Below are 288358 nucleotides of genomic sequence, written 5' to 3'. Positions count from 1 at the left end.
TACATCAGGTCTGTGTCCAGGGATGGTGAGTACAGGGAGAACACTCTGATTGGTGATATCGATGTATGTATCTCCATCCCGTCTGACTCACTGGCAGTGAAGTCGGGTTGGACGGCTGAGTGACGAATGCCTTTGTGGACGAGGATGGTGGCACCACCGCAAGATTTCTCATTTGGACGATCTTGTCTGTAGATAGTGTAGTTCAGCAGGAAAAATGAGTACTTTGGCTTGAGGTGCGTCTCGGTAATGCAGGCGATGTCTATTTCCTGGGTGTCAAGAATTTGTTCAAGTTCAGAAGCTTTGTTGCGAATGCTTCGTGCATTCCACGTTAGAACTCGGAGGTTTGGGTTGTTAATGTGGTTTGCAGAATAGCCGCCGTAAGATTGGCTACAAATTGGGAAACAGCTGACTGGATGACTGCGTGTAGTGCGTTGTTTGAGACAGGACCAAGGAGTGACTGCTGGTTGCCTGTGCCCTTGATGGCTTGGGCGTAGCTCAATCCTTGTTTGCGCTGGCTCAGGATATCGATGGCCTGATTGACTGCTTTGGTGGGTGAGGGCTGTTGCGCAGTCCTGGTAGTTTCGACAAGTGCTTATGGGCAGCCTCGATAGGAAGACCAGTGGTCTCCGGAACAATTTTCACAAGACGGCTTGGCGTCCTTGACAGTTCTGGTGGTGCAGGCAGGGGTGGCATGATTGAGCAAAACGCGCAGACCCACTGTGCATGGCAGTAGTTGGCTGTGTGATGGTATTTCTAACAGCGCTAACACTGCGGAAGGGACGTCTTTTTCTTCAGTTCAACTCTTACGCTCAGGCCACCAATTGAGTGAATTCCGAAGATGGCTGTTTTGGACTCAGGGGTGGAATCGAGGTGAACTACGACTAGTGGCCAGACCTGGTTACCTTTGCGCATACGATGAACGCTTTTAACTGTTGGTACTTTGGATTGGAGTTCCTCGAAAACTTCAGTGTCCATGAGGTGCTGTAAAACACCGCGAATGACGACCTCGAGGTCGCGGTCTTGTTTAAATTTATGAGTCGCCGATTGTTTTATTCGAGGGTCAAAAACTATGTAATATTCTTATCCCCACATATTTTCACTCTTGCAGTAGTCAATATAATTTAACAATGTACATACAATCGTAACAAAATTATGTAGGAAACGTAAAAAATTAAATTAAAAATACCATATAATAATAAAGCATGTACTCAACAATTTAGTATGCAGACCATCAATTTCAATCTCTGTTAGGCTAATATATACTGCGAGCACACTACAGCAGCGTAATATTTTTCCAAAATTTTTAAATTTTGCTGTAATATTTTTCTATCTTCTACGTAATATTGTACTCATCCTTATATTCATCCTGCAACTGTAAAATATGTACGTACATATTGTTTCAATACTTATACATGGAGGTTGCATGGAGACAAAATTTTGGGCTTTTAACTCAGTTTATTTCATATAATTTTTTATAAAATAAAAATGGGCTATAATATAAATTTCTCCCATTTCTTAATTACTATTACACAAAAAAGTTACTAAAAAATATATTTCGCACTTATGAAGATTTCATTACATTACTAAAGATCAAGTGATAAATATAACGTACTTGTACGTTATGTACGTGTTGTACAAAAGCAACAAAGGAACAATAACTTACTAACACCATTTTACATTATACAAAAATGATTATTACAATTATATTCAGTCTATACAGAGTATTACTATTAGTATATTTCTTAATACAAACTTAATACTTTCACTCCTGCTAAATTTTATAGATTTAAAAATAATACTCTACAAATGACCTAGTAGCAGCTTGAGGAATACATGGTACACAAAGTACAATAAGCAATAATAACATCCATATGACTGTAACTTTAATGCTTTCGTGACTTCAAGTCCAATAACTTTTTTTAAAATAAATATTATAGATTTTAAAAAAGGCATAAAAAATCAAACACCCTATGTTCGAACAATATTTAAGCACAATAAAACTTTTGTTTATGATTGACGTTCACTAAGGATCGTTAAAGAAAACTAAAATTTATATATTATTGAGTATGACAACTAGTGTTTACCGACTATTGTAATAACAGTACTACTTTACGTGGATATTTTATTTACAGTGACGTTTAGTTTTTCTGTATACGTCTTCATTTAAACAAAAATTTTTTTATTAACGGCAGGAGGCCCGATAGTTATATTACATAGAGTCACATCAATATAACCATGCGTAAGTATAATTTGTGGGACAAGATTTCCTTTATCAACTGGATACCACGAACAGAAGACTCCTACTTTCTTTTTGTTTCCAAGTATTTTTACATAGTCAATAGAATATGTTGTATCTTTCAAATTTTTTTGATCCATGTAAGCAAATTCGAGGACACAACCAATCAAACATTTTTTTTCCGTTCAGTTCTTGAAATAAGCACCATTCCCCAATAGTGATGTGGTCTAACTTTTCTTTACATTCAATTTGATTTGTTATACTTTTGTTTTCATCAATTTCGCATTGCTGTACTTTTTGCAGTCCATCAGAACTTAGTTTACCAGATAATTTGTTTAACAGGTAACAGACAGACGATTTCCTCACTAATTTTTTTTGGCCAGCAGCATTTTTTAGAAGAGTGAAAGGTGTATTATCTCGTTTGTTGTCGTAATTTTGAAACTAATCTTTTAAATCGATGTCTGGAAAATTACTAAGTACTGCAAGTTCATCGTGTAAACTTTTGTTTGAGTTGATTTCATTGAAGTTTTCTTCGGTTTCGTCGTTCAACTCATCTTCATCCGATTCTTCGTTGTCGTTGTCGGCATTGCCGTTTATACCTGAGTCTTGAATATTTTTTATACTTGTGTTATTTGCATCGTCTATTACAACGTTCATTTCGAAATTCTAGGCTATTTCAAAAGCATTTTGTTTCGCTTTTTCAAGAATTACTTTAATCGAATCAACATTTAGTTCAGACTCGTTTTCAAAGTTTTCCAAGGAAATGTTAATATCAATAGGTTCTGAAAGGGTCTCAAAAGAAGAATGCAAAATATTACTTCATGGAAAATTAATGGATCGGCCATGTGCATGATATTCGTGGACATATACATCACTCAAAAACTGCATTCGACGTAGTCTTTGTATAGAAAGCTTCTAATAATATGCAACTCACTATGGTAGAAAATGTCGTAGTCATCGAACGCAATATTCTAAAAAAACTCTCACACGGTCGACTAGAGAATAGCCAAGGTAAAAAGTCTGTAAACGAAAGTTTTTCAATACATCTAATAATCTCGATGTATGCTGGATTTATTCATAAAATAAGACCTGCAGTTTTTTCTTCCAGAAGTTTACACCTGCTTCGCAGTTCAATCCTAAGTTTTCCTACGGTAAGTCTTTCCCAATATTACATGTTTTCAGTTGTCAGATCTTGCATGTTTGCCTGCAGGAATGCCTACAAGAAATATGCGAATTTCCTGCATGAAATCTTACTAGAGTTCTTGTAAGAACAGGCTGGATTATCTGCAGAATTCCTTCAGGAGAACCTGCAGGTTTTTTTCTATATAGACTGTATCGTTAAGAACAATCATGCAAATGCAACGGAAAACGAGGATCGGACAAAAAAAATATAAACTAAAAAGACACTGATAATGGAAGTGATTTGGTTTTAACCAAAATGCATCTCTCATTGTAAGAAGACTTATAATTTTTTAAAGCAGCTGATAATTCAACAATCATCGATGAGGGTGGATATGCATTGTTCTATTTCATTTACAATATTTTATAAAGCAAACTTTAATAAAGCAATAGGAAGATAGGACTTTGAATCTATGAGATCCCACCTAAGCCAAGATAGGATACGCACCGAGAGCTGAATAGTATGAGGGTGGTAAAAAATATCATGTCGCTAGCGTCACCTTAGGGCATTGGGCGCAACCCTACTGTAATTAGCCTTGCCCCCTACATGGACCTCTGGGAGAGTCGACCGTCTATAAGACTAAAAAGTATAAAATAAAAATAATATTTTTAAAAAACTAAAAAACACGCTTTTAGCACGCACTCTTGAGTCATCAAACTAAATGTCCGGATTATTTTGTAATTTTTATTGCATGCTAAAAGTTTGAGTTTTTTAAACTATTATTTTTATTCTTACCAGAAGACTTAGAGCGTTGAGAACCGAAATGGGCAGGAAATGTGTACGTATATACGTTGTGTACTAAGCGCACACACGCACACACATATATATATATATATATATATATATATATATATATATATATATGTATATATATACTGCGCGCACTGCGCACCAACCCCCCAACTTTTGAATATTTTATAAGAAATACATTTTTATAATTTTTGTGTATTTATTCTTATTTATTCTTAACTTTTTCAGTTACACAGTAAAGTAATTGTTGGAAAATTATACCACCACATCAAATTTTTAGTGGGAATTTGTGATTCCTGATACATCAAGTTATCTTGAAACATTCAAGTTATTGTCTGAAATAAAAAAACACGTAAACTTTTTAATAAAATCCAATATTTTATTCATGTTAATTAATGATATTAAACATATTTTTACTTACAGTTTTGTGAATGCTTTTGTAATGTCTTAATAATGAATCTTTTCTTGAAAATTTTTTTCCAAATTCTGAGCATACCATATTATCATCAGACTGATGAGTCATTTCATGTTGTCGTAAATTACATGGGGCTAAATCGTTTGAAGACGTTAAAAAACATAATGGAATAACATATAAAAATTTCAGGGATATGCAATTGCAATGGGTTTAATAGAACATGATTCTGAAATCGACAATATTTTTAAAGAAGCCATAACAATTATGTTTCCATACCAGTTAAGACAATTTTTTGCTTGGTTTTTGATTTCAGAAAACATTCAAGGAGATAAAATATGGAATGAATATAAAAAATATTTTACGGAAGACTTCGATAATGATAATAATAATTGTACTCTTCTACATAATAATCAAATTTTGGTATCGAAAGGTAAATCATGTGAGTCTTTTAGTTTACAGACACCAACCATTAGCAACTATATAAATAATTGCAATATTGAGGAAATATCTTTCAGTAAAAATGAGGGATGTTTTGAGAAAAAATACTATACAATATTTTCATGTAATTTGGTAGGAATGTGGTAATAGACTTTAACACATTGACAGAGCTGGCAAAATGCAATGTTACAAAATGCTAACAAAAAAAGTCAGCCCACCAGAAACTTTATGTTTATAAAGAAACCAAGGGATCCAATAAATCAAAATACAATTGATTGTATTTAAGTTTAGCTAATTATAGTACTGTGCACTAATCTGTAACTATTTGATTAAATATTAAAACATACATTGTTATTATCCCATGAAGCCATACGTGGTTGTACCCTCTGGCTTGAATAAAGACTTATACTATACTTCTATACTATACATATAATATTCTGTGGGGCGTCAGTGGGGTGGGGCAGTGGGGCCATGAAAAAATTCGTGGGGGTCGGTGGGGGGCTGTGGGGGTCTGTGGGGGGTTTTGAGAAAAGCTACGATATGTCAAAATAAGCAAGACAATAACGGATTTTTACCTCAATTTGTGGGGGTTGGTGGGGGGCGGTGTGGGGCAAATGGGGGGCGGTGAGGGGTTTGTGTGGAATGCCCCACTGAGTTAACTATATAATATAGGAAGATATATATATTTAATATACCAATGAGGCTTCGCCCCCTGCACGCTTTGTGCGCCAACCTCTAACTTATTTCATTTAAGCAAGTATATTCTGATTTAATACATCAAATAGATGTATGGCAATTGTTTTGTTCGTATTAAAACGTACAGGTGTTCAAATATAACCTTAATTTATGGCGTTTTCGATATATCTCCCTGGAATTAAGATTACAAATTTTATGAAAAATCAAAGGAGTCTAGGAATTGTGAGTTCAATTCCCGTTGAATGCAGATTTTTTTCAGAACCTGTTTTCACCGAAAAAAGCTCCCATACAATCCCGGATGTTTTGGGGCGGGTTTTTTCGTGGAATTTTTCTTCAGAGTAATTCCAGGGTTTTTTCCTTGCCCCACAGGTCTTCGGGCCTGGATGAATGCAAAACAGTGTTAGGGGTGTAAGTAGAGAGATTAGCGGATCCGCTGCACCAGGTAGGGATCGCTGTCCTTACCGGCAAGGAGTGGTTCTTGAAATATAGGGCTTCTCTGGGGGTGCTATTGGCGTAGATCTAATGCTTTAGCAGAGAGCGCTGGTCTAACCAGCGAGGAGGGGATGTCCTGAAATAAGAAGTCTCCTTTGGGGAACGTATACACAGTGGTGACTGGACCCGATGCACCATTGGTGCTGAGAGTGTCAGCTTAGCTGGCAAGGTGTTTCACCGGAGATATTCCCACTGTGCCCATGGTTTGATAGATATGGTATCAGTTAGAGGGTTGGTAAATGGATGCGGCAATACACTCCAACACATAGGTGGTGAGTGGGTGGCCTCAGTGATTAGGTCAATAGGTTGTCGCGTTAACCCGTATATAAAAAAAAAAATTTGCGTCATCATTTTATTCACTATACATTTTTAATATAATTTTCAAAATAAGTTGTTTAAGGTTTCACATCAACCAGGTATTCTAAAATGGCTTCGTTTTTTTTTCTTGAAAGTCAATTTTCTTGCATAAAAGAGACTATATTTTTACGAATTCCAAATAAAAGCTTACTTGAATAAACCAAAATCGTTGTTTTCGATTAAAAACGTGTTAGTTAGATCTATTAAATACTGAGATTTTACCGTAATATGTCATGATTAATAGTATGACAGTTTACTTGCTTGAAAATTTAATGACAAATTTTGAGATAATTTCTTTATTTTTAGTAACATATTTTTGTAATGAATTAAATGACCAGTGCTACACAACACATGTTGTAAATCTCGATGTGCACTTTGTAAATAAATAAGAATTAATTTTTAAAAAAAATACAACTAATAAGACAACGAAAAAGTAGCAAACGCTTATAGTTTATTGTGCAGCCTTAAAAACTGAATAATTGATCATAGGCAAGTAAATTAAAAAGAAAATGTTAAATTTTTCACATTTCAACTAATTTTTGGCTTACCTGGGAAGGAAGTTATCAATAATAACACTTATGGTGAAAGTAAAAGGTATGGTGAAAGTACGACTGGCACGGAAACTTACAATGTAAAAGATTATTTTTTTAATCCTCATTTACAGTTAAAAACTTTGTTTATTATCAGAGGAAATAATAAGAAAAATGTTTGTTCGAATATTTTTTCCCAAAGGGAATATAAAACATTTATAAAAAATGTAAGTGCAATATTTATATTATAAACATAACATTTCACCTTATATCAAATTTGTAGTATTTCAAGAACTGAAAATAAAATAGCATCGCTCTACAATTAAATGAAAAGTTGCCTAATGTTTACATTTTTTGCGCATAATAAGATTTTTTTGAATTATTTTGTTATTGTGCGTGACATTCCTTACAAAAAAATCAAATAATAAGTTGTTTATTCCAAAGATTACTACATATTTCATATTCACTACCAGTTATTTCTCATTCGTCAAATCTGGTATCTAAAGTCTACTTTGAAATATGACTTATAATCCTGTAGTAGAAAGGTCGATAGCTTATGATTGATAAAAACAACAATATATTAAGTACAACATTACATTTGGTATCAGTAAACAGAAACAATTTTAACTGACACACATTGCAACAAATGTTCAGATTTTTGCTCGCTAAATTAAAATATTATTGTATAATTCCATTTATCTCATTTTTAACTCATAATTTCTAACCATAACCAAACATCTTAAACTACATAGAAGAAGATTGCAAGCAAACGCAAACTATTACGCGTTTTTATTGTTGTTAGTAAAAAAAATACAAGTACTTTTAGGAAATAATTGTATCAGCTGTTTCGTAACTAGGAAGTCTCACTCCGAATTATTATTGATAAATCGAAAAGAAACGATGTCCACAGTATGAATATAATTTTTTATTATTCTATGATTTTTGTCTATCGTATTGGATCGAAAATTTTGAATTTCTTAATCAGTGACCCTTTTAACTTTCCAAAAGAATGTACAGGAAATCGTATCAAAAATATAAATTTAATAGAAACTCATTTTTTAAGTAATTTTTCTAATGTTTCTGATAAGATATAATTATTTATAATAACATAGTACCGTTCGTTATGATTTTTCTATATTGATATATATGTACACCTTGTCAAATCAGCTGTAATACAAAAGAACTTGTGATTTCGATGAAAAAGAAGAAATTTCCCCATAGTGTAATGCATAGTGATATATTATTGTGTGTATCTCTGTGTATATATATATGTATAATACGTGAAATGTTAATTTACGTATTGAACTAATATGTATCCAATTAGTATACATAGCAAGTTTTTTGATGATTTAATGTGATACTTTTGTCATCACCAAAAATCATTTGCTTACATTGTTTTTTGTACTGAAAATATTTTTCTCGCATTGTTAATAAGATTTAAGTTTTTGACTTCTTATAATTTTAAAATTATTATACTTGCTAAAAAAATCGACAATCATATGAATTTTTGATTCAACTTTTAAAATCAGTGATAATTATTGAATCATTAAAGTAAGCTTGCAAAATTGTGGGTCATAAAAATTCATTATTTTAAATCTAAATTCACGCTTTGTGAAGTGGCAAAAACAAATCACGAGCCCACGACTATGTCTTTGGAAATAAAATAGCCTCGTTTTTCAACCTTGCAATCATAAAAAAGACAAGTACCCGATAGACCGGACACGATAAATGTAAAACAATATAAATCCACGCTATTTGTGAGAACAATGGCAATAAAATGCTTGTTATCTTTCTTATCGCAAAAATTGCATTAATTCGAGTAATTTTCGGATTTTCCATAGTATTATTTAGAGATTATTATCAGTTATACGTCGTAACAAGAGGAGTATTTTGTACTTAATTATATTACACATTGACACGTTCAATCTTTACAATATACAAGTTGTTTTTGAAATAGAAAAAAAGATGAAAGGTGAAGTTATTTGACTAGTCTTTCAAAATTTTTTTTATATTCTTTGTAAAAAAATGATACAATGATGAAAATGATAATGATAATGATGATATTAGCTGTATACTAAAGAACAATATTAGAGAGTTGCTGTAAAAAAAATGAGCTCGTCTTAAAGGATATATTTTGTTCTATTTATTATTATGAGCCCAACAATTAAAGTTTCTTCAGTAACATAAGAACGCACATTGGTTTAAACTGCGCTTCTTGTTTCTTGGGGGATTGGCATTACAAATACTTATGAGTTTTAGACCCAATCATTACTCATTTTGCTTACGCTTTTAAGAAGCGAATTTCTAATGTGTATATTAAACCAAGGTACGAGTAAAATAGGATTCCCCTCTTCGTGTGTAAGTAGTTAATTCATAATCAGTCCGAAGCAATTTTCCACCATGCCAATAGCGATATCTTATACATACAGATGTTCAGAATTACATAGCAATGCAGAGCCTTTTTACTCATGGTTTATCAGAATGGCTGTGAAAAAATAAGAGGAGATTATCATCACAAAAAACTACTATTATGTATGATAATCATTATATCTCCTGTGCGAAAATCAATTAAAATGATTTTGTTATAAAACGGTACATAAATAGAAATTCTCAGTAAACTTAAGCTTAAAATTTACAACTATTAAAATATTCATCAGATTCCTTTTTTTTAAATTTATTAAGGAACCATTATGAGAGTAAAAGAACTTTTTATCATAGGTTTCTCTAATAAAATAATACTTTTTATTTAGTGCAATAGTCATTCGTTTATTACTCTAAACTGAAAAATACAACATTTTTTAATTAAAAGTAACGTTACAATACCTATTAAACGTCAAAATTATTACTAGTTTGTTGAATAGTTCAGGGTGCAATTCTTTTATTGTTGAAAGGAAATGTACAATCCTTGTGTGTTATTGAGACATAGAGTAAAAAAAAAGTTCTACACCTCATTTATAACCACATGTTATTAATTTTAAATGAATAACAGATTAAAAATTTGTATTTTCATGAAGTTCAATCGTTTCATAAAATGCAGAAAAGATGGATGAGCTTCAAGAAATTATTCTTTAATTTTTACACCGTGATTTTTGATTCATGAAACGACAAAGCTTAACATAAGCTCCTATACAGAGCAATAAATTTATAATCTTAAGTTGGCTAGTAAAGGTTGCAAAACTGCAGCACTGAAAAAAAATACATATTCAATAAAAGCAGAGAATATAGAAAACATGCGTTCCTACAAGAAGGGATGTGTTTCTATATTTTCTGATGAAAGGTTATGCAATTCAGTAGAAATTGGTGGTTATGGTATCTTATAAAGTATAGGTTACTGCACATTTTCAAAAGATATGATCACTAATGTAACTATCTATAGGCTCACAGCGCCTTTGCTCACCTAGGCTTTCGACTTTTCCTGTAAAACAGTGTTGTTTTTGCTCTGGCCGTCATATTACGTAAAGAGATTCATTCTATATTCTCTAGTTACACTTAATTACTTTTGTTGTAGTCAATATTAGGATCTGAATTTTGGGGCACCTCTTCATGGGACCTTGTACTTTATCACTTGCTGTTGCGTTTTGCGACATAATTCCAACCAGCATTTTCTAAAATTGTGGCTCATTTTAGTCGGACAAGAGATTTGAGTGCCTATGCTATTCCTTGGAAATTATTTTTCTTGCAAAGGAAAAATATTCACACACTACTTGACTATGTGTACAATAAAACTTAAATTTTTAACTATTGTATTTTATGTTATTTTTTAAAAACTGAATATTTTGTTGATGACTGGAGAATTGTATACAATTGCACTTTCCATAATGTAGAGAAAGGGCGTTTTTTGAATAAATAATAGTACAACTTTTAAATACAGGACCTTATATAAAGATCTTTCACCTCACTCCCCCCCCCTTTTACCTGTACCGTTCAACCTTCTTAATCAGTGGATCTGAAACTTTTTCTGAAGCTTTCCACTTGATCTAGCAATGAAATACGTCCTTCATAGTAATGTTTACCCACGTAGCTAACAGTTGATTAAAAGTAAAGCAGAGGCCAAGGGTACTTACGACAATATTTGTGGAAAATCAGCTTTATCATAGACTTACTTTACTTTACTGTACATATAATAAGTATGAAATAATTGTAAACATACGGAACCTACGTAAAAATTTTAGATATCTATGATTCTTTTTTACAAAATTTAAAGATAAAATGTGCTTAAAAATTGCCCAGACATCTCAATTCCAAGTAATCTTAATCAGATGTCTATAATTGAGCTCATTTATTCACTTGGTCTTATGATTTTTGTTCACGCAACATCATAGGGTTCACATGCAAAGAGAATTTTCTTTAGCTATAACTTTTTTCAGTGTAGAAGCTAATTAAAAATGAAATTTAATGTTCGCAGAATAAATGTGATTTATTTTTATAACAGGAATCAAGCAATTATGTTAACACAATAACATAATGGCTATTCTAGTTAACTATTTAAATAAAAATAGAAAATAATACTTTGAAATTGATTGAATAGAAATTTGATTAACCATCTCCTTACTTTTTCTTTAATGTTTTTTTTACTTAACACGTCTCATAAAATACGTTTTTCGACGTACTTTGATCGTATGAAGAATTTCTATCTTAAAACAGCTTTCGATGAAAGAATTTGTAGAGAAAAAAGGAAATTTTTTAAAAGTATATATTTCTTAGAAAGTATATGTTTCAAAGTTTTATCATAAGTGTAGGTATACATGTAAAAGGGGAGTAACGTCCATTGTTACGAGTAATCATAATTTATTTTTCTCATCAATCACACGGTTCGCTTTACGTAGAGAAATATCATAGGACAGATAAATAAGCCTTAGCATAAAATAATTCTCGTTAAAAGGATGACTTACAGCAGACGCACTCATAACAATGTAGTGCTTATTACGAAATTAACCTACTTTAGTCTTCACGGCTCACAAGGAAAAATGTGTTGTAACGTAAGTACGCATTCGTACATATAGTTATGTAAAACTATCATCATCCTGTGCTAAGGTCACGTGGATACAAAAATACAAAATACGATGTACGCTGATAAAAGTAAAGTTTAAGTATAGGATAATTACCCTTAAAATCAGCAGGAAACTCCCAGATATATAGTCCTGTAGCCGTGATAAACACGTTTTTTCCGTGATGTTTGTCGTTAAAATTTTTATTTCCTCTTTTATACCCATATATACGTATAATTTTACTTTATCTTTGGTCTAACAAGGTGCGTCTAAATAAAAAACACGTTTTTATCAACATGAAGTATAAAAAAAATTTTTTTTTTACTATGATTTGTCGAGCTGAGTCGAAATATCGCATCCTTTTCAAAAGTTATTTTTCGTATACGTGGAAGTTCCTTGTATATTTTTCTGTACTTTTACGAGATGGAAAAGAAATCGATCAAGCAAAAGTTGTCATTAGTCGAGACTGAAACGTACTTAAATTCTATTTTTTGCACGGGAGCATTACCATGATAACTTTTGGGCACGAGAGTAAAAAAAAAAATGTTAAAAACAGCACATTCTCTTCATACACGACTAAAGTAACATTTCCAAATCTCTACAAATGATGGTAACGACTATTTACCCAGATTTTTTCAATATCACATTAATGATACACAATTTTTGGGTTTTATCTGAAAACGTGCGTTAAAAAAAAAATGTTTAAAAAGATTCTGATTTTGAAAATTCGACGCCACTGTTGCAGATGTCTGGAATTCAAAATAATGAAGTCTTTGTGAAATGACCCATTTAGATATATTACGTATATAGCGTGTATATATTACAACAAGCACTCGTACTTTTTTGGTTTTGCACGGAAGCAGCTCCACCATATAATGCCACAAGTGTGTTCGTAAAGAAAACAACGAAAATGCTATGATATCGAAATGCACGTACACGCACCAGTAACGTATTATAATAGATTTGTATGAGTGTACGTAGGTAATTGCTCGTGAGCGCATGGAGCTGCAAAAATTACTTCCCATTCGTTTGACTAAAAGGCACCTCGTCTATTATTCTTGTCCATCACCTCCGGCTCTTCAGCATGTATGTACATAATCTTGCTCTTTTTTACGTCCCCGTGTACACACACGCAAGTTACCTGACTTTGTTCACCTATAAAAAGCCGGCTGCAACAATGCGTGATTTTACAATCGAGCACGGAACTTTGCCTTGCGCTCATCCTTTCCGTGGTATCACGTTCACTTATTATTACCATACTCTAATAATATTCTAGTTCAAGCCCTGCGTATGCTTGAAGTGCACGAATACCTACAATGTGCCTTTATCTTACAAATGGTGGAAGGACAATGCTCGTAATACTAATGATTGTTTGTGCGTGGGACCGAGTTGTGGGACAGTTTGAAAACGGGATAGTGTTCAGCAGCGGCCCGACGACACGTGCTCCTGCTCCTGCTTCTACGACAAATCGTACGTACGACACGTTAAAATGCGCGATTATTGCAAAGTAGTAGATCTCTCTTATATTTATCATTGATGGGTAAAAGATAAGTCTGGCTAGAGTCTGACAAAAGCCTCGATCTTGTCTGCATGACATAAATCTTGATCATGTCTGTCAAAAGTCTGGCTAATGAGAAAATGCCTTTTCTGTTGCTTTTTGAAACAACTTATTTAAATTAAATCAAACGATAATAGAATAATGTTATTTGAATTCGATTGGTGCGTGATTTTTAATTTATCAAAAAATAATTTATAATCTTGAATCCTCAACTTATTACTGAACATAATTTGCATCTTAACAACTTTCTTTTGAAATTTTTACGACTCATTTTGACCAGCTCTGATTTTGACTATTATTCAATTCTATAAGATAAGTGTTATCTTCATTAGTTATTATGTACATCAAATTTTGGATATATTCGATGGATACAGTGATAAAATTAGGATTTTCATCTGTCAACACGCAGATAAACGGTAAGTGAACATCAAGCAGATTCCAATGGTAATTAGTTTTAACCTCATATTTATTAACTATTGCGTACACCTTACAAATACTTATATTACAATCAGAACAATCATTATGACAAATATATCTGCAAACTTTTATGAAATAACGAACACCTAAAAAATAAGTTTCAGCATTGAAGAAACACTCAACTACATGTGATTTTGTTCTTTTTTTTTAATATGTACGAAACGTAATTCATAAAATAATTTTTTTACCAAATATTGAAAAATCATGCTCATGTGAAAAAATGTCATATTTTAAAACTACGCAGTCAAATAAAAACCGAATACATCGGGCAATTATAGTAAGCTCTCGTGGCAATTTAAAAAATGTACTTTTGTTAACAGGCTGTACTGCAGTAACTGAAAATAACCTGACAACTCTTTTATTAGTCATATTCACGGCAATATTTTCTTTAATGAACTATTATTTAAATAACTATAAGATTATATAAACATACTGATTTAATTCTCTGTTGAATGTATTCTCAATTTCTATTTTGTATTTTTGACTCCTGCTGTACTCTTGATAACCGTGTATGATACGTTTTGGCGTTTTTTTAATGCAATGAATTAATTAATACTGGATGTTTCGGGTAAAAATTGTTTGTATACAGTTCTCAGTAAGTAAAGAGTAACTAATTGAAAAAAAATGTTTATTTTATTCTGTCGATCTTCTTGGGGCAAATGGTTTTTAAAATAAAAACGATTGTTTTATTACGACGTTTCGTCGTCTGATGTGCCAACCTCTTCAGGCCGTTTATTGAAAAATAATATTTATTTAATATTTTATACTACATGAAGGGCAAAAAAATTTTGAACTATAACTTTTTTCAATATTAATTTTAGTTACGTATGAAAACTACGCGTACCATTTAAAACTGAAAGCATACACGAAAAACATCAACCTAGCTTTATACAAGCTGAAATATTTGATGCAACATAAAATTGAGAAATCAAGCTATAAAATATTACGCTTGATTAATCATGTTTAATTATAAAAACGTACTATCTAGTTTTATGGAAAACTAGTCAAGCAACAACAAGTATTGTTAAAGATAAAATAAGAGGTTAAAGTAAAAAAATGTGTAACCCCGGCAAAATGGGGCTCTAATTAGTAAATTAACCTAAAAGTTAACTTTTCTTATTGTGTAACTTTAGCGGACTTGAGTTTCTTGGAAAAGATTATGGTGGACCCCGACGAAAAAATCATAAATCCAGTAATTTACAAGTTGCTTTCGAACAAGTTTGCTATTAATAAGAAAAAGGTTGTTCGAATTGAAAAAAATGCTGCTCATCTACTAGCTATAAAAGCTATGAACTAAAAAATTCTCGAAAAAAATCTATGTTTGAAGAAGTCGATGCTGAGAGTGAAAGGTATGTGCCAATTATAGATTGTGAACTCGTAAATTATGCTTTATAATAGTGTACTGACAATTATGTTGGTAACAAGGGGTGGGGTGAAGGGTTAAATAAAAAAGAATGGTAAAGGCTTCCACGTAAATATAATAGCATTTTTATCAAATAACTAAAAATTTACAGCACTACATATACTCAGATGAAAATTAGGGTAGTAAAAATGAGATTAAAAAATAAAAAAAAATAAAAAATAATGCTTAAAACCAGCGCAATACGTTAATTTACATTTTTTGTATATTCAAAGTGATATTTTGTTCTTAGTAGTGCAAATAATCACCACGAGGAATCGCCATCTGAGTGTTGAGATGATTTTATAGATAAAAATAGTGCACACACTGGATCTATTAAGACCTCAGCCAGTACAAACATTATAATGTTTCATGTTATGAAAAAAATTTAGAAAACAATACAAAATTTCAACATCTGACTTTTTATTTATTTCTCGATGAAAACATCAAAGCAGGAATAATAAAGAAAACAACATAAAAAAAAGCTGATAAAAGGAAGGTAATTGTATTTTTATTTTATTTTTGTATTAATGATAAAAGTAAAATTTTATTTTATAACTATTAATAACTATAAATAATCCTATCTTCAACGTACTATTATAATTATTGAGAGTGGGAGAAAAGGGGAAAGAGAGGTTGTTTAGTTGTACACAGTGACAGTGGCATGGAGTTGTTTGTTCAAGTGCGGGAGTAAGGAAGGCACCAATGGCTGATGAGATGTGTGGCTTCGTTTTTATTTGACTAAAAATAACATCTGGTGTTTGTCATACTTTCGAATTTGTTCTAAAGTTAAAGTGTTTGCCACGTCCGGTTTTCTACAGAAATTTATATCGAGAGCAATAAAAGTATAACTAGGTGCACTGCATGCTGGTGTAACTTCTTTGAAATATTTTCTTCTTGAAGGCGATAAGAAAACGCCAAATGCCTTTTCCCTTTGGGGCTGTTTGTGCGGATGCATAGGAGTAGTAGAGAGCGAAGACAGTACAGGGGAGTGAGTGTGTCAGGCAATTTAAAAATTTTGAAACGTTCGACTGCTGACGTTACAATATAGATACAATTTGTAATATAATACAAATAACAATAAAAGACGTATAATGTTTACGTAAGCGAATCAGAATTAATGTTCATCAAAATCAATTGGAAAGAAGGTCCACATGAATTCAAGGAGATTGAAGAAAACAATTCTTGGCAATGATGAACTAGAAAACATGACGCCTACTGGAAGAGCTGCAACGCCTTGTATTCCGAAAGATATATACAGAGCAGTATTTCATATGTTACATATAATATATATGCGCAAATTTCCAAAAAATATTCCATTTATGTCTTCGATTTTGTAACGAAAAATTTCTTTGAGGCATAAGTACCCTCAAAACCATGCAGGCTTATTTTGCTCACAATGTCATGCACCATGATGGAAAAATGATGAATACGGGTGTCAGCTCCACTAAAATCTGGTTTTTTTTCTTCATCGTACATGACATTGCGAGAAAAATATATTCCATCTCGAATGTGAGCCTCAAAAAAAAATTTTATTAAAAAATGGGGGAGAAAAACGGGATTTTTTGGTGTATTTACTTCTATAAAAAGTACATTTAATGTATATAATAGTGAGAAAACTACGTAAAATTTATTTTTCAGTTTACGTAAATAAGAAGATCCCTGCAGAAAATCGAATGATTAATAAAGAGTATCGACGTGTTTTCACGATATGTAATACCATAAGAAATCCAAAAAAAGGTTGAGGCTTGAGGCTTCGAATTAATTACATTCAAAAAATTAATGTCCATGTTTTATTTTCTGTTCTTTGCTATGTCTTTTTTGATGTGTGAGCTTACTAAAGTAGGTTTTTAAGCAATCCAAAAACGTATATCATATAATGTTAAATAAATTATCATAAATCTTTCAAATTGATAAATAGAGTCATTACTTACCGTCAATAAGAACGTAATCTTCTTCTCATCAAAATGCATTTAAATCATACATCAAGACTTAATTTTTAACTTTTATTAAAAAAAAACAATTTAACACTGAAAAAGTTGCCATTTTCTCATTAGCCAGACTTTTGTCAGACATAGTGTAGAAGTTTGATGGGCATGATCAAGAGTTATGCCAGACATGATCGAGACTTTTTCCAGACTCTTGCCAGACTTATTTTTTTTACTTTTGTCGTTTCTAAAATTTTTTCCAAGCTGTTGACAAAAAAGATTAGTATTTTACGCAAGATAACGAATAAAGTGCGTCAATAATCAGATCATTATTACGTTTATGTTAAATTTTTGAAAAAATGGCTTTTTTAAGTAGATAGATATTATTTAAAAATCTATTCATACGTTTTATAGATTACTTTTATAGCTTACTTCTTTTTTTTACGTTATAGTGTGTTAATCATTATCTGGAGTTGCACGTATGTTCATTCAACTGAATTCTTACACAATGTTTTTTACGATTGTAGAGTATTTAAAACTTAGATACAACGGTGGGATATGAATGGTTACTTATTCATGAAGTACTAACTATGCCAAATACTGCTTATCCTCGGTGATTAATAAAACTGCAACTTTGTTGTTGTACCACCGTCAATTTGATTAAAAAATTCAAGCATCATTAACAATTGACTGTTCTTTAGTCATATAAGGTCCCTACAATCAGTAAACTCAGCACAGATGGCATACTGTAGCTAAAAGAAAAATGGCATAACTGACACACTTTTACTATAAATGACGACAATATACTGTAATGTGGACATACTTTTGTGACAACACATTCGTCACGATGACGACAGGAGACCACAGATAGTACATTTTGTCAATGTAAAGCCATTTTTCTCTTACCTACAATCCACCATCTATGCTGAGTTTGTGGACCGTAGGGACCTCAAACGAATATCACGTAATAGAGCTGGTAACTCCTAACTGTTTTCTTTATATTAATCAACAATTACAACAATTACTAACAAGTATATCTTTGACATTACAGCACCTGCTCTCTTGATCCCGGATAGCAAGTGTTCTTGCATACTCGGCAGCGCCTGTCCGAATCAAGGACCTACCATTGACATTCGCATTGTCAACAACGTAATGAACAATGATTTTTATATACTATAAAGTAAAATATAAGTGTTTTAATCATGAATCATAATACACACGGACAAGTAAGTAATATACTCCAGTCAGTGTTATTCACGCCTGGAATATTGAATGTAAATATTATATAAATGTCGCTACAACAAAAGTACCACGTATAAGTATAATAATACAATGGAAAGTAAAATCATGTTTTTGTAAAAAAGGACGTTACGTTCAGTTAGTTCATTAAGTCTCCTTTAAGTCTCGCATCGCGTGACTGTATGTCACTTTCTGTAGGAATTTCAAAAAAAAAATATATTTGACAGTATATCCTTTAATTTGGAATTGTATTTCTCCTTATAAAATGCAGTCTGCCAAATTGTTACTTATTCCCGTTATAAGGGCTGTCATACCTTTTGAATAACCATACGTACTTCCTTCAGTTTTCAATACATGTTTTCAATTATATTACCTAAAAAAGGTAATACTATTTCAATTATACCATACACTGCTTATGCTGACAGTAGTAAAAAAAGCTCAATTTTCATAGTAAGACGTATATTTTTAAGCATATTTAATATTCATTTTATTATTGAACAATATTTTACACTAACTTTCTCAAAATCATATACCTTTATATAATAATTGCCTAACTAAATACTGTACTATGCAAAATAATGGACCTTTGCGGCTACAGTATAATAAGTACTATATACTTTTTGGAACACTCATCAATGAACATGTTTATCAATATCCTTAACTACTTATATTTTCCTACTAACACTATATCTTCTTTCTTCTAACTAACACTATATTTTCCGTATAGGATTAAAAATGGGAAAAGACCACGAGAATCAACAACACCCATATATACGTACATGCAACAGTGACTGAATACTTTTGGTATTTTTAATAAAGAAATATATATTAAATCAAAAACTAAGATTGAACAAATAGAGATATGTGTGTATCTTTGTATAAATAATCGTGAACATAAAATAAATTCCAACGAGAAGATGGCAGTTTCTTACTCGTAGGTATATCCTCGCGGAGCTGTTTGGGTGACTGGAGGGGGGGTAATTGAAGTTTTATCAGGTTCAAATTACGGAGAAATTAAACAAATTTTTACTTATTTTGTGGAAGGAGCTGTAGAGAAGCCACCTCACAAAAGTAACTGTAATATATAATACTTAATATGGGAAAATGTATTCCTTTACATACACACGCACACCCACTTACGTTTAAAATTCCTTACATTTTTTTACTGTTTATGCAGATTTGTTGAATTAAGATGAAAAGTTAGCTGTTCACTAAAGATTTTTTCAAACACTCTTACATGTAACCGTAATAAACTTTAATGATTATTATGAATAAAGTTATTCATAATATCTTTTCAATGTAATTTTCAAGTCAATAATGTCTTTATCAATAGGTGAACAAAATTAATTCATTCTAATAGTTCACTTTGTATTTACAATTTATTGCTCTTCTTTTAGGACTGAGTAAGTAAGGTGGGAGCACTGCTTTTATATTATTCTAAACTTGTATAGAAAAACTTATGTATATGTTACCACAGTTTTACAAACAAATTATATTGCCTTGTCTATAATATACAACGTAATGATATATCTTCTCACAGTATTCGTAATTTTTTTATTTAAAAAATAGATGAACTTTTATTTTAAGTTGTTGTTAACATTGCTTTAGTAATTTTCAAATCAGACATTTTTCTACTTAATTTTGTTTCACCTTTCCATTTTCGAAATTACTATTGAGCAGGCTATGTCCAATGCGCTCAAGGACTGTACACAGTTCTGTTGTGCACAAATTAGTTTAGACAAAAAACAATACACAAGCTAGTGAGAAACAACCACAAATTTCTTTCATTAACATTTTTTTGTGCTCAATACTTATGTGTAAATCAGCGCAGTTTTGTTCACAGGTAACATTTTGTCTAAATGACATGTACACAAAACGTAAGTTGATTTAGGCACAAATATTATGCACATTACAATAATAACATACTATGTTGTGGTTATTATTGATTAGCTTGTGCATAATATTTTCTGTACAAAAGTTTATGCATAACAAAAGTATGCATAATTCTTGTGTTCATTGGACATAGTCTGCCGCAATTGTAAAGAAATTTTTTGTCTATTAGTCTAACATTAACATGAATTTGAATATTGAAACAGCAATAATAAATAACGATTCAATAGTTCCAGAAATTATGATACGTATTTTACTATTTTAATTCAGTGGTAGAATTTGACAAAACTCTTGAATTAAGACAATCGATCTCTTTTTAAAATGTTTATTATTGTTACACAAATCATGTAAGGTTTGATTAAAAATTTATGAAACCTCCTTTTGTATCATTGAAGCATAATCCTATACAAGTAAATTCATTTCCGTAAATTACTTTATTAAATAACTTTCAATGTTATTTAATTTTAACGATCACCCTCGCTTCAAAAATTAGGCGATTAATCAGGTAATTTTTTATGCTAAAATATTATGTAACTTTTTTTTATTTCAACCTTTTTTTTATCACCCTTAGTCAATTTAAGACTTTCTTTTGTTTTTTAACTGGGATGTTTTTTTTACTTTCCCAAACAAATTTTTCGGTCCGAATTTTTGAAAATACACGTAAAAAAATTAAGAATACTCTAAAAAACAACAAAAAACGATCTTAACAGATGAGATTTTGGAGTGAGAATTCACCTGATTAATTTTCTGATTTCCAAAAAGATGGTATTTCAGAGTCCTGTGACTATGTAATATTATAATTTTTGTACTTTATTAAATAGACGGGTTAGAATGTTACGGAAGTATACTGTTTCGTATTTAATGAAGAAATATACAGAGAGGCTGGTATCGATATCGAATCAGCCGATAACATTCATAAAAGGACGAGGGGCAGTAGATTGTCAATTGTTGGTTGAACGTAAAAGCCTCACCTTGATAACAAAAAAAGTTACTTTCAGTTGCACCGCTTTCTTTATCATTTTGCAATTTTTTTCGCTCGTTGCCATAACCTTTAATTTATTTATTACACACTTCTCTTCGACCTGCCATCAAGAAGTGTGCAGTATCATCGGCTCCATTCTTTGGCTTCTGAGGTTGACGTTCGCTGTGCATGCCTTTCTACTTCTGTTTTTCACGTCCTTGCTAGCCTCCTCGCAGCTGTTACCTTTTTTTTACGTGCAAGCTCTTCAAGGCAAAAAGAAGACAAGACATGATAGACGCATCTATTGGCGCAGTAAAAGGGTGAGACGTGAATATTTGAAAAAATCTGATTTCACAAGTCCAAACTTTTTTTGGAACATCAGTTCCCACGAGAATTTGTGCTTGCGCACTTCGTAAGGGCGACGGCCCGATTCGGAGCTTTTTGCTCAGCCGAACATCCAGGTTTGATCCACCTGAATTAGACGTTTAATTTTTTTTCCGCCCTCGGGTGGTTTTGGGAGGCTGGTACTTCCTCAGGCAAAAAAGCAGTTTTCCGATACTCATTCGAAAAGACTCCTTTACGAACCTCGTTACGGACCTCGCCTTCGGCTCGGACCGCAAACCTCTCGGTTCGCAAACAAAGACTTTTCAAACTCGTAGGAAAACTACTAATTTCCGTCCTCGGGTGGTTTTGGGAGGCTGGTACTTCCTCGGGAAAAAAAGCAGTTTTCCGATACTCGTTCAAAAAGTCTCCTTTACGAACCTCGTTACGGACCTCGCCTTCGGCTCGGGCCGCAAACCTCTCAGTTCGCAAACAAAAACTTTTCAAACTCGTAGGAAAACTACTATTTCGCAATAGTGTGCGGAAAATAGGTGTTTTCCGCACTGATATTAGTGTGGAAAATCGATTTTCCCACATAGTGTGCGACAAAGGTGTGTGGCAAAAGTTTTTCCACAGTGTGCGGAAAAGGTGTGTGGTAAAGGTTTTTTTCGCACAGTGTGGGGAAAAGGTGTACGGAAATGGTTTTGCCACACACCGGAAAAAATTTTGCTACACACTGGTAATCAAAATTCATACCTATTTTGTACCTATTTTTCTCACATATTGCGAAAAAACTTGTACGCAACTCGTGTGGGACGATTTCCCGCACTCGTGTGATAGACTCACACTCGTGGCCGGTGACGGTAACTCGTACCTTGCGATCACACTCGTGCTACGCACTCGTGTGCTCAACTGGTACTCGTTCCTGTCAACTCCTGCCACTCGTGCGAGTCAATCACGACTCGTGCGGGAAATCGTCTTTTCCGCACTTGTTACGTAAATAACTATTCTGAGTCAAGCAAGAATACGAATTTTGCGTTATTTTGAAATCCACGAGTTTGATTTCGAAATCCACGAGTTTTATTTCGAAATACATGAGTTTTACTTCGAAATCCACAAGTTTTTTACTTAAGCCTTTTCGTATTAATACTTTCTCTTTTTTTTAATCCTATTTTCATTTTTCCTTTTCATATGGACACGTATGCAAAAAGTTTTGAGATTTTTCTTTCTTATTTGTTGTGGTGATCTGGCATATTTTTCATTGTAATATATTGTTAATCCCAACTTTCTATTTTGTCATATAACTAAATACATTAATTAAAAAAAAAAGAAAGACTTGGATCCTATTTTAATGCTTTAGAATAAAATAAAAATTTATAAAAAAAAAGATACGAGGAATTATCCAAGTTCTCTAATAAGACTAGAAGTTGTGACTCAATAATTACGTATACATAAGCATAGAGGTATAAGAACATAGTCAACAAGCAGGTGTATTATGCATAGCATAATTTAGTGTATATATAACGGGGTGTCCAAGAGACAGACAAACAGTGAATCGATCCACGAAGCGAACAGCAAATCGTAAGCGGGAGGTGTGCCAAATTTCTGCCCCGTTGCCTAAGTCTGCAGCTTGGACACCAGGTCAGAAATAAGGCAGATACACCAGGTTTTCCCTATAGGAGATTTCCCAGGGTTTTCCTGATCCACATGACAATCGTCATGGGCGAATGCGGGGCAGTTTTTAGGGCCTTCCCCCCTTCCAATTCCTTCCCAATCCCAAATGCTAAGTGCCCTACGTAGTGCCTCTACAAGAGAGCCGGACGTAAAGCACTATAATATATATATATATATATAGGGGTATCTATCCTTGTCTGGCTCGCACACTCTAGCGTTTGTCAGAGAAGGATATATGCCAGTTACACCCTTCATTCTGCTATCGCTCTAACTACTTACAAACTTGTATGGCACTTTTTCACTATGCTCTCATGCCTCTCTGGTATTACCAACAGTATAAAAAGTATAATTAAATCATGACGAATGTTAGCTTTAGACATATAGCTTTGGAGAAATAGTAAAAATAGTAAAATATGATTATTATTTCCCCAAGAATTCACGTAGTACCACGATTTTCACAATAATCACAAAAAATTACTCCTTCGATGGTTTTAACAGTTTATTACTAAACAATCAATATATAATATCGTGGTAATTCGTACAAAAGTTTTTTGAGAATAGTAACTTACCTCATAAATGTATTTTTTTTGTCGAGAGTACCAACAGTTTTGTGATCTTTGCTATGAACTATGCTCATAAAGGACTTCCTTTTTTGAAACTCTGTACTTCGTAAGATTTTTTATTTCGAAAATAAATTACAGTGAGGATAAAAGCTTTGCTGCAAAGAGTTGATAAAATATACGACCTAGAAGGTGATTCTTAGTATCGTTTTAATGTAATATCCAAATCTTGATCAATTTAACAAATACTGTTTAAGTGAGTCTACTATTTAAGAACATATTTAAAGAAAAAAGATGCAAAATCCAAAACCAATAATAAATTTTTTTCAATAAAATACACAGGGCGTCAACACTAAATGCCCTACGAATTATATGCTTTGCTGTGGAGGAACACCCAACCAACCTACACAAACAGATCCAGCATGTGGAGTGCGTAGATTTGTTCAGCCAAACCCTCAGCCAGTTGTTGGACAGGCAAGCTTTGGCTCGTACCCTTGGCAAGCTGCTGTGCTTGATCTTCAGGAGGCCTACAAAGGCTCGGGCGTGCTCCTCGATGCCACACATGTTCTCACAGCAGCCCATAAAGTTTCATCTTATGTGTAAATGTTGATATAAATTGAATGTATTATTTTCATACTGAATTTACCACCCAGCATCTAAAAAGAAGCATCACTATTGGTTTATTGGCTAAAAGCTTCATCTTTTTTTTGTATTTTCAACCCATGTTAAATATTATTTTTTTTATCAAATCAAAAAAATTTCAACCCTTAAGAATTAATTTATAGTATCATTTACTCTCATACATAATTTATACAATTTAACTAAGATATTTTTTTTGTAGAAAACTTTTTTGTAGATTTTCCAAAATCAATATGGTCATAATAATTAAGTAGGATAATTGATTACAATAAAATTTTATTCTTATACGCCTATGGTTTTTTGGGAAATTTTATGATCGTTTAGAGTCTTCATAACAATATTCATTAATAAAACATTAAAAAGGTAAATAATGGATTTTTTAGAAAAAGCCCTCTGTTTTTTTCCTCTTAAAAAATTCTTGTATACGTATACAACAGTTATTATTTAATGTAGTACAGTATATAAATAATATTTAAAAAAAAGAATGAATACCAGTTTTCCAACTTTAGACTAAAAAACTAAAGTAAGTAAGTGGCACGAGACCTGGTTTACTTTGAAGATTACCACCATTGGACGTTATTTTTAACAGACTAATAGATTTAGAGAATTTATACGCTTCTTAAAACTTCTTGCTTACTGAATTATTAAAAAAATAGATAATCTGTACAGTAAAATCTAATCTTCCTATATTCAAAAGTATATAATGAATGTTCTTTAAACAAATATCTTTTCAAGTCAAATTACATACCAAGGAAGCTGCTCCTTTGTTTATTTTTTTCCCCAAATTACAAGTAATCTGTAAAAATGTAATTAGCACTTATCAATCATTACAAGAATTCTACAGCAACAATCCAGCATCGCTGTTGGTTCGTGTGGGTGATTGGAACGCTAGAGAGACGACCGAGCCCTTTAAATTTGTTCAGGCATTGGTTGCCAAAATCACCGTTCATCCAAATTTTAATCCCACCACTCTCGAGAACGACGTAGCTGTTATAAGAATCAATGGGGTCATTCCTATCGCCTCCTACCCGAACGTGAATACAGCCTGTAAGCCAACATCTACACCCGCCACAGGTACTAGGTTCGTATAATGCGGTTGCCACCACTATGTCACCATACTTTTTTTTTACTTCCCGAAAATTTGCAGGTCAATAAGTTCTTTTTTTATTTCTACTTAGGTGCTACGTATCAGGTTGGGGTAAGGATGCGTTTACGAGTGGATCCTACCAGAGTATCATGAGGGAAGTGGACGTGCCGATTTTAGACATCTATGACTGTGAAAATCGGTTGAGACAAACGAGACTTGGACCCACGTTTACTCTCAATAAAATGAGCTTTTTGTGTGCTGGCGGAGAAGTTGGAAAAGATGCGTGCACGGTGCTTATTATTTTATTGATTAAATCCCATTAATTTAGTTATTTATTCAATTGAATTCTACTTTTAATTTCTCGATCTTAACATTTTTCTCATAGGGCGATGGAGGGTCACCTCTAGTGTGCCAAGGCAACAACAATCAGTGGTCCGTTTACGGACTAGTCGCGTGGGGGATCGGCTGTGCTAATCCTGGAATACCAGGAGTGTACACCAACGTATTTAACTTTTTGCCTTGGATCAATAATGCCTTAACACAATAAAATAAATGATAAATGTAAAAAATAAAAATAAATTATTTTATAGGAAGCTAATGATGGTTGTAATAATTAACTTAAAAACATTTAATAAGTGTAACCATTAATTTTATCAGCAAAAAACATACGGTTTTTTCTAAAATTATGGCTGTTTGAAAAAAACTTCTAGCTTTCACCAGGCACACCAACAAGTGAATGAGATGTCAAATCGAGCATCAGGATATTATATTCTAAATGACCACGGAATGATGCAATCTCTATTTTGTCTACTGTAAGCACAATAAACGTCAAAAATAAAACAAAAACTCCTGCGGAAAAAATACTACGTCTACCCTTGGATCCACGGATTTGCGCCCTCTGAACCCTATATAATTCTAATAATCTACGGCGTAAAGTATGTTTATTGGTACAAAATTGGGTAAAAGTGTAGTTTACAACTCCCTCTGAAAAGTTAGATTTAGAACTCACAGTGCTGCCAACATAATGTAGCGCGGAAAATTCAAAATTACTAACGCAGGAAATTTGAATTCAAATGAGTAACTAAAGAGAAACTTCACCTGTAAATATGATAGCGCCAGGGGAAATCAACAGTTGTATTATAAACCTGCTAATAAGCGGAAGATTTAAATCTTTACTTCACACAACATATGTACAAATGGCTCGCTTCGCTCGCTCGAGAGCGGTATAACAAATAAAAAAATCCTATCAAGTACTGACAGAAGAATTACCGACCACATATTTATATTTAAATTACCCGCGTTGGTAATTTTGAATTTCCCGCATCATATTATGTTGGCAACACTTGCAGATTCTGAAACTTACTTCTCGAAATGAGTCGTAAAGTACCCGATAAGAGATTAGATGGCTGATGGTTGACCGCGACACATGCGTTGCTCCAGACCCTACCAATGTTTACTATATTTTCCACGAAATAGTTTGACTTCAACAGCAGATTGGTGAGATTTTTCTTCTTACTACTACTCCCTATAAGGGTAGCCCTGCTTTTTTCTTTTGTTTTCATTTCACCTCTTGCATTTACACAGTAGTATACCACATATAACCTATCAGATTTTACAAGCTTTCATAACAGGTAGGAGAGGCCACTCTGGCCTTCTCCTCGAGCTCATTCGCCATAGGCAAGAGCATCTTTAACACCGTAGACTCTGAAATATCTGACGTGCTCTCTGCGGCTAAAGCCCTACAATCCTTAAAAAGGTCTTCGAGTGCTTCAAACATAGGTGATGTCAATCAAAAAAAAAAAAGGCTAACACCTCCTCTTCATTCGACTCACAATCCTTCTCTACCCAAGCCTCAACACAAGGCCAATCTCAAAAATCTCAACTTCAAACCATCACCAGCTACCCTGAAGGCTTTTCTACACCTTACAAAATCATCATCCAGCACCCTATGTCCTCTAACTCCTCAGAACCCACGAAAAGACTCCATCCCATTAGTATACCCAGAAAACTAATCCCACTTTTTCCAGATAAATCCTTTAAACTCTTTAAACAATCAGGTCCTAATAAGGTACTAGCTATAATAAGGAAGAGGGAAAAAGAAAGGGTTCGTGGCTTAGCCTAACGGGGAGGAAAATGGTGAGGACTGATGACGATAGATTCAAGATTAACGACAGAAGGAATAAGACTAAGGACATTAGGACCAATAAAAATGATAAGGCGGAAGACAAGCATAGAGCATCAATTTTTATAGTAGAGTATATTAAATTTTCGAGAGACCAACTATTGATGAGAAAAGATAACGCCGTACATTTTCTGTCTGTTAATTAAAGAGACAAAATCCCGGTATACAAACAGTTAAAAGATTTATAAATGATTAATATTGAACAGATTAGACTCTAAAGTCCTGGAATAGGTTCCATAATACAGACCGACTGATACAACGGGCGAATAGTTTTCTCAATATTTGTAAAAAATGAAACAGAAAACATACCATCAATCGCTATGGTTATAGAATGCTTAAAAAGACTCAGACACGCCATGATTATCTAGCCATAATTACGGTTAGTATAGCAAAAATAGGAGACGGACTGGACAAACTGCATTGGTTACCTATAGAATATTCGTTAAGGCACGATTAGAATAGAGACAATCTACAACTGACAATATGCACTGGTGAGGTTATTATTCCCTTGCATGATGACAGACTTAGAATAATAAGTAAGGCCCACGATTCACTGATAAGTGGACATAAGGGAATAGGTAAACCTATGGTAGAATTCGAGAAAAATATTTCTGGGACAGTATGAATGAGGATCTTTTAGAATACGTTTGGACTTAAAGAGAATGTCAGCAGAAAAAACCAGTACGTATTAAAACTAAATTGTCCATGACCATAACCACTACCCTAGAAGAAGCATTTAAAATAATCGAGATAGACATTGTAGGACGATTTTCGATCACTACTGAGGGGAATCATTGTACATTGACCATTCAATGTAATTTAACTAAATATTCCGATGCCCTGCCATTGCCTGATTCTACGGCCGATACAGTAGCCACCTATTTCGCTCTGGAGTTTATCAACCGATTCGGGTGCCTGAAAGTAATAAAAACTGACCAGGGATCGAACTTCCAAAGCCAACTCATCCGAGATTTACCAAAATTTTTAACATAAAACGATTTAAATCCACAACTTTTAGATCTCAGACCATCGGCTCTATTGAAAGAAGCCATCACTCGCTAGTAGAATAAATAAAAATATACCTAGAGCTGGGAGAATGGGATACATGGCTAAAATTCACCCTATTTTCATACAACACGTCCATTCACTTGGCTCATGGTTACATCCCGCATGAGCTCATTTTTGGGCACAAGCCCAAGCTACTCTCCGAGTTTGAAACAGCAGTAAAAGGAATATACATACGCCATGTATTCAGATGAACTAATTAATAAGCTAAACTACACACAAAGCACAGCTCGCGAAAAACTAATAGAAGCCAAAGAAAAATGAAAAACGTATTATAATTAAAAATCTAATGTGAAAACTGTTTGAGAAAAGGATTTAGTCTTTTTATTAAAGGAACCAAATTGCGAACTCTTAACGTGGGTCCCCCCTCCTAGTTCAAGAAAAGAAAAGCATTGCAAATCAACGGCCTTTTAGGGCTAATAATTATTTTATGGCATTAGGAATGCACGGTACTTTTCAGCATAATTATATTTGGCTCACTTCTTACAGCTTTTTACTTGACCAAATAAACTGTATGCATTTCGAACAAATATGTTTTTAATAAGAAGATTTTTGTTCTGAGAAGTGTCAGAACTAGATGTTAAATTTTTAACTGAAAACGTTTCACATTACATGTTAACACACTACGGTACTCCATTTAATGAGTCTTGGGCGAAGCCGAGACGGGGGGGCTGCTAGTCATAGATAAAATAATATTAAATAGCTGGTACTTGCAGAGATGGCGATACAGTCAAGAATACGATTTGGATGCGATTGGGATGCGAATACGATTTATTTAAACGCAGCCAACATTTCCACTAGGGATAAGAACTGTCTCATAAATATTTTAAGTTACGTTGATATGTATGTAATTGTTTCGTTCGACGATATACTGTCGGTCGGCCCCCCCTCCTGATCGTCTCGGCGCTTCATTACGCCGCTGCCGCTGGCATCGACGGCCTGTGCCGGGACCAGCTCAGTTCGTCTCCTGACACACAGGTTCACGCATCAGCTGGCCAGCTACAAGCCTCTACCAGCCAAGTCACACCAGCAGCAGCCAGCAAGCCGCTCGAGACAGCTAGTCCACCAACAATATCAGCAGAGCATAGTACGCAGAAAGCACGCTATTCATTGTCGCCGGGTCCGCTTCCCTTGTACACAAAAAATAAAGAGTTTCTCAAACATTGGTCCTTCGAGCCGGATTCAGCAACAAGGAGAGAAAAGCCGGCACGATGTAAGTACGCATTAAGTCCTGCGTCTTGTGTTAACGCGCGTGTCTTGCACGTCCACGCGCGTTAATTAATGTAGCCGGAGGTTATGGCCGCCACGCTGCCCATGATACGGATTGCGTGGCAGCCGTGGTTCTCGTTTGTCAGCCACCGCGGCCGCCATATTGCAGGCGTCGCCGACTGGCGCTCGCGAGTGCACGCGCGCTTGGGACCGCCATATTGGCTGATCGCTGTGCGAGCGTTAGCCACTGCCGCCGCCATATTGCAGGCGTCGCCGACTGAAGCTCGCGCGCTCTAAACCGCCACGGTCGCCATGATGCCCGTGTCGCGGATTTGAGGTTTGGCTGCTCGCCGTGCGAGCGTTAGCCCCCGTGGCCGCCATGTTGCCCACATCGCATGACTGCTGCTCACAAGTGCACGCGCACTCGAGACCACCACGGTCGCCATGAGGCCCGTGTCGTGGATTTTATGCAGCCAGCTGAGCGTCTGGCGCCTTGCTGCCTCGCTCGCAGAGTAGTCATCCTTTCCGAGCGCCTGGCGCCGTGTCGCCTCGCTTACGAAACAGTTGGCTCAGCAGAGTGACTTATAACTGATCAAGAAGCGTCCGCCTCGAGTTCCGTTGATGATTCAACGTCGAACTCATTATATTCATGATTTTCAGGGAAACCGGACAGGCGTTAGCCCTGTTCGCCACCCAACAACGGCTTGGCGACGTCATCGCTCGGTTCACGGCCGCTGTAAAGGCCACCGAGACAAGCCACTGGACCCCAGGCCTCGTCACGGCTCGGCTTGAGCTCTTGGACGCCTACTGGAATGACTTCCAGGTCAACCACGTGGGTTTGTTGACCGCAGAAACCACCGAACACGGCGACGCCGCGGACGACATATACGCCGCCGCAGAGGCCAACTTCGTCGATGCCCGGTCACACCTGTATGACGCTTGGCTCGCACTAGCCCCGCCTGGGACCCACGGGGAAATCCGCCCAGCCGGAGAACCGGCACCACATCGTGGGCCCAAGTTGCCTACGATCACCATCCCGCCCTTCTCGGGACGACGAGAGGACTGGGAATCCTTCAGGGACCTGTTTCGAGCCCTCATACACGACGACAAGCAGCTAACGGACGTTGAGAGACTCTATTATTTAAAGTCACTCACTCAAGGCGATGCCAAGGCCGTCTTGGACTCCGTGCAGATCGTTGGGTCCAACTACCCGACAGCCTGGAGCCTACTCGAGGCCCGCTATGAGCATCGGCGGCTCCTCATGCAGGACCACGTTGCGGCGATCTGCAACATCAAGCCTCTGCGGGACGAGTCAGCCGGAGGTCTCCAAGCGCTGTTGGACACGCTTGAACGTCATCGCAATCAGCTTAGTGCTCTCGGCCGCCCTGTCGCCTCCTGGGATGATTGGTTCATCACGTTTGCAGCAACGGGCATGGACGCCACCACAAGACGTGCTTGGGAAGACGAGCTGGAGAAGCTGGAGATTTCCAGTGACGTGCCCGGTGATTCCTGGGCCACCTTTACCATGCTGGTTGCGTTTCTGCGGCGCAGATGCCGCACTCTCAGCTCCGTAGAGGCTTCTCATCTTGCGCGCTCAGCTGGCTCCGCCGGCTCACGAGGGCCCTCCTCGACGCACGCAGGGCGCAATTTCCGCTCCCTCACGACCCAGGAGGCCCCAGCGAACTGTCCGGCTTGTCACGAACCCCACTATCTCGGGCAATGCGGTCAGTTCTGGGATCTGAATCCAGCCGCCAAGATGCACATCGTATTCCAGGAGAAGTTATGCTTTAACTGCCTGAAGCCAGGGCACTCACTGCATGACTGCCCCTCCAAGTCGGTCTGCCAGCGCTGCCGGGCGGCGCACCACAGTCTGCTGCACGACAGCCGCAAGCGCCGGTCCGAAGCTCCAGGATCTTCGGACCCACCCAAGCATGCGAAGCCAACCAGCTCCGATCTCCTCAAGACTCCTGATGAGTCCCGGCAATGACTCGCGGTGCTTCCGACCGCGCTCGTCCAACTCAGCGGTGGCCGGGGGCCCATCGTCACCTTGAGAGCCCTCCTCGACCCTTGCTCTGAGATCTCGGCCATCTCTCTCAAGCTCGCTCGCCGCCTGAAGGCCCCTTTGGAGGATTCTAGAACCAGCGTATCGGGCATCGGCGGCGAACACGCCGTAAGGTTGACACTCCGCGCCAGCCTGCGCCTGATGCCAAGGCATGGCACCCCCAGTTTGCATCTGAAGGCGCTGTGCATACCCCACCTCGGTCTTTCAACTCCTGCGACCCCGCTTGACCCCAGCATCCTGCGAGTCTGGGCCAGCCTGCAGGACCTCGCCGACCCCGACTTTGGCCTTCCTCGTTCGGTCGATATTCTCATCGGCGCTGAGATCTACAGCCGCCTGCTGCGCCCTGGGTACCATCAGCGTGGAGAGATCGTCGGTCAGCATACAGCACTCGGCTGGACTCTAGTCGGGTTCGGGTGTGCTCCTGGGCGCCCCTTGGACAGCGCCGTCGCGTGTCCGACATTGCACGATGAGCTGGCTCCACCCTGGCATCGCGAGCTCGTCATGCTACTCCAGCGCTTTTGGGAACTTGAAGAGGTGCCCTCCGTCTGCCGCCGCGCGCCCGATGACATCGACTGCAAGCGGATTTTCGCTAACTACCAGCGCGACGTGGATGGCCGTTGTATTAGGCCAATTAATCTACGAAGGCTCAATGTTAAATTTGACATAATTGTTAACAGTAAACAAAAAATACGTTGATATAGAAAAAAATGATTTAAGAAACATAGCGTTTCGTTTTTTCGGTTATTCAGTGGCTGAGTTAACCTAAAAAATTCGTGAAAGTCCGAAAATCACTTTTTTCGCGTTTGAAAAAAAAGTTGACCTCCAATGCCGAAAAGTTAAATGACAAAGTTGTAGATCTTAGAAAAATCTATCGAGTGACGCGCGTTGGATATAATTTGAATGCGTAGTTGCTGAGGAAACTTGAAAAAACCATCGAAAATCGTCTTTTTTTAATTTGTTAATAACTTTTTTTTTTTTGAGATTTTAAAGTTGGTATTTTGTCAAATTATGAGTTTTCAGTTCACAAACCTTTAGTTGTTTTTTCAGCCAAAAATATTAAAAATTTTTCGAAATATCGCATTTTTTCGAAAAAAAACACCTTTCGTAAAAACTTCAATAGACGTCAGGAAATAATGCTGGAGCGATTTTTCAGGGCTTAATCTCTTCGTCTAGACTTATTCTATCATGCAATGTTTGTAGTAAGTAAAATTTTTTAATTTTTTATGCCGAAATCGGACTCCGAAAAAAGTACTTTTTTTTCTATCGGTTTTTTGCATTTTTTTTACGTATTTTGATAATTGCACGTATATTACTAACTGCAATGCATTGCACTTATTTTTTTACGAATTTAAAAAAAAAAAATTTTATGATACGACCATGTGGAGCCAAGTTAGGTTTTTTTTTTTTTAAAAAATCCCTATGCAACGGTGAAAAGCGTAGAACTCTGAAACTTGCACACTTTACTAACAAATACCCATTTTGCATTAAAAAAATTATTCGCAATCGTTAACTTTAGCGGAACGATGGGTATGATAACGTTACAGTTGAGTCTTTTTTCGCGTCGCGCATCGACTGCCTGCTGGTATGAGGTGTGTCTGGCTGGTTGCTCTTACTCGGGCGCTCCGATACGGCTCCGAAATGGAGTCGGAGTGGTGAGAGAAAGATGTTCTCCCCTCACGCAGCTGCTCCGGACCGTGAGTCTCTGGAGTACATTAGTGCAGAAATGAAATGTATCATTGAATGACCTTCGCTACCAACAATTCAGCAAGTGCACCGTTCGTTATACGTTTCAGTTGCCCAGTATACCGCCCACCGAAGGTGCAGCAAAACAGCATGTATTTCGAGCTTACCTGCAAATGCAAAAAACCGATAGAAAAAAAAAGTACTTTTTTCGGAGTCCAATTTCGGCATGAAAAATTAAAAAATTTTACTTACTACAAACATTGCCTGATAGAATAAGTCTAGACAAAGAGATTAAGCCCTGAAAAATCGCTCCAGCATTATTTCCTGACGTCTATTGAAGTTTTTACGAAAGGTGTTTTTTTTCGAAAAAATGCGATATTTCGAAAAATTTTTAATATTTTTGGCTAAAAAAACAACTTAAGGTTTGTGAACTAAAAACTCATAATTTGATAAAATACCAACTTTAAAATCTCAACAAAAAAAAAGTTATTAACAAATTAAAAAAAGACGATTTTCGATGGTTTTTTCAAGTTTCCTCAGCAACTACGCATTCAAATTATATCCAACGCGCGTCACTCGATAGGTTTTTTTAAGATCTACAACTTTGTCATTTAACTTTTCGGCATTGGAGGTCAACTTTTTTTTCAAACGCAAAAAAAGTGATTTTCGGACTTTCACGAATTTTTTAGGTTAACTCAGCCACTGAATAACCGAAAAAACAAAACGCTATGTTTCTTGAATCATTTTCTTGTATATCAACGTATTTTTTGTTTACTGTTAACAATTATGTCATCTTTTTCGTAGATTAATTGGCCTATATCGTGCGTTTGCCTATGAAGCCCAATGCTGCACCGCTCCTCGGCGATAGCCTGGCTAGCGCCCTGGCCTCACTGCGATCTCTACACCGTCGCCTCCAGCGGGACTCAAAGATGGCAACCGAGTATAACCGCTTCATGAGCGAGTACCTCGCCCTTGGTCATATGAAGCAGCTCTCCAGCCGAGAGCTCTCCGAACCGAGCAGCACGGTCTGCTACGTCCCGCACCACGGCATCTGGCAACACGGGAACCTTGGACCAAAGTTGCGCGTCGTGTTTAACGCCTCGCACCCAACCTCGAGCGGCTACAGCCTAAACGACATCCTGCGCTCCGGGCCGAGACTCCAGGCCGCACTACCGACAGTCCTGGTGCGATGGCGAAGACATCGCGTCGCCTTCTGCAGCGATGTCCAGATGATGTTCCGCCAAATCTGGGTCGACCCGCGAGACGCAGACCTTCAGCGCATCGTCTGGAGCCCCGATCCGAGTCAGCCGCCTGTACACTATCAACTGCGCACCGTCACTTATGGCGCGACTTGCTCGCCCTACTTGTCACTGCGTGTGATTCAACAACTCTGCCATGACGAAGGACACTTGTGGCCGGACGCCGTACCTGTCGTCATGAACGATCGGTACGTGGATGACATCCTCTCGGGTGCCGATGACCTCGAAACGGCCCGCCAGCTTCGGGATCAAGTAATTGGTCTGCTGCGCTCAGGCGGATTTCCAATCCGGAAATGGGTAGCCAATGACGCCGAACTTCTGGCTGACCTCACCCAGGAAGCTTGCCTGCGCCCTACGTGGCGTGAACTCAGCGACGCCGGCCTCGTCAGCGAGCTTGGCATCAGCTGGGACCCAGCCTCGGATACTTTCCGGCTCACACCCCCGGCAGCTCGAGAACAGGACACCAAGCGGAGCATCCTTGCTGGACTCGTGAGCCTCTTCGATTCTTGCGGTTGGCTCGCGCCGACCATACTCCAAGCCAAGCTCCTTGTGCAGGATCTTTGGCGCGCCCGGTTAGATTGGGATGAGGTCGTGCCTGCATCAATGAATCTTCGATGGTCAGCTTTTACCACTGAGATGAAATCAATCCAAGGCTTCTCCATTCCACGTTGGATTGGATCTTCGGCTCCGTCGAAGATTCACCTCCACGCCTTTTCAGACGCCAGCCGCCGTGCGATGGGCGCGGTGGTGTACTCCCAGCTGCAGGACTCCTCAGGGCAAGTCCGTTGCCACATTCTGCTGGCCAAGACGAAACTTGCGCCCATCCGAAGCCTCAAGCCGTCAGCCACGCCCCAGGCTCGCATGACGATCCCTCGCCTTGAGCTGCGTGCCGCGCTGCTTGCTGCGAAACTACTGCGCTTGGTCGTCAGCGAGTGGAATATCCCTATTGAGCAATGCTACGCTTGGTGCGACTCCCAAGTCGTTCTACGCTGGCTCCGCTCCGCCGAGCCGACCAACCACGCTCTCGTCGACAACTACGTCGCCCACATCCAGGAGGTACTGCCACCGCACATCTGGCGCTATGTGCCTACTCATGACAATCCTGCCGATGTGGCGTCTCGAGGCACCGATGCCCAGACTCTACACCGCCAGCAGACATGGTGGACTGGCCCTTCCTGGCTGTCTGAAGGCTCTGATCGTTGGCCCCAGGAGCCCTCCGAGCCACCACAGCCCTCACCTTTTCGCCTCTGCAACGTCACGCAAAAGGTCGAGTTCGACCTTCTCCGACTGTTCTCCGATCTGGGCGTCCTCTTGCGCACCCTCACCCACCTGCGTCGGTGGGCGAGACTCCATCTCGACCGAGCCCCTACACGACCGATGCTCTCAGCACCAACGGCTACCGAGTTGACCGATGCCTACCTCACTTGCGTGCGCTTGAGCCAGCAGCGTGCCTTCTCTGATGAACTTGCACTGCTTCGCACGGGCCGCGCCCTTCTCAAGCGACACCCACTGACATCGCTCGCAGCCTTCGTCCATACAGACGGTGTTCTGCGTGTGGGCGGTCGCCTCCAGCACGCCGAGATGACCTTCGCGGAGCGACACCCACCCATCCTTGACGGCGCTTGCCCTCTCGCCACGCTTACGATCGCGTGGGCCCATCACCGAGCGCTCCACGGGGGCTTTCGCACCACCAGCGCGTACACCGTCAAGCGTGCTTGGATCATCGGTGGCTCCCGGAAAGTCAAGGCTTTCCTACGCAGTTGCGTTACTTGTGCTCGTCTCCAAGCCCGATCAGCTGTCCAATTGATGGCTCCTCTCCCGCGGTCACGAGTTACTCCCTTCCGCGCCTTCGGTCGCACTGGGATCGATTACGCCGGGCCATTCCACGTCCTCGCAGCTAAGGGCCGAGGCGTTCGCACCACGAAGGGTTACATCGCCATATTTGTCTGTCTCACCACGAAGGCACTACATCTGGAGCTCGTAGGCGATCTATCAACCGTCTCCTTTCTTGGGGCTCTCACCCGCTTCTCTGGGCGCCGGGGAAAACCGTCTGAACTCTGGAGCGACAACGCGACGTGCTTCCATCGAGCTGACACCGAGTTGCGCGACGCGCTCCGTCTTGCTGAGCACCGGTGGGACCTCGTCGCGGGTGCCCTAGCGGATCAAGGTATCGAGTGGCATTTTATTCCACCCGGGGCCCCTCACTTTGGAGGTCTCTGGGAGGCCGCGGTCAAGTCCGTCAAAGGTCATCTCCGACGAGTCATGGGCTCGCGGCACCTGACGTACGAGGAGTTCTCAACCGTCTTGGTCGGGATCGAAGCTGTCCTCAACAACCGACCCCTCACTCCACTGTCGGGCGACACGGACGACCTGGGCGTGCTGACCCCCGGTCACTTCCTCATCGGAGCACCCCTCAATTAAATCATTGAGGCCGCGCCACCCGATCAGGATCTCGACCATCTGGCTCACTGGGAGCTTGTCCGGGGCATCAGAGCACAATTCTGGGCCCGATGGAGTCGGGAGTATCTTAATACTCTTCAACAGCGATCGAAGTGGATCATCCCTCATCGGAACCTGACCTTGGGTGATATCGTTGCCGTCCTTGACTCATCTCTACTCTCAACCGACGGCCGCTGGCCTCTCGGCCGCGTAACTGGTGTTCACCCTGGCCCGGACGGCCTCGTACGCGCTGTGACCGTCCGAACGGCGACGGGAGAATACACCAGGCCAATCACGAAAGTCACGCTGCTTCCCGTGATAACCCGGACCACCTCTCAGCCTGCATCGCCCAGAGACGAAACCGCTCTGGATACGGCGGGCGGGACTTGAAGTTTCGTTCCTGGAACGAGGCGGGCGGGATGTTTCGTTCGACGATATACTGTCGGTCGGCCCCCCCCTCCTGATCGTCTCGGCGCTTCATTACGCCGCTGCCGCTGGCATCGACGGCCTGTGCCGGGACCAGCTCAGTTCGTCTCCTGACACACAGGTTCACGCATCAGCTGGCCAGCTTCAAGCCTCTACCAGCCAAGTCACACCAGCAGCAGCCAGCAAGCCGCTCGAGACAGCTAGTCCACCAACAATATCAGCAGAGCATAGTACGCAGAAAGCACGCTATTCATCGTCGCCGGGTCCGCTTCCCTTGTACACAAAAAATAAAGAGTTTCTCAAACAGTAATAATTATTTTTAATGCTATATGATAATGTGTAATATCTTTCCAGGAATTTGTCAAAACATTTATAATAAAAACATAAATTTAAAATATTTTAGACCTACGTTTTTACCGATTCAAAATCAATTATTGGGGTTCAACATCATGTTTGCAAGCTGTTAACTGATTGTGAGATAACACAAAATTATAAAATGCAAGATAGGATAAACGTTCATCACAGCAAAATCAAAAATGCTGAACATCTCTTTAATAATCCTAATGCTTTTTAATTTCACAATTCGAAAACAACAGATGGAAATCTAGAAATTCCAAAAATTATTGAGAAAGAAGCGAGATTATTATGGTCCTTCGAAACCACTTTCAACTTCGTTGCCTGTAAAGTATTGCTAAAAAACGATTTGCTTATAAATTATTACAAAGATACTCTTCTTCAAAAGAAAAGTACATTTACAGTTGCTCTTAAAAAAAAGAAATTTTTTCATATTATTTGACTGTTAGAATGGTTACAGAAATACGTAGAATCATAAACTAGACTCGTTTTAAATGATTGTAAGCCAAAATCAGGCAATTTTTCATTTTACAAGATTCTGATCAATTCTTATCATCAACATTTATTTAAAATTAATAATGGAGGCTTCTGATCGTCAAAAATTTATTTGAATGCGACCTAATTACCACCTAATATATTTTTTGCGAATAGTTGATAACATTAAAAACGTTTGTCATTAACAACTAAAAATATTTACTAAGAAGAAACTTAACTGAAACTGAGGTGAAGAAACAAATTTTGGTGTTCGAAAAATAAAATTTTTTTAAGACAACGTACTAATTAAAAGGAATTGTCTTACAAATATTTGAGCTTGTAATCAGTTGTAAACAAATATACACATTAATATTAATTTTTCAAATCGTCAGAAGAAAAATTTTGGAAACAGAAAACGTTGAAAATCATTAGTAAATATTACACGAGCTCTCACGAAGAAACAAGGTTCTGTTTTCTCGTTCTTTTTTTCAGATTCTAAACCCTACTTTTCGTTCTAATACTTTTTCATGATTCCCACCTAAATACAAAATATCTCGGTTTTCTGTCTAAGTCCATGTTAAATAACTTATTTTTAACATTTTTTTCTTTCAAAAATATCTTCGCTTAAAAATAAAAAAAAATTTATATGCTTGCAGAAATTTTTTTTTACTACATTGCACGTATATTATTTTTCCCCTAAATCTCAAATTATAGTCCTCAAGGTTTAAAATGTCATAACACTCGGAGCAATTCTTTTTAAGGTATACTGCAATCGCCAACGTCCCCGCATTTAATAATTACGAGCAGATACCAAACCTTTCAAGAGCAATAGAGCAGCAGGCTAGAGTCACTAATACATCTGTCAGTTGTGTGCCGGTCGCCGTTAGCGCTGGTCAGAGATTGACTAGTCGCTCCGTGTTTAATTTTTTTTTTTTAATGTAGTGAAACTTGTGAAATGTTGCATATACGATTAAAAATGTTTCATTTTGTCAGCCTTCAGTAGGGTTGATCCGTCATATTCATGTTGCAGTTGTGAATTGGTGTTTTGCTATTTAAGTTTTAGTGTCGTTTCACAGTCGTTAAGGTGAGAAATTTTTAGCTGTAAATAGTTGTTATTAATCGAAATACCACGTACACTGTTTATTTGATTTTTCTGTTTATCACACGAAATTAATTGACGTTATCTCTTCATTTATAACTAAGTTTTCACATGTGTACTGAATAAACAAACGCTTTTTTTTTCGAAGTATTTTTATCGACTGTATATTATAGTCATTGTATGCACTCAAGAGATAAGAAAATGAGCTACAAAAAATATAAAAAATTTGGTTTCTGCGGTTACAAAAACGTGGTGAGCGCGAGAGCACGCCTTTTTTCTCTCCAAATCCTACATATTTATAATCATACGTCCTAAGTATGCACATACGTATGCTCAATAATCACAAATACTTATCCACATACCCGTACGATATTACCTTTTTGGCTTGCTTTTTGGTTAGAAGAGAATTAGTAATAAACACGTGAGCGTGACTGTCCATAAGAAAATTATATTTTATCCTACTGATTCCAAAAGGTTATATTGAATATTATCTGGAAATTTAAATAAGTTTATTTTACAGAAAAGTGAATAAAATATATATTAATTTTATAGAGGGATTATACTGTTGTTACTATCCAATACACTAATATAATAATACAACATACTGTTTGTACATATACTAATGAATTAAAAACATGTGAATTCCACCTCTATTACAACCGAATTCGTGACAAGATTTTGGGTATGATAAACGTTTGAAAATCATAAAATGTTTTTCTACGAGAAGCTTTTATAGTCTACTCCAGTAATTTACTACGTGAGTCTGTAATTTGGTTGGAATTGAAGGTAGTTTGGTAAAACGTCTCCATAAAACAATGCTCTTATCACATGCTTCAAAATATTTAAGGTCACGTATTATGAATTTTTTTCACTCGAAAATCTGTTGTATTTCGGTTGATATACAAAATAGATCTAGAATTTTTTTTGGAATTGCTTACATTTTTTTCGTTTTTGCTTGTCAAACTGGTGTTAATTAGTTTTTTCAATTAGAAATAAGAGTATTCTAAAAATAAATATAAAATTATAATGCACAGACATATTCAGGAACGATGCCTATAGTTTTTATTTTTTAATGGCCGTAATGTCGTATTAGTATCCTAAACTATTTTTTCTAACCATTTGACTTTTGCCATTTGTTTTGAACATACTTAAAAACGCACTTTTGAATGTATCCGAAACACATTAACAAAATGATTAAAAGTGCGCGAATCAAATGATTGTAAGGGCACGCCACACAAATATACTAAGGAGGTTCGTTACATATTATCGACAACGGTTGAGAGCTGTAATTTAGTTTTCGATTGATTCTATGTGTTATAAAAAATAAACTTGCATTTTTCGGGCAATCTCAGCCATGTAGTTGTTAAAATATTTCAAAATGAAAGATGAACAACTTAACATGGGCTATTATGGGAACAATAATGTAACCTAAAAATAACATACCATATTTAGTAATGGCTAAAAAATCAACAAAAATATATTTCGATACTTCAAATACTGCTGAATCATACAATCCTCTAATTTTTATTTGTATCCATACTAATTAAAGAGAAAATTATTTTTAAAATGAAAATAATAGCTTTGGTTAGGTTCATAAGATCGATGCATCTAATTCCACAGGAATGAACTGTATTACGTTCTGTAGGTAATGCCGTGAGCTTCCCACACCCCTGACCCCACTTTACTCAGTGAAGTTCACTACCTCGTTGAAAGATTGTATCGAATCTCTTTTAGGGCAGTCCAAAGATCATTCAAGTTTCGTACTTACAGATAATGCTATTCTGAGTTTATAGATTTACAAAATTTTTTATAAAATAACAACCTGTTTTATCGAAAAAAAGAGTTGACACACATTGTTGATATTCCGAATAATGTATTAAGCTAAAAAATCTGCAGATGTAAGTAAAGGAGATATAATCTGAGTTCTCGTTTTTCTCCTTCAAATTATAATCACTCTCACAGAAAAGTTTTTTTATTCTTTCTCGCTGAAAAGTGAAAATAGTGCGTCTACTCTTATTTTTTTAGAAAAGCTATTCTAAAAAGTTTATCACAGTAATTGCACTATCTGAATAGATATATAATAAATGATCATGAATGTGTATTAGATTTAAAACTGATATGTGGTACTTTTTTAAATAATTTAGAAATAACAAATTAGATCGCCCTTTTAATATAATAGCTCCAGTATGTTTTACAGTACGATTTATGACGTAACACTTTATTAAACCATATCATTTTAGTACAATGGTACAATCACCGCAGATTATGTATGAAAAAAAAAAAGTTTGGAAAGCCCAGCAAGTCGTGTGAATCAAGGATAACCTTTTGGAGAACGCTCACACGTCACTGCCAGCCGGCTATTTTTGAATAAATAAACAGCTACGAAGTTGTGAAATTAATAAAATAATAAAACTATTTAATTGTAATCCTATCTTGTAAAAAAATGGTTCATAAGATGAAACCTGTTTACTCGTTTTGTGATTAGTTAGAAATAATTACCTGGTTATTCAGAGCGGGTAAATCTAAAACTAGGTTTTAGGAAATGTTAAAAAAAATTTCCATTTTGTTCATTAAAAAAGTCCACTTGAAAAAAGTTATTTGCATAACTTTAAACCAGTTGTAAGTGGGTACTTGGGTACCAAAGTAAAAAGTTATACTTCTATAAAATTATATGGCAAATAATATAATTATATATATATATATATATATATATATATATATATATATATATATATATATATACTTCGTATGAAATGATTTAGGTGGTGCCATTATCGTTGCAATGAGTATACCTACGTTAGTTGGGTGTAGTTTCAATAAATATTTTAGTATCTAATAACAGAACAATTATAAACAATATTTTATGGCACAATACAATATAAACGATATAGTAGCTAGCCAGTACAAGACTGTGCTCTTTCATCGAATCTTTCAATGATTCCAAAACAACTTCCTAAGAGAATAAAAAATACCCTTATAAAATAGCAGATTGTTCAACTGTACCCTTTTTCACATGTTTAATTTAAAGAATTTTCAATTTAAAATGTAACCTTATGGAAGAATCACTTTGAATTGGATTTATAAGATCTATATAAAGCTCTCATTTTTTGTTTGTATGAAAGATTACTATCAGATGAACCTTTTTCATTTTCAAATAGATCTATAATTTTTTTTTTTTTTTTTCATTAACACAAAAAAGGGGCCAAGTATGCGTAAAAGCGTGTATGTAAGTTCGTACTTACGAGAAAAATAATTTCCAGTGTTGCAGCATATATTTGCGCTCCTCCCACCTCTCTGAATTTTGTTCTCAGTTACAAAGAAAAATTGTGAAAGAAGAAAACACAACAAAAATGAGTAATTGTTTTTACACAGTCCGGAAATATTTTTTTTTTCCATTACAAAAGGTCTGAAAAAATGTGAAAAAATTGTATAAACAATAATTTATTTATTTTAAAAGTAACATATTAATGATAAATAAACGAATGTTCCAAATTTTTGAAAAAGTCAGGTACCAAAAAAATATATTTTATTAAATAAATTTTTTATTTATTGTAACATAAAACCAAATGAATGAATCCACAATAAATGAAAATTTACACCGAAAATAAGTTACGAACTGTCAGATAAAATGAAGTAATCGATTTTTCTGTGTCGGGCTCACTCATAGCACAGTGGGTAAAGAGCTTGCCCAGTGTGCTAGAGGACGGTGGTTTGAATCTCCTTGAAAACTGTTTGGTTGAAGAATTGGTTATAAGAAAAAAAATAGTAAAATTCAAAATATGTGGTGTGGTGCGGTGCGATGATGCTGTGTAGTGTGGTACGATGATGATGTTAGATGTTGGATGGTGTAGGGGGACCGGAAGTACGTCAAGAGGGGCGGGGTGAAGGGGGAGAATCAAGCAAAATTCACTTCCGTTACACTTTTTCTCGAGGTCACCAATCTGAAATTATTGATTTACTTCATAGGGCATAACACGCCTATAAAAGTATAACTTCAAAAAAATTGTAATAATTAAATAAAAATTTATAAATTAACGTTAAGATGTTGGCACACAAAGTACGCAGCAAATTGTTTAAGAGTGAAAGTAAAGAGATATCATGAGTTGCCTGTTATGGCGCTTGTTTTTGTTTTTCAAGTAATTTTATTTTATTGGCCGGATAAAGCAAAATAAAATTAATTTAAATAAGCAGTTATACAATACTTGTAAAGACAATAAATAAGAATAAAAGCTAATTGTTTAATCACAACAGCTCGTACTACCCAGAATTGAGTTGGAGAGTGTCTTGAGGACAAACACAAGACAGCTATAGCTATACCTTAGCTCGCCCACTTGCGCATGGAAAAGAAAACTTCGTCCTCTTGCGGGGGGCGCTCTGCATCAGATCAGCACTTTATTTTTCTACTTCCTTACACATAAGGACATTTATTGTATATCCGAGAGTTTCTATTAACCATTTAAGGTCATTTGGTACCAAATAAAAAAGAGGAGCCTCCAAGCTGGTACTTTTACGAATAAACCAAGCCCACATTCATCGTAATCGACTGCAAGTTAAAATAAAAAAGTTTTATTTCAAAATCATGAAAGAGTACCTCGAAGATTATTGAGGTGCATATTATTCAAAATGTAAATTTGCCTTAAAAGTAATACATTGAACAATCTCAAATTTGAGCAGCACTTGAAAAAAAATAAATGAACAAATAAAAATAAGATGAACGGGGGTTTTCTCATGTTTTTGTACACAGACTATTCTAAAAATCAACTCACATGACACGAATTTTTAGGTTATGAATTACTGATGAAGACCAAACTTTAGTTTTCCTACTAAATGATGAGAAAAACCATGAGAAAACCTGCGTTCATCTGATTATTTAAGAAGTACCGTTCAAATTTTCTGTCAATCAATGCCTTACTTTTTGAGAAAAGTTATATTATACATGTAATATATGTATACATATAGGTACATCCATATCGAGGAACTCTTTGTGATGTAACTTTTCTGCGCTTTTTTTACACACGGTAATGGTACTTTTTTTCTCATCTGAATCCAGCTGTTGCATAAGCACACCTTTGTATAAGAAGTTTGAAATTCTGAATGCGAGGTATTGACACATCTGTTATATGACAAAGTTGATAAAATAGCGCCGACAGAGTGCAACATCTATATTACATTTACATATTTATAATTGTATGCATAAGAGTGGTCGATTACTTAGTGGCTCAGCATCGCTGACTGCTAAGCCTAACAGACTTACTAGTAAGAGTTGAAATCCCGCTTGTGGGATTCTCGGACAAAACCTGTGAAAGGGCTTTTTTCCGATTCTTCCTGAGCTAGAAAATCACCCTTAAACCTGATTCAAAAAATCAACGTTCGTACCCTATCGCATGAAAAAACTACCGATATAACTACTTTTAGGGAAAGCGATAATTTTATACTTAACATGTAAGAAGTGTGTATAACTATATTTGAATAGTGATTACATTTTGTCTACGTTTATACTGCAGAAAATAAAATTGCATTATAATAAAGTAGAGTTAATTTAATTGTCTTGCGTGGTTTCAAGATAAGACAAGAGTGATGAAATACATAGATATGACGACATCTACCTACAAAAATAGGTATTCGAAAAAAAAAACAAAAAAACAAAAAAAAAAAAAACTCATGCACGAGTGGGTATATTACTATATTAGTATACACAGCTGTGAATCGATAGTTGGGGAGACCAACGGGTCCTTGCGCCCGACACTGACCCCATTTTATGCGTCACCACAAAACACACTCTCATATATATTTTATGCTCGTTGAGTTTTGAGGCGCGATTGCTCGAGTGCGAGACTACCTTCCATTATTTTCCAAAGCAAAGATAGTAACCATACATAGATCGTATATTATACATTTGGCGTGAAACCAATTTGGAACCTAATGTTAGGATTGGCCTAGCAATTTACTTTTCAGGGCTTGCTATGTACGTAATCAAATTTCTTGTCTGGGTTAAGGAATTTTTTTCCAATTTAACTTAAAATTGATAAGTAACTCCGTTTTGACACATACTTATTGTGTTCCAGGAGATATTTGGACTTCAAACTGGAATATATGACGTGTACCCAATTAGATATTCTTCACAAAAAAATTAAACATCGCTGTTAATCGAAGTAGTGACTTAAAATTACAAAAAAAAAACAAGAAATAATAGCTGGTTGGATTAGTTAAAACAATATAGTTTAAAATATTCAAGTAATTAAACCACCGTCACACAAACCATTTATTTAGTTACTCGTTTTCCAATAAAATGTTGGTTGGACTAACTACACTTTTTTCCCGGAAAACCAATTTTTGCCTATAGAAGAAAAAGAAATAAAAATAAAAAAAAATAAAAAATATTTGCGATGTATGCATCATTTTTTTATTTATTGCAAACGTCCCTCTGGAGACTTGACGCTTTAGGAACGATTAAATTTTTGCTATTTGCCAAAACGTTGTCTAATCATCGGTGATGGCTTTCATTCATGTACAAGCGCGTTTTATTTTTCATAACTTCTCGTTTTTTTTTCTCACCATGCACATTCGATGTAAGTACTACGCGTACGTTTTTACCTTTCTCTCCGCCATCGAGTAGCGCCCCTATATAAACACGCACGTATACTTGACCCCCTCCTCCCCGCGCTGCTCGAACGATCGATTAGGAGGGCACACGACGGCCACTTTCCGACGTTTGTACACCGATCTCGACCCAATTCGAGCTCATAAAACATTTTGTGGAAGAAGGTTGCGTACGCGCGCGATTCTGAATTTTTTATTCGCCCGCCGCGCGTGAGATTTTTCGTACATGGAGAGCCGACAAACAGCAACTTGAGGTGTGTATGTGAAGCACGTGTTCAGATTTTTCTCTCTTTTTTTACTTTTTTTTTTCTTTGCCACGCGAAGGTCATTAAACGATGTGGATAATGCAAAAAAAAAAGTTACGTCTTATTTTTACGTGTTTACAACGTTTGCACTTATATTATACGTATGTGTTTTTTTTCTGCACACCTCATTCTCATCAATTCCAATTCCGCTTAGCTGTGACGTACGGACTTTTCATAAATATTACATGTACTACTTACCCGTTGAATATTTCCGTCGCGTCATCGAAGCTAGGAATTTATAAATATTTCATGCTCAAGAAAAAAAGCAAAGAGCGCACAATCAAGTAACCAAACAAACAAGCCATCAAGTATCACGGGGTACTGAAATATTTAATTAGACCGCCTGACTGTCTACTTTTTTCTTTCCTCGGTTCCAAGGCACACTCGAATCATTACTTTCACGTGGCTTTTTTTTATCTCTCATCGCTTCCTCTTCTCTTCGCGTCTTTATCATGCATTTTTCAGTCCCTCCTCTTTCATTACTTGTATGTACGTTTACTAGCACACTTAGACTCGAACCAAATGTTTTTTTTATCTCTAATCGACTATTGAGCTTCACGTGTGTGCGTACCGATACATATGTGTGAAGCGTGGAATCGGACAAATTATTTATTATTTCTTTTTCCGTCGTGGTAATGGTAATCGTTGTTTACTATGTACAGTCATCAAAAAATCATTTCCTGACTTGTGTTTGTACATATGATCGATTCCGTGAAAAAAACTCGTTTCATGTACCTTCGAACGAAAAAATGTATTTCCATCTTCTATAACATAGCTGTTTCCATGAATATTAAAAAATTTGTAAGCATAAAGTGAGCAGAGCGTGTCACATTTTTCAGACTGTTTAAGTTACACGGTTCATTTTTTTAGAATTTATTAATTTCTTGCGAAATTTAGAAAGGTTCTAAGAAAGATGTTTCGAGATGTTCTTCCCTGAGCCTACGATTACTCAATTTAAAATTCATAAGTATCAGAAATCCTACTCTCAAAATTTCGAGTTTCTTTTGTACAAAGTTTTGAAGTTTAAAGAAAAACTACCATAAATGTTTTTTTTCTTTTGATTGGAATGTAACAAATAGAGAGATGTTTATGAAGTTGTCATTTGTTTGAGAAAAATCGTTTGAAAAATAAGTTATAAATAACCTTGTATGTTCTTCTATTTTTGTACTAAAAAATAAAACTTTTTTTAACACAAAAATTAAGAAAACAAGGCTTAATCGATGCTTAACAAGTAGCTAGTAATTTAACAAATAATGTTGCAAAGCCATACAATTAATTCGATCCTATCGATAAGTATGTAACTTTTTTTTTATGTACCTCGTAAAAATATCTTTGGACTGTCCTTGTCCTCGAGAATCACTTAAGTATATCTTGAGAGTTATAGAGATACCTTAATTTTTCGGTCCAGCTAATTTTTACTTCAACAATGCTTTAAAAATAGTGTTTAAACATAATTCTGGGAACAAAAGATCGTAAAAATTGGTGTATTCTAATGATTATTGTGCTTACAATATTAAAAATAGTTATTTTTATTGTTATAAACAGTAATTTGCATCGTTATTAAAGTAATATCTACTTGATGGTAAAAATTAGATTGCAGAAAGTAAAAAGTCAAAATAATACGTCAGATTGTCATTCTTGCACAGTTTTTATTATTATTGTTACTACTATTATTAATGTTATTATTATTATTATTATTACTATTATTATTATTATTAATATTATTATTATTACTATTTCCATTGCTATCATTTTTTTTTTTTTTTGTGAAAAGAAATAAGAATCGTCATTTAAAATCATCGGTATCATAAAATGCGTGGTCGAAACAAACATTCAAGAAATTACAGATCAATAAATGAGTCACCACTGCATGATAATGGTTGGGCGTGTTTTATCGCTTTGCACGCAGTAATACATCCTCCCATTAAGTAGCATCTCAATTTTTTTCAGTTGAATATTAAGACTTTGTTTTTTGAAACAATGAAACGATTTTATTATGCGTTGGAGTTTTTTGCGATGGTTGTATTCTTGTCTTGCTTAAAGAACCATCACCATTAAGATCGATTAAGTATTATTTTACAACTTCTGGGCTATATAATTACACGCAGCAAATTGCCAAAATTGATCTATTCTGCGAAGAATTCATCAAAATCCCATAACATTATCATCTGTTTCGATTTTGCATGTATAAAATATAACGGTATACTTTAGATACAGCTAATATATGATGATGAAAGTGGAATAAGTGTGCGGCAATGATGACGGCAATGACGATAAAGCACGATTGTGGGTTCAAGTGACGGCTGACGAGATGTTAATAGGCCGATTCGATACAACATATGGAGACGTATGACATAACAGATGGAAACCCCGCATAAAATCCTTGTGCCCACTAGAAATTGCATCTTTCGTTTGCACCTATCTATTTTTAATCCCTTAATCAATGAACAATAGTTGTAACTACAAAGTAAAACACGAACTTGTGGCTGTACAAGTAAATGGTATTTGCATATTTACACTTGTGTTTGAGAAAGCATTCGAAAAAGATAAACACGGACCATACTAATTATTCAAGTGACTTCCACGTATTCATAATGTCCATAAATATAATGTGCTATTTTAACACCACGAATCTACAAACTATGTCTATTGCATGCGAGTGTCTTATGCATAGTAGCACAAGTGCTTCTAAAAAAAATATTAGCTCTAAGGTCGCCTTTTTCACAGCTGAATAAGCCACTGGATACTTTTTTTGTTCGTTTTTCTTTTTCTTTTTTTTTTTATTTTAATAAAAAATGAGGCATATATTAGGATGATTTTTAATTATGGCCTTGGAAAAAAATGCAGTCTATATCCAGATATTTCAAATTGGATTAAACTTTTTCGATCACTTGATGCAAACACCCATACACTACAGCACAATTTAGAAAAAAGTAATACATTTTTAACAAAAGACTCAAAAACTACTATTCAAATGGTCAATAAAAATGGACAAAATATTAAAGATGAGAATCTCTATATAAATTAGTGGAATGAAATTTCAAGAGACTTTCGATATGATGAATTTATACTTTGACATAAAATTTTGCTGATACAATATTTTTACGAAAAACACTGTTATTAAACATTTCCAACGAAAAAAAAAAATTTCCGTTTTTTACTATAATATACTTTACAAATAATTGAAAAGCTTTCTTCTAGTTTTTGAAGAGTTAAAGTCAGTAAACAAATGGCTCCAAACTTGATTTCCTAAACCTTAAATTAAATCGTTTATATCTAAGGTATGGAGTTTAAAATATCTCATATCAATAACAAATCTAAAACTGGTTTTAGGTCATTTTGTTAGATTAAAAGTCAGATATTAACCTTAAGTTGCGATAAAAAAATTTTTTTTTGTTCAAACATTCAAGTATTTCCTTAAAAGTTTTATAGTACAGTTTTAACAACATAAAGTAAGCACGGATTTTCATACATGACGTACATTGTTGTGTATCTTATTAAGTATTATATTATTAGGTTTCTTTAAAGAGGTTTGCCAATTTAAACTGTAATGTCTAATCCAGTTTTTATTTTATATGTAATAGATGAAAATTAAAACAAAATTAGTTAAAAAAAAAAAAAAAAAAAAAAAATTGTATCCGAAAAAAATGGGCTAGGATTCGAAAAAGCAAAAGTAAAAAAACAGATTAAACAAAAAACTTTTTGCTTTGATGGATCGTATTAAAATCCTTCTAAAAAATGTTTAAATTAAAATAATCCAAAAATATACTTACATTTAAATAGAAATTTTTGCAACGGACTTTCATTATAAGATACAACGCAACGCATGAGTATAATGTTTTTTCTATACTTTTTTCGAAATATCTCACAATGGCAGTTTTTTTTCAAGATATACTGCATGCACGTTAAACGTGTATACATACATTAGTATGCGTTAACTCAGTTTAACAAAGCTACACAGGTGCTGCTACTTGTTATCTTTTTTTTCTTATCGTATGTTACCAGCAGGTATATTATTTTTGAGTTTTTTCTCTTTTTGCGTAACATCCGCTTGATCGAATATTTACCTTTATCGTAGAAAGAGGAAAATCTATCCTTTCGTATATTATATGTACCGAGATCAGTTATATTCTAATTTCTTTTTCTTCCATGCAGCTAACGTTATGTTACTTTTATTTTATTTTTAGCTGCGTACTTATAAGTGAAAAAAAAGAAGGTGCAACGGAAATCATGCACTTTTGCATAAACTTTAACTGACATGGCATCAAATTCTGGATGTGTTGCAATTTCATTGAAATGTAATAATATTGTCGTTTTATCCTATTAAATTAATCTCGTCGTTCGGATGAGGATAGAATGTTTGAAGCCAGCTGCTGTCATGTTGAATACTGGGTAAAGGAAATAGCTAATTCAGATTTGGGTTAAAGAATCAGACCATTTTTTCCGAATTAACTTAGGTCGAGTTGATCCAGAAATAAATTTGGTTAACAATATATATATATAATAAATATCCTCTACTCGATAAAGTACCGTACACTATCGCACATATTATTTACCATATCCAGTTATACACAGCTTTTCCAAAGAAAAACTTATTGTTACCTGAACTTTGACTTTATTTCCCTATCAACTGTTTTTAATATTTACAATCTCCGTATTACTTACTTAACTCATTACTAATTTACATTTCTCCTCACGTGTTCAAGCCAATATATTCGTCTACTTTTCCGACATATCAGAGTCATACCATCAATATTTTCAATTAGTCTCCTGTATTTTGTTTAACTTACATTATCTATCTTCTTTTCCTAACCAGTATTTATTAGCCGTAAAAGAAGATTCAAAATTATCACGGTTTTTTTTTCTTAAACTTCTCAATGGGAGTACCCACATTGTTTTTACAAGCACATTAAAGACAAAATCATCTTACTCTCAAAATGACACTAAGTTTGAGAGAAAAAAAACTAATTTCAAATATGTGTAGGCCGGTGTTTCATGGAAATTTAAAACTGGCTGCTTGTTTAATTCAAAATCTGCAATAGTTACTCTTATTACAAAGCCAACCGCACTTCGTACAACATGTGTCCATCAGCTTTGAAAACGATTTCCTCTGTACTTTAAATTACTTAACTGCTTCAAGATTAAAGAAAAATATGGTAAAAAAAAAAAAAAAAAAAAAAAAATATGAGAAACAGAGGCCCATCTGTCGTACACTCAGTTGTTTGTATAGAGACTTTTTATAACCTAATACCGATGGCTCGAACAAGAACGCTTTGTTAAAATATTCATTCGGTAGATGAAGCGGAAAGGCACCGTCTGTACATCTTACGAGAAAACATCCGCACAGTGGATGCATTCATCAGATCTACTTTTGTCAACAACCATTCACACACTTTCTCAATACGAAATCAGATACATTTGATAATTTATCTCTTAATATTTTCGCCTATTTGAGGCGATACTAGTAGGACAGGTTTTAGTATGCGTTATTGCCACATGATGCTTTTTCAAATTATAAAATGGCACTAAATTGGCGCTCTTTTTTTTGAACAAGTCAAATAGGACAGTTTTTAATTTTAACTTTGGCCACTTCATTTGTTTTTTTATAGGCTATTCGGAGCTAGTAGTCGCGTCTCACCTCGAATTATAATTAAAGTACTGTCGGTACCTCACTAGTCAAATGTATGACTTTGCTTGAAATCAAGTGTGAAGTTACTCTAAAATTACGAATACCTAAATAATTCTCCATGAAAGATTATTCAAAAATCAATCGCTCATTCTTATTATATTTAGTTGATTATATAGTTTGCACTAAAGGTAAAAAAAATGTTTTATTTGCCTTGAAAATTTTTTGTACATTTTATTGTTCAATTATACCTCAAAAATACGTGTATAAAGTATCTAGTACTACTATTCAGTAAACAATATTTGGCAAACAATTTGGTGAGAAAGTGTCGTATTGCAGCACGTATGTCAGTCCGTCTTTCTTTTCATTTTCTTCTATTACAAGCACCCAGACGGTAAATTTAAGTGACCAAACTATTCTGTAAATATTAACTTTTTTTTTTGTCATTATTTTTCAGATCTGAACGGTGATTTTAGTTTAATACATGTTAAATCTGGGAAAATACGTGACTTTCCATTAGCATTGCTTTTTAACGATAAGAACATTAATGTTTATAACTTTTTTCTTAAGTACACGAGCTTCACAAAACTTTACGTCAAAAATAAATAGGTCGTATAGTTTGATGGATATCCGAACGGTAATTAGGCACCTATGCAGTACTACCTTCAGGGGGCTCCAGCGAGTAGTGATACCAAACCAAAAATAGTTGGGTCAGTTGGTGTCACTGCTGTAGGTATGTACATACATAATGCAAGCAAAATAAAAAAAATATTGCGTTTAAATATCTATCTTCCGTTTTATTTTCTAAAAATGAACTGTAAATAACTTACATGAGTACACAATTAAAAAAGGCTTGATTATATACAATTCTTAAGCCTTGACAAAAAACAAGATGGCTTCCTACCGTGAGCTTACTGATAATACGACTCGGTCAATACTGTATAGAATATCTTAAATTTTTCCACGGTTACGGGGGTAATTAAGAGCACCGTTGGAATCAGCGAGTCTTCATTTATCAAAAAAACTACCTATACGACCTCTCAACTTCCCCTGCTGGAGCTCTTTTAAACATACATCTTCACTTTTGTATCACTGTGTTCACGTACACGGTATTCTCTTGATATTTTAAGGTAGTTGGCGCAGTTAAGTGGTTCTCAATCTACTTGATTTTACAGATAATCAAGACATTTAACAGTAAAATATCCTACAATACTTATTAATAACAGATATTATAAGAAATCTTATGAATTTTTGATGAAGTCGTATAATTTAAGAACAACTTCATCGCTGTATAGATATACTGAAATCATGAAAAGTCATGAAAGAATTAGGCTGCCTAATAAACAGAATGGGCAAATGGGAAATTCATGTAGTGGGTTGATTTTTGACTAACTGCATTAAGCGTACGAAAAATCTGTAAAGTGGTGGGTATAGTTAGAGCAACATCAGAATTAAATGTATTATAAGTGAACCCATGATAAATCACCTCACGAGTGAAAAGGCACCCGAGGAGGAAGTAACGGGCAAACGAGTCAAAGTAGAGATATCATCGCTCTCTTCTCGCTAGCGCGATTAATTTTACACGCATGATAACGCAACACCAAAAACCATATGTAGCATGTAAGTACAGAGTAGGTAGATGTACTTTTTTTATATTCCACCGCTCATCGCTTGTTGGCGTGCAATGCGTGAGGCATAGGAATATGGTGGTGGGGGTTATCGCCAGTGACATTATCAAAACCGTTTCGTTATCGCTTGCCATATGGCGAGCGAAAGCATGAACAAGGACCTCTAAAGCGAGAAACGAAAGCACCACAGCTGAAGCGTCGGCCACGATCGTTCGATTCGAAACATTGTTGTTTCAATAAGCTGAGTTGGGTGTTGCTGCTCTCATGGCTGCTGTAGTGTGATGACGCACGTGTGACGTCAATGCGGGCTATGCTCCACAAAAAGAGAGAAATGTGTGCGTATGTATCAGTGTGTATTATGCGGGTTGTTATATTCCCTTTTAGCCTCCATGAGGCGTAGCAGCAACTCTTTTCTATACACACTTACTTGCTCTTTTTAAATCTCGAGGAAGTCTGACCCCTGTCTGCTACTGTTGCTATGCGTTCCCTTTTAACCTTTTTTAATTATTCTTTTTTCTCTACTTATCCTCCAGCAGTCTTTCTGCATTCAAACCTTTTTAGTATAGACATACGTACAAAGTTATTAAAGCTTGGGAATGAAATATTTCAACGATGATGACGTAAGGATAGTCAAGGATACACTGCACGTGACAGTAAGTAGTTTTTCCAGAAAGAATTCCTTTATCCTCTTCGTTGTATTTCTCTTATATTCGAAGTGGGTGGAAAAAGTATTTCTACGAAGAGAAAACCACCAGAAAAATTGTATTACTAGAGATGAAATTTTATTTCATTTTCATATTTTTGTTACCATCAAATACCACATTATACTTCAATATATCCTTAAACTAATGCAGGTACCCCTTCGGTTACTAAATTAAGAATGCATCTGGTCTTGTCATAAGTTTGCCCAAAAAAGAATTGGATATTTTATGGTCGATATTTAGTTTAACGCCAACGCCTAATTTTAGCCACCTATTTTTTCCACATTGTTTTTTTTAATAGTGTGCAGAAAATAGGTGTTTTCCACACTGTTTTTAGTGAGGAAAATCAAATTTTTATCATACTGCGACGAAAGTTCCTACTTTAACGAGGATGGTTAACGTGAAATCTAATGCATTTCTTAACCTCGCTCACTAGGTGCGTAATATACTATTCCCACACTGATCATGAACAAAGTGTGTAGAAAAACATTTTCCGGTGTGCGGCAAAAATTTTTTATTTTTCTATGTGTGGAAAACATTTTCCAGTGTGTGGAATAGTATATTACGTACCTAGTGAGTGAGATTAAGAGTGTCGCAGATTTCACGTGAATAAACACCCTAGGCGAAGCCGAGTGTGGATAACATGAAATCTAGGACATTTCTTAACCTCCGAACGTGTTGCGTATTCTGTTTTTCATCAATTCACAAAATTTTTACATAAAATTATAAAATTTGAAATAAAATTATAAAATTTGAAATAAAATTATAAAATTATAATAAAATTATAAAATTATAATAAAATTATAAAATAAAAATTGTGTTCTTTTTGAAGAACGATAACTTTATTTGTAGCATTGAACAGCCAATAAATTAATTACAGAGTCGGTTTTTTTTCAAAATTTATATCAATTTTCCTCATACACATTACGAAAAATCTTGTACGTAAATCGTGTGGATGATTTCCTGCGTGTGATTTACTCGAAATCGTGGCCGATACCAGTATAACTCATGCCGTACCTCAACTGGCAATCGTTCCCAGCAACTTCGGCCACTTGTGCGCGTCAGTCACAACTCGTGCGGGAAATCTTCTTCACCGCAATTGTAGCGTAAATAACTTTTTTTTTTTTCATAGAAAATCGTATTTTTGTAATAGCGTATAGAAAATAGGCATTTTATGCATTGTCGTGCATGTAGAAATAATGTGCATGTAAAGAAGTACTGAATAACTTTAATTCTCTCACGAGCATAAAAATCATTACACGCATTCGTTGCGTGAAATAGTTTTTAACTCAATTGCGCTAAGTTTATTCTCTATGTGTAAAGTACGTATTTACGCACTAGTATAAAAATCGGTAGGTGTATGAAATAACCTCTTTACGACAAGAAGTAGTAATTTTAACTTATGGAGCACCAGTGACGTAAAAAATATTTCGAGACAAAATGGGAAGTCTCGTTGCATTTTTCGGTATCGCACATTCCTGGTCTGTACAGACGACAATGAAAATGGAATATGAGTTAAAAATTTCGCTTGGTATGTTTTTAATTACTAGTATCGGGATTATAGTGTATAATCAACCTCAAAATTTGAAAAATAGTCAGCTAAATCGAAATTTTATTCTTTGTTGGTGATCGGTATCAAAAAACAACAGAAATTTCTAGTTGTACCAAAAATCTATTAGAATCCCAAAATATCACCGGATGTACACAAACCCCTACTCCTACCCCCATAACTACATACCTAATTTTTAAAAATTTTATCTTAATACATTTTTTTGTTGCAATTTTCATGACATTTTGGATTTTACGTCATAAAATCCCCTTTCAAATCATGAAAAGCTGAAAAATCTTTTTAAATGCATAAGAACTAAAATTTTTTAATTTATAAAATCTTCGGTACAAAATTATGAAATCAAAATCTTATTAATTAGTGTTGGTAGGTATTAGAACAAATATCAAGGTTAATCAAAACTGAACATGGAAATTTAGAAATGTAACTAATACACACACACAAATGGGAATTTTTACCAGAGTAAAATTGTCGATTCTCAACTTCAGAAAACATTTATTTATATCATACTACTTCAAAATATCATTTATCCAGTTTAAGGCATCCTTTATAAGGAAGTCAAGAGTTTAACAAAAAATAAGATAGTAAAATAAAAATTTTGCTTATGAATTTTGCTTGCATGAATTTTGCACGAGTGGACTGTACTTCGATTCCATACTTCAGAAAACATATTCATGTGCCATATCTTAATGTAAGATTTATCATGTATTATTATAAAGCTTTCTCCTTGGGGCAGCAAAAAAAAAAAGAATGATGCGTCAAAGTTATCAAACATAGTATTATTAATTATTCTAGTTTTATCGTGAAAACTTTCGCAACAGCCCAATTTTTGTTTCTTATGTAAATTTTAGAAATACGGGAATACGCATTAATTTTTTTATTTACAGCTTTGAGACGTACACAAATTTTTTTTTTTAATTTTTATTTTTATTTAAGTATTTTTTAAATAACGTGCTATTTTTAAATTGGTTTTGATCTATAAATAAATAAGACCTTAAAATCTTTGGAATATCAGGTATACAGCACTTAAACGGTTTCATTTGACAAATGTTTGAGTGGAACTTGAATTATCACGCTGTTCTAAACAAACACTGACCGGGAATGTTCATTGCATAGTTATTATCAAAAGTAGGAAAATGAACGCTGAAAAGTAGAATACGTGCAATTCACGCTTTTGAAAGTATAAAACTTAAAATTTGATCTTTAAAAAGAATAATATTAAAAACTCTACTTTTCAAAAGTAGAAATATCGTATTTTATACTTTGAAAAGTAAAAATTTTGTTATTTCTACTTTTGAAAAGTACAAATGAATATTTTCTACTTTCCAAAAGTTCTCTATTACATCTATACGGACAATGAAATTCGTTAAAAGTGAGTATTTACCTCAGGTAGTTGCAGCTCTAACGACATTTTTTAATTTACTCCACTTCATTAAAATAAAAAAGTAACAAAACTGTCAAGTAAAAAGTATATAGATGTCTTTTTACTGGAACGAAGATCAACAGGTTATGTTGACGTTGTTGTAGTTATCCCCAGTGTATACTACGTATTATACTTTTGAAAAGTCTAAATTCTGAATTTAATACTTTTGAAAAGTATAAATTGTAAAATCATACTTTTGAAAAATATAATTTGATAATATCATACTTTCAAAAGCAACAAATTTTGATGTACTCTTTTGGAAAGCATGAAAGACGTAATTTCTACTTTTAACAAGATGAAATGACTTAATTAACTCTTTTCAAAGAAGGAAAGAAACGTTCCTACTTTTGAAAAGTAGGATTTTACGGTTTTCTACTTTTGTTTTATATAATTTCTACTTGTGAGCGTTCATTTTTCTACTTTTAGTTAAGCGTATACGCTTAACTGTAGGTACAACTTATTCTTAGAAAAGCCATAAAAATGAAAGCTTGTTTTCAGAGATGAAATAATATCTTAAATCTATTTTTCAATTTGTATTTCACAGTATTTCAGTAAAGTTATTCTGTTATTTTCCCTTATGTATCTGATATCTCTATATACATGTCATTTATAGGGAATAAATAATTTTGAGATATTAATACTTTTTTTGTCTTTTACTTTGGTATTAATTTAATGATTTCAAACTTTAAGCTTCGATCTTTAATTATTTTTAACTTATTAATTGAGAACTAATTCTTGTAACTTTTGTTAAACAACGAGTTATCAAAAAAACTATGTATGCATATTCGTGTGTAATTTGAACTTGCTTTTCGAGAAGCAGTTGTATTCGAATAATCTAAATAAAATAATCTAAAAATATTTAATACATACTTACATGAAATTCGATACGTAGACCTAAATAATTATTGTTGCTGACTTCCGATAAAATTTTATCGAATAAAGAGTACTGTTACTATGATTGTAGTAATAGGCGGCTTGAATGAATTGGAGCCGAAGAAATGACCAAAGATGTGCAGGTGCGAGTCGTAAATATTCTAAGAGAGCGAGAGAGTAGCTTACGAACAAAGTATGCGAGTCGCGGAATGCTTTAGATGCCAGTGATAAAGCTGCTGGTTGACAATAAGGAAAATGCCCTATAGGCATCGAGACAAGTGCAAGTAAAGGATAAAATCCAGAAGTGGTGACAAGTAACTATAGGCAGAAGACCGTGGTTCGATTCCCGGCCAGTGCGACTTTTCGGGCAAGTACCTCTGTGTCTTTCACATGTGCTTTTTCACCACGCAATGCTCCTCGAGGAGGGTTTAGGCGACCTCCTCGCAGCATAATTGCCTAATTTCCCCCTACCCCCCTCCCAGTAATGGGAGGCCTCCCATCCCTCTTCCCTTCCTTCTCCCAAGTGCTAAGTGCCCATAGTAGTGCCCTTATTAAAAGGAGCCGGACGTAGAGCACTATAATATACAAAAAAAAAAAAAAACTATAGGCAGACGGGGAGGGGAGACAGAAAAAGAGAGAAAGAGTTTTCCAAAGAGATTTTCACCCCCGACCTCTTGCACACTGGCCGAGCCCCCTGCCACTCTGCTATATGAGCGAGCCCGACAATGGGAAATCGATTACTTCATTTTATCGTACAGTTTGTAACTGACTTTTAATGTAAATTTTCATTTACTGTGTATTCATTCATATGGTTTCATTTTACATTATACAAATTAAAAAGTTATTCAATAAAACATATTTTTTTGGTACATGTTTCTTCAAAAATTTGGAAATTAATATATAATAACAGAGCAGCTTTCATATGTATTAATGAACATTAATTCACTTATCATTCATTTTTTACTTTTAAATAAATAAATTTCTTCTTATACAATTTTTTCACATTTTTTCAGAATTTTCATAATTAAAAAAAAAAATTTTCCGTACTGTACAAATACAATAATTGATTTTTATTGCATTTTCTTCTATCAAAATTATATTCCTTTGTGATTGAGGTGTTTTTTTTTATTAAAGGACGTTTATCACATAGTTAGTGGGGGAAAAGTTCAGCTCAAAATTCGAGAGGTGGGAGGAGCGCAAATATATGCAGCAACGGTGAAAATTATTTTTCTCACATGGATGAACTTACATACCCGCTTTTACGCATACCTGACCTCTTCTTTTTTGTGTTATTAAAAAAAAAAAACTAAATCTGTTTGAAAATGACACAGGTTTATATAAAAGTAATCTTTCATACAAACAAAAATCGGGGGGCTTATACAGATCTTATAAATTTAATTTTAAGTGATTTTTTCATAAGGTTACATGTTAAATTGCAAATTTTTAAAATTATACATGTGAAAGAGGGTACACTTGAACGATACACAATTTTTTTTGCTATTTTTAGTATACTTTTGATGCTTGATTAATATCTGTTAAAAAAATCTACATGTAATAAACGCCCTCAAGGGACATTCACGGGCACGTAATACTATGTTCTTGAAGAAAGGGGTGCTACAGGATGGTTTGCCTTAATTTTTGAGATACAATTATATTTTGAGTATTAAATATGGACTAGGAATGAGTGTGTAAATATATGTGACAGATTTGAGGGTGATGTTAGACATATAATCAGCGTATAGGCGGTAAGAAGTTGTTTTGAAATCATCGGAAGATTCGATGAAACTGCATAGTCTTATACTGCCCAGCCTCCATATATATATATATATTTATATTGAATTAGGCCTTAATAATTTGTTTATAATTTTTCAGTTATTAAATATTAAAATATTTATTGAAACCACACCCAACTAACGTATGTATACTCATTTATACGATGGTAATAACACTATACCTTTGTACATTATATTCTTCCATAGAAGGTATTGTTACGTCCATACAACCCACGTAACAGTATACTTATATTTATAATTATATTATCTGCCATACAATTTTATAGAAGTATAACTTCTCACTTGAGTACCCAAGCATCCACTGTTCACTGATTTTTTTACAATCTTGTTTATTAGATTTCATGGAATGAGAATAGTCATACCAGCGCGCAACTTAGTCACAATTTGTTAAAACAAATTTTTCTTAAACAACTTAATAAAAATGATCTTCTGACGTGAAAGAAAATTTTTTTCAGTTTCTTTGGCATATTTGAAAAAAAAACAAATTTCTATGCATATACTTGCACTTTTCGATTTTTAGAGCTATACAAGAGTACTGAAAAGAGATTTTTACGTTACATCATTTTAACATTAACTATAAACCTTTCTCTTCAGCCTCTACGAAAGTACACGTCGAAAATCAAGTGGCAACATTATTTTTTGCAGTAAAAACGTTCACGGTGCTTTAACGTGCGCGATTGTACAAGTGTATGCCTACACATAAAGTACAAAAAAAATACTGTTTTTCCCCTGGTTTTAAAATAATTTTTTTTTCTGTTCAAGCACTCCCTTGAAACTAAGCTAATTTTAGGGTGTGCATGAAAAAAATTTTTATTTAAAAATCAGGGACAGAAACGTGAAATTTTTTGTAGATTTTCTCATATACGTACTTAAAATTCCTGCCTCGGTCCATCGTAAACATATATGAGCACTTCCACGTTCAATGTGCACTTAGAAGTTCTAGTTTTTGGAAAAAAATGAAATTTAAGGTACACCAATCGGATACGATTTTTTTTTTCTTTCACAATCATCTAGAAATCTGAGAAAATTTGTGAACACGTAAAAGTTTGAGGGGGACTAACTTTTCTTTATTAGCTTTTTTCGGAAAATTTATGTCAAAGTACAAAAAAATTTGATTAACACAAAATATGGTAAAATCTTTAGCTCATAATCGTTTTTCGAGATTAGTTATCGAAATTTAATAAAAACACTCTTCAGAGTTCGTACAGATCCTGGAAAACTCTTGGAATCCCTAAAAACTCCAAGAACATTTCTTTTGATCCTAGAAATTTTTGAAACTTTTCTCTCTGCCGTGTAGTAAATAACTTTTTCACCATAGACGGAACTTTCGTCTTTCTTCGTGGAACGAAAATTCCGTCTCTCGGCGCAGGATTGGTGAAAAATCGTACACAACCCACGGGAGGGAACAAAGAATCCCTTATATCGCATGCTTATCCATTGCCTGCGATTTGAGACATTCCTTATTTTTCCTCCCTAGGCAAGTAACATACTATCAATAGGTACATTGTCGATTTTTGAGTGTGCGTCTGCACTGTCATGTGTTTTGGTGATTGAACGAGCCCATGCCATTATAGCTTGGTATTGTTAACAGATGTCCGTGGTCAACTCAGATCTATGGAAACACCTTTTTTTAATCCCCTGGTTTATGTTTTAATCCCCTGAACACGGTGAGCAAAGGTATTTAACTGAAGTCGTTGTCAATTGATTTTTAATAACAATTTTACCAAATTTAAAAAATGTCATTTTGGTTAAAAAAGAATTTTCATTTTTCGTGACACATTTTGAATGAGAAACTAATTGAAATAGTCATTATTTATTTATTAAATAGTTCCTGAAGTTCAAAAAAATAACGTTGTTACTATTTTCAACTACGAATTACTCAGCTGTTAATACATTATTTCCAATTCGCTTGGACTAAAATTTTACCTTAAGATGTAAATCGTCGTATACTTTGATAGTCGAGGAATGTTTTTTACGCTTCATTAAATTCATTTATGATTTTTAATTTATGAGTAGTAGTTTTGTGCCTTGTTTTCTTAGAGTGATAAATATTTTACATTAACGTTTGCAAAGTGCCAAGTATGTTACTATGTATACTATATGTTACTATATAGTTCATTGCATTCAAATACTATTTTTACTAAACTTTACATTTCGATAAAAATTTCTACGTATTGAAAAATAATTTAATCAGTAATAAATCATGTGATGCGTACGGTTTTTTTTGTTAATATTTAACAGTTATACAGTCGTAAAAAAATCTAGACTACAGAAAAACTAAGATCATTCTCTTTATTACAAATACTATAAAGTGAAAAATACATTTTTTACGTAATCTTTTTTTGTTACTGTAAATAATGCTAAAAGGACTAAGTGATAAATTTTTTATGAAAATTTTACGGAGAATTTACAGAGAAATTTAGTTATTGATTGACCATACATTCAAATTTAACAATACTGTATTTTTAAATATCACAGCAAATTTATTGTATAGAATCCAAATTTTATACAAAATTTATAACATTATTTATGAAGAGTAAGTGCATAAAAATAAAAAAAAAGTTAATACTAAGGTAAATGATTTTCTTAAAACAATTATCAAAAATAAAAGCTATTTCAAAGGGGCACCTATACTTTACACTGCTCAATAAACAGTTATCCAATTGGTCCATTTTTTCAAATACACCCATACAAACACTGCACGCCCAAGGACTTTTATCACTTTGTCTTGTCAAAGCAAAGAAATATTTTAATAGGTATCTCCGAAACGACTTTATAAGCCCTCTTTTTTGCATAAATCACGTCCCCTGCACATCAAATTTTGATTTTCTCCACACGCACCAGCGTTTTTTCTTAAAGAGAAAAAAAAACAAAAAGATCTAAATCCACAGGCATAAACGTACTACACTACACATCATTATGACAATCAAAAGCCCATGCTCCGAAATCGTCTCGTAGTCGTCCCCCATATAAATGTATAAAAAGAGAAAATTAAAATAAACTTGATGCATCTTCTAGGTCATTTTCGTGCGTATGTATAATTCAGTGCGACCGAGTTTCGAAATGGCTCCCTCCTCTGCATGCGTTGACCATGTCTCACACATGGTGCGCACTCGTATACCTGCAATCACTGAAGCAAAAGAAGAGAACGCTATATTTATGCACCTTTTGTTTAATGCATGTAATCACTGCTCGTATCTTATTGTCATCCTTTTTTTATCTTCCAGTATTTTTTTTATAAACTAAAATGGTAACATGACATGTGAAACTAATGAAGATAAACTGATGATTTTCTTTCTCAACTTTGATGGCTTTTGGTTTCAGTTATACTTATCATCCTTACAAAAAATTTTTTTACTCCAGAATTGCAGACTGACGTGTGACCTAGTTGTATAAGGTTATTTATTCGGTGTCTTGTTCATTTTTTTACCAACACGGACGCGTGTGAGCGCGCATATGTTTCCTTGAGCCTGCGACAGATATCGTGCTGCGATAATTCTTCATTTGTTTGGCTCTATTTTGAGTAAACCATATGCAAGTTATCGGAAAACCTGATCCATTTCTAAAATCATACTCACTTGCTTGTAGGACTAAACATCCATTTTTATTTGGCAATATAATTCACTTAATATTAAACAATTTTTTTGAATATTACAAATACATTATTTTCTTTTTTACTAAGGTACATAAAACAATTTAACTACTGCGGAAAAATATATATTATTTTTCAAGTTAAAATTTTGTGGAAAAAGAATTTTATGCCCTTTTTGGACATTGCAATGGGTGAAACAAGGCCTTGATTGATTTAAGGGAAAAAATGAGGGTTTTGACGGCAGACAAAAATATGATGCAAATTTTGTGAAAAGAAAGTTAAACGTCAACGTTTCTTCTTTTATTAGAAAAGATGTTTATTAAAAATTATGTAGGGAAGTAACAACGTTATTGGTAAGACAGAAAATTAAAATTACATGCAGATCAATTGTCCTTCACAATAATTCAAAACATATACTTGAAGACAAAAAAAGTAAAATTAAAAAAAAACCATAAAACTTTAATAAAAATGTGACGATGTAATTTAAAACTATACCCAGCATAAGTCTATGAAACTCAGAGATTATGTTGAAATGTGTTAAAATCCATTCGCAGTCAAGGACACTGAGGTCATCAATATAATTTTTGAGCCAATTTCTTCTAAAAAATTACCAGTTTAACACGTAGTTTTATGGGAGCTCTCAGAAAATTGATTATAATTCCTGAAGTTCGCCATAGACCACAAACAATAAAACTTATATCCAAACTGTTGTGCATAAGAAAACTATTGGCACTATGAAAACAATATGTTGAAAACTAAAATTTGGAGAAAATCGAGAGAAAAGTGACTGATGTCTCCTATGCATAGTGCAACTCTTTTTTGATGCGTTATAATAATTATTTCACCATTAAAATGTGCAAATGAAACTGGGTTGAAAAAAAAAAAAATATATATATATATAGATGATAACGGTTGAAGCACAAATTAGTTCAAGTACTAATCATTCATGTGTAAAAAAACAATTGCATTTTTGAACCATACACAAAACGTCTAAACACTAGAATTATAAAATTCAAGCAAAAGTTCTGAGACCAGGAAAAGTCTTCCATCTTACCTATAATGATAGTTTTCGCTTCTGGTGATGCATGTTTCTAGGGCAAGCATCAGACCCGAGGGACCTATGAAGCAGGGCCCGAGGGGCTCCCTCTGTTTGCCAGGTGAGAATGTAGTTGTGTAAGGGCACACCCGACCCTCAAAAACGCCTGAGGTAGGAATAGGTACGTTAGGTACCAACTTTCATTTGGATGTATTTAGTAGTTTTGGCGTAATTAAGATATCAACATCGAAACAGACACAGTTATTCAAAAAAATGAAAAAACAAACGTCTTTGTTTGATTTGAAAAAAATTATTCTTTTTAATAAGCATGTAATGTTTTTCTTCCAATGATTCATGGTTACGTAATTTATTAGATTTGTTTGCCTTTGCCCATATCGCTCGAGGCTGCTTATTGGTACTGTTACGTGTGTTCCGAAAATAGATCTATTGCATTAGTACAATAAATAACCTAGAAATGATAAATAATCCAATGAAGATTTACCTTACAATACCTTTTCAAAGCTGGACAATGTAAACAAAAATTCGTGCATTTCTAATATTTCTAATACAGATATTATTTAAGAAATTCTAATGAATGAAAGTGATTAAACTTGAATAAGATGATTCATCTACTCTTAACGAAATTCGCACCAGGAACTCTGTAACGAAGAATTTGTTCGAATACAACATTATTGCAAAAGTAAAAGATCAAATAAACTCTATACTGTCGTCGGGCATGTACTCGAAAATAAAATGAAAAAAAAGAATTCCTGAAGTGTGTCAAGTGCGCTGCGCCTATGAATCAATGATAAAAAAAAAAAAAAAAAAAAAAAAAAAGAGGGAGAAAAAAAACTAAAGTACACGCAAGACCGAAGGGGAAAAGAGCTTCATTTACCGATCCCAACTATCCCAGAGGAATTCTCGAGCGCATGTACCGCGTATCGGTGGAAAAATTCTTCTTAGAATCCACTGGAGATTCATTCCAGGTGTAATAGTTAAGAATTTTCTTTTTTTAACTCCATAAAATATTATCTCGCATAGCTTGGTAAATAAAAGCTTTCTCATGACTCACAATGTAACATTAGGAGATGTAGAGCACGTTTGACGTCAAGCTTCAAGAGTCAATGACGAAGAAGAACCTCGCGGCATTCGCTTCTATGTCGATAATTAACGGTTGTTTTATCGGTTGCTCTACTTTTTTTGTTTTCTAATACAATTTTTGACGGTTAAAGATAAGAAAACAAATGTTAAAGGACAGGAGGGTATAGTCGTTGCAAATAAAAATCGGTAAGACTCAGTGATGTGCTACGTAAAAAAAATCCCATGAGGCTGTGCCATATGTTGTTTTTGCCACATTTAGGAATTTAGGTGTTATAAAATAAAATTCATTTTAGAATAACTGTAGTACGTATATCATATTTATGTTCTTTCCTACGCTTCGAATGGTTCTAAGTTTGACTACAATCAATACTGAACACTCATACATTCAACGTTCGAATAGGCCGTTGTCCGAACCAATGTAAGAAGTGTAAGAACGACAAACGAACGAAAACGAACGAATGGACGAAGGAAGAAGAAAGGAAAAAGAGAAAGAGAGAGAGAAAAAAAGGGTAAAATAGGAGTAGTATAGACGGGTAGGGTATAGGAGCACACCCAGAAATACTGTGGGGCAAGTGCGAGCGTTGCGAGCATCGTCAGATGAAAGAAAGACACGCGCCGTGCCTGACGTGAATAACTGCATTGTGCATTTTTCGGAGTTTGTCGTTCGTTGATCTCCTGTTTTTAATTGTAATAGGCAATTTAGTACAGGACAAAATCATTATGTCTACGTATAAGTATGGACTGTTAAGTGTACACTCAGTGAATTTGATAACTGATATCGGTGATGAAAACCGTATCAAAGTTTTACAGTGCCTACTCGAGTGTACGTGGATGATATAAGGTGTGTGGGTAATATAGTGGTAATATAATAGATTCGTAAAAAAATCGGTATCACGATTTCTCCTTAAATACCTGTATTCAAAAGCATCTGGAATGTTTTTATGTTAGATCTTTCGTATGGAGTAAAAGATTTTGTTCATAGTGTTAGTGTTAGCTTGTATATGATTTTATCCACCTACAATGTCCGCTTTGCTATACTTGCTTTCTTCTTTCTCGGATGACAATTCTGTTTTATTGAAGGGCTATTTAGAGGTTAGACGCTTTCTGTACATACAAAGGGCCAACAGTATAGCGTGTTTTTTTTTTTTTTTTTTTTTTTTTGACCAAGTATCCACTTTCAATCTCCCACTTATTTGTCAGTTTTCGAAACTCAGATTATTTACTTCTTATGCATACAAATTTCTTCGAATAGACATGCATTTTTCTATGGCTAAAAATTTAAACGTTATAACGATCATTTTTTTACAGATATTTTTATTCATGTGCAGATTTTGTTTTTACTCTGACTTTGAGAATATAGTGCTATTAGTTGATTGAAAAAAGCGTATTTTATAGTAATCAGAAAACTTTACATTACTGATCTTCTAATCCCAATAACTCAATAAATTCGTCACGTCAAAGAGAAAAATCGATAAATTTAATTCACTGTCTAGATACGTAATTGCTGAGCGTCATCGTTGTAGTACGTCGATTATACCGAGCTGCAGCTTTTATAGTGTTTTTAATTTATCATCGTAAAGAAAAAAACACTCCACAAATCAAAATAGCATATAATAGGGACACATATTTATGTAAGAGATGGCAATGGCGTCCATAAACAGAGACGCTATGATGAACACGATGTGCGGGATATGAGTCGAGTAACAATAGTATAGGCATCAAACAATCTTTTGTACTTACTAATCTTATATAGGTAATAATACTAATAATAATAATAATAATAATAATAATAATAATAAAAATAGTAATAATAATAATAATAATAATAATAATAATAAAAATAGTAATAATAATAATAATAATTATAATTTTGTGTAGTCAGTGTTTACGTTTAACACATAGTAATAATATTATAGTCTAGCGTTGCCAGATTCTCGAATATCGTGGCTTTTTTTTTTTTTTTTTTTTTTAAATAAGGAAAAAAGGGGACATCTGGCAAGTAAGACATGTGTCCTCGCATGTGTCAGACAAATGATACACGAAGCCCTAAAAATCTTCAGCAATTTTTTACAGTAAATTTAACACAAAGATGATAATATCATTGCGATACCTAATGTTTATTTTTACGTGATAATTTTACAGTTATTGATTATGAAACACGTACAAAACTATAATAGAGAGAAAAGAAACTTCTGATAACTTAAATATCAACGGAACAAATTCTATCTCTTAAAGAACTCATTGCTTACGAATTACAGAAACCTAAGCTGTCAAAGTTTTGATTTCCAAAGATGTTTTTGTGTTTGTCATAATAAGTTATGATTGAAAAAATAGACGCTCCACAGGAACTGACGAAGCTAGTGTGCGCGAGCGCACCGATTTTTGTTAAATTGCGATGTATACATTGATGATTTTTCCACCAATTCAAAATATCAATATAAAATTTTTTTCGGATAGTTTAATAGTAATTATGTAATTTTTTTTTTCAAAAGCAAAATGATTCATCAACGTAAATTGAACCATAATAAAAGAAAATGAAAGCATCCAGAGGAAAAAAAATAGAGTCCTTATCACATGCGAGAGCCATTATTTTAATTTCGCACGTAAGTACGCAGTTATGGAATGTAAACAAAGAAAGTAAGCGTTATTTTCAAAATATGAGAAGCCAATCCAAATACAGCAGTTGTATTAGCAAAAGTAATCTGTGGAAATGAATGCACTGCGTATCATATTATAAGACATTATTATAAGACAATTGATATTTTAAGATATTATCAAGGCAATACAGAATACTCTGACTCAATAACAAAACAGCTTTTTTAGTGTTTGTTCTTCTTGCTCTTGTGAAGCCCTACTCTTTACGTTTGCAATATTTTGTCATTCCAACGTGTTTTTTTTTTTTTTTTTTTGTTTTACGATTGATTCGATTTATCCGGTAGATCAGTGTCGATTAACATGTCCGATATTTGTTTAAAATTTCATGAGGACATAAAAAATCTATAAAATTGTTTCATTAAAGGTATTTTATTACCATCTTTAACGATGCCATATTTAATGTGACAAAGTTTTTTATCAGTGTTCCCCAGGTCAGAAAATGTTTCAAAATTATCAAATTTGAATAAAATCTTCTTCAATTACTTATTCAAAAGATAACATCAATGATTGTCGTAATACTTCTAATGAAAAATTAAAAATTGATTTCAAACAAATATTATGATACTATAAGTAAATACTGTAAATAAATGCTCTTTATCGATAAATATACATTCTACACATACGCTGCTTACATGTATTCAGTAGGTAAATTAATACATTTTATTTCAATATTTCTTGATGGTACAAATTTGAAAAAAAATTTTATAACTTTATTCAACAACATATCCAAAAAACAACCAGTTTATGTCGTTCAAATTCGTGTGATAAATATTACAGCTTTTCAATTTGAACACTCGTGAATGTTATTAACAATCGTTTGTAAAACCGGTTCTTTGAGGAACTTTATTTAGTTTACAAAAAATGTAGATTGATTTTATTAGTCATAATCATAAGGATACTTGTTAATTATTTTAATACGACTTAATGGAAAACATGAATGTGTATAATATTACGCTACAGTTTACACTGCAACTAGATGACATAGACACAGTAAGCATCCATGGCGCGAAACGCTGGTGCTGTCTTGATTTCCGTTAAAATAGTTTGGTAGTAGAAGCAAATGATACAATGTTATGACATAGAAGAAATATAGATTTGTATACTATAATACCAACTATTGTTCATTTATTTATAAATTGCGAGTATGCTTATTATAATTAGTAGTGGCTCCGGAGACGTAACAATAACAACTTTTAGAAAACCAGGTGTGGATCTCGGGACCCCCGACAGATGTGAAACATCAAAGAATACGGGATTGATATTTGTGATATTTAACTGTCTATGATAAGAAAGTATTTATTTTTTTCATCCTAAATAATTTTAATTTTCTATTTTTCTATTGAAAAGACAGATTATTAACGAATATGTGTCTTTATCAGTGAATATAATAGGTAAGGAAAAGCAAATGAAAAATTATGTTAAATTTTTATTTATTCGTGGACACATAAACAAAGAGAACGAGAAAGATCAATAATACACGGCAAAGAGTACTTATCTAAACTACCTACCGACACAAAGGTACAAAGGTATTACTTTCTCTGTCTCTCTCCTCTCTGTCTCTTTTCGGATACCAGTACGGAATTGTGCACGTGCGCGAGCTTCATTGGCTCTTTACTGGAAATGGGTTAACACGTAGGAATTGAGTGAACAGAATCGAAAGGTAAAGCTATAGGTAAACCTGTATGAGTACAATAGAGAGAGAGAGAGAGAGAGAGAGAGAGAGAGAGAGAGAGAGAGAGAGAGAGAGATAGCAACAGGAGACGATAAATGGCTTTTTCTATATCACTTACTGTTACAGATACTGTCAAAATGTATTTTTTATTTTTTTTTCTCAACATTTTGCGCTTCTTGAAACAAAAAAAAAGTGCTTATTGATAGAGAATTTTTCGTCCTACTCGCTGGTGTTTTTATTTTTTTGCATCTCAAAAAGTTATCAGATTTAAGCAAAACGAACTTTTAAACACGATTTTAACTTTATTCAACCACTTAAAAATAATTATAACTATTTTCTTCGCAATGAGTGGGCTGACTTACATACTATATAAAAAACGCCGAATTATCGTTCAATTTTTTAATTCAGTATGCTATAGTGTACTGACCGACTGTGGGTATGTACACTTTCCTTCCCTTTATTCAAAGGATATTTACATAGTTTTTTACATAGATTATATATTTGTGGAATCATCTCATTTTTACATATTATAATTACTTTATTTTTCGCTTGTCATTTACATTTTTATATACTTGTTCTTTTTTTACATCTTATCTCTATCTTATATCCCCGATTACGCATCACCGGATATCGAGAACTCATCACAATTCTTTTTGACTTTTCTTTTCGTACGCATTTTTATTTTCTTTTTTCATTTAAAAGTAATCCTTAATCCTAAGTTGGTGTCGTGAATTGGATTCCGAAAATGACCATCAGAAAAAATCTGAGTGCTCCGACTGGGAATCGAACTAACGACCCCTTGAGCTGTGTTGTTTCAGTGACTAGTACGCTAACCAACGAGCTCTAAATGTATGTAACCTTTTTGGAGCTCGTCGTTGGCTTAAGTGGTTAGCATACTACCCACCAAAACAACACAGCTCAAGGGGTCGTGGGTTCGATTCCCGGTCGGGGTACTCAGATTTTTTCTGATGGTTCTTGCCGGGTATCGAATTCATGAAACCGACTTAGGATAAAGATTTTGTTGTGAAGATGAAAAGAAAAATAAAAAAAAGCGATTGAAAAATAAAGAATTGTGACGAACTCTCGATAACCGGTCCTGCTGCGTGACCGGGGAGATAAAAAAGATATGATATGCGAATAATAAAGAGCGAAAATGTAATGACAAGTAAAAATAAGAGAAATGTATAATGATACGATGAAAACGACATGTTAAAAGACAATACAAATGTTCAATGAATAAAGACAGTGTACATACCCATAGTAGGTCAGTACACTATAATATAAAAAATAAATGTATATATTTAGTGAGAGAGAGACAGAGAGGAGTGCTTAGTTGTGGGGTGAACAGCAATGGCGGAGTAGACCAGACTTTTCGTTGCATATTTCCCTTCACGTGGCTGTTCACTGCCCGCCATAAGATGTTTCACATCAAAAAGTGTCAAAAGATAAAAAATTTTATAAAAAGTTATAAGTATTAAAATATCAAAAAGTATTTTTATTATTGTAAAGTTGACGGGTAACGTTTGTGCAAATAAAAAAAAAATTTTTTAAGGCTACTATTATTAGGGAAAGTAGAAAAAACTAAGCAAGAAATTGAGCATGAGCTGACTCATATGCACACATGTAACCTACAAAAACAGCATAGTAGCGTGTAGTAGACGTAAGCTTAAGTATTGCAATGAATTTTGTTTTCAATCAATGTGACAACAACTTTACAAAAACTTTGCCTTTTTCATACTTTTATTTTAAAAGCTTGAAAACTCTACTTTAAGTTTTCTGACCATTTACATACGTCCAATTGTGTCAGTAATTGCAAACAATTGGAGACACATAAGTGTCTTTTCAATGTAAATCGTATGCCTTTCTCGTTTACATACCACCTAACAATTCCTGAATTCATTCAATTCAAATATCTCTCCGCACGGTATCGCTGTCAGCGGCACTTATTGTGCCTAATGAGTAAGTAACTCATGCACGAAGGTAATATGAAACAGAATTTATCCATAGAGATACATCTCTAGGGATTTATCACGCAATTAACCGTTCTAGAGGTGAAGGGAGAAAAAAGGATTTTCTTTATCAAAAAGGAAAATTTTGGTAGTCTAAAAGGGAAAAAAACTTATCTGGCAACACTATATTAGAGATCGCAGACATAATTGATCAGTATACTGCACAGAGCTTTTTCAATTTTTCTTTACATTGTGAGTCATGGCTTTTTTCTTGATGTAAAATTAATCGAAGACTTGGAGTAAAAATTTTAGTTAACAAGAAAGTGTACGACAATATAATTTTTTTGTTAACTATTTACAAGGAAAAAAAATTCTAGCACTTTCACGTGACTCGCGCTTGCAACGACAACAATATAATTAGAAATAGTTTTGTTGTTGACAAAAACTTAATCATCCCAGATTTTTTTGTTTTCGAGCGAATTTTTCTAAGCTTGATCTCAATTTAATACCTCATAAATGTTTGTACTAACCTACATGTTTGCATGCAGCTATTAAATTTTTTCTTGTAGTTAATTTCATCGCTCTCAGATTGTACCTCTCGATAACGAGATTATTAGTCTGAAACTGAATCCAAAAGATTCTTAACAGTACTTGATCGGCCTAAAAAATAAAATCAAAAAACTATTATCCTCATGCTTAAGTAAATGCCATAATTATCATGGAAAATCGTTATTTTCACTTATAGGTCGAGGGTCGAAGTTCTCATTGGACCATGAAAAAAACTCTGCTCATCTGTCTTCATTAGAAGAAAAAAAGAAAAAAAAACAATATACGCAATTCGACTTGGCAAAGGAGCATCATGAAATCAAAAAAGAACGATCTTGAGGGAAATCTCGACCCATCCGAGTCTCAGCCCTCAGCCGAAACCCAAGAGCGCTATGACGAGTTTGATTTGTCCACGACAAAGGCAGCAGCTCTGTCAGCCGCGATGCAGGCCTCGAGGGCCGCTAACAAGAGTCCAATGAGCGACGAGGGCATCGAAACCGATAGCGAACGAAAGCGCGGATCGATATCCAGGTGCTGGAGCATCGATTCTGCGGCTACGAGCGAAGAGGATTATGGACAGAAAATACAGAAGCTCAGGGTTACGCGCTGCCTCAGCTCGGATAGTGCTGTTTTGAGCGACGATGATCAAAACAAGGGTGAACTTTTTTTTTCTACCTTGTCGCTCATGAGAGCATAATTGTATTAATATGGATGGTAATAATTATTAAATTATGGTGATGGAGTAGAAAGCGAGAGCAGTGTCGAGGGCAGGCCGAGGTATTGGAGAACGCCGAGTGTGGTGGTGAGCGACTACTCGGACTACTCGTACTTCGACGAGAGGTCGGAGCGATGTGACTCGGACCTGGAAAAATTGGATGCCTGCATATTGAGTAGTGACACCCCCAGCCAGGCAAGTAGTTGTTCTTGCCTTGACTGTGACGAGGGCCGAGATTTTACCGATCCCTTGCCTAGCCTTGACAACCACTTGCTGCAACAGATCTGCCTGAATCGTAGACACTCCGATTCGTGCTGCCTTTGTATCGGACCCGGCAGCCTCAACATATCCAGGTACATACGTGTATAATTTATACTTGACACGAGTTATTTTTCGTAAGTTGAACCAATAATTAATGCATATAATTTACTACCATTTACGACAGGCACACAAATAACGGTAAAAGCCGGCGAAATTCGTGCCTGGGTTCACCGAGTCCGTACTATTCAAAATTACCGGTCAACACTGAAGAATCGAACAAGACGCTGGGAGATCAAAAAGAAAAGACATCGTCAACAGCATCGATCGAGTTTCTCGACATTCTACCACCTCGAAAGATCTCGGATTGTTCCACGCTCTCGAGTTTAAGTGGTGACGAGTTCGAGGTCACCGAACTGCGGCAAGTCAAACGGCCTCAGGTGAGAAGTGGTTGTTTTTAAATAGCAGTGCGCAATTTTTTTATTTTTAATCGACTGAGAGTTAGGTAGGAAAATCCATTGTTAGCTGAACGAAAGTCTCTGCCGATAATGTAGATAAGAGATCTTCAGATTTGCGGGTAAGCACGTACCATACAAATATTGGTGTCATCTCAATGTCCATCGATTTAACAAATAAATAATAGTTACCTTTGGTGAATAAAAAAAAAATTTAACTTCCAAAAGTACAGTATACCCCATATGTAAATCGACCAAAGTGTATTAAAATTTTTGTTACTAATAACCGTACGTAAGAATTAAGAAATGTGCACCCTCAATACGAAACGGAAATAGTTTGGGAAGGGATTTAGTCAAGCAGCTGTGTGCAAAAAAAATGGCACTCATGAAAGTTATAATTGTAAGCATGTTAGATAACTGCTACTTATTGCCCTTGTCCATTGGCGGTGTGTATTCGTACATACCATGCGAATATAAAATCGGTTGTCTGTTATTTAACAAATTATATATTTTTGTTAGCTTCCACCCTTCATACTAATTTATGTGACCTAGAGATATTGACTTCACAGATTCCACAATTTGAAAATCAAACCATGCTCTCAGCGCAAGTACCTCTGAATTTTTACTTGTACACATAAGTTTGAACCTTCTTTTTTCAATACTTTGGAAACAACTTTTATTTAAAGCGATTTTGTACATTGCTAGTCGATAACCCAGAATTTTGTGAGAAAAATCGTACTAATTCCATTTTTTATATATTAAGAATAGCTGAAAACTAAGAAAAATTTGTTATTAGAAATTATTTTTTAATTATAAAAATTCGATTAAAGTTACAGGATGGTAATTTTCACGAAAAAAATTAAATAGATTCACACAACACTATAGAGACATTACAGTGTTATGTAATTCTGAAAAAAATAGCTGTGCTCAGTAAAAGAACCGGTTCTTTTTGAAGAAATTTAAATCCTACTGACCTGAAGAGGATAAAATTTTCTTGTTACGTAATAAAATAATATAAAGTGGCATAAAATAATACAAATTTGTTTACGTAATAATACTTTTATGAAATGAAATGTTAACAATTTTGTAATTCAAATTTAAATAGTAATCTAACGTTTCTACGTGACGATTATACGTAATTATCATTTAGTTGAGTACTTTAATTCATGACATGATTTTATCGGTGGCTTTCAAAAGTGCCAAAATCATAAATTTTTGCTTTCAAATGCGCCAAATTGAACCTTTAAAAAACGTTAACTTACACCTTTCAAAAGCGTCAAACGAAACCTTTTAAAAACGCCAAAGGTAAAATATCAAATAAAACAAATAAATAAGCCGGGGATATTAAAAATAATATATTTTCTATAAATAGTGACATACCCAGACACATATGGCTTTGAAGTTAATTTAAATTGTCATAATACTATCAACATTGAAAACATACTTTTACTATGTCCGTTTATTTATAATTGGAACAGGTAGTGATTATTTACAAATTTTCTTTAGAAACTTTAAGGTTATTAATTGGTTACTATCTAATTCAGTACGGCGGTCTTTCAAATATTGAGGAGTCAGAAAATTTTAAGTACGTGGTGCTTTGAATCTTTTTCATTACATCTGTGCACAAATGAGCGTTTGAATGCGAGGTATAAAAATTTCGTGGCGGAAATTGGCACTCCTCATCAAAGTAGTTATTTAGCACGTAATCGGAAAATTTCGTCAATAAGCTGTTATCGGGAATGGTAGACATAGAACGATTTTATCATGTAACAAACTCATGTTACGTTTTTTGAGTTTTTTTTACATGAATCAACTCATTCCACGATTAAACCTTATTACATTTCAAGGGTACGTATTTTTTTATTTCTGCTAAATAGCACTAACAAATGATGAAACTTGTAAATATCTGGATCTTACAATCACAGACAATTGGTTTTAACTTTTAAGTACTACATTCCTTTAAAGTAGTATTCTAGTGTAGATTTCTTCAGTCTGATGCTTTTAATCTGACTTAATGCGTTAATTTTCTGTGTGTAAAAAAAAAGAGTTATGTGAAAAGTATTATTTAGTAGTATTATTTTATTGTTATTTAGTGTTATTTACAAACATACATTCCTGACAATTTTGCTGAATACCATTCCTTAAGTGTACTTTTAAAATATTTATTTTTGTTGATTACAACAATTGCACTATCTTCATCAGACTTGATTACTGATAATTTTTTATTGGCTTTAAAAAAACTGTTAGTGAATTCTATGTCACTGTATAGTTTTGTGAATGTAAGAGTATCTGTTATTATTAAAACAGTTTTTAGTCAAGATGCTTGTAAATTCTTTTCTCATTGCGTTTTTGAATTTGTCATTAAACGAGTTGATAAATAATTTAACATACTCAAATCCCTTACAGATTGAAAAAGATATTCTTTATCAGTATTTACATTTTTGTAATTAAAATTTTGTCTGGATGACAGTGTGTATATTTCATGTTCATGTAGTATATAATTATGCTTTTCAAAAATTTTGCTATAAGTTACATTTTATGTTAACTAAATTATTTCTCAATTTTATATCTCAATAATCAATAACTCAATTTTTTCTTTGACTAAATTAATGTTTAAGCCCTTTCCACGAACTTTCTAAAGAACAATAGGTTCTCGGCCAGTGAGTTTGAATAATCATATAATATTATTTTGTCAAGCTTTAAAAGTTTCTTGTCTGGAGTTTCTCCACTAACTTATTCTACTTCCTCGGATCTTAGTAGGTATCACTTTATCGTTGTCGTTTGCGTACCCAATGTCAAAGTTATTACTTTGTAAATTGCCTTTTTTATGGAGAGGCAATTTATGTGTAACCACGTATGTGTGACGTTGATTCTTACTCACTGAATAAATATGCAGCCTGTATTGATTAAAATAAAAACAAGGAGGAGAGACAAGGTCGTGACTGTGTTCAACGAAAAAATAAATGAATGTACATTTATTAATATATTCTCTTATCTTGTGATACAATATTTGAACTCCACTGCAAGAACACAACAACAAGTTCATTGTACTAAGAACTTAGTTTCATTGAGTAAAAATTATATCATAAATACGCTTCTACAATTCTACAATAAACATAATTTTATTGAGGTACTTATAAGTATAGATTATCCTCAAAAACTAAATAATCTAATACAAAACAATAATGATACTGCGTGAATATGCTTCTAATATGAACTTAATTTTATCGAGATATCAGTGGCTATGTATTTTATTTTAGATAAATTTTACAATTGACCCAGAATACTCGGCACCTTATTAGCAGCTATAAATGTTTTCAATTTAAACCTATTTAACGTCTACTTGGGAGAGGTAATACTCTCCAAACTGTAAACAAAGTACGAGATCGCTCCCACAGCAGCTTGTGTTCACGAGAATGAGTTTTACTTGCTAAGACGGTTTTGAATTTATTTATCTTCGGCTTGATGTATTCTATTGTAAACTATAAACGTCGACTATAATACTGTAATTTATTCTCGTTACTTTAAACTGTAACGATCATGAATCTTGTAACGTTGTACCCAGCCAGCTAGGCACGTGCTCAAAACTACCCCGAGTACAACGCTACGGATACAGCTGTGCTGTCCAGCCTGTCTGGTATGACCACCGTGGTTCAGCGCCGTAGCCTAAAGTACCCTGCACAGCTGTGGATTATTTTCAACTCTATAATAATGCCAGTGGCTCCTTCGACGAGCCACTAAAATTCTCCCCACCACCCCAAAGAAGCTACTACAATGCCCCCAAGGAGCCACTAACCCCGAACCCACAGCCACTACCCGGTTTGCTCAAGGAGGGCACGAAGTGCTCCTCACGACACGAGTCAGTTAGCCATGTATTGCGTAACCACTAACATACTCCCGAGAAGCCACTAACCTAAAGAGATGGGTATGCAAACACATCACTCTCACTGTCTCGCGCACCTTTTGCACATTTAAAGCCATTGCATAATGCCTTGGGGTTCCTGGTACTCGATATCAGCTCCAGCCCCAGTTTTCTCTCAACCGTTGCAGCTACCGATCATACTCAGCTAGTCAAGACCCAATGACCCCTTTCCCGGTCAACAAGATTCACGGGAAAAGGCAAAGTCACAAATCACTCAAATCCTTTCAATAAACGTGCAGAATTTTTTCGTTCGTGTTATCCAAGGAAAAAAACTAAAACCACGCAAAAAGACTCAGATCTGCTACTACTGAGCCCAACTACTTTTTCCTATCCCTAGCAACAATCCTTGATCAATCGCCTGCCGTCGGTCAACGATTACTGATTGGCTAGTTAAGCACCAGTTCCCTCTTTTGTTTAGTTAATTATCTTTTAACCATTATTATCATAATGATTTGACCGGAAAATCGTACCAGCACCTCCACCAGTCTGGTCCTCATATTTTAATATCGATCTCGTGATTAAACTTATGCCTTTTTTGTCGACGTTGGAGCTCGTAAAGAGATTTCAAGTGCCATCGCTTCCAAAAATCCCGTCATGCTGTCGTGATGAAACGCCATGTTGATAGTCCATTATTTGGAACACAAGAAAAAGCAGCCTCTGGCAAAAAATTCAACGGTCTTCTAATTAATAAATGTGCCAGCGTAATGGCCACTAAATCGTTAGGATCATTTGGTACGTTCAACAATAACTCGTTGGTTACTATGGAATCTAAATCCAATACCTTGTCGTGTAAATTATTTAAAGCATAAAGTCCACAGATCATCCACATACAATTCACGCTTAAGAATCTTTGACGCCAGAGAAAATTTGTCTCTCTCGTCGTCAGCTCATTTATGTAGCATTTAGATAGTTAGATATGGAACAGATGCAACTTCTACAGTAACCGTATTCAATTCGTAAGCCACGACATCCTTACCGTGGAGCCAAAAAATTGTGCTGCTCAGGTGATCGTCTCTAACTTGCCCACTCCCAGTAACGCGCTCGGCTTCGTATTTTTCAAGTCACGATGGAGAGATATGGGATGCCGATCTCCGCATGTCTTACACGATCCCACCCTGCAATTCCCTGAGTGAACGCCTACACAATTTTGGCACAATTTTTTGAATTGAACAAATTTCCATCGCTCTTCACTTCTTAGTTTATTGTAGTCCGGGCTAGAATAAAAGCGGTATGCCTCTCCGCAGCGTGAACATTTAAATGTGTTAGTCTCTATGACCGTCAATCGCAACTGTCCCGTATTCTTTGTCTTTTTTGCAACCGTTTCGAGTTCCCGATCTCCTTGACGCTTCAGCCTCCTCTCCTGATTCGCACTCCTGATTTTTGCTGGATAGGGATTTGAGTTGGATACGGATTGGCACTTCCCGCTCCAAAAAATGCGGGATCATCGATTCGTCTAGTTTTACACCTAACGAATACAAAATATTCAGATGCTGGCAGGTGTCATTGACTAATCTTGACAACGCCTGTGCGTTGGCAACCTCCAACTGCTTGATGATGACAGTCATCAGAGCATTTAAATGTTTTGATGTGAGACCCTTTTTCTGATTGTAAGAATTGAAAAGTACTTTCCACGTGTTTAATAATTTTCTGCAGTCACATCGAAAATTGAAAATTTATTCAAAGCCTCTCTATGTAACGCGTTTTGTAAATAAAAATATTTAACAAGGAGATCGATATCAGTCCATGCATCTACCATTGTTCTGAATGCGTTTTTGAAATTGATCCATTTTTGAAGCTTGTAAGCCTGTAAGTTTTAGAAGCTTGTGCTTCTCGTAAAAAGTTTTATGCTCTCTTTTTGTTGATTCTTCCTCACAGTATGTAGCAAAGCCTAGATAAAGTTGTATTCCATCATCGCCCACGGCATCTAATGGGTGGTAGTTCAGATGGCTTAGGGGACCAAAAGTCATTAACAACCGGGTGCAATCATCCGGATTCATAATGACCGGCAACTTAGATATCACTTTCCATTGTAGTGGGTCATGGTCTTTAGGAGAGTTATTTTCATTGGCCATGTTTTCTGTTTCCGCCTTTTTAGTGCTCACATTTTTTGGCTGCTGAGTTATACAATATATTACATTTGGCGCATGTCTTCCACCCACTCAGCGAATCCGTATATTATATGAACGGGAATAACATATTCCCATGTTTGTCTCTTAGTTGAAAAATAAATATTCTGTATGGGATATTTGTATTGGAAAAATTCAACAATACAGTTTGTATCGAAAAGTTTTTTAATAAGGATGCTTATAAGTATATATATATATATGCTTATAGTCCCAGTACGATTTACTCTCACAAATTGTAGTATTAGATCAGGTCTCTCTTCATTATCTTTTGTAGGGGTTTCCACTTTTGTAGTTAATTTTACATTCTTATTCGGCGCATAGACGTTTTGTGTTGATAGTTGATTTGCCCCTTCTACTTCAATGATTGCTGTGGCATTTAAGGTTGCTGCAGCAACTGTTGCATCACATAGCTGGTAATATTTGGCCTCATACTCAGTGTATGGAACGGTACATGGCTGTTCTTTTCAGGGTAACATGAGACCGAATTTATTTAGTGACATGTCCATTTGATATTTATCAATCGGTTCTTCAGTCATTAAATCTAACCAACGTCCATTCTCCAATATATTGTGGACCTTGATTTGCTTCGTATTTGTCAAGGTATATTGTTAAGCGTAAATTATGAAACGTTTTTTTTTTTTTTCATTTTCCATAATAAGTAAGAAAATATTTTTGTATTTAATGGATCAAGTAAATTATTAAAATAAAACTTTTTCAATTTTTCAAAAATATGTAAAAGAAATTTTGTTTAATATGTCATTTTATTTACTTATTCTTAATCATAAAAAATACAATATGTTTTCCATTGTACATTAAAAATAATCTTAAATGATTAACAGCATCCATCAGTTGTTATAAAAGTCATCATTATCATACAGAGCTATGCATATTTTAAACGGTAAAAAGATTTGAAAATCGTCAGCCAACTCAGCTACTACTGCTGGCCCAAATCTAGTGTTAACCTTCCTCAGTTTGGTCACCATATATTTCTTATGTGGAATCATCTCAAAAATTTTTTCTTTGGCAGAAAACCTATGTTAGCGATGTTATTGAGTTCTGCAAGATCCACCTGTAACATTTTTCATGAATAATTATTATTTAAGCTGTTCAAAAATTTTTTTCCTTACTTGAAGAAAAAAGTTGGAAAAAAATCATGCTAACCTGTGAGAAGTCAAGGCTTTTTACTTGGTGTAACGTTGTCAGAAATGACTACTGATAGCGATAGAGGATCCTGTTGTCTTTTCAGTCCAGTCCTATTTGAACCTCTAGTTGATGGTATAATAAGCTCTGGTGACTGTGACACTTTCTTATATGAAGCTAGCCCCTCCATTGTGGCTTGCCCATCCACTGCAACTTCCCCCTCTATTTTTGATGGTCTTAGGTGGGCAGTCTTCTCTCTTTCTGTTTCTTTATTCTGATTTGCTGTTTCTATCCCTACTTCTTCATTTTCGATCAGATTGGCTGTCTTCTCCCTTCTAGCTCTTTACCTTGGTTTACTAATCCCCTCTCCACTATGCTGTAATGACCTCATGGTAAGATGTCTGTAGAACCAGATTGAAAATAGCGTTTGTCATCATGCGCCCTAAGCGCAATTTTCGTTTCTTTTTCAGTAAAGAGCTGATGATGCTGTGACCTGATACTTTTTTCTTTCGAGTCATACTAGTATTTTTGCATAAGCACTTGATGTAATTATCAAAGTTTATCATAGCATTTATTACTGAGCTCTTGACACCCTTGGCTTTCTCTAATGGCTTTTGGTCTTGAATTCTTACACTATACATTTTGCTCCTCAATCCTACGAGCTCCAACATGACTTTTCCATTGCACTCATCCTTCATGAGGCCAACAATTTTTTTATTACTACGAGGCACGTTAAAATGATTGATAGGATAGTCCCATGTATTGGATTCTATGATATTCTTGCGCATCACATTGTAGATATTATAATTTGATATTTTATACAGAAGACTGTTGGTGTCTGTGTATAAAAGTTTGAATTGATCTGCCATTTGACTTTTCATAAAGTCATAATGAAATTGATATATAAACGTCTTAGATAGGTCCAAGGCACTCAATCCAACATATATTCGCTTCTTGATGCTGATTTCGGTGCGTAATAATTGTATAGCCACTAACTGCTCATCAAATATGTCACAGCTGTGGAAATTCGGTCGAGCGATATAATTCTCAGCACCGTAACGCCCTTTCCATTTATTAACAAGCTTTTTATCAATACGTTTGCGCTCATTCTTCATCGTTTTTCCATACATAGCATTATGAAACAATTTGTACAACATTTTCTCAAAGTCATTTGTTGCGTTTTTACGCTTTTCACCGTTAAAGTCTATATACTTCTTCAACCACAGACTTTAATTGAACTGTAAAACTCTATGAACTTTTTTCATGTGAAGACCATGGCTAACGATTTGTTTGAGCACGTGATAGTGGATCACACATCGTTGTTTATCGTATAGTGTAGTCATCAATTTTTTTTGCTTGGATGCTGGAGGTGTGATATGCTCATCACAGAAGGGTAGATCCTTATGCACATCGTGAAGAGTCTTAGGATAGTCAAGATCCACTTCAAGTATGTAACCTATTTCTCCATCATCTGCCACGTTCAAAATACCAACTGGACTAACATTCCATGGTCAATAAACATAACCATATCTATGTCAGTCAGCAGTTATAATTTTACCTGTAATTATAATTATATATTTATAAATTGTATATGTGTAACGATCTTAATACTTTGCACATATTACTCACATTCGTAAATTTCAACATCGCGTCCCATGTTAGGCCAGGCTTTGTGTAATAATGAGCTGGATATAAATTATTTGCCTTTTACCATCGTGAGACAAGCTCACGAAATCCCGCAGCTGGCGCACAAACTCGGACGCACTCGCGAATAATGCCATAATAATAAAAAAAAGGGAATAAAAAAAAAGAATAAAATGAAAGAAGAAGTAAAAATGGTTGACTGTTAATAGAAGAGAGTACGATCAACGCACCAAATAAAAGCAGAACGGACACCGAAAACTAACGGACACCGAAAACTAACAAACACTGGATACTCCACGGACAAAGGAAGGCAGGAAGCACTGAGGTCAACTTAGCACGACAAAGTCAGGGTAAGCAGTAATGAAGAAAAGTAAAAACCAAAATATCCAACGATCCTTACATTCCACCTCCCTCGGAAAATGTAAAAGAGAGGGCTAGCATGGGAAGTAATAAAATGACCAAAAAAAAAGGGGAGAGGGAAAAAGGGCCGGTCAGCCACAAAATCCGCGACACTATATTATACGCCTTCCTGTTATAAACAACACACAGCGTCCAACACGTGTCTAAAGAAAGGGAATACAGAAAAGGGAACACAGCAATCTGTTCATGATAAGCATAAAAGGCAGTACACGCAGACACGTCCTTCGAACATTTCTTATACTGACGTTGTACCGTTCACATAAAAAAACCACAACGAGTCTCTGTTTCCCACGTAACAGTACTTACAAAATTACAAATATACTGTTCATTATTCTACTATAACTTTTTTTTAAATTTATATTTTTTTCTTTATCTTCAAGAGTTTCTCTCTTACTTTTCTTCTCTTTCGATTCCATCACTTTTTTTTAGCTGGGCAGCTTGACGCTTCTCTTTTTCATCCAATCTTTTTCGATTATTTTTAACCGTACCTTCATCATTTTTATGATTTCACCTGCCCTTAATTTTAACTCCTGCTGCTTTAGCAAGATTTGGACTCTCATATCTAGTTCTGGTTTATCATCTTCTGTCCATTCCTCAATATTCTTATTATACGATAACTAACCTTTGATGCTGCTGGATAGGTCTCATGGGATACTTTAGTCCTTCTAGCTTTATGGCCCACTGCCTGCTACTGCTTATTGTCGTAGCTATTTTTTTCCTAATGCTGATGCAGATATAAAAGTTGTGTCGAGCTAAAACGAAAAAAAGTAATTTAAGTTTGCAAAATAAACAAACAAATTTAAAGGTACTGTATCCTTTTTCTTTATTAAATTTAATTTCATGCAGCTTTTCCCGAATTATGGCCGTTGTGAGGGGTGTATCTCTCCTCTCAAACTTTTTCAGGATTTCCAACATCGCAACCGGATCTTGAAAACGGAACGTCCTGAGATGATATCCCTCCGCTATTCTGTTTAACATAATGTTGCTGACCTTCAACTTATCATGGTGAATCACGTCTTCATTCGTTAATTTTGTAATGTCAACCGAGAGTTCAGTAACATGCAACAGCCTTTTCAGGCAGAGTTCCCATTTTAATTTATCAAAAACTACTTCCAACTTTACATCTTCACTTAAGCTGTAATTTAAAAAGTTTTGGAGTACACGTAAGTTAGTAAGCTGGGAGGGTTCTAGCTTACGTCCCCCTTTCCCTAAGGGTGGCACCTGAGGTGGGGATCTGTAGTATGAGCGTATGGGGATCTCTGCTCCAAGTGGAGGGGGGTGATCGCCTGTGCCGTGACAAGCGCACATGTGTACGTACGTGTGTGTAAGTGCTCATGGGTCAGCCATAATGTTACACGAGCTTATCCGCACTTCATTCTTCTAGTGTTGGATTTTTCCCCAGACTAGCTTTAGGATTGACCCCTTTGACCACCTAACTACTCACATGCATGAAAAATGTACGCATATGCACAAGCATGTATATACCCACGTGCATGCTAACAGTTTTGAAGTTATTATATATCAAGACATCAGTAAAATAGAAAGAGTAAGTGTACACGGATGTATAAGTGCTCACGCTCGTGATGATGATGTGCTGGGTCAGCCGTGTTATTGTACAAGCTTATCTGTGCTCCCTGCTCTAGTACTGAATGTTAGACTGGCTTTTCCCATACAATAGTTTTTTTTATTGCACCACCACTAGGAAGCGCTTTAATTCTCGTTGTCAGATAGCTTAAAAATATGTAAAAGCATCGTAGGAATTATTTAAAGACGTTAACAATCGGTGTCAGCATCATGGAGTAACTATTTCATAATTCTGACAGTTGGTTTACTGGGAGGGTTCTGGCTCACATTCCCCTTCCCCTAGGGTGGCCCCTGGGGGTAGTAGGGGGTAGCCGTAGCGCGAGGATATAGGGCTGCTTCCCTATGAGTAGGGGGCAATAGCCTGTGCCATATTCGTGGAAATCTCCTCCCCTTGACGTGCTGGGTCAGCCGTGCTATTTTACGAGCTTATCCATAGTCATTCTGCTAGAGCCAGTTTGTTCCCTTTGAGTCAGACTAGCTTTCCTATTTTGGTCCATAATTTTCCTTTGCGGTAACCAGACATATGCTAGCAGACAGGTGGATAGCTTTCCCAAAGCCAGGTTTTTCCTGGATAGTTGGAGCAATGCATGATCCAGCTGAGTATTGTGCCTGCAAGCAGGGCTGTATTACCGCATACGGCAGCAACGCCATGCCGTAAGGGTGGCAGATATTGAAGGGTGGCAGATTTGAGACGTGAAAAAAAAAAATTTTGTTAAAATAATTTTTCTTTTTTCAATTGCTTTACCTTCGTATGACTCAAACATCGTTGAATTGCGCATTTCCAAAACGAAACTTATCAGAGATTCATATAATTCAACGACTTTTGCTAAGTCAGCTGACGGATTTTGTAGTGATTTACTTACGCAATCAAATCGATTTAATATATCACTCCAAAACACTGCCATAAAGGAGCTTTCAAGTGAATCGAAAAATGTATACATCCCTAACGTTTCTGAACGTACAAGTGGCTTCTCATATTTATCTTCAGAAAAACGTTTCAAGACATCCAAAATTTCTAGCAATGACTCGCTCAAACTTTTGCAAGCATCATGTCTGGCCGACCATCTTGTTTGAGACAGATTTTTAACAGTGGCCCTTTGATTTTAATGCTGACATTAAAATTTCCCACCTGCGTGTTGAATCGGAAAAAAAAGTATACACTTTTTGAACATTGGAGAAAAAATCTGCAGCCATTGGACAGGATTCTGCAGCGTAATTACCCACGAGATTAAGCGAATGCGCTGAGCATGTAACGTACTCAGCCAGAGGATTTTTCTCCTTTAGGAGTGCCTGAAGGCCTGCGTAATGACCACTCATATTACTGGCATTATCATATGATTGCCCTCTACAATCTTTTATGTCCAAATCAAGTTCATTTACTACACAAAAAACCGCTTCTGCTAAAACTTTGGACTTATGTCCACAATGAGGGATAAATTTAATGAATCTTTCTTGTGGAGTCCCAGTCTTATCTACAAAGCGTATAGTTACAATCAATTGGTCAACATGGGATATGTCAGCCGTAGAATCGATGCTAATTGAAAAGTATTTGGCTCTTTTAATATCGAAAGCACTTTTTTACAAAACTTGCTTCGCTATCAGATCAATAAACTCTTCACATATAGTTGATGACAGATAAGACACTAAACCCCTACCTGCATTCCCATACAACTTAATATGCTCAGCTAAAAAAGGGTCAAATTCAGCTAAAAGTTCTAAAAGCATCATAAAGTAACCATTGTGAAGAGAACCAAAACGTTCATCACTTCCTCGAAACGCCAATCCACGGGAGGCTAATGCTTTAATTACTGCCACTACACGCCTTAAAACTTTTTTTCAATATTTCATTTCACAATTTGCTTGCTTTTCCAAGTTGACATCAATATTTTGAGCTGTCTTAGATCCTTGAATGTGAATAATTACGTTTGATTGATGCGTAGAAGATTCTTCACGTTCTTTTATTCTATTGTAAACATTACTCCAATCTCAAAATCCTGTTGTCAATGGCTGTTCTTCTCCAAATAGTTTGCATGGACCACAAAATATTGCATTTACACTTGTAGAGTATATCAACCATGACCGAAGTTGTTTTTCACCGTTGGCAAGGGTTCGATGAAAGAGATTTTTCGACATGTACCGGTATCTATCGTACCTATATGAATAACTTAGCTATGGAAAATCAAAATCAACATTTTGTTTGAATCCTCGCTTTAAGATCGAATTAATTGTTTTTTCATTAATGACCCACTGAGCAGGATCATCGCTTGTAGTGAATATAGATTCGTTAGTAGTTGTGACAGGAGTAAAAGGTAAATTTCATAAGGTACAAGTAAATATAAAAACTTGGTAAAAGGGAGCACATTTTTATCAAACAAAATATTTGACGTTTCGTCGAAACCAAAGTCGACTTCTTCAGAAATAAATACGAAAGGCGCTTCCCCTTTTACATCACAATTGTATTCTATTAATAGTGACATTTGTTCAAAGTCATGTGACTGAATTTACAGTAATTAAAGTCATATGAAAAACAATAGAACGTAAAAAAATTCATTGCTTTATATAAATGGGACACTAAGTATATTGAAACAAAAACACAATCCAGGCTGTTCTTTCAATTAATTTCTCTATCGCTGTCTCTATTACTAATAACAGTTTCTCTATCGTAATCGTAATCATAAACTATTATGTCAATGTCACTGTTAAATGATTATTACTGTCATTTAACCGTGCCTTCAATTTAAAACTGAAGGTTGTGTTTTGCAGTCTCACGCTCCTTCATAGGCTGCGGGAAAAGAGTCTGCATTCTCAAATTTTTCCAAGAAAAGACACGCTCAAAACATATTATGAGCTTCTTGTCCGAATATTAATCTCACAAACTTGGCTGATTACCATGCACATGTATTCTATAAAGATCTTAGCAAGGATAACAAAATGATACTTCAAATTTTACATTTTAATTTCACTTTCATACCATTCAATCCCATGACCTTCCAGAGTACAATAATTATTATTTTTTCTCATATCATGCGTTACATCATTGAAGACGAAAGGAGGTTTTATTAACCAATGCCCCACAACGTTTCTTTGTAATGAGACTAGTCCAACTTCTTTCGGTATGAATTTTCCATCAGCATCATAAAAGCCTTGAATATCTATTATGTAATTAATATTGTTAAATCACTATACTCTTTTGAAAAGACTTTTCCTTAGATGAGTATCTATGAATCACGTTTTTTTAAATTGAAAGATGAAAATAAAGATTTTGTTTCTAGTCTGTACTGGTAATAAAATTCTTTTTTCTTCTTTGCTAGTGCTCGTAACTTTTCTACTTTGTGAAGAACTAAGAGAAAAATATGATACGACTTGTTTTTAAAACCTCACTCTGCCCCAGCTAGTCACATCTTCATCAGAGCTAGTGGTATCTTCCCACTCTATACTATTTTTTTTAAATCTTTTTTCTTGTTACAGTTTACAATTAACAATACGTTTGGCGATCGATTTTTCTTTTTTTTATAATCTTACTTACTTCGCATATAGTTTATGGTGATGAGGATACATCTTCAGTTAAATCAATAAATAGTGAAGCTTAGCCTTCTGGCTCTTTTCTAACAGGAGACTAATAAATAACGCAAATTGCATTCAATCATACACATTGTGATGCGTGTGCCTTGCTCACCTTACAGTCAGCAGCAAGACACGGCACATATGAAATTTTACTTTATTATATTCACTATAGAGATAAACAGATATGATGGATAGCTGGCAATCAAACATGCACAAATGGGCGAGATCAATATTCAAGAATTTATTTGCATTTAAAATTTACTCCGAACTTAATACATTAATTCTATACAAAGATTACCCTGCCTAACTATCTGACCTGGCCTGACTTCATGCAGCCTTAGCCCTGTGGGTGCAGGTTCGGCAGTTGCTGCTCGGCACAATGCTTTCACGCGGTAGGGACGGGATATAAAGGAAATAGGCCTACCGTTTTCACTACTGCAGGGATATTTTCAGCAGCACTAGTTTCGGGCACCGGGATATCCAACGGGCAGGAGTCGGCACTTGGACCCAACAGTCCTTGGTAGTGTGTGCGTGTAGGTTGTCGCAGCAGCCCGGGTTGTCAACAGGTTGCTGCGTCTCCTGTTGTCGCTCGGTGCAGTACAATAGTATTATCTCGCACACACGCCCGTGGAAACGTACAACGTAAAAAGCTTTCGGATCACACGTCCCAACGAGAAACAGACAAGAACGAGATGTCTCTCGTCAGCCCGCCAATTCGTGCTGCCTCGATACTTTAACTACCTTCGTAGGTATGCGTCGATACACACACATACCAGCAGCTGCACACGGTCAAGAGCTGGCCGTGCTGCCTATAGTAGGGATAGGTGAAGGGATAGGTCGGTACAAGGGCCTTGGATAAGGTAGGATTGGTGCGCATTGTACCGCCTATCGCCTCTCCTCTTGTCTGCTACTACTACGCATATACTCCTACTGTGACGTCGGTTTTCCAGATCATAACATATAAAATGTAACTAGTAATACCTTACCTGATTGTTGACCCATCCATATGAGCGACTCCCACGGCTCGAACATAGCTTCCACAAATGATTGCACTGGCGGCAATGACGAAGCTTCTCCTCTTGAGACAAAGGTTATTTCAGATGAGTTTTCTGAAGCAGGAGTTGACATTTCTTTCCTAACTTCGTCAACAACGGTGGGCTTTAGTCTTCCTCGTGTCATAGACTCTTCTGCTGAAAAAAGTTATGTAACTTAATAAGTCAGTTACATTATTGCATGCACATATAAAATACATGAAGTTATCTTTTATCTAATTTTTGAATAGCCAACTGAGGTTTATTTTTAAATTGAAATGTAAATTATGGCGTTAGTGATGCTGGTGACTCCAACAGCATCATAGACTCTGCTACCAAAAAAAAATCATTTAACTAAATGAAATCCAACTATAAATTACAACAACTTTAATCATCTCAAACTTTCTGAGTAGTAGAAACTTAATGCTGACAGAATACACCCCACATTTGTGTGTAATTTTCTAATAAAATGGTACATCTTGACTCTCTTTTGTCTTCATTTCTAATGTTGATAAAAGTCAATACAATCGACAAGACTATTATAATAATTACTAGGGTAATCCATGTACATTTGTTAAAAATGTAATGGTTAAGTATTTGATGTATAATGACCATTAATTACGTATGAAGTATTACGTTTGTCTCATAAAAAAGGATCTTACCAATAATTTTAATGTAAGCGTATCTTTCTTCTGGTGTATCAAACTACCAATTATAACATGAAAACAACAAATTTTTTATTTTTTTATAGTCCATTTATATTCGATTATCGATTTTGTGATGGATCAATGTTGAAAAGACAATAACGAGACTTTTTTGACTTAAAGGATGTGTTATTTTGTAAGACTTTCTCACCTTTAAGTATGCATTCCAGGGTATATGTAAATTGTCAGGAATTTTGATGAGCAGACTGTGCTGAAAACTTGTAGTGGAAATCATAAAATCAAAATTTTCTGAACAATCTCTATTCATATTCATATTTGTAGCTATCACATCGATGTCTGAAACATTCATGAAAAAAGTATTATCTTTTTTAGCTGTGAAGTTCCCATTTTTATTTTTTGATTCTGAGATGGGGAATTCTTGAGCTATTTTCATTACTGACGTCAATTCATCTACGACTTTTTTCGGTATCTCGAAAACATAATTATCATCTATAAGGTGAAAAGTAGTGAAATTTTCTTACTTTGTTAAATAAAATTTTCATTGAGACATCCGTCAAATTTCTACTCCTCTCAAACAAAACTCGATGATCTTTAACAATCAGACGGGTCTTTGGATTTCACTCAAGGTATTTGTGTACCTTTACCTCGTTTTTCGTTGATTCTGTGGAGAACCATTCCTTTATATTTGAGCCATCCCCACATTTTACCAGCATTTTTACAGCAAAATTTAAGCCTAGCCGTTTTTCTGGTGGATTTCGGTAAAAAGTAATCATTGACTCCGTCATCGATGAATGAAATAATAATAACCACACGTGAGAATCAACATTCTGTGTGATAGTAAAATGCATAAAATCTTCAAAATCTTTAGTTTTCAGCATAATCACAAACAGTAACTTTAAACTGCTCCCCATGCTGGAATACTTTGTCCTTAAGTCTGATCATGCGACTGCCGTTGAATAGTAATAATTTTTTGACAGTTATCTGATAATTCCCGTTGCAACATGCATACCAATAATAATTTTGTTGGTTGAGCAGGACTATTTATTATAACAAGGTATTACATCTGTCCAATATTTTGGCAATTTAGTATTGCCATTATCATGGACTTCTTAAAAAATGTTTTTAACATTAATGGTCAAGTCCTCATACTGAACATACAGCTCTACGTGGCCCAACAATATATTCAAAATAATAATAACCTTATCTGATTGTTGAACAGCCAACTGAGACTCATTTTCGAATTGAGCTGTAAATGACGGCGTTGGTGACGCTGGTAACTACCACGTTTCAAGTATAGCTTGCATAAATGTTTGTACCGAAGGTAAAACATGAAATGATTTTTTAACAGAGGCGGACTCTGATGCTTCCATAGCTGAGAAGTTTTTGTCAGTGTTCTGTTCACTAGGTCGCGTAGAAGAAAGACTTGAAATGTCTTCAAACCAAGATACTTGAGATACTTGGCTAAATACATAGCCATCCTGGAGGAAGGTTAGAAGTGAATCTGATTATCTTCATCCTGCACTGAAACTTATACATCTTACAGTGGTATCAAGTTAAAATATATCCACAAATCATTCTCCTCACTGATTTCAATCTTTACTTATTGACTTGTACGCTCCATAGCAATGCAAATGAATAGTTTTAAATTTTAAGTCAAAGTGTGTCAAGAAATAAAAGAATACATTTTTTTTTTTTTTTTTTTTTTTTTATTAAGAGGATGGTGAAAATCTTCATAGACATCCCCAAGGGAAGGGATAGTGCGGAATTCTTACTGGTTAAGAAACATTATCAGGAGACGAGCCCAGAGTCTTTACACCCTTGGAAAAAGAAGAAAGTCAGGAGCGGAGGAAAAAGTGCGTTGAAGCGGAGATCGAGATCTGACTTAGATCTGATTTTAAAGAAATGGGTTTGCAGATACAAACAAAACAAAAGCTCAACAATAAAGAAAGTAACACAACAAAAAATTTGGTAACCATCCACAGAGTAGACAAGGGTATATTGCACGTGCACATATGTGACCGATGCCTTCACTACTTTTGAACGAATCTAAAATTAGAAGCTCATAGAGTTGATTGTAAAAATATCAACAAATGCAAGATAATATTCCCTAATAAAAAAAAAATAAAAAAATAGCTGTATATTTAAATCTAAAAGCTTTTTGTACAAAAATTGGGTACCATTCGTTGTGTATGCTGATTTTGAATGTTCTGGCACCCCCCCAGCTCCCCCCCTGAGGTAGTGGTGGGAGGAGAGGCTCTAGCTATACCTGTGGGTGGAGAAGAGGCGGTGGTGGGGGGAGAGGCTGATCGAGCGGTGGGAGGAAGGGCACGGGCGGTATAGGTAGTAGGGGCGGTGGATGGTGCGGACTACTCGGATGGTAACGTCAGGGGAAGGAGGCCTCTTCCGGATGCTGTGATGTCGGATGGTACTAATGGCTCCCTTCCTTTCCGACCACGAATCGAGCTCCAACGTCATCAGGATGGGTCCAAAATGTGTAGGTGACAAACCCAACGTACGGCACGAGAGGAAGATGATCAAGCATGAACGTGTATTTCTTATCAGCGGATTTTATTTTTTTCTTCTGCTCATTGTTTTAGGAGTCTCAGTGTAATCGTTGTTTTTTTTTTGTTCTTCTCAAGAGCGGGCGTATCGAGTTGTTGGAGAGAAAATTTCATTGGGAAAAGCGGATCGCGTATCCCGTTTAGCTACGACCAACAAAGGGGGTGACCCCATGTGTTGCACACACACACACGCACACACATACATGGGCGCGCGTGCACCATCAGTCGTAGCTGATGACTTTTTCTCTCATAATTTGGGGGTATAATACACCAGCATAACATTTTTTCTTCTCAAGAGCTTGTGTACTTATCGAGTTGTTAAAGAAAGAATATATACTGTTTTAATACCAAAAGCAGATTGCGTATTTCTTTGAACTGCCCCAAAACTGGCCTACTCATTTTGGCACAGTACTTTGCCAATGAATACATCTATCATTTCTTATCTATATGCATGCATGCATGCATTAGCCGTGACTGATTATTCACCGCTTCTTACTAAGGCAAATAATGTACCAGCAGAATATTTTTTTTCTTAGCAAGAGCGGGTGCATCGAGTGATACGAGGCCCACATACACGCAAAAATTTTCGTACATTGGAAGTGTGTAAGCTCGAGTGATACGAGGGGTAATATTTTCATAACAAGTTTAAGCAAGCACTTGCTTAACATTAAAAAAATCTCTGTAAAATGTAGTTTTGTATGTGTGCATGTGTACGCACGCACGCATTAATTTTTTGGTTGTTTTTTTAAAGGCATTGAATTTCTCAAATAAACTCAGACACTTCCGTTTGAGTTAAGCTTCAATCAAAATGTACGCGTTTGATGGTGTGTACGATGTCTTGATAAAAATATGTGAAAGAGGAAAATTTTTTTGAGTCTTTGACAAGAAATATTTGCTTAAAATATTATTTACCAGCTGCTCACTAGATAACGTAAGTAAAAAAGCTTTTATAATTGACAGTGAAGACTTTTACAATGTACATGAGGCGCTAGAGTTTAAAGTCAGGTAGTTACAGTAACACAAGTACAAGTCAGTTATGACGAAGTGGACTCTGCAAGTGGAAGCAGTAGTGATAATCATAAATACGCAGATCTCTACGTGGCCTTGTCCCTGGCTCTCTTGGATAAGAGGATGGAGATTAAAAATCAACACTAATCAATATTTTTTTGTGATTATTTTATTAATACACATAAACTAATATCACTCCTCTCATCTAAGAGTGAAAAAAATTGGTTGACCGTTATCGCCAACTCTATTTAATTTCATTAGAATTGGTTCTCCCAACCAATTCTCTCCAATTTGCATCGAGTCCGGCTGCTGCTGCTTCTGTGGCTGAGGTTGCTGTTGAGGATGCGGTTGTGAAAAAAAAAAAAAAATCATGAAACCTCATTTTTTTATTAAAAATTTCAATTAAAAACACAATATACCTGCCACTGCTGCTGCTGCTGCTTTTGTCCCTGCTGTTTCAATTTTGGACCCTGCTGAAGAATAAAAAAAGAAGTTCAACAAAATGGTTTTATTGTAATTTAAAAAATTATCATCATGGATATTGCAACTTTTTATTTTACTTACAGGTATTCCGTTAACAGCATCCTTATTAGAATTCGTTTTTTGGGTGAAGAAAAGAGCTTGATTGGTGTCGTTGTTGAAAGTTTTAGAAACAACAATTCCATAAAAAAACGTACACACATTAATAGCGCATAACAATTACAAGAAGATTAATTTTATCAGTCAATGTTAAGGAACAGCATACTACAAAACAATTTTTAAACATTGCCTATTTTAAAACAATTTTTTGTTTAAAGTGTTCGAACGATCGTATGCATGAAATTGATTAATACAAAAAGTATATTTTTATATTACTTAAAACTTTTACATCTAACACTTTGTAAAATTTTCAAATTTATTCTTTTGTAGTCAACAACAATTTTTACTATTTCTATATCTATTTTCATATTAATTTTAACATTAAAGAATCTCTGCATTGCATATCAGAGTAAAAATGTATTCTACAAAAAATTGTATTTTATTCTAATCTATAACTGCGTCTTAGAAACCTCCCGTCGCTTCAGCTTTATCCATCAAGTGATAAGCAGCACAATTGTTTTTTCATATCCTTATGTTTACTTCACAATGATGTCTGGTGATACCTTAAGTTGTAGCACTGCCTACCTGGGTGAGGGATATCACACTAGCCTCACATAAATATAATTTCTTGAACTTAAAATTTTTTTCAATGTATCCATTCTAACACAATTTTTTTCTTTTTCTTGAGGTGACATATGCTTGCGTAAATCGTAGTTGTTAACATCCTTATACGTTGAATATTTATCCAAAATCTCATTACAATATTGCATGACGTCTATCAGAAATAAATAAAAATAAAAACGTATAGAATACATTTTCTAAGGTTGCTGCTGATACCACTGCTAGAAAAAAAAAAGAAATAAATGACATTTATTTGTAAAAAAATAAGTAGGAGAGCTATAACTTTGTTTTTATAAAATAGAAGGTTATCTACCTACCACTGTTATAGTTGCTCCAACTGTTGGCTTTTAATCTGACTGTTGCTAATACCACTAATGTAAAAGAAAAAGGTTTGAAATGTTTTATTAGGTAAGGCTATATTGAGATAGAGTAATAAAAAATGTCAGAGAAAGTCTTATGTATAGTGGTGAAAAAAACTATCATGTACTACTACTCAATACCCTTTTTTTCACCACACTCTAAGTTTATTACACACTAAGATAAATTTTATGACAGCAGATGTGTCATGCAATAGAATTATATTCTTTTAATGTGTTTGAATAACCTACCGTTTCAGAAGATAAATCTTCTGTCCTCCACGCTGTACCTTGAAAGTTCACAGCAGCGTAAGAGTATAAGTGTCCTTTTCAAAATATAAAATCATGTGCAATGGGTTCGCATTGCTTTTAGTCGTATAGTATGAGCGATATTTCCTCCATGTATTTCTCTCCGTAATCAGTTTTGGATACATGCGATTTACTTGATTCAATGCAATGTCCCACAACTGAAAAAATCTAGAGTGATTTTTCCACAATAAAATTTCCACAATCACATTTTCTCTCACACACTTAAATGGAAATCGTTGACGAGATCTTAACGTTAACAATGCGTCAAATCTGGGGTTTTCTATTGGCACTGTTGCACTCTCGATAACGGGTGTATGAGTATCGTGGGGGACAACTGCTTCCTCGCTTGGAAACATATCAACGACTGCAGCCTTTTCCAGCAGATCTTTTTGTTATCAAAAATTTTAAGCTAATAGACTTGCTTACAAAATTACAATATAGAGTGATATTCAATACGTCTCAATAATAAGAGAGCAAAAGCATGGTGTAGAATTCATTCTTAAACATGCCTATGCTGAAATAAAAAGCGGGTACGCGTTTTGATACGTAAAAATATTTACTTGTTAGTGCGCATATTTATAAGGTGTTCATACTGTATTATGCGATTGCCTATTTAGAGAAGGGTGTCTCTCTTTCAGTTGCATGAGATGTGACAGACGGAGCGATAAGAGCTTAGTCAATGTGTTGTATAAATAAAAGTGACCCGTTATCATGGCTCAATCGCGAGGGTGCGAGTATGAAAAAGTCTATCCGTCTGCGAAAGAGCAAGTGATAGATCTTACACGAGGAAAGCTTTGCTAAAGAAAATAGATAAAAAATGATAGCTATATCCATTGGTAAGGTACTGCGTCAAAAAAAAAAAAAAAAAATGAGTGAGCAAGCTTTGAGGAATTATAGGGGAGACGCGATTTACTTTTGGTAATGAAATAGTATACATGCTTTCTCTGACAGCTCGCATCACTCGATACGCCCGCTCTCGATAAAAAAATATGACGCTGGTACATTATACGCCTTAATAAGAAGCGAAGAGTTATCGGCCACGGCTTACACATACGTGTATCCTAGCATGACTCGTTGCATCCGCTCTTTCTATGAAAAAAATATTACACTGGTACATTATACGCCTAAATAAGAAGCGAAAAGTCATCGGCCACGGCTAACACATCCGTATAGATAAGAAATTATAGCTCCATTACTTGGCAAGGTACTGCGTCGAGTAAGCCAACGTTGGTCGCAGCTAAACGGGATACGCGATCCGCTACATCCACTGATAAGAAATACACGTTCATGCTTGATCATCTTCCTCTCGCGCTGTACGTTGGGATTGTCACCTACACCTTTCAGACCCATCCTGATGACGTCGGAGCTCGATTCGCGGTTGGAAAGGAAGGGAGCCGTCAGTACCATCCGACGTCACAGCATCCGGAAGAGGCCCCTTCCCCCGACGTTACCGCCCGAGTAGTCCGCACCACCCACCGCCCCTACTACCTCTCCTATACTGCCCGTGCCCCTCCCACCACCCGATCAGCCTCTCCCCCCCCCACCACCGCCTCTCTTCCACCCACAGCTATAGATAGAGCCTCTCCCCCACCACCACCTCAGGGGGGAGCAAGGGTCTGATCGGGGCATTCGATATCTCGCAAAAGTAAGCATTTTTGTCGATTATCGGCGATAATTCCGAAACTACGCATGCGCATCATCGTTATTTTTGGTTATTTTATAGGGATTATCGAAAAAACTTCTTACTTAAGCGAAATATCGAACACCCCGATCAGACCCCTGGGGGGTTGCCAGAACCGCCACGGTTTACCTACTTACATGATTCAACTAAATGCTTAATCGTCCGTTCTATTTCATTGATGTCTATATATATTGCAAGGAGGTTATTTTTTATACATATCTATAGACTCCTTTCACTTGCTCCTTTGTCATCAAATAATATTGAAATGCAAACTTGGTAGTTTGGAGCATGACTGTTTCTTCATAATTTATTTACATCCATCAATATTTCGCTGTCTTGCTGTCACGTCCGATGGGAAAATTGTTTCATCTATCCCGTACTCGACCTGCAGTTAAGGTTCAGGTGACGGCCAAAAACTTAGTTTATTATTTATTATGTTACCCCAAGCGGTTAGGCAACTAGTTATTTTGTTGCGTGGCTAGCAGTTTTGACGAAGGAGGTGAAAGGAGAGGTAGGGATGGTTCGGACTCGAGAATCTTTTTGCAATGGAAAATAATAGAGAGTCATTAATAATTTTCGTCTTAAAACGACCTTGATACTTTCCGCTGGTTACTTTCATTTTCACTGTATTTTCAACTTAAAACAAATTACAACAAAAAGAGAAAAAAAAGTACAATTAGTATTGAAAGATTTTAATAGTTGTCTTGACAGTGTTGCGGCTCTAAGCTTATGGAAGTAATAGTATATTACGTTACGAGGCCGTAAAGTGCCTGATGTACGGCCGCGTGGAGTTGTCGCCCGAGGCGAAGCCGAGGGCGACATCACGCGGCCGTCCGTCAGACACTTACGGCCGAGTGACGTATACAATTTTTCGTCATCCCGTATAGGAAAGTTTGTTCAATAGGTTGATATAGCATAATGTAGGGAAAAATGAATCGCTCGCGAACCGTACGTTCCTTAAGCATTGGTCCTAACCTAATGGAGTGCGAACGTACGAACGATGAATAATCGAACGTTTCCAATAATGGGTTATTGAAAGTTTATTAAATTTCAATACGTCGATATTATTTAAAAGAGAAGGCTAAGAGAATACATATTTAATTTTAAAAAATAAAAATTTTATTACATTTAAAATGTTTTTTTTAGATACAATATAATATATTCATTGCTCTTTATATTTTAATAATTGTGATTGATAGTTATGTTATGAATAACACAATTTTGGCAATTTTGAAAAATTACAGAAGGTACATTTTTAAATTTTTCATTATTGGTTTTTGTTATTTTTTTTTTTCTTCTGGTTCACTATTAATGCTGCTTTCTTCCTCTAAAATACTATCAAATGGCTCAGATATTTCAGCTAGTTCTTGATTGTTTTCATATTGTTTTGTCGATATCTGATTTACTTCATTATTCATTGTTAAATTAGGTTTGAATGTTGAACAACTGGTACCACACATTTTTTCAAAAATTTTTTTTCTATTATTTATAGAAAATTGAAGGTAGCCTTGAGCTACAGCGTCTGATCGTCAACCTCCAAGCTTTTTTATGATGGGTAGGTTTGCTCCTGAATTTGAAAGAGAAGTGGCTCCACTGTGTCTAAAACAGTGGCCAGTGTATCCGTTTGGATTTTCTAAGTTTAGATAGAGAGCAATAGTTTTCGGAACATCTGCTATTTTGTGTTTCCCTACCACTTGACGGATACATTTTCCACTAATATACTGAAGCAAAAATCTGTCAGTGGGTGTATTTTCGGGTCTCAAAGCCACATATTTCTTTATTATGGCGTAGTAAGGCGAACCAATGACAAAATTACGAGGATAGTAGGTTTTTGTATCACCAATAGTAACGATGTATAAATTGTTTGCCTCATTTACATCCGTAGTCTTAAGATTAGCTATTTCCATACATCGCATGGCTCTAAATAATCCAATAATCAAAACTACCTGCAGGAATTAACATTTATAAGTAGCTAATAAATAGTGCAAATAAAACAATAATAATTGTCATATCAAATACCTTCATTAACAAGTAAATACTATCTTCAGCAGAGTTGAGAAACTCTGTTATCTGTGGCCATGTTAAAATAAGAGACTTTTTCGGTTTATAACCCTTGGATTTATTTTTTAGCATAGTTCTTAACAACAAGTATTTTTCAATCTTGATGTTATTCTTTATATTCAACGTTGCTTTTAATCTTGCCCAATGACTCCACAGACTAGGTGGCTTAAATTTTTTTAATAGTTCTTCAAAGTACACTAAAAAAGAACTTTCATCAAACGATGCTTCATTCTTGGTTTTCCAGTCCATGTATTGAGCATGTGCTTTTTCATACAGAGCGCGAGACTTTTGAGGTAGCAGCCCATTCACAATTGTCTTTGCCTCTTCTTCTAAGTTTCTTACAACTGTCTCTTCGTCAAACTCAGAATCACTCGAATCGTCTGACGACATTTTTAATAACTATATAAAAGTAGTTGTGTTGATGATGCAATGCTATAAACGAACCGTTATTTTAGCTCATTACTCTTTTCAAGGTTATATAAGATTTTCAGATAGCCAAGAAAATTTACTCACCAGTACTTATTAGTAACTCTGAACTTGAAATAAAGTGTATGAAAACACGTAGTGGTAATTTCTAGTGCACAAGAGACGGGAAACAGAATAAACGGTAAACAATAAGTAAGCGAAGGTAAAAAACCAGGCAACGCTATACTTAATAGGCAGTGAACCGACTCGACAGTCTCGACTCGACACAACGACGAAGGCAGACAGGAGAAGGCACTGAAACATACTTAAGTACGTGCGCATGCGTCTGACCGTCAAAAAAAAAAAACAACACTTGGCCACCGTATACATATAGATACAGATATTCGTTATAGGTCCCATATATATAGATAGACATTAGCTATGCATTTGAGAGCACGGACCTCGTAGAAGCGCCTCGCTCAGCGGACGTAAAGAGATCCAGCGGCCGTACATTTGTCGCTTTACGTCCTACTAGGCGGACGTAAACAACAAACTTTACTGTCGGGGATGACGAAAAACTATATTATGCTGCAGTATGAGCGTACAAATTATATTATTACTCTTGTGTTGTCGGAGGCTTCTTTTGTAAGGAAAAAAGCGCGTAGGGGAATCACATCGTCTTATATCGTAAATGAGTTTTACTAGTCAAGATAATTGAAATTCGGGGAAATTGAAATTCGGCGCCTATTAGGTAGTGGGTCAATCACGATAATTAAGTATGTCTTGGGAATCGAGAGGTCAATAGAAGTAGATAAGAACGACGTTGTTACATATGAGTTAGATAATCATCTGAGGAACAATTTCAGTATATCATGAATGAAAAGAAAAAGAAAAGGCATAGATGTTACATTGCTGACAGCCTCTTTAGGATTAAAATCTACAATTAAGAAAAATAAAACTTAGTGAAAATTTGATAAGAGTAACACTCAATTTCTATGTAAAAATATTTTCAAATACAATAATATTATACCATTTACCATTAGGTGCTAAGATAACACGCATCATGGACGCTTATTGCACCTATAATTCAGTCCGTATATTTACAAACTCTACTTAGGTCAATAGAAGTCATGTTCTTAAGAATACAATACTGTCATAAACATAAAAAATTTTTCATCCAAAGAGCGATATTAAAGTGGCGCTGACATGTTGAAAGTAAAAGCCTGTTAAGATCGAAAAACCTACTAAATATGAATCACAGAGAACAATGAGCATTGAACGAGGCACTACATCGAGGATGACGAAAAGCTGTGTGGAATTGTATATAAACCGTTTATGATGAATATGATAATTTTACACGTTTTTATTATAAAATAATTAACTATTCAAAACTATTTGTTACTTGAAATAAATAATTCTTAAAAGGCTTATCAAGTTCTATTGTATCTAATTGTCTATGTATATTTTATAGTGGTAGTCGATAATACAACCCAGTTGCAAATGTCTGTTACAATAAGATAAAAAAAATATTTTTGGTAAAAATGTAATTTTATAAGAACGATTCAGAGAGATTTTGTTCAATGAGAATGTATTGATCTACTTCAATTTAACAATTGTATGAGTTTTACTCAATTGTTACTTACGAGATTGTATGGGTGTTTTGTATTTTCTTCTCAAATATAAAATTAAATAAGATGTGAGTACTTATTTAAAAAATTTGATTGAGATCGTGATAACAGTTTATACCCGCATTTTCTCACATAGTTTATTATATGTTTTGGATTTAATTACATGCGTAAACTAGAAAGAATTCATCAGTCTTTATCAGATGTTTCATTTACATTAAAAAAATTACTGGCATAAATATTATTTTATAAGAGCCTCCCAGAACGATTTTGTTGAACTAAAATTTTTTGATCAATTTCAATTAAATCGATTTTACGATATTTACTCAGTGGTAACTTACGAGATTATATAAGTTTTTGTTATTTTTCGTCTAATATAAAATCAAATAATATAAGACTACTTATACAGGAATTTATAAGTCTTAATCAGATCCTTTTCTTGTAAATCAAAATAATTACTGGTAAAAATTTTATTTTATGAGAACGATTTAGAGTGGTGTTGGTAAGTAAGAATTTATTGGTCTGTTTTAATTTAATTGATTTTATGATTCTTACTTAATTATAATTATTATTTTTTGTGAAGTATAAAATCAAATAAGATGTGAGTACTTATCTAAGAAATTTTATTGAGAGCGTGATAACAGTTTATACTAGTATTTCCTCAAGAAATTCATTACATTTTTTAGATTCAAATACATGCCTATTATTATGCCGTATTTTCCTCAGAAACTTTCAAAAATGGTGCATCATAATGTTGATGTGTAAGATATAAAAGTTAGTTACAATGCAACGAAGAGTAGCGAAAGATAGTGTCACAACACTTATAAAACTTACACTTTGACCCGTCAGTGTACCCTGTAACAATGGTATTCCATCGGTTACGTTTCCATTTAGTAACTTGTCGAGGATTATTTGATTTAGTCAAAAGAATTTTGTATGGCTTTTTTCCTTGAGATTCCATTCTAATTTTTTTAGCTTTTCCTTTTCAGCTCAAATCGGCATAAAAAATTTAAGTTACTGATATACGTATTCGAAAAAATGTTTGTTAAAGCATGTGTCTTAAGTAAATGAGGAAAATTAACTTCTGTCATCATATAGTACATGTACCTAATCTAGCAACCTACTAAGTTACCAATTCTTTTACTCAAAAAGCACATCAAAAAGTAATGAAATTATATTAATACAATTACTGAAATGCAAAATTGAAAAAATACTAGGTATAGCGTCAATACATTTATGTCTTAAAAAATGCCTGCTCCAAGAATTCATATTTCATGCGATGCCTAAATGTTTGCAGTTGTCATCAAAATACATCTTAGGACGAGGAAAGAAAAGCTACGCACAAAATAAGTAATTATAGATACATTGCAATATGCAGTGAAAAAATCAATGTATAAACGTTTAAGCCAGCCTTTTAAAGAGGTAAAATGATAGTCGTTTCTACAGCGACTGAAGTAAATTTAATATTAACACGTTCATGACATTATTCAAACTTAATATAGTTAATCGAAGCTTTAATGAGTAAAAACAACCTACAAGGCTTCCAGAATAATCGCATACAATCATGAAACTTTATTATAATAACCATAAGTACCTTATGATTATAATTGATTTATGAAAAACAGCACATAAAATAATATACGGACGGCAATTATAGAGATTATACGATATTAATGGGGTGTTTTCGAGAATGTATATGTGTGTATGATTTATTAACTTATATAAAATTTGTTGAATGAAAATTTACAAATGTATCGATAGGATCCCTCACACCAATTACTGTAGAAGCTAAATAAAAAAGAGTCTGTTGAAACACGTTTACAAAAGTTCTTTTGAAATTCCATTAAATTTAATAAACACATACTATGCTGATATTCCTCTTAAGGTCAAGTAAAATTATGCGATACAAAACTCTTATAAAATTAGCGATAAAAATTAAAACTTTCTATAAGTTTGGACCCGTAAACACTCGATTTCATCTAGAATACTGCACACCAATTACTCTAAAAGTAGAATAGTAAATAGTACGCATGTTAAAAATTGCTCTGAAATTTTCTCTTCAAATCCCAAAAAATTAAAAAAAATAAAACAATACGGAAATCCCTCTTAAAGTCAAGTAGAACTATACAGTACAAACACTGATAAAATCTGTAATAATTATTATACTTTTCAAGTATGTACGCAAGTATTTGCTTATAATCTGTGTAAAGAATAAATATCAATAAAAAGATTTTTTAAATCAAATTAAAATAAAACTACTGGTTAGAAAAAGTTATCTAGATCATAAAGTAACAACTTTGAAAGGGCCTAAGCGTGATAGTATTTGTTTGAGTGTAGTATATTTACTAAATGTAAATGAAAGCTCTGAACATTCTAATAAATTATTATGTATAGTCACCAAACTCTGCTGTGTCACCATTTTGTTTTCTAATTTTTGCTTTAGAAGAACTTCCTCTTTCTGCCTTTGTTACTCGGTCTCCTGTCTTTTAATCGTGGCTACAATATTCGATGACAGCTCAATTTCCGATGCTGATTCTAATAAATTTAATGGTGTATATCGTACACGTTCACTATTAATTTTGGTTTCTAACTCTTCGTCGTTGTCTAGATAACACAACAGTTTTTAGAAAAACATACTATTACAGTGATCCACATTTTTGTTTATATTATTACTGTTTCACTATACCTGCATAAAATACGACTTGAGCCTCTCGTACAGGATCACCAAGAATTTTGAATTTCTTGGCTCTATTACATGATGGCGAGTAATGAGGAATTCTTACACTATCAATTCTATCACAAGACAAATCCCCGTCACAGTATTTTATGTACAACCGCATATTAACACAAGAAACTCTAGTTACACTGACAGCAGCTGACAGGTTTTGTCCGGTGCACGTGCTAGACGTGCTGCTGATGTGCTATACGTGCGTAACGTATGACATGCACCACATGGGTACTGGGAACTGGGAGAGAAGGGCACAAAGAGAGGAAGACCGCCATTTTTCTATGGAGCTATTCACATAGATATTTTTTGCTTATTTCATTGTGAACGTTCATATTGAAAAGGGGGTTCCACTGTTCCGCTAAACTCAAAGTAAGTGAACAGACTGAACAGACCTATATGATGAGTGACACTGAGCAGGTAGCGAGTTCCATCGCTATCCCTCAATTGGAAATCTATATTAGGTTCCCTAGTACTCATTATTTAACATCAACAAAAAATAACTCTAAAAAGTAATTTTGTTTATCTATAACCTACAATGGTAGTTGAATAGTTGCAACCAGGCTTTGTTGACTGACAGAGAACACAGTATAGGTCTGTTCAGTCTGTTCACTCAATTTGAGTTTAGCGGAACAGTAGAACCCCCTTTTCAATATGAACGTTCACAATGAAATAAGCAAAAAATGTCTATGTGAATAGCTCCTATTTCACTCTTTATAATATATGGTTCGTTCGATTCAGGCAGTCGGAACGTCAGAACGTTGCGGTCTGTTGAGTATATCCTTAGATCAATGTTCTGAGAATATACCTAGTGGTATGTAGAGGGATACTGTTCAGCTGGTAATGTGTGTATTAATGTGTATACAATAAGTATACAGAACTACTCCTATGTTGGAGTCAGAAGAATACCTAAATCCGCATTTATCTAAGACATTGGACGGATTACTGTATACTGTATACTGTAGACTATAAAAGTGTATATTCGATTTTTTTGAAATAATTAACTCTCGTAAGAACTCAAAAATGATAGACTTTTTTATGTGATTATATATTTTTTGAAAAGTAACAATTTTTATGACATTGAAACAGAAGTGATACGTCTCATAAAGTCTTTTTAAAACCTTAACATTTACCAGGATTTTGCACTAGGAATTACTGAAGAAAACAGCTTTCTCAAAAAAATTAAGATGAATACGATCTCTAGTAAAATCTAATAAAATCTTTTACGCGTATTTACTTATTTATGTGTATAAAAAACTCTTTCAAATAAAGCAGTTTAAATATCATAAAAATTTTACTGGAAATTCCTTGTTTATTCTGACAAACATCGGTAATCATATACCAGTTATCATAACCATTTGAAAAGAATACAATTTGTGTTGGTTAGACCTAATATAAACTAATAAAAAAAATTATCTGATAGTATCTTAAGTATTTTTATATCAGTTAGTCTTATCAATTCTCATTAAAATTATGCACTCACGTAATAAAACATTTTATGCAAGAAAATCTTCTTACAGACAAATATAAATATTTGGTGCAGAAAAATAAAAATAGAATCTGGTAAAAATTTTATGAGACAAATTTTTTTTCTGGTACAACCAATCTAACTTTTATCAGATTTTACAAGTTTTTATAAGTCACTATCAACCAAGTTAAGTCAATAGTTTGTGGTAATTAACTATACGCAACGTTTTGGTGGCTGTTTGCCACCTTCATCAGGCGTCTGAAATAATTTATTGATTATAAATTACATGCACCACAAAGTTTACAAAAATGTCCCTATTATGAAACAGTTAATATAAACATTACCTTGTTAGTTATAATTACTGTAAAAATTGCCCATAGTGCTCGTCAACATTTACAAACCACTTTAGGGTGTCAAGTCTAGTATGTAAACAATACGAACGTAATATATATTGTGTTAGCCATAATATATATCAAAAGTAGAATTTCTGAATCAAGTAATGAAACACAGTACCTTGGTCTAGAGAGCAATAAAGGTATATTAGGTCCACTGCCTGCTGGTGTAACATCTTTGATATAGTTTGTTCTTGAAGGTGATAAGAAAACGTCAAACGCCTTTCCCCTTTTGGTGCTGTTTGTGCGGATGGATAGGAGTAGTAGAGAGCGAGGACAGTGCAGAGGAGTGGATGTGTTAGGCAATTAAAAAATTTTGAAACATTCAGCTGCTGACGTTACAAAGCTGAGCCCAAATTTAACGAATGTTTTCTTTACGTGTGCGATAAAGGCAAATTCATAGTCTCCCAGTTAGAAATTGAACTCAGGAAGACAGGGCAGAAGATTTGGACTGGAATGAAACAATTAATTAAACGAAGTACTAGATAAATACTTGGCAGAACCATTGCACACGGTCTTAAGCTTAGTAGTAGAACTAGACAGCTTGATCACACCATAATGCGGCATAAACCAATACTGTCTGACTGATTCGGTATCAATTTTAGACATGTGTTGTAGATCTCTATACTCCTGCATAAAATTTACATACAAGTTGGAAAGTTCGGCATTTCTTTGGAATCTACGTTCTTAGTTATTCATCATCATTATGAATATGGGTATAAAGTCTTTACAAGACTTACTAAATGTATTAGGATCAGCTTTGAAGATTAATCTGACGACAAATCGACCTAAACTCTCTCTGTAGTGAGTGAACACGAAATAAGCTTCGCTAGCTAACTCATCTGTTGTGAGCTTTTGTTGCTGACTCTTGAAAGAGATAGACTGTGTACATATAGAGATATTGAGGGATATAAAATTGGCTTACCTTATTTTTTTTTCTTCTTTTATTGTGGAGATTTATATATCTATTTGATCCTTGTTTCACATAGTATTGTTGTATGTAAAAGTGGTCCGCATATCCCTTTCAACTGACCAACGCTGGCTTACTCAAGTTGCCGGCGCACACCTATAGGTAAGGTCGAAAAATTTTAAATGTAGAAACATCATATCACTTGCTCCTTTGTTATAATTAAATATAAATTACTCACAGAAGAACACTAGGTTCTTAGAGCATGAGTATATATTAAGCAAAACTGTTATAAATCATTATTTATCAGGCAATTAAAATTAATTTATTCCCTATAGTTTGTACATTATAACTGAATTATGAAATATAAAATGGTATTATAACATTTTTCTTAAAAATTATATACAAAACAAATTTTAAACCTTAATTTACATTTAAAGAGCAGGCGCATTGAGTGATGCAATCTTTTCTTCTCGAGATGTTGGTCAGAAAACGTTTACTCTTTCTTTGGGAAAAGCGGACCAACGCTGGCTTGCTCGATGCAGTACCTATAGAGCTATTATTTTTTATTTACACAAATGCGTTAGCCATGACCGATGACTTTGCTTCTCATTTAGGCGAATAATAAATTAGCGCAATATTTGTTCTTCTCGAGAGTAGACACATTGACTGATGTAACTTACCAGAGAAAACATTCATACTATTCTATTACCAAAAGCAGATCGCGTATCCCTTTTAATTTTTCAACGCTTGCCTACTTGTAAGCATATATGTAAGAGTGCAAACAAAACTTAATACGTACATTTTTAAGAATACATACTTATTTGAACACTCTTTTCTACATTATTAATTCACCACTCGAGGTACAAAATCCCCTAACCAGATCCTTTAACAACTCCTCACACTCATCTTTGTTGCAATCTATCTTTTTCATCACCCCGTTCTGAAGATAATAGTGGCGACTGATAAATTCCAATTCACGCTCACACTTTTTATGTCCGTTGTCATTTAAATTATACACAAATGAATATAGTCTTCGCAACAGTAGTTCTAAAAACAACACAAGACCTTCATGAGCCCGTGTAAAACCTTCTGTCGCTTCGGCTTTACCCATCATTTGGTTAGTAGTACTTAATGGTTTTTTCATATCCTCGTGTTTACTACACAATGATGTCTGGTGATACCTCAAGTTGTTGCACTGCCTACCTGGATGAAGGGATATCACACTAGCCTCACACAAATATAATTTCTTGAACTGGATGTTTGCGATGTATCTATTCCAGCTCTTTTTTTTCTTTTTCTTGAGTCGACATGATGTTTCTTGATGTTTGCGTAAATCGTAGTCTGTAACATTCTCATACATTAAATATTTATCTAAAATCTCAATGCAATATTGCATGACGTTACCAGAAACAAATTAAAATCATGACGTATAAAATATATTTTTATACTAGTCAACGCCCGTGGCTTGCGCTTTTTAGCGTTTAGTGGCTCGTCTCCAGGTGTGCGCATAACTAGTGCAAACAGCCTTCCTCCTGGGCAGCTCCCCACGTAAACCACAGAGCCACCCTGGAAATCGATAGCGACCAGGCGAAGTAAAGTCCTGTCAAACTGGCGTGGGAGTGCCAATAAGCACCCTCACCATACGTCAACGACGCGCCGGAATCCGAACTGGAATAAAGGCGTGAGCAGTTATAGTAGAAAAAAAAAAGGTTCACACAAAACAAAAGAAAACGAATACAACGTAAAAGAGCAGACACCACTCACTCAATGACAAAAGGGGCATGTGAGCTTGAATATGGCCTCCCCGGCCGCGGGCATCAACATGCCGATCTTCGGTTCACCACCCATGGTAGTGCCCAAACCCGCGTCAGCATATGCATGCGTGTGGAAACTATAAGTAATGTGCTGCAAAATAAACAAAAAAGAAAGAAAGAAAAACAATCAAACAATAACTTGGAGGTGTTTTTATAAAATTATATAGAACTGTTGTAAAAACTGTGAAAATCGAATGCAGTCGCGTTAGGAAATAATTATGAGTTGAGCAAGTTTTTATTTTAGATACTATGAAATATAAATGAACTTTTTAAAATAAAACTTGGCTGCACAATTGACAAATCACGACAACAAAAAAAAAGGAAACAAAAAAAAGTCATCTGATGTATGTCAACCTTATACAAGAGTTTATCATTTATAACAGTATCTAATATACATATTTAAATATGTAGAAAGAAAGTGAACAAAAGGAAAAAAAAGAAGATAACTTCCTTTAGAAAGCATACGTTCGCACGTACTAATAATAACAATTCCTAGAGTTTTGTTGAGAATGATAATCTATCGAGCGTGAGGCAATCAAAACAAAAGGAGAAAAGGAAACAAATATTAAGATCTGCCGGATAAAACGACAACACAAAGGCACAATCACAACACTCGCGCATACCGAGGAAAACTACACACTTCACTTACCTTCCTGCACCTCCTACAGGTGTACACCACCTCCTCCACATTGGATGGTTTAATGGTAAAGGAGAGGTGACTGTCGTCACCAGTAAAGTTAAAGGGCTCGCACCCTCGTACCCCGAGTTTTTGGCGCAATTGGTAAAACGCCATTCGTCGGGGAAAGTCGGCTGGTGAGAAGACTGCAGCACGGTTCATCTTGGTTTTGTTTCTTTTATTGCACAATAAAAAAAAGAAAAAAAAAAAAAAGAACTATCGGCGCTAGTTCGCACGAGTCAAAGTTGGGAACTTCAGAATACAACAGATGCAACGATACTGTACGCTAATACCAACTAGAAAGTACAAGACGCTTAAAGAAGAGGAAGCAGAAAAAAACTACCGTCCTTTGTCGGAAACCCCTCCGTAACACAATATATCAAATCTAGGATTTACTATTGGTAAAGTCGCATTCTCGATTAAGGGTGTAAGAGTATCGTTGGGAACGACTGCTTCCTCGCTCGAATCATCTTAACAACTGCAGCCCTTTTCAGCAGTTCTTTTTACAATCAAAAACTTTCAGCTAGTTGAGAGTTGTACGTTCTAACTGTTAATGTAAAATAAAACAGTGCATGTATTTTTTAAGGTCTTATCTATAGTTGACGTGTTTATAAAATTACAATTCAGGGCTTTTACTGATATTTAATATGTTTCGTTAATAAGAGAGGAAAAGTATTGTGTAGAATCCAATTTTAATTATGTTTATGCTGAAATAAAAAGCGAGTATGTGTTTTGATACGTAAAAAAATGTTTACTCAATAATACACATATAAGGCGCTTACGCTGTATTATGCACTTGTCTATTTAGAATGAGGATCCTCTTTCCGTCGTACGAGATTTGGCAAACGTTAAATTGTGTCCCATGTAGAAAAAGAGGTTCTAGTTAGGTCTCGGCAATTTTATCTCATGGTTGAGTTGCGTCTTCATTTATTTTATCTAATGGTCGAGCTCTGTCCCGGTCATTAAGCCGATGAGTCATAACAATTTTTTCAGCACACTTTATCTAGGTTTTAGACTTGAAATGTACTTTAAATTTTCTTAAATGTTTTTTTGGACTGCCTTTTTTATGTCCTAACCATGTAAACGACTGCTTTACTGATGATTTAAAAAGTGTTATGCCTCACAACCCAGAGGTTGAGAACTTTTGTGACTATATTTTGAATAATTATATCCTGTGCCTAGATCTCCATCGATTTGGGGAAGATTTTTTTGATAACAAATAACTTTTTAAAATATTAATATCTGTAATTTTCAAACGTCAACTTTTTTCAGGAAGTGTCAAAAAAATTTCAGCCAATACAGTGATTGCTACCGTTCAATATTAGAATGTCTTTATCTCAGAAAATGTTTTCCATTAAACAACATTACAATTTTTTCTAAACAAGCCAAGTATTTATACCCCAGCCACTATATTCTTGCTGAACTTTCATTACGATACTGTAATAAATCATAAACCAAACTTTTACATTTATTATTTTTGCAGTGGTAGTCAATAATACAAGTCAACAATTTTGATAATTAAATATGCGCAACGTTTCGGTAGCTGTTTGACACCTTCATCAGGCGTCTTGTTGATTAAAAATATAGTAGATATTGCACATATTGTTCGTCGACATTCATAATACACCTTAGGGTATCAAGCCTAGTTTGTAAACTTTCTGTGTGTTGTTATCCAATCCTTGAGTAATCTAGCAGAAGCCCTTCCAAAGGGCTGCTCAATGCTGAGGAAAAATTGATGGTGTACATCCTCAAGATGTTCCATTGTAAGGGGATTTTCAATTCAGACCCTTGTATTCAATAATGTTGTAGTGATCACTTGTACATATATATATATATTTATATATATATTTATATATATATATATATATATATATATATATATATATGTACAAGTGATCACTACAACATTATTTCACACTTACTGTCTCTAAACTACCCATGCAAGTTCGAAACAATTCGCTAGACTGATTCTGTAAAACTATTACAAAACTTTATTTGCACTAGTAATAATAATAATAATAATAATATTAATAATAGGCGTGAACTTGATTTTTGGTCAAATCATTTGTTATTTGCAGTCTTACATTAATGAATGACTAGTGAAATGTAAATCATATACAACTTTTGCTTAATGTTACAAGCTGTGGTGAAAAAGAAATATTGTTTTGTTTTGTTTTCAATAAATTATTAAATATACTTACACCAGTGATGAATACTACCGTTTGGTTGAGCCAAGAGAACCGCACTGTGATCGGTACTACGTAGCCTCGGCATCAAAAACACAGACAGGGGAGAGGGCTCGTGTACACCGCACGGCTCGCGAATCTCGCGATCCCTCGTGCCGTTTGACGCACGGCTCAGTCTACTCCGAAAAGCCGCGATAGCCTGTCCATGCATATATACCACCACCACTACACTACTGTACTACGCTCACACAATGTGCGGGCTTTTTTTATTGTTATCTTTCTTACTTTTTTCCTCTCTACAAGTGAGCCCATGTAATTTGATTGTTGTAAATGACGTGTACGTATTTTTTGTCACTCGGTAGCAACATGGTGAACTGAAAACGTGAAATCATTAAATGTGCTTCGTCAACTTAGTAGTGCGTTTATACTTTTTTGTTCCCTGCCCGTACATCTTTACCTTTACTCCTCTCCTTTCTTCCTCCGTTAATGAAAGCTACGATTGCTCCACTTGTTCTCATATTTTATGTACGTTTATACGCACATATAAAAGCGGCACGTACACTCGCTCTACGCGCGTGTACGCGTGCAATAAAAGTTAAAACACTCGTTGTTAAGAAAAACGTGCACGTAGCTGGAATTAAAAAATGGTATATCAAGAAAACATAAGTTTGTGCTTCTAGCCTTGACTGTTATAGTTATTCGTGTTGTCTTAAATGTCAAACAATAATACAAGCGGCGACGACGACAGGAAATCTAAGTTTATGTGGAAAATTCAAAGATCGTACGAGTACATTTTAAAGACGTTCGGCAGCAGCGCGAGAGAATCGGCCCAGCTGCGAATAAACGAGATAATTATAGAAAATGACAGCGCACATGTGATACTGTGCCTGAATTCCAATGGAATGAATGAACTAGTGAATTAAAAAAAAAAAAAAAAAAAAAAAAAAAAAAAAAAAAAAAAAACAAATAAGTAAAAACCAAAAAATGGAAAGCGAGAACAAGTGCGCTCGTTGTTTGGAAATGAGCGCAACATCAGCAGCAGCAATAACACCACCGTTTCTCCCATCTTCCGTATCACCCACGCTGAATCTCATGGAACAGCTGCTGCTCGCCAAAATGGAAAAGCACAGCATCAACAGTGAAGACGAAGTTAACCAGCGGCAGCCTCAGTCCGGCGATGAGCAGCACAACGGCAGGAGCGGTGGTGTACCGAATACGGTTCGACGAATTTTGCTGAGCTCGAGCAGCGACAGCGAAAGGCCCAAGAGCTCGCTCCTAAGAACAGACTCGATGGACAGCCAAACGAGCGCCAGCACCTTCAGTTCGTTCGTCTCCAATGAGTCAAATAATTCTGGTAACGGTTCCGGCGGTAACAATAACCGCTACTGCCGCTGCGACGACTGTCTACTTGGAATTGCCGATAAGTACCAGCAGCCGAGCCAAACTGTCACGGGACGCAAGAAGGTATGGTTAAGGATTATTATTTTAATCCATTTCTGCTTCAAATCGAGATTTTACGTACTTGAGTGTGGTTTACGAAATGTTTGACAGTATAACAACTACAGAACGTGTATTACACTTACACGTTATACAGCACGTACTTAATTCTTACAGAGCCGCAAATTGTGCCAGTCTTTCGAAAAATGATTATGCTTTTGTGTACGCGTTCAGGGTAAGGCGATGAAGGTGTGTTTGAATTGGTTTTTTTTTTCTTTTGATCTCCGTTCCAACGTACACTTGTGAGTCGATTGACGTTACGCGAGACAAGAGTGCTCTAATGCTCACATACGTATATATACATTTGAACAGCTTCTGTTGTGGTTGCTATTCTTTGATACTGGTTTCCTCAACTCTATAGAATTTTCGTCAGTTCTCGCTTGCACGTGCTCTTTTTTTTCTTGTTTTTCAGCTGTTATTATCTACAGCTCTAATGGATTATTAGATTATACATATTAGTGTATTTGGATTGAGGGAGGATAAATCATCATTTCTTGTTTCTTTTGCTTGACTTATCCACTGAAAAATCGAACGTTCCGTTATTTGACAATTTAACAAAAGCATCTAGTTATAATAAATACAGTGTACGTATACTTCATTTTATGTATATCCTTAAAAACATTACCCGTTTTCGCTGTGTTCTTCAATTCCTAACGTAAATTTCTCTTAGCTGCGTCACTCATGGATCATGAACACTATCTTAAACGGCTTTTCTATGGATCGTGATGATAGGTGATGCAGTTGATAATATAAACCTTACTTTTGTGGAGAAGTGACTCATCTAGCATTAGATTGAATTGAAAAAGTCACTTAGAGCAGTTAAAGACTACTAGAGGCCCTCCAAATAACTTTACCGAACGAATCGACTGACTGGTTTGCGTTTGAATTAACTTGCAACTTAATGAAAACTAACAAACTCGTTACAAAAATTGAACAATTCAGCTATCGTACACAAGTTATCAGTATTCTAATTTCACTTTATAAATGGCTCAAATTAAACTATAAATTCACATAACTTTTATCTAAACACAGCATCATTGTAAATACGTTAATGTACCATGAAAATTACTTCTTTATTTTAATTGAACCCCCTATTATTTCTGTATTGTTTGTCAGTATGATTAATTAATCAAGATCATTCAAAAAAAGTTATAAAAAATAATATTCTGTGAAATCAGTTAATTTATTGCCTGAAATTCGAGAGATACTAAAAAAAAGTATTTCTTGATTTCTTTGACTATACTCGACCATTTATAAAAATCGGAGAAAACTTTGTTAAATGCACTATCATTTATCTTGATATCAAATTTTTTTTTTTCGTGACTGCTACTCTTGCATACTTTTTTTAAGTTGCTTCATAATTTTAGATATTTTTTTGAAATTTTGTACAACCTGGAAAAATAAAAATATAAATTTAATATCTTTGCATAAAGAATTTTCCTAGCTCATGTTTTTTTTAAATCATTTTATTGCAAACTTAAAGATATAGAGCTGAAAATCTAGATAAAGATACAACCTTTAAAACATTATTACAACAACTTTTTTACAGCAGTATTACTATTAATTAAATATAAATGATAATACTATTACTGTAAACGTTGTTATTTTTATTATTATAATTTTCTTTTTTTATTTTATAATTTTTTCTTTTATTTATTTTTTTCAATTTTTTCTTAGGTGTATGTTGTTGTTATTATCATCCATGCTATTCCTAAAAAAAACGAATTCTTGTATGCAACAATCGAAGATCAGCGGTCTAACTCACAAATGTATGTGATGGTCATTAAAACGTTTGTTTGGTTATTTATTTTTATTTTGCAATGTTATTTCTCCTCAAATTACAATATTTATATGTATTGTTAAATGATTCTTACTATCATTTTTCTGAATGTAGTCCTACGCTCCTTAACAGGCCGTTGGACCAGCAGAAAGTCCAATTACTCACCAGTTTATAGGAAAAAAGAGAGATGAGAATGTTGTGTTTGTGAAATGTATATTTTATAATACCTGTATCTCTATTTTCTTCTTTCGGGTCTCCGTCTTTATTGTCACCAATCAACTCGTAACTCGGGCAATATGTGACTTCAACTCACGACGTGCAATCAAATTATAATTTCAGAACTTTAACTCTGTACAACCCTTCGGCATTACACTTCTTTTGGTATTATTAATTTATTCAATGAGGCACTCTATACAGTTTCGTTATACTTATATTTTTATTTTTATTTTCATTTGGCGTGTAAGTAATCGCTGGGTGCAAAACAAGAAAAAATTTTAATAAGTCAAAATGTAACTTGAAATAATGCAAACAAAAGGACCATGTTACATAACTTAAAATAAATGAAAGATTTATATTATTAAAATAAAGTATAATATTAAATAGACCTCTTATTAGCCTTATTAGTTGGTATGGTTATTCCAGGTGGTAGATTGGCCCTTTGTGAAATTAAATAGCTTACATTCTTATTAAATATAATTTACTCATAGAAGAACACTAGGTTGTTGGAGCATGACTATTTATTAAGCAAAACTTTTATAAATCAATATTTCGCCATTCCACAGATGATCTCTTCAGGATAACAAATATCTGTATATAATATAAACCTTAAGAATTACAAATGCATAACATAGATAATATTAATTATAATATTGAAATTACCATGTAGGTGCTAGGATAGCACGTCGATCAGACAGTTTATTTATTTCCCATAATTTATACATTTTAACTGAATTATGAAGTATAAAATAGTATTGAAACATTTTTTTTTTAATTGTATAAAAACAGCAGTACGAAAATCTTTTTAAAACACAGTCATCAACACATCATGTACAAATCATAAACCATACATGTGATAGAAAAAGAAGCATAGGTCAAAGAAACATAGAGACAGCAAATTATAGAAAAGAAACTACAAGCGAGGATATAGAAATGACATGGGTATCAAACTTTTCAAAATAAGGTTGTATATTTTGTCTAGTTTTTTTGCGTCTAATTGTCTATTAATATTATTATTGATACATGTAATGAAAATCATTTCGAAAAATTCTCGCTTATGTTTGCTTCTTTCCTGATTACGAATTGTCACACGTCCAAAGTCAAAACCTTGTGTACAAGGAGTAATGTAGACAACGCCACCCTATTTAAATAAAATACGTAGCTTGGATACGTATATTAAATACGTAGCGGAAATAAGTACTGTAATTACGTGAGAAAATTACGTAACGAATTGGAACCTTTCGTTACGTAAATTAATTACTTTTTATCTTTACGTAGTACAACCGATGGTCACCAATTATTCTTATACTACGTATTTTAAATACGTATTTTAATCACGCAACGAAAGTACGTAACACTTACAGTGTGTTTTTGAGTGACTGCTTTCAGAGCTCTCCGAAAGTATTCTTTTTTCTTTCTTGACTATGGTCATAGAAAGTAGTATTGGGGATGTTTGACTTGGTATAATAGAGAGCGATGGCGAAATTGGTTTCAATATATCTTGCAGTTGTAAGGTTGGAGACATACGAGTTTAAAATGTGTGTCTTGACTTGATTGGAATTTCGTTTCGGGATTCTTTCAAAGCCTTCAGTTTCTGCCGTAATTCTGCAATAAGTGAATCTTTGTCGACTTCGGATTTATTCGTACCCTGTTCAGGAACAATGTTAATTTTTTGCTGATCTAAGACCTTTAACCTTGCTTGAATGTTTACAGAATCCGTGACTAACAGCACATGTTTCTGGAAAGCAAAACACAGACGTAAACGTATAACAAAAAAAATTTCATTATATTCTAATAAATTTTTAAAATGAAAGAATTATATAACAATATGCCATACTGTTCCTGAAACTTCGTTCCTTTTCCTTGATTCCTTTAACTTTTTTGATGGTACGCTGCCTGAGTATGTTTTTCTCTCTTGTGTTTTGGCCTCATAGTGCATGTCCTCATCGGCAGATGAACTGCTCATATCTTCCGCTAACATTTGCAGAGCATTGCTTCTTCTTAGTCTCAAAAAATTTGTACTTTTTCTCGTTGCTTTGTAACATTTAAACGGTCTCTATACAATATAATGAGAGTATTGTAATTAAGTATATGCTTGAGTATTCAATAATGTTATGGAAACAGTAAGGTCTTACGAGCAGCATCCAATACTTGAGCTGGTTCATACAGTGGGTTTTCAAGTGGGTCTTCTCCATTTTTTACCATTTTTGATTTTGAGTAATCACCTAAGACAAATTTTTTTATGTCACCGATCGGCACATATTGAATTTTTTTGCTTTCATCAGCAATAAATTTGACAGCACCAAACAGTTCTCGGGTCAAAGATTCTGCAGGGCACTGTCCAGCAGTTCCATCGTTTTCAGGTAAACCATCTGAGTCGGGCATCTACAAAATTATTAAAATAATTTATTGACTTATTTGTATACACATACATACGTATGTCTGCATACGTGTTTATGTACATATTTATCTGTATATACGCTGAAAATGTTAGTGGCAATTTTTATATTATAAATGCAACAGCGACTCAGTCGGTGTTCTCGGAATCTAATAAAAAACGAACGATGCGAAGTCGCGTTAACCTAAATAAAACGCTAACCTACACTGCCATTGCAATGTTAACGTTGTCAGAAGGACAAATAACCGCCAATGCCAAGTTATGAATAAAATTGTTACACCTTACGACAAATTATGAAATTTATGAAATGTCATTCACGATATTATTTACATTTTGTGAGATAATCAATTTGTTTCGGGTACATGTGCACAACAAAGCACGCAATCTTGGCAGGCGCGGACAAACGGTTATTTTCATCTTTAGGAACTGTGATAAAGTATGCAACATATATTGTTGCAGACGGTTGGCCCATCACTATTGCTTAACAATATTTATAAAATTAATAACAAATTACTCACCTTTTTGCTACGAAATCATGCGAGCTGCAGTGAAGAATATACTCAAGCGTGTGCACACTGTGCAGTGCGTGCACGCGTGGACCGAAGTATCGAGACACCTGACACCGTAAGGGCATGGTCACATTAAGGTATTCACACAGACATGAAACAGAAGTTACACGATCGTGCAAGTGCACTTCTCTGCAATTTGTACCCGACCAGTTTATGGAGCTATTCACATAGACATTTTTTGCTTATTTCATTGTGAACGTTTATATTGAAAAGGGGGTTCCACTGTTCCGCTAAACTCAAATTGAGTGAACAGACTGAACAGACCTATACTGTGTTCTCTGTCATTCAACATAGTTGCGACCATTAAGAGGTATAGGTATGTTCAGTCTGTTCACTCAATTTGAGTTTAGCGGAACAGTGGAACCCCCTTTTCAATATAAACGTTCACAATGAAATAAGCAAAAAATGTCTATGTGAATAGCTCCTATCCCACGCACACTACTAGCCTGGGTACAACGCTACGTGTATACAGGTAATTGGTTCCAACATCATGTAGGATACCTCTTCTGCTGTTGATATGAGTTATTTTAATTATTTCAAAAATCACTGTGAGGTAGTCCTTATTGGTGCCATCAAATGCACATTGTACGCATTGCCCTTATCTTCCATCAAAGCCTTTTCAGCATTACTCAGCAGTAGGTTTACATAATCATAATATTCGTCCACTGATTGGCCTTGTCGTTGGCGAACTTTCTGTAGCTGAGTTTGATAGTAAGCAACGATTTTTCCTGTTGCATATCTTTTTTTTAAATACCTCCAGGTTTTCGAAGTCTTGGCCACTTACGCTCATACGTGCAGCACCTCGCAGATTTTGAAATACTGCTGTTTTATCTAAATCTTTTTGATCGTCTCTAACCCAACTTTTTACGTTCCTAACATCTTTAATATAGTCCTTGAGCGGAATATTTTTTCCATCAAATATAGGAATAAATTTGATTGCATGTTGAAACGAGAAAGACAAAGGCAAAGAAAAAGGTACATTAAAAAAAATAAAATAGTAAGAGCAAAACATAAAATAAAATTCATAGAACTTAGAGCCAAAGATTATATACCTAAATCAATAGGAACTTATAACAAATAAAACGGTGTGGTTCTATCCTAAACAGTTTAACGAACATAGTGGAACAGATAAGACCCCAAGATCAGAAAACAAAGTTTTTGTTAAAGACAAAATAGAATATTTCACGTCGTGGATGAAAAGTACACATTACGCGTCCAAAAAATGAGATTGTACGTTGTGTCCCAGTAGCGAACCAAGTTTTTTCTACTAAGGGCGGAAAGTGATGTCTTATGCCGATAGCCACACTTAGGCCCCGCTACTTAATTACTTTGCAATTTAAAAAATTTGCTGCATGACGTAATATCAATGAATACACGATAACATGTCGTCAGGTCACTGCAAGAAAGAGCTTTTTCCAAGGCAATGTCAATAGAGAGCCTTTCTAAACATAACGGCAAGAAGGAGCCTTTTCAGATTTTTGAGCAAAAAGAGTCTTTTCAAAATAAATTTTTTTTTACTTGATTTTAAGTTGGTAGTATCACTTGATGAAGATCCATATCAGATTAAATGAAAAAGTAGATTTATTATGTACTGTTGATCTTCACTTTATTCGTTAATAACGTGTTACAGCTGTTTCGGTATCACAGTACCTTCGTCAGACAGATGTACATCAAGACTTAATAATATACAGCGCTCTCTCAAGAACACACACGTTGCACCGTGGTCGACAATCAGATAACAGAGGCTATACACATACATACATTCACACATTCATACGTACGCACATAAATGCATACAGTTCGTATATAATCAATAATACTGGTCATTTCAAAGCTAAATTAAGTAGAGGCGAATTATTCAAATTTAACATGTCATTCAATAAGATATTAGAGTCTTTTAATTTATTCATTTCTAGTGCTTCTAATGCATCTAATTTTAATCCTTTGTTACATGTGTGTAAAATCTTAAAATTGTTATTGTAAATACGATTACATTTAAGAATGTGATTGGCATAACTAGAAGTATCTAGTTGTTTTTCGTAGGCATTTTCGTGTTCCTTGAGTCTGAACTTGAAAGCTCTAACTGTCTGTCCTCTATATTTCTTATCACAAGAACCACAATTAAGTTCGAAAATGCCTGATTTGTTTTTTTTTTCGGTCTGATCTTGATTATTTTTGATGATAGTTTGTAAAGTTTTGTTTGATTTAAAAGCTATGTTTATATTGTACTTCTTCAAGTGTTGTTTAATCTTTTCTGACAATTTTCCTACGTAAGTAATTACATGATACGGTGCAGTTTCTCTTGCGGACTGAAGGAAAACTTTGTTTATAGCTTTCTTATACTGTATATTTTTAATTAACTTGTCGATAATGTTGGAATCATAGCCATTATTGTGAGCTATTTGTTTAATTATTTGTAATTCTTTAGTATAGTTCTCAGAGTTTAATATATATTATTAACTTGATGCGCTTTTCAGTGGCTAAACTTATTAATTAATTTCTACACCGCCACGAACCATATTGATGATACAAAAAAGTGCGTTAAACCTGTGGACGTAAAGCGAGTATTTAATTTCAAAAAAAGGATCAATCCCAGATAACTTTTTGGTCAGTAGTGTATGAACAATTAATAATAAGTTTATCCATTGACAGACGCATCAAGTCAATAATATACATAATATGTTAAAAGCGATTTATATCTCTATGATGAATAAATTACCAATTTAAAGTTAAATTGAAAAAAATTTATTTTAAAAAAGCTCTTTCTTGACCTGGAGTTTGAAAAGGCTCTTCATTGTTCAAAAATCTGAAAAGGCTCTTTTTTGTCATTAAGGAGATTTAGGGGTATCATTCAGAGAAGCGAGAAACGGGGAGTCTCCCTCACCCGCACGGATATACCCCCTTTACCATGCACTTCCTCTTGCACTCAACAAACTTGAAACTGTACGACTGTATGATTGATTATATTTTTGAAAAATATTTGGCAAGGTTAGATTTGTTTTTGTCGAGCATCTTGTTTTTGTACTTAGGTATCAATAAAAAGGTTTTTTTTAATTCTAATCCATTTGTAACATACCCTAATTTCAATTAAAAAGCAACCTAACCTTGTATTTTCATAAGGGATCGTGTTAAACTGTCAATATTTAACAATTTTTTTCCAAAAAGTTTCCCTGATAAAAAATTTGAAAAAATGCATGTTTTTGCACGATTCTACATTTTGAACTTTGATCCCAAACCTACTACTTAAGTTTGCAAAGGCTCTCGCTTGCTCAAAAATCTGAAAAGGCAAGAGCCATTAAGTTTGAAAAGACTCTCTCCTAACATTGCCTGGAAAAAGGCTCTATCTCGTCCTGATTCGACAATTTAGATAACACTACCAATTACACGCAATTAAATAACTATGAACCAGAAGTTAAAATAATTCCTGTCTTGATTTGAATAAAATATTAACATATGTTTAAATTAAATTATTATACTAATTTCCATAGATGTATAATTGATCCAGGAATATTAGACAAAAACATGTATATCTAAAGCAGAGAAAAAAAACTGAAAAATCGTATTTTGACGCACTGGATTACTTGATTACTGCGCACTACAGAGCAGAGTTATTTAGTCGCGTGGTATAGCATAGAGGAGATTTGACACCTCCCCTCATTTCTCATACGTGTGTACGTGCGTGTGTGTAAGTGTGTACATTGCTCAATTCCCCTGCATCAATTAGCCTCTCGCTCTCGTTTCATTAATGCGCATCAGATCAGGAGGAGAGCACGTGTCCTTGTTGGTGTGCTCTCTCTTTTCTGCTGATGCCGACCCGCACATTTTGAAAGAAGAAAAAAGAGGGCAGTATCCAGTCTACATGTGTAAAATCGTAAATGGTATACTTTCAGCTTGTCTAACTTTTTTGAGTTAAAATCGATTAGTTGACTTATTTGGACTTCATTCCTACAAACTTTCTGCGTTTGGAGAAAAAAATGTAACCAACCAATTTAATATAGAACAAGTACTCGTTTAAACTACCTTACGAACAGAAAAAAAGAGATTGTAAAAAAACGTTTTATAACGAACATATTGAATGATGAATAAACTCCCCCTTTCACACTATACGAAGCGAGTTTATTCGTCAGATTACTTGGAATTTTTACGGGGCTTTCCAAGTGTGCGGTGCACATAGTAGCTGTTATATTTTGATATGCTAGCTCCAACAGCACGAGGCAGTCGAAAAGTCTTGAAAACCCACTCACGTCCGTTCCACATGATTTGATTTATGTTTATACGATCATGTGTAAGAAAAATACCCATTATTTTCTTCACATTCCCCTCTTCTCTTTCATCTTCTTATTCTTGATATCTTCTAAACAAACGTTTCCCTTGACCCACTGACCGAAAACTATAAACAAAATATCGAATTTTCATCTCAATCATGCCAGCTTTTTTTAAACTACGAGTGGAACTGCTTGGAACTGAAAAGTGTATTTATCTCTGAAACTGCTAAAACAAAACGACTTAACAGGAAGAAAGTTATTATTGATCGTACCTTGACCTTAATGACCGTCTAACGAAAAAAAAGGCTTGGTCAACATTATTGTATAATTATTGGGTTTTTCTCATACTAAACAACTTTTTATAGTATAACAAAGAAAACAATTAAAAAGCTATGTGTAGAGTAAATGTCTTTATTTCAATAAAAATTATCGAGGCTTCGTCACTCAAGGGGACCTCTTCAAGAAATATCAATAGCCCCACCTTAGTAGGTACCTCAAGCACTCCCCACAATTCGCAATCAGCATCCAAACTTCAACTTTTATTTCAACTGTTTAACTGTTACTATTACACAATAAAAAAACAAAGAAGTTTTAAATGATACAACTTGCAAAGTCATAAAATCAATTTCTGTACCAGACTATTTATTAATGTTGTGTGTTATTCGTTATTTAACTACTTACCGATCAGTGCTGGTTAGATTATCTGAAACCTATTTTTCGCGAAGTTATAGAGCAAAAAAGTCCGAATATCGCCATTTAAAATTTCAATTTTGCAACATTAATAATTTTTAATTTTTTGATAAAAATTCCTTAAAATTTAAAAATCAACAATCTTCATAGGGATCTTCATTCACGCACAACGATTTCTCAATTCCTGTAAAAGTTGCAGGTGGTAGTAATTTTTTATCACCTCCGTGCCTCAACTCTTGGTCTAAGACGATACAAGGATCTGGTTACAAATATTGAAAATCAAAGTTCATGCATAGTTGTTAACCAAAAAACTCAAAGTAACAGACTTTTTCTAAATGACTCGCTAGAACTGATTTCGTTGTCTTGGAAATACTACCGTCAGACCTAGCAACCACGAAGGGGAAGAGGCTTAACGGATATGCAAGTGAAAGCTTAACGCTGATGTCATTATTTATCGTTGCTACCAAAAGCGCTTCCCATATATCCCTCTGAATAACGACGGTTTTTACTTTGATACCTACGCGTTTATTTTTTGATCCATTGGTCACATTACAACTCAAATTATCTTAGAAAGTTACATTAGATCAAAAGTGTCACTGACACTAGTTTTGTCCGAGTCCAAAGAATTAAACATACAAGTTCACTGTCACACGAATCAAGTGAGACTATCCGTAAGCAAATTAACTTAATACTCGTAACTGGAGATCTCGCAAACACATGAGATTTTATAAAATTTTCCCATCGATTTGCCAGTCATATTAGTTGTACGATACTGAAGTTTCTTGTTCACGTACAAACTCAGTTGACATGTATGAAATCTTGTATCACAATTCAAACTAGAATTACAATTGAAAACAAGAGAAATTCACTTATCAACTATAGATTGGCAATCAGATTTGATATCAAGCCAAGTTTTCTTAATTGGTGCCTGAAACCCGCATGCGATTACAGCTTCATTCAGAACTAAACAAGTCACATGTAGCATTAAAATTTTCACTTTGCACTAAGTCAATTCCCAGTTTGAATTAAGTCTCCCTGATGTGGCAATGACTTTTCAAAATCATCCTGCAACTACTTCGACTTGCTCTTTTCTGCTTCCATTACCTCAGATGCATACTCTGAAATAAAATATCATGCATTTCATGAAATTCGCCATTATTTTTGATTCAATCATGCATTTGTATTATACAATTAGTTGTGTATACTCATGCCTTAATACTATGATGGTAATATTTATTAACTTTTTTCTGAGTTTGTAAGGTACACTCTCATGCTGGCACCATCACCAGGGTGGTAGGGTTGCATCAATGAGTTTAATAGGCTTTTTATTATCAAAAATAATTGAAAAGCCATATATGGAGTGTGTATCTTTATTTCAATGAAAATTTTTGAGGCTTCGCTACTCAGGGGGCCTCTTCGAGACATATTAACAGCCTCGCTCGAGCAGTGCCTCAAGCACTCCCCACAGTTTGCAACTCGCATATCCCAACTTCAACCTACCTACTTAATCAATACATTTATATTCTGTCAACACGGAATCGACATATTTCCCAAGAACCATCAATTCAAAACCATTTTTTTTTACACAACTCAAAATTTTATTTTAAAAAGTCTTCGTTTAATCTCAAAATTGTATTCAAACTTTTAAAAATTGCAAACTAATATAATTTGTTGTATTGTTGTCATTGTTTGAAGTAAAGTTAAAATTTCTACCTAAATTTAAAATGTAAGTGACGCAATCTGGTAAATGTAAAGCAGTTAGAATATTTTCCATATTTCTTTTATACATCAGCAGTAATCTTATTTTCTGCACTAGTCAAGTTCTTTGGTTCCAAAAATTCATCTAAATGTACAAAATTATTTCCTTTAGTTTGAAGCTGAAAACCATATTTCTTATTGTCATGACCAGACTTGTTTAGAGTATGGTCTTAACCGTTTTATTTTAGTGTCACTAGTGGGTCTCTTAGGATTCAGCTCGTGAGCTTTATTTGCTCCTTTTAATTGAATAATAATCTTTATTTAAATAATATGGGTAATTTTAATTAACGTATTGTTTTATTAAAACAAATTAAAATAGTTATTCTTTTAAATACAATTCACTCGGATCACTTTAACAAGGTTCGGCGTTAATTTTATTACTGATGAATAACTTACATCTATCACTGATTGATGTTAATGCTACTTCGGAGTTTCCTAGTGATTCGTGCAGTATTTTTCAGTGGTCCCTTAAACTACACGAATGGTGTAACTCGGAATGTAACATTTTTAAAAATATGAGCAAATTTTGATTTCAAATCCTTCTAAAACTTATCACCTAACAATTTTGCTTTTAAAATATTAGGTCTTTCAAGTAATTTCAAATTTTGATCAATCCAACTATAATAAATATTTGTATTGATTATTCCGCACTTTGATCTTTGATGTCGTTTAATTAATCGTAATTATTTAACTTTGTCATCCGGTAAAAACTGGATGTTTGTGGACTTTAGTCTCACGCTCCCTGACGGGCTACGGGGCCAGCAGACTGTCCAACTATTTGTTTGTTTGTATATTGGGGAAAGGAAAAAACAAGTGCTAGGCTTTGTAGAATATATGTGTCAATTACCTTTTCCTTCTGCAAGTTAAATTCTATATGATTTTTCAGTACTGCTGCTTTCGATATTATTAATTTTGTTTGGTTTTAACTAATGAAATAAGTCTGGTATATTTGTTCTTTTTATTTAGTTTCACAATGAATTACAATGACTTTATCAAACAATTACAACAACTTAGATTGAAATATTGAACTAATAATTAAGAACCACACTTAATGAGCGATGGCGAGCTACTAACTAAAACGCCGCGTGAAGAAATGTACCTTGCGCGGAGCTTTAGTTAAAACTTATTTATCTTACATGCTATGGGGCCGGTACTTGCTGACGGTACTTTCATGTTTAGGATTTACATCAACAATAAAACACCACTTGGTTTTTCTTGAGCAAAAATTTTTTATTTATGTACTTGTCAGTATTTCGTCTCGTCATGGATACCTTATTAAAACTGTAAACACATTGATATATATGTATTAGCTTATTGTACCTAAAATATAAAATAAAATATCGGTAAAGATACAATACGTGTAGTACCTCTCACTTTTTTACGTAAAAACCTTACGCTCTATAGACCAACAATTGTATTTTATACACAAAGCATCTAATGAATAAAGAAGAGAACGTTTTCGATTATAAACTGTATAGGTAGACTGTTCACACCGATGGACAAACAGGCAATGAGATTACAAGGTACACACCTTTTTCTCCGTGAGTTGAAAGTAATGCTCCTCTATCTTCCCTCAACTTACAACGAAAATTATACATTACGATCGAAGGGTGATAAGCAAATACGTTTAATTCACGCGATAGAAAAGTATCAGGTATAAGCACCCCATATGGATAATTAGATTAATGACTCTGTACAAAAGACGTTTAATACCATTTCACACGAGATAAGATTCATCCGATCGTAAAGCTAATCGATAATCTTAATAAACAGGTCGTATCGTGTAGTTTTGTAGCCAGTTTTTTCTGCTTCCTCTCGTAAATTCACTGTTTGATTAACTTTTTTTTTTTAATTTTGTTTTATTTATAAGTACGTAGTGTATAGATACGATACGGTTATAATTACATAATTAGTACTTGCGTAGTTAATTGCGCGATGGTGACATATTACATGGTTTATAATCATTATCGACTGTAACAATCATTGTTTCTATTTGACGTATAATATACCTACTACATTTTTCAATAATAACTTAGAAAAACAATACTTCGATTTTAAGAAATAAGGTGAGAAGGAACATATAATTTACACTAATAACGAACCGTAATTAACGAAATATTAAGAAATAGGCCAAAGAATCAAACGAAATTGCTATGAATTACGCAGTAGCAAGTATCGCGTAACGTACGAACACTGCATTGCGAAAAGACAGCTAGTTTTAAAAAAAGCAACAAATTCTAAGCGCCATCGAGAGAATGAGAGAAAAAAACAGAAGCACCTAGTCTTACAACGATAATTAATACATCGGTATTTAACAACGACACTTTTAGCCAGCGGGCCTGTGAATTTGTGCGCTTTCGCGACTTTGTTGGCGGCTTGCGAAACTATTGCGAGACATCGAGCGTGTATTACAGAGAGAAGAATTTTTTTTTTGCAACAGAGTAAATAGAGGTAGCTGCTAAAGATCCGCTAAAGAGCCATTAAAGCGACAAAGAAATATAAGTATAGAAACACTATGAGCTTGTACTTTCGTATCTGTTAACAGTGAAATAGACCACATTATTAACTTTAAATTTCGTTACTTTAGTCAAGATTGGATTTTTTCATCGGCTGCTGAAAATTCTTCTACGCTTGTTTACACTGTAGTACTAATTAACAATTCAGTATCAAGCCGTTACTATTCTCATAAACGTTTTTATAGTAAACTATAAGAGAAAAAAAAATTTTGTATCCAAAAAAATATTTGCACTTGGCAAAAAAACGAATAATCTGAACTTGATCGACTCAATACGAATTGCACTGATTTTATAAATTTTCTGATAAGTTTTCTAAATATTACTAGGAAAAAACATTTGATTACAATGTATAATTATACTATATTAATATGAAAACTATGATAAAAAAAAAAAAACAGTTTGATTTTCATACGATGGCGATTTTTGAAAAATTTCAAAAAAAAATTGTTACTTTAATATGATAGCTCTTTACTATTACGGATTACGATTTTCGAACGATCGAGTTACAATTCATCTAAATATGAGACCCTTGAGCCGTTATTAATGTTAAATCAATATTAACATTTTTTTCACGTATTTTTACGATTTTCTGTAAATTAAAATTTACAGTTTCAAAAAAAAAGAATCTCTGTAATGAATTAAACAATTACCTATGTTTGAAAAAAATAAACTGGCATCAGAACAATGTTTCAAAGTAGAAACGATTTTAGGAAATTTTCAGAATATGGCACCAGAGTTGTTACTTTTTTAAAGCCCCTTCTCTTAAGCCCACGCTTTTGTGTGGACACAAACAATTTTTATTTATTTCGGGGACGGTTACGGTAACAACCACGTCTTAAATTGTATTTGTTAAAAAACTTGTATTTGTACAACGAGAGGTGACTCACGTATTTAAAGTTTTTTGATGAGGAAAAGAGGAGTTGACGCACATTTTACACATTTTTAAAAATGTTTCGATCTCAGACTCAGCGAGAGTAATTGAGAATTTAAGGAGAAAGCCGATAAATCAGGCGTACAACAAAGAATGCATGATTTTTTTGTTTTTCGATTCCAAATAGCGATGAGTTTTAATAAAATCGGGCTTTACTATTTTTGAAGAAAATCAAAAATGTGTGCCAACTCTTCTCTTCTCAATGAATTGCATTTACAAAAGTTCATAAACAAAGTAATACCACTTCGCATGAGTATCTTATGCATCATTCGTTTCACATATGATTTTTCGTCTTTTTCCATGGATTTTCTATCCATTTTGCCAAGTATGGGCTTAAGTACTATTCTCAGGGGCGTTGACTAATCTTTTTCTGCTGAAACAGCTAGTTATTTAATAATTAACGTTATAAAGTTATAAAATCCGATCGACTCATCGATAAGGTAGGATGATTTTATTGTACACTCGCAACATCTTAATTCGAAAAACCACGAAATTCAAATACTAAGAACTATTTATACGATTAAAACGCAAGTAACAGCTACAACCTTAGTGTAACAAAATATAATAGTAATAACTATGATACAAATAATTACTGAGCACAGTTACTGTCATTTTTTGAGTTCATACTTCTTATTCGTTATAAAATACTCAGAACATTCAAAACTTGCGGTTATTTCGAATTAAGATACTGCGAGTGTGCACGAAACAATTTCGTATTGGAGCCGATACTTCATCTCTTGGATTCTCTGTTGGTAAATAAAATAAAAAATCGGTGTTACTGTCTTTTAGTTTTCTAAGTAAGATTGGGGTCTTTTAATTTTCTTAATCATCATAAAATATACATGAAGTTAAATACCAAATTATGTAATGACTCAAGTGATGACTGATTCATTGTAACAAATGCCCATCTTCTTCTCATCGGTCGGTACGCTGTACCCACTAAAGTGCGCTTGCACGACGGAAGTTACTGAGGACCTCGATACACGGCGCTCAGATCTAGATCCTCCTACTAAAATTAATCGATGAACTAATCAGAGTGTCAGATGCTGATACACTAAGATGACAATATTTTTTTAATGCTACCACTTATTCGTTTCATGATATTTTATTTAAATTCTTGATTCATCGTTATAAAAGAAAACTCATATTACTCTGATAGCGTAACTTGATTTTCACTATTTAATGTTGTCATGCAATGAACCTTGAAATAAAACGTTGTTATACACTCACTCATAAATTTAACACCCAACCTTTCAAGTTTCACTTTTGATCTGGCATTTAGTTTGATGAAAGAAAATTAACAATTTTTTAAATGTTTACGCTATTTTTTCTTTTTTTTGCTTACTCGCAGGCATATATGAACATATACATAAATGTAGTGCAATTCTGTCAAAGTATACCAACCGTATTCCAGGAAACGGTCTTACATAAAATTACTACATAAATTATGTTAAATGTTAAAATTCAAAAAAGTTTTTATAATTTATATTGAATACCGTTAAATATTCATTGTACTGTATTTTTTTTGTTTCATTTACCCCAAATTTCATTTTCTGACTATTTTTTTATTTTAACTATCCGTTTTTACATTTAAATCACTGTTTACGTTTTCTACTGAGCAAATTAGACCAAACATTTTTTGTCAAACCACATTTATCCATTTTCATACGTCATGTACGTACCTATCTGGTCGACATTGATATAAAATTTAACGTTTCACCAAGTGGTTTAAATACCTTTTGCAAAAGTCTAACGTAAATAGAGGAACAACAGATGTATTCCTGAAAATTAGATCCTCCAAGTCAAGTGGCCATTGATTGGATCGGTAAGTACGCGATAATAGCTATCTTTTCTTTCAGTATTTTTCCGTACTCGTATACGTTACTCCGAATATTGCGTGTACTCTGTCATTATCGTAATTATTAGCATATGCTCGCCTAATCGCATATTGTTTGATCGTAAACTGGTTATTTATTTTCATCGTCTCTGACATAGAATTTTAATTTTTTCGGAGCATACTTAATCAAAACGAATTATACACTATTATTTTTAAATAAATTGAAAAAAAATTTATTTCGGTGTTTTTTATTATAAATAAAATTATTATTTGCATATTTATAAGCATATGGCAAAATACAGCTATTCGCATAGTTCAAAATTTTTGGTCATCCTTAAATCAAGGTCAACTTTTGAGTGTAATATACAGTTGACACGCAAACGCAACTGTACGCATAGTGAGAAACCACGCGAAGTAAAATTCTGGGTATTTTAATGACTGTTACATGACTGTTACGATACATTGAATGAACCAACTTTCCGGAAAAAGCATCGTGACTTTAAAATGAAAGTACATTGCATCAACTCGTCTGTATCCACTGCACGGAGTATATGAACATCTCTGGTTCAATATTCCAGTGCTGATCAAACCTCGCCCCCTGAATAAAGTCGACCCACCAGTGGGGTAAACCATAGCCATTGTAATTACTTTACATTAATCTAAAAACATTATATTAGGTTAAGTACACTGTTAATTCAAATGTATCAAAGTACGCATTTAAAGTGTGCAGTTAAATTTTTTTTTTTTTCAAATTCATCACAGTTGCGTGGTTAAGAACTTGAAGAACAACCAAATAACCAAATCTATGGTGTACCAAGTGGTTAACCAGTTTTACCAAACGGGACGTTTTTGAATGAGAAAAATCAATGTAGGAAAGCTGTGGAACAACAAAACTTAGATTTCACAGATACAATACGCTTACAAGTGTGTAAAAACTGCGACAAAGATGTTTTACTCTCTACAGCCTTCTTATGCGAATCGTTGGAAAAAAACAATAAATTGGTTAATAGAATAGGTGAAATAGTTTACGAAGCATCGATTTTATTTTTCTTAAAAAGTTTATGAAGTCTACTATAATGCATTTTGTAAACAACCGTAATTTCGATTACATTTAAACTTGTACTTTAACACACTTGGATTTTACCGTTTAACGAACCTTGAAACCTGTATAGTTATTTTTTTCAACGTTCCAAACGCATGTAACAACGTTTATTGTTTGTAGCGTTTGCTTTTAGTATACCAAAAACGACCCACCCTCCTCTACCAATAGTTTTCCTGCTGGGTTTACTAAAAAGTACTTATGGAAAAAATGCATAGGTATTCAATTACCTTAGACACAATGACTATACCAATGAAACCAAATTATTTGAAAACTGAAAGGGCTCAGATTGGGTATAGAGGCTCCTTTCTTGAGTCCATAATTTTGAGTCTTAAAAATGTTCTTAATATATTGAAAAATATATCCCCAAATTCTAATTTATTTAAAAATTCAGTGAGACTTAGTTGAGAGCACGACATAATATTCTGATTTTCAAATTGAAGGAACAAAAAAAATCAAAATTAAAGCTACTCCTTAACAATTTAGGGTCTGGAAGCTAAGAAAAATGTATTTTAAGAAATAACGTACTTTTTAATATCGCACCTACATTAATTAACGTACAGCTGTGCACGTGACTCCGTTCGTCGTCACATAACACACACAAAAAATAGATAAAAAAACATCATTATCATGTCACTCAAACGGAATAGATAAGTGTGGTAAGGAAAAAGGCCAAAGAACGGCGACACATGTAAATCCAAATACACTCGTGCAGCCAGACAGAGACACGAGAAAATTGGCACTAAATTCCGAGCTTTCGCGGACTGTTCGCTGCGCACGTCAATGCTAATCCATTGAAAGGCAGTTGGTATTGAAACTCATGCTAAAGTCCCATTTATCGCGGTTGTGTAACCACAAGCCAGCCCATATTCACTGCACTTATTTATATGTACATAAATCTATTGAATTACAAAGATCACTAAATAATGTATTGCATAAATATGCCTTTATGTTTGAAAATTTGCGAGTACAAAAATTGTTTGATCTTACAAAAAAATTTATGTCTCGATGCAAAATGTATGAATACGTTTCTAAAAACCAATTCCAAACGAAAGAATAATTAGTCAATACATTTTTTTAAAGCACACATTAGGAATTTGGGATGCATTTGAAATAAGAAAGCAGTTATCATTAGTTATCATGTATTTACAAAAAAAGCTCCAAGTATGTAAGTATATAGTCATTATTGACATAAAAAGATTTTTATTTATAGATACTTTTGGACTATGTATAAGTAAATACTTCATTGTCAATAGATGTTTGAAAATGCGTTTGCCTTCCTTCGCTCGATTCTACTGTATTGCCGTTTCGAAAAGAAAAAAAGAACGTTTGCAAAAATTTCGATTTGTTTATTATTATTTATTTATTTATGCTGTAAATTCAACTTTTATTAATAACTGGTCAATTTAAGAATAAATTAAAATATTTTACTAAGTATACACATAGAAAGTCAACTTTGGAACGACGTAAATAATTTAAAAAAAGTATATTATTCTAGAATATTGCACTCTAAATTTAATAATACATGATGTAAGTTAACTACTATACAATAGCTATTACAGTACTGGACATTAAAAAAATGGTTTTTGTTGAATAACTGACAATAAAAATTGTTGCTATATGTCAAAGTTTACGACTGACAAAAAGTTATGAATGTTTAAAATGGTAATATTAAAGTTATGTATTAAAAAAACACGCAAGTATAATACAGTCAACATACCTATAGCTGTTTTTATGATACTATTGACCAATTTTCGAGGTTTAAATCGTATGTGAAATTTTTTCATTTTCAAATAATAAAAAATTGTTTAAGCAATCATCTTTTTGTATGTATTTTTAAATTTTTTTTAACCTACTCATCATCCATTACGCCAAAAATTACATAACTTCCCTTCTCTGTTTCTTCCAAACAACAGCTTGGTGGGAAGTACAAATAACAATAGCTAAGTATTTTTTTTCTTTCGAATTCACATATACTTGATAAGAATTGCTCATTATTCTACTACGGTGGGATTATAATTGATTCTTCAAAAACAAGAAAAAGCAAAAAAAAATGAAGGTCTTTTTGTGCAATTACGTCACGAGTAACCTTTATTGTCAATTGACGCAATAATAGAACTTATTCGAGCCATTTAAAGAGCGAGATAATGAAAACCAATAAAACAGTTTTAACTTTACGGACAAAACAAACAGATATGTGCGCATACGTATAAAGAGCGATAAGAATTGCTAAAAAAAACTTCAAGAGGGAATATTAACTTACAGCTCAAACTTTATCAATGAACTTATTGTTATTTTCGCAGCATATGCGACGAGACTCGGTTACTAAATATACTTATTCACCAAAAGAGATTGAAACAAAGGTTTGTAACCAAGAAAAAACACTTTTTTTTTAAATAATTAATAACAATCTTAACCTGGTAGTAATTAATGACGAACAGATAACGTGGTGCCAAAGAATTTAATCACATTATGTGTTTTTACATATAATCTTTCACTCTTCGCAAAGGTATTGTCAAATTTTTGAAATTCACTTAAAATGATCCTTTCATGTGGTTTTAATATGCAATAAAATATTGTATTTTATTTTTTTATTTTTTTGTCTATAAGTTACAAGATGGAATTTTTTAAGTACTAAGTAAGAAAAAATTAAACGTTACGTTCTCGCGAGTTTATGTACAAAAAATAGTTGAAGGTAAATCTTTGCACATTTAATATTTCCAAGATGAGTTCTGGTAACTAATTGCCTGGCCTTCGAAAAATTAATAAAAATTGTTTAACTCAAATCGCCTTAAGGGAATTTACCCTTGATAGAAAACGTATTTGTTGATAGTTTATCGAATTGCAGAAAAGAATTGTTTTCACGCATAAAATATCATTCAGCTTCTTAATTATTCGTTACTTTCTGATTAAGCAATATTTTGTGTAGCAGCTGTTTTTAAAAAAGAAAACCGAAAAGCTTTAACGCATCCCGATTAGAAGTCCCAAAAATTCCAAAGGTAATTACAAATCATCACAGCAATCACCAAGAAAAACAAAAAATAGAAAAAAGTCGATGTATCATTTTAATACGAGCGCGAAGTTACAATTTATGAAGATAAGCACTGACGTGCGCGCATTGTACACACGTGATTATGTACTCGTAATAAAAAAAGAGTCGGCCGGAAATTACGAGGGCAGGAAGCGTCGTCGTTAGCGTATGTTAATTTACGGCTCGTCTACGTTCCGTGCAAATCATCTCTTTGATTGCAGAAAAAGCCTGAGAAGTGAATAAACATAACATGACAGATGTTTCAAGTGCGGCACGACAAAGGTGCAAGATATTAATTTGGTTGGTATTAGTTTCCGTGCCCTTTTTGGTTCACCAGTGTCGCCGTATAGGATGTAATATATGCATGTGTGCATCAGTCTGCAGCAAAAATAAAGCGGCAAAAAGAAAAGAAAAAACCGACAATGTTCAGAAGTAGCAAACTGACTTTCATTGTACATGAACATAAATGGCTTATAATTGTACTTAAACTACGGGTTGATACTTTGTTCGGTAGAAAATGCATAATTACGTAATGCGTGAAAATCATAAGATAGTGGATCGTTGTGTTTATGTTAGCTTCAATTAGTGAAGTTTAAATCTTTTAGAACATCCACTTGTATGGTAGAGTAGGATTTACTGGGATACTTTTTCGTGACATTTTATACTTCAATTCAAAATCTGTTAGGCTGCTTTTATCTTCATCAACTAAAAAACTTTTTTTTTCCTTTGAAACAGTTTTTAATATAATTTATTAGCTTATACCTTTAAAAGCGACTTAAAAAGGGATACTGTTTGTCTTTGAAAATCCATTCTGCTTCTGATAAGGATTTCGGCAGCTTGTGGAATATTCCCGACTCCTTTTTTCTCTTACGAATTGAGATTCGTCAAGAATTTTTATCAAGAGTTGAAAGCACTTTCATCTGCGTATATATACGAAACACGCGTTCAAAAGTAATTGTGGGTGTCATGTTACTTTTATCACCTCTGTAGGTATTCATCTGATCTAAAAACTTTTCCTTTTCTTCATTTTTCATGGCTTCAGCCAATAGCATTCATTCTTATAGCGTAAATAGAGGAATCTTTTCTTTTAGAAAATCCTTCCTTATCTGATATGATGGCTCCTAGCCAAACATGGATGCACGAAGTGTTATTCCAACGGTCGCTTTTGTCTTCAACTTTGCATGATTGTGCTCTTTCTTTTATGAATAGAATCATTCAAAAAAATTTTGTTATAGTTTTAAGTGATCATTAAAATATTTCACTCCGAAATTCATTGTAAGATTCATAAATCTTCTGATTTTATCCAATACAAGGCTGATATCATCAACTTTATAAATTAATTAATCTTCAAAATAACTGATAAAACTTATTGAAATTTCGAAAAAAAGTTTACACTAACGACTACAACTGTGTAAGTCGAGCTGAATCTGATTCCTTTATTCTCATTTTGGGCAAGAACTGGGTTAAGTACAACATAATTGTGTTAGGTAAATTGTAGCTATTTTTTAACACTTTAAATTTTATTTATTTTTTTTTTTTTTATATCTAAAATAATGAAAGTGACAAGTCAACACTACTGGAATAAAAAATAAGTTCGCTACTTATGAGGAACAAGAATAAATTTTTTTTTGTAAAAAAAAAAAAAAAAAAACAAGTAAGAATGCAGCTATTGCGTCGCATCTTTTAAATATAATACACGCGCACTTTTACTTATCAATTCTTAATGTGATATCCGGATATTTGTGCGTCAATAAACGCCGAACGTTACACTTGGAGTTATTCACTTGCGAAAACAATATACATCGTACAATCATTCATTAAGTCAATCCGATGATTCACTGGAAGAGTATAAATATAAGTATAATAAAAAGACGCGAATGTTAATAAAGAAAGTTATTTTTAATAAAATTTCTCAACAATTTTAATGTATGATTTCACTGAGTAAATACTCACTTACATTATCAATTTGTTTGTTTGTTGTTCGTTTATGTTTTTGTTGTTATAAATTATAAATATCAAGTATGATAAGATAACTCGAAGCGATAATTATTTATACGTAAAAAAATCGTGACGCATGTATTTATTGTATTACTTCAGCGTCATACCATAATGCCGATGAGAAACTGATGCACTCATCATATTAATAACACGTAATTCATAAACATCAAGCAGTTACACATATGTACTATTATCAAATGACTTATTTTATTATTAGTCATGACAAAGGAGAACGAATGTTTTATGTGTATATTTATTCACAAAAGCTCATTAAAAATGTCGCGAAAAGTACTAACTCAAAAGTTCTTGAAACTTAAAATAAATTTTTTAGACATATCTTGAAGAGTTGGAAACTTCTTCAAACATGGTATGAGTTGGGAAAACATATTTAGGTTTTTTTGATAAATTCCCAACCAATCTTATAACAAAAAGCTTTTAAAAAAATTGTAAAATCAACTAATAATGTTGAGATAAAATTTCACAGGAAATTTAAATGTTCTCTTTCTATAGCTGAATCTAACTGTGCAACAACAAAAACTTTTTAATGATAAATGTATGGCTCAATAAGTTAGTATTGGAAGCTATTCATCACTTGCATCTTTAGTTTCTGGTGTTATTTTTAATTAAATAAGTTTAATTAAAAATTTATTTTCAGACACATTAGTTTCTACAGTTTTTGTCTCTAATTTTTTGTTAACAAGAAGGATGAAAAAAAAAATTTTAGAATCATTTTTAAAAAATTTCGTGGAAAACTCCAAAGAGTTAGTGAGACTTGTTTCCAATGCTTTTGATTGCTTTGTAAGCTAATATTATTTAATCATTCTGAGTTGAGTTACAACTAAGGCAGTAAGAACATCACTTCCACGCAGTTGCATTGTATTTGATACCACCATTGTTTTTCACTTGTCTTTTACCTAAATTAGACCCGAAGGGTCTTTCCTTTGAAAAAATCTTAATTCTTCTATCCACCTCTTAATTTTTAGTTAATAAGAGCCCGACATACACGGGTGTACCTACGACGTTGATTATTATGGGGATTGCGACCAACATTGTTTAAACTCAAGAGGGCAGCAGAGAGGAGAAACTCCAGCCAATGAGAAGAATGAGAGGCAGTTTGAAATTTTAATTCATATGTTTAGTAAAAAAATATTTTTGGAATAATAAAATGATTAATAATGAGTGTTTTTAATCATTTTACTGTACCACGAATTAACTGATATTGAATTTTGGATTGAAAGCATATTGGCTGAATAATATTTTGGCACGTAATAGACAGTGAGCAGCAGGTTAAAATCATGTATATAGGTATCCATAAAGTATGATTCATATTCTTCAATCTTATAGGCTGGAGTTTCAGCTCCCTGGTGCCATCTGAGTCAAGCTTTCTAGGTCGCCATCCCCATAACGTCATTTATTCGATGATTGTCATCGTATCACAGGTCCCGGATCCTCTGTCTCTGTGCATGAAAAAAATAAATCGAAAAAATCACGGCTGGTTGAACGCTTCGTATCTTCAGTCGGTATATTTTTGGAGCAACAACAAAAGCACCCGATAATTTTTTTGACATTCAACTACGTCATTGGTTCCGGAGGAGAAAAGGGTATACAGGTAGGGGTGATGGACTTAACCCTTTGTTTAAAGAAATTTTTGTCCTGATTTGACAATGTGGTATGAGAGTAATGTATGGATAAACTCAGAGACTACCATGGTGGAAAATCAATGTTTGTATGAGTAAACTCTTATAGTTGTTAGTTGTTATAATATTTTTGGCCAATGAAACTCAAAGAGGTCTCAATAAACAAAGATAACGTTAAATAAAATATGTATGTGTATCTTCAAGAAGATTTGTTTTCTCTGGTGAGAGGCAACTATACGTGTGAAAAAAATTTTGCATAAACGTTTTATCTAGATAATAATGCATAATTAGCTTGGTAAAATCATTCTAAATTCAATGTGGTGGATCACCCGCCAAGATAGCAGGATAATTCTTATTTTTTTAAGCACTTATGTAGTGCGGATATAAAATTACATGCTTAAAGATATAATATTTAATCCCAGGTAAGTTAAAAATAATGCACTCACAGCTGAGTAACATGTGATCGAAAATCGCAAAAAAACGCAATTTTTTGAACTTGAGGAATTTTTACTAAAAATCAGTGATGTAATCATATTTAGCAGACAAAAACGCATAACAATAATCTTGGTGGGTCCGTCCTAATTAAAAGGCCACGGGAACCTACTTACCCCCCCCCCTACTTGTGTACTTGTCTGATACTTTCAAGATCGTTGGACAATAGAATCAAGAAGTATGGTGATGGCGACTGACGACTTCGGAACGTGAGAGGGCAGCCAAGACTCAAGCCAATGAGCCAATAAAAATAAACAGCGCTGTTTTCAAAACCTTCAATTTGAAAATCAACCTTTTTTTCATTTAACACCACTACTCATTTGTTTCTAATTACAGGATAAGTTGAATCCTTGTTTAGAAAAACATCCAGTCACTCAAGAATTAATGTTGAGTTACTTCTAAAAAAGTTACTTTGGCACGTAACAGACAGTGAGCAGAAGGTAAACATCATATATATGGATATACAACATGTATAATTCATCTTTTTTAATCTCATTGGCTGGAGTCTTGGCTCCCTAGCGCCATCTGAGCCAAGTTTGCTAGGTCATCATCCCCATATATAATGGTTGGTGAAAGAGGGTAACAGAGAATTGACTCACAAATTTTGAAGCAGTGTTACAACACCAGTAAAGACGGTAATTATCTTATATCATATATTCGCTTCGAGCACAAACAGCAAAAATTCGCAAAAATTAGAACTACGATACCTAAATTCCACTTAAAGTACATGTAATCACCGACACTAGCGCCAAATCCATCACTTAGGCACTAGTGTCGGTGATTATATGTATTTTAAATGAGCGAAAAAAATTTATTTTATGGATTAAATTTTTCGTTTTTGGAATTGTAAAAAATGAGAAAAAAAATTCCTACCATATTGGTTTTTGAGATAATAAAGTTGCAAGTTTAAAATTTTAACACAGGTTACAATGATTAACACAGATTACAGCAGAACGTAATAATAACATTATTCTGCATTAAAGCGTTATTCATATGTTAAATGCACTAACCGATGAAGTATTTAAGATATGCCTGTGGGTGATAGAGTATATTAAGTACTCCAGGAGTGTAATGATGATATATTAAGTAGCCACGCAGGCTATTTTGTACACTAAGAGTCGTTTTCATACTTGCGGTGTTTTTCAGAAACTGGTAGTCGTCACCTGGCGAGCAGTAGGCGATACCATCAGGCGCGAAGTTTAAAATTTGAACATTGCGCGATGTTAAAAAATCAAATTTATGGAAAAGCATTAGAATTAATGAATAGTTATTAATCTAATTATCAATTAACAAACTAATACCCCAGATAATAACATACGGCTCAGTATACTGGTCAGTGCACGGTGTCATTTGCCCGTAATCAGAGCACAAGTACAAAAAAAAGAAAGATATACATGAAAACGATATAAAATATAATAACAACACAGAAAATATTAAAAAATTTGATATTATCAAAAAAATCGGAGAAATACTTAAACGGTGTTATAAAAAATACCAGAATTATTACAAAAAGTCTAAATCAACGAATGTAGATATTAGTAGGTATAGGTACACGACGAATAAATCCATCACAATAAAAATATTTGAGTTAACAGCTCGAAAATTTGGAATCCTTTTTGAGGATAGATGGCTGAATGTATTAGTCATAGATTCCATTTGTGCCGACAGACGATACACTTTTCTTTATATAGGTAATTTCACCGAGAGAAATAAAAGAGAACAAAATTAATTAAAAAATAAATTATGTTACATCAAAGACCCCTTGGAAGATATATAGAGATCGAAGAGGTCGTCTATAAGAGACGCCACATATATTTTAATAATCGTATACTTATTTGAAAATCTCTGGAGAGTAATTCAATTGGATAAAAAAAATTGCACTATGTTGTTGTTAGATCCGTACGGTGAGAGCTGCAGCGACGAAGAAAGAGTAATAAAGGAATTGAAAGATTATTTTAAAATTTGTGAACCAGGCTTTACATTTCATGATTTGCACATAATTAAATGGACATAGCAGTTATAAATGATGATAAGAGACCAATGCAACCCCTTAATGACGGGAGTAGTTGCGGATTGTATTGTTACTATTATGTAGATTGCATCGGAAGTGACACTCCATTTAACATTAATTTGAATATAAAGGAGTATAGACGTTATATCGCTGAGCAATTACTTATAAGATCAGAGTATGGAGTCCTAATGTTTTTGCTGCTTTCGAAGTCAAGATCTTGCCGTCTGCTGTACCATTTGCGAAAGAAAATGGCATAAACAGTGTGCAATACGTTCGTTAGTAAATACAGATATGGAAGAAAAAATGATTTTGAACATAATGGTATTGCAAAGATAACAACAAAATTAACATCATATATCTGTAAACTTTGTAAAAGGTACAAGAATTTATAAATATCAGTAGTAAATTAAAATATTAATCAGAAAGTAAAAGATTAAAAGTTAAAAAAATTATATGTACAGAATTGAGTTAATACATTATTTTTGTCACTAAAATTACAATCTTTTTATTTATTCGTATTTTTTATAATAATTATCACATTTAACCCTCATACATAATTTTTTTCGTAATACTGCATGATCCTGAGAATCATTACTTTTACTATGTTATAATAATTCTGACAAAAACTTTCAATTCAGACGTAGGAGTATACAATTTTCATAAGCAGTTTCATGTAAAACGTACACTCAGAAATCTCCAGTCTTACGAAAAAATAGAAATAATCAAAGGTCTAATCTGAAAACTTATTTTATAAGGAGTGCTTCAATAGATATTTTGTCTGTAAAACGGACCATTTTTTACCAAAATTCATAAATAAAATTAGTTTACAGCTACTTGTATGCTCAGAAATTTTTACAAACATGAAAGACTGTTTTACCTATGATGTAAAAAAACAGTTTTAAGTATAAACAATAACATAATTTATCTATCGCCAGCTTTCAATACGATTTTTATCGTTGGGGCCATTTACGGCTAGATTTTGCCCCCTAAAAAACAATTGCAGCTCTGGAAGTGTTTGAAATCATAGTGATGTATGTATTATAACTTCATTGAAGCATATAAAAAAAAATTAGAGGTTGAATGTTAATTATGATTCGTGTGGAAGTGCTTTCATAGCTATTGTAGCCGATGAGCGGGCCATTTTAATTATTTTGTTTGCCAATAAAAGTAAATTGCAGCTTCAGGTGCATTTGAAAATTTGTACAAACATGAAGGATTGCACGACTTTTTATGTGAATAAATTTTTATAGGTCTAATCGACTCACAACATTAGCCATTACCGTTTTTTACCGATTGTGTATTGTTTTGGCCATTTTTGGCCTTTTTTTGGATCATTAGGATTAATTGCAATGTTTTTAAGGTCTCAAATTTTAATACCTTTAATCTTTTATGATATATGAAAAATTTGAAAGTCGAAAGTAATTTTCACATTGACCTATTTTTATGCTTTTTAGTTGTACAGATCCGTGCGTTACACTACGGAATCTAATTTAGGGCCATATTATCAGTATAAATACTAGTTACTTATTATTATTTATCATTTTTAACTATTTTAGACTGTATTCATACTATTTTCAAGTCAAAGTTAAACGTTGCAAATTTCGTTCCAAAGGAACGTTCCGTTCTTCAGCCAGATAAAATTTTCATTGTAACAAAATAACGGCAACATGGATGTCGATTAAGTTTCCTTACTTACCGATCACGTAATTTTGTCTCGTATTATTTTTATATGTAATCACTCGAAATTCAAATGATGTCGTGAGAATTAATTTAGACCCCCCTCCAAAAACTCCTCCGCGTGAGTGAATTAGCCCCAAACAAATGTGTAGGAGTCAATAAACTCAATCAGTAACTTAGAAAATTTCAAAGATAACCAAAGCAGAAGCTATACTCCAGCTGGGGTTATATAGGTATATTAGAAATGAGTCCACGCGGCGTGTACGGCCCACTCACGGTGCCGGAGGCCCCGTGTACGGTCCAACTAGCGGGCCATGCAAGGCCTGTTTACCGTGTGTGATCAGGTGCGTGTACGGATAGTACACGGCTGCCGTATGTTACGGCTCCCATGGACTGCCCGTGTACTACCCGTGAGGCTGTGTACTGAAAATGACTAGCAGATAGAGTAAATTGCATACATTATTGTTTTTTCTTTTAATTTTTTAAAGTAATCTTCCAGAGTAAGCTATCTTTGAATTGTCACTAGCATCACTTGGATCAAATTTTTCAACTTTATATTTTTTAATCAGATTTTCTTTGAAGAATATTGTGTGTGATAATGGTAAAATATTGTCAATTAATTTAAATTTTTTAAATAAATAATCAATATGACCGTTTTGAGGCTTACAATCTTTCGCATAATCTTTTAAAATTTGTGCAATCGATTGCTTGCATTCCAAATTAATTTTAATGCCACTTTCAACATCAGATTCCCTTTCACTGCTACATGTCTCAAACCTATATTTATGATCATAATCTTCTTCACTAGCACTTTCATTATCACCATCTATTTCTTGTATGCATTCACTTTGTTCATTTTCAATAGTTTGTTTATCTTCTAAATTACTTTTAATATTATCCTCCATCACATGAATTTTATTAGTTAAAACCGTTTCACTATTTTCATTATCATTACCTGTTTCTTTATTTCTTTTTCTAACACATCTCATGTGTAATAAATGTCTATTCATACGTTTATTTATTCTGTCATCCATTGTAGATTTTCTAAAAATACACTTTTTTTATGACTAATTTTACCTATACATTGTTATGAAGACACTTAATATCAAAAAACGTTTTAAAATAGATAAAAAAGCGTTTATTAGTTTTAATTCAAAGTTATCATATTGATACAAATACTCACTTACATATGATAACGGAAAGATATTAAAATTGAATTCTATTATTCAAATAACACTTTTTGCTCTGGTATCTTGTAGATTGGTCGTGCCTTATTTGCAAGACATAGTGTTTAGCATAAATTAAACCGCTTATTTTTGCTCACCTTCATAGCTATATATACTGTACGGACCGCTTACGGTCAGGGTACGGGCACTACACGGGAGCCATGAGTGACGGGTGCCGTGTTCTGTCCATACACGTACCTGATCACACGCGTTACACGGGCCAGGAGTATTATGTCCGGCATACCGTCTACGGCCCGTTATGGTAGTCTCCGGCGGGCCGTAGACTTTTTCTAATAGGGTACCTTTCCTTCAGAATCAACAGCAGTCTGTAGACAATCCGAGTTTCCTTTCTTATCGATGAGGTCAATTAAATTTTATAGATTTAAAACATTATTAATTAAGTAACTTTTTCTTGATAAAAAGAGGAGTTGACATATATTTTACGCATTCTTAAGAATGATTCAATTTCAGCGAGATTGATAGAGAATTGAAGAAGAAAGTCAAAAAGTTAGGTGTGTAACAAAAAATGCATGATCTAATTACCCATCTGCTGATTCTAAATAACGGTTAATCGCACTACAATCAGGCTTAATATATTATTTAGAGACTCTCTACTTTTATCAATAAACTGCACGAAAAAAAGTTTATCATTAAAACAACACAACTTACCATAGATTATTTCTCTGATTAGTTTCCATTAGATGTATCAGTTTCTGGCTTTACCGATATTTAGCTAATTAATTTAACTTACTGAAATAAAATTACGCATAATTAAGTAATTATACGCAAACAGAAGGGTTGGCGCATATTCTTTTAACATCATAGAACAATTCAAAATTAATTTCAGTACAACTTAGAAAAGAAACAAAGAAAAAACAAAAAATTAGATCGTGCGTCGTTCTTTTAACATATGATTTTTTGTCTTACTTGTTCAATTTATAACTAATCTTGCCAAGTGTAGGCTTTAATAATTTTGTAGATTGTCGAAAATGTGCGTCAACTCCTCTTTTTTTAATCAAATGGCTGTAGCCAAATATAGTTATTTAATGAATACTATTTTAAAGCTGTTAAAACAAATTGACCTCATCGATAAGATAAAAAAACTTTCATTTTTTCTAAACCGCACACTATGATCTTGACGCTATAAGTACCACCATAAATATATTTTCTATGGCTAAGACCAAGGCGCAACACGATAGTAAATTTCCTGCGGGTTGCAGTCGCAACTCCACAGCTGAGTAAAAAAGCACCATTACAGTCTTTAGTAAGTCTAATGATTAAAGACATAAGTCAAAGAAAGGCAAATAAATATATAAAAATAATTAAGAAAAAAAAACTTATATTTATTTCTAATTTCTATCTTAAATTAAATTTGACAAATAAGATTTTATTAATCAAATAGTACATTGGCTTATTAAATAACGGCATTTTATTATAGATTTTTAATAACCATGTTTTGAAACGAGGCATTAGGAAAATAACGATATTATAAATTAGATTCACACATAATTATCACTAACTAATATCTAATAAAAGTTTCCAAAAACAACATTTTGTAAAGATTTTGTTTTAGACTTCGTATATCTGGGTAGTGACGAATAAACTTTTAAAATACGAATTTTGCATGAATGAACGCATCAGCATCATAAACTTTTATTAAATGTTAACCAAATAACAAAGTGCAGGTAATGATGGTCATTAAAAACTGTCGATGGTCATGATTATCAACTTCATTCAGCAGTAAAATCTAGAGTCGCGGGAGCACTCCGAAGAAATCTTTCAAAAGTGAGGAAACCTGGGAAAACACGCTATACTTTTTTTTTTTTTTTTTTTATATTATAGTGCTCTACGTCCGGCTCCTTTAATAAGGGCACTACTATGGGCACTTAGCACTTTGGAGAAGGAAGGGAAGAGGGATGGGAGGCCTCCCATTACTGGGAGGGGGGTAGGGGGAAATTAGGCAATTTTGCTGCGAGAAGGTCGCCTAAACCCTCCTCGAGGAGCATTGCGTGGTGAAAAAGCACATGTTAAAAATCACAGAGGTACTTGCCCGTAAAGTCGCACTGGCCAGGAATTGAAACGCGGTCTCCCGCGTCCCAATCCACGACCTAGCCAACTGAGCCACCGCGCGCTCTCACGCTATACTTACTATTGACTCGATGATTACAGACTCATATTTTCAAATAGCAAAATAGCAGCTTCCGTACCTAGTTAAGTACCAGAATCCTGGTCTTGCTCTGATTGAATGCATACCAGGTGCCAACTCTATTTTTCCTACACTACTTATCTCTTTTAAAAACGAAGGGGGTGGGCGCAGTCACTTATTATTACATTCAGAGATTTAACCCAAAAAGTGTAAAACCACATGATTCACACAATAAGTCTTGTTAAATAAAAAATGAATTGGCTGGAATTATTTACAACTAAATACATACTGATTCCCTCTGCATATACCAATCATGGATGATATGTATGCTAATATCGAATAAAAGTTATTCTTGTTAATAAAAAAACTTGGAGAAGAGCGGCGTTGGCTCAGTAGTAAGCGTGCTTGATACTGATACAACGCAGTTATAGGGGTCGTGGGTTCGATTCCCCAACACAGGGCTTTTCCGGGGATGCTAATTAGCCTGGATCCGATGCTTCGGCAGAGAGCGCCAGCTTAACCGGCGAGGAGTGAACGTCCTGAAATAATGGAGTCCTCTCCGGGGAAAGGCTACACAGTGGTGAGTGGACCCGATGCACCATCGGTGCAGAGAGTGTCAGCTTAAGGTGGTTCTTCACGATGTTGCCGTATCAAAGCGACACGGGACCCTGTGGTTTTCTAATTTTCGATTAGCGTATTATTTGCAACATAAAATATGTTGTACTGGCACTTGACTAAAATATCATTGCATTTACATACAAATAAACATGCTAATAAAGTCAGAGTAAGAGTTATGAAAAAATTTTTTTTTGACGCAAGGTTCTGAAAATGGCATGTCCGCTCCTACTCAAGCAGACGTTGCCGCCGATTTCTGCATGATCGATAACTGATTACGTTTACGATTGAATATCGTATAATATTTCCCTGATTAGCCCAAACTTTTGTTATATTATTAGAAAGCTGAAAAGTTCTTCTTTCACTACAAACTTTTTTTATTACGATCTTAAGTCTACTTTACGAGATATTACATGATATCGTAGTAGGGAAAAGTAACCTACATAAGAATACATGTTAAAAGTGCATTTTTTGACTGACTTGTTTTTAAAAGTTTCCTGATGAAGGGACTTGAAATTTTAAGAGAAGATGTCTTATAACTTTAATAACAATCCCTCCAAGTTTCCCTGTAAGTTTAAGTAAATGGGTTAGGTAAAGAACCACCTTAACTGGCAAGGTGTTCCACCGGAGATACTCACACTGTGCCCATGGATTCAGGTAGGATGCGAGGAAAAAGGTTTAGAGATGGGTGTGGCAATACACCCCCACACATAGGTGGCGAGTGGGTGGCCCCCGTGACTAGGCCAAGTAGGCTCTCGTGGTAACCCGGTATAAAAAAAAAATAAATAAATAAAAAAATATATATAAAAAACTTGGAGTAATTGCAACAAAAATCATGAAAAAAAACTAAATATAAAATAAACATGTCGTTTCGTTCCAAGTATTTCAATATTGTCTTAATAGCCTTTTTTTAATTGTTTCGCTTTAAATAATGAAGATAACAAACGGCTTTCACAAAGGCATATCTACTGTATACTAAATAAAAGTAGACGTTCAGAATATAGTAGAAAAGATACACGCACGATTATATACCAATGTCCGTTAGCATTTTTTATTTTTTTATATTAACCTGTACATACTTTATCCAAACGGGACTCGGCTAGAAGATCGGAATGTGTTCTTATGGGCATTACTTCTGCAAGCTTCTATTGATTTGATAATGTTAAGCGTCATAGAATAGTTGAAAGTGTAGGAAGTGGAATGTGCTTTTAGTGCGATAAACTTCACAAACGGCGTGAAACGAAAAGATAAGAGCAGAACAAAGTAAGAATATTCTCTAGTAGAGACTGCAAGTGCAGAGAGAAAGTAAGAAAAGCTAAAGTGATGAGTAAAAATCAAAGAAAAAACGAGACGAAAAAACTCCTTCAGCATGGAGGGGTAACAGAGGTAAATATCAAAGCGAAAGGTAACAGTAAGATACCATCTAAGTAAGCCAGAGTAAAATATTATAGTGCAAGGAATAACCTTCAACAGATGGTAGATCTCTCGGGGTTGAAAAGAGCCTAGAATTTAAAACAAGATGTAGAGAGACTCACTCAAAAAGCGTAGCAAAATAATGTAGAAAATTGAAAGTCACGGTGTGAGGTGAGAATTTGAGGTTAGAAAAGCAGAGGAAAAAATTGCTCTGTCAGAGATTAACGGAAATACAATTTTCGTAGATCGTTTTATTTTAGTAAAAAAATATTTCTATTAATATTTTGTATAAATGATGGATTGAAGAATGTAAAAACAAAGTCTTGCTAAAGCTGTCTGATGGAATATCTAATTTTATAAGATTAATAAATTTAAAAAATTAAAGTCAAATCAGATCTTCACTCAAAATACCACACCTTGGTGACAATAACTTATATTACACTTTGTCCCATAGTGACAACATATTACACTTCTTGCAACGATCTTTTTTAACAAAAAAAAATGTAAAGCTTAAATACGAAGTACCATCACAGCTATTTCTATCATTACTGTAATTATTGCTGTAATCTGAAGTTGTTATTATCATTATTCTTATTATTATTATTATTATTATTATTATTACTACTACTACTACTATGATTAGTAAAATTATTATTAGGCACGACTGATACTCAGGAGTGCCTTATAGTTTTGCTAGAGCAAAAAATGTAAGTACACTTGATATTTATTGCTTTTGTGGAACAAATATTTGGTAAAAAAAAATTTTGATCACAGATCTTGGCTTCAGGAATCTATGTATACGTATATGTATGTATTATGTATGGGCGCAATCAAGTTTTTTCATTAATTCATGCAGTTTTTGTTGGGTTGGGCTAAAATTTAACAGAGAGCTTCGTCTTTTATGTCTAATATGATGGTTTCAAATCATTTTAAAATGGTACTTTCAGTGCAAAAAAAATGTTTTTCGGATACAACTTTGCTACATGATATTTTCGAGATTTGCTCTGAAAGAAAAGGTGTAGATGTAATTGAAAAACAACTTTTTCGTATTCAATATTTTCGTCCGGGATGTAACTCGAACGTTCTGTGAACCAAAAAGTGCTCAAAAATCGCAAAAACGTATATTTTTCCTATCTAACTCATTTGCTTTACATTTTTGGTTACAAAATTAATTGTAAAAAATGTAGATCTCATTGAAATACAACTTTTTGGTGCAAAACATTTTTACGTAGGAAGTGACCCACACGTTCTATGAGCCAAAAAGTACTCGTAAAATGAGTAAAAAGTCGTATTCTTCTGTTCAACTTTTTTGTTTTTAGATAATAAATTAAACGTGATAGTTCCAGATCTCATTGAAACACGAGTTTTTGTATATTAAACATATTTAGTTATAATATCAAGTGTGTGCTCTTAATCTCAAAAAATGCCAAAAAATGACAAAATCATCGTTTTCATATACGGTTGACGTTCGAGGTGAATGCAAGGGCGATTATCATTGTATTCTGAGGCATTCCCGTGGGATGTACAATTTTTTTTACTACCAACCCTGTGCCAAAAAGTGCCGACTTTCAACACAGTGTGGTAATAACAGTAGTATTCCCCCTTATAATATCAGGCGTGCCTTATACGCAAAAACACTTGTATGAAGATACGTCCACAATAAAAAAACTATTGGGAACTAATAAAAATGTAACGTAACCTTTCCCTAAACGCTTGTGGCAAAGGTCTAAGATATCTCCCATTTTGGTTACATACAATATGTATGCAAACCTTGAGATAATATATTTTCGCTGCACGTACAAGTCCTCAAAGTGCAAACTTGTAGGACTTGAGGACTCGATAAGTACATTTTTAACTGTACAAAATTTAATTTTTAAATTACTTCGTGGCATCAGGCGCAAAAATAACGGGGGGGGAGGGGGGTCATAATGAGTGCATGCTTAATAGTTCCATAATTAAAAAGAAATGAGATTTTATCGTGCAACACATTCGAGTGATAATTTATGACAAAATATATACTAATGTTATGCTAATTTATTAGTACGATTATTAGTGATCAGCTCAAAAGCTTGAATAATTTGTGAGTGCCAGAGCAAACAAGTCATCGAGTGCATGAGTCCTATGCAAATTCATACTACTTATTCTGGGATCAGAAGGCGCCAACTCAGTTCGCTCACATAAGGCGAATAAGCTAGTCAGTTTGAAAGCGCTTGCGGACATTTAATTTACTGCGATGGCATTTATATAATTTTTTGCAAATATTTTCTTATTTCAGTATTTAATAAACAAATTATTTATATGTATACATATATTTTGTGAATACATTATACATAAATTTTTGAGACAATTCATATCAGAATTAAGTAAAATGCATAAGTACCTAATAATTTTCAAATTTTTTTTTCAATAATGACGTATCATTGTATAGACGGCATTTTCAAGGTCGTTCCTTTTGAAAGAGCAAATTAATAAAACAGCATGACTTCATTTTGTTATTGTCAACTTGAATGACTTGTATGCCGAACACTGTTTTTTCTACCGATGGCACATCCTCCCCTTAAAAACGTCTGAAGTAGGAAATAGTACATTACATCACTTGAGAGCAAAATACAAACTTGAGCGGTAAAAAAGTGGGGTGAAACAAACTCTTCTTTATAGACCGTAATAAAATGAAAATTTCAATAAACCTCTGCACGCAAAAAATTAGCCAGTAAATTAGTTAGTAAAAACTCAATGAAAATGGCTCACAATAGAGCGAACGTAGATTTACATATGAATCTTCGAGTTCTTAATACTATGAGGTAAAAGTTATTACAGCAATTACAATAAAAATATTAAAAATCAAATAGTTTTAATTATAACAACAACAATAAAAGCAACAACAAAAACAACAATAATAATAATAATAATAGTAGTAATAATAATAGTAAAAGTTACAGTCAACATTACACAAGTGGTGAAATAACTTCAACATAAATAAGTTTTTTTTAATTACTACTAATCAATGAGAATGTTTACCCCAAAATCTTCGCGAGCTTGGCGTAAGCGTTGACAAGTGAAAAACCTATATACATATAAATTATTCTACTTGATCTACTTACCGTAACTCTCCTTGAGAAAGTTTTGACTCAAAAATCCTCATCGCCATGATATTTTTGTTACCATTTCTTTTTAACTGTGATAATTGTTTATAACTTTATAATTTGCCAGTTTATTTTGGTAAAATAGCATAGAGACAGATCTATGAGAGAATCCCGTTCCAAACCCTACCTCGAACAGAATAAAGTAAAAAAATTTAATCAATCAATACATACACGGAGAAATAAATAACCGGAATTTTTACCGTGAAAGCAACTGTAAAAGTGTGACACTGCAACAGTCACTATACTTTTTACCGTAGTTTAGGGGTAATTTTTATCCCAGTAAAATTTGTCTTGAAATGACCATAATTTTTACCGTGAAGCACGCAACTGTAATTTTTACTCAGCTGTTAGCTAGGGTCACGTGGTACAGAGAAGAAGCTATAGGACAGAGCAGACGTCTGCTTAACCTGCAAATTGACACGTCTTATGTTGGTACTTATTTATCAGCAGTGTTGATAATTAAAAATTTGTAAGAAAAACAATACCCATATCCACGTTCGTATCATTCACTAACGTGTTTAGCTGTTGAAATGAAAATATCGTAATAGAAATTTATTGATGAACACAATTTTACTTATTAGTACATTTTTTACAATAAAGTTATTGCCTTTAGATATATTTACAGAGTATGAGGCAATAAAATCACTCGTCTGTATCGTGGCACTGGCAAATTGTCTCACAAGTATCAACAAACAGGCGTTTCTACGCTATCGACCTCTATTGCGTTCGGGTTTGATTTTTGTTTAGCAGGATGCAAAAGACGTTTATGAGCATAAAAAATTGCTTTTCTTTTTAGATGAAATATTCACACTGTAATTATTTACAGTTATTCACATCGCTTGTATAAACTTCAGACGAGTCAATTTGCAGGTTAAGCAGGTGCAGCAGACGTCTGCTCTGTCCTATAGCGTCTTCTCTGTACCACGTGACCCTAGCTTTACCTTAACAGCTGAGTAAAAATTACAGTTGCTTCACGCCCTTCACGGTAAAAATTATGGTCATTTCAAGACAAATTTTACTGGGATAAAAATGACCCCTAAACTACGGTAAAAAGTATAGTGACTGTTGCAGTGTCACACTTTTACAGTTGCTTTCACGGTAAAAATTCCGGTTATTTATTTCTCCGTTTACGTTAAGCGTAAAAGTTCTGACAAAATCATAACTCAAACACAGCTCATGGTAATTCGTTTTTTGGTTGTGAACTCCGTTTCGAACGAGCAATGGTCATCATCATAATCATCTTCAAAAAGTGCGAATAGCTGGAAAACTAAAAATAGCCTAATATATGACTAGTCTTTTTTTACAATCTTTCATCATTCCTCATCTAATCATTTCATCAGATCAGGCTTGCGTTTTCCAAGATGCACAATAATTTTTTTTTAAATGTCCGTTTTTATCCTGCAAAGAAGTTATATCACATAGGTGCGGTTATATTGTCGATTACGTTAACAGCGATAATCCAGACAATCAAGAAATGCACTCATTTTTCAAATGTTCTCGTAGAAGGAAATGATACTCACAATGAAGTGAGAAGTCCCCGAAGATGCGTCTCCCAAGCCCCTTTGGCAGTTTTGATGACACAATCAATATATTATGTACAACTGCAGGCTAATTTACGTACTATCGATTGGCGTTTTTCATTTCATCGTTACGATCAAACTGTACTTTCATCAAGTATTGCTCAAATCGCACGACTAATACTCATGTACTTTCCGATTGCGACGATACAAAAGATGTTTATACAAGACAAAAAGGACTCCAACTACGTCAAAATACAATGATAGTTCTGACAAACAACTCTTGTTGTGTTTCCATTGGGAAAAAAAAAAATGTATAATCTACCTGCTGTGCATAGTCTATAAATGTACTACTGCTTCTAGAGGCTGGTGTAAAATCCATCCGTTTATTCATAAAATACGATCGCTAACTGAGTTCCGTTACTCATAACCGTCATTAAATCGAAAGTTCATTCGACGACGACGGCGAGCGAGTGGTGATGATGACGATACTTGCGTACGTCACACTCATAAAGTTTACGACAACAGCAGTATGTAGCATCATCGCGTCATAATCAGTAGTTGTTACATTCTTCGCTCTCTCTCCCTCCCACTCTTTCTTTACTCGCCGATACCGCTCAAAATAAGGAGAAGAAGAATACAAAGGGGAAAAAAAGAGAAGAATGGAAAATGGGAATAAGAAGCGCAAGCTATAGCTTGACCACTGTGTGTGTGTTGTATCACAAGACATGCATCGCTACTCACTTGGTTGATGCCGAAATTTTAAAACTCATTTCTACCCGTTAAACAGTAAATGCATCGTATATATGTCAAAGTCTTCAAAAAGGTCATAAGTTAGAATGAAAGTTTGAAAATTTAGGTAAATGTATTTGCATTCCAGACAAAATATCACATGCTTCGAGGGTATAATTGTAGTTTTCGGTTTGATTGGAATTGTAGTGAAAATTATTTTTGATACCCTTTTCATTTCTATTGGAAAATACACGTAGAAAGGACTAGTGGTCTGAATAATAACAAAATCAAGGAATCGTGGGACTATACTCTTTTGGCTATAAATCAGTTCAAAATATTGAAACAACAGTATTTGCCCAATCACAAAGTAATCAGAAGTGGATAAAAGTTTTAACGTAAGGACGTATATATCTGGTCAAGCTTGTTACGAAAAAAATTGAAGAAAAAAGTTTGTGTGCGTCAAAAAATACACGGACAATATTCTTATGAAGTTTGGAGATGATTAACAAAGTTTTACGTATAGAAATTCGTACAGATATAAGAGGACAATTTTCCACGAAGTGATAATGAGTGATGAAAAATAACCAAAAATCGTTTTGATTCTAAAATTTCATTGATTCACAGTTTATTTCTTGAGAAATCAACAATAGCAACGATCAAATTCAGAATTTGAATCGTACGGTATCAGATACGCCTCCTCGAGCCTCAATGAGAGTATACATTTATAAATTAAATAACGCACGCTTGAAGTACCCATAGTATTTATCATAGTTAAAAGTTAATGGAATCATAACATCTTCTCAGTGAAACGTAAATTTTTCGTAACTCTTGATCTGAAAATTATTCTGAATTCTGTCAAAAATTGCACATTGAAATTTCATCATGAGCTCAGTGACAGCTAGACAAATGCAATCATTATTCTTCACCATCTATCGTCACGGTACAAGTCAAGATACGCTCTCACCCACGATTCTACAAAGTGATATTGGCGAGTATTAACATAACAACCCTCTGGTGGCACTCATGACCGAAACAGGGTAATCGCAATCGACTTACACGTCCGCAAGGACGTACGATGAATAATCAGGTCCTCCGTCGCGCGCATATTATCCTATTACCTATAGTTGCGGCAGATTGTCAATCCCGACACGCTGACGATTCGCGCTCACCCCGTATAGGCACGCTTCGATCGATTCGCCTATCATTTCCAGCTACGTGTATTGTAGGGTGGCATAGGCCCTTTTCTTTAGTGGCATTTGACACTTGGAACTGGGATAAGATGAGTCCTCTGGCCGGGTGTCTACGTACAAACACCAGGGACATCTTCTGCACGTGCACTGATGCACCTTGCCGTTCCCGTTGCCAATGAAGCAGGGAGGAAACAGCTAATCGGTGGGACTTGCAATCGTCACCTTACAATACACTCACTGTGACCGATACTGCAGCTCAACTTCGCTAATCGACGAAGCTATGAAACTCTATATGTACCACTACGCCATCACCGTGATGGTAAGCGTATACGTGTATACACTTACACCAGCCGGCGAGTGGAGCGGTAGTGGCGGTGTTCCGTTAAACCGGTAAGTGTATATTCTTCGGCGTGCAGGTCTGTCGGCCGAGTTTAGTCGCGCGAAGCGCCCCGAGCCGAGGAGAGCCTCTGCAGCTACTACGCCGATTCCTCATTTGTTTATTGTTGTCGTTTCTTTTTTTTTCTTTTTTTTTTTTTTTTTTTTTTTTTTTTTACGAAGAGGCGCTCCGCGGTGTTAAAATCGGTAACTCTGCTGTTGTTAAAAAGTGTACCCAGTCACTGCGGCGACATCCAAGGTTGCGGAAAGAGAAGACGTCAACAAATCCAAGTTCAAGCAAAGTAGGCCACCAACGATATTCAGGCGAGTACTATTGTGATGATCTTGCACCGTTCCACGCTTGTGTGAGAAGACGGAACTTATCTCGACTTGAACACAAAAGTGTGCCGTGCGATAAGGTGAGGTGCGACGCGCACTCGCGGTGCCGTGTTTTACAAAGCGAACGAAGAACACCTGCCGGCGAAGCGTTCCAAAGTATAGTTGAGCCGAGGGAAAAAGCTTTGGCTGGGAGCGATCCCAGATGGGACCACCGGAAGAGTGAAGCCGGGGAGCGTGACACCCGTCGCTCGGTCCTGAAAGAAGCTGCAAAAAAAAAAAAAAAAAAAAAAAAAGAAAAATGATGCAGGAGGTGTCGTGCGAGCGGGTGATCCCGAAGATCGTGTACACGCGGGCGAGCCTCTGCGACGAGGAGTTGGAGCTGGACTGGGAGAGCAGCAGCCGAAAGTCGCAGAGCAGCCTGGCGCGGCAAAAGAGGATAGCCCGTAGCCGAGTGCGGAGGAATTCGAGGCGATCGGTGAGCAGCTGCCTCAGCGCCTCGGACTACCGGAGGTCGTCCTCCTCCTCGAGGAGTCCGTCCCCGGTTAGGAGGCAAAAGGGGGGAGACGAGGGCTACAGGCAGTACCTTTTGGACGTACCTGCGCCCGTCCTTGGCAATGGCAACGGTCTTGAGTGGGGCGAGAACTGCAGTGGCGACGATCTCAGCTCCGAGTGGGACTCGGACCAGAGTGCCAAAGATTGCGGGCTTGGTGCCGATGGCGAGGGAATTCGAGACCGGCCCGTCTTACCTAAGGTGCACTGTTTTTTGTTGTTTTTTTGTTTTGTTGACCGTCTATTTGGGACCTGGTTTGTTTCTTCTGTGTTTGTAGTGTAGAGAAAAATCTCTTTTTGTTCGAGTAGGGGACAATTTTATTGATCCCACAATGAGTGTTGGTTTGGCTGTTTGTAGTGCACGCTGTAAATGTGCGTTTGTTTACACCCTTTTAGGCCCAAATTTTGTGGGTGACTTTGTTTTCATTTCGCGGGTTGATTATGTGAAATTGGGCAAGTTTCATTGATCAAAACAACTTTGTTCATCTTAAAGAGGACAACATAAATATCTCAAACGATTACAACGTTTGATCTGTATAATGGGACCAAAAAGTCATTTTTTTGCGCCATTAGTAGACAAAAAATGTTTCAAAAATGCCGATTTCAATATAATTAACTTTTTTTTTTTACGTGTTCATGATTTCAAAATTAAAGAAAACGTGAGGTCATAAACCAAAAGTCTTAGTTTAGTGCCATTATTTATTTTTTCCAGTAATTTTTGAGGCCCATCTGTGGTTGAAAAAAAATGTAGATAATAAGATAAAAAAATTTTATTCGTTACTTTCTTTGATATTGTATTTATTAACACCAGGATGCACGTTGTGTTTACACTTTTTTTTCAGGCGAAAATTGTAGCAGCGACACCTTGCATGCAAGAATTGAGATACTGTTTTTTTTTTTTTTTTCACGAAATTTTCAGTCACGTGTAAGAAGATGCGACTGTATTACAACGAGAGTCATATAACATCTAGTGAAATTATACGATATCGGAAACACTTAGGTCCATAGTTTAGATATTTTATTACTCGTGCACGCAATTTCACAACGAAAAATGAATAACTATTAATATCCGTACACCCTCGGTCTGAAGTACGAAATTACAGTTTTGGTTTTTGCCCAATTTGTTGCAGACGTCCGGCTGGAGAAAACTGAGGAACATCGTTCACTGGACGCCGTTCTTTCAGACGTACAAAAAACACCGATATCCATGGGTAAGTGAATTTTATGATATTACAGGAAGGAGGGAACAAAAAACGCGTCTGTCACCTGTTAACTCCACCAGCCCGAATCCTTATTTTGATCCGATCTTATCGGTAAAAGCACCCGCCCACGCGAAGTATCTTCTCCAAATCGAGAGCCAAGAAAGTTACCAGCACTGTATACTCGCTATGCGTACGTAGAGAGAGAAAGAGAGAGATGTACGTCAGTGGCTCGTAAATTACGTACGCGTAGCGGGTAAAAAAAAGAAAAAAAAAAAAAAAGGAAGAGAAAATGATGATGAAGGAACCGGCTTTTGCTCCGTGTTTTCTCATGTAGGTGCAGTTAGCGGGTCACCAGGGCAACTTTCGCTCCGGCCCGATGCCCGGCACCATCCTCAAGAAGCTGTGTCCGCAAGAGGAGGCCTGCTTCCGGCTTTTGATGCACGACGTGCTCAGGCCCTACGTCCCCGAGTACAAGGGAGTGCTCGACGTCAGGGAATACGAGGTTTGTGCTTCGTGTTTTCAAGTGACGGGGTGTGCATGCATATGTGTGCGTAGATATTATCAATGTATACGTAGACGAGTCGAATTAGCATTTTTGGTACTTATGACTCCTATCAGAAAAAAAATTATCTTAAGGAGATCCGAGTGATACAAATAGATTGAGTTACTTTCAGTAGCTCAAAAATTTTTGTGGTGAAAAAACGAGGACAATGAGCCCTGGATAAACAAAATCGGACCAGCAGATAATTCGCGAAATGCAAAAAAACCACCTTTCGTCGCAAAAATTGTTGATTCAACAACTCGCGTTCTAATAATGCTAGACAGCTGAAATTTTCATTTGTTGTTGGTGTTGCGATCTTGAAACAACATTTGGATTTTTAGATCAAAATGTTGTTAATTTTTTGCAAACCGTCGGCACTTGTAAAAAGTTACCTTTTTTTTAAGTGTTTCGTCAACATTACTTTTGCCCAATTAATTAAAACATTTAGATTGTTATTCAATCTTATCTTAAGGTAAAATAATAAGGAAATAAAAAGTGGATTCTCAGTCAATAATGGTTTTTTAATGTATACTAAACATAATTATTACTGTATTTGTAGACAAATATTTAAGAATGATCTCTGATGTCATTGCTAACAAGTCAAAATTTAATGGTGTTATAGATATAGCTGAAGTAAGTAAAAAAAAAACCGCTACTTATTTATTGGCACAAAGATTCTCCATTCATGTATTAAAATTTTTTTAACTTATTCATGCTACTTTCTCGTTAAATTAAATAACATAAAATTTCCTAAGCGACCACATTCTATACTGTCATATATACAATACAACTCTACAGTGATTTAGGATTTCATCCATCACTAATGTAAAAATTTTATATTAAAATCGGTCAAAACAATCCTTAGATATTATCTACGTGTGCATTCACACACCTAAACACATCCGAAATATTTTTTTGTACTATAATTTTATTAACATTTCTTGGATAAAATTCAACGATTTTTTAGTTTCTACAATATAAAATATCATTAATTGACAATAAGCAGAAAAGTTAATTTTTTTTTTTTTAACAATTTTTTGAAACCGATAAAATCGAAATAAAAAAGAAACCAATTGATAAAATTGAAAATCAAAGGTGATAGGCATCGAAAAATAAATCAAATAAGCCAAGGCTTCTGATAATCAGTCGAGGGAATCTTGAGATTAGATTAATTAGGTACATAAGTCCCCATACATCTACAGATAATTTTACCCATTTTTTAGAATCATAATCTAAGTAACATTTTTATACAAGTTCAATGATCTCTCAGATTCTTTGGCATAAAATATACTGAAACGATGAAAAAAGGTTAAAAAATCTTCATTATTTGGAAAAAATTGTTTTGAAAAATCGGTACAATCGGATTCGAAAAATTGTATTACGAATCAATGTGATTGAAATTTTTTTTTAGCTGTGATTGGTATTTGAAATGAAAAAAAAACCCAATATTTTTTAAAATCGGTCAATGGAATTCCGAGATGTGAATCTCTTATTGCATACATACACACAAACATTCACGTACACACATTTTTTTGAGCGGTAGAGTATATAGGTATCTAGAAATAAAAAATAGGCCAATATTTTTTTTAATCGGTCAACGAAATGCTGAGATGCGAATACCTTATCACATACGCACATACATACATACATACATATGTGAGGAAATCCACAAAAAATATCCCGTTTTTGTCCCCCATTTTAATAAAAAAAAATTTTTTTGAGGCACACCTTCGAGATAGGGCTCATTTTACTCGTAATACCATGCCCTATGAGAGAAGAATTTTAAACATGATGTTTAGTGTGGGTGACACCCTTTTCCTGCAATTTACATGCTAATATTATATCTATGTATGTGATGGCTATAGATATAATTTTAACATGTATATCACGAAAAAAGGGTGTCACCCTCACTAAACCTCGTATATAAAATTTGTTCTTGATAGCACATGGCACTACGAGTAAAATTAGCCCTATCTCGAAGGTGTACCTCAAATAGTTATTTACGTAACAAGTGCGGAAAAGACGATTTCCCGCACGAGTAGTGATTGACTCACACGAGTGCCGGAGTTGACGGGAACGAGTACCAGTTGAGCACACGAGTGCGTAGCACGAGTGTGATCGCAAGGTACGAGTTACCGTCACCGGCCACGAGTGCGAGTCTATCACACGAGTGCGGGAAATCGTCCCGCACGAGTTGCGTACAAGTTTTTTCGCTATGTGTGAGGAAAATAGGTACAAAATAGGTTTAAATTTTGATTTCCAGTGTGTAGCAAAATTTTTTCCGGTGTGTGGCAAAACCTTTTCCACACACCTTTTCCGCACACTGTGCGGCAAAAACCTTTGCCGCACACTTTTTCCACACACTGTGCGACAAAAACCTTTGCCACACACCTTTTCCGCACAGTGTGCGGAAAAACCTTTGCCGCACACCTTTGTCGCACACAATGTGGGAAAATCGATTTTCCACACTAATACCAGTGCGGAAAACACCCATTTTCCGCACACTATTGCGAAAAAAATTTTTTTTATCAAAATGGGGGACAAAAACGGGATATTTTTCGTGGACTTCCTCATATACACACATACGTACATACATACATACACACTTACACACATAGAGTGAGAGAGAGAGAGAAAGGTTAACACCGTAGCCATATTTCTTTGTTTTGATTCTGAACTTCGTGAAACACGTTTATATAATATCTTAATACGTGATTTTTTGTCGATTACAAAACTTTCTCTATGAGGATTGAGGAAGCAAAAATTAAAGTAATACTGAAATAGCTAAAAAATCAGGTATTCATTGTAAATCTCTTGGGAATCCAAATGGATCTTTTACGCTAAGAGTATTTTAGAAGATAAAGATGCTTTCGTTTACCAATCAATTAAATGAAATCATGTGTCTCATTTGTTGGATTGTAACCACGTGTTTTATGATTTGAAAATTTTGTAAAAATACGATTAAGGTAAATTACTAAAATTAGTACTTAGAGTTTTCTTATTAAAAATAAAAACGTGAAGAATTTTTTTTTTGTTTATCACATTGTCAGTACGAACACAACTTTTTGTCATTTTTTGAGAGTTACAGTCCGTTTAGCCGTCTCAAAGTTGTGAACAATAAACTTTTTTTTCAAAAACTTAAAAAGTGTTAACTGAATGCGGTATTTTAAATAAATAAAAAATAAATATTTTTACCAAAGACTCGCTGCAATCATTTTTCATTTGGATGGACTTTACTGACTTGCGATATAAGATGCGGTTTCTCGTTACCGATCACGTGTTGACACAAATTCGTGTATGCTTTTACCATTATATTATTACCTATACTATGTAGAAACAGTAAATGTCATTGCACAAATCGGCTAGGTACAAGAAATACGGTTTTCTTAAGAGTTTATTTAAGATTTTACCATTTTTTTTGTGAACATACTATCTTTAGAACAAACTGTTTGAGCCCATGTTCTCGTGTTTTTTACCGAAAAACTATGAATGAAAAATTTTCATTTATTAAAACAAAACAAAAAAATTGATTTAAATTAATGATATGTTGAAGTAGTTTGACGCCTAACAAATTGTATGTTCGTGTCATTCGAATAAATTTTTGTCTCGGCCAATAACTCATATGTTAAAAAACTAATAACAAGAAAATCCCTGTTAAATCAATAACTTGTATTAGCACATAACTAAATAAAAATCGCACTAAATTAAAATTTAATGTTAAAAAAAATAAGTAAACTGGAATTTTAAGGAAGATTTTCGTATCAATCTATCTACAGTGATTGTTTCAAATAAAAATTTTTCCAATGTCCTTGTAAAATCTAGTGAAATCCAGATAGATTTTTTTTTCTTTGGTACAATTGCTGCAGCTTCATTTGTGATTAAAATTTATGACTTGAGTTTCCGTGGATCGAGTTACATGGAATATAAATATATCGTTGTCTTCAATTAGTGGCATTATTTTTTTTTTCTTTTCGGGTATTATTAATCATTTTTCAGTCTACATGTTCGTGCAAAAAAAACTGATACCGATTTCTGTACAACACACACAGGACCAAGAAAAGACCAACGCCAATGACATGACCGTGACCAACAGCAGCAACGAAACGACGGAAAACGAGAAAGCGAACGACAAGGGTACGATAGTCGCTTCGTACCTGCAATTACAAGATCTGCTGGGCGAGTTCGATCAGCCCTGTGTCATGGATTGCAAAATTGGGGTCCGAACGTATCTCGAGTCTGAGCTCGCTAAGGCCAAAGAACGACCCAAGGTGAGTAGGTCATAAAATTAAAAGTCACTATGTTTATTTGATCGAATGAAAATGGTAGTTTTCGTACCATGGGCATAAAATGAAAAAATCCCGCCCGAAGAGCGCAAAGTCGTTGGACTCCTATCCCATTGTGTCCGCTAATCACTTTATAATCACTTTTGTGAGTACAAAGCACTTTTACTTTGCACCTACGGAAAGAAAGACGAAGTTCGCACTTTGGGCAAAACATAAAAAACCCCCGCCCTTCTAGCAAGATTTTTTTTTTACTTTGTGTCCATGGTACAAAAACTACTATATCTGAACTCAGTTTTTTTTTTTTTTTTTTTTTTTTTTTCCAACAAGAGATTCTGGACCCTGCGTGCTTTGCGCGCCATGTCTTGAATATGGAAAGAAAATGAAAATTTACTTAATTATACCAAGATTACACATTCATTATCATTTCACAAAACCTCTGTATTAAATTTACCGGCTTTATGTACAATAGTATGGTCATATCCTATCTTAAAAGAATAACTATTATGTGACTGAAGCCTTTTTATTCAATATAATGTTAGTTAAAACAGATTACATGTTGTATTTATATGATTTTTCAAAAAAAAAGTGCATAAAATCATTGCAATAGAATGAATTATTCGTCATGTACGAGTATAGTTACAATTCCATAATTCTCCTTATGTGAGGAAATGTTCCTTCATTTTTTAATTTTCAGCACCAAAAACGTGAATAATTTACTTTTTAAAGCACACCTCTTACATATAAATATGGGTAAAATAAATTACCCACCGATATTAAGATCGCTCTCTCTAAAAATGCAGGTCAAATTTTCCTTACGTCCCGTTTTCTACCATTTTTTGCAAAGTAAAGTGAATTATTAAAATTTTTTAGTGTTTTCCGGATTTTTTTTACGTTTCTCGAATGTTTAATTTTGTTTTCCAATAGTAACGTGCATTAATTTAATTTTTGACTGAATTTGAAGTTGCTAACTCAGGATTCAACATTGTTTTTGGAAGTTAAATTTGTAAAAATAATTCGTTTCAACAAGTTTTTTTTTTTTTTTTTTTTTTTTTTTTATATCGGGTTACCGCGACAGCCTATTGGCCCAGTCGCCGGGGCCACCCACTCACCACCTATGTGTGGGGGTGTATTGCCACACCCATTAAATCCTCTCTTTTTAATTTATACCATACAAATCATACCATGGGCACAGTGGAAGTATCTCCGGTGTAACACACCTTGTCAGTTAAGCTGACACTCTCTGCACCGGGGGGAAGTGCATCGGGTCAACTCGCCACTGTGTAGCCTGGGTCCGAAGCATCGAATCCAGGCTAATTAGCATCCCCGGAGAAGCCCCATGTTTCAGGGGCCACTCCTCGCCGGTAAGGCCGGCGATCCCTGCCTGGCATCGGGCCCACTAATCCCTACCTATTAGGCCCTAACACTGTTTCGCATTCACCCAGGCCCGAAGACCTGTGGAGCAAGGAAAAAACCCTGGAATTACTCTGAAGGAAAATTCCACGGAAAAACCCGCCCCGAAACAGCCGGGGTTACATAGGAACTTTTTCCGGTGAAAACAGTTTTTTGAAAAAATCTGCACTCACCGGGAATCGAACCCACGACCCCTAGAACAGCGTTGTATCAGAAGCAAGCACGCTTACCACTGAGCCAACGCCGCTCTCGTTTCAACAAGTTATCATAACAAATTATGAGAATTATTACCGGATTCCATTAAAAAAAAAAAAAAAATTTGTTAATAAATGAAAGTTTAGAATTTTAACATTGAAAAAAATCTTTTATTTTTACCTATAACAAGAGTATGAATCATGTATGAAGTAATTTTTAGCTAAAGTCGTTGATACCAGTAAAATCAGATGAAAAGTAGCTAATTTTTTACTTGAATTCCACACATTTTTGACAATAGAAACAATAGAAGAAACATATAAGAATTTAAGACCAATTTGATTGAATTCGATTCATTTTTCGAAATTTTAAAAAAATCACATTTTGCAAAAATGCATACTTACATTTTGTTCCATTAAGTACGCGGGTTATTCTTAAATTGAAATTAAGTTATGTATGGTTTTATTTCATATTAAGTTTAATTCAGATATTTACTTCATTGGTTCTTTCAAGACGAGAAACAATTTAAACAATTTAACAACAAGAGAATAAAAAGGCTTCAGTAACTTGATGATCAATCTTTTTGGGTGCAAGATTTTATTTCAAATACAAAATTTCTTACATTTGTATTTAAATTCCAAAAATGTCAAGTAAAATGTTTGAAAATAAGTATTATGCATACTTTATTAAAAATATATCACTTTAAAGACAATTGTATTTGATCAAAATATTGGGAGATATTTCTTAAAATTAATTGTTATTTGACTAAATTATGTTAAATATTTTGATCAAATACAGTTGTACTTTATATTGCATCTAAAATAATATAATTGACAATAAAAGCTAAGATCGACGTTGGCTCAGTTATTATCGTGCTAACCTTGGAAACGACATAAATTTAGGAGTCGTGGGTTCGATTCCTGCTCGGGGCATTCGAAATTTTTCCGAGGATTCTAGCCGGAAATATGATTCGCGGATCCAGCTCGCAGTTGGGATACTGTTGTTAATTTGAAAGAGAAGCTCCACAGTTTGTAATAAAATAAAAAAGACTTTCTCTTACTGCTTCCAAAATAATAAACTAAAGCGAGAGAACCTCTACTCCTTTCATTATCGAAAACGATATGCAATTTGTAGTATAAAAAAATGAAAAATTTTAATACTCAAGTAACATTAAACACATACGAGTTCTAAAATTAAAAGTCGTAACCGATAAAAGCAAGACAACATGTACTTAATTACAATAGAGCATAAATATACATAGTTACTCTATGCTTCTAAGTTTAAACATTAATTTGAAAGAATAATACTGCAAAGTCGTTCGATTAACTTAGAGCATTTCAAATACCCATTGCTGTACCCTCAATGCGGGTAACGATCAGGAATCACTGTAGAGGCATTAACCCCTTCAGCTGAAATTTCATGAGCAACCTCTTCTGACATAAGCTATTCTGTTTCATACCATTCGCGCTCGCACTCATGACATTTCTTAATAACTGTTATTTCTTGTTTTTTACTGTATCTTACTTGATTACACATAAAGTTCCAGTTACATGGAGTACGCTACGCGCAAATAAAGCTACGGAAGATCATGAAAGTGAGAGAGAAGTCTCTTCCGCGTAAACTATGTGTGTTTCTCTCATTATAGTATCGATGGTTTTGTGTCGTGCGTTTCGCGTCCCGTTTAATGCCACTTTCGAGTTTTCAGTTGTAAGATGCTGGTAAATTATATTTGTGTTTTACTTTCGTATTTAAAACTTTGATCAATTACAAATGCATTTTGTCAAGTGTTGATTGAAAGGAAATATTTGAAATACAATTGTATTTTATTAACTATTTGAATTTAAAAAATTTAAATATAATTTCAAGTTGATTTTATAAAAAATACATTTGCATGTGACAAAATAACTTGAAATATATTTGTATTTTACATGCGTTTCTGTAAATACCTTGATAAAATATTATTGCACTTAAGGTTTTTGGTATTTATAATATTTAATTTAAAGTATTGCATTTTATAAAGTATTCAGATTTGAAAATTTTATTTCATGTATTTAAAATTGGAAATAATATAGATACCTCTTAAAAAAATTTCTAATGCTAAACACTAATTGTTAAAATTTTATGAAATAGTTATTTTAATCTGATTTTAATTATTTCTAAACAAAAATACAATTATTTTTTTTTACTTTAAATTGAAAATTATCTTTATTTTTTAAATAATAAACACGAGTTTTGCCCAAAGTCTGTAACAACAACAATGTAGTATAAATTAAGGAACTTTTTACTGTTACTAAATTTAAAATAAAAGGAGTAGTACAAACGAGTATTTCATCAATTTACATACTTGAAATCACACAAGTGATCTAATCCAGACATGACACTAACTCTGACATTATTACAATTTTTTGCACAACACTATGATACCCTAGAAACAAGTGTAGCTTTTAATTTGTAAATGTCAGACAGAAATGACTATTTTTTGGTTTCACAAATCACAATCAACTGCTTATTTATAAAATATATACCTGTTGCTCAGCTGGAATACACGACATATTATAATCATCAGCAGGTCAATTTTATTTGCATCACTTGCGTGGAAATTTTCGCCTACATTAACTGTGTAACTATTAACTTGATGATTATTTATGAACTGATGACTATTAAAATTACTAGAATAATGGATTCGGCAAGTTACTTGACCATAAAAAATCAATTCTCTATAATTCGTAAGCTGATAGCTATATAAAGAAATTCATTAGAAAAATCGTGTTTTTGTTCCTTATTTTGTTATTTTTCAGGCACACCTTTGAAACTGGGCTCATTTGACTCGTAATGTCAAGTACTACGAGGAAAAAACTTTTAACACGGGTTTCAGTGAGGGTGACACTCTTTATCCACTATTTACATGCCATTATATGTATATAAATACATTACGTTTAAACATACGTAATTTTAACATGTGGAAATTGTGGAAAAAGGGTGTCACCCTCACTGAAACCCGTGTTCAAAATTTTTCTCTCGTATTACATGACACCCCGAAAAAAATGACCCCTACATCTTAAAGGTACGCTTAAGAAAAAATTTCATTAATAAATTGGGGACAATAACGGATATTTTTTGTGGATTTGCTCAAACATATAACTTTAAATACGGCGCTGCGAGTCGTAAGCGAATGCGCATGCCAACTTGGGATGAAATAAAAACACTGGTCTGAGACCGATCACATATACGTATATGGATTGCACGTAGTGTTACAAATCTCTCTTTGTAAATTTTCCGGCTCCAAACTAACAATGCAATCAGTTTGAAAACATGTCATCACGCAATCAATAAAATAAGCTTTACAATCACATGACAAATTTTCCTGTGTTGTTGAAAACATGGGAAATTCTGAGTTGTGCCGGTCTTTATACGAGGCGTTAAATCGTGCAAATGTGTGTGTATGTAGAAAATACATTTTTGATAAATTATTTTTCTTATTTTTCATGCGAAAAAGTTCGAAAATCATTGTTATCTGGGAATTATGGCGTGAGCAAATTTTTGTGGGGTATGATTGGCTATGCGCGCTGGATGGTCGTAGCTTGGCTAGCTCAGTCGGTAGAGCATGAGACTCTTAATCTCAGGGTCGTGGGTTCGAGCCCCACGTCGAGCGAACTTTTTGCAGTTTTTTCATAAGTTTTTTCTTTAACGCTTTAGAGATGACGTAAAAATATAGTTATAAAATAAATTTTTTTTTTAATACGACTTACGTGCCAACTCCTTCATGTTTGATAACACGACAATCAATCTTTTAAAATTGAAAATACATTTTTCCTAAATTTCCGAGTTTAACGTGACCCATCAGATGGAAGATGTTATTTACTTTAATTCCAAAAGTGTTCTGACATTACCCACGTAAAATCGTAACACTCTTTTCTGTAAGCAGCAAATACGATTTTTCACCTGGTAGGAAAAGTGGCCGTGCCATTCTTGAAAACAGCAAAAAATAAAATTATAAGATGCAAAGTGCTTTACAGAGGAAAATGGACGTAAATAATTTCTTACTCCATCAATAAAAAATAAAACAAAATTACACACTGCTCGCCTGCTCGACGAATTTTCCGCGAGAGCGTCGTGTTTTTGTGGACTAGTATTGACGTACCGCACCAACCATACATATATAAGTATGCGCGCAATTCTTTTTGCTTAACTCAGCAAAAACGTAAGAAAATAGGGCATCAACAGTCCGTCGTTTTAAATCGTTGTTTTACCGTGATGCACAAAATAAATTCAGCGCAACCAGTTGACATTGGCTCTTTGCACAGTTGGCAATGCTTTATGGATTAATAATGCAATATTCGAATTTTCAATCTGCACCCATCATTTTTGCCAAAAACCCTAAATACGTTCCTTCAAATTCTCCAATGCAAGAGTCAAAAAATAATTATGCTTGCTTTAAAGGCACTGCATGTTAGTAGAATAGTTTTTATGTTAATCATACGCATATCACGACAATTCTTTTTACTTGTAGTAATAATAATAATAATATTAATAATAATAATAATAATAATGATAATAATAATGATAACGATTATACTTATCTGAATAAACGTCACTAGATCACAGATAAGTTTTATAAAACATTCTTTTCACAATCATTTCATCAAAAAAAAAAACATATCAAAACAACAAATAACTTCCCCCAAATATGTATTCAAACAAAAAAACCAAAGTTCGAGAAAGATCGGCCGAACGATTTGTATAAATTATTACGCTGTCGGGGACTACTTTTTACGAGGGTTTGGCTAAAAATTCGACACACAGAAAACAGATTAATAAGAAGAAAAATGTTTCCAGCTGCGCAAAGACATGTACGAGAAAATGGTGCAGGTCGACCCGAGCGCCCCGAGCCCCGAGGAGCGCCGACTCCAGGGTGTGACGAAGCCAAGGTACATGGTGTGGCGCGAAACTCTGTCCAGCACGGCGACCCTCGGCTTCCGCGTCGAGGGCATGAAACTCGCGCGCGGAGGCTCGACCAAGGACTTCAAGACCACCAGGACCCGAGAGCAGGTTTGTCCAGTTACCATTATTTGTCCCTTGTGCTCATACATATATAGATAATCGCTCCCAATCGAGGACCATACGAAAGGATGGCAAATTTATTCGTTGCAACGTGTATACATCGCATAATCTTTGCTCTTTACGGGGGAAAAAAAAGAAGAGTTTTAATCGCTACGCCACGCTGGTGTATACACGCGTTATCATTTCCATTATCGCTGCGCGCTCGTGTCAAACAAGTAGATATCATCGTCTGACGCACGAGAAGTTTTCTCGAGACATTATTGGTTTCAACATTTCGAGCGGTCCAATTTTCATTGTTAACGCCGATTACTAACAGTAAGTGCCATTGTATAGAATAATGTGTATCAAAGGTGTTCCGTAGTTATACGTGAGTCTTCAGTGCACACAAGTTATAGTTACTCATGTAATAGACGCGATTGAAAAAGTTGAGAATTTACTAACTTACAATAAAAGTATTTTACCGAGGATAAAAATTTCGTAGTTCCAAAGAAACGTTATCCATTACCTGGTGCCAATGAAAAATATATATGTATGTTTCATCGGAGTAAATGTTGTCAAATGTTTACTTATAGATCAATTAAACAAAGCATGTGTTCAAACAAGTTTGTCTTTTCGTTTAGACATACATTGGGTGTTCAACTTGACTAAATGATCCTTGAAGTTAATTACATGAAAAAAAAGTTTTCTGATGAGACAATTTATCGAAAAAATCGTTGATATTAAGACGTTTTAGGAAATTCTCCTGGTACTCAACTTCATTGAAAAATATTATGATATTGACATTATACTTCGATCTGCAAGTAACACGCGCATCAAATTTTCTAAGTTTTCTGGCTGTTTACCTTTTTTGCAGCAAAGCAAAGTAAATTTTTAATTCATGCACTTTCTTACCAAGAGCAGAAAAAGTTTTAGTTAATTACTGTAACACGAAGTTGGTGAAAAAGTGATCAAGCCCTGAAAACATGAATATCGATCCCCTAAATGAAGATATATTATGAGAAAACTTTGAAAAACACATCGTCGATCTCTGCTCTGATTCTTACGTTAACTTTTTTTATTATTTAAATAGTGATTTAATAGTGGCGGTTCATACGACTTAATGCCTTGTGATCAAATATTAATTTAATTTGCCTTTTAACATAAAGTTTAATGATGAATTCAAACACTTTTTCGACTATCTCCAAAGAAATATTCCAATACGTAGGTATCAAAGCTATTTGGAAGAAATTACAAGTAATTTAAAAAATATCCAAAGATTGTTTTTATTCTTAGATTTCGTGCATCGCCCATTTCAAATATCAACAACGATTTCGTAAGATTTTTTGTCTTTGTTTGAGGTTATATGTCCACATGTGGATGTGTATGGGGCGTAGATGGCGCATTACACTAACCAAATCATCAGTTCCCCAGAGTCAAATATGGGGTTTAAAACTTACAGTACCACAAACACCTAAAAAAACATTCCAAAATCGTATTGAAATTATTTTTGAGTTAATTTTTCTCCAGTGGCATTCGGTTTTGAGGTTATTTATCGATTCTTCAAGTCCAACACGTGTATCACATCCACAATATAAGCCAGAAATGTACAATAGGCTCCTAAGTTGTTGATTCCATGGTTGACTAATTACCCCCCACCTCTCCTCATTAGAATGCGCTCCAGCCGGGCACCCTTGGCCCGTGAATTCCGCCATGCCTATCCGAGTCGTCAGCCTTGACAGTTGCAATGAACATTTAAGTACTTTTATACCAACGGCTCCCTGCCGAGCTATTGTATCGACTGGTGTGTCACGACACGCTTACACTATAGCCGGAGAATCTGGTAATGATGATGGTCACGAACAACCGTTTCGTTACGTAAAGGTCGGAGCGATCATATCAATCGTACCCAATAGGTATATATAGCTTACACACGTAGTACAAATTGTATAGCTCCGTATTCCGGTAAAATTGAGCGAATGAAAAAAAAGCCAACTGTCTCAATTTAGGTCCGCGTCTCTCACTTCGTTTTATACGTGGATCATTTCACGAAAACTTTTGGATTTTTTTGATTCTGTACCCTACAAATTTTAAACAGGGGACGTTGCGTCTACTGCATAGATGAGTGAGTAACCCCTCTGATACATGTGTATCTGGGTGTACGTGTGGAAATTTTTGGGCTCTGACTCGATCGCTATTGTCTGTATGAAATCCATCATGTTAATTTGAATGCAGTTTCTAAGAATCCTTTTAAGAAAAACGTTACGGTAACAAGGATCGCACATTTCACTGAGACAAATTCCGTATCTATATTCGTCGCGACGATACTGCTGATTTTCTTGTTTACTCTAGAATAAATGCGAAACGATCCAATTTACCAAAGCGTTTGTCACGTGTAATTCTTACGTACCATCAAAATTTATGGATACCTAAAAACATTGTTTGACTTCTTTTGAGTATGGATACCATTTGATATTATCAGGGTGTCCGTTTTTTCCAAAATTTTAGTTTTATTCATAATATACTTGGTGAAATCTCTGTGTTGTAGTCTCAAATTAAAAATCCTAATCGTTGAATCACATTAAGAAGAGTCAAAACTATCCAGACTGAATTTCTTTCATCAAAAAAAAATATTTGCAAATGATTCTACTGTGAAAAAAACAAAAACAAAAAAAAACAAGAATTACAAAAAAAATTTGCAACTATCTTTAAGAATGTTTTTGGACTAAAAGTAACTGAGTCGACATTTTTAACGTTATTAAATAAATTCTTGAAAATTGATAGAAAAAAAAATTAATTCTAAAAAATGCCAAAAATCATTTTTATTTGAATAACCGTCGCATAATTTTATCAAATAATTTTGTTCAAATTTTATAACTAGAAATTTTGTTTGAAGCTACAATAGGTATACCGTTAAAATTAGAACTCTCAAATTGGATGTAATATAACGGGTTATAATATTACTAGTATACGCATTGGCATGTTTTTTCCATCCAACGCCAGCGCAATAAAAGTATACGTAGATTCTTTTCATCGTTATCTCAAATCGAGTAACTGAAAAAAAAGAAGAAAAAAATAACAGTTAAAATACAGTTCTACCGTAAATCCGTTGAATGAATAGCTCCAAATGACCGAGACACGTAATTATAACACAAGTCGATGTAGTTTTTGCAAAATGGCCCCTACCTCACACTTGTTAAAAACGAACACCAAGAAAACGGCTAAACGTAAAAACTGTGTCCAACAGGTAACGGAAGCCCTGCGCCGGTTCGTGGAAGGCTACCCGCACGCCGTGGCCAAGTACCTGCAACGGCTGAAGGCGATCCGCGCGACCCTGAAGGCGTCCCCGTTCTTCGCTAGCCACGAGGTCGTCGGCTCGTCCCTCCTGTTCGTCCACGACGCCAAGAACGCCGGCGTCTGGATGATCGACTTTGCCAAGACCCTGCCGCTACCACCCCACTTGGGACGCATCAGGCACGACGCCGAGTGGCAGGTCGGCAACCACGAGGACGGCTACCTCATAGGCGTCAACAACCTCATCGGCATCCTCGAGGACATCAAAGACACCGACCCCGTCTACCAGTGCCACAACGTCTCGTGAACTTTGTACCATCGTTTTCTCTCCTTCTTTTTTTTTTTTTTTTTTTTTTATTCATCAAATTGTGTGTAGGGCTTTTCAATTGTACGTGTATGAGCGCACATCACCTTGTAAGTGCAAGCGAGAGTCCAAAGACGCGTGTGTAGTAATTAACGACATGTATTTCTTAGTCTCATTTCTTTGTAAATACATGAGAGCCGACTCGGGCCCAACGATACGCACTTCCACGTACCGATTCGTCCGATCGTTTGTCACAAACTTGTGCGTATATGATGTGTATTCGACGCCGAGCAACTTTTATTGTGTATTATCCGCTGTAAAATATATTACACAGTATTCAAATTGCATTTTCGCCGAGAAGGAAAAACGAAAAAAACAAAAAAAAAACAAAAAGCATTTTCTTTTCAACACGTATATACATGTATGTATACTAAACATTATACCAAAGACAAGACAACTGCGTTGTACGATCGAGCGTTAATATACCCCTACGTACCCTTACCGATGTATGAATAGCTGCGGCATATACGTGCGAGGATGAGTTGATTCTTCATAAAATACCGAGACAAATGCGGATAAGAATGTATTTTACATTTTTGTTTTTTTTGTTTTTTTTGTTTTCCGTTGCCAATCGTTAACGGGGAGTAGGCGGGAGGGGATACCGCCGAGCTGATAACGGTTGTGGTGCGTGGAAGCGACCAAAAGGGGAGAATGTGTGAAAAATCGTCATGGATTAGAGGCCCACCAAAAGTTGCCACAATTTTGAATTACTTTTTCGTTTTTCCTCATTACTGTACATATTTATACGTGCAATTATAAATAAATACGTGTTTTCTCTAATTTTGCCAGGTGCTTTGAATCATGAAAAATTATTCTACTGTTGCACACAGGTATACGCATACTTTTGAGTTGCGAAAGCTTCATTTTTCACTCAAAACTACCTTAAGTGTACGTAATATGATGAATTAAAAGTACCGATACTCAAGCTTTTCAATGGCTCTTGAAAATTTCGAAAAATTCAACTCGGTCTTGTACGCGTGAAAGGGTGGTTTAGGCCAGAGTCGGTCAAACATGTGTTTGTGATGACGATCGCATCGATTACGTTTGTAAAACCCGACGTGTCGCCCCTGCGACGAAGCGATTCGAGAAAATACATACAATGGTACCCGGGGGCATGTGTACCTACTATATTAATTCGCATCGCATCATATTAAATTCGCAGAAGCTTGCCTTTTATTGTCTGCCGTGCCACATGATATTCGTTGCGCCACTGAAGAATATCACGTCTTGTAAGTGCATGTATATTATTAGAGAGAGAGTTGAGTGTATCTGACTCTGCATTGCCCATGTGTCGCTATACAGGGACTATGCATATTATATATGCTATAAAATATAAATGGATGTTGTTGACTATGAGGAATCAACTTTTCCTATAACTAAGTAGTTACTCTTCATGGCAAGGTAGTGAGAGGCTTTTTGGCAACGCAACGATCGGGTGACTCGTTCTTTGAGGGAGGGATTTTCATGAAAATTGTTGAGCTTCAGATCGTTGTAGATCTATTTCTTGCCCCGCTATATCGTTTTTTCTTCATTTACAACGCCGTAGTATACAAGCCAAGTATGCGCTTCCAGTTGACATCCGGTCTCTGGTCACTGTCTCAAGAAGTTTCACTGAAATCGTTAACGCAGTATTTCACTGGATTTCAGTGAAACTTGATTGGTGTCCATTTTCAGGGTACGCGACTCTTTCGGAGTTTTTAACAAAAAATTACCTAAATAATATTGCAACCAATGAACGGTGACGACTATGGCTGTTACTGCAGCACCTCACTACCTTTGCCACGGCGAATATAAGTGTATTTTTTTTTAATTTAGTTTAGCCAAAGGATGTACATAGTTATACGTAGGGCTAGTGTGTAAAAAATCATGAATAATGTTTAAAAAGATAGCAAAGTATGGTTTGCCAAAAATAAAATTTTAAAGATTGGAAATATTGCCGGAGAGAAATTTGAAAAAAATACGACAAAGGTGCAGTCGGTTTTTTTTTTTTTATAGTTGCACATGCATCTTGGAAACCTCGACAATTTCCGTTGTTTGGATAAAAACGCTCGACTAAATGGTTCAAATGTTTTTATTGAGGTGCAATGATAATTTTGTAAGGAAAAAAAAAGATCTACAGAGGAGTTGTTTAAACAATTCCGCAAGACTTGATTATTTCTTGCGTAACAAGTTGAATAAATTAATGAAAAATCCTATTAATTGTAATTCTTATTTTTCTATTATTATTATATGATTCTATACAATGACAAATTTGTTTGCTTGGTAAACTATCTAGAAAATAATTTAAAATGTTATGTACATACTTCTTACTGAATGAAAAAAAAAATTGATGTTTAATAAAATAAAAGTATAAAAAATTAATTCACAGATATAAGACCTGCGTCACATCGTTTTTTATTCACTTTTTTTTACAACTCCGCATATAGTTCATCCTTGGAGTTGTTATCCACAACAATGTATTTAGAAAATCTTTTCATCACCAGCCACAATTTATTTATTTTTTTTTACCTCCGACCGCTCTCACGGAACGAACAAGAAAACTTACAATATTTATACACAGAAAATTGCTTTGATTCCTTCAAAATACTTTATACAATAATCGAGGTTTCTACGAAACACTGCTACAAGCACAATTCTAATTGGTACTATCAATTGTATAACTATTTTATTCGTACAATTAAACGCATTAACACTCTTGGCAGGTGATTCCCTCGCTAAATCGTATTACCGACAAGTCACATTCACGTGTGGGATGCGTCTGTTCCCGATCACCAAATTCGTAGAAATCACACGTATGCCGACACTGACAGTGACTTTGTTAAATGAATTCAATTAAAAAAAACAGTTTATCGGCATGTATTTAAAGCACTACACTTTTATGTACAAATTAGGAAAATCCCGTTTTTGGTTCTGACAAAGTTTCACGTTTACAAAGAACTTGGAGGAGGCTGCTTTCTTTTTCTTTCAAATTAAAAAAAAAAAAAATTAAAAAATAAAAATTAACCCTAACGAAAATTTTTACAAATAGAATTTGAAAAGTTTCAATAAAAATGTACACCTTTTGAAGAATTTCTAATTACTGACCTTATTTTTACACTTTATCTTACGAATCGTACAACTACTACCAAACAGCGCGTCTGTTGTTCCCTATAATAATACCACAAGCGCACAAAGGCTCCACCGCGAAAGAAGCACGAAAAAACAGTCACCGAGGCATAATCACTGGCTCCCACCAAAGGGACCATTGTTCTGCACCTGCTGTTGCTGCTGACCAGCTTGTTGCTGTTGCTGCTGTTGTTGTTGCTGTTGTTGTTGTTGTTGTTGTTGTTGTTGTTGTTGTTGTTGTTGTTGTTGCGACTGCTGTTGAGTAACAACGTTGGCCTGGCCGGTCTGATTGATCGACGTGGGCGCGATGACCCGCGCGTAAACTGCAGCTCCGGTCTTGAGTCCTGCCGGCGTGGGTATGACCTTGAGCCCGTGCAGGGTCTTTATGTTCAAGAGCTGGCTGTTCAGGATGATCGGCTGCTGGCCGGCTTGGCCCGAGGAGCCGGCGGCCTGTTTACCAAGAACGACGTTGCCCCCCGTGGCGACGTTAAGACCGACGGTCTTGCCCCCGCTGCTCGTCAAGACGATCGGCTTGCCTGCCAGCTGCGCCGTGACCATCCGCACTGTCTGCTGCTGTCCAGCCGAGGTCACGGACGTCGCAGTCTGTTGGCTCTGCGTGCTCACTATGATTTTGTTGGGCTGACCAGCCGCCGCCTGGGCTTGGGTCACCATCTGGAAGAAACAACATTCTTTTGTTAAAAACACGTGCACAATACAATATTGCTTATGATTCGTTTAGCAGACGTAATGGTTTTGAATGACTTTTAAAATCATTTTTGGGATGACTTTTGGAAAAAATGCACATTCTCGTTCAAGATCTACGTTGTCGAAACATTTTGTCGTAGACTATCGATCTGTTCACCGATTCAGATAATTTTTGTCATTCAACCCACCACATCCGTAGAAAACTCGGACCGCACTCTTGGGCTTAAAATTTTATTCCCAGGCTCAACTATTGTGTTTTTCTAAAAGGTGGATGTAAAAATTGAAGAAACTCGCCTGAAACTGCGTTTGAATGAGCTTGTTACCCTGCCTGGCGAGCTGATTCGCATGAGCAGCGGTCGTGGCGAGCTTCAATCCCTTTTGATTCAACAAACTCTCGACCGAGATGTACTGGCTCCCGGAGCTCGTCAACACCTTGGCCAGGACCTTCGACTGCTGCTGTTGCTGCTGTTGCTGGAACGGCTGTTGGATCACGGCAATCTGCTTGCCACCTATCTGAGCAATGATCCTCCCGTGCATGCCCGTGTTCTGCTGTTGTTGCTGCCCTGCCTGCTGGGTTGCCGCTGCGGTGACGACGCGCTGCTGGACCTGCGATTGGACCTGCTGGCTTTGCTGAGTTTGAGCTTGCGACGCCGAGGTCGAGGGCTGGCTTTGCTTTATCAAGATCGTCTGACCGGGCGCCAGCAGGGATTTTATTTGATTCTGGCTCACTGCTGTTAATCGTGGGGAAAATTAAATGGTCAACACAATGTCATTTGCATGATGACGCCAAGAGAGTACGAACGAATACCTAGTTTGATCTGGGAAGCCAATAATTTTGTGGGCATCACGTGCTGTTGCTGCTGTTGCTTGAGATTCGAGGTCTGCAGGATACTCTTGCCCGGCTGCGTCGCCAGCACCGTCTGCTGTTGCTGCTGAGCCTGAGTCTGGATGATCTTAGCCGAGGTCGGAAACAGCGTCTGCACATTCGTGCTGGACACAGCGTTCGATTGGGAGGACTGCAGCACAGAGTGGCCAGACAGTCGGATCGTCTGCACTCCGGCCGAGGTGGACACTTGGATCTGCTGCTGAGCAAAGTGCGGTTGATTCGACTGCAGGAGACTCTGCGTCCCGGACGCCTTGACCAGCGCCACTGGCTTGACGCTGCTGATCTTTTTCGCCGAGCTTGGACTGGAATGGCCTGGAAGAATACTCGGCATTGCACACACTGACCGTGCGAAAGTGGGAATTGGACAACAAAAAAAACAACACATGTGAATCCGTACCTCTGGCGGTGTTGAGGGTCACCTGGGGCTTTGTTTCGACAACGGCAGACATATCTTTTTCCGGCGCTGTCGCGACGCCGTGCGCCACAACAGGCGCCACCATATGTGGCACCGAGGCCGTCGTATTGGCCGCTGCCACGTTGAGAATCGTCTGGGCACTGGCACTGCTGGAAGAGACCTGAGCCGACGTCATTGGCACCGTTGTGGCAACATTGACCAGAGCGGGCGTAGCGCTACCGCTCGGCACGGTTATCGTGATCGGTACCGTTGTCATCGAAGCCACCGACGTAACCGCTACAAACGCCGAGTGCGACAACTGGGCCAAAGAGGACAAGGATTGCTGCTGCAGCTGTTGTTTTTGTAGTTGTTGCTGCTGTTGCGTTTGTGGTTGCACGACAATCAACTGCTGATCCGCGGAGATGGATTGGTCGACGACGGCATTGGCCAATTTCTCCTCTTGCCTCTTGGCAGCTGCTTCTTTCCTGCAATGGTCGGAGCGAAAGAGAAAATTTACCTTGCCGGCAACGAGAGCAAAATAAATGGTTCATACCTTGCAATGTTCGTCTGCGCAGAGCTCTTCTTTTCCTTTTTAGCGGCTGGTTCTTTGACGATGGTAGCGCCCAAATCTTTCGCTTTGTTGGCAGCCTGTGCTTTACTCCTCGACGATCCGCCTGAACTCTTTTTGTTTTTGGGTACGCCTTGCAGTTGTTGATGGTACATTTCTTCGGAAAAAGTTGTTGGTTCGTTAAAATTTGTCACGATAAAATTGCCAACGCGATAAACTCACCAAATTCCGATTCCGACCGAGCTCTGTGCAAGTAGAGCCATTCTTTCCTCTTTGGATAGTACCTGACGCAAGGATCGTGCTCGTAGTGCAAGCGATCCAGAGCACCCGACACGACATTGTTCAAATTGGCCTCTTTGTCGTTGGTGAAAATATCTTCCTGGATGTACTGCGAATCCTTGAGTAGCTGGCAAATGTCGGCGCGCGTGCCCTCGCCGTTGGGTAGGCGAGCAGTTGCGTCGCGCACCAACGCCAGGATCGTCACAAAGTTCGGTCTGTCCGGCACCAGAAGAGTATGGCCACGAGCTTTCGTCACACCCGAGCTCGCGTTGTGCTGGTAGATGCCCTTCACGGGACCGACGACAGACGAGTATCCGTGCATGTGGTAGGTAAACGCTTTGTGCGGAGCTGCGTACCGCAAGCGTTCCTGCCTGCGGAACTCCTCGCGCTCCTCAGCTGTCGAGGGTCGCACCTTCCAGATGGTTGCGCAGAGAGCTTTTGGTGGCTCCCACTCGGGCGAACTGGACGGCAGACCATCCAGCGGTAAAATACCGTCCGTCGAAGCTGATGCATCTATCGTGTCCACACTGTTTGAGCTCAACAAGGTCACTTGCTGCTGCTGCATTTGTTTGGTTGTCGACGACGGCAGTGCGAGGGATTTTGGTGGCACTAGCAAATCTCTGTAAAAAAAATTTTTTTTTTTTTTTTTTTTTTTTTTTCAATGTTTTGGTAAGTAAAAATATCGTACGATGACACGCGGACGCGTACTCACTTGTAGAGTAAAAACTTGGTACACAGTATTGACAGACGAGAGTCAGAATCTCTGCCGGCGCCTATCCAAGCGTAGACACCCTTGCCCTTGTTTTCGAGGTAAGGCACAAGTTCTTGACCACCATCCAGAAGTGGATCCTGTGGATAAATCAATTCCCCGGCGAGAAAGCCCAAGGCTAGCGGCACCAGAGTCATCCAAGAAGGAACCAAAGAGTACCAGTCGTTCAGCGGAGAAATCGGGTTGTCCTGCCAGAGCACGACGGCGTCCTTCATTTCGGAACGATTCATGCGGTACTCCCCCTTCGACAGGAAGGCATCTCTTATGAGCGAGAAGAAGCACGAATGTGTTTCCTGCATGAGCTCGTCCCCGTTGATCACCATGTCTTCGACCAACGAGTCGGACAAATCATTGTCCGGTATGGTAATGACGTTGCCATCCTCGCACTTGACATCTGCAAGGATGTCTATACCGTCCTCCAGCTGGATCGGCAGCTGCATCATGTCGATACTGTCCAAATCTATTTCGTCCTTTTTATCGAGATCATCGTCCTCTTCCGTGGAAATCGGCACCGCAAGGGGTATCTCTTCGCTGACGATGATACCGTGACCGATCTTCACCTCGACCGGCTCAAAGTCCATGTCCTCGATTTCTTCCTTGATGTCCGGAAGCGGAGAAATCATTTCGTCGGGCAACGGCTCGGGCTCCTCATCCATTATCGTCGAGGGCAGCTGAGCCGGTGGCGGCTCGATATCGTACTTGTTATCCTCTGCAGTCTCGATCGACTCCAAATGCTCGATATTTTCAATGGCGTCTATGTGATCGATAAAATCTTCGGGCTCGTCCTTAATATCCTCCTCATCGGCGAGCAGGTACTCGGGAGGCTTATTGTCCGGTTGCTCCAAGTGCCTGAGATCATCGCTACTGTGAATCGAGTAATCACCGCTCGTGTAGCTGTTTGTGTCGCTCTCCATTTTAATCGGCGTTGTACTCATCTTCATCGGCATTATGAGCTGTTGCTGCGGCTGTACCTGCAACAGCGGCTGCGCTTGCACCTGCTGCTGTTGCTGCGGCTGTGGCTCTTGCAACAGCAATTGCGGTTGAGACTCTTGTTTCAGCAATTGCATCTGCTGTGGCTGCTGTTGCTGTTGCGACTGCGATTGGAGCTGCGGTATTTGCAGTAGCGGTTGCGACGGCAGCTGCGGCTGCTCTAACTTTATACGCTTCTTGGACGACGACACGCGAGGCAAGAACGAAATCTTGTGCTTCTGACCGAGCTGCGCTCGTTGCATCAGATCCGAAAGAGCTATGCCATGTGTATTCAGCTCGGGATGTGCCTGTGGAACAAAGTAATAACATTTTGTCCTTAAATTGAAAAAGCAACGACTTTCGTTCAAGCGATAATTACATCTTTCCGGGCTCTCCTTTTCTTGTGAACCATCAGCATGGCCTTGTACGAATCTTCGCTCAGGTCTGGCCTTGACGTTACAAAACTCATGCCTACCCCCACACCACTGGATTCGGTGCCATTCCTCTGCAGGGTCGAGTACACGGGCCTAATGGCTTCATCGCCGGGGCAACTGTACAGGAAAATGATGAAAAACAAAAAAATCTTAAATTGACCAACCCAAGAAAATTAACCGGCAAGATATGAGAAAAAAAAAAAAAAGTTACGTCAAATGCATGGCTCTCGTTGGTAGCATCTGTTGCTGTTGGGCTACTAGCGCTGCGCGCTTTTTCCTACGCTGTTGTTGCTGAAGCAGTTGCAGCTGCTGTTGTAGCTTGCCACCAGTGCTGGCCTGGGCGGGCGTCATAAGATTGCTGCTACTACCGTCATCGTCGTCGTCCGATATGTCAGACTCGGACTCTGAGTACTGAGAGCTCGCGCCCAGCGCGGCGTTTATCGCGTTCATTTCTTCGGCGTATCGCAGCTGCGTCCGTTCTTCCACTACAAAAGCATGTATCAATGAATGATTAAGGTTTCATCATTGGAAGGTTGTTAATGAGGTACTTACGTATGTCGGGCTTTGGTTTCTTGAGAGGTAGCTTTGATTTCGTCGACTGTCGATGTGATGTTTGACTGAAGCCTTGCTTGTAGGCATTTGTGAGCAAAATTTCCCGTGATTTTAAGAGCTCTTCTGTAAACTCATAGGCATGCTTACGTTCTTCGAACAAAAGTTTCTTTATTTGAGCTTTTTTAACTAAAGTACGCATCCTTTTTATGTCTGGCCTGAAGTGACCAGCTGACAAATGCTTATGAAAATCATCAAGGGGCTTAACACCAAACCTAAATACATTGATTGAACAACGTTTCAAGTAAAAGAAAAATAAAAATAACTTAAAAACTTCGGATTCAGTGTTAAATCATCAAAATTTACCTATCAAGCTCTCCGCTGAAAAGCATGTTGAGAGTACGGTCTAGTTCTAGTTCAATATTGCAGTCTTTTGGAAAGTTTGGCAAGAAACTGTACAGTGATTCCTTTTGACTTTCAGTCAAACACTCATCCCAAAACTTTGGATAGTCGAGCATTTCCTTGAATATTGACTCATGTTCACACAAGTCCTGAGGCAGTTTCAACTTAGTACCAGCAGCTATGCAGGTTTCCCACCTCTAAAAAAATAAAATGTTATACATTTATCTGGTTAGGAAATTTTATATAATCAAAACTCACCTCTTCTGGATGCTCAACAGTTTCGTTTTCTTCCTCATCCTCTTCCACTGAACTGTCAGTCTCGGCTGAAGAACTAGTGGCTTGGTCATCTGCGCTTTCTTCCCCACTGTCACTTGCAGTACTGCTACCACTACTGTTGTTGCTACTTTCAGTTGCTGAACCCGGTAATAGTTCCTCGTCTTCATCTTCTTCTGCCCCAGAGTCACCATTGACAGAACACTCGTCGATCTAAAGAGTTAAATAATTAATATTCTATCCAGAAAAACAAGCTGTGCAGTAGTCAATTATACAGGATACACTATTTTTGGTAACGGTACTGTACAAGCTTATTAATGTTTTTCAAATAAGATATCTTGTACTTTATAAAAGCTAAGTTATAAAAAGTCTGCAGTTTGCAGGCAGTGTGAGCATCGTTCCTTAAAAGTTGAGCAAAAATGTATTACTTTTACTTAGAGCTTGAATGAGTACTCGATGGAACGCGATATTATTCCAGGCAATGGTGATAATAAATTTAAAAATAAAAACTACTTAATAGAGGTATTTCATTGATTCGTGTATACAAACACCTGCCAAAGATCGAGTACTTCATCACTACTACCTGATGAATATTTTATTTTACAAACTTCATCAGGAAAATGAATATGACGTCTAAAAAGTATAGTCACACTTGGTAGACCTAAAGATTTATTAATAATACTTCAACGGATAAAAATAATAATTGGAACACACTCTAAACAGTCGAGCAAAAGAGCAAAACAGTGTAGAATTTTAAGGTTATCCAAACAAAATCTAATACAGCACCTCCGAAACTTCCATTTTGTACCAAAAAATTAATTTTCTGACTTTACATTTTTTTTAATCGTCTTTTCCATCTTCAATCCTAAATAATAATGTATTATTGAAAATCAAAACAAACGATTATAAACACAAACACTATCCTAACCTCCATGGTTTGAGTGATGTGTATATATGTATATATGCGTGCGTGTCAGCTGTGCCTTCTGCTGGACAAAAAAAAATACACAATCGTCTGCAACCGTGTTTTATAATTCGGCCATATAATTTTGCGAAGTAACAAAATGATCACTCAATTTTCCAAGAGCCAATAAACTCGCGAATGTAAACACTGTATGGATCGAACTTAAAAAATCAGGTGATTCCGACAATTAAATTTGGCGAGTACATGTGTACATTCGGAGCACCGGTACTGAGTACTGACTCGACAGCACCAAACGCTGCCCTACATGTTTCACTTTCACACCCATGGGTACAAGTAATTCTCACGAGTACTTCATCTAATTACTTTAAAAACAAAACAAAACAAGTACTCTCGCAGAATATATAGTCCGAATTCTGAGCACAACACGCGCTTAAGTGTATATATGTATAAGACTGATGCATGTTTTTTTTCTATCTCTTTTTTTATAGTTACCAGCTTCGCACACCGCGAACACAGCGCGCCACTGTCGAAACTCTTGGTTATCGACAACCGACAACGGATGGATGAGAGATGGTATAACTGAATCTCCGGCCGCGTGGCGGCATGATTCGCTCCCGCATGTGGCGAAAAAAGTGTAAATTGTCAGCAGTCGTTCAGAGATGTGTGCTCACTGGCTCATGACGTAAGTCTACAGTCACCCACGTAGTAGTGGTGGGACTCGGTTTGAAATGTTTGAATAGTTTGCTACGTTGTAGTAGCTCACTGATCCATACCTACAGGTAAGTGAGGTAAGTGAGGGTAAGTAGGACGTGGGGGACTTGCTAGTGCGCACATATTTTTTTGTCTTTATTTTTACATTAATTACCAGTGTCCTGTTTTATTTATTTGCGTTTTTACAAACCAAACACTTCTCTTTTTTTTTTAATTTCTTCTTTTAAAAGGTAAAAATTCTGAAAAACATACGTCAGCTGCTTTAACTTAACATCATTTTCCATCATTAATCAACTTATACATTGCATTCTGTCCATTTACTATAAAATCATTTTTTTTCACCTTCATATAATTGCTCTTTATTTTGTTTTTTCTTGAAAAATTCTTTTGCGTCCGACATTCTCATATTCTTTTTTTGTATATGTACTTAAAAAATAGCTACCAAATATATAATCGTAATTATTTAATATGCTTTAATTTTTTAATCAGGTGAAATTTTTAATAAAGTCTTGGATTTTCATATTTTTAAAGCTTTTTTTTCATTAACAATAAAAGTGCTACTTATCACAAAAAAGAAGTAACTTGTAAACCATTCAAATGGTTATTGGTAGATTCAATAAAATTGTTAATTACTGAAATGGCTCGGTTAGCTTATAAATAAAAATTGATAACAAATGTAATTTTCGACTCCCAATATCTTGAGCTCTTAACTCTTTACCTTAAGTGCTTCAACCCCATAACCCTGTACTCTTCAGCACTTAAAAACAAAATAACCATGGGTGTGGAGTTTAATTAGTAAATAATTACATTTTCGTATCAATATAAAAGAGTTACTTTTCTTAAGAAAAGGAAATAACTTCTACACTATTTTAATGGTTCACCCTTACAAAAGTTGTTGCTAAGGACCCTTCAGAGCAATAAAAATTGAAAAAATTGATAAAAATACTCGATTTTCGCTTATTAACTATTTCATAATTGCAAAACGGCAAAGTGTCACCTTCTAAGAGTTTTTTCTATCTTTGCCTCTTGCAGTATTTAAAGGAGGTTATTTTGTGCCAAAATTTTGTTAGTAGCCCTGGAAATAAAAATCCTTGTTAAAATAATTTCCGTATAATTTTTGAGTATCGCTTATTATTTAAATGTTAGTCACCTAAAAGTTTGTTAAATATCTTTTGTACGTATAGTAGATAGAGCTTTATTTGATTTTTTTGCTTTAAAGTTATTTTTAATTATCAAAGAGCTATAAATTTGTAATTTCTGAGAGAATGCATGAGAATTTTTCAATTCTCTTAATAAAACTTTAATTTTGGTGCCGTATGGCAACCGTTACGTTACTAGAAAAAATTTGCCAGATTTTAAAAGTCAAGCTCATTACTTATTCCCATGTATAACTGAAATTTTTTAAAATTAAATTCATAAAGAGGTGTACAGCAAAACGATTCAAAATATCGTGTAGTGTATTTTTTACGGTATACATACGTTTAAAGTTTCGAAAATATCTATCAGAAAACCCTATATATGATAAATGTCGTCTCAAACTCCATAATTCTCTATGCAATTCCAACGTAATAATCTGAAGCGTTCAGTTATATCAGTTGATTTTAATAAACTCCTTATCACTTTAACTAACTTATATTACAATTTTTATGCGAAAAGTGCTAACAACAATTTTGAGTGTCACAACTTTAAAACTTTTACAACTACTAAAGTTGTATTGTACGCAAAGATAAATAACTTATAAATCCAGCGAACTATTTCAGAAAAGTGATCTTAAAATATGCAAGTCATTAAAATATTAGTTTGCTATAATTTTATAGTTGTATTCTTATTAAAAAAAAATCAAATTATAATCTACTTTGTCTCAGGTCAGGATAGGGTAAAATCACTTGGAGGAAAAGGTTCGAGGCTCAAAAGCTTAAAAATGAGAAATTTGATTTTTCAATAATTTTTTACGAATAGGGTAACCAAGTTATTTTAATAATTAATACGCTTTTTCAACTTACAAAGATCATTCAAATGATTTACAAGTTATTTCTTTTTTCTTTGTGATGAGTAGCTCTTTTACATAGTTAATAAGAAAATTCAATTATTAACTAACTAAACACCACATACATAGTTATTTTGTTTAGGGTTATGAGATTTGAGCACTTGGGGCAAAGGGTCAGGAGCTCAAGGGATTGGGAGTGGAAAATTAAGTTTGTTACAAATACCACAAATGAGTTACGAATTATTATTATTTTTTTTTTGTGATAATTAGCTCTTTCATTGTTAATAAAAAAATGAAATCATTAACTAATTGAACTCTACACCCCGGGTCATTTGGTTTAAGGGATTAAGAGTACAGGGTTATGGGTCTAAAGTACTTGGGGTATTTTTTTTTGTGATAAGTAGCTCTTTTATTGTTAATAAAAAAATTAAATTATTAACTAATTGAACTCTACACCCCAGGTCATTTGGTTTAAGGGATTAAGAGTACAGGGTTATGGGTCTTAAGTACTTGAGGTATTTTTTTTTGTGATAAGTAGCTCTTTTAATGTTAATAAAAAAATTAAATTATTAACTAATTGAACTCTACACCCCGGGTCATTTGGTTTAAGGGATTAAGAGTACAGGGTTATGGGTCTAAAGTACTTGGGGTATTTTTTTTTGTGATAAGTAGCTCTTTTAATGTTAATAAAAAAATTAAATTATTAACTAATTGAACTCTACACCCCGGGTCATTTGGTTTAAGGGATTAAGAGTACAGGGTTATGGGTCTAAAGTACTTGGGGTATTTTTTTTTGTGATAAGTAGCTCTTTTAATGTTAATAAAAAAATTAAATTATTAACTAATTGAACTCTACACCCCGGGTCATTTGGTTTAAGGGATTAAGAGTACAGGGTTATGGGTCTAAAGTACTTGGGGTATTTTTTTTTGTGATAAGTAGCTCTTTTATTGTTAATAAAAAAATTAAATTATTAACTAATTGAACTCTACACCCCGGGTCATTTGGTTTAAGGGATTAAGAGTACAGGGTTATGGGTCTAAAGTACTTGGGGTATTTTTTTTTGTGATAAGTAGCTCTTTTATTGTTAATAAAAAAATTAAATTATTAACTAATTGAACTCTACACCCCGGGTCATTTGGTTTAAGGGATTAAGAGTACAGGGTTATGGGTCTAAAGTACTTGGGGTATTTTTTTTGTGATAAGTAGCTCTTTTATTGTTAATAAAAAAATTAAATTATTAACTAATTGAACTCTACACCCCGGGTCATTTGGTTTAAGGGATTAAGAGTACAGGGTTATGGGTCTAAAGTACTTGGGGTATTTTTTTTTGTGATAAGTAGCTCTTTTATTGTTAATAAAAAAATTAAATTATTAACTAATTGAACTCTACACCCCGGGTCATTTGGTTTAAGGGATTAAGAGTACAGGGTTATGGGTCTATAGTACTTGGGGTATTTTTTTTTGTGATAAGTAGCTCTTTTATTGTTAATAAAAAAATTAAATTATTAACTAATTGAACTCTACACCCCGGGTCATTTGGTTTAAGGGATTAAGAGTACAGGGTTATGGGTCTAAAGTACTTGGGGTATTTTTTTTGTGATAAGTAGCTCTTTTATTGTTAATAAAAAAATTAAATTATTAACTAATTGAACTCTACACCCCGGGTCATTTGGTTTAAGGAATTAAGAGTACAGGGTTATGGGTCTAAAGTACTTGGGGTATTTTTTTTTGTGATAAGTAGCTCTTTTATTGTTAATAAAAAAATTAAATTATTAACTAATTGAACTCTACACCCCGGGTCATTTGGTTTAAGGGATTAAGAGTACAGGGTTATGGGTCTAAAGTACTTGGGGTATTTTTTTTTGTGATAAGTAGCTCTTTTATTGTTAATAAAAAAATTAAATTATTAACTAATTGAACTCTACACCCCGGGTCATTTGGTTTAAGGGATTAAGAGTACAGGGTTATGGGTCTAAAGTACTTGGGGTATTTTTTTTTGTGATAAGTAGCTCTTTTATTGTTAATAAAAAAATTAAATTATTAACTAATTGAACTATACACCCCGGGTCATTTGGTTTAAGGGATTAAGAGTACAGGGTTATGGGTCTAAAGTACTTGGGGTATTTTTTTTTGTGATAAGTAGCTCTTTTATTGTTAATAAAAAAATTAAATTATTAACTAATTGAACTCTACACCCCGGGTCATTTGGTTTAAGGGATTAAGAGTACAGGGTTATGGGTCTAAAGTACTTGGGGTATTTTTTTTTGTGATAAGTAGCTCTTTTATTGTTAATAAAAAAATTAAATTATTAACTAATTGAACTCTACACCCCGGGTCATTTGGTTTAAGGGATTAAGAGTACAGGGTTATGGGTCTAAAGTACTTGGGGTATTTTTTTTGTGATAAGTAGCTCTTTTATTGTTAATAAAAAAATTAAATTATTAACTAATTGAACTCTACACCCCGGGTCATTTGGTTTAAGGGATTAAGAGTACAGGGTTATGGGTCTAAAGTACTTGGGGTATTTTTTTTTGTGATAAGTAGCTCTTTTATTGTTAATAAAAAAATTAAATTATTAACTAATTAAACTCTACACCCCGGGTCATTTGGTTTAAGGGATTAAGAGTACAGGGTTATGGGTCTAAAGTACTTGGGGTATTTTTTTTTGTGATAAGTAGCTCTTTTATTGTTAATAAAAAAATTAAATTATTAACTAATTGAACTCTACACCCCGGGTCATTTGGTTTAAGGGATTAAGAGTACAGGGTTATGGGTCTAAAGTACTTGGGGTATTTTTTTTTGTGATAAGTAGCTCTTTTATTGTTAATAAAAAAATTAAATTATTAACTAATTGAACTCTACACCCCGGGTCATTTGGTTTAAGAGATTAAGAGTACAGGGTTATGGGTCTAAAGTACTTGGGGTATTTTTTTTGTGATAAGTAGCTCTTTTATTGTCAATAAAAAAATTAAATTATTAACTAATTGAACTCTACACCCCGGGTCATTTGGTTTAAGGGATTAAGAGTACAGGGTTATGGGGTTGAAGTACTTGGGGTAAAGGTTTAAGGGGCTTAAGAGCTTGAATTAAAGTTGATTGGTTTTAGAACGCTCGAGTTCGTCGCAAGGCGGGTGTTCCGTTTGGCCACACTGGCTCGATTACACGAGTACGAATAATTAATGCAATTTTTACATAAATTTTTAAATACTTAAAATTTCACTTCTTTTATTTTTATTTCCATAAATATGTCAGCAACATCATCGTAATTTATATTTTTCCCAATTCTTTTTCTATTGACAAAACCATACGGTGATTTAAACAGGACGCTGGTTTTCCCTCGAACGATTCCATAAAATTGGATAAATTTGAAATAGGCATGTAAAGACGAATCACAGAGTCAGTTGTCAATCAGTTTATTAATCGCTGTTGGAAAAATTTCCACTTTGATTTTCTGCTCAGGTGATTATATTTAAATTGTCAGCAGATTCCTGGGCGTTAAATTTTTGTGTCTTCTTACTCTAAACTGTGTTCTAAATTTCAAACAGAAACATTTGTCTTTGATGCTCTAAATAATGCTTATTATGTTGGCATTGCAGTTGCAATTCAACTAAATTATTTTTAAAAGCTTACTACTTCAATACTGTCAAGTTTATAATAAACCAATGTTGTTTTAACACTAAATCAGTATTTATTCAATATGGAATCAAGATAGAGTCAACGATGTATTTTACGACTGATTTCAGCGTTGATTTAGCATCGATATTTTTTTGATAGGGATAGTATACTTAATGCTATAAAAGTACAGTTTTTATGCTGCTAAATCTTTAATAAAATTTAATGTAATTATTTTACTTCGTTTATAAACTTACAATTGTTTTATGAGTAGATTTTATAAAGTATCGAATATTGTTTAGTTATTAATATTAAGTGGTGCTCAGGGATTCCAAATCTTAGAGATTTTCATATGATCATTGAATGTTCGTCCTCTTGCTCTCTCGTGACGTCCAACGCTCCTTACTATTTTTACCATCTTAATTGAGATTATTTTTAATTATTATTATTATTTATTTCTACAAATGTTGAAGCACTCTGAATATTTTAGTCATGATCGAGTGTTGAAGCTACAGATTAAAACTTGGAAAACGATCTGCAAGCCACTTTTTAATTTAGGAAAATTTTGCGTATAAATTGTTGTAAAGGAACGTTTTTCAAATAAACAATTTTTCTGCCACAACAGTATACTTTATTTATCATCATTCGAAGCAACATGCACTTTGCTCATCAAATCAGGATACTGCAAAGATCAATGAACAAAATTATTTTATTATTTAATTGTTGGAAGATTTTTTGTGATTTAAAAGGCTACGTTTGAGAAGTTATGGAGATGTAGAGACTATAACGAATTTTCATACAATAGAATTGATTTTATACATTTGCGATTCGTGTACATAACGATAAATAAATGGTAATTTTAGTAGACCTTAGTAGTAACTATCACACACAAAAACTTAGAGACTAATTATTTTAGTAGCTGTACAGACAATAAGTTATTTTTATCGACTATTTACCACATTAGGTTTTCAATTTTGTAACTGTAACAAATTAAATCAGCAGTTTAATTTATTATTTATTTTTTGATCCAAGTGATCATTGGTTTTAAGAGATCGAATCAAGTCGGTCAAACGACAGGTCTCTAATCAGTTTTTCAATGGTGGTAAGATTTTTTTGACTTCAAATTTTTTTCGCAGATTTTTCAATAATACTGGTAATTTCAATGCTCATTGTTAATTATAACATACATTGTAGGAGTGAACTTTTAATACAATCAATTATTTTACCAATTAAATAATTGAGGTTGATGAAATACATGAAACAATACGAAAAAAAAAATTTTGAAAGATATTTTAGGATAAAATCATATTTTATCATTATTTTATACTAATTGTCAATCATTTGACGCGCAAAGAAGCACTTAATTAACATAAATTGCTAAATGAAAATATTTATACGAAATTTTATGCAGCACTTATAGATTAATTAGATATTTACTAAATATACTGGATTTCTTAGATTTACATAATTTGAAATTTTTTTTTTTTTGTACTAATACGTGTGGAATAAGTAAAACTCAGTTCCAAAACACACTATAGTCTGTCAGCCTTACCGGTAAATGAGCAGACTTGGGGACGAATACTTACCTACTTTGTCAATTTGAACGAAAACTTTTGTGCTAAAAATGCAATGCATTATTACGGCTGCAAAAAATTTTTTTAAGCAGATCTATATACCTTAGTACTAAAAAAAAATTTTTTTCAGCAAAAATGTGTCCACTAAAATTAGAAAAAAAAAAACAATTTAATATAAAGAGTCAAAGCTTTTAAAAAAAAATTGGTTTACATGCTTTTGAATACTTCTTAATAAAAATAAATGTATTGAATGTATTGGATTTTTCTCAAAGAAAACATTTTTTTTTCTTACTATTTTATTGTAAATAGTTTTTAATGAAAATTTTCATGACTAACGAAAGCACTTTATTCAGGAAATAATTTTTAAATATTTAAAGTTCCACAAAATGACTTTGCACTAGTCTGTAAACAAGTTACATGCAAGCTTAGCTTAGAGCAACATTTTGTTCATAAAATATGTATATTATCTTATAGGATTTATTAAGGTACATTTTTAATGTTAACTGGAAGATAAATTGTTGAGTATAGGATTACCAGATATGCCCATACTTAAGATGGGGTAACATTAAATCTGACGATTTTTTTTTTTGTTCATATGATTTGTGAGCAAAGCAGCATTGCAGTAAAATACATAGAATACCCTAAAATTAATTTGTTGTTTTAAACAATGGCATCTTATTTTGAACTAAATAAAAAAGCAAACGGTTATTATTTGGAATCATTAATATATATTATCACTTATTGCGATGAATATTAGAATGATTTTCCTTATATCATAACATAATGTATGACTTCTTTGATACATTTATTGAAATTATTTGTATGGCAGTTACTTTTTTTCATAATCAAACGGAATTTGCATTTTTGGAAACGAAGGTACATTTTTTTCTGGATGAAGTGCATTTTTAGCTGAAAAGCCTTTTTTATTTACATTACAGTAACAACGATTTTTTTCTGACAGATAAGTGTGAAATACATTTTGGGTACTAAAATTTGTTGTAAAATATGTAATAAAAAATATTTCAGGACTGTTTGAAATACTTTGACTATTTTTTTTCCTCAATTATTTCTTCAAACCGTAATGCATTGTTATTAATGAAAAAATTATTTTTAATTATTGTTATAAGCAGTTTTTATAGAAATTTTTTTTAGGAAAATTACGTTATATTTTTAGCAAACTGGCATTAATTAATTTATTGAAAATTTATGGTTGCAAAGAAATTTTACGACACATTCAACTACTCGAGATTACAAAACGGCCCTATTTAAGAGTCCAAGAGGTAATTATTTGACTCGATGGAAGACATTTGTACCATTAAAAACTAAAATTAAAAATCGTCAAAATAAGGTACACGACTGGCGTGTCAATACGATAGCATTGTTATTAAAGCTCCATGTATCACTGAAAGCAGAATTTTTAAACAAAGACGGTAAAGATAGATATTGCGAATACTTAAAAACAATTCGATGCGTAGTTTTAAATGATTTGGATTACAAAATATCGCTGTTTTGTGCAAAGACCCATACCTAAAGGGATCTACAAAAAAATCCAATATACGTTATTTTGGATTTGGATTGTAGGTGTTTTGAACTTTTTTTATTTTAAAGGGGCACAACTTTGTAATCATAATTTACCATTTTTCACAGTCGTTCTAGAATTGATAAAAAAAAATGTTCCAAGGCGCGAGAGCCTTTAAGATACAATATTAATGTACTTTGATGACAATTCTTTTTCAAACCTAGATGTAATAAATATTGTTCGATGAACGAGTCTGTATTATTATTCATTAATCAACTAATATTCATGATAAAAGTTTTTTTATGTAATGGTTATACTTCAAAAACGAGACTCATGTAGACATAATAAAATAAACATATTTTAGTATTCACGTGACAAAATAAATATAAGAAATGTACGTCGAAAATAGAATATGAAATAATGATCCATATAGGGATTAAATATTACATCAAAATATCGTACCTTTATTGATTATTGATATAAACATTACACTATATATTACAAGCATGTGTGTATACATAATTATATAGATTTTTCTTCTGTTTTTTTTATGTTTCATAGTTTCATATAAATTACGTATTGTAATCCTCCTTTGTTTGTCAAAGCTAATACACTCTTTGTGCAATAAAAATTTAGGAATAAAAATACTCTTCATCAATGTAGTTATAAACATAGGTACACGTTATTTATGGCATATACACTTCTAAGGTAAGATTTCCCAAAAATTTTCATTTCCATTCATGTCCCAAACATCACACATTTACAGTAGGGTCGGTATAAGTAAAATATTGTGGTAAAAAAACTTTTGGAGAAATTTCGCCAAAAACTAAGTGTATGTTTAATGTACATATATATAACGCTCCTTCATCCGATAACTAAGCATACAATGATTTTTCATTTGCGACCGAAATTACAGGTAATGTAATTTCTCTTTTTCATGGTGGACCTCCACTGTTTATAATCGTCTCAACAAGGCACGTTTGAAATATTTTATTCGTTATATCCACGCAGTCTCGGTGGCAGACAAGTGAATCTTACTTTTGTGTATTATGAGTAAGAAAAAAAAAAAAAAAAAATGTCATACGCCATATACCCACTTAAAAACTACGAATTGGAATTTCATTTTATTTACAATCTTCTCTTACTTTAACACGTAGTGTATAAATTATTGTTTGGTCATGTAATTTATTTTCTCAAGTATGAAAGATCTGTTTGTCTCTTTATGCTTATTAGTCAGGAAGATCAAAAAATTATTATTCATAAATGTTTGTAAAATTTAATTCTTTAAGGATTTTAGTGTCACACGTTGATTATTGTATGCATACATAATAGCGTGTTGTTAAAGTACATGAGGATACATTTTTTGAGGTGAGGTTATTTCGTCATCAAACATATTTAATTATTTGACATGCCAAGGAAAAACTTTCATTTCTCGATAAATTTAATAAACAATCAATTTTCTCAACAATATATTATAAAAAATACAAAGTGATAAAAAAAGCTCTCATTTCTAAACTAAGAGCCCTCATCTCGTCATCCGGAATCCGGGTCCTAATGGAAAATTTTGTCTCATTTCATTATTTCAGAGAAAACAAACAAACCCTTAAATCTTTACTTTTCGCTCAACGGAATCAAAGAGTCAATGTGTCGATGTAGAAAAATATAATATAGTAAAAATTCACTTTAGCCAAAAAATCATCACAGACAAATCTCTCTTACATTTTTCTCGCCACATCTTTTCCCGAAAACTATACGACGTAGATTTTTTAAAAAGTTTCCCAGTAGTCGGTTAACGATTATACAATTTTATTGTATTAATAGAAATACAGTTAAGCTATATAAATATTATAAATATATGCTTATGTATTAGTGGCCTTAATGTTTTGTCAACGCAAGTCTATCGTCTCTCTGCTTTTACAAATCGGGGAATCGAAGCCTAGCTTGGTTAAGAGATTCTCAATGGTACAAAAGTACTTGTAGCCCATTTCAACATTTCTTTTTTTACAGGAATTCGTTTTTCAACCCAAGCGTTCTTGTGATTAAAAATAATCATCATGTACCAGCTGAGGTGGATATTCCTCTGTAAAACATTTTTTAATGATTCTCAACTTTTTTAATTATTTGGATGCTATGAATTGAAGTTTAAAAAAGTAACATGCTAATCCGAACGGGTTGAGATGACACAGGTAACGAGTTTTTCATTTCAAAAATAAAAATTTTTAACGAGACTAAACGAAACTATGCTCAATGTCAGAGGCAATTTTGTACATCACATTTCCCAAGGGTTACTTTATATTGTAATAAACCATAATTTTTACCATTGTTTTTGGTCCATGCCATAAAAAGCTTTTTCAGAGTTAAGCTCTTTAGTTTCAACCGTTTTACTTTATTATTTTTTTTTTGTACAAAAAGGTCCCCAACTTTCCTTTCACATCAATTTTTTCGTGCCGCTTTTCATTAAAAATAAAAAAAAAATATCAATAATAATATTAAAATAAAAAAATAAATAAATAAAATCTGTTCATAACTTCAAGCACGCAAATTGTGAAAAATTGGTAAAAATCTGTACTCCTTGCATTGTTTCCACTAAAAAAAAAAAAAAAACAACTATCGTGACTATGTTGCAACACTGCAAATATGTTGACTTGTAGTTCAACGGTACAAATTTGTTAACTTATCAAACGAAAGTAAATCATGTCTGTACATTATTAAACTGTACGGAATGGTGTTAACTTAAAGGGCGCGTACGTAAAAAATACTATTACTTCAACTAATTAGTAATGTAAGTTCGTAAGACTGAGTCAACAAATAAAAAAAATAAATAAAAAAAAAAATTATTAGGTACTATTAGTTCTATTTCGACTTTGTAAAAAGAAATTTTTTTTTTCCCTTCAGTTTAATTAAAAAATGCATGCGAGCATTGAATTTTTATATTTGGTATTGACTAAGAACCGATTTGTCAAGATAAACCTTTGCAGTCTTTTCGGATCACTATGTGTATCACTTGAAAATTTTTGTTTATCTGTTTGTAGCAGAAAATAAGCTCTGTTTTTAAAAGTTAAAAAATATCGTGTCCGCAAAATTTATGGGCAAGGCACACGCGTCTCGGAGTTATATGCATTGATACTGACGTACACTCGCCGTGACTTGATTCGCAAATCACAAAGTTTCAGTTCTTGAATAGTTTTATAAAAAATAAAAAATAGTTTTGACATTGTTTAGTAGTTGTTAATATGATAGTCGTTTATAGTCATATTTTTGTTTTATGCTTATGGTTATTCCTCGTGTTTCAATACGATGAATAATTTCAATAATTAAATCTTAGCGTTTTGCCCACAGCGAGTTACATCTTCATATACGGATAAGTTCCATTCCTATTATGCAAACGCGAATTCGTTGACAAGTAACATAAGAACTTAAGGAAAAAATAAAATTTTATAATACTGCACCTACAACTTTTATACACATGTACATTCGCACTAGACTAAATCAAAGTTGCATTCGTTTTTGAAAAAAAAACCTTGGCATACTTTATAAAACCTTATAGTTCGACCACTAGGGAGAGGGGTTCTGTATACATTAATAGGTCCCCTCGGTAACTTGGCGTTACTTTACGTTTTTTGGATTGCTAATCACAAATTTCTTGGTTACCAGGCCGAAAAGTTGTGAGTTATTTAATTATCAACAATTTAATATGGAAAAATGAGGAATATTGCACGTTATTAAAAGTCTCAATACCTGTGGATAAAAGTTTTTAATGCGATAATGATAATGTTGTAAAAAAGCACGTTTACATTTTATCCAATTTGCGTTAATTTTAATCGCGCGCGGCTCGCCTGTACTGGCGTATATCGCGCACACAAGTCACGGGTGGCTTGTTCTTTGTATTTTATGACAACAATAACAACTTACTTGTAAATAGAAATTATGAAAAAAAAGTATGTTTTACATGTAATTTTTTTCCGTGAAATCGATTGGTGCTATCAAATTTGGCCTATAATGACCACAAACGGTAAAATCTCTTAAAATTAACTAATTTTTCTATAAAACTGTTAATAACTTACAACTTTTCGGCCTAATCAAGAAATTCGTGATCAGCAATCCAATAAACATAAAGTAACATCAAGTTGCCGAGGAGATTTCTTAATGTATACAAAACCCTCCCGTGGCGGTCGGACAATTATGAAAATTTGTTTGCGTGTAAACATGTTTTATACACAAGAATTACCTTTTTTTTTTTTTGTGCAACCGATTGGTACCGAATTTCTTTTTTTTCAAATCTAGTTTACTTTACAATAATTAATATCAAACTCATTGAATACATCACTAATATCGTGAGGAAAATTCGATCAATAACGTTTTTATAAATTTTTCAAAATAATAATAAAGAGTAGAGGTAAAATTTACTCATAGAGATAAACGGAAGAAAGGTGAAATCGTACGAGAATAAAACAACCTTTACGACTTGGTTAACTTGATGCGATTTGCAGCAACTGCTGCTAGGCATGCCAATGCTTCGAGATCTGGCGATGTGCACCATGCTAGAATTTTTTAAATCATGATTGTAAGTATTTACACAATCGTAATTAAAAACAGAAAAAAAAAATTCAGGTAACAAATGTTGCTTACCTTTGGGTTCTTGCTCCACGTTAATAGTAGACGAGCCGCCTTGCACCGTGTTCCTCGTTATACTATTTTTTCGTGCTTTTCTCTTTTGACTGCCGACCAGCATGGCCTTATCCGTTTCCTTTTGCTGATTGGATTTTCGTGCGTTCTCTTCGGCCGAGCTGTTGTACTGGAGCCGTTTTAACGAGCCTCCAACTTTCTGGGTGATTTTTTTCTTTTTGGTTTGCTGCTGCTTTTTCATTGCCTGAAATTCTTCCAAGCTCAGGGATGGCAATGCCTCGATCTTCTCTTCGAGATTGAAGTCTCTGTGGCAATTTAAATATTAAATTTACACTTTTGCTCCATGGCTCTGCGTCATATGAGTGTTTAAAGCTTACTCTGCCTTAAACCTCTTGCGCGAGGTCCAAGAAATATGCCCTTCTGCCCCTTCGGTCTCGGTGTCCTCTGGTTTCGACGCCTCCAAATTACCTTCAGCCCTGAAATTCAATTTTTTTACGTGAAGTTCCCCACAAAAAAGATATCGTTTAGTTCATGAAACACAGTAATGATAGCCGTACCCTTCGACAAGGTGCTCCAAATCGCCACGAGAACTCGTACCCTCGCTGCTCAATGAATCTGTCTTTTCGCTGACGTTCGACGAAATGGAGTGTTGATCGAAACTAAAAATGCAAATGAGTTTAAGCACGAGATGATCAAAATGACCTTTACACGCCAAACTATTCGTCGTAATCGTACCTCGCGTAGCCAGAGGTTCGACGCTTCTTCGATTGGACAACCAGCGGGTCTACAAAAAATTTCTGGTAGCGCAGGCCCTTGCAGATCCTCTCACTTTGAAAACTGGCATCTTCGATGTAAGTCTGCGTTACGTCGCTATCGTCCATTGCGTTCTAAACTCAAGAGGGAGGGAAGGAAATCAAAAGACAATAAGAATTATCGTAATGACAAAGAAAAAGGTCAATATGTTAAACCCAAGTACCGAGAGGTGCTTGCTCTCGTTGTTGTTGTTGTTGTTGTTGTTGCTGCAGTCGGACTCTACCCTGCTCTTCCTACCACCGAACAAGTCAGCCTTGCAATCCTCCTTGGACCCGGGCGAGACCGGCACTACCGTGTAACGTTTCTTTGGCGGTTTCAGTACTCCGGGATTGGCTTCGTTAGTCACGAGACGGCTGCTGGAGTTGAAATGTTGCGTGGCAATTTTCTGCGGCGTGAACAGCGAGCTCAGCCCACCAATCTGAGATTCGTCGGCCAGTTTCCCCGGTTGTATGGAATCCTCCTCCAACCTGGCGAAATCCGACTCACCAGTGGCCGTTTTATACTCCAGCTGGGCCGCGTCCGTTTTTTTATTCGTTGGCCTCGTGTTTAACGTGCGAAGCGGAGGGGCTGGCAATTTGTACCATTTGAAGTCGGGGTTGGCATTCAAAAATGCATCCTTGTACTGCAAGGACATAGATAATATACATCGTGAAAAATGTTACAAGCAACGACGGCGATCGTTAAAAATACCACGAAAAACACAAGCCCAAAGTCATTTACTGTTGTACGTCTTTCGGTATATACTTGTAGATACCGTAGAAGAAAGCCTTTATAAAAGCTTGCGTTCACGAGCAAAGCGTGTATTTTTACAGATGTAATTAACAGTCTTATCTACAAACAGATAAAACAACAAAATAAGGCAGGCTCTGCGTACACGGTACATTCCACGCTGAAAGTGTATTCTTGTGGGGACAGGAAACTTAACGAATTTTCAAATAACCGAACGATAAAGTTGAATTACTTGCCTCCTGGGCTAGATTTGTGTAGGCTTTTTTCTGCTCGTTGGACAGCATGGCCCACCACTCGCCGAGTACCCTCGTAACCGCGCGGTTCTCCAAGTGCGGAAACCCAGAGCGCACCGAGGCCCTGTGCCTCTTGCAGAATATGAGGAAGGCGTTCATCGGCCTCCTGGCGTGGTGAGCCGGCTCCTGGCCGTCATCCTCGTCCTGAAAAAGGCACGTTCGATTTGCAAAAACAATTTCACCCTTGGCCGTACTTATTCGCACATGTACTTATTCTACCAACAATACAAACTACATGTATGGGAAAAGAAAAGCATTTACCAAAAACTACGGGTGGGTGATAGAAAAGTGATACATGTGTAGTTGCTGGAATTTAGAATCATGAAGTAAAATGCCAATGTTTGAATGTATAAATATGAGCCGTGAATCATCCGCTGGATAATGAGGGAGTGAATGATACGTGCTTGAAAAAGATCCTCGCGTAGTTCAGCCATCAAGTTCTATTCGAGTGTAGATGTTACATTTGACCAAAATGCGGAGCACTGCCAAGCAAACGACGAGTAAAAAATCAGTACGAAATAGCTAACTTTGTCCACATTGAAAATTGTCCATTTGGTTCGATTGTTTGTGAATTGAGTTGGTTAGCCGTTGGCGCAACTAATGGTCGTCCACTGGCACGCGGAGAAGAGCTGGCTGGCGCAAACAACACGCCTAATTAATCAACTTTTACACGCCTAATCAATAAACTCAAAAGAGATGTAGGTAGAGAGAGAGAGAGGGAGAGAAAGCGTTTTATGAGCCAAAGCTTTATCAGGAAGAAATAGTACCTACACACTATCGGGGCTCGCGGCGCTGCGTGGAAAAAGAGAAACGGGAAAAAACTGTTTCCCAACGAAAAACCGTCTCCGATGATTTTCTCTCGGCGCGCCATATGCTCTTCTTCTGCTGTACAAAGTACCGATGCCCGACGTTCGTTTCTAGAATAAAGTAATCGCCAAATGCACCGGCTACGAGCATAAGTGAAAAAAATATGACTTGCACAACGTCGGGGCTACGGAGAGAGCTGTTATATACATGTAAAAAAGCGTCAACTCGGCAGCACAGTCGATCGTCGCGGTTCTGCGAAAAAAATGTTCTATTAAAATCATCATCTCTCTCTTTCTCTTTTCCAAGCGCTTGCACGTTTTGAACCGTCAAGTAACTGGGGAAAAGTACACGAAACAATTCTCGGGTGAAAACGAACGAAAAGTCCGTTACTCCGTACCGTGTGTGTTTTGATACATTTCTTTTTTTTTTTTTTTTTTTTTTTTTTTTTTCAACGAAAAAATCAAACGATCGGGACTTGGAAAAAACCAATAATAACGGATGACGCAGAGTGACTCCTGGTTTAAAATAAAATGTTATGATCTACAAGGTATATCCATCTACAAATACGTGATAATCTACTCTCTAATGAAATCTAATAATTTCAATGACGGCCAATGGAATATATTATTGAAATCATTGAAAAATGCCGTTCGCGGTGTACGTTGCAACAACTCGAGTAAACAAAAAAACAAAAACAAAAAAAAAGACACAAGGGGACGACAAACAAAGAGAGACCATTTTGACGTATGCTTCAAAAGAGCCGTGAATAGAGATGCGAAGAAGAGAACTGTAAGGGAGGTGGCGCGGGGAGAAATATTGCATGACAGAGTACACCAAGATAAAATAGTAGTGTAGTAACAATTGGGAGGTTTTAAAAAAAAAAGCAACCATTAGGGGAATGGGCATAATGGCCTTACGGACATGGCATCTAATCACACGAATGTTATTTGGTTTTCGAAGCGTCATCGCGATGTATGACTTTTTTTTTTTGCGGGCACTCGTCTCGAGTGTATAGGTGAGAGTGTAGTCGACACACTAGCTCTCTGACAGCTGTTTTTCCTCTACGCGATCGGCACGGCCGAGCTTGTACACATGGCCAAACATAAGAGAAAAGTCTCCTCGCCGAGGATATGCTAAAGGTGACACGAGGGACGAGGACAACTCGAACCCGGGCATGTGACAAAAGAACAAAGCCATTTAATTCCTCCCTGTGCTCCCATTCTCCCTTTCCGGGGTGTACGTGTGTTATTGTTACATGCTTATGATGTATATGAACTCTGAATGATGGATGACCTTGCAAGAGCGATAATTGAAATAAGGTCTTTCTCCTCCAGTTTCACCATAAAATGTAGAATGTAGGTACCCGTAACTTGATACTTTTACGTGCAAAGAGACATTATATTCTTGGGCAGTTAAAGCCATCGTTGAAAATTGCGCCTTGGATGTAAACAAAATCGTGCTCGATATGCTGTCAAAAAAAAAAAAAAAAAAAAAAAAAAAAAGAAAGAAAGAAAGAAAGAAAGAAAGCTAGTAAAAAACATGAAAGAGAAAAAATGTCATCTGGTGCCGAGGGAGCAGCGGGTTGTAGAGAGGCACGCGATTAAACAAGACAAAAACAACAATCCGTATCCGGCAAGTAAATACGCTAATACACTCACTTTTTGCTGATGCTCGTTGGCAGCCATATTCCGTCCGTACTTACTGTGTGCAATATATATCTTTGTGCTTCACTGCAGACCACGGGTTATTTATTTATCTCTTTTATTTATTAAATACGTACACACGCATACCCACACTTTTTATCCACAAGTGTGACTTTTCGTGACTCTCATCCAACCAACGTGTATACACATGTATGTATACGTGTGCGCACCCACCTCACTTGGCCCGAGCTATGGTTGAGGTTGACTGCTCCGAAACTCCGAAGCTCGCTCTCTCTCGCTGTGATGCGCCCTGCAAACAAAAGTCGGAAATCTTACCCACGCGCTATATCTACATACGTACGGTTAGCTTCAAAGTAGTGGCTGTATATAATACACCGAGAGAGAGCAGACAAAAATGTAGCCGCCATGGGTAAGAGAGAGGGGCTGAAATCTTCAAGTGACTGGCAAACTAGCGGGAGATTCAAACACGCGAAAAATCCTATCAAAAAATACGTGAAAATTACACAATTTGTTATATAAATGACTCATTATTAATCAGATTGAACTAACCTATAGTGTCAGAATACTTTGTTGACCTTTTTTTTTTTTATGAAAATTATTGACGTGAAGTACTCATCACTGAAAAGTCAACAAAAATCTCGTATTTTTTAGTATCGAAAATAAATTACCAGCGACACTTTATAATACAATACACTGTTGCTATTTTAACGTTTGTAGATAAATTCAGTTCCAATTTATCAATAGAACAACTTCCGAATATATTGTAAGATATACCTCATAGATGGGTGCAGTAGTGCATTGTAGTATACAAATTTGTTACCCCATAGCAATAGCCTCAAGAAACGAAATGGCTGTATACTTAGCCATCAACTTTCGTACACGAGATTTGTAATATTTCTACATGAATGTGCAATGTTGACCAAAAACATCGTATACAAGTTCCATCAACAACATAATTCAGTTCGCTTTGGAGCTCCGTTTTTTAATCATTATAACATTTATCATCAAACGCCATCAACAGTGTAAAGCAGTGCGTTCCGATTCCCATGTTTTTCATTAACAATATTATTGATTGTTACGTAATTTATGGGTCATTTTACAAAAAAGGCGATATTCCCTGAAGCATAAGTTTAAAAACGACGGACCGAGTTAATTTGAGTCGGAAAATTTTTTTGCGTTGCCTTAAAGTTGAAAAAACAGGCCAAAATGTCATTACCGTAACGCGAAGCATTTAAAAATTTCATTTTTTGCGGCTTGTGGCGCCTAGTCGTTGATTTTTTCATTAAAAAAAAAAATATATTATCCAACAAATTATTTAATTTGGTCAAATGGTTAATTTCCAGACACTTGGAATCAACCGTTTTGTATTCCAAAGTATCCAAGAACACTGTCAATTTTTGCAGCCCCAAATTTTGATTTGGCTTCTATTTAAAAAAATCTCAATCAGGGCATGAAAATATTGCAGTATTTGTAAAATTTTTCATACGTGCCGTCAACTACACAAAACCGAGTCTACGGACCCTTTGTTCATTTATTCATAACAATGTTAGTTATTAAGCTAGAGTTATAAACGACGCAAAACAGTGCACTTTGGATCTCCCGTTTTTTATAACCAATACTTTTTTTACATCCAGATTATTGTATAGATTATTAAACAGATGCCCTCACCCACGAAATACTTCAGATCTACTATTTTTTCTCATTCATGATGATCGAAATTTGTAAAAAATACGTGCTTCAAGTTATAAAATTTAAGCACGTAGCAGCACTTGGAGCTTATTGTTTTAATATTGAAATTCCAAAAAATGTTTGAAAACTAAATTGAAAGCAATTTTTGTTTGTTTGATTAGTTTTTTGTACAAACAGAAATTGACTGATTACCACTAGCCTCAATTAAATGTCGCGCTCTGTGCATTGATTGCCGAACAATCCAATATGGTAGGCCGCAAGATCTATAGATCGGTTGCTCTCTGTTGTGCCTACCTCTAGTATTTGTGTTACGACGAGTGCGAGAGAGATGGTGCAGGCATCATTGTCACGTGTAAACGCGTTGTCATGTAATTTGCTGTCAAATCATTAGTGGCTAATGTCATTATACCGAACCGCACATCGACACGCTTAGTAAATCATGCGTGAGGTCATGGTAAAAGCTAACAATCGTATTTTTATTATCAGCACACGTGGCGTTAACCGCGAGGTGAATCTTACGTGTGTTTTCATGGTAAAAGTTGGTAACTTTTTTCCCATCAACCGGAAAAATTTGCTTTTTCTAACTAAAATGCTTGAAATTGCCAATAAAATATACAAAAAAGATTTTTTTTTGGTGTAAATATTACTCAACTGATGCAAACTAGCTGCGAGATTAGTCGGCTTCGATCTTCAAATGTCCAAGCATTTTTGGAAAGATCTTTCTTCAGTGTCTATTAAGTAATTATTTGGATTTGGAAGGAACAATGTCAACTGTCCATCAAATATTGTGAAATATTGTAAAAAAAGATAATGTGATGGATAATTTTAATTGTCCCTCAAAGTTCGCGAATAACTTTATTTTCGTTAAATATAGTTGTAGATCTTAAAAAAATTCAAATTTTTTTAATTTGTATGAATTTTTTAAAACTTGTTTTATGTTCCCAAAATCGAAAAAAGTATTTCATCATAAAAAAATCGGTTCTTTTACTACACTACAAAGTTTTTTTTACTAATTGATTTCCATGTTTTCGAAGCTTTGAACAAAGTAATGTTGACGAATTGAATTTTTGATGTACAGATTTATGTTAAAAATATTACAATGCAAGATTATAATATTAATATTCCGTCATTTTTATTTGAACAAGATTGACCACATTTCAAGGTAGAAAAAAAAAAATCGTAAGAATTTTATCTTTAACAAAATGGAGATTGCTTTAGTCCAAGCGCTCGTTAAGATAATAGACTACCACAAGTCAGTTTTTACAACCGTCACTGATAATATTAATAGTAGGTGCTTGAAATATATAGCGCGTTTTCAGCATAAGTCTAAGTATTGTTCCATTTTTATTTTTTGATATTTGAATTCATGCTTATGCCCGTTATTTGTATTATTTTTGATTACCTATTTTATATACTGTTAGATGTAAATTTTTTATGATTTTTTTCAATTGCTTGATCTATGAACTAACTCGAGTGTTGCAGTGTAATATTGTATCTGCACTTATTAACTCTTTTAAGATTTTATTAGATGATTACAACCATCATAGTTTTTAACCTTAAGGTATAAAAAAACAAGAAATAATTAACCGGATCATAATTGTGTTTACTAATCGTCAAATGGTAAAAAAAATCAGTTATAATTTTATTGAACGGAATTTTGTGGACTATTATAATAAAAGTACAACTATTCTATACAATATCTACGTGTAAAAATAAATAATTTCAATATTTTGGAGGTGTCTAACGGAGATATATGTTTTAATAATAAATCTGCAAACGATATTATCCATAATTGCGGTAGCCCGAGCCTTCGTTAAAATATGCGACCACAACTAATTAGTATTTTGATGTACAAACTCGCATCAAAGATATCACAGCTAAAGATGGTTATTAATATTTTGACATTTTTGTACGATAACGATGAACTTTTTTTTTAAGGGAGAGGTAGAGCAATTCTCGTATCAATTGAATGACAAACTGTTCTACGGAGATTTTTTAGACCAACTGAGGTATTGGAAAAGGTGTATCTGATTAACTTTCTTTGTCAAATAGAAAGTAAAAATGACTATACGTGTGATTATTTTTTTATCATTAATAGTTAGGTAGTTACTATACTTGGTTCTCGATACTTATTTGTCAATCTGTCGCCATGTGAACACAATTTTTTTTGTCACTTAAATTGTTAACCAGAGTAAATTTTCAAATTGACTCGTACAATTGTTCATAGTCATTCGCTAAAAGATTTATTAAATTACTAAGAACTTGAAAAAAAAGTATTTTTCGTAAATCATTCTTGGTGTTAAATTTTTTTTTTCCTAGATTTAATTATGTTGCGTTTTGAAATACGTTAAAAGAATTTGTTTGATTTGATTCCTAACATTAAGTTTTTTTTTACACGTTTAGACAAAGTATTATGTCTGACGTAATGGATTTTTAGAGATTATTTCGTAAGTTGTAAAATCATACCATTTATTACAAAAACTATAAATATGAACCAAAAACCTCTCTTGCTAATCAATGTATCCATAACGAAAAAAAAAATTAATTATACCTTAGTGAAGACGTAGGTAACAAAAAAATTTGTCTTCAATCACTTTGACTCTTCCATTAAAAGTGACAACTTTTACTGATATAAACAAGGTTGCTTCGGATTTCCTGATTTTTATGCTTCTTTCTTTTCTATTTATTATCTTCATATGTGCTTTGTCTGCCAATAATAACATTAAAGTACTATTCTTGACATATTGTATACGTTGGATATTTTTTATGGACAAAATGTACGTCAAAGTAAAAAAACTATGACTTTGAGCGATCTTGTTTCTATCGTGCCTATTTTTAAGGTCCCTATGTCACTTATAAAATAAACATTTATGTATTCGTTACGTGAAGTTCTATGGCGTATTATCCGAGGATGAGGCCATGATTTGATTTTTGTTACGTTTTGCAAACTTAAAATCTGTACATTACAATTATGATGTTGTTTACGGTACTTCTACAAGACCCTTACGGAAATTGCGACCACTAAAAGAATATATAAAAAAATATTTATAAATTATATTGAAAATAGTACACGTGCAACGTAAATTAAAAACATACAAATATTGCTAAATAGCTAAAGATAATATATAATTCCATATTATCTTTTAATATAATAAAACTTGAACGTTTCGGTACCTCTATTCGATATTTTTGTGTTTGAGGAATCACACAATTCACCAACAGAAACATCTGAACGAAGCAAAATACATAGTGGTTCGGATTTCTTTTGCCAATGTTATCAATATCTAAATCCTCAAAGACATACTCTGAATCTTGAATTTTAATTAAATAATTAACTAAAAGCATATTAAAGTAACTGCGATTCAGAAATAAAAATCCCTGAAAAAATTTTTGTATGATGATCATCTGACAAATTATGTAGGAAATTCGAATATGTTATAATATGGTATACCATAGAAAACTCGAAAGATTATAAATTTTTCTTTAAAAAGTCGAATTTAGATAAAAATAAGGAAGTTAGGTATCTAAGCATAGGTGTGCGTGCGTAAAATTATTAATGTGCATAAATTCTGTCATATTTTAGGATTAAATTAATCAATTTTGATAAAACTAAACTTATTTTTTGTTTTTGCATACTTAAAAAAACTACATGATTTCCGATACAATCGACTACTTTTTTTGTTCCAATTTTAATCTGTTTTAATACTTTTTTTTTTTTTAAGGATATTTTATTATAGAAACTATTTGAGATCATGAAACTTTCAAGAAAGAAAATATTTGTATGAAAAAAAAAAAACACTATGGAACAAAATATGAGAAATAAGCTTTGTACTCATTTTGCTGCAGTTTTTATTAAAGTTAAATTGAAACATTTTTTATCAGGCCAGTAGCTAATTTTATTTAAAAAAAGCACATGTCAATTATCTATAGTTGAATATTAATTTACTGTAAAACAATGTCAGATGAGCAAATACTGAGAAACCGACTGCTTCACAGAAGTGCATTATATTTTTGCTAGAATAAAAAGTGCAACCGCCACTTATGAAGATACATAAATCGACCATCTCAAAATGTTTACGTCCAATTGGGCTCAAATTTACTTTGTAGATTCATTTTCGTACCACAACCAGACAGTTTTAAATCGAAAAAATTTCGACAAACGAAAAAATGTTACCGGCACCAAGATTGCTTAACTCTGAGAAGTTGAAATCAGATTTCTACATGTGATTTTTGTCTTGGCAAGTAACTTTATATATACATACCCAAGATTAATTCATACTCCCTATTTATGACCGTAGATCTCGTCCTTTGAGTGAGCCTCGCTCCAGTAGTCGGTACTCCCTGTGCCAATGTTATCTACATATATATTATGCTGTAGGAGATTGGTGTATCCTGCTTAGGGAAGAATTATATAGGTGTTGGGAATATGGACAGGAAGACGTGTTTTAGGGTGATACACCGTCTTTGCAACTTTGATTTTATTACCAAAAGAAAACAAATAATGAGTGCACTCCATAATTATAGTACTAATCAACTTTAAGTTTATTCAGTTTTACAAATAATTAAATGATACAAAGGTATTTATTAGTGTTATTTGTCACAATGTAGTTCGCTTGCTTGATTTAGGCAGAGTCACAGAATAATAAAACGGTAAGAGCTGGGTTACGACCCCAACTACTTCCTTCGCTCTTTTGAAATGCCTAATCTGTTTTTATTACCTGATATCAAATATTGTGTATAAGGTACAATAATTATCCATGCATAGGATTTGTGAAACGCTGTAATGTGATGATACAAACGAAAAATTCCGTTAAATTAATGATTACTTATTTCCAACATGCAAAAATAAGTTGGAGCGTGATTTCTTAAGTGTTTCAACGACTGTCGAACCGTTGTATAAGATTCCCGTGGATAATCATGGAGGAACACTGATAATTCAAAAATCATTTGTTAAATTTAAATTGTGTGGGAATATTCCAAATTTTTAATGATAGGAACTGCATGAGTTCGGTAAATAGATTATTCGGATACAGTAGTAATTTGTCATAGAATATTCAAAATTTTTAAATTAATACGACAAGTTTGCATTGTGGTAATAATGAGGATCAATCAAACATCATGAAACAAGAAATAAAACAAGCTTATGGTTCGAATGAATGATAATTTTAGAGAATTCGTATGGATAAGGATGATATACACATGTAACATAAACTTATAGTTTGCAAACTGTGATAATTAATTTTTTTGACCAACTTATTTTTGCCAGCTTTGAGACACACCTGAGTATAATGAAACCACCATTGTTGTCCACCGATGATCAGGGCACTATAACCGATCTTGCAGTGGAACCCACAAACCTCTTTGCGGACTAATGAAAAATATCACAATTTCAGCCAACAGACGACACTTTGTGCCGCATACCTAATAACGAATAACAACAATGAACCAAGTGACTTTTACATAAGCCAATGTCACAATCTAGAGACAAAACCGGTGAAATTTACAATCTGGTGGTTGAAACGACTTGGGAGATATATGTCTCACGCCTGACCAAGGTGGGTTTAGTAAGTCAAACTATACACCTTTCTTAATAGCTCCTTGTGCAACAATTATTACTGAACCCAAGTTTGCTAATTAGACAAACAATTAGATTGATACAAATTGTGTTGTATATCCGGTGATCTTGCAGTGGAACCCACAAACCTCTTTGCGGACTAATGAAAAATATCACAATTTCAGCCAACAGATGACACTTTGTGCCGCATACCTAATAACGAATAACAACGATGAACCAAGTGACTTTTACATAAGCCAATGTCACAATCTAGAGACAAAACCGGTGAAATTTACAATCTGGTGGTTGAAACGACTTGGGAGATATATGTCTCACGCCTGACCAAGGTGGGTTTAGTAAGTCAAACTATACACCTTTCTTAATAGCTCCTTGTGCAACAATTATTACTGAACCCAAGTTTGCTAATTAGACAAACAATTAGATTGATACAAATTGTGTTGTATATCCGGTGATCTTGCAGTGGAACCCACAAACCTCTTTGCGGACTAATGAAAAATATCACAATTTCAGCCAACAGACGACACTTTGTGCCGCATACCTAATAACGAATAACAACAATGAACCAAGTGACTTTTACATAAGCCAATGTCACAATCTAGAGACAAAACCGGTGAAATTTACAATCTGGTGGTTGAAACGACTTGGGAGATATATGTCTCACGCCTGACCAAGGTGGGTTTAGTAAGTCAAACTATACACCTTTCTTAATAGCTCCTTGTGCAACAATTATTACTGAACCCAAGTTTGCTAATTAGACAAACAATTAGATTGATACAAATTGTGTTGTATATCCGGTGATCTTGCAGTGGAACCCACAAACCTCTTTGCGGACTAATGAAAAATATCACAATTTCAGCCAACAGATGACACTTTGTGCCGCATACCTAATAACGAATAACAACGATGAACCAAGTGACTTTTACATAAGCCAATGTCACAATCTAGAGACAAAACCGGTGAAATTTACAATCTGGTGGTTGAAACGACTTGGGAGATATATGTCTCACGCCTGACCAAGGTGGGTTTAGTAAGTCAAACTATACACCTTTCTTAATAGCTCCTTGTGCAACAATTATTACTGAACCCAAGTTTGCTAATTAGACAAACAATTAGATTGATACAAATTGTGTTGTATATCCGGTGATCTTGCAGTGGAACCCACAAACCTCTTTGCGGACTAATGAAAAATATCACAATTTCAGCCAACAGATGACACTTTGTGCCGCATACCTAATAACGAATAACAACAATGAACCAAGTGACTTTTACATAAGCCAATGTCACAATCTAGAGACAAAACCGGTGAAATTTACAATCTGGTGGTTGAAACGACTTGGGAGATATATGTCTCACGCCTGACCAAGGTGGGTTTAGTAAGTCAAACTATACACCTTTCTTAATAGCTCCTTGTGCAACAATTATTACTGAACCCAAGTTTGCTAATTAGACAAACAATTAGATTGATACAAATTGTGTTGTATATCCGGTGATCTTGCAGTGGAACCCACAAACCTCTTTGCGGACTAATGAAAAATATCACAATTTCAGCCAACAGACGACACTTTGTGCCGCATACCTAATAACGAATAACAACAATGAACCAAGTGACTTTTACATAAGCCAATGTCACAATCTAGAGACAAAACCGGTGAAATTTACAATCTGGTGGTTGAAACGACTTGGGAGATATATGTCTCATGCCTGACCAAGGTGGGTTTAGTAAGTCAAACTATACACCTTTCTTAATAGCTCCTTGTGCAACAATTATTACTGAACCCAAGTTTGCTAATTAGACAAACAATTAGATTGATACAAATTGTGTTGTATATCCGGTGATCTTGCAGTGGAACCCACAAACCTCTTTGCGGACTAATGAAAAATATCACAATTTCAGCCAACAGATGACACTTTGTGCCGCATACCTAATAACGAATAACAACAATGAACCAAGTGACTTTTACATAAGCCAATGTCACAATCTAGAGACAAAACCGGTGAAATTTACAATCTGGTGGTTGAAACGACTTGGGAGATATATGTCTCACGCCTGACCAAGGTGGGTTTAGTAAGTCAAACTATACACCTTTCTTAATAGCTCCTTGTGCAACAATTATTGCTGAACCCAAGTTTGCAATCAGACAAACAATTAGATTGATACAAATTGTGTTGTATATCCGGAACGGAAGGAAGAGAGCTCTGAGAACGGTGATTGGGTCTAAGGAAAATGTTGATGATGAAATTGACGAGAAGAGACGAAGGCTTCAATGGTTTTATACTTTACCTACAAACACATACTTTGAACCATTTTTAAAAAATAATTTTAATCGATTCGTTCAATTGTTTTTTGTAGATTCGGAACAATTGAAATCGGTTGAAAGCAGTGTTATTTTGAAATGCCACATTCAATTATAAAAATTCAGCCCAAATCACACTGATCTAGCTATAATTTTACTAAGGTGAGAAAAATGTACAAGGTTACAGAATGTTTACTTGGTAATGTAGAGTTGGTGATAAACTCATCCATTTTAATGTGAGGTGTCAATAAGTAAATAATTAATGTAATAATTTAAGGGTCAAAGAAGAGGAGTTGACAACAGCACATTTAATTCCTAATAATTTTAAATCTTTGTGGCAAAATGATTACTGATGAGACAACCAAAGACTATAAGTATAAGTATAAGCCGTGTGGTATGACCACGTGTGGCTTCAAGTAAATTACACAGGAAAATATAGTATACAATAATTCATACAGAATAATTTTACAGTTCAAATTACATACGTGATGTTATCGATTATTTATAAATTCAGTAAGAGATAGAATTACATTTGTCTTTCTATGTGTATAACTATGAGAAAATGATGAAAGAAGAGTGTTGATAAGCATGAAAAGAAGAACGTAAAGGGTAATCTAGATGCGGGGTGAAAGTCTGCATTCTGTATTCCAATGGTTCGAGTCGAGGGTGAGTTGAAGAGAAAACAGAGTGGGTTTGAATAAGGTGATTTGAGTTGGATCAAATATTGTTTGACGTAGCCGTGTTAAAAGTGTAGTTGATTGAATCAAAAAACAATTTCTCATGGTTTCTGTGCGAAAAGCAGGGCATAACAGATAATGCTGCGGAAAGCGCATGGACCGTCTTAATTGCGGGTGAGAGAGCATCAATGAGAAACGTGCGGTCAAGTAAGTGGGGCTATTATGCGCCAATATAGAGTACGCAAAAGAGCCAAGAAGATACTCTCTACGCCTACCCACAAAAAGACACCCCAAAGCGATTCGATGCGGTGTTACTCTGTCATATCTACCAATCCCTCCATGCACGAAACAAACACACGCATTAGTGGTTTCTCAATTTAAACTTGAAGAAAAACAATGAATCATTTAAAAGTGTTTCAAAATTCTTTGTCGAGGAAACAAAAAATGAATATAATCGCATGCAGCTTAAAGAAAAAATAGAGATGATCCGAAGCGTAGAGTAAAAGAGATGATGTCAGAAACGAGCGTTCAATAAAAGCTCCATTATTTTCAAGAAATTAGAAACGTTTCCCCCCGACATCCAATCAGAAGTATATCTACAAGCTTTGTATCGTCAAGGCTAGCGACGAGAAGTCAGGAGAAAAAAAAAATACAATGAACATCCTTGGAAAAAAAAGTAGAAGAATCATTGCCTGATGTAGAAAAAACACTGAGTGTTCTGAATACATCTATGGAAACAGTCTTACCATTATTTCAAGACAAAGAACCTGAGGAAGAACATCGTAACAATCCGCTCTTTGAGTCAATAAAAGTTAGCGATAAGGAGAAGCAGCTTAGCGAATTAGCTACTAAAAAGCTGACTCAAGAATGACCAAAAAAAGCATCAAGAAGTGGTGAGTACGGACCATTTCCATGCACTGTGAGTCGTTACCTAAAGATATTTTATGCATATTTAGTAAGTTGATTTTACTATGTGATTTTTGAAAGCACATTTGTTGTTTATGAAAAATTCATCGAAAACTTTCTATTTTTATTTTCAGAGGTAACAAGGTAACAACGAGCTCGGTACTGGGCAAGTATTATCAAAGAAGTTATTCTGGAGGAAAATTGATCTTTCATAGATTCACCAGCAATGCCGGAGGGCATGAGAGAACTGATATCCTTAAAAGCTTTAACTTTTAGTTTAGCACCCAAAACTCGTGGTCGTCGCTGCTCGATCGAGTATGTACCTGAAGATATCGAAAAAATTTCGAGTGTGCCGATTATCAAGAAATCGAAGACGATAGCGGCAAAAAAAGATACGCCAGATCGAAAACTTATGGAGCAAGATAAGACTACAAATGTAAAAAAACCCCTTGTCAAAAACTCAATGACAACCGCGAACCTGTTTAGGAACGGCTAATTGGTTTTACTAAAAAATAGACATGAAAGAAAATGTAGGTATTCGAAAGATGATATATTAAAAAGAGTTAGAGAGGGAAACAGATTTACACGCGTACATATACACATCACTGCTTGGCTTGTAATTTTCCAGTTAATCTGGCGGTGGCATTAAACGTACTAACACCAATAACTTAAGACCCGAAAATCTTTACCCTATAAGTGGTATCCCACAATCATGTACTCTTTAAACCCAATGATACGGGTCGCGGAGTTTAGTTAGAAATGAGTTGAATTTTTTTTTTTTTAACAATAAATAAGCTTACTATCTCCAAAAGAAAAAAAAAAACAACCTGGTAAAAGTGTATTTGCGCCATAACCACGTACTGCATGGAATTGAAAAAGATAATTACACTTGAGGTAGTTTGTTAGTTTAAGCACTTAGGGTAGGGGCTAATAGCACCATAAGGGTGGAAAGATAGTTTTAATCTTTACTATTGATTATAAAAATTATTATTAAAAAAAATAAAAGAAATACGAGGGTAGTGCTCGCGTAAAAGGATCGGGTGCGACGTCTTGCCAAGCACATCGCGATAGCCATCAGTAGCGTGGCATAGGAAATTAAATCTTAGACGTTCAAGAAGTAATCACAACTGATCAGCTCGTCAGAGCATTCACAGCTATAGAATCCGTTGCTTCTTGATGATGCTAACGTGGGAAGCTAGCGGCTCGTTCTTTGTCCTCATTGGTCACTCCGCGCTGATTCAATGCTACGTGGCCAGGGCGTCGCCTACTAGCTCTACGAGCTTATCTTTCGGTGGTAGCTTTAAATAATAAAATCGTACATTTAAATATGGGAAACATGTAAATATCGCAATATTAATACAGGGGGTTTTGTAACAAAAAAACCTCATGTACCATTTTTTTATGGGAATGACCGTTGCTCACAATATGTTTGTAGCATGCAATATTACTAGTGAAATTTTTCTGGGTGAATATCCAGAGACAATTTCGAAAAAAAAAAAAAATAATAAAAAAAGGGCTTATGACGAAAGCAAGGACGGTTGTCTGGTTTAGTTAAATTTATTAGAACAATAAAGAAACTTACTGATGTCCATCCTACTGCCTTGTAGTCCGCCGAGGGTGAGGATATTTATCAGGAGATGTCAAGAATGCGGTTGGGAGATGTGGGTGTCTATTTGTCCTTGAAGGTGACTCGTTGGCGATGCCCCACGTATCCTGGTTGGAGTTGAGCATGGTTAAGGTGGCCAGCAACAGACGGATGGTGAAGGTGTGCGGGTCCACGGTACAATGGAGTGGCTGGTGGTGCACAGTCATTGCGATTGTGGTGGGCCTTGCCACCCGACTGAAATGAGGATGGGCATACCGATGTCCAGTAGTGGCACCTTAAGAGAGACTGACTGGGCACGAGGATACATGGCTATTATATCTAAGTTGCGACACGTGGCCTACGTGCTCGGGCACACGGTAGAGGCCGTACTCTTTCAACATAATTTTCTTACGATGAATTCTGGCTCTTATCAGAGATAGTGCGAGTCGACGGTGGAACGATGTTGGACAAACAAGTTAATGAGCTTTGTTTCGAGAAAGTAATAACCGACCGTTATAGTCGAGTGCCGATGCATTTGCCATATTACAAAAAGTTTCGGAATAACGATGAAATGCGGTAGGACGACTGTACGTACGTGGTAGTAATATAGTAACTTCATACTTGGAATATATGGTTAATTTTTCAGTGTAAAAACTATACATGTATGGATTATAATCAGAAACGCATGACTGTATGTTAGTTTACAGAGAAACTATAAGACTTTGTCATTAACTCCAAAAGGCACGAGCGTCAATTCATTAGTTTTCGACTTCACCCTGAAGAAAAGTCTCGAAAAGACAAAAAACCGTTGATACGATACGTATCGTATCGCAACCTTATTACTTGGGTATATACGTACTGGGAAATGCTAAAAGTAGCTTAGCAGAGGGGCGGGACGTGGCGTAGTACGATGGGTTAATAGAAACGGATGGTAAGGCAAATGAGAGATGAAAAGAGAGGGAGGAAGAATTCGAAAAAGAAAAAAAAGAATTGCTTTCTCTGAGCGTAATACCCCAACCCTCAAAAAGTTAGTTGAGGATGGTGTGAATTTAACGCTGGTGAGAGTAACCGTTTTGCTATTGGAATTAAAAAATAGACTTATGGTAAAAGGAGTTTTTTTTGTTTAAATGTTTATAATGCAATAAAAAACAGTAGGGAGCGTTTTTGAATATAATAACTGAACATTTTAATAACTAAACTCACCAAAAATGTGCTTGATCAAGAATTTTTAAGAAATGTTTATCAAAGCCAGAAATATTGCAAATTTAGTGCAAAAAATTTTAAGAACGGCGGTTTTAAAAGCCTTTCCGCTCATAACTCGACTTCTCTCTAAGATATGAAGCTTCAACACCTCTCATTTGAAAGCTGAAAATATAAGCTTTAGCATAAATTATAGTACTAGCCCAAAATGACCATATACCAATTTTAAGGCGTGCGTATGGTGCGCACGCGGTAGCTTCTCCACGTGGTTACATGAATAAAATCCATTATAATCTTATTTGAAAATTATGCCATCCACAATTGACGGGTAGTACCTGAAGCTCCTTAGAGTCATCTGGAGTACACTTACCTATACTATTAACATGCCCACCACAATTGGCATACGATTCCATAATATCAACCCAAGAAGATGAAGATTCAACGTATAGACATAGAAATGAAAAAGATAAATACGCTGCTCCAGAAAGACGAATTCACTATAAAAATGAAAAAAAACTTATATTTCCAGTCTATTTTTTAATTCCAATAGCAAAATGGTTACTCTCACCAGCGTTATTTATGTTCCCTCTGGGCCCAAAGTGATTTACTGGGCGCAAAGTATGCCCATGCGTGCAAAATTGCACTTTGCGCCCTTGGTAAGAAAAACATTATAAGCAACTCGGGTACCAACCTACAACAAGCGCGCCCTTCGAATGCTCATGTTTTTACTTTGTGCCCTAGTGACGTAACGTGCTATAAACTATAAAACAACATAGTCGTGTTGCGGTTTAAAGATTAATTATAAAGAACTTATTTTGGCTATTGAACACACGTAGAATAATCAAGCATTTTTCTACACTTTAGTTTAATACTTTTCAACATTTTTTTACATAACTTTTTGAGTATAAAACAAATATTTGTTTTGCTGACAAGAAATACACATGGTTTTAGACTATATTTTATGTGTACTCGAAAAAACATTTGATTTAGGCTTGCTTTCATTATTCAGAGTGATTTAAAAGTACAAGCTTCATTTCAGTTTACTTCTCCATATAACAAATATAAAATGCTTGATAATACGTCAATAAATGACAAATAAACAAAACTTTTGTATCATGGGCCAGTTTTATCGTTTTGTCGTTAAGGTTGTTTATGTGCTGTTTAAATACTAAATAAAATAAAAAATTAATAGACAGTTTTTTGGTGGAATTCGTGCACAATATAAGCTATCCCACGTTTATTAAACTGTTTTTACTCGTACATCATGCACATAATGAACACAAATTATTGGAAATGATGTTAAAGAAGTAGGGGAAGGCGGGTCAGGACGGATTCGACGGGTGAATTGGACACCCAGCTTTATAATTTAAAAAAAATGATTCAACTCCAAAAACTATTTTTTTTTTTAAATCTAATACGATAGCTGATTTCTTTCAAAGTATTTGGTTAAAAAAAAAAGATTGTAAACAAATAAGAATTTTTTGAAAATTCGAATCCAAAGGTCGTATGACGTTAATAACTTGTGTTTTTTTTTCAAAACGGAAGAAATCTTGAGTGATGTCTCATTTTAATGTTTTGGGATATTTTAATCAAGCACTTTAAGCAGTAATTTTTTTTATTTGCGTAAGCCATTCGGAAAAAATACAGTATAAAAATAAAAAGAACACTTTTTGAGGACAAGGCGAACACCCACGAGAGGGTCAGAGCATTATCGGCGCCGAGCAGAACAGCTGATCCTTTCTAACCACTTTTTTTTTTATTTTCTACCGTAGTTGGTTTTTTCGGAATAAATCAGTATTTTTAGTACCTATATTCGTAGAAAGATGGTCCGTAACTATAAAAAGTATGGCTATCGAGTGATGCCATGAAAAGAGAGAAAAGATTGTTTGATGTTTCGTCCCAGGAGCACGCCAGGGCCAGGAATCATCAGTAAGGCTGATGACGTGCTCCCTGCCTTAGACACCTATATCGTGGGGATACCCTAGCTCAATCTTAAACGCCCATATTAACCAACATGAAATCCGGGCACTTGCGAGAAGGTCAAGTTGAATGGTTAGACACCTAGCGGATGGTTGGAGAAGGACGGAGAGCCGAAGTGTACATGTGTGTGAGAGGGTCCCCACAAAAAAAGAAAGAAGAAAAAAAGTGGATCGAAGAACAGTTGCAGTTGGCTATCGTTTCTGTAAACAATTGTTAAACCATAAAGAGTTCAGCCGCTGAGTTTGGTATTCCTAGGACTACGCTCCAAAGGAGATTGCAAAAGAAGACTGTAAAAAGGGTTGGTAAGTATACAGATTCAAAGTATATATTCAAGGAAGTGGTCACTAATTTGTCCATCTTAAATAATGTAAATTTGAGCATCATTCAGGCTTTCAAGAAGTGTTCTCTGACGAGCAAGAGCAAGCACTGTATAATCATGTAATTGATATAGACAAACGGCTTATGGGGCTATCAGCAATTGAACTAAGACAGTTAGCTTATGACTTTGCCACTCGTCTTGGCATTAAGAATTCTTTTAAAAATGACACTCTGGTAGCTTACATACCTACACTGAGTTATAAGAGTTCACCTTTTCTCATGAAGTGTTTTTTAACTGATAACCCGGTTGAAAATATCTGTTGCAATCAGATACAAAAAATATTGAACTATACTTAACTATGAATTTGCACCAGATATATCTCATAAAATCTCTTACGATATACCAGAAATTAATTAATCCTGAAAAGCACCTAAGGCAGGTAAACTAAAAGGAATTTATAAAATTTTATCAGATCCTTTCCTTTTGAATTAAAATAATTTCTGGTAAAATTATAATTTTATAAAAACGATTCAGAGTGATTTTGTTCAATAAGAATGTATTGGTCTACTTCAATTTAACAATTGTATGAGTTTTACTCAATTGTTACTTACGAGATTGTATGGGTGTTTTGTATTTTCTTCTCAAATATAAAATTAAATAAGATGTGAGTACTTATTTGAAAAATTTGATTGAGATCGTGATAACAGTTTATACCCGCATTTTTTCACATTGTTTATTACATATTTTGGATTTAATTACATGCGGAAACTAGAAAGAATTTATAAGTCTTTATCAGATCTGCTTCATTTACATTAAAAAAATTACTGGCATAAATATTATTTTGTAAGATCCTTCCAGAACGTTTTTGTTGAACTAGAATGTATTGATCAATTTAAATTAAATCGATTTTATGATATTTACTCAGGTGTAACTTACAAGATAATATAAGTTTTAAGCAATTCAAGTTTTTTTACGTGCATAGCACTATGGTATTTAACAGAAATAATTATAACGTTTATTTGTTCACTAGAATTATATAAATTACTCGTTGAAGTTTGGCACCATAATATGTACAGTTCAAAAGTCAGGTTATTTTCGACTTTGTCCCTATTTATGGAATAATCTTGAAAATTGGTTATTTGTTGTATGTTTAATTAAATTTTTCTTATGAATTCATAAAGATAAATAAAATATACAACTACCACAATTTTTTTATCAAGTAAGTTGCATAACAAATACATTAATTTTCATATTCCACGAATAGGGACATTTACCTTATGTAAAGGGATACTGTTCAGCTGGTAATGTGTGTATCAATGTGTATACAATAAGTATACAGAACTACTCCTATGTTGGAGTCAGAAGAATACCTAAATCCGCATTTATCTAAGACATTGGACGGATTACTGTATACTGTATACTGTAGACTATAAAAGTGTATATTCGATTTTTTTGAAATAATTAACTCTCGTAAGAACTAAAAAATGATAGACTTTTTTACGTGATTATATATTTTCTGAAAAGTAACAATTTTTGTGACATTGAAACAGAAGTGATACGTCTCATAAAGTCTTTTTAAAACCTTAACATTTACCAGAATTTTGCACAAGGAATTACTGAAAAAAACAGCTTTCTTAAAAAAATTAAGATGAATACGATCTCTAGTAAAATCTAATAAAATCTTTTACGCGTATTTACTTATTTATGTGCATAAAAAACTCTTTTAAATAAAGCAGTTTGGATATCATAAAAATTTTACTGGCAATTCCTTGTTTATTCTGACAAACATCGGTAATCATATACCAGTTATCATACCATTTGAAAAGAATACAATTTGTGTTGGTTAGACCTGATATAAACTTTTAAAAAAATTATCTGATAGCATCTTAAATATTTTTATATAGTTTAGTCTTATCAATTCTCATTAAAATTATGCACTCACGTAATAAAACATTTTATGCAAGAAAATCCTCTTACAGACAAATAAAAATATTTGGTGCAGAAAAATAAAAATAGAATCTGGTAAAAATTTTATGAGACAACTTTTTTTCTGGTACAACCAGTCTAACTTTTATCAGATTTTACAAGTTTTTATAAGTCACTATCAACCGGGACCAAAGTAAGAAAATCAAAACGGAACCAAAGAGAACTGTTACAAAAGTCAAAGTAAAGAAAGAACCAAAAAAAAAAAGAGGTAGAAATAAAACCTGATGTATTATTAAAAAATCTTAGAGAAATAAAAAAAGGCCTCAAGTTGTTCAAAGCCATCAAGTACTAAATTGCCTAGAAAGCCATTAGCTGATATCAATGAAAAATTAGTAAAAAATGACTTTAATTTTAATAATATAAATGAATTTTATGGCATACTGTCGTAAAGTTTTTTCTAAGTCCAAAGTGTGTACAACGTTTCGGTTGTATATTGACAACCCTTTTCAAGCAAGCTATAACAATGAAAAATAAAAAACAACTCGCTTACAAATCACATAAATCATACAAAAGTCAAGAAAACGATAGTAATGGCATAAACTCTCAAATCTTACAAGTAAGCAACGTCGAATGTTCACTCAGAAATAAATGTAACAAAAGTTATATGTCGTTGGCTTAAAAATTAACGATGTAGTTCTACGTACTGTACAACGTGTACTGATGGTTATATTACATGTGTACAATGATTATAACGTTATAAAGCACATTTCTAGTCACGAACAAGTGTCAAAAAGGCACAGGATTTAAATAGTAAAAATAATACCAAAATATGAAGAAGACACAGTTGTCTAGATGTTACGGATTGGTTAAAGTATACAAAAAGGAATACCCAGTAAGAATTATCATCTCTGCTTTAAATTCTTCTTCTTACCAGCTTTCTTAATGGTTTAGTAATTTTTTAATAAAAAATATCCCTAAATCTGACTATGTTGTTAAAAATAGTTAACAAATAGAAGAAAAATTGGCTTTTTTTAAAGTCCCTGAAGATTATACTATAGTAAGTTTTGACGTGGTGGCTCTGTTTTTATAATGTACATTGGGATGCTTTAAAATTAGCCATCGAAAGAAAATGGCATTTTTTATGCCACAAGACCATTTCAAGAATTTTTGGAAGTAATATAGTTCATTTAAGATGATAACTATTTCATTTTTAATAACAGTTTTTACCGCCAAGTTTTTGGCAGCGCTACAGGTAGCCCGATTAGTCCGATTTTAGCAGACTTAGTATTGGGTGATTTGGAAAAAGAGAGTATTACAACTAGTCCGATAAATATCCTTTGGTGGTATTGATATGTCGATAACGTTTTAACGTGTATCCCAACGGATAAAATAGATGTTTTTTTTAGACCACTTAAATGACTATGATCCAAATATTCAATTCACAGTTGAAATGCCAGTCAAGAACACTATTAGTTTCTTAGACATTGAAATAAAAAAAGTTATAAGATGGGTCACTGATAACAAATTGGTTTAAGAAGCTCACACATGCAGGCTTATATTTGAATTTTAACTCTCACTCCCCATTATCCCAAATAATTGGTATTATTTATGGTCTAGTTGATAAAGCTGTCAAGTTGTCTGATAAACGGTTTCATAATGACAATCTGTGCTACGTACGCTCTGTATTGATTGCTAACAATTATCCTTTACGTTTTATAAATAAATACGGTAATTTAAGATTAAATAAAATACATAATCAAAACAATAATAACAGTGATTTTTCTAAAAATTTACCTTTTAATGATACAATAGTGTTTCCTTACCTAAAATCGATAGAATTAAAAATTATAAAGATAGCAAATAAGCATGGAGTTAGTGTAGTTTACAGATCTACTAAAAAATCCAAAAAATTTGACTACTTGTATAAAGACAAAATAAATAAGACTGATAAATGCAATATCGTTTATGAGATACAGTGTTTAGGTGGTCCATGTAGCTATATAGGTCAGAGTAGTAGAAGTTTGGAAACGAGAGTGAACGAACATAAAAAAATATATAAAAAATGTAAAGTGTGTAAGTCCAATTATTGTTATTGTGATATTTGTAAGAGGAAAAAGAGTGGAAAATCGGCCTTATTTGCCCATACTCTTAATACAGGACATTTTTTAAATTTTGATCATGATACAATAAAAATTTTAGACCAAGAAAATAACTATTATAAACGCTTAGTTTCAGAAATGATTCACATTAAAAAATGAAAAAATAATATTAATAGAACTAGTTACACACAAACTTAAGTTCGATTTTTAAAAAATACATTGACAAATTAATAGGCTGATAACCACTTTTTCTGTTTTACAACATTTTATTATTTGTCTACTATGTAATTTTTGTTTTATATATTTGAATTTATTAATTGTTATTTTTACTATTTGAACCCTATGCCTTTTTGACACTTGTTTGTCACTAAAAATGTGCTTTATAACGTTATAATCATTGTACACATGTAATATAACCATCAGTACACGTTGTACAGTAAGTAGAACTACATCGTTAATTTTTAAGCCAACGACATATAACTTTTGTTATATTTATTTCTGAGTGAACATTCGACGTTGCTTACTTGTAAGATTTGAGAGTTTATGCCATTACTATCGTTTTCTTGACTTTTGTATGATTTATGTGATTTGTAAGCGAGTTGTTTTTTATTTTTCATTGTTATAGCTTGCTTGAAAAGGGTTGTCAATATACAACCGAAACGTTGTACACACTTTGGACTTAGAAAAAACTTTACGACAGTATGCCATAAAATTCATTTACATTATTTATTTACTTTTGCTGTCGTTAGAATCAAGAAACTAATTGATTTTGATTTTATTTTTACCAACGCAATCCCATTGGTAGATTGTTGTACGAAATTAGGCCGTGGTGAAAAACACGAATTCATAGAGCCTATTCAAAATTTAAATTTGTTTTAGTCTACTTTCTACGTATCTACCCAAGTTCAGTCACCTAAAGTAGTTATTGTTCGATCAGTGATATTAAATGCAAAATAGTACTAAACCAAATTCCGAGATCACAGTGATATTACTGAATTAAGATATGAATAAGATACTAATGTATAAGATTTAAAATTTTTGTTAAATGCAAAAAACATATGTATTGCAATTTTATTGAATAAAAACAAAAATTATTTATAAACACTTATTTATATAATTTTTAAACTAAATATGTGCCTTTCTGTCTGAATAATTTTTTCTTATTTCCTCGTGCTGGCCGTGCCCTTCTCTGAGACCGTCCTGCCCCGTAAGGGGGCAGGGTGATCTTTTTATTAATATTTTTTAAAATAATTTTTTCAATAAAATTAATTAAATATATGAACGTAAATTTTAATGAATCATCATCTTCAAAGTTTATATTTAAAATATCATCCTTTATCGTTTACATTAATCTAGATCCTTATTATTGAGAGCTTTGTAAAGTTAGGGGGCCCATACCAGCCTCTCCTCCCTTACACAAGAATCATTCACTTCTGTTATTAGAAAGTTTTATTTAGGAGAAAAAAAAAGTCAGCATTAGTCAGCTTTTTTCTTACTTTACTATGAAGTACATGAAGTAAAATCGTTTGTTACACTAAAAACGAGTCAATAAACTTGAAAAAACTTTTTGCTAATATATTAAAGAAACATCCGCACTCACAATAAGTAAATAAACGATTAACTATCTTCCTCTTACACACTGTCACCTTTTTTTTATCAGTTCTTGCTTTTTTGGCAAATTTCTTTCTCCAAGATTAATTTTTTTGTTACTGTTTTATCTTGTTGTTTAAAGAGCGTAAGTGCAGGCGAACTAATGTGAACAACATAATTTAAAAGTTCTGTGTATTCGTGCATTAAAACTGACAGGAATTCCAAAGGATAGTTGTTAAAATTAATTACGTACCACTGGCATATAATACCCATCGAATAATCATTATCTGATACATTGACTGCATTTTACCCATACTCAATACTTCGCCAACTTATTTTAGTCGTCTTACCATTAAATTTTTTTACAAAGTGTAAAACAAAACCAACTATTATTACATGCTCGTCTTCTTGAGTTTTAAATGCACACCAATCTTTAGTAAAAATTTTCCTCATTAGGATTACATCATTAATTTCGATGTGTTTGTTTGAAAAGTACTTATCTTGTTTTTGCTTTGATAGTTAAACTCGTGCAAGCCTATAACTACTCAGTCGATTAATACCTTTGCTTAGCAACCATACTAATGATGATTTCCAAACAAACACTTTCTTCCTGCTGTCATTTAAAACAGAAGCGAAAGGCTAATTTTCACAAACATTAATTTTTTCTTACATCTTTGTCGGCACTCTTAACATGTCAACATGACTTTGTAGGCTGTCCAAGTCCAATGTCTCGTTTATTGAATTCGATTCTTCAATATTTGGGCCATTCTGTATCTCATCATTATCACAACAATCACAACAAGCACGTTTGAATGTTCTTCAGCGTCGCTGTCAGTCTTGTAATCTTCTGCATCATCTGACTCTTGCAAGAAGAAATCGATCATTGAAGCGCTTGATGTGGTTGCTTTTAAGTTGCCACAGACTCGAGACAACTTATCACTGCAATTTTGGAAATTGCTAGCAGGCTGACTTTCTTCATCTTTATCTTCATCTCGGTCTTTATTATTACCGTTAATATCATCTATATCAACTTCACCACAATTATCTGGACATGGACGATGAAGAGATGCATCTTTATTCTGATCTGTAACTTTTACTTAAATACTATCAGCATTGGTAATATCCACTGATATTCTGACTGTCTTTGAAAGCATTTACATTAGCTATTTTTAATATTCCTTTTAAATTAGCTCCAGCTATTAATTTACTTTCAATATTGCCAAACGTTTTTTCTAACCGTGTGGTAGGATATCAAGAATTTTTAATGAATTGCAAGAATATTTTTGTTTATGCAGACGATCGAACGATGATCGAAATTGTGGCTTGCGAGAGAATATTATTGAATCATCATCATAATTATTGTTATTGGACATCTGGCACAGACGTTCGAATTTCTTGATTCTACTTATCGACTCAAATATATCACAGTTAACCATGGTTAAAAAAAAAGTTAAAATCGATCTCAAAAGTTGGTAAAAGCTTTTACATAGCTGTGATCCATACATGCATGAAAAAAGTGATTGAAAAGAATTGTTATTAATACAACTTAAGACCATGCTGTACACACCATGTGCATTAATTTCAATACGTATGTAACCATTTAGGGTAATAGGATTATTTTCTGTCAATTAATTGGCGTGATCCAATAACCATGCCCTTCACAATCTTGAAAAAAAAAAAAAAAACGCAGAACCACAGGTAATAAATCCTCAATTTGACAGGTAAATCAGAAATGTACTTATCAAGAAACTGAATGACGGCTTATGTTATTCTTAACACAGAATGAAAATTCATTTCATCTACTGAATGAATACCATTTAACGTAAGACCATGTTCATCTGTTGTTGCTATATTAATTAAAATTTTTTAATGAGAGATGTTAGCAATATAGTCTCGTATTGTAAACTTTTTTTAAAACCAAATTTCAATTTTGCAACGATCTATACAGTGTCTTACATATACATGATTTTAGGTCGAATACGAGCTTTGAATTTACGAATGTCGCAAGTCAAATCCTCATTTATGTAAAAAAAGTCCTTATTTAGGATGCATGACTATAAAAGCTCTAATATCGCCATCAGTTAACTAACCGACAACTTGAATGCCCTCTTCTTTCGATTTATGTTGTAAATACCGACATCATCTGTGTAATACTTTATAAGCGTATTTATCGTCCGTGCCAAACATTTAAAGACAAAAAAAACCATATAGTCTAAAAACGAATAGTCTAAGATCACCAGCGACCCTTTAATCTTTGATTGGATTACGGGTTTTAAAATCCTATTCGACGAAACACTAAAGCAAAAATTTTAGCCACAAGAACAAAATTGATCAACAGATGAAAAAAGAGAAATTTCTGCCTTGATTGGAGAACTTATTATGAAAGGCGCAGTCAAAAACTGCAATAGATCTGTCAATCAATTTATATCGACAATCTTTTTAAGGCAGAAGCCTGATAAGACTTACAGATTCATATTAAATTTGAAAAAACTAAATAAATTTATAACCGCTGAGCACTTTAAGATAGAAGACCACAAAATTGTCAAAAAATTGCTAGAACACAACAACTATATGGCTACAATAGACCTCAAAGACGCATATTATCTTATACCCATACACGAAGCTTATCAAAAATTCTTAAGGTTTCGTTTCGAGGGCAGCTTTTTGAGTTTACATGCTTACCTTTCGGTCTCAACGTTGGTCCTCTAATTTTTACAAAAACATTAAAGCCGATTGTTTCTTGTTTATGGCAGAAGGGCTTGTTATCAGTTATATATTTAGATGACTACTAATTAACGCCACGTACGAAAATTGTGCAAAAGATGTCCAAATCGCAAAAAATTTTCTCGGAAACCTGGGTTTTATTATAAATTACAAAAAGAGTTCCTTAGCCCCATCAGAAGTTTGCAAATACTTAGGTTTTATATACAATTCAAAGAAAATGACAATAAGCTTACCGGACATAAAAATAAATGAAATCAAAGAAATAACCGCGCTAAAAGAAAATAAAAAATAAAAAATCAGAGATTTCGCAAAAATTTTAGGGTTTCTAGTTTCATGCTGCCCAGCAACAAACTACGGTTTTCTATACACAAAAAATTGTGAGAGAGAAAAATTTTTGGCAATCAAAGCAAATAATGGGAATTACGACGCAAAAATTACCGTAAACAATCTAATTAGAGAAGAGTTACAATGGTGGGAAAAAATTAACAATAGTTCGACAAACCCAATAAGAAAAACAAAATACGACCTTGAAATCTACACCGACGCATCAACCTCAGGCTGGGGAGCTTACTGCGAGGGGAACAAAGTTCATGGACACTGGAGGAAAGAGGAAATAAGTTTATAAATTAACCTATTAGAATTAATGGCGATATTCTTCGGTTTGAAAACGTTCGCCAGCGAAAAAGAAAATTGTGAGATTCTCTTACACGTTAATAATACTGGGGCTATTTCGTACGTAAACCGAATGGGAGGAATCCAACACGTAAAACTAAACAAGATTGCCAGAGATATTTGAAAATGGTGCGAAAAAAGAAAAATTTGGATTTTCGCCACGTACATCAAATCAAAAGACAATAAAGAGGCGGACAGGGAATCGCGTAGATTAAAAGACAACACCAAAATCGAATTAAGCAGAAAGGCATTTGAAACGATAAGTCGTGCCTTTGGCGAATCGGAAATTGACTTATTTGTGAGTCGCGCAAACACAAAATGTAAAAAATATGTCTCTTGGAAAGCAGATCCAGAATCTTTTGCAATAGACGCTTTTACAATCTCGTGGGACGATTGTTTCTTCTATGCATTCCCCCCTTGTTCAATTATTTTAAAAACATTAAGGAAAATAAAAAAAGATCATGCTCGAGGCATCGTAGTCGTACCAGATAGGCCGGCGCAGCCATGGTACCCGTTATACCATTCGATGATAGACTCACAATTATTAAGAATTGAAACTAACAACAATCTAATCCTTTCCAGCGCTCAAGCAGTTCCAATATGGGAAAGGATTACCCTGGTGGCCGCAATCTTATCCGCACAGCATTCGAGTTGAAACAAGTACCTCAAGAGTCATTGGAAATTTTTCTATCCTCCTTGTCGGAATCATCCTTAAAACAGTACGGCAGTTGCTTCAAGAAATGGTGGTGTTTCTGCTGTGAGAAAAGTATTGATCCATTCAGAGCATCGGTCCCAGAAATTCTAGAATTTTTACCAAAAATTTTTAAAGAAGGATCAGCATCAAGCTCGATAGGAGTTTATAAATCAGCAATGAGCCTATTAGTTAGTCCACAAATTGGCCAAGAGGATTGCATCAAGAGATTTTTTAAGGGGGTATCCCATATCCGACCAGCAAAGCCTAAATATGATATTACATGGGACCCCAAAATTGTCTTAGATTTTTATAGGTTTAAAGAGATAAATGAAAAACTGAATATTCAAGAGCTAGAGCAAAAATTAATAACGCTGCTAGCCCTAACCACGGGGCATCGCATACAAACCTTTGCTTTGATAAAAATCGAGAATATAGAAATAAAAAAAGATCGAAATAAGACATCGGAATAAAAATACCAGATAAAATAAAAACGTCGGAATAAAAATCATGTAGGTTACAGTGGCTTAACGCGGCTCCAGCGAGCACTGGTACTAATTCAAAAATAATTGTGTAAGTTGGTATCACTGCTGCAGGTATATGTGCGATTACTATCATGTATGAATATGTATAACCGCAAAAACTATAAGCTAAAACAATTGGAACACAACAAATTAAGGAATACTTTACGGATTATCTCAAAATTTTCAAGGGTTACCTATACATCTTGCAATGAACCACCTAAAAGCTAATATTTGTTTCTACAAAACAGTTACTATCGTAATGTATAACTCCTACATTATGGTTAGAAAATTAAGATGTATTTATATTGATCCGTAAGAGGTTAATATTAAAATAGTTTATAAAAACACTGCTGGATTCAGTGATTTTTTATACATCAGTTTAACTACCTACGACCTCTTAACTCCTCCCGCTGGGACTTCTTTAAGTGGTAGAGTGCTTACCTTTCGTCTGGAATGCTCGAGTTCAAGACCCTGCTCCATCACTTTTCCGCAGGTACCTCTAAGATTTTTCCATATGCTTCAAACGCTGTGGAGCTCCTTGTCAATATGGTATAGTACTACCTTACTATCTAAGAGTAAATGAAACGGTGCCTGGCTCTGCGATGTAAAGCGGAACATGCTGTCGGAGCAGTAAGAATAAACGTTGCCCCGAATTATGAAGGTGGCTTGGTCGATTTTTATAGGCTTAATCAAAACCTTCGGAATTCTGGAATTATTTAAATAAAGTATGCCACATTTATTCGCAATAAAAAAAATACTGGGGTCAACGACGTAACTTTTCCGCAAATCGCTACTAAAAATTCACCAATTTTACACTGTCTTTTATGGACAGTGGTCCCAAAATTGACTATATCTTCGAGAATCTTTAATTAATCTCAATAATTTAAAATAGTTCTTGTGTTTTTTTCCAAAGAATCTATTAAGTTCTTAATAATATATAGGGTCAACGATTTAACTTAAGAGAAAATCAGAAGAAAAGAATGAAATATTAATCTGGCTTGCCTCGCAACATCTCCTAATTTTCACAATTATAATTTCACGGTACTTTTCTAGCAATTTCTTGATCTTATACTTAAGTTTTATCAAAATAACTATATTTTTAAAAAAATTTACCGTTGAAAGGTGTTGATTCTTTAGGGGCCATCGTGGCTATCTACCCTAGATACGGTACCAACCGCTGAAGCCTACCAACATCTCAAGTATACAGATTTAATATGGCATACCAATGTCAAAGTAAGTGGGACAAGGCCGACCACAAGGACGAAGACAAAAAAAACGATGATTGACAACCCAAAATACGTGTATATCCGTATTTATTGCAAATACTGTATAAATATACAGAAATAGCTCGATCAAGACGATGATTCTGGGGTTGCTCGGAGCACTGGCTAAGTAAACAAGCAGCCCAAAAAATAAAGTACAAGAAAGTTTATGCAATTTGGAGCGGATTGAAAACATTGATCATGGCCATAAATTGGCCAACCATGGCCAACCACAAAAACGAAAACATAAAAAATAAAAACGATGATTGACAACCCGAGAGTCATCGATGTGTACATCTGTATTTATGGCAAAGACTAAATAAACATACAGAAATAGCTCGATGATCACAATAATTCCAGGGTTGCTCGCAGCACTGGCTAAGAAAATGTACAACCCGAAAAATGAAGTACAAGAAAGTTTAAGCAATTCAAGCTTATTAGAAAAATTCATAACGACCTTAAATTTGCATATCAGGCAAAACCTATTATGCTAATACGTATACAAAAACTAAAAGGAGCTTTGACTGCTAAGTAGTTATAGCACCCTAGCTAGAAGAACTCGTGAGGTTATGCTTTTGAATCCTACCGAAAATTATTTAATTTTAAAATTATTTCTTCTCAGGTTTTTTTGAAATGATGTATACCCAGGATACACGAGTCTGAAGTTTCGAGCGCTTGCCCAGAGCATTTATTCACCACTAAAAAATTTTATGATACCACTTAAATAACTGCAAAAGAGCTAACAAACGTGGAAAAAATCATTGAAAACATTATTCTCTTAATATTAAGCTGGAAACACTAGACCAACGTCATTTTTGTTGTTAAATGTTTTTTCTAGTTTCTTGAAAATGCTCTGGCATTCGAGAAAAAGAATTGGCTTTCGAGAAAAAGCCAAACACACACACAGGCAGCTTGTCAGGTGTAGGCACTAACGGTATTCTACAATAGTAAGTACAGGAAGTTAGATAGTTTGTTGAGAAAGAATCCTTTCATTAAACTTAATTGTTTCTGAAGTACAATAACTGCACCCTGTAAATAGTACCCAATAGGATGGATGACCTATTAGTCTGAGGGAACCTTAACAAGAGGCTTGTATGAAAAACTCGCATTTTTGTGGGAAAGGAGGGTAATTGGGAAAAATGAACGAGGAAGGTAGATTTATGGATAACCGCTCTCAGAATAACATCTAGCGCTCTCATCCATGGCAAAAGTTGGAGACTTAGGGGGAAGTCAATGGCATCAATCCAAGTAGTTGATAGGTATTATTCAATGTATTTAAAGTTAAATATTTTAAAGTAGGACATAAAGCATAAAAGTTTCTAGAAATAGGCCGTAAATGGCCGTTGATTTTGCAGTTTTTCCCTTATATTCTTAGAAAAGGGCTATTTTTTAAAGCTGTAATAATTTACAATGGACTAAAACTATATAATTAAAAAAAAATTTCTCTAATCCTACAACTCATTAGCAGAGCAACAAAGTCCTGGAGCTTAGTATCTATATTTTTTATCGACACAGAAATACAAATACATACTCTACCTATTTAAAAATCTGCAAGATTTATGAGATTCAACAAATTCTATGTTTGTCGATTTTGATGTTAGTACTTCAATCTCCATGAATGTTTTACGTCAGTTTATTTACGCCCAAAATTGTAATTCTTCTAATTCGCCCTCTTACGATTTTTGGCATGGTTACGACCTTTGTGAGGCTTAAAGACTACTTTTCGTCTACTTTGTTAAGTTCTAATATATTTGTTAACATGGTAGATCAACATCCGATGGCCCTAAAAAGGGCTGGTGAGCTTCTTACGAAAATTTTTTTAGAACGAAGTTCTTTAGTTCGCGTACTGGGGGGGGCTGGAATTTGAAAAGCGACAGATTGTATGAAACGGAAGTCGCTTACCGGAAATCTCTTCCTCCTAAGTTTCCCCCTTACCCCGTCGCCCTCACTATCAGTCCCCTACCATATGCTGCAGTCTTCTAACCATATGCTGCACTAGCCTCCTGCACACCTCCGCCCACCATTCCCCTTCACACTTCCAAGCCGTTAATTTTTGAACAAATTTTTATTTTCTTTTCCCACAGTAATTTTTTACTTTAAATTCTTTCTTCTACAATTCTAAAAAAAAAAAAAAAAAAAAAAAACGCTTTTCAGTAAAGAGATTTTTTCTCGACATCCTGCATACGATTCGAGTGTCTTACCCACTCTACTACGAGCGCTTCCGACTCCAAAATTTCGGTTTCTTGTACTTATCGTGTGGTACGATTTTTTTTACACCTGATTTTTTTTTGGCATTAAAATTATGCTAATAATTACTGTTATAAATAAGTTATTTGATAAATAAATATATTATTAAAATAAACATATACAATAGAGTTTCAGAATGCATCAATGGTTTTTAAGGGTACTTATTTCGAATTCAACAAACAAATTATGTTACAATGTCACATAATTATTTTAATATAGTAATTTATTACATCAATAATAAATTAATTATGTAAGATCATTATATATGTATATTTCGAGTTACATATCATTTTAATGGTTTTTAAGGGCGCTTTTTTTGAATTTGATAAACAAATAATAGCAAAATGTCATTAAATAATTATATAAAAATAAAACAAAAATTATATTAATTGGCTATACCATTGCAAAAAAATAAGTAAGAACAAAATAATTTGAAAAAAATTTATATACAGAACTTACATGAAAAAAATTTAAACAAAATGCAATGATAAACAATTAAAAATATAAATAAAATAAAAATAAAAAAATTCAATGAAAAAAAAAAATATATATATATATATATAAAATGATAAGAAAAAAGAAATGGAAAATAATATGAAAACTCATTAAAAAATGAAATAAAAAAAAGGGAATGAAATCAGAAAAGACATTAAAAAATGGAATAAAATAAAAAAAAAATGGAAAAGGAAATGAAATAAAAATACAGAAAATAAAATTTTATAAAATAAAAAAATGAAAAAAAAGAAATGCATTAAAAAGAAAAATGAAATGAAATATGAAAAAAAATGAAATGAAATCAAAAAAGACATGAAAAAATACAGTGGAATGAAAAAATAAAAAATGAAATAAAAAAAGCAATGAAAAAAAAAAAAAATAAAAAAACTACAACGTCTCCTGATAATATGCTCGACGTTGGTGTTCAAAGAACATTTTTTTTGCAAACTCTTAGTTCTGTTTAATCTTAAGTAGCCCTTAAAAGGACCAATGTGATTGATGGTTGAGTAGGGAACGTAGCTACTCATCATGGCCCTTAAAACGGCCAAGGACGAAACTTGCAGCTATTTTGTATCATTATTTTCGATGACAAAAAGCCGGCTGCTTGAATCTTATTCTCGAAGTCTCTGTGTAGAGAGTTTGTGCGACAGGGAGGTACGCTGCTGATTAAATAATATCTCATCTTCAGGTCATTTCCCGAATATTCAACTGCTCATCGTCAGTCAGTAAAGTAGGCCTGGAGAATACCTTCTCAGTGTATATTTCATTGGAACGTCCACTGAGAAAGAGGCCGTGTGGCTGCCCAAACTCCTCAGAGTTGCTTTTCTGGCTTAATGTTGTAGTTAAATATGCTCTGGTAGCCTCCAGACGGTTAGAAGAACAGCCATGAAATATCAAAATACTAGAACAGATAGTGTTTTGGCTAGACACGTCTCCTGATATTTCGCCCAATACCGTGTCATTTAAAACACTTTTTTATTGGTAGCACTCGTCAATCTTGGTGGTTTGGGATGTAGGTTGATGTTAATTTCTTATCCATTAGAGAACAGTGTTGTCAGTAGCCAGGATACCCAGCTGCACGACTCCCAGATCTGTGCTTCATGCACTGCTGATGATCGACTGTAGTGTTCGGTACTTTGCTCAGGAATATATAATCAGACTTATTTAATAATATTGCAGGTAGATTCGATTTTACTTCTACGCTATCTCGTAGATCCTACTGAACAACAGTAAAAAGCTAGAGAATTCTTAAAAAGTTTTGGCTTATTTATTGATGATTACTATTGTTAATACTTTTTCCAAAACAAAAACTTTGCTCAAATCATGTAGGTAGTGTCAAGAATCATTATGCAAAATTTGAGCAAGATCGGTTGAGTAGTTTTCGTGGTTAGTGATTGCAACTGTTTTAGCAGCTTTTCTTTATATACTAGTAAGATATAGTACAAAGTATGTCGCAACGATGCGTTTGCTCAATATTTAGTTAGGCAGACGCAACAAATAGGTCTTGCTTTAACTTACCAAACTTTAAATGACTGTTATGCCACAAAAACAGCACTGATTTAAATGACATGAAAAAGCAAAATCCAATGATTAAATTGACTGCATATTTTACGCTTTATATACTGTCATAAAATGTTTAATTTCTTAAATATAGAAAGATATCTACGGATTACGAAGATTTGATGCCTCAGGCTTCCTCCCAGGTTTACCTCAATCGACACCATAATCGCTGGTGCACATCATTTTATTTTTTCAAGGTTTATACTTGGAACTTGGAGCGAATAGAACACCTAAAAACTCGACAATGAGTATTGGGATCCCCCGATGCTTCGGCAGAATGCGCCGTTTTCAACGGCGAGGAGTGGACGTCCTGAAATATGCAGTCCTCTCTGGGGAAAGGCTACACAGTGGCGAGTGGATCCGATGTACCATTGGTGCAGAGAGTGTCAGCTTAACTGGCAAGTAGCTTCACTGGAGATACATCCACTGTGCCCATGGATTAGGTATAATATGAAAAGGTTGGAAATGGTTGCGGCAAAACACCCCCACACATAGGTAGTGAGTAAAAAGCCCTGGCGACTTGGCCAAAGAGCTGTTGTGGTAAACATTAAAATAAAAAAATAAGTAAATGAAAAAAATAAAGAAAAATGAGTATCGGGGTCCCAAAGGGTCACATGATTTCTGTGATATAAATATATATATATATACATATAGCCAATTGGGAGAAGAAAATAAAACGGGCTTTACGGGGAAAATTAGTAATTATTTTTTTACACTTTCAACAACTGTAATATAATATAAAGTTTCAAATGATATGTTTTTAAGAAGACAATGATACCTTAGCTATTTTTCCACAACTCAATTTGTTTTTTGAAGCTTGGGTCTGATCGGGGCATTTGATATCTCGCTTAAGTGAGCATTTCTTTCGATAATCCCTATAGAATAACCAAAAATGACGATGATGCCCATGCGTAGTTTGGGAACTATCGACAAAAATGCTTACATAAGCGAGATATCGAATGCCCCGATCAGACTCCTTATACTGTCCTTTGTACGCAAATTTAACCTTACCAAAATCCTGTTTGTTTACCTATAGATAGACGAAAATCGAAGGGGTTTGTACATGTTAAATGTGTATTTTATGCGTTAAAAGGAAAGTTTTAAGCTTCAAAAGATCGATTGAGTAAGGAAAAAGATAGTTAAGGCATCGTTATCTTCTCAAAAATATAATATTAAAAGCTATTATCTTCTTAGAATTGTTTACAGTGTCATAAAATAAATAAATACAGAGCTACCCCATAAGTCCTCTCTTATTTTTACCTTAATTGGATACGTATATTGCGAGAGTCACGTGACTACTTGGGATCTAAATATTGGGTATACGTGGAACATAAATACTATACTACTAATACACTGACAAAAAGGTTACTGCAAAAGACAATGTAAAGATTCCAGTGTATTGTGAAAATGTTCTCTTTATTATTCATAAATATACAAGTACGATATTAACAAAGGATATTGTACGTTGAATAAAAAATCTGAAATTTAAGGTACGAAAAGAAAATAGATATGATCGTGTTAGATTTTTGACCAAGTTCAAGTTTTTTTTTTGAGGAAACAAACATTTTTTTTTAATGAGACAAAAAAAAGAGATGCATTTAAGTATTTCCAATTTCTCAAAAAGACTATACCAAAATATTAACACAATTTTTCGTCAAGCGTGGTTACGTTGGCTTGAAATTTATTTAACAAAGTGGAGGCGTTAGCTACATTGGAAAAAACAATATAAACATTTGACTACCAAATTCGATACTATGTATAATAATTAATTTTTTATGTTTAAATTTAATGGTTCTTGCTCGCATTTGTTAAATATTATAAATCCCGCTTTTTCAACAAATTCAACAGTTATTTCAAGACGTACATCAAAGAAATGTTGTGATTAAAAAGTTGACAACGTCGTTACAACAAGCATTAGGTTCTAAGGATATGTTAAAAATACAAGTCAAGTTTTTAATTTCATGCATTGACAGTTATTATGAAGAGGTAAAATTAATTTTTCTTTAATTAAAAAAATTTTTTTAGTTGTAATCTTTACTGTTTTTAAATGCTTAAGTTAGATTTAAATGCGTAGAGCTTACATAAACAAGACAGAACCTTAGTAAATTGGTGCCTGAAAAAACGCAATACACAAAACTAAGGTACTTAAAAAATCAAATAAAATATCTCAAAGGATAAATAAAAAATATTCATTTTTTTCTGTGGAATGTAATAATGTAAGTTGCTCATCATCGGCAGTTACGTAGAATTAAAGTTATAATAAAAAAAGTAGTTTTGAGTCAAAAAATTTCAGCAAAGTATTAACTGCTGATGTATGGTAGATAATAAATGACTTATGGCATCACTACCATTAACCAAACTGTCATCGGCTTTTCCGCTGATAAACAAGTCTTCAGTTGGACCTTCGACTTTACTGTGATTGGATTTTTTTTTTTGATTGCCAACTAAAAATTCACTTGAAACATTGCTTTTTTTTTTTAAACAGTGAACACTGTTATGCAGAATAAGTGCGCAATTCTTTCATCTCTAAGTTGTTTTTTTTATCCAATTCTGATTTAAATTTTTGTATCTGTTTATTTGCTTCATTTGCTGTTTATTTGCTTTATTTTTGGAATGGTGTAGTTCTATTTTAAACCTAGTTTTAAGTTGCTGAGAGTAATGAGGTTAATTAAACATAAGTTCATTAGAAAAGATATATGAATAGAAACAAAAAAAATTCACATTAACTTCCACAACATTACGAAATTTGATTTGTTAGCACTTGCAGTGTTTTTATTTTTAATGTTCTTCAAAAGAATTGTTATCTTTTTCTCTACAGCTATTTTTTATTTTTTCTTTGAGATATTTAACATAAGCTTGGAGTCTTAAGTTTTCACTAAAAGATTTGACGAACTTGAGCTCTTGGATGAACTCCTCTTGATTTATCTTACGAGTCAAGAAAATCTCATCCACTCCTCTACAATTTTCTTAAGCTGCTTCGTACAAAATATATTATGTCGATGGCATTAACACTCTTGGCTAACAAAATATATATTTATAAAAACAGGTGACCAATTTAGAAGCCAAATTACGTGAGGCCAAGTCAAAATCTGCAGAAACCGAAAAAAAGTTAGAAATGTCTACTGAAAAAATTGATGAACTGCGCCTAGTAATCCAGGATATGATGAAACAAGCTCAAACCCAAACTGAAAGAGAAGAGACCCTCAATCGTCATGTTCAGGAGCTGGAAGTGTTTATCATCGCGCGGACGGAAGAGAAAGAAGAGCTTCTCGAAACCAGTGAAGAAAAGAATCAAGAATTATCTAACTTTCAAGCTCAGCTTGACAACATAATTCAGGGAATGAAAGCGCTTGACTTATGTGGCTCAAGCCATAAAAACGATATGGTTTCTCCACCCAAACAGATAAATGTGAGGCACACTTCTGATTATCTAAGCGATCCACAAAAAGAACCACTTGATCAACTCCTTAGGCTTGAGGAAAGTTTGTCTAAGTACTTTCAAGTTGAAGATAAGGTGCATGAGAAGGTTAAAGATTTGGAGGAAAAAAACAAAGAACTACTACTCGAGCGAGAATATCTTCTAGAGAAAACATCAGAGCAGCACTTGCAAATCGAAAGATTGCGGACAAAACTCGAGGAGGAGAGTTCGAACGAGCTAGCTGCCCATACACGAACCATTTCGAGACTGCGCTCTAAAATATCTCAACTTATTAATAAAACAGTATTTGATCAGCAGGTTCTTCATTATAAGGATATGAAGGTATGATACAATAAAAATCTACAGTTTTTGAGAAAATCATAGAATTTAAGGTTTAAATGATAAAAATAGATAATAAATAAAAACGATCATAACAAATGTATATGTTTTTACTCAATTTTTTTCAGCTAAGAGAAATAAAAGCTCGGCTGGAGCGTGTTAGTTCTTGTGTTGCTGGTAAAAAAACTAAACTACTAAAAGTTTTCCAATCAAAAAATGGAGCGATAGGAAAACTATGGGACAAAATCTCAATTTTGACTTCATTGCTTAGTGAAAAAGACGAAGAAATTTTTTTCCAGCAAAAGCATCTCAAAGAGAAAGAAAATGTCATGCAAACAATGAAGAATAATTCTAATAGCTTACACAACTCCTTAGTCATGATTCATGCAAAAATGAAAGCATCTGTAAACGTTCTAGACCTCCGAAAAAAATTAAAGGACGAGCGCAAGAAAAACGCTAAGCTATTAAAGATAATCATGATGTTTGAGGCTTAATAATATGTATAAGAAAAGAAGGTGCAAAAATTATATCAAGCGTTAAATATGTACAGTTCCGATAAAGTAAGTAAACAAAATGATATTGTTATCTAGTCATGGGATGAGACAGATATAGAATAACATTAGTTTTAAATAAAGTACTTAAATTTGGATATATTTTGTAAGTCGATTTTAGATTTGTAATTGGTAGTTGTAAATATTAAACTTTTGTACTGGAATATATTTATAATGATCTCTATAATCAGCAAGGATACTGGACCAAATTTATATTATTCATGATAAATTATTTATGTTATTTATGTAAGATTTATTGATTGGAAGTTCCATTTGACTGATCAAAAATTCTGTGTTGTACTATAAAAGACCTTGGCAAAGCAAACTAGTGCCTTTTGACATGTATGTAAATTTATTACTGTTAGGAGGTTTATACTATGATTACCGCCAAAATATGTCTGAATAGCATCTTATTACAAAATAAGAGATTTCTGACAGTATTTAAAAAGGAACAGTGAGTTTCCCAACCTTAACGAAATATCTGATGTAATATGCAAGAAATACTTTGGATTCTATTAGTTTTGCGGAACACTTGAGAAATTTCAGAAAACAGATACTCCCGATCATAGGTATACTATTTAAAACCTAAATCAGAAAGGTAATTATTTAACGTTATACAATCAATGTTGCTCTAAGCACCTTTTGCACGGCCACGTCACTGGCTTGGACGCAAACTCCCCAACTATCTCGATCGAGTCGGAGCACTTTGACTTCTTGGCTCCACTGCTCTGGCTACAACGATGAAAGGCCCATACGACGCATTCTCTACCAACTTGACCGAGTCCAAGCGCGTTTGCTTCCTTGGGTTGCATGGCTATTTTGCAATAACACGGGACACTATACAATAGTTACATGCATGGTTTTTAAAATGATAAGTTCTATAAAAGAAATGAATAATAATAATTATTAAAAATATTCACCTGTATGGTACTCCTAGTTGCAGTTGTTGCAGAGCAGGCCTCTTAAAATTCCGTGGCCGAAAGCCGAGAGCTTGTGGCACAGCTTCAGGCTGTCAAAGTTTATACCGCACTGGTTGATGCGGCAGGTCAAATTACCACCTCAAGCTGTTGGGGCCAGTTTCTTGCCCCGGGGGGTATCGCATACTTAATGGCCCGGAGGCTCTACACGTCACAATGCTCGTTGTAGCTCGTGCTGCTCGTTATCACACTTATCACCTCAGGCGCAGCGTATGGTATCGCAAATCAGAACGTGCGCTTGCGCTGGCTGGCGTTGTTCAACTGAGAGAAGGAGGTGAGCTGAGAGCTCCTTTCCTACTATATGTCTGTTATGTATATGCGTATAGGCCCCTCACCGAGTTGCCTTCGGTTGGGGTTAGGTAGCCTCAGAGTATAGCCACACATAATATATATTGGTGTTGAACTTAGAGCACGCGGTCCCTACGTCCATTACTCTAGTTCGCTAGTAAGTACGAGTGATCTAAATGGAGCTATTCACATAGACATTTTTTGCTTCTTTCATTGTGAGCGTTCATATTGAAAAGGGGGTTTCACTGTTCCGCTAAACTCAAATTGAGTGAACAGACTGAACAGACCTATGCTGTGTTCTCTGTCAGTCAACATAGTTGCGACCATAGGCTTTGTTGCCTGATGGAAAAAGAGGTATACGTCTGTTCAGTCTGTTCACTCACTTTGAGTTTAGTGGAACAGTGGAACCCCTTTTTTAATATGAACGTTCACAATTAAATAAGCAAAAAATGTCTATGTGCACAGCTCCAAATAAAAAATAGAAGGAAGAGAGAGTTGATGCTTACTTACTCTTTATTATCGTTTAAATTGTCAACGGAATATAGTGGGACAGCTGAACGCGCGCGGGTGCGTCTTGAGGCCGAGAACACGTCCTGATAAGTTTCAAAACACTAATTGTTGACGACTGTCGTTGTGGGTACACCGTATCATGATTGTGCAAGGCAACCGAAACCGTTGTCTGTTCCAACACCTTGCTTATGATTCGGCAAAGAATCGTTAACGGTTAGTTCTCCAATCAAGGCTTTTTAAAGCTTCCCTACTTTGATTTTCTCGTCAGAAACCGAAGCATCTTTTTATAGTTATTTTCCTCACAATAATTTATTAATTATTACTGCTTTATGTTTTTGGATACATATGAAATGTTATATTTTCGTAAAATAATATGTTTATAATATACATAAATATACAGTAACTGTAACACTAAAACAATTTCAAAATGTCACGTGATATTCTTAACAGTAGTAAATTTATAGACATGACAAAAGGCACTAGTTAGCTTTGCTGTAATATTTTCTGTACATCACTGAAATGTTGTTGAAGATTAAGATTAAGAAAAATATGATGTACATAAAATTAATAAAATTTAATTAAAACTAAGCTTCAAATAAACTATGTTTCACTTTTCTGTGTTACTATGTTACCGCTGCAATCATAGGAAGGAGACAAAACTTTAGGTACATACATGAGTATGTCATATACAACCACGTTGTACAATAAAAAATGTCTCCATCAATATTTTCAGTTTCCTTAGAAACATGGGTGGTAGAGTGCATATGATAAGTAGAATCGAGAATCAAGACGTAATTTATTTCAAGTATTATTTAAAAAAATTTAAACTTATTTTCTTTCATTTTCCACCGTCTTGTCCAATAACTAACTCGTTTGAACTAAAATGATATTTTTATGAACTTTGGTATTAACAGTTGTAATCTTTAATTTTTTCCTTCTATTAAATACATTAATCTTATGCCAATCCGGGATACAATTTTTTAATTGTATGATAAAATTGATCGGTTTGATAACTATTTTTCAGACCAGAAAGTTTAAAAGTAAAAATGGTTGGTTCTTGCCGATAACCCTTACCTTGAGAATAAAAAGTTCATTATATACTTATAATAACAACACTTTATCTTGAGTTTGCTGCAAGAAGAAGGTGCGTCACCAACACTCTTTATAGTCGTATCAGCGTACTGTAAGAACTTCTTTGTCTCGTTTACTAGGTGTAAGAATATTTTTTTTCTTTTTTATTTATGTTTTTTATTTTTTTTGTACTGTTTAACACTACTTTATGTGTGAATTTTGAGGTGAACACGTTGCCCTATCTTCCCTTCAAACGTAATAATTTTCTATGTTAATTTGATGCTGACTAACTTCAGCACGATTATTAATGTTTCTAATTTGTTTCGAAGTTATGTAACTAACATTCTCAATTAACTTATGAAAAAATTTCATTCTAAGATTTTGTCACGAGCTCCAGGTCTATTCGGTGTTGGTTGTCTTTAATGCCTATCGCTGCTAACTTGAAAGCGATGATATCTTCGTTATGATTCATCCAAGCAATATTCGTACGCACACCTTAGGAGTACCTACAAATCCACCGTATCGTTTATGATCAACACACAAAATAGCATTTACAGATAAACACTAACAAGTATATCCTTTTTATAATTGCTCTGTCTATCGTCCTCTTAATCCTTTCCTGACGAAAGTATCTGCCACCTTCCCGCCGTTTTCATCGAGTAGTGGGCATAAAATTCTTGTAATGTTTAGTAATTTTTTATACTTTAGTTTTTCCAAATTTCTAAAAATTTAATTACTTTAATTACTTAAAAGAAAATTAAAAAAAAGTTTTCTACGTCCACTAGCAAAAAGCATATAATAATGTTTAATTGAAATATCCAATGTCACTTTCCGTGCTACATGCTTTAAATTTTCTGAGTCACTTTATTATTTTATTTTTTATTAATTTCGGCATGAAATTCGGCAGCTCACTTCGACTTTCTACTTAAACTATTCCGTGATTGGCTGAGACAGTGTTAATCTTTACCTCGAGAATTTCTAGCTTTCTCAAATAAGTCAGAATACTTTTTGGTTCATGTGGCTTAATATTACAAAAAGTATTGTACGAGTGACCAAGTTGTCAGAAATAACAGACACCATTTTTTTTTTTTTTTTTTTTTTGATACTTATAGGAGAAATGTAGAAAACTTTATTTATGCAATAAATCTGATCTTGAATGTATTACGATTATCGAGCAACTTGCAGTAGGAAATTAGATTCTAATTATAAGGTATACCTTATGCATGATTGATAAACATTGATTTTTAGTCAAATAAACCATGACTGTATATATTTATGTACTTAAGGCTCAAACCAAAATAAGTTTTGGATACCATAAGCAGCAGTTCGAAGATTAAGCACGACTAAATTTCCCAAAAGGCCGCAAGTAATGATGATTAATTCAAATGTTTGAATGTTTACTACGGCAAGCCAACATAACTTTGACTCCGAAGATTTTGTTGGCAAGGCTCAAGGTATACCTTAACAAGGAGTTTTTTTAGTCATGTATGTTTCTACATCCATCGTACCTAATTTAATAGATTTTTGCCCATGCAAATTAAAAATAAAAAGGCATCGCTAAAAGAGAGTACGCCGATTACATCGACAGAGCTCTAAATTTTTGTCATATATTTGGCGTTCTTTGAGGCAACTGTTTACGAATACACACTAACAATCGAAGTGACTTATAGCAATTAAAAGTTAAAGACTTGTGTGTTATTGGCAGTTACACATGTGGTAGTGTTAGTACGCGTGCTTGCAACATTCACTTAGTGCGTGGTTGCTCGCATTATTGTTGTTTTTGCGTGTATATGGGACATTCCACGTCAACGCGAACGCTCAAAAAATAGATTTTTCTTTTATCTAGCGCAATCGATAGTACTCATCGAGAAAACAATCCCCTAATTTTTTCAGATTTTTTGACCCACCTCATGACCATCAGTGACGGTCACAAAATCGGAATTTTTCTCTCTAGATAGAAAATCATTATTTTTTCTCTGGAAAATTAAAAATAAATGTACAATATAGGGGTAGTTTCCAATTTTTTTTTTCGCGTAGATTAAGATAAAAATATTTAAAAAATGTTTGGGGGTGGTTAACACCCCTAAATTGCCATTTTCAAGTTTAAAATCAAAATTTCAATTAGTATGCCATGATTATTTTTATTTTAAATTTTTCATTTCTTAAATTTTTCAATCCCCTTTTAACTCATCAAAGTCGCATAATAGGCGTCACCCGTTAACTTGCCCAAAACAAAGGTTGAGGGCAAAACTCCATGAATTTACCATTATATCTTGTTGCATAACACAAAAATAATCAAGTTTGGTATGTATTCCTACGTTTTTGAGGTCGCTGATTACGAATCGAGGATTAAATTTTCAAAAAACGAAATGGCAAATCCAATATGGTGGCCAATTTTTGTAAAATTCATAAATTTTTAAATTCTAAAAATACTACTGTAATCTACATCAAAATCTTTATAAAAAATGTATTTTGTATATTTTTTATTAAAGTTGCCGTTACAGAGAAAAAAATTAATAAGAATTTATTTTTATAATACATACATTACTTTTGGTCGATTGAATCTTTAATGATATTGGAGAATTTAGAAATACCACTTGATAAGGCAGGAGTGGATCAGTGAGGTAACGGCTTTATATAACAATTCCAGCATAAAAAGTAGATACATGTGTTCTTACAAAAAATACAACAGATTGCCAAATATTCGTTTTGAATACTTAGACTCAAAAGTTTACGATGAAATAAAAAAAAAACTTAACAAAAGATTTTTAAATAACTGTAGGATTAAATCTCTTCAGAAAAAGCACTGTCTTATTGTTTTAGAAAATGGTTACATGCGTGCAAAAACACACTCTGATTCAGGCCTTTATAAAGATTTTGAAATTTTGTAATTTTGTAAAATTTGTTTTTGGTTTAAGGATTACCATTTTTTATCTGTGATTCAAAATAAAAGTATGAATAAGCTTTTTCTTATAAGATGCCACTTAAGTTTTTTTTGTTCAATTCTACAATAAAAAAATTTTTAATTACTAGTAAATTGGAGATAAAAGAATAAAACAAAGAATGAACATCTTCAATCTTTTATTTAACCATTCCTCATTTATTATTCTTGCACACATACAACAAATATATTTTCGAAACAAACCCGCATTATATTGAATGAATTTTGGAATACAGATGGCTTCAATGTAGAGTCTGATATTTTTTTGTTTAAAAATTAAACTTTAAATTTGCAATCAGTGTCAAAAATGACAAAGTTAACAATCAGTTATAAAAATGAATCCTAACTTGTCATGAACAAATTACCAAAATCGTATATCATGAATATATTAACTATTATTAAAGAAAATTAAATAAATTTTTTTCTCTGTAATGGTGACTTTAATAAAAAATATACAAAATACATTTTTTATGAAGATTTTGATGTAGATTACAGTAGTATTTTTAGAATTTAAAAATTTATGAATTTTACAAAAATTGGCCACCATATTGGATTTGCCATTTCGTTTTTTGAAAATTTAATCCTTGATTCGTAATCAGCGACCTCAAAAACGTAGGAATACATACCAAACTTGATTATTTTTGTGTTATGCAACAAGATATAATAGTAAATTCATGGAGTTTTGCCCTCAACCTTTGTTTTGGGCAAGTTAACGGGTGACACCCATAATGCGACTTTGATGAGTTGAAAGGGGATTAAAAAAGTTAAAAAATAAAAAATTTAAAATAATAATAATCATGGCATACTTTTTGAAGTTTCGATTTTAAACTTGAAAATGGCAAGTTAGGGGTGTAAACCACCCCCAAACATTTTTTTAATATTTTGATCTTAATCTACGCGAAATAATACATTGAAAACTACCCGTATATTGTACATTTATTTTTAATTTTCCAGAAAAAAATAATGATTTTTGGTCTAGAGAGAAAAATTCCGATTTTGTGACCGTCACTGATGGTCATAAGGTAGGTCAAAAAATCTGAAAAAATTAGGGGATTGTTTTCTCGATGAGTACTATGGATTGCGCTAGATAAAAGAAAAGTCTATTTTTTGAGCGTTCACGTTGACGTGGAATGTCCCATATCGTATATGCGTGTATATGAGCTTTTTTAGGACTTTTAAAGCGCTCTTTTGAGCATGTAGGAGGAAATAAGAGGTTTAAAAATTAGCTTGTAAATTATAAAAACTAAATATAAACTTAATAGAGATCAGAAAGTTTCATGCTTGATATACTTTTTTTACTAAAACCCATTCTACAGTACGAATTTAAGATATTTGCATACAACAAAAAGTATATTTTATCTTGTGAAAATGTAAGTCACACAAAAAGGTATTTTAAAAGACAGAGACTCCATTAAAAATATGAGTATTTTTAATATAACCTTTGTAGCTAACATACTGGTTGCGTATTCGTAGTTCAATCGAATTACAGATCTTATGAAAATAAAGAAAATATACAATTTTTGCATCACCAAGTTTTATTCTTTAATCCCTACTGTCAAAATAGTAAAAAAAAAAAAAAATTGATGGAATGTCAAAGGAGATTCATAACACATTACTTTATTTTGAATTTCGTCCCCCAAGAAAATACCGTTTTATCTCCCCTGATTAGAAGAAAGTCTAAAGTGGCAAAATGAAAGAATCAGCAATCTAGTGCTGTTTAACTAAACTTTGTGTAACACTTGCCATCTGTAGCCCTGCCACCCTAGTATAACCTCACGGCTAACTTTGCTTTAAAACTCTGCAACACTTAGTTGAAAAGTCATGCAAGTTAACTTGTGGAATACCCTCGCAATACCGCTTACCCTTATTAGCAATCCATTTTTTTAAAATTATTAATTTTTTCAGCGTTCTAATTAGTCGAGACAACTCAAAATTAACTGACAGATTGAAAAAGTTAAAAAAATAAATAGTAAAATGTTATAATGTATACGCATAATATTTTTTCTTATCTCTGAACAACGAATTTAGGAGTATCTTTCAGAGGGTGGTGGATAAAATAGTCCCCCTACCATCACAGCTTGGCCTGCTTAACCGTGCGTCTCCCTTTTGGACCTAACAAACTCAATATTTTCCTGACATCCGACTTGTCATTGTTTAAAACTTTCAAAAATTTTATTCCATGCTTACAACATAATTGAAGTTATAGACGTATCTCATGACAACCTATGTTAATCACATAATATTCGGTTATATAATTCTTTTAAAAATAACATGTAAACATACTAAAAAAATTCATGAAGGTTATGCGTATACAAAAACAGGCAACTGCTAGATTCGGAAGAAAATTAGACCATGAGGCACTCCAGTCAATGTGTTTTTGTTTACAGCTTATATATTCAAATATAATGTTATGTGCGAAATAAAATAAAATCAAAGAACGAGTAGTTGTGCTTTTGAGCACTTATTAAGCAAGTATGGCAGCCAGCGTGAAATTTATGATTTTTGCCTTGCTTAAATAATGTGTATAAAATCAAATTTCGAGACTTAAATAAAACAATCTACAAAACTTAAATTGCATGCCATTAGTTGCAGAATATTTTGCTTGATTTTTTTATTTTTTATGGTGTAAATCTAACATACTGTGCGGAAAAAGCTATTTCCAAAGTAACTATCTAACTGAATATTTGACGTTTGTAGATGTTTACTCTATTAAAGTGTAATCATCTGTATTTTAAATTTCTCTGAAATATCGATGGAAATATTCTTGATATCCAGAAGTAAAAGCAAAAAATTTAAAGCCTTGTCGTATATTAAAATAATACGTATTATTGAAAGAATATTTTGCATTACAATAACTATTATTCCAGTTGTATGTATTAGTCATTCTTGAAGTTTGTTTATTAAAACTAGATACTAGTCTCCAGGAAAGCTCGTTAAGACAAGTATTTTTTGACCAGTTTTGAGAAATGCATACTATTTTTTTTTGTGTTACTAGTTTACACACAACATTTTACGTATATTTAAATATACTGACTTCTAAAAGCTGTGTTAACGATTGTTATTAAATACAAAATACCTATCTACTTTTTTTAACGTACAGTACACCATACTCTTTTTTATACTAATATGCTGTGACCTCTGCTATAATGCGAAAAAAGTATCCTCTTACTTTATCACTTCGACAATTTTTTTTTTTTGATCTTAAAATAAAGATTATGTAATATAAAGAAGATAACAGCAAAAATAACTTCTGAGTTTAAGCTACACAAGATTAAAAAATTATCAGAAGAGTGATGAAGTTAGTTTATTCTTCATATTTAGAGGACACATGTGAATACAGTACGTCGTACAGCATAAAAGCAATTGCATACGACAGAAATGAAAATGAAATCACTGGTGTGGCAACAATCTACCACAGCATATCAGTTGTAGTAAAAGATAAGATAATCTTGTTAATTTCCTTACATATCTAATTGCTCAAACATTCCTTTCTATCTTTTTTTTTTTTAAGTTTTTGACGTCAACAAGTGAAAATTCTTGGTTAAGTTATAAATTCTACAATGGCTTATTCTCTCTCATAAAAAAAATGCTAGAAAAAAATAATGACACTCTTAGAAAAAAGAAAAAGAAAAAATAATAAATGTGTAAAGCTTCATACTAATTTTATACATGTAGAAGCAAAAAATAAATGACTTGGTTAATTACGATCCTAGAAGGCGTAGGTTAATAGTTCCGCGAATACGCAAAAAATAACTTGGCAATCTCGTATTGGATAGGAAATGTCGATAAATTCAATTACTGGCATTTAATACTTACCCATCGATAAGTTAGAGTAAATTCTAATATTCTTACATACCAAATGATCGAAATTGTTATTTGCGAGAAAATGTTATTGAATCCTTATCATTATTATTATTAACCGTCTAGCACAGACGTTCGATTTTTCAAATTCTACTCATCGATTCAAACAAGTCACAGTTAACCATGGTTTTATAAAAGTGTTGTAATCGATCTTAAAAGTTGGTAAAAGCTTTTACATAGCTGTGATCCATACATGTATGAAAAAAATTATTCAAAAGAATTGTTATCAATATAATTAAAAACCATGCTGTACACACGGTGTGCATTAATTTTAATACACATGTAACCATTTAGGGTAATAGGATTATTTTCTGTCAATTAATTGGCGTGATCCAATAACCATGCCCTTTACAATCTTGAAAAAAAAAAAAAAAACGCAGAACCACAGGTAATAAATCCTCAATTTGACAGGTAAATCAGAAATGTACTTATTAAGGAACTGAATGACGGCTTATGTTATTCTTAACACAGAATGAAAATTCATTTCATCTACTGAATGAATACCGTTTAACGTAAGACCATATGCATCTGTCGTTGCTATATTAATTAAAATTTTTTAATGAGAGATGTTAGCAATATAGTCTCCTATGGTAAACTTTTTTTAAAATCAAATTTCAATTTTGCAACGATCCATACAGTGTCTTGCATATACATGATTTTAGGTTGAATACGAGCTTTGGATTTACGAATGTCGCAAGTCAAATCCTCATTTATGTAAAAAAAGTCCTTATTTAGGATGCATGACTTTAAAAGCTCTAATATCGCCATCAGTTAACGAACCGACAACTTGAGTGCCCTCTTCTTTCGATTTATGTTGTAAATACCGACATCCTCTGTGTAATACTTTATAAGCGTATTTATCGTCTGTGCCAAACATTCAAAGAGAAAAAACAAGCCTTTTGTGCTGAAGGCAAAGGTATTAAGGTATATCAAAATCTGCATAACAATTAGTTTTTTAAAAATATTTCGATTGCTATAGCACCATCTCATCCCAACATCTTTTGCGATATTGTCTTAGTACTTATTAGTCAATAAAAATGTTGAAACGTAGTTTAAAATCATAAAAACTGATGGTAATTTCAACTAAAACAGTTTATCTTAAGTTCCTCATCCACTTTAGTGTAAGATATGAATCTACAACTCCCCTGCACATAGACTACAAATTGTGTACTTGTTGAAGCTGCCATGTAGTGTTAGTATTTTCACGCAACATCTTTTGCAATATTCTCTCAGTGCAGTAGTAATAAGTGTACACATAGGGTTTTAAACCCTGCCACACGTTAAAATTATTAGGATAAATGTTTGTACACCTTAGAAAAATAAATGTATTCAAAAAATACAAAAATTAAAATTCTTTATTTTACATGAAATCACAAGATAATACTACCATATGCAATCATTATATTCAAAAAAACGTTTTTCGCATATGTAGCTCTGCATATAATATCTGGTCAATAAAACTATAAACATAGTATAAAATCATTGTTGCATAGGATTCTATGGTCTTGGGGTGCGCACGAAGTAAATAGTCGAGGAACTAGTATAAACGTTTTTATTTATGCAAAAACGAGAGAAGAGCGCGTCGCGTGTGTACGACCTTCGTCCTTGCTGGTTCCAGCCAGAGAGAGTGCCGCTTTCAGCATCCTATCTGATTATCGATTCACTCTCTCCCACTACAATCATCTGTAATATAGGCCCCAAAAAGAGGGGGCGCACGTACGTGTAGCTATGATATCGTACGTGACATCATCAATACTGATGAGAATTTGAACTAAAACAGCTTATCTTAAGTTTCTCATCCACTACGGTAAAAAATATGAATCTGCAATTCTTTTACACATAGACCACAAATTGTGTATTAGTTACAGCTGCCTTAAGGGAGTTATATCAGTTACAAAATTAACAATGAAAGATCAATGAAAGATAATTTACACATCAATAAAGTCACGAAAATGTCACTGTTAAAATTTGAAGGCACAAGGGTTCCTAGGAGCTGAGTAATTAATATTTGTGTTTAGCTAATTTTTACATGGGCTGTTGGAACTCTTAATAATAATTTTATTAATGATAAAAAAATATTTAATGATCGTATTTTATTTTATTAAACATTTCGTGGGTCTTTTGAAGAGAAAAAATTAATGAATAACCAAAGTAAAAACTACAAAAGATTATGTTGTCACAGGAAAGTGGCAAAGACAGACGACATACCAAACCATAGAAAGCGTTGCATAGACTATAACGAGGGATTTAACTTCCTTAAGCACGGCACACACGCTCACTATGTCCACATGGATACGTTCCGACCGTTCATTCATCCACACTGAGAAAGATTTGGTGCTGCAGTTGTCCCTTCCTCTACAGCAGCTATACCAAATCACTACTAGTCTGCTGTCTCTGACTACTGGGATAGCAGGTCTCCCAGTCGGAACAGCGTACGTACGAGCCCAAGTATAGTAGCGTTACCTATAGTGTGGTTCGACGTATGTATCATAGGTTAGGTGCATCGCATATACAGGTCTTGTGCAGCTCTTGTCTTAACTGGTATTGCTGATGCACTAATTTTCCGAACTAGCACTGTACTACCGGTGGTACTCTGACGGCGCCAAATCTTTTTCAGTGCAAGCATTAAATTGAAATGTTTAGCAATTTCCACCGCTGTTTTTGGAACAAGATCGATTGAATAAATTAACAGGGTTTAGCTTTAGTAAATATTGATAATATTCTATCCTAATATTAATATTAAGTTACACCGAAATTCTGTAAAATTAAGATGTAAATGAGAAAGGTAGAGCAGGAGTGAGTGAATCACCTTCTATTTTCTTGACGTATGTAGGAGAGCAAGCTGAAAGTGAAAAGTGATAATTTCTAAGTGGCTGAAAAAAAGCAGTTCTATTCAATTAGATTTTTGACTATTTTCTTGATTCCAAGATATTCTCCCGGTAAGTTTTCCTGCATCGATTTCAATCGTATTGGTGGATTCTTAACCGGTCATGAATCAAACTACAATCAGCCCCCTTACGAGAACTCTAGATCGATACCTTTACTCGTGACGATACTAGTAGTTTCTAGATGGTAAACGGGACATATTCAATACGCCACTCCAGGTAGCATTGACAAATTTAAGGCACGCCGCAAGGAAGTGGATCGGAATGCTGCACAACAACCGCTTCGAGTCATAATAACTTGATTCTCTTCACTCGAGTACAGTCATAACCTCTTTTTTATTACCCCATCGCATAAATTAACTATCTTCTAGTTCCGCGTCCCACCTACGTAAACAGCGTAAGTCCCGAGTTATGAAGAGACAGCTTAGACACAACTAATTCGTCGCACCAACATAACATGGTGTTGCAAAAAAAAAATTCTTAATCTTTTTAATGGTATCTGCTTGTTTACTATCCATATCATAGGAATATACATTAAACTACATCATGTTCTTGGGATACTCCATATTTTGTACAATTGGCTTCTTAGTTCTGATGACGATATTACCACGGTGTTGAAAAAAAAATGATGACCTCTTAACAAGATCTCTTAAGACCGTAGTCATACTAATATATAAAGCAAAGTCGCTAAAACCGTTGTAATCGCTAACCGTGAAAACTACTGAACCGATTTTGCTGAAATTTTGCATACCGTTTCTTGACACTTCCGAGATGGTTATAGTATAGTTTTTATCTTGAAAAAGTTTTTAAAAAAATAGCAATGACTAAGCTCAAAGTTTTGCAAAAATACGCTAGCTTTTTACGTTAGCTCAGTAGGATCTACTAGGTAGCGTCGAGGTAAAATTAAAGCCACCCGCAATAAATGATAGTGAAGAGTGGTTGTAAGTTGCCCCACCCAGACGTCGATTATGGTAGTCGTTTTTTGGAGTGCACGAAGAACGTAGTTGTTAGTCATGAAGCTGGGCATTCCCGCTACCGCTGACACGCTTTGGTCATGGGCAAGCGAAATAAATCGGCTTTTACCCCGGATCGCAAAAATAACCAAGTGCCACGGAAAAAAAGGTGTTCGAAACGTTAATGTCTCAGGCGTAATACCAGGAGATATCCGGCCAGAGCTCAACCTGCTTTACCAACACTACAGGATTTGGAAGCCCTTCTTCCATTCGACCTGGTGTTGCCACAGCGCCTATTACTACAAGAGCAAGCCAGGTGGAACAATCCTGAGAAGCTTGAGCAAACACATCAACTGGAAATTTTATCAGCCTCCTCATCAGTAGTTAGCCGCAAGAAATTCTTCCCAGAGAAGGTATTCTTCAGGCCCACTACCCTGACTTATAGTCAGAAGTTAGTGATCCGGGGAACGACCCAAAAACGAAATTTTTTTCGGCCAGCCACATACCTTCCTCTAGCACGTTCTCCATTTGCAGAGACTCCGAGGACAAGGACCAAGCAACCTTGGGTCCAATTATCCGTGCTTCGCGATCCCCATTGACTAAGCAAAGTTAAGCGGCAAATATTTGCCGTTTACCGAACGCCTGATCCAGTGCGTCAGATCATCGGTCCTCTACCAGCTCTCCATCATTAGGAATGAAAAAAAAAAAATATTACCACAGGCCCTTTCCAGGGCCATTAATAAATTGTACCTTTAGTTAACTGCCATCAATCTCATCTGTCCTTTAAAGGGCCATTAAACGTTGAAATACTTTTCCAAAAAATATATATTTTTTAAGATTGCTATTTCAGACTAATGTCTTATAGCAGCATTCAGCTCATCAAGGATCTGCCCTTTGTTGGCAGACATCAAGAACAGAGATGTTCGTTGTTAGTCTGGGAACCCCCGCCACCGACGATTTTCTACACTCGGAGTACATAAGTCAGAAATTTCTTTTCCTCCAAGATTAGCGCTCAGCTTACTTTATCAATCTCATTAACCCTTTTCAGGGCCATTGAACGTTGAACAACTGCCAAAGTATATATTATAACTTAACAAAGTTTGCAAAACACAGCCCTCTTTAGGGCTCGCAAAATTTTTCAACAATGAATAAACAACCATTCAAGTGACAGATCCGCTTTCTATTACAATCCTGACATTGATCACTTGAATCTTCGAACAATTCAAATTGGTAGAATGGTTTGTATTTGCACTCATTGTGGCACTAAAAAATGAAGAGATGAAGATGAAGCTCCAGAGCTCTGCTATTCTGGTGGTAAAGTTCCTCTTGATCCATTGGAAAACTCTGCTGAATTGGTCAGGTGCTGGGTTGCCAGATTATGGAAAGTACACCCCGCCGCTAGAGGCTGCTGAAACCGCAAAAAATCTTATGAAACCGCACGGAATTTGAAATTCATTTGTACTTTATGCCCAAAATTTTAAACCCTATGATTAATACCTGATCACTTAATTATTTAAAATTGTGTAGCTGTAGGTAATGATACTTAACAAATATATATATAGAATAAAAAAAATGAACACTGGCTGGACATTGATTTGTTAAATGCGCAATTTTAAATTTTTTCGTTATTTTACGAAATACAACAACTGTAACTACAAAGTAAATTCATAGTAATCTCAACCATGAATCCATTTATCAATGAGTATAACAATATAAGTTTATTTTAAGGTTATGGTGGAATTTCGTAACATAATTAAAAAATTCAAATTTTGCGCGTAAAGAATCAATCACCAGCCAGTGTACAATACGAATCGATGAGTATCAAACGCCAACTGCGTCAAGTTAGGTCAATCTGAAAAAGCTTAAAAACTCGTTGACAGTGTTGACACTTGTCGATTATTAAAGTACCTAGTTGTGTGCCTGCTCCAGCAAGTGTTTGTCGAAATCTAAATTGAATTAAATCCAAGCGAGTAATTATGGCTGCGAAGCGAAAATTCTAAAAGAAATGGCTTAAAGAGCCTGTGTTAAAAGGTAAAGAAGTGAATAACGCTGTTAACCTTATTTTATAAATTGCACATTACACTTGGTTCCTTTCTTCGACGTTCTTTATTTTATAGACTGGTTGAAAGAATCGTCTGAAGAAGAAATTATAAATGGCCAACAGGAGGCATATTGCTCGTTTTGCAGATGTTTCTTGAGACCACATCATGGTGATCTTGTTGATCATTCAAAAACTACTAAACACAAAGCACTAGCCAATGCTCGCCAATCTACCCAGCAATCAACACTCCTACAACACGGTATTCATCTAACTTTCCTTATTTCTTTAAACTTCAGAGTCTTTCAAATCAATTTTTTAATTTCTAGGAGTAATGAAACAGACTGCGGTGAATAATGAAATAAAATCAATTGATATCCGCCTAGCTGTATACATAGCAATGCATGCATCCATAAAATCTGTCGACCACTTAGGAGAGCTTTTGAGGACTTTGGGAAAAGGATGCCCCTAGAATAGTTACGAATTTACCGAACAAAATGCTCGAAACTCATTACTGCTGTTTTTGCGCCAGCTCTTTTATCTCACCTTGCTGAGGACGTAGTAGAGTTCCTATGCTATTATAGCTGATGAAGCAACGGATGTATGTGTCACGAAGTTTATGGGGCTGTGTATCAGATACTTTAGTCAATCGCAGGGTGAAACGATAACAAATTTTTTGGGCATCATTGAAGTGACCCAATGCTCGGGAGAAGTGTTAGCTGAATCTTTAGTCCAACATTTAAATAAAATTGGATTAAGCCCTAAAAAAATGGACGCTATTGGTACGGATGGAGCTGCAAATATGTGTGGGTCAAAGAACTCATTTTATACGCACCTCTCAAAATATGCCCCACAATTGATTTTGATTAAATGCATATGCCACAGTATTGACAAGTATGCACAATATGCATTCCAGAAAATGCCTGATCATTTGAATTTTTTATTAAGAGGGACTTACAAGTACTTTGCGCATAGTTCCTTGAAACACAAAGAGTACAAAGCTTTTTACAAGGTTGATGCTTTTTATTAAAATTATTTTTAATTGGTACGGTATTAACATTCTAATTATTTTGAATTTATTTGCAGAGAAGAAATAGTGACAAAAATCCCGAAAAACTTCAACCATTATGCTCCACTCGTTGGATGTTATGGTTGCCAACATCATCGGTACTACTCCCGCAGTACGATGATTTTTCGAATTTTTTCGCGCAAAAGTCTGAGAAAAATGATTACAAAGCCAAAATTTTGATGGAACTATTCAAAGACCTTTTTAATCGAATGTACCTCACATTCCTTAGATCCATTTTATTGGAGGTGAATAAGGTAAATCTTTCTTTTCAGCAGACAAATGCAGATATAGCTAAATTATACTCCTGCTTAAGAACATTAGTTTTTTCACATGCTTCTCGTGTATTGAAAACTGAATGCATAGCTGTTCCGACGAGGCCAGGAATTTTACAGTCTGTTGAGCTTCAAATGCTGAAAGATATGATATCAGTTCAAGAAAATTTACGTCCACTGGATAGAGTTGACTTCGGGGAATCCTTTGAAAAACTCTGAATGAAATTGGATTTGCCGCTGGAAACTTTAAAAATTGTAAGAAGTCGATGTGCCGACTATATACTTTGTTTATGTTCTCAACTATTTACCAGGCTTCCAAGCAACATTGATTCAATCCAAAAAATAAAATATTTCTCACCATCTTTGGCTCTCACTCGTATAAGTAGACCTATATTTCGTCAGTCACCACTTAAACTAGTCGGTAAGTAAATTATTCAAAACTTTTAAATAATGAATATTTTACCAAGTGCTAATAGTAAATAACGTCCCTACGGCGCAAAAACTTTGCACCCTAGGTAAGAAAAAAAATGACTTAATGTACGATTTCAAAATTTTGTATTTCTCCTGTCTTATCTCATTTTGCTGATGCAGATTTGGATTTAGAAATATTAGAAAACCAGTGGAGATCTTTGGGTACCTTAACTCTTTCTGATATTTGCATACATTCAGATCATAACAGTGACCTTAAGTCGATGGATAGTGTACATTTTTGGAGTTGTCTCTTGTCAGTAAAAAATGCTGCAGGCAAACAGAAATCTAAGGAACTGGCTATGTTTGCCTCAAAATGTCTATCTTTGCCAATCAGCAATGCCATCGTCAAGAGAATATTTAGTTTTATGGCCTCTATAAAACTAAACAAAGAAACCGCATGCAAATGCAAATGCTATCCGCTTTATTATTTCTACGAGTGCATTTAAAAGTATATTAACTTATATTTTTTTTGCATTACTTATTTATCTAAAAAAACTCGCAGTAGTAATTTGTATAAATTTTTCTGTTTATTCAGGTTAAAAATTCATGCTGTAAATCATTTGTAATCACAGATAATATGTTGACACGTTTTACATTGTTAATGTATATTCCAGAAAACAATTACCTTTCATCAGATCAAACTAATGAAACTCAAGAATTCAGCTTTAACGAGGAAGAATTAGAAGAAGATTTTATTACATTGCATGCATTTTTCGAAAACACCGACAATAAATGCGATTCTATTTTTTGGCAGCAATTAAATAATTAACATTTATAAATCTAGAATTAAGTACCTTAAATTAATGCTTTCAAAAAACAACCAAAGTTGATTTAGATTTACATACTGTCAATTAATAGATTAACGTTATAATGTATAAATAAAATGTTTAATTTCCCTGAAATAAAATACAAGTACATCAATATGTACAAAATTTATACCAATTTATAATCTGATTCCTTCAAATTTTTCTAAAAATGTGAAACCACACGAAATGCGGTAAACCGTATTTCGAAATTTTAACCGCAAACTTGCTCCATAAACCGCACGATTTGCGGTAAACCACGCGATCTGGCAACCCTGGTAAGGTGTCTGTTGATGGATAAACACCCCCTATCAAAACATTTCCTTGATAATGTTAGACGTTACAATACGCAATTTCAAATGACATCAGTTGGAGGGAAAGAGATCAGAAAAGGAAACTTTATGCCAACTTTCAAAATCCAAGGTCAAGTATACCACTTAATAGGTAGCTTACTTCCTGAACAGAGCAAGAGTTCGCAGTGCTTACAAATTTATTTCATGTCTGAACCAGAACAAATTTTTATTCGATCAGATGATGCCCTAAAAAAAACTTTGATTGAATCATTACAAAAAATAATGCATGATTGCAATCCTCTTATAAGAACTTTTAATTCAATTATGATTTTCGAACAGTAGATGAACTTGAAAACTTGAAATTGATTATTCATGCCGACTGAACCCCTGTTGGGGAGCATCGAGGACGATACAATGCGCCCAGAGTGAATGAAGTTACTGCACTAATAGTTAACTAGGAAAAAGGCCCTAGAGACATTATTCTACGTGGTCGACATGGGCGGTTGAAGCGAGTTTCCAAGCCCCACCAATTATACGACTCCTTGCAGTATCCTCTTATGTTTGTTTTCGGAGAAAATGGATATTCTATTAATATACTACTTCACGGTCTTCCAAACAAAACTGTTTCTTGCATGCAATTCTACTCTTATAGGTTTATAATAAAAAATGATCATATAAATCACCTACTTTATTATAAGAACTTACTCAATCAATTTGTTGTTGATATGATGGCAAAAATGATCACAGAGCGTTTGCTTTACTTGTCAACACATCAAAAACAACTGCGTGCTGAAAATTACATCCATCTACGAGATGCAATAAATAATGATCGTAACATTAAACCCTCCAGTATCAGACAGTCTGTAATTTTACCATCCTCATTCACTAGCTTACCGCAATATATGCATGAAAATTCAAAATGCAATGGCTTACGTAAGTGCGTTTGGACTTCCATGTTTATTTATCACTTTCACGTGTAACCCTGAGTGTTCGGAAATAAAAAATGAATTACACAAAAATAAAAAACCTTCAGACAGGCATGACATTGTTTTAAGGGTTTTCCACTTGAAACTAAGGAGACTTATAGATATCCTCACTAAGAAAGCAATATACGGCGAAGTTGATGCTTGGATCTATAGTGTCGAATGGCAAAAACGAGGCCTTCCTCATGTGCACATACTTTTATAGCTTAAAACAAAAATTCAGCCAGATGAAATAGACAAGATCATTTCAGCTGAATTACCAGATCCTCAACAAGATTCCTTGCTATTCAGTATCATTTCGAAAAGTATGATTCATGGACCTTGCGGCGAATTCAACATGGCTTCACCATGTATGGATAATGGAAAATGTACAAAAAAGTTTCCTCGGAAATTTTTTAGAGAAACCCTAACTTCAGATGACGGCTACCCGACCTATCGTAGAAGAGCCCCTGCAGATGGAGGTCATAGTTCTGTACTTACAATTCGTGACAAAGAAGAATAGATTGATAACCGTTGGGTTGTACCGTATTCACCCGTCTTATCTCGATGTTTCAATGCACACATTAACATCAAATGTTGTCATTCAGTGCAAGCAATTAAATGTATTTGCAAATATATCAACAAAGGATCGGACCGTGCCACTTTTTCAGTTGGAAATATTGACGAAATTGAAAACCATGCCAATGGACGCTTGTTTCTCTGAGGGATTTTGGCGTCTCTTTGATTTTGAGATTAACGCACGGTATCCTACAGTCTTACCTTTAGATGTCCACCTTGAAAATTATAAAAGAGTCTACATAAATCAGCTAAACATTCAACAGATTCTCGAAAATCCGAGAAAAACAACGTTGATGGCGTTTTTTGAACTTTGCGTAATAGATGATTTTGCTGAAACTCTTTTGTATTCTGAAGTTGCCGCCTATTACCGATGGGACAATAATAAATTTGTGAAAAGAAAACAGGGAAAAGATGTTCCAGGCTGGCCAAAAGTAAAAAAAGTTTCAGCCATAGGTAAAGTTTATACGATTAATCCCACCCAGTTGGAGTGCTTCCATCTTCGAATGTTACTCCAATATGTTCGAGGCCCAACTTCATTTAAGTACTTGAAAACCGTTGCTAGTGTTACTTACGCAACTTTCAAATCTGTCTGCTACGCACTTGGTTTATTGGAAAATGATGATCAATGGAAAAAACACTCGCAGATGCTGGTTTGTTTGAGAATTTATCTAAATTACGTGACTTATTTGCAATTATATTAGTTTTTTGTGAGCCATCGCAACCTCAAATTTTGTGGGATATGTTTGAACAACAATTATGCGAAGATTTCCTTCACTTTCAAAGAATTCAACTTAACGATTTTGAAGTTTAATTCTCTGAAGAAATATTCAATAGAGGTTTAATTGAAGTTGAAGACAAGATCATTTCTCTTTCAGAAATAAATTTGACTGCATTTGGGCTAAATTCACTGGTTCAAGATGAGCTCTGTACTAATGATCCTTTTAAACATTCCATCAGACATGGTTATTATTATAACTATTTACATAGTTTTGTTGAGCAAAGTCTTCCAAAGTTGGTTTCAGACCAACGACAAGCTTTTGATAGTATTATTGATAGTGTCTTAAATAGTAGTGGAAAAGTCTTCTTCCTGGATAATTTTGTAGGTGTAGATTTACATTAAAAATGCTTTTCACATGGACGATTGTATGTCGGATTTTCAAGATCTGCCGATTCTTATAATTAGATTATTTTAATTCTTTCTGGAAATAAAACTTAAAATGACATATATACTAAAATTTTGTGATTGGAAAAATAATTCTTAATTATATTTTTGTCTTTACAGCTTTAATATATAACCCTTTGTTATATCATAACTTTAATAAGTAAAAATCAACGGCCCTTTTTAGGGCCAATACCTAATTTATGACGTAAGGAATGCACGATACTTTTTACCATCATTTTTTTCCTTTTTTTGATATTTTCAATAAGAACTTTTTGTTCCAAGAAGTGTCAAAAATAGATGTAAAGTTTTTTACTATAAACGTCCTATATTGTGTGTCAACACACATGTGTTCCATTCAGCGAGTCTTGGACTAAGCCGGGACGGGGGGCTGCTCGTATTATTATAAACGATTAACACCTTCTATACCTTGCCATAAAAACATTTAATTGAGCTTGTACTCTCTTACGCTTTAAAGCTTTTGCATGCACAATGTCTTTTTCGTCTATTAATACCAAAAAAATGTCTTTTTCGGAAATACTGAAAGATATTTGAGTCATGTATTGTTATGTTGATTGTGTGATTATAAACGTAACTATAACTTTCAAGAATAAAAACTCTCCGTGTTATACTGCTATTTAAAAAAAAAAAAACTTTTTTAGTATTTTTACAATCAAACATTTACTAGAATTTAAGGTAATATTATTCATGACAATAGATGTTTAATTTTTTGCGTCCGCATTTTTATGTGTAACCTTACTCAACAGTATGAATACAATAATACATAAGCAAAACAAATTTTCTTGAAAGTTTTACGGACTTATACACTTTGTTTTCACACGAAGCACATACGGTGCCAAAAAGTAGTGTACAGCCGTCTTTTGACGTTATAGAACTTCTTTATTAATTGAATTATTAAAATAATAATGAATGAGTAAGCAGTTAAGAAACTATATATTTATTACGAAATGAAAGTCAAACTTTACCACAGTAACTATAAACAGTCATTTTTATTATTTCCATCTATCTCTACATTCATTAACACCTTACATTGCTGATTTTAAACTAATTTTGAAACTAATATAGATTTGGACCTATTTTATCAAAGAAAAATAAATCCTAAGCACTTTTTATGAGTGCTCTAGAGAAAAAAAAAGTTTTATTGGTTTTCAAGTTTTAAAGTGTACGTTAAACTCGGTTGTATTCTATCACAAAGTTATAAAGTTCTAAGAATGAAACAAAGCGAAATATTGTGCGAAATATAGATGTTCTTCAAACTGATTATAATGTGCAAAATCGATTTTGGCGCATATAGGTTTTGCCACACAGTAAGCGGAAATGGTGTGTGGTATATGCCGCACACTGTTACCTAATTTCATATTAATTTATTTTTCTCACACATATTATTAAGAAAAATAGTGTACGCAACTCGTGCAGGATAATTCACACCCTTTCGTGATTGCTTCCCACTTGTGGCCGATGCTAGTAACTCATGCCACGTAATGACATTCGTTTTCTCAACTGGCACTCGTTCCTGGCAACTTCAATCACTCGTGCGAGTCGATCATCACTCATGTGCGAATTTATCTTTCGTGTATTTGTAACGTTAATACCTATTAAAATTGACTGTACTAAGTTTTTTGTACTAATTCGTTTTTATTGCTATTTACCATGTTAAGTCAAACTTAGTTACCGTGCTACTATTTAAATATTTTATAAGTAAATTATCAATTTTTTTTACACAACTGCTAAAAAATAGCTTACTTCATTAAGGTTCATCGTTTGGAAGATATTCTAATTCGTACGAAAAAAATCATGATTCCATGAACTGTGATTTGAATAGTAGCAATCACAGAAGTACGAATTCAAGCTTACAGAAAAGTGTAAATTCAAGAAGTGCAGATAGTTTTACGAACCATACAAACGAAGCTTTAAGTTGTACTAGTCAAGGCAATGCTTTTACTAATAATAGTATTAATGAATATTCAAATTTTCATGACTCTTCAATTTCGATGTTAGGTGACTATTATTTACAAAAATTACGAAACATAATATATTTGTGAAAAAATATGCGAGTATGTTTACTTATTATAAAAATATTTATTTTTTTAGATAGTGGCACTGGTGCCGTAACTTATCTCAACAGTATTACGTTATACAACGTAACATTCCAAGTCAAGTCTCCACCAACAATAGATCCTGTTCCAACAGGTATGACCGTTGACGTGGCCCAGACTCCTGAAGCTGTACGTGAAGTTGATTTCGGTGTGCTTAATAGTCAAGGTAAAATTTTTTATTATATAGTGATTATTTTACATAAAACACATAAGCACACACATACACCTTACGCATGCATTATGTCACTATATCGATCGCAATTATGTCAAAGTTTAATGGTAACTTGTACAATTATTCTTTAGAAAAACTAGTTTTAATACATTAAAAATTTTTAGTTTAGGCATAAATTATTGTTCTTATTTTTTTATTATTACTTACAGTTAATCAGAATAACAGCAGTTCATTAAAACATGAGAATCCTAAGCTATCATTACTATCAGCAGATGGAAAGTTTAGAAAACGATTGCCCAAAAAAAAAAAAATTGTTCCAAAAGTATTATCGCATAAACGTCTTAAACGAGAATCCGATTGTATAGATGTGAAGGCGAAAACAGCTCGTGCTGAGGGAATAAAAGGTGTTGGTAGAAATGGAATTATAAAAGCAAAAGCCATGAAAGAGGGTTGTGCAAATACGTGCCGACGTCGTTGTAGTAGTATAATATCTGCAGTTGATAGGCAAAAAGCATTTCATGATTATTGGGGCTTAAGAGATTCGAAGAAACAGTGGGAATGCTTGAACAATTGGATAACGGATAAAAAACGGAATGGCGAGTCAAAAGAAGTAGCACAGGTGTTGAATAAAAAAACAACTGAATGTTACAGTGAATTTCATTTACCAACAGAAAATGGACCCGTACAAGTTTGCAGGAGGATGTTTCTCGACACACTTGGTACGCATAGACATTTAAATTTTTATGATTAATCATTCTCAGATGTCTACTCTTATTCAAACTATAGTTCCTGTTTTCACAATTACTTTCATCTCCCATACATTGCAAGTACGTAAGCTCGCTTAAGTGAGAACGAACTTATAAACGAGTATTTATACAGTCAATAATGTCTGTACTGTACTGCTAATTTTCACTCATTATTATTTGAAAAAAAAGTTAACGCAATTAAGTTCGTCTAGTAACCATAACATAATCCTAATCCATACAAAAAAAAGGAAATTTATTTTGTTAAATTTTCCACACAATATTCAATTAGAAGAACAAACGCAAAAATGACATTGTCAATTAAAAAAATTTTAAATAATTAATTTTAAAAATTAAAAAAAAATCAAACAATTAATAACTCTAAATAATAATTATATTTTCTACGTTTTAGATATTTCCAAGCAAATATTCTGTACAGCGAAACTTAAAAAAATGAGTGCCAATTCAACTGGAGTTAAGGCTGATCATACAAGAGGACGTCACAGTACTCAACCTTTCAAATATCCTGAAGTAATGAAAAACCAGATAAGGGACCATATAAATAGGTTTCCTCTGGTAGAGAGTCATTACTGTCACAAAAACTCTAAAAAAAAAATACCTCGAAGAAGGCTTATCACTGGCAAAAATGTACCGATTATTTAAGGATGATCTTCGAGATAAAAATGACGTTGAAATAGTGAGCCAATATATGTACGAACATATATTCAATACAGAGTTCAACATTGGTTTTCTCAAACCTTAGAAAGACAGGTGAGTTACAACTATGGAATAAAGAAATACAAAAAAAAAAAAAATTATGCATTAAAACAATTTTTTTAACAAGCTGAATCGCATCGTGTGAGCCTTACTGAAATGCGACCATGCGTGATTATCATACTGCTAATTATTTTATAATGCATAGAAATACTAGTTTTGTTACGTATGGACGTGTTATTCAGTAAACTTTTTTGATGTATATACATACACATGTTATATCAGTAGAATCTTTAATCTTTAATATCAATATCATCTTTCTAAAAAAATTAGTCTTAATTTAATTTTTGTGCTTTAAAAAATTTTTTTGTACTTAACACTTTTTGAAATAGAAAATTAATGGTGTACATATTAATCCTAGATAGAATAAGCCGATACTTCTGTGTCTTTTGTGTCTTTATATTGAATTATATCTTTTCGATCTGAACAGAAAATTATAACTTACAAATGTAGGTATCATTTTATGTAAAATTTCTGTTCATACAAACTTTTTATTTTAATATGTATGTGTGTAGTATAATATCTCAAAAGGCTTCTAACTTATTTTAATTTGAGAAAAAAAGAAAAAGATTAAAATAAAAACCAAAGTTTTTATGCACAATTTTAAAAAAAAACGTAATTTATTTTTTCTATTATTAGACTATAGTAATTATAGTATTTAAATTAACTTACTTCGCAATAGATGTGGAACTTGTGAATCTTATAAAAATATGTCAAACGAAGAAAAAGAATCTAATAGAATTAATTATAATCATCATCTACAAATGAAATCATAATCAAGACGGCTTATGGGGGTGGATAAAGAAATAGCTCAAAATGATAGCACAGTTTGTTGTACCAGTTATGAGTACTCCAGCAGACCTCCATACATTCAGACCTCCAAAAAATTCTGAGCACACCACGGAGTGAAATTTCAGTTATGTACTACCAATCAAAATTAAATGTATGGAATTTCACCATTTTTCAGATGGGCGTTGCTGTCGGAAACTCTTTTTTATGGAATAAGACGATGGGGAACCGGGGATCCAATAAAATAGGATCTTTTGTTTTTAAATTCATTAAATCTAAAGCCCTGACAGGAACAAAGGAATTTTTTTTCTATACGGATAATTGTTCTGGGCAGAACAGGAATAAGAATGTTTTCTCAATTAACATGAACGTAGCAAATGATTTGGATGTGGACATTACTCATCGGTAAATAATGTATAATTGTATGATTGTGTACCTTAAATTTGATCTTATAAGTAGTTTTTAAATAATTTAAAATAATAATAATACTTTTTGTAGAATAATAAACCTAGAACAGTGGACAACGTAAAATTCTCTGAACTGGGAAGAATTTCTTATTCTTATGGTTCTTTTAAGACAAAAATTAAATTTATATATTTAATATATTATTGGTGAATTATCTGACGGTTGTACCTGCCAATTAATCACAAACAAGAAAAATTTTTAAAATAAAAACTGTCAATCACCTAAGAAAAAATTATTCTGTGGTGATCGAACACTGTCATAATAGAAAGTTATGTAAATTTTACCGATTATTTTTCGACTGAAAATAAGCGGTACTCGTACTAAAATTATTACTCGAATTACGTTAATTTGACGATCCAAAAAAGTTATGTAATTATTTATGTATAATAAATATTTAAGAACAAACTTAAAATCATCAAATCTCAATATTACGTACCTTTAATAAATTATTTATTATTCTAAAAATTGAGAGTAAATACGACAACTTGAAAAATTCTTGCTACGAAAACATATTACTTATTCAGTACAAGAACTTTTCACGTTGTTCATAGCATTAATTTTAAGCTTCGTCTTATAATAAATATTTCTCCTATGAATTGTATATGATAGTGTCTTGGATTGATAGTCTGTTTTTCAATAAATTTTAATAAAGGATAGTTTTTCCGACAGATTAAACACTAATCCTTGAATTTTAATTTTGTTTTTATAATAATTAGTAGTTTTATTGTTTAAAATTAAGATGTATGGGGGTTTTCCTGACTTTTGTGCATGCATTACATGAGAAATTTATATTTATTACAACGAACTCTCATGTGAGACAATAACCACGTTCAGAGAAAATCCAATTTGAAAGTTTTTTTCCCTGCAAGAGTTTAATATTTCATGACATCTGAAGTAGTTGGTGTTATGAGTATTAAAAGTAAATGTGTGTTAAAAATACATCAGTCGTAATAAATTAAATTTTCTCGATATTTTTAATGCTGGTAGAATTTTTTGCTTAATACCAATATAGAGTATTTTACTGTAAGATCAATTGATTTTTCAACTATTTGTGTTGTATGAAATAATAATTTGCAAAAACTATGATACCTAGATAATAAAGTTTAAAAATTAATTTTTTAGAGGTAGGCCACACGCAGTCTGAAGTCGATAGTATGCATGCCCTAATCGAAAAGTATACTAAACAAAAGTCTGTGTATACTCAAACTCAATGGGCTACATTAATAAAAGAAGCTAAAGTTAACAACGAGAACTATATTGTGGAACAGGTTTAACAAAAAAGTATATTAAGTTTTGATGAGTTAGCAGAAAAATTAAATTGGAAACAATGTAAAATCGCTAGTATTCGAAAAATTAAAGTAGTTCCTAACAATCTGTCGGTTTCTGTTAAATACGATTTTTTTGATCAACCACAAAAAATTAATGTTTTAAAAAAAAAAATTACGTTGAATGATATTCGTTCTTTTAAATTGAAATCTGCGTACAATGAACCAATCCCCCTTAATCCAAGAAAGAAAGCAGACCTTTAGACAATGATAAAGAAAACGTTGATTTCTTGGGAATTTATTGAAGACTTCGAAAAAGTTTTAAATTTGTAATTAAATACAGTAATTAATATCAATAATGTTACATGTTATTATATTTTATCATATCACGAATTGTACAAATTTTATTAATTTTTTAACTTTAAGTTACAATAATTATGTTAATTACTTATTATAATCAACAAAAATGTAGAAAAAATAATAAATTTGGAAATAAAACATATAAGAGTCTTTCATATTCATAAATTGCAAATTACCATACTGATTAAAACATTTCTGAATTTGTTTTATTATTTTTTAATGACGTATTATTATTTACAATTATTTATATAAATGTAAACAACAACCACTATATAAGTATATTTGACTATATATCTAATTACAAACACAAATGTAAGGCGATCTTAAATGAATTGTACTTCATCCGGGTTCATGAAAAAGTCAATATCTTCGTCCAGACTCGGAAAAAATGTAATAGTCTTCACACGGACTAGAAAAAAATGTCATAGTTTTCGTCCAGACTTGAGAAAAGAGCTAGTCTCCATCCAAGCGCGAGAAAAGGGCATAGTCTTCGTCCATGCTTGGAAGCAGGGCATAGTTTTCGTCTGGAACAGACAAAAGGGCATAGTTTTCGTCCGGACTGCGGAAAAAAGCATAGTCTTTGTCCAGGCTTCGAAGCAGGGCATAGTCTTCGCCCGGGGCGTCGATATTAAAATGCATTTTTGCCACTGTTACTTTTATGTTAACTGTTGTCCTCACACAAAAAATAACAGAATACGTATTAAAATTACTAAATCCTTGTTTTGCAGTTAGTTTTTTTCTTCAATTGTAGTCAAAATTTTATTTTAGTTGGTTTGAAAATCAGTACCCTACATGCAAGATGTCGTATTTAACGTACATTAAGCCGCTTCTTTATCTATAATTATTTTCATATTTTGCATAATAAAGAAGAATTACTTATAAATGACGCAATACGATTTTGATCGAGGTATAGTTTTGAAAGCAATGTTATCTGTCACATTGTACCTTTATGATTACGGGGCCATGTACGGATAGTACACTAGTACTATACGGCTGATAGGCTATACATCTTCCATAATTTGGTCTGAAAGGTACCTTTTTTCCAGGAGCCTGCACCAACTGCAAACTCGATACGGTTTTAATTTTTTAATGTATGTATGGGAAAGTAATTCGTAATTTTTTTTTAACTTTTAATAAGAATTTATAAAATGTCAAATACCTCCAAGTTATAAAAATTAAACAGTATAGAACAAAATTACTTCTAAATAAAAGAAATTTATTGTAATTTATAAATTTAAATTTTGTACAGGATAAAAACATTTTAATAGTCATTTATTTACATACAGATGTATGGTTAGTGGGGTTTTTAAAATTCGTGAAGCAGCAAGTATCTTTTAAGAACGCTACAGTCAATCATTTTACTTGGTGAAGGCTTGGGCCTCTCCGTGTTTTAATTACGCGCGGATTTAGGTAGAATAACAAGCTCTGCTGGTGGGAGACTCATCGACTCACCCAACTCCAATCACTCAAACCTCTCCGACAATTCCAACCCGCGCTTTAGTCAGTTCAGTGTGTAATCACGCCCGTCGAAGTTTCAACATTATTATTAACCACTAAAAAATAAGTTTCCTACCAGTTTCACCATCTAACTAAAAAAGTAAATAGAGTTAGCAAATTGTGGTGTAACGTAAGTTAACGTTGTTTTTAACCACCGAAGAAGTTTTGAAGCAGTTTTACGATACGATAAAAAAAGTTAACAGAGTAGGTACTCTGACTTAAAGGACAAAGTCAAAAAGTGCTAAAAAACCGTCAGTCTTATTGCTGCAGGAAAATGGAGCAGGAAAATGAAAGCGTTAAAATCAATACTTTGGAGGCTGCAGGAAAAACGGTAAAAACCATACACTATGTACTGTATAACAATAAAATGGTAAAGAAAAATGTTTCGAGGAACATTTCTGCATACACTTTTTTATACTTTGGTATATGTATACTGTCAGGGTTACCCAGGGGGTCTCTGACTGATATCACCCCGTAAGCCAGTGAGCTGCGAAACATGGGACAGTAGCTGATTGGCTGTCTTGATCCGTAAAATTAATACAGCATAGTATTCGTTATTGTTGTGAAGTATGCAACAAAAGGCGTCGGTTCACAGCTTACTTCCCTAAGAAGCTCACTAGTTACCTCTTACTAGTCCTCTGATTAGACCACCTTGTGTAGTCTCCCAAAAATGCCATTGTGCGTTACTTTAATTACCAACAATATCACCAAATATTTTAATTAATAATTAAATACTTCTTAAAAAGCATACCCATAAAATCATGGAGTGTGAAATCGTTTGATTATTATGAAATCACGTAGTTAGTTCTACAATAATAAGAATCTCTACAAGTGGCTGCAGTAAAAAAATGCATCCATGTATGACGCATGCGTCAAGGTATGCGTACTGTTTTTAAAAGTAAGCAAAGCCTGCATAAAAAATAGGATGTATTGTATCTAAAATTACACAGCCAAAAATACAACTATATAATAATATTTAATGCAAGTGTTCACCGAGTGTACATAATTTTTACAAAAAAGCTTGTAGCAGTACATAAATTTTTTAACTATTCAACATTAAGTATATTTAATATTTATTATACATCAAAAAAATGTTGACGTGGTTACTGCCTTTGTTAAGAAAATTTACGATTTCGAATGTAACGCCAGTTGGAACTTTTTAATTATCGACGTGATAAAAACACAATAGTCATTATTTTCCTATTAAAATTTGTCATGCATGGCTAACTAACGAGGTATTACATTCCAAAAGTCTCTACATGGATCAACCTAATGTATTATTGATAATACATATCGTTTCGAAAGTTTAAGCTACCTTCATTAAGGCTACGTTTCTATATTTACTTGCTTTTAAGTACATTATTTTCAAGAAACTCATGAAACAATCATTTTTTTGTATAAGCTTTCCATCTGTGTTTTTATAGTTAGTAAATGCATAATTCAGCTGTATTTGCATTTAAAAAAACTTGTATGGATCGTGAAACAATAATCAGCCGGCGTATATATATATATATTTACATCAGAATCATAGAGCTTATTCTGGGGTAATATTAGATGAAAGGAAACTAAAACAACTTTTCAGAAAAAAGAGAACAAATTCTTTATTTATTCCCAGACAACAGCTTGAACTTTTTCCTCGATGTTATCAGAATTGATTCCCAAAAAGATTTGCCAGAAAAACCAAATCTTCGCTCGCTTTTTAAAATAGTATTTTTTTTAAATTGTCATGGAAACGAACTCGAACATGTACGTTCGCCTGTTAAATGTTTAAAAACGAAAACAATTGAAACTTTTTAATGACGACAATAAATTATACTAATAATAACAATAAGAGAATCACTGTTTCTCATTGATATGAACACGTCCTTTCTTCCGTCTTAAAAACCAGCTCCCGACCAACCGTTTGCAAGAGTGCCCCTTTGCACTCCCACTTCGTAGTTCTCTTCTTTTATCGAACTATACCGGAATGTTGGTGAAGGGAAATACATGCCCCCAACCAGCTCTTATTCGACCGGCCGTGACACGGCCTTGCACGGTTACTAGCTTCGTGCTAAAGCAGCCCTTAAGATCGGAAGATCAAGCTTTATTTTTGGCAGGCGAAAGTATTAAAAAAATAATTAGTAGACTGTAACATTTTCTCCCCCCGTACAAAATTCTAATTTTGAACCTCTAGAAATTTAACCAGTTTTCCCGTCGGACGCTTTATGATTTCGGTCGCAGTTCTAATTTTTGCTACACGAACTTGCTTGTCTGAACCGGGGAAAACCTAAATTATAAGTCTCTTCCTCCATTGATTTCGTTAGATATCTTTATCAGCGATCAACACTACATCCCCTACTTTCAGGGGTATTTGTTCGTCATGCCACTTTGATCTTGGTAACAATGAAGGAAGGTATTCACGAAGCCACCTCTTCCAAAAAAAGTTAGTGATGAATTTACTAATCTTCCACTATTTACTAGAGCAGGAAGTTAAAGGGTTATTGCAATTAAAACGAATCTCTCTGGATGAGGTACCTAATAAAAAATGGTTTGGTATCAGTGCTTCGTTATCACGCGGGTCTAATGAAATATGAGTTAATGGTCGAGAGTTTACTGAATGTTCAATTTCTGAAAAAATCGTTAAAAGTGTTTCCTCATTCAGAGCCTGTTCTTTCAGTGAAGTATACATCGCAGTCTTTACGGATCGAATCAATCTCTCTCATGCTCCCCCCAAGTGTAAAGCAGAAGGGGGATTGAAACTCCAATAAAAACCTTGATGTGCTGAAAATTCTCTGAATTTTTGTTTTGATTTATGTAATTCAACTATTGACTCTTTCAACTTGCTGCACATGCCCTTGAAGTTATTCCCATTATCAGAATAAATTACATGAGGCACTCCATGCCGAGCAATAAATCTTTTGAGTGCTAAAATAGCAGAGTCGGTACTTAAGCTATGAGCAATTTCCAAGTAAATAAGCTGGTCGACAAACAAATGAGCATAACACCCCATTTCTTTTCATTTTTTCGTCTTACTTTGACAAAAATAGGTCCGAAAAAATCGAGACCACAATGTGAAAATGGTATTCCTCTATACGCAACTTTAGCGTACGGTAGTGCAGCCATTTTTGGATTTGCGGGTTTTCCGCGTCTCATTTTGAAAATTGTGCATTTAAAAATTAAACTTCGTAAGGCTTGTCGGAGACCAAGAGTCTAAAATTTTTGCTTCATTTCGTTGAGAATGGTATCGTGACTTGTGTGAAGGTATTTCTCATGATAGGGCTTTATTAAAAGTTTTGGGAGGTGATCATTACTGTCCAAGATAATTGGCTCGTAGATTAAATTTTTGTTTTTACTGTTGAAATTTGACAATTTTTCATGTGTTCTTAAGATTCTTTTTTCGTAAATTAAATCATCTAAGTTATATATTTTACTACTTTTCGAAATTTTATTTGATTTTTTAGCACGTGAATTTCAATTAAAAAAGATGATTTTTGAGAAGTTTTTACACATAAATCTGTTGCCTTTATTTGTAAATCCGTTAGTAAAATTTCAATTGGCATGTCTTCTTTTATTCTATTAAGTTTGTTTTTTAGTTTTAATAAGTACTGGAAAACGTGTCAAACAGTTCGAATGAGTCGAATCCACGATGAAAAACGTGAAAATTCAATTAAAGGTGGTCCTATTTGCATGATAAAAACTTGTTTTATTTCGATTAATTTTAAATTTTCACCGGAAGTTATAAATTCTTGTTTTGGCGATTCACTCTCGCCTTTTCTTAAAAAACTCGGACCTTTAAACCAACGACTTTCGTTATTTAAACTTCTAGGTGCGAACTTTGTACCCTCATCTACCGGGTTTTCTTTTGAGAAAACCCATCGCCATTCGCTTTCTTTAGAATTTTTCCGAATTTGAGCTAAACGGTTCGCAACGAAAGTTTTAAAATCTTTTGGATCTTTTTTAATCCAGAATAGAACCGTTGCCGAATCCGACCAAAAAATACACCTAGTAGTCTTAAAATCGTGTTCATTTTTAATTAATACCTATAATTGCGTCGCTAAAAGCGCTCCTTCTAATTCTAATCTCGGTATCGTTAGTCTTTTCGTTGGAGCTACGCAACTTTTTGCAAAGAGTATGGACGTGTGAAAGGAGTTTTTTCCAATTTCAAAACGTCAGTACACAACTGAAGCATACGCTTGCTTACTAGCGTCGAAGAATACATGTAACTCGGCATTTCTCTGTTGTGAATCATGTATTTGATAGCACCTACCGATGTTACATTTTTCCACACGATTTAAATCGTTCAGCCACTCACACCATTTATCAAATTCTGTATCCTTAATTTGCTCATCCCACATTACTTTACTTGCCCGTACATCTTGCATCAAAATTCGCGAGTGAATTACAAACGGGGTCAAGAAACCAAGCAGGTCAAAAATTGACATAATAACGGACAAAAATTCTCTTTTCGTTGGTCTTTTGCTTTTGTTTAGTAGCTCGGGTTTTATTTTGTAAAGTTTTACGTTAAAGCTTAGTTTATCCGAATTATTGTTCCAGCGTAAGCCTAAAATTTTCTCGCCTGTACAATTGTTTAAATCTATTTTTAAAAGTTGATCTAAATTTTTTTTTTTCTCGATATCAGCTAAAATTGACGCGTTGTTACATGATTAGCTATGCATTTCCCAGTCGGCATGGGAATTCATTTCAATGACTTCATGAACTCGACTGTAAAAATTTCTAACGACACTTTTCGCACTTTCCAGATATTTGAATTCAAAGAGATTGTCATTTTTATTTTTGATAAAAAGCGCAGAACATGGAAAAGATTTAGCACCGAAAAGCATGGAACTCATTATGTATTCCTGAGGCGGATTTTTCCTATCTTCTCCCCTCCAAAGAAAACGTTGAGCATTGCGATCTTCTGGTTTGATTTTGATTTTCAAAAGCATATCACGCATATCCGATTTTACGGCAAAAATAAACTGACGAAATCGCATAATGACGCCAGGAAGAGGTTTTAGTAGATCAGGACCGGCTAATAAGAGATCGTTGAAACTCTTTGAATCTGTTTTGGCTGTGGCGTCAAAAACTAACCTGACCTTTCCCGGTTTATTTACGTTTTAAACTCCGAAATGTGAAAGATACCGTACTTTTTCTCCTAAAACTTTTCAACCAGCCTTGATCACGAACTTATTTTAAAATAAGCGCGTCATTTCCTTGGAATATAGCTGAGTGTACTCAAGGTCTTTATGGAGTTTTTTCTCTAATAATACTAACCGACGAAATGCGCTTGTTCGACAGTCAGAAAAAGTTTCGTCTCTTGACTTCCATAAAAGTTCGACCTCCCAAGAACCATTTGTGTATTGGCTTGTTTGTTCTAAAATGTCCATAGTTAATTCATTTTCGGAGGTATTGGTGTTTCTTCTGACTATACCGACTGCATCTAGATCTAAATAGAATCGTACGAGTCCTTCAAGGTTTTCATCGAAATTGCATTGACTCAAATTTTTCGGCTCTGAGTTTTTGTTTATGGTATTTATTTGTGTATTTATATTTTCATTTTTAAGATTAGCATTGAAATTTCCATGAATTGCCCACCCTACTGAAGATTTACTGACGAAAAATAAACCTTTTTGAATTTCTCTTATTTCGCGCGTTATTATGAGATCGATATAATCCTGGCCAATTAGCATGGTGAGAGAGAGTCAAACTGCAAGGGCGTTGGTATATACCGGTTTATTTTTTACATAGTTGAGACACGCCTTCATCGATCTCTTGTGTTAAAAAAGGAAGGCCATTTACAACGAGAATATGTTCCAAAAGATACGTGAAATTTCCAATCTTGATGTTAATGCTCACTTTAATTTTTAGTTTATCCTTGAAAAGTCTTAGAGGAATAATTATGTCAAATAGGAAAGTGAGCATTAACATAAAGAGTGGAAATTTCACGTATCTTTTGGAACATATTCTCGTTGTAAATAGCCTTCCTTTTTCAACACAAGAGATCGATAAAGGCGTGTCTCAACTATGTAAAAAACAAACCGGTATATACCAACGCCCTTGCAGTTTGACTCTCACCGTGCTAATTGGCCAGGATTATATCGATCTTATAATAACGCGCGAAATAAGAGAAATTCAAAAAGATTTATTTTTCGTCAGTAAATCTTCAGTAGAGTGGGCAATTCATGGACATTTCAATGCTAATCTTAAAAATTAAAATATAAATACACAAATAAATACCATAAACAAAAACTTAGAGCCGAAAAATTTGAGTCGATGCAATTTCGATGAAAACCTTGAAGGATTCGTACGATTCTATTTAGATCTAGATGAAGTCGGTATAGTCAGAAGAAACACCAATACCTCCGAAAATAAATTAATTATGGACAGTTTAGAACAAACAAGCCGATACACAAATGGTTCTTGGGAGGTCGAACTTTTAAGTAAGTCAAGAGACGAAACTTTTTCTGACTGTCGAACAAGCGCATCTCGTTGGTTAGTATTATTAGAGAAAAAACTCGATGAAGACCTTGAGTACGCTCAGCTATATTACAAGGAAATGACCCGCTTATTTCAAAATAAGTTCGCGATCAAGGCTGGTGAAAAAGTTTTAGGAGAAAAAATTCGGTATCTTCCACATTTCGGAGTTTGAAACGTAAATAAACCGGGAAAGGTCAGGTTAGTTTTTGACGCCACAGCCAAAACAGATTCAAAGAGTTTTAACGATCTCTTATCAGCCGGTCCTGATCTACTAAAACCTCTTCCTGGCGTCATTATGCGATTTCGTCAGTTTATTTTTGCCGTAAAATCGGATATGCGTGATATGCTTTTAAAAATCAAAATCAGACCAGAAGATCGCAATGCTCAACGTTTTCTTTGGAGGGGAGAAGATAGGAAAAATCCGCCTCAGGAATACATAATGAGTTCCATGCTTTTCGGTGCTAAATCTTCTCCATGTTCTGCGCTTTTTATCAAAAATAAAAATGACAATCTCTTTGAATTCAAATATTTGGAAAGTGCGAAAAGTGTCGTTAAAAATTTTTACAGTCGAGTTCATGAAGTCATTAAAATAAATTCCCATGCCGACTAGGAAATGCATAGCTGGTCATGTAACGACGCGTCAATTTTAGCTGATATCGAGAAAAAAGAAAATTTAGATCAACTTTTAAAAATAGATTCAAACAATTGTGCAGGCGAAAAAATCTTAGGCTTACGCTGGAACACTAATTTTGATAAACTAAGCTTTAACGTAAAACTTAACAAAATAAAACCCGAGCTACTAAACAATAGCAAAAGACCAACGAAAAGTGAATTTTTGTCCGTTATTATGTCAATTTTTGACCTGCTCGGTTTCTTGACCCCGTTTGTAATTCACTCGCGAATTTTGATGCAAGATGTACGGGCAAGTAAAGTAATGTGGGATGAGCAAATCAAGGATACAGAATTTGATAAATGGTGTGAGTGGCTGAACGATTTATATCGTGTGGAAAAATGTAACATTGGTAGGTGCTATTAAATACATGATTTACAACAGAGAAATGCCGAGTTACATGTATTCTGTGACGCTAATAAGCAAGCGTATGCTTCAGTTGCGTACTGACGTTTTGAAATTGGAAAAAACTCCTTTCACACGTCCATAATCTTTGCAAAAAGTTGCGTAGCTCCAACGAAAAGACTAACGATACCGAGATTAGAATTAGAAGGAGCGCTTTTAGCGACGCAATTATAGGTATTAATCAAAAATGAACACGATTTTACGTCTACTAGGTGTATTTTTTGGTCGGATTCGGCAACGGTTCCATTCTGGATTAAAAAAGATTCAAAAGATTTTAAAACTTTCGTTGCGAACCGTTTAGCTAAAATGCTGAAACTGCCCGTGCTCCTCAGGGCTATCCTTCCTAGTTTACATTTGTAATGTATAATTCTCTGACGGCACCAGGCTGGATGGTGAAACGGCCACCTGCAAGTTGTGCTCTGGTTAGACACGTCTCCTGGTATTCCACCGGAGACTTTATTAGTATGATTAGTTTTTTGTTGGTGGCACTCGTCAATCCTGGAGGATTAGGGTGGAAGTAGACCTAGGTCACTTGTCCATTGGAAAAGAGTGTCGTCGATTACCGAGATACCCAGCTGCACAACTATCATCTACATTCTCGATGCTGCTCGATGACTTGCCAGTAAACAATGGCATAAATTAAGGAGCGGCGTTGGCTTAGTGGTAAGCGTGCTTGCTACTGATACAACGCTGTTCTAGGGGTCGTGGGTTCGATTCCCGGTGAGTGCAGATTTTTTTAAAAACTGTTTTCACCGGAAAAAGTTCCTATGTAACCCCGGCTGTTTCGGGGCGGGTTTTTCCGTGGAATTTTTCTTCAGAGTAATTCCAGGGTTTTTTCCTTGCTCCACAGGTCTTCGGGCCTGGGTGAATGCGAAACAGTGTTAAGGCCTAATAGGTAGGGATTAGTGGGCCCGATGCCAGGCAGGTATGCCGGCCTTACCGGCGAGGAGTGGCCCCTAAAACATGGGGCTTCTCCGGGGATGCTAATTAGCCTGGATCCGATGCTTTGGACCCAGGCTACACAGTGGCGAGTTGACCCGATGCACTTCCCTCCGGTGCAGAGAATGTCAGCTTAACTGACAAGGTGTGTTACACCGGAGATACTTCCACTCTGCCCATGGTATGATTTGTATGGTTTCAATTAAAGAGAAGATTAAATGAGTGTGGCAATACACCCCCACACATAGGTGGTGAGTGGGTAGCCCCAGTGACTGAGCCAATAGGCTGTCGCGGTAACCCGAAAAAAAAAAAAAAAAAAAAAAAAACAATGGCCGAAATTTCCTAGACGCTCCAGCGTATTATAACTACACTTATTTAATTCTGTTAAAGGGAGCTTCGATTTTATGACGACGCCTACTAGCAGATCCTACTGAACTAAAGTGAAAAGCTGGCGTATTTTTGCAAAATTTTAAGGTTATTTATTTCTATTGTTATTAAATTTTCTAAGATAAAAACCATACTTAATTTATGTAGGAAGTGGCAAGAATCATTATGCAAAATTCGAGCAAAATCGGTTCAGTACTTTCGTGGTTAGCGATTCCAATGGTTTTAGTGAATTTGCTTTATATGTTAGTAAGATTATATTATTTATTGCAAAAAAAAAAAAAAAGCGTACTGTGTCATTGTGGTGAATGCGTTCATTTATTTTTCAATAATTTCACTTGTCATAAAAGTGAAGAATAATTGAGCACACTGGGCCATTGAGGTAAAGGCACTTGTTTATTACACAAGCAAAATAGTAATTTAATTATTTTTAACTCGTCATTTTTGGAAAAATAAAAGAAAAAATTTAAATAACTTGACAATTACGTTTTTGTTTCTACAGTTAAATGAACGATCAACTTCATTTAAGAATCTTATCTTGCTTTTAGGAAGGAAAAGCGAGAAAAGTAATACGCGCAGCTCTTTTCCGTGCGTATGAGTATACAACTGTAGCTATAGATTTTTTTTTTTTTTTTATTATTCATCATCGCCCGTATAGGCTCAGATATGGCTTTTTTTACACAAGAATAGTGTTTTTCAGTCATCAGTGCACCTGAGTTATGACCCGAAGTTTATACCCATGTAAACTTCTGGACCAACTTATAGTCATACCTATGATCACGATGTCGAAGCGAAAGACAGTTAATCGACCCTCGAGAATCAAGAACACAGGCAAGACGGCGAGACCTGAATAGTTACCAGACGGTCACCCATCCAAGTACTAACCGCGCCGAATGCAGCTTAACCTCAAAGATCAACTGCAACTCTATTCTTTTGCACCACCGCTAGCACTTATAGCTATAGATATGTGATGAGGTCCCTACGATAAGCAAACTCAGCATAGATGGCGTGCCGTAGCTAAGAGAAAAGTGGCGTCACTGATACACTACGGCTATGAGGAAGTTTGCCTTGCAAGCTCAAAGAAGATAGCGCCAGGGTAAACCAACTCTGTCATGGCAACTCGCGGGAAAATTAAAAATATATTATTTTTAAAACAAATTTTTTCCGACTGACTGTCAAAAAATATGTTATATCGCATTTAATGAAAAAAACTAATTTTTTAAACAATATAAAATATTTACCGCTTATATTTTACGCAGAATAATTACTTAAATGAAACATCCATAAAGCTCATTTGTACATATCAAAGGAGATATTCTCCTTATCAACGGAGAAATCTCTATCGATGCGAAGATGAGCTTTATGGATGTTTTATCTAATTAATTATATACGCTGATGTCAGGAGATTATGAATACTACATTTGTGTCAATGTGACGCCATTTTTCTCTTAGCTACAGCACGCCATCTATGCTGAGTTTGCGGACCGTAGGGACCTCATACCTTGAACGTTCTCCTCTAATAGAGAGTCTCTATCACCGATGCACACATTGGAACTTTTCATGTCTCACTCATCCATATCCCCTTACCTCTCCCGCGAGCTGAGCCAACACGAGCTGCCAGCCAATAGAAAACATGTGCATAGTTCCTCTGCTGGCCACCATGGATTGACGTTCTAATCAGCGCCGCAACATCAGCACACTCTTTGGCATAGGTACTGGCAATATCCCTACTTATCTCTGCTTGTACATTGGTGTTATCAAAATAATTATAACTATTGAAAAATTAACCGTCAAAAAGTGTTGATATCTTAGGGGCCCTTATGGCACCATACCTTAGATACGGTACGAACCGCCAAAGCCAGCCTAAGTCTTGAGTATACAGATTTAATATGGCATACCTATGTCAAAGTAAGTGGGACGAGGCCAATCACAAGGACGAAGACAAAAAAAAATAAAAACGATGATTGACAACCCAAAAGACGTGTATATCTATATCTATTGCAAATACTAAATGTATATACAGGAATAGCTCGATAATGACGATGTTTCTAGGGTTGCTCAAAGCACTGGCTAAGTGAACGAACAGCCCAAAAAATTAAGTACAAGAAAGTTTATGCAATTCCAAGCAGATAAAAAAAATTTATCATGACCTTAAATTTCCGTACAAGGCAAAACTTATTATACTAATATGATAATCCTGTCGTAATTATCGTGATTTTTCTCAGGTTTTTTTGATATGATAAATATTCAGAAAGCATAAGCTTAAATAAAGCTAACAAACGTGAAAAAATCATTAAAAATATTATTCTCTTAATATTAAGCTGGAAACACTATACCAACGTCATTTTCGGTGTAAAATGTTTTTTCTTGTTTTTTCAAAAATGCCCTGGGCGAGCGCTCTAAACTTTAGACTCAACAGAACGCCGAAAAACTACTTATGCAAATTTTGAGAACGAATAACATATTTTTCAGTTGATGTCTAGACCTCTGAGGGTCATCTTTTTGAGGAAAAGCTAAACACACGCTAACGGTAGGCACTAACGGTATTTTACAATAGTAAGTACAGCGAGTCAGATAGTTAATTGAGAAGAATCCTTCCATTAAACTTTATTATTTCTGAAGTTCTAAATAACTGTAAATAACTGCACCCTGTAAATAGTACCCAATAGGATGGATGACCGAGTAGTCCGAGGGAAACTTAACAAGAGGTTTTCATGAAAAACTCGCATTTTCATGGAAAGGAGGGTAATTTGGTAAAAATAGACAAAAGAGGTAGTGATGTATGGATAACTGCTCTCAGAATAAGATCTGACACTCTCGCCCGTGGCAAAAGTTGGAGACTGAAAGGGAGTTAATGGCATAATCCAAGTAGTTCATAGATGTCTTTGAATAAATTAAAAGTTAAATATTTTATAGTAAGACATAGAGAAGCATAAGAGTTTCTAAAAAAATTCGATTGTAAGTAAGACCCCTTGTATCTTATGTAAATCAAGACATGTGTCTTTATATAATATTCATTAAAGGTATAAAGAGGATATACATATACTACACTTTGTGCGCCAACCCCCTATTAATGAATTATAATTCTTCACATAGGTTTTGTTTTCACTAGGAGGCTTAAGGTATTTAATTACAATAAAAAAAATCTTGATGATTGAAAAACACTAATTGTATAAGTTGTAATAAGAATTACATAAAAAGATATTATAATGAATTAGCTTCAGTTGGCCTGTGGTTAACGATCAAGTAAGGTTCGTAATAAATGTAAATAAAAAATGGTTATTCAGACCAATAAAAAACAAGTTCCAGCGAAGTACTTAAGATACTTTCACAATTAAGTATAATATTGATCAGTTTTTTTTCATCCTTTGTTAATTTAATACTTATTCATTAAAATTTATAACATTTTTTCATAATACTTACTGTATTTATAAATATTAGGGATCAATCATCTATCAATATCATTCAAATTAAAAAAAAAACATCTTCCTTACACAATTAAAGATTTATTTTAAAAATCAAACTTTTTAAAAAAAGTATGTACAAATGTTTTTTGAATGAAAAAGTAGGTCTTGAGGTCGTGTTATATAGTCAGTTTGTAAAAAAAAATATCACGCAGAAATAGGAGTGCATTGAAACAGAAAAAATGGTGTGAAGAAAGTGGAGCCACGGATGGGCTGAATTCAATATTTATTGACTTAAAATAACGTAGTAATACGACGAATTTTCCCTTTATTTAAGAAGGGCTGATGAGGGGACAGTGTTGAATTCTTAGGGTCATAGTAGAATAGTAATGGGGGGGTTTAAGGGCATTCCGTATATTATTAAAAATTTCTACCTTATTGACTTCCCTATAATAAGAAACTATTATAAATAACTAATTATCTAACTATTTAAACCCAAAACATTGAGAAGAGCCCGCAAGCTGGTACTTTGAAGAAACACTCAAGCCTAAATTCAATACAATTTGTTGCGAACTTAGAGAAAAAAGTTACATTTCGTGATTATAAAAGAGTGTGTTACGTAGGATTAAAAAGCTGGTAAGGAGGTGCGTCACGAAAAGAACTTAACTCGTTGGTCAATTATTTATTAGCTTCTTGAAGGCAGAGGCGTGTTTCGCGCGGTGTTTTCTACTTATCGATCGGTCTCTTGCCTAAAAGACGCTCGAGTGCCCCGATTTGTGTTTCGCAGGGCCTTATATAAGCTCGTTCCCCCTATTGGTGTCCTTTACTAGCGTAGGCTTGTCGTTACTAGGGTGAGTCAGTATGATATGCCCAGCATATCGTACGTAACAAGTGGGTCGGTAAGCACAATCTGAAATGTAACTTTTTTCTCTCAATTCGCAACGGGTTGCATAGAATTTGGGCTTGATTGAATCCTGAAAGTACCAGCTTGGAGGCTGTTCTTATCATTTTTGGTTTAAATAGTTATATAATGAGTTATTAACAATAATTTCTTATTATAAAAAAGTCAGTAAAGTAGAAATTTTAGATGATATACGGAATGCCCTTGAGAAGGTTATGTAAAGCGCCCCACAAATCAAACTATATAACATAGAAAAGAGATGTATATTATTACTAGCGACCTCCGACCGAGATGACCCTAAGTGTTATACTGTCGTATGTTGACATGTGATGTGAAACGGTTGCAGTTAAAAATTTTACATCTATTCATGACACTTCTGAAAACAAAAATTATATTATTAAAAACTTATTTGTTCAGAATCTATACAGTTCATTTGGTCAAATAATAGCTGTTAGAAGAGAAAAAAATATCATTATGCTGAAGAGTGGCGTTAAATTCCTATCATGAAATTATCGTTGGCCGTAAAGGGCCGTTAATTTGCAGTTTTTTCCGTATATTCTACAAAAAAGACTATTTTTTGAAGCTATAAAGATTTACAACGGACTAAAAATAAATAATTAAAAAAACTCTTCTATAATCTGACAACTTATTACCAGAGCGACAAATTCCTGGAGCTCAATTTTTACATTTTTTCTTGCCACAAAAATACATGCTCTACCTATTGAAAAATCTGAAAGATTCATGAGATTACTCTTAGGGTTATAATAAAATGATATCTCACTTAACAAATTATATATTTGTCGGTTTTGATGCTAGTGCTTCAATCTCCATGAATGTTTTGCGTCAGTTTATTTACGCCCAAAATTGTAATTCTTCTAATTCGCCCTTTTACGATTTTTAGCATGGTAACAACCTTTGTGAGGCCGAAAGACTATTTGTCGTCTACTTTGTTAAGTTCTAATATATTTGCTGGCATGGTAGATCGGCGTCTGATGGCCCTAAAAAGGGCTAGTGAGCTTCTTACAAAAACTCTTTTTTTATCGAAATTTCCAGTAAACGTGGCTACCTCTATACAGTAACGGCCCGCTATTGTGTCACTAGAATGATCAGCAGAAAAACTACAACGTCTCCTGATATTATGCTGAAGTTGTTGGTGTCTAGAGAACCTTCTTTTTTTGCAAACTCTTAGTTCTGTTTAATCTTAAGTAGCCTTTAAAAGAAAGGATGTGATTTATGGTTAAGTAGGGAACGTAGCTACTCATTATGACCCTTCAAACGGCCCGTGACGAAACTTCTAGCTATTTCATATCAGTATTATCGATGATAGAGAGCTGGCTGCGGGTAGCTGGACTCTTATTCTAGGAGTCTCTGTGTAGGCAGTTTGTGGTGGAGGAAGGTACGCCGCTGATTAAATAATACCTCATCTTAAGGGCATTTCCCGGATATTAAACTGCTTATCGGTAGTCGGTAAAATGGGTCTGGAAAATACCTTCTCTGTTGGTATTCCATTGGGACGACCACTAAGAAGAAGGCCGTGTAGCTGCCCAAACTCCTCAGGGTTGTTTTCCCTGGCTTGATGTTGTAGTAAAATATGCTCTGGTATCCTCAGGACGGTTAGAAGAACAGCCATGAAATATCAAAATACTAGATGAGATGGTGTTCTGGATAGATACGTCTCCTGGTGTTTTGCCCAAAACCTTACCATTTGAAACACCTTTTTATTGGTAGCACTCGTCAATCTTGGTGGTTCAGGATGGAGGTCGACGTAAGTTGCTTATCCATTAGAGAACAGTGTTGTCTGTAGCCATGATACCCAGCTGCACGGCTTCCAGCTCTATGCTTTGTGCACTGCCGGTGATCGACTATGGTGTTTGGTACTTTGCTTGGGATTATAATAACCAGACTTATATAATTATATTGCAGGTAGATTCGATTTTACTTCTACGCTGCTTCGCGGATCCTACTGAACAAAAGTGAAAAGCTCGAGTATTTTTAAAAAATTTTAAGCTTATTTATTTCTGATTACTGTTGTTAATACTTTTACCAAGACAAAAACTTTGCTAAAATCATGTAGGAAGTGTCGAGAATCATTATGCAAAATTTGAGCAAGATCGGTTGAGTAGTTTTCGTGGTTAGTGATTGCAACTGTTTTAGCGACTTTATTATGTTTATCAGTGAGATATAGTACACAGTATATCAGAACAATGCATTTGCTCGATGTATGGTTAGGCAGACGTAACAAATAGGTCTTGGGTTAATTTACCAAACTTTAAACGACTGTTATGCCACAAAAACAGCACTAAGTTAAATGGCATAAAAAAGCCCCACCTAATGATTAAATTAACTGCATATTTAACGCTTTATATACTGTCATGAAATGTTTAGTTTCTAAAATATGAAAAGATATCTTCGGACTACGTACATGGAAATATGTCTTTCTCTGAAAGCTTGCGTACGAGATGCACTAACCCATATATGGTATGACGTACTCGGTTATTAGAATTCTAATTCCTTAAGGGGGAACAATAGACTGTCCCTCAGAATCTGAGGTACCGAACCTAACAGAAATGTGATGTCTCCTAGGAGCTTTTGTACGATATGTACTCACCCATAGATGGCACGACGTTCTTGGTTATTAGAGGGTACGGTAGGTGGTACCCTCGAATCTGAGGTACCTAACCCGGATTGCATGCCCACGTTATGCGAATAAATTGATGACTGAGTCAGACTGTATGAAGTACAGAAACAAATATTGACTTGAGGTACCGTTCCCTCTAGTATTCTAGTACGTCATACCATCTATGAGTGAGCGCATCTCTCGTACGTAAGCTTTCAAAGGAAAACATATTTCCGTGTAGATTTGATGCCTCAGGCTTCCTCCCATATTTACCTCAATTGACACTATAGTTGCTGGTGTATATCATTTTATCTTCTCCAGGTTTCTGCTTGGAACTTGGAGCGAATACAATACCTAAAAACTATACAATGAGGATTGGGATCGCCCGATGCTTCGTCAGAGAGCGCTGGCTTGACCGGCAAGGATTGGACGTCCTGAAATATGGAGTCCTTTCCGGGGAAAGGCTACACAGTGGTGAGTGGAGCCAATGCACCATTGGTGCAGAGAGTGTCAGCTTAACTGGCAAGGTGTTTCACCGGAGATACTCCCACTGTGCCCATAGATTAGGTGTGATATCAGTAAAACGGTTAGGAATGGGTGCGGAAAAACACTCCCGCACATAGGTGGTGAGTGGGTGGCCCTCGCGACTAGGCCAAGTGGGCTGCCGTGGTAACCCGGTGTAAGAAAAAAAAAAAAAAAAAAAAAAAAAAAAAAAAAAAAAAAAAAAAAAAAAAAAAACTAAACTTCGTATTATAAAACCTTTATTACTTGTATAAATAAATTCAAGAATTTTTTAAAGTATTCACAGTTCTGAAGTTAAGTCACACGTTGCAAGTTACCTGACGACCCAAAGCAAGTTAACATAGCGAATACATGAACAATTTTAAATATTAACGTATTATTTTCTGCGATCAAACCCATCACATTATTAGAAATGTACAAGTAATGTGTGGCATATCTGACAAAAATGATAAAATATAACATAATACTCACTGAACTTTTCTGATTTTAATTTATGCTCAAACCTTTACTGTTACAATTAACTGATGCGTCATTCAATATTAGAAAATTTTATGATTCAGAATGTAAATCTGTACCATGAAAATTCACAAAACATCGTGGCGTGTACGACAAATACTTGAAAAATCAATATTAAGATTTCAACAAAATTTCGAATAAAAATATAGATAAAAAAAAAAGATACTTTAAAATAAAACTATATTGCACAAATTTTAATGTTAAACTTCAGTTTGTTATAAAATTGTTCATGAGTCTAGGAATAGTAAAACAAAATTGGAATTATAGAGTTGTAGTTTTTTTATAACTCTACAAACTTTCATTTAATAAGCTGCTGGTGACATTTTGTCTTATTTTAATGTAGTCTAAGAAATAAATTGTTAAAATTAACTTATGTAATACTTATGTAATTTGCTTATGTAATAAACAAGTGCCTTTACCCCAATGGCCCAGTGTGCTCAATTATTCTTCACTTTTATGACAAGTGAAATTATTGAAAAATAAATAAACGCATTTACCACAATGACACAGTACGCTTTTTTTCGCAATAAATAATTTAATCTTACTAACATATAAAGCAAAGTTACTAAAACCATTGGAATCGCTAACCACGAAAACTACTGAACCGATTTTGCTGAAATTTTGCATACCGATTCTTCGCACTTTCCAGATGGTTTTAGTATAGTTTTTATCTTAAAAAATCTCATAACGATAGCAATAAATAAGCTCAAAGTTTCTCAAAAATACGCCTGCTTTTCAGTTGAGTTCAGTAGGATCCGCTAGGAGGCGTCGCCATAAAATCGAAGCTCCCCTTAACAGAGTTGAATAAGCGTGGTTATACTAGGCCAGGGCATCTCGAAACTTTTTGCAGTCGTCTACCAGCAGTTCATCAAATTGCAACGAGAATGTAGATGATAGTCGTGCAGTTGGGTATCCCAGTTACCGACATCACTCTTTCCCATTGGGCAAGTGATCTAGGTCTACTTCCACCCTGACCCTCCATGAGCGACGAGTGCCTCCAATAAACATTTATTCTCTATAACGTCTCTGGCGGAATACCAGGAGACGTATCTAGCCAGAGCACCACCTGCCCCAACACTTCAGAATAATGTGGCCGTTTCACCATCCCGCCTGGTGCCGTCAGGGAATTTTCAACTACAAATGTAATCCAGAAAAAACAGCCCTCAGGAGCACGGGAAGCCACAACGGCTTTCTTCTCAGTGGTCGTTCCCAACAGCATACCGACAGAGAAGGTACTCTCTAGGCCCATTTTCCCGACTAACGATGAGCAGTTGGTTATCCGGGGAACGACCCGAAGATCTGATATTCTTTGGTCAGCGGTGTACCTCCTTCCATCACGGTCTTCGTACACAGAGACTTCGAGGATAAGAGTCAAGCTACCTGTAGCCAGCTCTTTAACATCAGGAATAATAATAAGGAATAGCTCAAAGTTTTACCACTGGTCCTTTTCAGGGTCACTGTAAGTATTTACGTTCCCTAATCAACCATCAATCTCATCGATACTTTTAAGGGCCACCTAAGTTTAAACTACCTTACCAACAAATACATTTTTACTACCGTTTCCGGAAGCGATTCGTCGACTAAAAGACTATGTTAACTAAAGACGACCGCCATTAAACCAAGTCAGTCATTCACTATCAGTCGTGACGAGCGGAGCTGTTCGTCGCAAGGCTGGGAACCCTGGTGACCGACAACCCTATGTTACCCTTTTGACTCTAAGCATTCAACCAGTAATCACCGATCCTCTCGGTCTGCGCTAGGCGCACCTAACAGCTATAAAAGAAAAAAAATAAACTTGAACCAACGGGATAGTCTCCAACGGGCAAACATCACAAACCAATCTCTTCACCTTAGATCACCAAAACAACTGAGTCTGCAAAAAAAAAGTGCTTTAGACACTAACTTCGGCGTTATACCAGGAGACGTTGGGAAAGAACTCTACAACTAGCTCCAAAGCTTCGAACTTTAATTTTTCTCCCGATTAGTCTGGGACTTCAACAGCAGGCCAGAGAATATCACCCTGAGGTATCCAGGTAGTCACAATTGCTGTAAACTTTAGTTAAAAAAGAGTTTACTCAAAAAGCTTACCGGTTTTTTTTCGGGGCCATCGGACGTCGAATTACATTGCCAACAAATATATTAGGACTTAACAAAGTTGGCAGACTTTAGGGGTCACAAAAGTCGTAAGCATGCCAATAGTTGCAAGAGGGTGAATTGGAAGGAAAACTTCAAATGTATTTAATGAAGACAAATTTTAGGCGTCAAGAAGCTGACGCAGTAAATTTATCGAGATTGGAACAGCAGCGTCAAAATCGACAAATAAAGAATCCATTATGTAAGAGATAAGCTTTTCATTGCACCCTCACAGTTATCTCTTTAATCTTTTAGATTTTTAAATAAGTAGAAAATGTATTTGTATTTCTGTGGCCACAAAAAATGTAGAGATCAAGCTCCAGGACTTAGTTGTTGTAAAAAAATTGTGAGATAAGAAAAAAATTTTTTTTTTTAAATATATTTTCTGTTAGTTTTTGATCTAAACAGCTTTAAAAAATATCTCTTTTGGTAAATTATATGGGAAAAGCTGCAAATCAACGGCCCTTTAGGGCCAACGATTATTTTATGACGTAAGGAATGCACAGTACTTTTCAGCATAATTATATTTTTTTTATTTTTTACGCTTATTGATTGACCAAATAAACTGTATGGATTCTGAACAAATATGTTTTTAAATAGAAGATTTTTGTTTTAAGAAGTAGCAGGAGTAGATGTAAAATTTGTAACTGAAAACATTCCACATAACTCGTCAACACACTACGGTGTTCCATTTAGTAAGTCTCGGGCGAAGCCAAGACGGGGGGCCGCTAGTTGTAATATAATATAAAGTTTTGAATAATATAATTTGAAGAAGACAATGATACCTTAGCTATTTTTCCGCTTTTTCAATAGGTTTTTTTAAGCTAATACTGTCCTTTGTGAGCGCAAACAAACATTTAACCTTACCAAAATCCTGTTGGTTTACCTATACATAGTCGAAAATAGAAGAGGTTTGTAGAGGTTAAATGTGCATCTCATGAGTTGAAAGAAAAGTTTTAAGCTTCAAAGGATCGATTGAGTTAGGAAAAAGATAGTTAAGGCATCGATATCTTCTTAAAAAATTGTATTATTAAAAGCTTTTATCTTTTTAGAATTGTTTACAGTGTAATAAAATAAATAAGTACAGAGTTTTCTCATAAGACCTCTCTTATTTTTACCTTAATTAAATATTTATATTGCGAGAGTCACGTGACCATTGGAGATCTAAATATTGGGTATACGTGGAATATAAATACTACACTACTAATACACAGACAAAAAGTTTACTGCAAAAGACAATGTAAAGATTGCAGCGTATTGTGAAAATGTTCTCTTTATTATTCGTAAATATATAAGTACAAGATTAATGAAAGATATTGTACGTTGAATAACAAATCCGAAATTCAAGGTGCGAAATGAAAATAAAAATGATCGTGTTAGATTTTTGACCAAGTTCAAGATTTTTTTTGATGAAACAAACAATTTTTTTTTTTTTTAATGAGACGAAAAAAAGAGATGCATTTAAGTATTTTTAATTTCTTAAAAACACTACACCAGAAGATTAATATAGTTTTACTCCAAGCCAAGTTACGTTGGCTTAATATTTAATTGACAAAATAGAGGCATAAGCTACTTAAAAAAAAAAAATTGAAACAGTTCATTTATAAGAATAATATAATGCATATTAATTAATTTTTAATGTTAAAATTTGTTTCTTCTTTCTCACAAATGTTGAATATTAATAAATCACGTTTTTGCAACAGATTCGACTGTTATTTGAAGACCTACATCAAAGGAATGTTGTGATTGAAGCATTGACAACGTCGTTAGGAAAATCATTAGATTCTAAAGATATGTTACACATGGAAGTCCGGTTTCTAGTTTCCTGCATTGACAGTTACACTAAAAAGGTAAAATTAATTTTTCTTTAATAAAAAGAATTTTTTTAGTGATTAATCTTCACTGTTTTTAAATTCTTAAGTTAGAAAATATGATAACTTATTTAACAGACTTGATCGTTCAGCTTCTGTTGAAAAATTGGAGCCTATAAAATTACAATACACAAAACTAAGTTACTTTGACAACTAAATTAAATATCTCAAAGAATAAATAAAAAATAATTATTTTGCTGTGGAGTGGAATAATATTAGTTGCTCATTATGTCCAGTTCCGTAGAATTAAAATAAAAATTAAAAAAGTAGTTTGAAGTAACAAAATTTCAGTAAAGCATTAACTAAATATTGCTAATGTATAGTAGAGAATAAATGACCTGTGGCATCACCACCATTACCCAAACTATGACTGGCTTTTCCGCTGATAAACAAGTCTTTAGTTGGACCTTTGATTTTGCTGTGATTTTATTTTTTTTTTGATTGCCAACTAAATATTTGCTCGAAACATTCCTTTTTTTTTAAACACTGAACACTGTTATTCAGAAAAAGTGCGCAATTCTTCCATCTCTTAGGTGTGATTTTCCTCCAATTCTGATTTTAATTTTTGTATCTGTTCATTTGCATTTTTAATATTTTTAAGCAATAGCTGAAATTTTTTTGCAGTTTGTCACTTTTTTGGGCTTAGACTACATAAAAAATTTTAAATTAAAATTTTTTTTACTCGTTAATCATGAATAAAAAAAAAATTTCAAGTATCACCTACCAAGTGACATATTTGTCATACGATTATCATTTTTGAGATAGTGTAGTTTTATTTTGAACTAAGCTTTAAGTTCCTGAGAGTAATGAGATGGATCAAACATAATTTTTCGTCATCCCCGACAGTAAAGTTTGTTGTTTACGTCCGCCTAGTAGGACGTAAAGCGACAAATGTACGGCCGCTGGATCTCTTTACGTCCGCTGAGCGAGGCGCTTCTGCGAGGTCCGTGCTCTCAAATGCACAGCTAATGTCTATCTATATATATGGGACCTATAACGAATATCTGTATCTATATGTATACGGTGGCCAAGTGTTGTTTTTTTTTTGACGGTCAGACGCATGCGCGCGTACTTAAGTATATTTCAGTGCCTTCTCCTGTCTGCCTTCGTCGTTGTGTCGAGTCGGTTCACTCAGTTCACGCCTATTAAGTATAGCGTTGCCTGGTTTTTTACCTTCGCTTACTTATTGTTTACCGTTTATTCTGTTTCCCGTCTCTTGTGCACTAGAAATTACCACTACGTGTTTTCATACACTTTATTTTAACTTCAGAGTTACTAATAAGTACTGGTGAGTAAATTTTCTT

General features: G+C 34.5%; 7 protein-coding genes and 1 non-coding gene across 13 annotated transcripts; 5 read left to right on the top strand and 3 right to left on the bottom strand.

Moving 5' to 3' along the window:
* Positions 1 to 13292: 13292 nt before the first annotated feature.
* Positions 13293 to 26627, top strand: LOC106645137 (inactive CLIP domain-containing serine protease A3-like). The gene is made up of 6 exons (XM_014360923.3): positions 13293 to 13552; positions 18496 to 18593; positions 24432 to 24688; positions 25573 to 25809; positions 25907 to 26105; positions 26201 to 26627. Exons 1-6 carry the CDS (start codon positions 13399 to 13401, stop codon positions 26360 to 26362), a joined length of 1107 nt encoding a protein of 368 aa, XP_014216409.2. The 5' UTR covers positions 13293 to 13398; the 3' UTR covers positions 26363 to 26627.
* Positions 26628 to 30036: 3409 nt separating this feature from the next.
* Positions 30037 to 33029, top strand: LOC149374164 (uncharacterized). Its single transcript, XM_089594763.1, has 3 exons — positions 30037 to 30275; positions 30932 to 32251; positions 32294 to 33029. Coding segments are annotated over exons 1-3 (2058 nt in total). The 5' UTR covers positions 30037 to 30273.
* Positions 33030 to 34849: 1820 nt separating this feature from the next.
* Positions 34850 to 37696, top strand: LOC106639492 (uncharacterized). Its single transcript, XM_089594762.1, has one exon. The coding sequence runs from the start codon at positions 34850 to 34852 to the stop codon at positions 37694 to 37696; it is 2847 nt and encodes a 948-aa protein (XP_089450888.1).
* A 29229-nt stretch (positions 37697 to 66925) lies between these two features.
* On the top strand, positions 66926 to 174291 carry IP3K2 (Inositol 1,4,5-triphosphate kinase 2). 3 transcript variants are annotated; one of them, XM_089594441.1, is made up of 9 exons: positions 66926 to 67153; positions 73334 to 73790; positions 73881 to 74202; positions 74295 to 74547; positions 156813 to 156893; positions 157219 to 157386; positions 161475 to 161693; positions 168147 to 168359; positions 171595 to 174291. In XM_089594441.1, exons 2-9 carry the CDS (start codon positions 73448 to 73450, stop codon positions 171946 to 171948), a joined length of 1953 nt encoding a protein of 650 aa, XP_089450567.1. In that variant the 5' UTR covers positions 66926 to 67153; positions 73334 to 73447; the 3' UTR covers positions 171949 to 174291. The 3 variants fall into 3 exon arrangements, with proteins under 3 accessions (XP_089450567.1, XP_089450568.1, XP_014207858.2); XM_089594442.1 differs by lacking the exons at positions 66926 to 67153; positions 73334 to 73790; positions 73881 to 74202; positions 74295 to 74547 and adding an exon at positions 112230 to 113499 and having other exon boundaries at positions 171595 to 174289; XM_014352372.3 differs by lacking the exons at positions 66926 to 67153; positions 73334 to 73790; positions 73881 to 74202; positions 74295 to 74547 and adding an exon at positions 154995 to 155884 and having other exon boundaries at positions 171595 to 174289.
* On the bottom strand, positions 116524 to 118527 carry LOC149374163 (uncharacterized). The gene is made up of 4 exons (XM_089594444.1): positions 118445 to 118527; positions 117664 to 117913; positions 117366 to 117584; positions 116524 to 117266 (listed from the first exon to the last, which is right to left on the bottom strand). Exons 2-4 carry the CDS (start codon positions 117721 to 117723, stop codon positions 117060 to 117062), a joined length of 486 nt encoding a protein of 161 aa, XP_089450570.1. The 5' UTR covers positions 117724 to 117913; positions 118445 to 118527; the 3' UTR covers positions 116524 to 117059.
* TRNAK-CUU (transfer RNA lysine (anticodon CUU)) lies at positions 166890 to 166962 on the top strand. The gene has a single exon. It is a non-coding gene; the product is annotated as a tRNA-Lys (tRNA).
* NFRKB (nuclear factor related to kappaB binding protein) lies at positions 174075 to 182673 on the bottom strand. Of its 3 annotated transcripts, none has more exons than XM_014352365.3 (13): positions 182267 to 182673; positions 181324 to 181551; positions 181030 to 181262; positions 180667 to 180938; positions 180326 to 180599; positions 180060 to 180231; positions 178655 to 179988; positions 177886 to 178562; positions 177649 to 177820; positions 177099 to 177580; positions 176624 to 177013; positions 176110 to 176546; positions 174075 to 175782 (listed from the first exon to the last, which is right to left on the bottom strand). In XM_014352365.3, exons 1-13 carry the CDS (start codon positions 182270 to 182272, stop codon positions 175225 to 175227), a joined length of 5235 nt encoding a protein of 1744 aa, XP_014207851.2. In that variant the 5' UTR covers positions 182273 to 182673; the 3' UTR covers positions 174075 to 175224. The 3 variants fall into 3 exon arrangements, with proteins under 3 accessions (XP_014207851.2, XP_089450565.1, XP_089450566.1); XM_089594439.1 differs by lacking the exon at positions 182267 to 182673 and adding an exon at positions 182125 to 182160; XM_089594440.1 differs by lacking the exon at positions 182267 to 182673 and adding an exon at positions 182125 to 182160 and having other exon boundaries at positions 176110 to 176543.
* Positions 182674 to 192135: 9462 nt separating this feature from the next.
* Positions 192136 to 200877, bottom strand: bbx (bobby sox). Of its 2 annotated transcripts, none has more exons than XM_089594424.1 (8): positions 200594 to 200877; positions 198072 to 198272; positions 197270 to 197728; positions 197011 to 197180; positions 196851 to 196952; positions 196671 to 196769; positions 196297 to 196598; positions 192136 to 196208 (listed from the first exon to the last, which is right to left on the bottom strand). In XM_089594424.1, exons 1-8 carry the CDS (start codon positions 200618 to 200620, stop codon positions 196126 to 196128), a joined length of 1443 nt encoding a protein of 480 aa, XP_089450550.1. In that variant the 5' UTR covers positions 200621 to 200877; the 3' UTR covers positions 192136 to 196125. The 2 variants fall into 2 exon arrangements, with proteins under 2 accessions (XP_089450550.1, XP_014207857.2); XM_014352371.3 differs by having other exon boundaries at positions 197029 to 197180.
* Positions 200878 to 288358: the final 87481 nt, after the last annotated feature.

This window comes from Copidosoma floridanum, unplaced genomic scaffold (assembly GCF_036245765.1).
Source record: "Copidosoma floridanum isolate Cflo_tuat_1 unplaced genomic scaffold, Cflo_Japanese_pri ptg000021l, whole genome shotgun sequence".
Lineage (NCBI taxonomy): Eukaryota > Metazoa > Arthropoda > Insecta > Hymenoptera > Encyrtidae > Copidosoma > Copidosoma floridanum.
The sequence above is the reverse complement of the archived record's forward strand: the minus strand, read 5'-3'. Positions and strand labels throughout refer to the sequence as shown.

What these genes read in the sequence shown, in the direction of transcription:
- IP3K2 (XM_089594441.1), top strand. Translation starts at nt 73,448, where the DNA reads ATGAAATCAAAAAAGAACGATCTTGAGGGAAATCTCGACCCATCCGAG. An exon ending in CGACGATGATCAAAACAAGG is followed by an intron (nt 73,791 to 73,880) that starts GTGAACTTTTTT and finishes GTGATGGAGTAG; the next exon opens with AAAGCGAGAGCAGTGTCGAG. An exon ending in CCACCAGGACCCGAGAGCAG is followed by an intron (nt 168,360 to 171,594) that starts GTTTGTCCAGTT and finishes TGTGTCCAACAG; the next exon opens with GTAACGGAAGCCCTGCGCCG.
- bbx (XM_089594424.1), bottom strand. Translation starts at nt 200,620, where the DNA reads ATGGCTGCCAACGAGCATCAGCAAAAA. An exon ending in CCAACGAGCATCAGCAAAAA is followed by an intron (nt 198,273 to 200,593) that starts GTGAGTGTATTA and finishes TGCCTTTTTCAG; the next exon opens with GACGAGGATGACGGCCAGGA. An exon ending in CGTGGAGCAAGAACCCAAAG is followed by an intron (nt 196,209 to 196,296) that starts GTAAGCAACATT and finishes AAAAAATTCTAG; the next exon opens with CATGGTGCACATCGCCAGAT.
- LOC106639492 (XM_089594762.1), top strand. Translation starts at nt 34,850, where the DNA reads ATGAAGCCCAATGCTGCACCGCTCCTCGGCGATAGCCTGGCTAGCGCC.
- LOC106645137 (XM_014360923.3), top strand. Translation starts at nt 13,399, where the DNA reads ATGTGCCTTTATCTTACAAATGGTGGAAGGACAATGCTCGTAATACTA. An exon ending in ACACCCGCCACAGGTACTAG is followed by an intron (nt 25,810 to 25,906) that starts GTTCGTATAATG and finishes ATTTCTACTTAG; the next exon opens with GTGCTACGTATCAGGTTGGG. An exon ending in TTGGAAAAGATGCGTGCACG is followed by an intron (nt 26,106 to 26,200) that starts GTGCTTATTATT and finishes TTTTTCTCATAG; the next exon opens with GGCGATGGAGGGTCACCTCT.
- NFRKB (XM_089594439.1), bottom strand. An exon ending in CTGTTGAGCATCCAGAAGAG is followed by an intron (nt 181,263 to 181,323) that starts GTGAGTTTTGAT and finishes TTATTTTTTTAG; the next exon opens with AGGTGGGAAACCTGCATAGC. An exon ending in TCATTCAAACGCAGTTTCAG is followed by an intron (nt 175,783 to 176,109) that starts GCGAGTTTCTTC and finishes TGTTTCTTCCAG; the next exon opens with ATGGTGACCCAAGCCCAGGC.
- LOC149374164 (XM_089594763.1), top strand. An exon ending in AAGACTCCTGATGAGTCCCG is followed by an intron (nt 32,252 to 32,293) that starts GCAATGACTCGC and finishes CGTCCAACTCAG; the next exon opens with CGGTGGCCGGGGGCCCATCG.
- LOC149374163 (XM_089594444.1), bottom strand. Translation starts at nt 117,723, where the DNA reads ATGGAGAAGACCCACTTGAAAACCCACTGTATGAACCAGCTCAAGTAT. An exon ending in TCAAGTATTGGATGCTGCTC is followed by an intron (nt 117,585 to 117,663) that starts GTAAGACCTTAC and finishes TATATTGTATAG; the next exon opens with AGACCGTTTAAATGTTACAA. An exon ending in GGAACGAAGTTTCAGGAACA is followed by an intron (nt 117,267 to 117,365) that starts GTATGGCATATT and finishes TTTGCTTTCCAG; the next exon opens with AAACATGTGCTGTTAGTCAC.